At 39.5% G+C, this 223,241-nt stretch overlaps 16 protein-coding genes, 2 long non-coding RNA genes and 2 other non-coding genes across 36 annotated transcripts; 13 read left to right on the forward strand and 7 right to left on the reverse strand.

Annotated features, from left to right (window-relative positions):
- Positions 1-2,594: 2,594 nt before the first annotated feature.
- Positions 2,595-7,402, forward strand: LOC115738744 (catalase isozyme 3-like). The gene is made up of 8 exons (XM_030671462.2): positions 2,595-3,267; positions 3,517-3,613; positions 4,794-5,071; positions 5,416-6,192; positions 6,408-6,497; positions 6,808-6,875; positions 6,952-7,045; positions 7,185-7,402. Exons 1-8 carry the CDS (start codon positions 3,253-3,255, stop codon positions 7,242-7,244), a joined length of 1,479 nt encoding a protein of 492 aa, XP_030527322.1. The 5' UTR covers positions 2,595-3,252; the 3' UTR covers positions 7,245-7,402.
- Positions 7,403-20,585: 13,183 nt separating this feature from the next.
- On the forward strand, positions 20,586-35,795 carry LOC125313906. The gene is made up of 3 exons (XR_007197619.1): positions 20,586-20,596; positions 21,323-21,327; positions 35,371-35,795. It is a non-coding gene; the product is annotated as an uncharacterized LOC125313906 (long non-coding RNA).
- Positions 35,796-42,340: 6,545 nt separating this feature from the next.
- On the forward strand, positions 42,341-48,156 carry LOC115738679 (protein NLP4-like). 7 transcript variants are annotated; one of them, XM_048273966.1, is made up of 7 exons: positions 42,378-42,427; positions 42,652-42,802; positions 43,019-44,324; positions 45,288-45,335; positions 45,430-45,676; positions 45,803-46,381; positions 46,882-48,156. In XM_048273966.1, the coding sequence occupies exons 3-7, from the start codon at positions 43,425-43,427 to the stop codon at positions 47,778-47,780; spliced, it is 2,673 nt and encodes an 890-aa protein (XP_048129923.1). In that variant the 5' UTR covers positions 42,378-42,427; positions 42,652-42,802; positions 43,019-43,424; the 3' UTR covers positions 47,781-48,156. The 7 variants fall into 7 exon arrangements, with proteins under 7 accessions (XP_030527239.1, XP_048129923.1, XP_048129922.1 ...); XM_048273965.1 differs by having other exon boundaries at positions 43,393-44,324; positions 45,430-46,381; XM_048273963.1 differs by having other exon boundaries at positions 42,379-42,427; positions 43,000-44,324; positions 45,430-46,381.
- Positions 48,157-83,645: 35,489 nt separating this feature from the next.
- LOC115738593 (NPC intracellular cholesterol transporter 1) lies at positions 83,646-105,742 on the reverse strand. Its single transcript, XM_030671241.2, has 39 exons — positions 105,582-105,742; positions 104,916-104,992; positions 104,323-104,422; positions 103,881-103,988; positions 103,476-103,592; positions 102,827-102,977; positions 101,561-101,808; positions 101,294-101,476; positions 100,070-100,146; positions 99,874-99,991; positions 99,645-99,728; positions 99,183-99,278; positions 98,935-99,036; positions 97,763-97,831; positions 96,568-96,663; positions 96,356-96,463; positions 95,723-95,836; positions 95,458-95,541; positions 95,204-95,332; positions 93,559-93,757; positions 93,295-93,438; positions 93,081-93,124; positions 91,703-91,786; positions 91,521-91,589; positions 91,362-91,438; positions 90,997-91,066; positions 88,985-89,134; positions 88,450-88,515; positions 88,129-88,273; positions 87,946-88,010; positions 87,788-87,853; positions 86,372-86,465; positions 85,935-85,971; positions 85,753-85,810; positions 85,520-85,630; positions 85,304-85,371; positions 84,654-84,720; positions 84,501-84,569; positions 83,646-83,953 (listed from the first exon to the last, which is right to left on the reverse strand). Exons 1-39 carry the CDS (start codon positions 105,657-105,659, stop codon positions 83,861-83,863), a joined length of 3,915 nt encoding a protein of 1,304 aa, XP_030527101.1. The 5' UTR covers positions 105,660-105,742; the 3' UTR covers positions 83,646-83,860.
- Positions 105,743-109,678: 3,936 nt separating this feature from the next.
- LOC125313931 lies at positions 109,679-124,956 on the forward strand. Its single transcript, XR_007197645.1, has 3 exons — positions 109,679-109,689; positions 115,146-115,152; positions 124,832-124,956. It is a non-coding gene; the product is annotated as an uncharacterized LOC125313931 (long non-coding RNA).
- On the reverse strand, positions 124,932-127,509 carry LOC115738772 (probable serine/threonine-protein kinase PIX13). The gene is made up of 6 exons (XM_030671501.2): positions 127,164-127,509; positions 126,406-126,782; positions 126,146-126,281; positions 125,904-126,040; positions 125,632-125,755; positions 124,932-125,469 (listed from the first exon to the last, which is right to left on the reverse strand). Exons 1-6 carry the CDS (start codon positions 127,258-127,260, stop codon positions 125,000-125,002), a joined length of 1,341 nt encoding a protein of 446 aa, XP_030527361.1. The 5' UTR covers positions 127,261-127,509; the 3' UTR covers positions 124,932-124,999.
- A 4,079-nt stretch (positions 127,510-131,588) lies between these two features.
- LOC115738750 (probable serine/threonine-protein kinase PBL21) lies at positions 131,589-136,159 on the reverse strand. Its single transcript, XM_030671473.2, has 6 exons — positions 135,103-136,159; positions 134,945-134,980; positions 134,658-134,842; positions 134,242-134,431; positions 132,756-133,147; positions 131,589-132,118 (listed from the first exon to the last, which is right to left on the reverse strand). The coding sequence occupies exons 1-6, from the start codon at positions 135,206-135,208 to the stop codon at positions 131,840-131,842; spliced, it is 1,188 nt and encodes a 395-aa protein (XP_030527333.1). The 5' UTR covers positions 135,209-136,159; the 3' UTR covers positions 131,589-131,839.
- Positions 136,160-146,370: 10,211 nt separating this feature from the next.
- LOC115738749 (putative pentatricopeptide repeat-containing protein At5g43820) lies at positions 146,371-149,375 on the forward strand. Of its 3 annotated transcripts, none has more exons than XM_030671469.1 (2): positions 146,371-146,474; positions 147,403-149,375. In XM_030671469.1, the coding sequence occupies exon 2, from the start codon at positions 147,586-147,588 to the stop codon at positions 149,290-149,292; it is 1,707 nt and encodes a 568-aa protein (XP_030527329.1). In that variant the 5' UTR covers positions 146,371-146,474; positions 147,403-147,585; the 3' UTR covers positions 149,293-149,375. The 3 variants fall into 3 exon arrangements, with proteins under 3 accessions (XP_030527329.1, XP_048130561.1, XP_030527330.1); XM_048274604.1 differs by having other exon boundaries at positions 146,379-146,474; positions 147,369-149,375; XM_030671470.1 differs by lacking the exon at positions 146,371-146,474 and adding an exon at positions 146,527-146,624.
- Positions 146,737-146,801, forward strand: LOC115738793. The gene has a single exon (XR_004015154.1). It is a non-coding gene; the product is annotated as a small nucleolar RNA snoR101 (small nucleolar RNA).
- A 2,703-nt stretch (positions 149,376-152,078) lies between the features above and the next one.
- LOC115738792 lies at positions 152,079-152,143 on the forward strand. The gene has a single exon (XR_004015153.1). It is a non-coding gene; the product is annotated as a small nucleolar RNA snoR101 (small nucleolar RNA).
- Positions 152,144-153,707: 1,564 nt separating this feature from the next.
- Positions 153,708-163,629, forward strand: LOC115738748 (epidermal growth factor receptor substrate 15). 2 transcript variants are annotated; one of them, XM_030671467.2, is made up of 13 exons: positions 153,708-154,142; positions 154,794-155,838; positions 157,084-157,302; positions 157,390-157,616; positions 158,223-158,297; positions 159,316-159,387; positions 159,476-159,574; positions 160,267-160,338; positions 160,434-160,548; positions 161,617-161,685; positions 161,837-162,161; positions 162,271-162,346; positions 162,906-163,629. In XM_030671467.2, exons 1-13 carry the CDS (start codon positions 154,011-154,013, stop codon positions 163,338-163,340), a joined length of 2,961 nt encoding a protein of 986 aa, XP_030527327.1. In that variant the 5' UTR covers positions 153,708-154,010; the 3' UTR covers positions 163,341-163,629. The 2 variants fall into 2 exon arrangements, with proteins under 2 accessions (XP_030527327.1, XP_030527328.1); XM_030671468.2 differs by having other exon boundaries at positions 153,709-154,142; positions 162,915-163,629.
- Positions 163,630-165,038: 1,409 nt separating this feature from the next.
- On the forward strand, positions 165,039-168,182 carry LOC115738770 (uncharacterized protein At5g43822). Of its 2 annotated transcripts, none has more exons than XM_030671498.2 (7): positions 165,039-165,400; positions 165,517-165,635; positions 166,134-166,313; positions 166,811-166,867; positions 167,136-167,200; positions 167,720-167,857; positions 167,906-168,182. In XM_030671498.2, exons 1-6 carry the CDS (start codon positions 165,269-165,271, stop codon positions 167,761-167,763), a joined length of 597 nt encoding a protein of 198 aa, XP_030527358.1. In that variant the 5' UTR covers positions 165,039-165,268; the 3' UTR covers positions 167,764-167,857; positions 167,906-168,182. The 2 variants fall into 2 exon arrangements, with proteins under 2 accessions (XP_030527358.1, XP_048129837.1); XM_048273880.1 differs by having other exon boundaries at positions 167,720-167,852; positions 167,901-168,182.
- Positions 168,183-170,969: 2,787 nt separating this feature from the next.
- Positions 170,970-177,010, forward strand: LOC115738641 (U-box domain-containing protein 44). Of its 2 annotated transcripts, none has more exons than XM_030671320.2 (4): positions 170,970-171,377; positions 173,631-174,203; positions 174,308-174,617; positions 175,122-177,010. In XM_030671320.2, the coding sequence occupies exons 2-4, from the start codon at positions 173,649-173,651 to the stop codon at positions 176,693-176,695; spliced, it is 2,439 nt and encodes an 812-aa protein (XP_030527180.1). In that variant the 5' UTR covers positions 170,970-171,377; positions 173,631-173,648; the 3' UTR covers positions 176,696-177,010. The 2 variants fall into 2 exon arrangements, with proteins under 2 accessions (XP_030527180.1, XP_030527182.1); XM_030671322.2 differs by having other exon boundaries at positions 173,635-174,203.
- Positions 177,011-178,997: 1,987 nt separating this feature from the next.
- Positions 178,998-182,049, reverse strand: LOC115738673 (F-box/kelch-repeat protein At5g42350-like). Of its 2 annotated transcripts, none has more exons than XM_030671370.2 (2): positions 181,768-182,049; positions 178,998-181,111 (listed from the first exon to the last, which is right to left on the reverse strand). In XM_030671370.2, the coding sequence occupies exon 2, from the start codon at positions 181,019-181,021 to the stop codon at positions 179,297-179,299; it is 1,725 nt and encodes a 574-aa protein (XP_030527230.1). In that variant the 5' UTR covers positions 181,022-181,111; positions 181,768-182,049; the 3' UTR covers positions 178,998-179,296. The 2 variants fall into 2 exon arrangements, with proteins under 2 accessions (XP_030527230.1, XP_030527228.1); XM_030671368.2 differs by having other exon boundaries at positions 178,998-181,076; positions 181,768-182,048.
- A 2,994-nt stretch (positions 182,050-185,043) lies between these two features.
- Positions 185,044-190,473, forward strand: LOC115738752 (protein seele). Of its 2 annotated transcripts, none has more exons than XM_048275094.1 (9): positions 185,044-185,277; positions 185,446-185,472; positions 185,570-185,649; positions 185,884-185,956; positions 187,903-187,960; positions 188,977-189,028; positions 189,229-189,253; positions 189,346-189,437; positions 190,026-190,473. In XM_048275094.1, the coding sequence occupies exons 1-9, from the start codon at positions 185,155-185,157 to the stop codon at positions 190,075-190,077; spliced, it is 582 nt and encodes a 193-aa protein (XP_048131051.1). In that variant the 5' UTR covers positions 185,044-185,154; the 3' UTR covers positions 190,078-190,473. The 2 variants fall into 2 exon arrangements, with proteins under 2 accessions (XP_048131051.1, XP_030527334.1); XM_030671474.2 differs by having other exon boundaries at positions 185,046-185,259.
- Positions 190,474-190,959: 486 nt separating this feature from the next.
- LOC115738664 (probable protein phosphatase 2C 27) lies at positions 190,960-194,206 on the reverse strand. 2 transcript variants are annotated; one of them, XM_048274514.1, is made up of 5 exons: positions 194,008-194,206; positions 193,153-193,924; positions 192,687-192,956; positions 192,054-192,259; positions 190,960-191,853 (listed from the first exon to the last, which is right to left on the reverse strand). In XM_048274514.1, exons 2-5 carry the CDS (start codon positions 193,336-193,338, stop codon positions 191,295-191,297), a joined length of 1,221 nt encoding a protein of 406 aa, XP_048130471.1. In that variant the 5' UTR covers positions 193,339-193,924; positions 194,008-194,206; the 3' UTR covers positions 190,960-191,294. The 2 variants fall into 2 exon arrangements, with proteins under 2 accessions (XP_048130471.1, XP_030527214.2); XM_030671354.2 differs by having other exon boundaries at positions 192,687-192,878; positions 193,153-194,202.
- Positions 194,207-198,306: 4,100 nt separating this feature from the next.
- On the reverse strand, positions 198,307-201,735 carry LOC115738659 (glyceraldehyde-3-phosphate dehydrogenase GAPB, chloroplastic). 2 transcript variants are annotated; one of them, XR_007197536.1, is made up of 10 exons: positions 201,514-201,735; positions 201,260-201,373; positions 200,177-200,338; positions 199,913-200,080; positions 199,663-199,823; positions 199,519-199,580; positions 199,373-199,422; positions 198,846-199,252; positions 198,493-198,727; positions 198,307-198,443 (listed from the first exon to the last, which is right to left on the reverse strand). XR_007197536.1 is itself a non-coding variant. In XM_030671348.2 (9 exons), exons 1-9 carry the CDS (start codon positions 201,613-201,615, stop codon positions 198,589-198,591), a joined length of 1,365 nt encoding a protein of 454 aa, XP_030527208.1. In that variant the 5' UTR covers positions 201,616-201,735; the 3' UTR covers positions 198,307-198,588. The 2 variants fall into 2 exon arrangements, 1 of the variants encoding a protein (XP_030527208.1); XM_030671348.2 differs by having other exon boundaries at positions 198,307-198,727.
- Positions 201,736-202,390: 655 nt separating this feature from the next.
- Positions 202,391-205,502, reverse strand: LOC115738660. The gene is made up of 5 exons (XM_030671349.2): positions 205,232-205,502; positions 204,226-204,355; positions 203,426-203,522; positions 203,065-203,151; positions 202,391-202,776 (listed from the first exon to the last, which is right to left on the reverse strand). Exons 1-5 carry the CDS (start codon positions 205,290-205,292, stop codon positions 202,642-202,644), a joined length of 510 nt encoding a protein of 169 aa, XP_030527209.1. The 5' UTR covers positions 205,293-205,502; the 3' UTR covers positions 202,391-202,641.
- Positions 205,503-207,302: 1,800 nt separating this feature from the next.
- Positions 207,303-210,253, forward strand: LOC115738777 (peptidyl-prolyl cis-trans isomerase FKBP18, chloroplastic). Of its 2 annotated transcripts, XR_004015149.2 has the most exons (7): positions 207,303-207,633; positions 208,711-208,781; positions 208,866-208,952; positions 209,085-209,234; positions 209,401-209,460; positions 209,707-209,898; positions 210,123-210,253. XR_004015149.2 is itself a non-coding variant. In XM_030671508.2 (6 exons), the coding sequence occupies exons 1-6, from the start codon at positions 207,393-207,395 to the stop codon at positions 209,773-209,775; spliced, it is 678 nt and encodes a 225-aa protein (XP_030527368.1). In that variant the 5' UTR covers positions 207,303-207,392; the 3' UTR covers positions 209,776-210,075. The 2 variants fall into 2 exon arrangements, 1 of the variants encoding a protein (XP_030527368.1); XM_030671508.2 differs by lacking the exon at positions 210,123-210,253 and having other exon boundaries at positions 209,707-210,075.
- Positions 210,254-218,083: 7,830 nt separating this feature from the next.
- Positions 218,084-220,911, forward strand: LOC115738734 (probable LRR receptor-like serine/threonine-protein kinase At3g47570). The gene has a single exon (XM_030671446.2). It carries the CDS (start codon positions 218,101-218,103, stop codon positions 220,909-220,911), a length of 2,811 nt encoding a protein of 936 aa, XP_030527306.2. The 5' UTR covers positions 218,084-218,100.
- The last annotated feature ends 2,330 nt before the right edge of the window (positions 220,912-223,241 follow it).

Below are 223,241 nucleotides of genomic sequence, written 5' to 3' on the forward strand. Positions count from 1 at the left end.
CAATTGCAAGTGCAACGGCCAAATTGGTCCCCCCCCCCAATTTTTTTTAAAGTTAAATAACTAATTGCAACAACCAAATTGGCCTCCCAATTTTTTTTTAAAAGTTAAATAACCTTTCCATTCTCTATAAATAGCTATCGTCCCCCTTTCATTTTTCTCACAAATTCTCTCAACAATTCTCTTAATTCTCTCATTCTCGCCTCAATTCTCTCAATCGGATTTCCAATCAATTCTCTCAAAAATGGCAATTGGAAGCAGAAATACTGAAAATGTCAAGATTGCGATGGGAGATTCCGAGTATCCTATTCCCGAATATGATCCTCGTGAGTATATATATTGGGAAGACGATGATGATAATATCAATGTTATTCCTATTCCAAATGTCGAGCACGTCCCAATACAAGAAAATCTTCATCATCCTAGCGATGTCGAAAAAACGTCGACGGCAAATGAGTCGGAACCGAAGGGCCGAGAGAGTACATCCGACTTGTGGCTGCACTTCGACAAGGTATATGATGAAAGCGAAAGTAAGTATAATATAAATTGTAACTATTGTTTGCAAACATACAAATTTATCAAAAGAGATGGCTACGGAACATTCCGTCGGCATCCGATGAAAAAACATCTAGCGTAAGAGGGGGATTGACAATAGACAACAACAAATTTTCGGGTACGCCAATCCTAATAATCATTCTTTATTCCGTTACATTGATGCACTTTATAAACAAACATTAGCTGAATATGTTGCCATTGATCATGCTCCGTTTACTACTGATGAAAATTTTAATTTGAAATATTTGATAAATACTGCGTTGCTTTCGCAAGAACCAACTATTCCGAAAAATACTCTTAAAAGCGAACTTTTGCATCTTTATAAAAAACAAAAAAAAAATCTTTGGCAAAATTTTTTGCGGAATTCAATGGACGTGTGCATTTAGATAGCGATATTTGGAGTGATCCTTAGCAAATTCATTCTTATATGGGTGTCACATATCATTGGATAGGTGACGATTGGACTATTCATAAAAGACTTATTGCATTTTGAGTTTTTGATAAAAAACATTCGGCTCATAATATTTATAGAATAATTATGCAAGTTTTAGAAGAATACAAAGATTTATTATGTATGTTTATTTCGCAAAATATTCCCGAAATTACTTTACTTCCGAATCATTGGGACGTTTGCAAAAAAAAAGTTTAGAATTTTTGAAATTTTTTAATGATGCTACTAATACGTTACCTAGTATTTATTATCCTACTACGTATTTATTTTTAATAGAATGTGTTAATATTGGTGGTATTTTTAGTGAATATGAAAAAGATACTGAATTAACTCGGATTATTTTAGTAATGTGACAAAAATGGTTGCATTATTATTTCAAAATTTCTTTTGTCTATTTAGTTGGTATTTTTTTTTATCTACGTATTAAATTAGATGGTTTACTAGATTATCTGAATGTGTATTATTTTGATTATTTACATTTGGAAGATTCAATAGATATTTCAAATATACAAGGAGATGTTAAGAATCTATAGTAGTTTTATATGGAGAATTTTGTAGTAGATATGGTTTAAGTGATTATGGATCTTTACAATCTTCTGCCGCACGAAGCGAAGTTGGTGGTTCATTTAGTAGATGGTACAATATGTTCAAGAGTAGACAAAAAAATAAAAAATAAAAAGGGGCAACATATATTATTTCTGAATTAGAAAAATATTTAACCACTCAATTTGAGTTTCGTGATGCTAAACACGGTACATATTTCCAAATCCTAGAGTGGTGGAAGAGTCACTCAATCGATTACCTAGTTCTCGCCCTCATCACTCGCCAAATATTAGCAACAACTTCTTCAACAGTTGTAGTTGAACAAGCATTTAACACTGGAGGATTAGTTTTGGGCTCTTGCCATTCAAGATTAAGTTTGGAGTCCGTGGAAGCTTAAGCTTGTGTCGACAATTGGACGAATGCTAGATTTCGACACCAAGAATTGGATTGAGAACACGAATTCTTCAGTGAAGATTGGGGATATACCATTGCCACGGTACCGCAATGGGTAGCGACGATTGATGATGACGTAAGTTGGGATTATCAAAGGTAAAAGAGCTACATGGATTTTGATTCTTTTATCTCAAAAAAATATGTAGGCGCTTAATGATAATTCATTAAATTCAAACTCATTCATCTTCTCTTTTTTTTTTCTCAAATTTTATTATAATGTACAATTTGATTATAATTTATAATTTATTATAATTATTTCATTATTTATTATTTTAAAATTTAAATTTAAAAAACGGAACTGGAACCGGCGGTTCGGACGAACCGGCCACGTCTACGAGAAGGATGTCCTTGACCTGAGTTCCTTGATTGATTGCCTCGTGTACAAGCGACTGAAGCGAGCTCCACTCTTCGCAAATTTGGAAATTTTTTCTCCGTTTTATCTTTCTTGCTCTGTCTCCAGGTTTTTATCTCGCGCACTCTGCAAATCAATCACTGCGTACTGAAATTTCGTTGATTCGCCGAAGCAGAGGCTCCGACTTCGCCCGATTCTCCGTGTGGAGGAAGGCTATCCGCCGATGATCGTGCCCCGTGCGGTTCCGATCGCCGCCCGTCGGCGGTGTCGTCTCTCCCGTAGACACTGTACGAGAAGCTGAGGACTCCGTTGGCCCTTCACCACTCCATCCCCTTGTCTCGGCCAAATGGATGAGCGGCCCGCGGACCTCGCCGACGTGCCTTGTCTCCGAACATCACGCCCTCGTGGAAACGTATCGACGCGCAGGAAGACGGGGTTGCAGTCCCGGAGGGAGATCTCCTCCTGGTTGAATCGCGTCTCGTGCTTCCACTCGGGGTCGCCGTCGCATTCCTCGACGGTCAGAGTCCGTTTGTTGCTGGTTCTGGGCGAGCTTCTTGCTCGGGTCGTCGCCGACGATGGAGGAAGAAGAAGAAAAGAAACTGAGAAGAGAGAGAGTAAAAGGAGAAGACGAAGAGGTGTACATGTGACGGTCAGTCTGCGAATTCAAGTATATCCTATTTGGCACTGTTCAAGCACGCAATATTATATCCACTGTTAGTGTCCGCCCGGCTCGCGAGGCATGGCACTGTTCGTAGTCATGGCTCGGAAATGGAGAGACGAAGTAGTTGATTGACGCACGCCTCTCAATCTCGCCATTATTAAATTCAAAGCCAAGCTCAGACTCTCGCAGGTTAAGCTCACTTTGTCATCTCTGTCGATCCGCTTCTCCCTGTCTGACGCCATGGATCCATCCAAGGTACCGATTCATTCTTTGATCGTTGATCTTCCATCTTGGCAGTGGCAGTGGCAGTGGCAGTGGCAGAGTTCTTTTTGTCATGTTGTTTTCCGTTGTAGTTTATGAGAAGTAGTAGGAGGAGTATTTTCTCTATTGGGATAGGAATTAGGAATTGTTTATGGTAGGGCTCTATTTCGTCGATTATCTTATCAATTGCTTGTGACCTTGCGGAAGTTGATGTTCTTTTGCTGGGAACTGTGGATGTTGCAGTATCGTCCGTCAAGCGCTTACGATTCCAGCTTTTGGACAACCAACTCCGGTGCTCCTGTGTGGAACAATAACTCATCACTGACTGTTGGAACTAGAGGTACTATCACCAAAGCGGATCTCGGAGTCGTTTTCTTTAGTGAAAATAGGATAGTTCTATGCTAATCTTGCGTGCATAGATAGAGCTTGAACTTGAGGGTGGGACTTGGTTTCTCTTTTGTTGCTACTTTTGTTGACCTTCCTTTTTTGCTTTGTCCGTGGGATTAATACATGGTTTGTGGTCTTCCAGTCTTGAGTTGATCATTTGAGTAAGGCGAACTTTTATGTCTTGCAAGTGCCAAACCATTGAAGATTTTGACTGACTGCACAGTTAACTCTGGACTTTTTATTTTACTTCTTTAAGTTTGCAGTTAATGGGCTAGAGTGTCTTGACTGCATCAATTGGTTCTTTTTATTTTTGTGTTTTTTTGGTGAGGTCAAGGTGTTTACTGCAGTGCTGTATACACTTCTTCAACGATCTAAATTTTTATGTTTTTAACAGCGAGTCTATAATCTGCTGTGTGAGTATAATCTTTCTCCTTGAGTTCTTCAGCAGGTTCTAACCGCAAGGAAACACGTCAGTGATCATTTTATTTTTCGTCTAAGAAATGGGCGACAAGAAGCAGTTCGGAGAACATGATCTGTTTCTTTCCTTTCGACAAATCAGTTTTTTTCCCTGTACTTCAGTTTGCTGCTAGTAGTTGTTTTTACCTTTGAGAAATACTATAAGCATTCTTAGAAAAGCATCATCTTTCTCTCTTCATTGTTAAATGACTATTTACAGAAGAATCTCGAGGTGCAAATGCAGGGGCAAGCATTTTTTGGCTTTATTCCTGATATCAGACTGTTTTCTCATCTATTTTCTGTTTGTACCACCCAAAATGAGGAAGTTTCGTGGCGCATGAGTGCTGTGCAAGCTTTTTCCATAGCTATCTAACATGTCTAGGATCCCTTGGGGCATGGATGTGATCGAGCTACAAATGCGTAGAAAAACATGATAGAAATTGCTGCATTTTTTTAAATAAGCCAGAGGCACGATTGTGAAGACCCAGCTAACTGCCCTGCAAGTGGACCGATTAAGTCCAGCCTTTTTCGCCTGTGCAGAGCGCTGACCCATAGTAGAAAAATGTTTAAGTTATTTTGCTCGTCACAGAAGTATCCTTTTTGTTCTCCTTGTGCTTTCCGAACATGTTCTTGAAGACACAAAGCTTAACAGCATCTAAAGGATTCATTTATTACAGGTCCAGTTCTCCTCGAGGATTATCATCTGGTGGAGAAACTTGCCAATTTTGATAGAGAGAGAATTCCTGAGCGGGTGGTCCATGCTAGAGGAGCTAGTGCAAAAGGATATTTCGAGGTCACTCATGATATCTCTCAGTTGACCTGTGCTGATTTTCTTCGATCTCCTGGAGTTCAGACACCGGTTATTGTCCGTTTCTCCACTGTCATCCCTGAGCGTGGCAGCCCTGAAACCCTTAGAGGTCCTCGAGGTTTTGCGGTTAAGTTTTACACCAGAGAGGTATGAGATGATTACATGCTTTAGTATCTGCAAATTTATGTTATTCAATTTATTCTTTTGGCAAGAAGAGTATTTATTTAACTGATTATTAGATACTGTACTTGGCATTTGTAAGAGTGCTGGGTGTCTATACTCTAAATCTATGCTGTTCTTAACCATGTGATAATGGATTTTATTTTGACACTTCAACATGACTAGTTGAAGATGATTTTAACAAAGAGCTGTAATGGAAAGGTTTATTTGAAACAAAGGAGAAGTCAAAACATCAAAATAGAACAAGCAGTATCTTCACATTGTTCGCGTTTCTTTTCTTTTCTTTGACCATTCTTCTTTTCTGAATGCAGGGAAACTTTGATCTGGTGGGAAACAATTTCCCTGTCTTCTTTATTCGTGATGGAATGAAATTCCCAGACATGATTCATGCTCTTAAACCCAACCCGAAGTCTAACATCCAGGAGAGATGGAGAGCAGTTGACTTCTTCTCCCACCATCCTGAGAGTTTGCACATGTTCACCTTCACCTTTGATGATGTTGGTGTTCCTCAAGACTACAGGCACATTGAAGGCTTTGGGGTTAATACTTATTCCTTAATTAACAAAGCTGGCAAGGCGCACTATGTGAAATTTCACTGGAAACCAACTTGCGGAGTGAAGTGTTTGCTGGAGGAGAAGGCAATTCATGTTGGAGGATCAAATCACAGTCATGCGACTAAGGATCTTTATGACTCGATTGCTGCTGGCAATTACCCAGAGTGGAAGCTCTCCATCCAAGTTATAGATACTGATCATGAAGACAGATGTGACTTTGATCCACTTGATGTGACAAAAATATGGCCTGAGGACATCTTTCCTCTGCAACCAGTAGGTCGCTTGGTATTGAATAAGAACATCGATAACTTCTTTGCAGAAAATGAACAGCTAGCATTTTCCCCAGCAATTGTGGTCCCTGGTATCTATTACTCTGATGATAAGCTCCTCCAAACTCGGATTTTCTCCTATGCTGATACTCAGAGACACCGCCTTGGACCAAACTATCTTCAACTCCCTGTTAACGCTCCCAAGTGTGCTCATCACAACAATCACCATGAAGGTTTCATGAATTTCATGCACAGGGCTGAAGAGGTAATGATCTTTATTTTCTGTTTGCTCAATAACAAGCTAAGGATGACATGCCACGGGCATGACCTACTAACATAGTCTTAGCTGGTTGTACAGAGAATTGAATTAGCTATAGTAGCCTATGGATACAACAGTGAACACACCCAGTCGAATCAGTTTGTTCTTCTAATAAAATTGAAGAAATAATGATGTGGTGTATCCATGATGCTGATTTGTAGGTAAATTATTTCCCTTCGAGGTTTGATCCTGTTCGTCATGCGGAAAGGTTCCCTGTACCTCCATCAGTCTTGAATGGAAAGCGAGATAGGGTAAGTTTCTGGACTCACCTTGTGCATTTATATTAACATTGACTCTTAAAACATGTTCCAGCCTCCAGGAGAGATAATTACACACTTGCAGTAAAGTCATGTATTTCAATGGTTAATCTGTGGTAAGTTGAAATGCATTGCGATAGTTAAAACTAAGCTAAAAACTAAGAAATGAGGAAGGAAAGAAGTTAAAACTAGAAAAGAGAACTTGGTGTTTCTCTGGCTAGAAAAAAAGTAGTTCTTGGGGTTTGCGTTGGATTGAATTTGTGGTACTTGTGTTCATTGATAAGTGAAGTTATTGGTTATGCAGTGCATTATTGAGAAGGACGGCAACTTCAAGCAACCAGGAGAGAGATACCGATCCTGGGCACCAGACAGGTACTTCTTGACCATTGTGTCCTTGGTAGATGTGTAGTTTACTGGACACTCAAATGTGTTTCAACTTTGTCACCAGGCAAGAGCGGTTTATTTGCCGCTGGGTTGAAGCATTGTCTGAACCCCGTGTTACCCATGAGCTCCTCTCCATCTGGATCTCTTACTGGGCTCAGGTGAGCTATAATATTCGCCAATTTTGCTTTCTTCAATTCTACCGAAATTTGTTCAGTGTTTACCTGGAAATTGAGAATGTCTGTCTAAAACATGCTTAATGGCGGTATGTTAATGGCCTATGATGCACCTCTGTTACAGGCTGACAAATCGCTTGGTCAGAAGCTGGCTGCTCGTCTCAATGCCCGACCAACTATGTGAACATGGAGAGCTTGTTGCTACTTTGGAAGAAGCATAAAAGCCGAGTGTGTTTGACATGTTTGTCTGCTGTGCTGTATCGTAATACTAGGGGGAGGAGTTGTCATGCAACTCTTTGACCTCACGTTTCAATTCCAATAAGGCTGCCATTTGTACTTGCTGGTTTATTGCCTATGAACTTCGATTGCATTATTGGCTAATATGAACTTGAGTTGGAATAGCAACATGTCTCTCTCCCTCTTCATTGAAAGGATTACTTTATTAATCTGTCAACTAGCTGGGGAATTCTCGAATCTTCTGACGGTATCATTATATGATTTATAGGCTTCTATAAGGAGGAATCAAAAATATTCTGTGCATGCTTGGGAGATTCTAGAGTATATAGTATAAATGAGAAAATATCAACAAAAATCTCACACTATGTTCACTGTGATACATTTAACTTGATTTTTATTTTGTGACACAAAAAACTCAAAAATCTTTTACCTATGTGACACATTTACCCCGGTTAACTTTTCGTGAGAGAAAACCATTAAAAATCCTACATGGCTGCTGACGTGGACGATAGAATGAAAGTGGCACTGACATGGCTGAAGAAATATATATGACATTGCATGTCTCTCTGTGTGACGTGCCAGAGTGTCACGTGTGATGTGTGGATTTTTTAATTATATTATCTGTTATTTAATAGAATGCGGAAGCACAACAAAACATTCATAACATGTCATTCCTGAAAATTGCACGATTTTAATTAATCTACATCTGCATCTATATTTATATTAAACAGTTTCCCGGCACATCATCCAAGCAAAATAGAAAATACGAAAGATCTCAACAACCCACCGAGCAATGAGAAACTCAATAAGGCAAACAGGAGCAGCCGTTGAAACACGAACACAGGCCTTCCAGATAGATAAGAGTTAAGCAACGACAGTGCGAGTGACACCCCAGCCTCGACCATGTCGTTGCACAACACCCGAGCGGCGCCGCCCAGGTCGTGAGTCATGTAGTGGAATCGTGTCATCGGTGGTAATCATGTCAACATGTCCGTGACATAAAGGAGGATAGATTCGACATCATTTCTCCGTTGTACAATGGACTCCGCAAAGAATCACCAAGGCCCCCTGTCACAGCCCAATTTAGCAGGTAAGGCCGAGATAATGTGGGCCCATGGGCCGAAGAGCCCACCGTTATGGGGGTCATCGGTTCCGGTTCCGGGGCAGGTCTGTCATGGCCGGTTGTTGCCTTCGAATCGGGCAGACTTGCCATTTTCATTTTATCGCTTACAATATGCAAATTAGCCCATTGGGATTTTTGACTTGTTTATTCCTTTAGGCGATTAACCTCAGACCGTTTTGGCATTGACTCGGAATACCGCAGCAGTGACGGATGAGGCGGCCATCCACCCGGAAGAAACAATGCCTGCATAAAAAGTTTTTGTGGATATAGCATTCGCACGTCTCATCTCACCATTTGAACTAGGGGTGGCAAAACTGAACCAAAAACTGAACCTAAAATTGAACTGAATCGAACCGAACTGAAATTTCTTATATTTTCAGTTCGGTTCAATTTTCAGTCCGGATAGTTAAGCGAACCGAACCATTTAAAATATGAAGTCAGAGCGCGACATTAATCACCTTCCTCGCTTTTGCTCTCTCGCTGCGCTGGGTGTGTTCTAGGTTTCGTCGTCTCCATCACATCTCACTTTGAAGCTTTTTTGCTTCGAGAGGCACTTTCTCGATCCTCTCTCTCCTCATTGGCTTCTTACCGTTCGGCGTTGGCCATTTGAAGGGCAAAGAAGAGATGAAGACAGGGGCCTCGTGTCTACCACCAAACGCCGCTCGTGCTTTGCCCTCTTGTTGGAGCTTCGCTTTCGAGTCTCTCGATCGTCCCATCCACAAGAACCGATTCGTGGTTCCAAAGGTTCTTGTTTTCTTTCATGGCTCGACGTTGGTTCGTCGTGCTCGTCTGCGATTGTCTTGAGGGAAGCTTTTTTGCTTCCAGAGAAACTTTCTTGATACTCTGTCTCAATGGACGAAATTGATGATTATGAACAGTTGAGAATTAGGGGTTTTGTGAGGAAGAAGAAGAAGAAGAAGAAGAAGAAGATGCACCAAATTGATTATTCCGAGCTGTTGAGAATTATGGGTTTTGTGAAGAAGAAGAAGGTGGGTTTTGGGTGGGGGAGAGGGAAACTAGAGCAGAGAGTGAAGAGAAGGGGGCGGCTTGGGATACAGCTGTATGAGGTGGGGGCCGGTTTCCGCTTGGGATACTTTTGAGCGGCACCGATTTACCGAAAATTGAAAATCGAGCTGAACCAAACCGAACCAAACTGAAAAATCCGGTTCGGTTCGGTTCGGTTCGGTTCGGTTCGGAACGTGTTTTGGTTTAGTTTAAGTATATTTTTTAGTGGTTCGATTCGGTTCGATTTTTTAGAAAATCGAACCGAACCGCACCATTGACGCCCCTAATTTGAACAATAAAAAACTTCCCCGTAATAAAATAAGAACCGTGCTGATTGTTGGAACCAAAAACAATAACGATGACTTTGGGAATTTGAAACAACGACACAAATACAAATCGGAGGGAGAATTTTTATTGGAATGCAGCAAATGCTTTTGCTTCGGTGTGTATTACTACTCTAAACTTCGCAGCCTTTTGTAGTGGCCGGTCGCAGACAACATTGAATGAGAGAAAGCATGAAAGTCGTACAATAATGAAAACACACAAACACAAAGTCAAATAAAAGACAAGACAATAAGCTTGACTTCTTTTTCTTCGAGCCCTCCTTTATTTATGGCAAATAATTTCTCTTGTCCTTTTCCTATTCATGAATAGAATTTCTTGTCTTCGACTATTCATGAATAGTTTTTCTTATCTCCGGTCTTCTCTTCGGGTGCCTACCATGAGTTAAGGCTTTCTCCGAAAGCCACCAACAATAATCAAGAACAGCAACTAACATGCTCAAATCCAATAATCAATTTTAGATTATTTAAACACTGTATTTACGAAACCGACTTAGTTCTTTAATAGCTAAGAAACTATAGATAACAATGATTTTAACTGACATATCAAAAGTGATAAAGAATTCAGAAACTGAAATTGAAAGATTGCCACATCTTTGTTGTTTAAAAGAACCGAAATCTTTCTTTAATTACTTAAAGCTTTTTTCACTGCTTCCTCTACAAAACAACACCTACATTACTTTTTAGGCTCTTCTTAGTTTTTAGATCTAGAGAGCCCGCCATTAGTCGCGACGAGGGCCTTTGGATTTATGCTTCTGAACACTGTTGCTGAAACCGTCCGCTTTTGCCGTAAACCCTGTGGAAAATCTTCCATAGTTCAAAGCTTCCAGATTTTATACAGACATGAAAGAATGGCTCAAACCCCGAGCATGAGATGACTAGCTGCGACAACCTCGTTAAATCCCAAAATCTCTGCTTTGCCTAGAATTTGCTATCGAAGGCATGGTTCCCCAATGCTTCACTTAAAATGGTTATTGATCTGGTCTTGCCGACACCCAACATAGTGTGCATTATCGAGGCTATCATCCTTCTTACCTTTCGTCTTCGGTAACTTACTAGGCAGACATCAATGGACGGTGCGCCCGTGTTTTCCTGTTGAATCCCCGCACGCAAACAAATCCTGCAAACGGCAGAGTAGGTAATTGCTCTTTTAGCATTTTCTTCCAATGCACATGATTGCATGGACGATGCTAATTGAATAAGTTGTCTAAATGTCGACTTTTTCTTCTTGTATGTCCTTTGTCAGGAGCGTACGAAATATCAAATAGTTACTAAACCTATGTAGACCTATATTCTTCGGAAGAGAGACGTTTGGAAATAAAGCGACTTAGATAGATTTTGACAGACTGAATGCTTCGGGAATCCTCCACAAGGCTTCAGGATGCCCTTGGTGAAGATACTGCTAATCTGAAACGGGCCAGTTGATCGTGATTCATAGGCAATTCACGAGTTGAATGGATGAGAACTCAAGTTGTCTACTGATTTCATATGCGTTGGTGGAGATACCGCTAATTGCGGTGCATTTAAGTGACTTCTTTGTCTACTGATTTCATATGCCTTTAAGATTGAAGCAAAATTAGGCACATGTTTTTCCTGCTTGTTTGAGAGTTCTGTGTATTCATTATACATCTGAGAAAGCAGTTGATCGTGAAGAAAACGAAAAACGCTTAAATTTTTCTTTTTTTTTTTTTGGGTAAGGACTTAAATTTTTTTTTTTTAAGGCGCAACAATTGTAAAAAAGAGATGCGGTCATTTATATACCTCTCCAGAAGCAGTGCTGAATGCCTTCTGTTGACAAACCTATAACACAAAGATTAGCTTTTAGAAGCCATTAAGACATCGTGGTACTCAGCAATTGTTTTTCGTTGTTTGCCCTCGAATATTGTCGGTATAGATCTAGGTTCGAAAGAACGGAGTCCTCCTTTGAAGTTTCCACAACGACCTCCTTGGAACATCTATAGGATTTATACTGGTCATATGGTCATCAAATACCTGCATTATAGCAGTCACTGTTAGCATGATCTCAAGGGAGGGTGTTCAAGTTACGTAGAGAGTCAGGCATAATCAACCTCGTAAACTTGAAAATATGTGCCATTTAGCGGAAAATATCCCCCTTATTGTTATACTGCATGGAATTTGCTTAATCATGTGTACTCCAATCGGATGGATTTTATTACTTGATATTGTCATGTGCCGCGCTTTTTGTAGAACCTCAAGACTTGAAGTCTCTTCCCATCTAGGGTTTTCGGGGTTCTCTAGAATATTTTTAAGGGCGGGCAATACTGTAATCATCATTTGTTCCAAAAACTTCTTATTTAATGTCGGTAGTTAGTTAGATGTAAACATGCAATTTAAGCCTTTGGATTGAGATACAATCAACTGTTATAATCCGAGCCTCTCTACTATATAAAGAGGTGTCCTCCCACTCACTTTGATCATTCAAGAGAAATACAAAGCATTATTCTCTCAAAACTTTCTCTCTTTACGATCCGGCTATAATCATCCCCGAACATTTTGTGAATTTGCTTCTCTTATACTGTTACACGACGTAAGTTATTATTGCAAAGTGTGCCAAATTCTTGGGAATTGCACCTGTGTTCATGTGGTAGAACAGCAGAAACCGTTTTACCTAATTATCAATCCAACGAATTTTTTTAAAATCATTTTTGGTACTTCTTTTCCCCATAGAGATATTGAATAATAACGAAAGGGCTTCTTTTTTTTGGAATAAGACATATCAAATTGGTGGCAACGGAAAAAACAGATGCACCCCTTTATTACTATTACTCATTTTGGTACTAAAAATACTTTCTCTTATCCTCGTGAACCGGACAATACTATGCTATTTTCCATGGTTATATTAGTGCTATTTACTTTGTTTGTTGGAGTGGTAGGAATTCCATTTTCTTTTAACCAAGAAGGAATTCATTTGGATATATTATCTGAATTGTTAAATCCGTCTATAAACCTTTTACATCAGAATTCAAATAATCATATGAATTGGTATGAATTTGACAATTTGTGACAAATGCAAGTTTTTCTGTCAGAATAGCTTTTTTCAGAATATTTATATTTCAAACACCCAAAAAATACACCAGAGTCAACTTGGCCCAAAATTTTCCATTTTCTATTATTAATATCACTCCAAACATGTTGTGATCTTGGACTCTTTAAGCTTGCTTGCGTTCTTTACTCACCTGATGTCCCCATTGCGAGGAGTTACTTGGACGGATCTTTTGCTTCTAGCTTGTCCAGCTGTTTATGGGAAAATGTCATTAACACAAAGTGAATCTACGTTGTCATAAGTCCAAGAAGATGCAATGTTAACTGACCCCATTCATAAGAGGTGTCCCTCTGGTATTTCAAACCTGCAAGATAATAGACAATAATGTTGCAAAGAACGCTTTGACTCCTATGTATGTTTTACTAAATATCATTGAGACATTTCTTTAATCTGGATCTAAGGCTGTCCTCATCAAACTCTTGTTTTCTCTTATTGTTTGGTGTCCTTTTCTGTTCTAGGTCTCGTGGAACTGTATATCTGACAATTATTCGAAATTATAAGGCACGGATATTGAATGCCGATAATTTACTGTAATAGTAAAATATTATTAAGATATTTTCCAAGAAGATTTCTGCTTGTCGTATTCAGTTTATTTGCCTCATTTGTAATAACAAAATTCAAACAAACGTATTAACTAAATTAGCAGCGTGCTATTTCAACAAAAAAATAATCGGTAAAAAAAAAAACGGTTTATTGGTAATGTAAATTTCTAAAGTCGCCACTTGATATAAGGGTGTGCTTGATAATGGCTTTATCTTCAAATTTCATATGATCCGTTTGCTCATATGAAGATAACTGATTACTTTGTTTTTTTTCAACATTCAATCTATGTCCCATAATATCTGTTTCATATTTAATAAAAAGAATTGTCCTATTAAATCACTTGAAAATTAGTTTAAAGTCGTGCACTGGGCAATTGATGTTTAGTTGACTTTTAATTTTAAGGTCTAATTTTTCAAGATGCAGCAAGAACGACCTGGCCCTTGCACCAAAATGATTGGCTTCTAATGTAATCTAACCGAATATTTCGCGGATCTACTTGCGTGAAAGCTTTTAGCATGTCGGGCAGGTTTGATCGTGCTGTTTTTCGCCTATAGAAGGGAATTTCCTCCAACCATGCCTCCGATCAGTGGTAGATTAGCAATATGAAACATGACCCAATAACCTTAATGTTGTGCGCATCAAATCTTCCATTTCGACCCTACGATCCTGGATCTTGCGGTGTCTTCCAAATCGATGCATTTGACCAAAGTTAATTTAACTTGCTAGCGAAATGCCGAGACAGTGTACTTGCATATCATTTGTCTTAATAGATGACAAAAGAAGACAAATAGATGAAAGAAAAGAGAGAACAAATGAAATTAGAAGAGAAAGGAGAAAAGAGTCCGAAAATGCGATAGGAGGAGAGAGAGTGCGTTGGTTTCCCTTTTTTTTTTTTTTATGGTCAAAGAGAGTGCATTTTTTTTTTTTTGATGTCTGGGAGTGCGTTGGTGGTGTAGCAAGAAGTACGAAGAATCCATGGGAGGGAAGAAGAATAGGTTCCTCATGGCTTAGGAGATTTACTTCTCATGAGTTTTTTCTGGAGATATATTCACTAAAAGTCCTAAAACTTATCATGAAAGTGCAATTAAGTTTTAAAATTTACAAAAAATCTTAAAACTTGCCAAATTGGTACAATCGAATCTCTTGTTAACTCCATCAACTAGACTAATAGAAAATGCTAACGTGGCTTATTTTAATCATTTCTCTCTCCTACATGGTAAAGGTCTTAAGTGACTTGTTCCACGTGCGCAAAATGCCGCCGTATTGGATCATTTGCCCCAAATCGTTTGAACCCTAAATCAACCCTCATCTTTGGCCCAAACCGCGCTGGTGCTCACAATTGCTTCGGCGGCAGATCCAGCTTCTCTATCCTCTAGAACCACAGTGGTGAAAAAGTCTTCTCCGTGCTCGATGACGGAGACGGACACGGCGGATCAAGCGGGGTCATGGTTAATTCTTCTTTTTCATGCTTATATTTTCAATCAACTATTTTCATAAGCTTTCTGACCAAATCTGTATTATGTCAAATTCGATCAAATTTTCTTGATTATGATTTGATTTGTGAAGGTAGAATTTATGAGAGTACAAGAATTAGATTAGGCAATTTTAATGTATAGGTTTCAAAAACAGAATTTTCCTAAAACATACTTTTTAAAACCTCGCCCCTTAGGCAAAAGAAGAAAAGAAAAAGAAATTACATGAGGACGTGTATTAGCGATGTAACATATGCTGTGCATAAATAGACATGGAATGAATAATTCGATGGAACAAATCCATCTATAAATATATCAAGTGAAAATAAAAATAAAAAACAATGACGACCATCCTCTTACTCTGTCTGAAGGACATTTCAATTACAATTTAACATTAATTCATTTAACCAACTGACAATAACTTAGAATAAATATGAGAAAATTTGAATTTTTTGGGCAATCCATTAACTCCTCTTTAAACCAAGGACAAGTGCAAATCTTCAAAAGGCTTTAGACCTAATTTGAGTCAATTAAGAGGTTTAGAACTAAATTGAGACAATTAAAAGGTTTAGGGTTAAATTGTACCTTTTGAACAATTATCCCTTTGATTACATAGAGTAAAGTATAACGATATTTATGATGCAGAGGAAGAGATAATTGGAAACAAATTCCAAAAGATAAAATTTTATTCTAAATGATAATGATGATCTTAACAATGGCTTAGTCGCCTATTTACAGAAAGGTCATCCTTTAGGAAACAAACAAATACTCAAAATCAAATAACAGAATTAAAAGATATTGATAACGGTAAAAGTCTTCAAAACAAGTATGAAATCTCCGATCTCGCAATAATCATGGGAAACGACGCTCTTACGATGACCTCACATTCTTCTAAAATTTCACAATCTTCTTTGATAGCCAAAATCAACGTAGCTAGTTTGAATCTTCTAAGATCTTGCAATCTTCTTTGATTTGATATGTTGTCCACTCTTACGATGCTCGAATGTTTCGATATACGCATTTGCTAACCGTTCCACGTCGGTCTCCTTCGCTTCAAGAGAACTTGACCTCAAGTTATTATCGGGATAAAGGGGAGTATCCGGAGAATGATTTTCCAATAGGTGTGCCACATTGAATGTCGGAGAGATGTTAAGATCACCGGGAAGATCAACAATATAGGCATTGTCATTAATCTTCTTTATGATTCGACGGGGGCCAACTTTGTTGTGCTTCAACTTGTTATATGTACCAACAGGAAATCGTTCTTCACAAAGGTAGACTATTACTTCATCACCCTCAGCAAATACTCCTCTTGTATCTCTTGCAACTTTATTACTAAATTCTCAGCCGCAATATTATATCCCGGGACTTTGGGCGCACAAGGTCCAATTTAGGTTGTGGAGTTCTCCCATAGATGACTTCAAATGAGGATTTACCCGTGGAACGATTGACGATGTAATTGAAGGCGAACTCAGTAGGAGTAAGATATCGATCCCTTTGCTTTGGCATATCACTATAGAGGCATCGAATGATATCCGCCATAGAATGGTTGACGACTTCGGTTTGGCCATCGGTTTGGGGATGGAAGGAGCTGCTATATTGTAAATCCGTCCCAAATAAATGCCACAAAGTCCTCCAAAAATGACTAAGGAACTTGGTGTCACAATCGGAGGTAACTGTCTTGGGCACACCATGTAGGCGAACTACTTCACGAAAGAATAAGCTCGCCACATGAGAAGCATCAGAAGTCTTTTTGCAAGAAATGAAGTGTGCCATCTTTATGAACCTGTCTACCACCACAAAAACGGAATCTGTACCTCGTTGGGATTGGGGAAGACCTAACATGAAATCCATTGAAATGTCTATCCACGATCCAGAAGGAATAGGTAGAGGGGTGTAAAAATCAGTGTTTTGAGAGTGGCCTTTAGTAGTCCGACGGATGTAGCACTTTTTCACAAATCGCCCAACATCCCGCTTCGGTTGAGGCCAATAATACCACTCTCCATCCAAGGCAACAATTTTATCTCGTCCAAAGAGTCCTTTGAGGGTGCCACCATGGAGTTCTCGAATAAGTTGTTCTCGCAAGGAGCTGCGAGGGATGCACAACCTATTACCAAAAAACAAGAATTTATCTTGAATGATCATGTTGCCATGAGATCCTGCCGTAGAACACTTCTCCCAAATATTTCGAAAAATATCATCCTCGGCATAAAGGGAACAGAGGTGGTCAAAGCCCACAACATTGGTATGCATGGTCACGAGTGTTTCGGGACGACGACTAAGTGCATCGACGACTCTGTTCAAGTGGCTAGCCTTATGACGAAGCAAGAAGTTGAATTGCTCTAAAAAAGAGGTCCACCGTGCATGCATTCGATTTAGATGCTTTTGACTCTTGATGTACTTGAGTGCCTAATGACCAGTGTTAAAGACAAACTCATGTTGATAAAGATAGGGTTGCCAATGTGTAATAGCTCGTACTACAACAAAGTACTCCTGCTCATAGGTAGACCATTGCCTGTGAACATCATTATGTTTCTCACTAAAATAGGCAATAGGCTTACCTTCGGGTAGACCATTGCATGTGAACATCATTAAGTTTCTCGCTAAAATAGGCAATAGGCTTACCTTCTTGGGAAAGAACATTGCCAATTCCTACACCGGAGGCATCATAATCCGGTTCGAACACCTTTTTAAAATCGGGGAGCATCAATACCGGCGCTGTGGAAAGCTTCTCTTTGATGAGATTAAAGCTGGCTTCGGCTTCATGACCCCAATGAAATTTCCCTTTCTTCGGGCACTCGGTGATTAGGCCATAATGGTGCTGAAATTTCGGATGAAGCGTCGGTAGAATGTCGCAAGCCCGTGGAAGCTGCGCACCTCCCCAATGGTCTGGGGAAGGCGCCGATTGCGAATGGCAACTACCTTTTCTGCATCAACTTGAAGGCCTTCTACTCCAATAATATACCCCAAAAAGAGGGGTCGATCTGTCATGAAGTTACATTTCTTAATATTAATGTACAATTGGTTCGTCTACAAGGCTGACAAGACATCTCTTAAATGCTCCATGTGCTGTTGATCATCGAGACTATATATAAGAATGTCATTAAAGAAGACATGAAGGTGCTAGGTGCGTTGGTGAGTCTAAACGGCATGACAAGCCATTCGTACAAACCTTCGCTTGTTTTAAAAGCTATCTTCCATTTATCATCGGGGAGGATGCAAACTTGGTAATATCCACTACGAAGATCAATATTTGTAAATACCTTTGATCCAGCAAGTCGGTCGAGCATGTCACCAAGATGAAGGATTGGAAATTGATACTTGACAGTAATTCGATTAATTGCTCGGCTATCAATGCACATATGCATGCTCCTGTCTTTCGTCATTGTGAGGAGTGCAAAGACTACACAAGGGCTCTTGCTCTCATGCAAGAAGCCTTTTCGAAGGAGCTCTCCTACTTGGTCTTGTAAGATTTGATTATCCTTCGGGTTCATCCGGTAGTGCAGCAAATTAGGGAGGCTCGCACTTGGAAGAAAGTCAATCTCATGTTGGATATCCCTCAAAGGAGGTAATCCGACAAGTAAATAGTCCGGCATATCGTTGTTGAATGCTTTCAACAAGGGTTGAAGAGCCTTAGCAATGTGAATAACAGCTTGTTGATCACCTTTCTCCACAATCATGTACATTCCTTCACGTTTACGGACGTTTAGCATAATGCCCGCACTTTGCTTCTTCGGGATCTAGAGAGTGTTACTCTTTGGCTTCAATGTAATCTTTGTCTTTTCCCACACAAAGGAATAAGTATTCTCCCGAGCCCGGTGGGTGATGTCAACATCATATTGCCATGGTCGTCCCAGCAAGAAATGGCATGCATCCATCTCCACGACATCACAAGTAATTGTGTCCTTATAGGACTTCCCAATTGAAATTGGTAAATGACATAACCGCATTACCTAGAGTTCGGCTCTTTTACGAATCCACCCGATTGTATAAGGGGAGGGATGTGACTCTGTCTTCAGCTGTAAATGATCCACCAAGGCCTTGGACACTATATTCTCATAGCTGCCACTGTCGATGATGACATCGCAGACTTTGCCGTTGACATTACATTGACTATGGAAAAGACTATTCCATTGGGTGTCCTCTCTTCGCGGGGCAAGTAATAGTCGCATGATGACGCAGTTAACATGCTCGCCCTCTTCATCCTCTACTTCTTCTTCATCCATCCAGTCCTCTTCATATATGTCGTCATCGTGCTCGACTATATTGGCCATCTTCCGCCGCGGGCAATCACTTGAACGATGGCCCAATGCTCTGCACTTGTAGCATTTGATTGGTTGTGGCTTACCATATGGATTATGGGCATTCATATTGTTGTTACGATTGTTTGCAGCGAATGGTTCTTTTGTACGCCACCAGTACTCCCTGAAATTCGGTTCGTATCGGTGGTTTGCTAGTTAGAGGATCCCGAAACATCTAGTTGTCTCCCCCTTGCGAATGATCCATGAGCGGGATAATTGTTAGCCCGAGTAGTAGGGCTAGTTCTCTCAAGTTGCATCTCTATTTTTCGGGCCATTTCTTGGGCATCCTCAACAGAAAATAAACGGTGTAGTGAAACACAATCTTGAATATTGAGTTGCAAGCCGTTGATGTACCCGGCGGTTTGTTGTGCCTTCGCCTCAATTGGGTTGTTGAGGGCGGAGAGTCAAAGAAATTCTTCCATATAGGGTTGGACTGATCGACTCGGCTACTTATAGTTTTGGAATTGTTGAAATAATAATTGTTCATAATCGGTTGGGAGGAACCGAACTTTTAACATTTCTTTCATCTGATTCCACGTTCGGTTGGGAGCTTTTCCTTGTAGGCGTTCGGTTAGCTGCATCTGCTCCCACCAGGCCGAGGCATCGCCCTTTAACTTCTATGCCACCAATTTTACTTGCCAATCCTCTTCAATCTCCATGGCATCGAAGAATTTCTCAACTTCCCAAAGTCAATCCGGAAAGTCTTCATTGTTCAAGTTGCCATTGAAGGTTGGGAGATCAACTTTCAATTGATATTGCTCGGGATCTCGTCGGTATCTTCCATTTCAGCGGCCTCCATGAACAGGCACATCCAGGAAATCTTCTTCTTCTTCTTGGGAATCCTCGACATAGGCTTGTCGCCTTTGTCGGGGATTTGCCCCACATTCCATAGCTACTTCCGAAGCTCGAGCGGCTTGAGCGCATTCGGCCGGAAGATTACTAGGTATGGGGTTGCTGGATAAACGTTGGATGGCAACAAGCAATTCTTGAAACCTGCGTTCGTTTTGCTCCACAAATTAGTTGAACTCAGCTAGTGTAATAGGCTCGTTTTCACGGCCCTCAGCCACAAGGAGATTGACATTAGCGTTATTAGCCATCATCACGGGAGAAACCCGCTCGATACCAAATGACACGAGAGGAAGAGATAAGTAGAAAACAATTCCAAAAGATAAGAGTTTATTCTGAATGATAATGATGATCTTAACAATGACTTAGGCACCTATTTATAGAGAGATCTTCCTTCAGGAAACAAATAAATACTTAAAATCAAATAACAGAATTAAAAGATATTGATAATGGGAAAAGTTTTCAAAACAAGTCTGAAATCTCCCTCAATAATTAAGGGAAACGACACTCTTACGGCGATCTTGCAATCTTCTTTGATTGCCAAAATCAACGTAACTAGTTTGAATCTTCTAAGATCTTGTAATCTTCTTTGATTTGATATGTTGTCCACTTTTACGATGCTCGAATGTTTCGATATACGCATTTGCTAACTGTTCTACATCAATTTAGCATTCAAAAAAGTGAGAGTTTGGAGAGATAAAGTCAAATGATTTAAAATTTAGAGTTTAACAAGGACCAAATATATAAAAGTCCGTGATTTTTTAAACCAAATTGAAAAAGTGTCAAAATCCTAAATGTAAAACGTAACAAGGGTTGGAATGCCAAAAATGTCGGCCTGATATCTACCTCAGTAATATACAACCTTCAATCGGAGTTGTCAACTTCTCGAAATTACATCCAAACCCAATTTGTATACGTGGAGGGGCATTTCTCAGACCAAATTAATCAAGGTGTTTGTATCGTGATTTTCTATGTAACATAATTAAAACTGAAAAATTATGGGCCATGTTGACCCCAGTGTATTTCTTTGGGTGTTTGAAATGGTTTGATAATCAGGTGAAATGGCTTCTTCTGTTCATCGACCTGAACATAGGTGCAATTCCGAATAATTTGGCACACCCTGCAACGAAATAACTTATGTCGAGAAGCAAATTTGCAGATTGTTCGTGAAACAATTCTGGTTAGGATACCCATAGTCTCAGCATCTATCATATGTACATAGCAGTTTATCAAGTAATAAAATCCATCTGATTTTTTTTTTTTTGGGTCCAAAAATCCATCTGGTTGGAGTACACGTGATTAAGCGGATTCCATTTGGTACAGCAATGAGGGGGAGTTTTCTGCTAAATGGAACATATTTTCAAGTTAACGAGGGTGATTATGCTCTAATTGTTTACATAACTTGAACACCCTCCCTTAAGATCATGCTAACAGTGACCGCTATAATGCAAGTACTTGCTGACCATGAGACCAGTATAAATCCTATAGATGTTCCCAGGAGGTCGTTGTGGAAACTTCAAAGGAGGACTCTGTTCTTTGGAACCTAGATCTATACCGACAATAATAACGGATAAACAATGAAAAACAATTGCCGAGTACCACGATGTCTTAATGACTTTTAAAAGCTAATCTTTGTTTTATAGGCTTGTCAACAGAAGGCATTCAGCACTCTTTTGGAGAGGAAAAGATGAAAGTTGAAAGACGCGGTTTCCAATGACTAGTTCACAATGTCTTCTACTTCTTGAAAGTTGAAAGTTGAAAGGTAGCTCCCTCCACGTGCTACGTCTCATTCATCATCTTCATGGTTTTGGTGATTGCAGAACTCCAATAGGACAAGATGCCGAGGGGAAGACGAAATATGCGATTCATTCGCCTGCAACTATTCTTCTTGGAAGGAAACGTCCTAAACATGCTTCTTTTAACCAATCCCTGCTTTACCCTTTGCATCTGAATGGCGCTATATCTCATTTATGCACAGACAATGCCTTCAATTAACCATGTTCTTTACGACCCCTTATTAATTTTATGGTCAAATCAAGTTGCTCAAACTTTAACATATTGACTTCATAGCACAAAGGTAATACTCTCTCAACTGGTCTTGACATTAATATGTGAATAACATGTAAACACGTGTAGAACATGCCAGTGAATATGCTTTCGATCGAGTCAGCAACTATATTAATTCTTGTTGGTTACAACTAACTGAGATGCATGGTCAAGTCAGCAGCTATTTCAAATATAGTTATACTCCTTTGAATAGCTTTGTTTGTTCTTCCTAAGAAAACCTTGCTTGTCTAGAAGAAACCTTTCTTTTTTTTCTTATTGATTAAGGTTGTGTTAACTTTTTGTCTCTCAAACCTTGTTATCTATACTTGCTTCCTTGGTTTCTAATTCCCCTATATGCGTGTACAATAAATTTTTTCAGGTGTATCCAGAGGTGATGTAGTTGAAGTCAAAGGGCATAGAATGCTTAAATTTTTTTAACAATAATGTGAAACACAATATGGTTGCGGCCCGATGAGAAGTTTGGATATATTCCCAACATGAAGAAACACGTTGGCTTCTATGGAAATAGGGGAACAAAAGAAAGGTCCTTCTCTGCCTTCTTTTTCTGTTTATACTTTTCCTTTGGCTTGAAGTCTCAAAGGAGACGAGACATGTTGCTTTGAGATATTATCAAATGCTTCCATGACCTCAGGAGATTGTTTTCCATTGTTTCCACCATTTTTTAACCTAATCGAACCAAGAAAAGTACCTTGAACTTTTATACCCAAAATGCTTCCCACACGGATCTTTTGTTTTTTGGTTTCTAAACCTTCCAATCTGGAAGAATTTTACAAGCATGTTGGCGGAGGTGAAAAAGAGGGCTGCTGAATGATGGTAATTATAAGAGTTAAAATGGCTCTTAAGCAGCATCAGTTAGATTAGAGAGTTGGTATGAGGGTGATAAGCAATTAGATACGCAAGCTTCAATAGTTAGGCCTTGTTCTTCCTCTGCCTCCTGATCATGATCACCATCTTCTTCTCATCGAGTATACGAGGCAAGAGCATGACACACACGTCCTTACTATTTGAGACAACATGGCAGTGTTTTGAGAACAGATTTTGGGAGAATCACTGTAATAATAGTTGATCTTCAGTATGAACAGACGGATATTGTTCAATCCTCTCTAGAAGAAAACTTTATTTTATAATTTTTTTTTGCCAAATTGACTTCATAATCCTGTGGCCTCATTACTTCCCCTTTACTCCCATGTTGACTTGTGAATTTATTTGAATTTACTTCTGCATAGGTATACAGCTATATCAGATTCTCCTGCAGCTCAGTTATCGATTAAGGTGATGTAGACCTTTTGTTCTCTAACACCGTATCTATCCTTGCTTCCTTTGTTTCTAATACCCATATACGCTAGAGTGTGATGTGTGCAATAAATTGGTTGAGCCAACATTTTGCTATATTAAAACCTCGTGGCGACTGCTAATTGTTTTTAAAACCTCGTGGTGACTGGTTCGACAAGCTAATCTTTGGGTTTGTACAGCTATCCCATCTTAGAATCTGTTCAACGATATTTATGGCCAAGATTGTGCAAGCTCGATCGTAGAACATTGTAAGGATGCTATTTTCTGATCTGGTGTGCAATAAATACTCCAGATTGAATTTATGACAATCAGTTAGGTAACAAAATCTTGGCTTGCAAGCAACAAGAAAATAAAAAAAAATAAAAAATCATCTAGTACTTCATTTCCATATTGATTAAGATTGAGTTGTTGTGTCGGAATAAGGATAGCTATACTAATTCGGCATACTTGAAAAACACCCTGGTACAATATTGATGATCTAACAAGTATGGAACTTCAGTGAATTGCCATTTACTGATATCATCTTTTATGGAATCGATCCCCCCTTTAACTGTGCAAGAATATGTGAGTGATCAACATTGTGAAATTTTTGGGTTTAGTATATTTTGGCTAGTATTTATTAACTATTTTTTTATCAGATTCCTTCATGTTTTGGCTTAAAATTTATTTTTAATTAGAGGGGAGGTTAGATTGAGCTTTAAGCACTGGACATCATCCTAGATCACGTAATCTAAGGTGGTCAAGTCTAGTTTCTCCAAAATTTGATTTATAGTGTTCAATTTTTGGGGTTATTATATTTTCTTAATGGCTAATATTTGAATATCTGTAGTTTTTCTTATTAGATTTCTTTATGTTTTAAATTTTTTTTTGGCTTAAATTTTTTAATCAGAGGGGAGATTAAAATGAGCCTTAATCACTGGCCATCAAGGGGTCAAGAGTTAAACTCGGAATTCTAGTTTCTCTTCAATTTTTGGGGTATTATAATGGCTAATATTTGAATATTTTTATTTTTCTTATTAAATTTCTTTATTTTTTTAAATTTTTTTTAATCAAAGGAGAGATTAGAATGAGCCCTAAGCAATAGTTAAACTGGGAATTCTAGTTTCTCCAAAAATTTGATTTACCGTGTTCAATTTTTGGGTTATTATATTTTTCTTAACGGCTAATATGTGAATGATTTTAGTATTTGTTATTAGATTCTAAAATTATTTTTGGCTTAAATTTATTTTTAAATGTGGAAATTATTTAAGTAATATTTCAATTTTGACTGGGATCGTCAAATAAAACATGGGCTTAATATATACTTTTATAAATTGTGAAAAAAAATAATGTTGTACCTTCAAGTATTCAACTGAAAACCTATCGAGGTAATATAACGTACAACCATATCAAGGCATGCATTTGATAGAGCAAGAAAGATTAACGACGACACATATCGTAAAAACTAAAAACACTATAAACATGTCAACCTCCTATACTGTTACGATGGCAATCGCTAAGGAAAAAGATATATTCTCCTAAAAACTAAAAACATAATCTCAAGTATGAAATGACCGGAAAAAAGAGATGATCTTTTCCTAGTTAGGCATTAATAAGAGACGTCCTTTTCACGGTGGGAAAAACGGGGTCTGAACTTGTTTGGCTACCTTGTTATATTTTGTTTTTTTTGTTTTGGTCCAATTTATATACCTTGTTCAATAAGTAGAATTTAAAAAGGTTGGCAGGCCAAACAACCCCTTTTGTCCACCTTCACTATCCTTATTTTATATATATATGCATCATAAACCCACACAATGCATACATATATGTATATGTGTCTTATTTGTTATTCTCTTTTGCTGCATTTCTCTTTTATTTTCCTAGCTAGTTATTAATAAAGAACGTCTTTTTCACGGTAGGAAAGAAGGGTCTTGCCTTTTTATTCTCCCTATTATTTTGTTCAATATATTTTATATTCAAAATAATAAAATACAATTATATAATATATGTCTTCTCTGTTGTGCTCTTTTGCCGCATTATCGCAGGTAGGTCATCAATGTGTTCCACACCTGTTACAAGTTTAGAAAAGGAATAGAGTAGACATGACGACGGGCTGGTTTGGGCCTAAAACCGGCCCGTGAACTAACCGGAACAGGCCCGTTGACCCGGCCCGCCGATTCCGAATCGGAATCGTGCCCGGCCCCTCACGGGCTGATTATAGTTATAAAGAAATTTGGAACCGGCTCGGAATCGCCGGCTCCGAACCACCTTATAGATGGTTGGGCTAAGGCTGAAAAAAAAAAAAAAAAAAAAGGGGGGAAAGAGCATTCCCCCAACGGCCAAATCCTCCCTCCCCTTTTTCTTATTAATCAATTTATCCTAAATTCTCTATAATTACCATTCCTCCCCTTTCATTTTTTCTCACAATTTCTCTCAAATTCTGTCAATCCCGACTCTATTCTCTCAATTTTTTGAATCGGCTTTTCGCTCAATTCTTTGAAAAAATGGCAAGTAGAAGTGGAACTGGTGACAAGGGAAAGAGCCCAATGGGGATGGGAGAATTCGATTATCCTCAACTTCATGATTAATATGATCCTCGTGAGTTTACATGTTGGGTAGACGCTGATGATAATATTAATTATATTCCCAATGTCGAGCACGTCCTAAAGCAAGAAAGTCTTCATCCTCCTATCGGCATCGAAGAAACGTCAATAGCAAAGGAGCCGGAACGGCAAACCCAGGAGAGTACATCCAACTTATGATAACACTTGGACAAGGTACAAGTAGGCGGAGACAAGTATAAGATAAACTGTAAATATTGTACGAAATTATACAATTTTAATAAATGACACGGCTATGGAACATACCGTCGGCATTTGGACCAAAAACATGCAATGCAAGTGGGGATCGACACCAGTCAACAACAAATTTTGAGGTATGCCAATCCTAACACTTCTCATTTATTTCATTACAAGTAATGAAGTTTATAAAAAATATTAGCTTAATATGTTGTCATTGAACATTTACCGTTTACTACTGGTGAATAATTTGGTTTGAATTTTTTGATAAACACCGCATGTACTTCGCAAGCAAAACCTGTTCTGCGAACCACTCTTAAACACGAACTTTTTAGGGTTTATAAAAAATAAAAAAAGGCCTTGCAAAAAAATTTTGCGGATTTTAATGGATGTGTGCATATAGGTAGCGACATTTGAAGTGATCCTTGACAAATTCATTCTTATATGGGTATCACATGTTATTGAACATGTGACAATTGGAACATTCAAGAAAGAATACTTACATTTCGAGTGTTTGATGAAAGACATACGATAATAATATTTATAGAATAATTATGCAAGTTTTAGAAGAATATAATTTGATTAATAAAGTTTTTTTAATTGGTTTTCCTAATGTCGCGTCAAATACCGCTTCCATTCCCGAGTTAGAAAATATTTGTGAACCCTCTTTTGGCGGACAATTTTTTCACATTAGATATGCTTGGCATGTTTTAAATTTATGTGTATAATATGATTTATGAACTCTTGAGGCTTTTCTCACTCTAATAAAGAGAGTAATTAAATTTCTATGAAGTCGTCCCCAAATTATGAAAGAATGGGGCAGATTTTGTAAAGCACATGCACAAAAACCAAAAAGATTTTCAAAAGATGTTTCGACTCGTTGACTTCATCAATCTTTTGCTTATAAAGATTTATTACGTGCGTTTATTTCTAATAATGTTTCCGAAACTAGTTTACTCCCACAAGATTGGGTTGTTTGCAAACAAATTTTAGATTTCTTGAAAGTTTTTAATGACACAACTTATACTTTATCTAGTGTTTATAATCCTACTATGCATTTATTTTTAATAGAGTGTTAATACTGCTGATGTTTTTTGTGAATATAAAAAATATGCTCAATTAGCTCCGACTATTGTAGCAATGAAAGCAAAATGGTTGCATTATTATGCATGCATTTCTCTTGTTTATTTGGTTACTATTATTTTCGATCCACGTACTAAATTAGATGGTTTGTATGATGATCTGAAGGATTATTATTATGATTGTTTAAATTTGAATTAAATAGTAGATATTAAAACTATACAAGGAGAAGTTAAAGACGCTATAGTAGCATTATATAATGAATTTTGTAGTAGATATGGTTTAGGTGATAGTGTATCTTCTCAATCTAGTATCTCACAAAAGGAGGAGAGTGGTAGACTTAGAAGAGGTACAATCTGCTCATTAGTAAGCAAAAAAGACAAAAGAGAGCAACAGGTAATATTTTCGAATTAGAAAACTATTTAACCATTGCTTTTGAGTTATGTGATTCCAAACACAGCACAGATTTCAAAATTATGAATTGGTGGAAAACTCATTCAACCCAATTCTCAATCCTCGCTCTCATTGCAAGACGGATGTTAGCAACTCATTCTTCAATAGTTGCGGTTGAATAAACATTTAGCGCTGGAGGATTAATTTTGGACGACCACCTTTCAAGATTAGATCCGGATGTTGTGGATGATCAAGCTTGTGTCCATGATTGGACAAAGGCTAAATTTCGACAACAAGAGCTGGATCAAGACGGCGAATTCTTCAATGACGATCTTGGAGATACCACCGCCACGGGTACCACAACGAGTAGCGATGATTGACGATGAGGTAAGTTGGGGTTATCAAAGGTAATAGAACTACATGAGCTTTGATTCTTTTATCCCCAAGAAGATATGTAAGCGTTTAATGATAATTCATTAAGTTTAACCCCTTTCCTTCCCCCTTTTTTTCCCTCCAAATTTGATTACAATGTACAATTTGATTATAATTTATAATTGATAATTCATTATTTTTTATTTCATAATTTATTATTTAAAATTAAATTTAAAATTCGGAACCAACCCTTGAACAGACCGGGAACTGGAACCGGAACCGCCCCTTCAAGGGCCGGTTCCGGTTCAATCATGGCTACGAACCGGAACCGGTGGTTCGTAGCCCGTGGCCATGTCTAGAATAGAGAGCAAAATAGTTATATTAAAATGGGAAAATGAGAATTCTTTATTTAGACATTTCTCGTTTATTATTTCTTTTTCGGTGGTAGAATTTATTTCCATTTTTATTAGCTGGTATCCGCCTGATAAGTTTTGGACGAAAATGAGAAACCCTTCTAATAAGAGGAAAACGTGAATCAACCAATCAATCTCGCTAGAGACGTTCCTTTTGACCAAAACAAAAAGTATAATTATCCGATGATGTTCTTGGGTAGGCCTTGTGAGCAAGGTTCAAGAGCTTCTAAGAGAGATGGTGGCTTTGGTGGCACATACAGCATGATCATTGAAGGTTTATATATCTCTGGAAAAGAGGAGGGACCAGAGAAGAGCACTGAAATTTTAGTTTGCAATCGAACAGTACAGGAGTTTGACATGTTGCTTTTTTTTTTTTTGGGTGAGGCCAGGGAATAGATCTTTTTTTTTCCGGTCATTTGAGATTATGTTTATAGTTTTTAGAAGAATCTATCTTTTCCTTTGGCGAATGATATGCTTTTCTTAGGGTGGAGTGGAACTTTCTTGCTCTATCAAATGCTGGCAGCTGATTATCTTATCTGTATGTCACGAACTAAGTAGTTTAGCTAAATGTGGATGAGAACCCAGAGATATATTGTGTAAACTTTCAAAAAGTGCAATCAAGTCTTAAAACTTATCACGAAAATTCAATCGAGTCCTAAAATTCTCAATATGTGTAATCAGCGGAAGATCAATTTGACAAGTTTTATGATTTGATTGCACTTTTTTAAAGTTTAATGACTTAATTACTTTTGTGACAAATTTTAGGATTTCTATTGTACTTATTTGGAAAAATTATGATATGGAAGACGTCAAACTGAAGAAAGTTTTGAATCATAGTAATGAAAGCAATTAGCAGCCTTATGAAATGTCTTGTAACTTCAGGGACATTTCCTCTGCGTACCTATGGGTTTGTCCAAGTTCGTTTATGGAAATCCATGCACCTTGTAGCATACCATGTCCATAAATGAGATAATAACAAAAGAAAATTCCCAAGGAACTTTCTTCCTTCAAATGCAAGAGAGTGAAGAAAAACGGGAACATGATATGATATATAGTATACTATGTCATACAGTGACAACATGTAAGGGTTTTGATTTAAGTTGGATAAAGACAAACATATGGAATCGTAAGTTCAGGAGGAATAGAAGTTCAAATGACACCCTAGTGAGAATTGAAGACTCGGACTTTTTGGACGGTGTGAAATAACACTTTAACATCCCCTCTCATGTGCCATCCAAACTTAAATCATATGAAGAAGACATGGAGTTGCACAACGGGAAACCACAAGCGGAATACAACTCAATATGGAGTATGAAATGTGCAAAGCTAGACTTTGATCCCATGTTAAGAAGTCTGAACCAAAAGCTAATGCCATTAGGTGGAGGATGACTACATTCATATCCATCGGAACCCTATACTCAGATGATGTGGGATGGCACACCTCTTGGCGGTTGTAGTAATAATAATAGTTTCAATTGTCTAGAGACCTCATGAATTGTAACACATTTTGAGATGGTACGTGAATCTTTTCTTGATGCTTGTTTAAGCAGGATATAATTGGGCATAGAAATTTTCAGTGAAAGAAACAGGGGAAACAAAATTCAGCTTCAGAACCATGTGTTATGCAACTGGGCAGCATGAGGCTGAACATATCACAAGCACGACTTTAAGCAACCCGGAGAGCGATAAAAATCCTGGGCACGAGATAGGTACCTTTCGCCGCTGGGTCGAGGCATTGTCTGACCTCCGTGTTACCCATGAGCTCCGCTCCATCTGGATCTCTTACTGGGCTCAGGTGAGCTATAACTATTCCCCAGTTTGGGCTTTCTCCGATTCTACCGAAATTTGTTCAGTGTTTTACCTGGAAATTGAAAACAGTCTGTCTAAAAACATGCTCGACGACGGTATGCTGATGGCCTATGATGCGCCTCTGCTACAAGCCGACAAATCGCTCGGTCAGAAGCCAGCTTCTTGTCTCACTGCCCGACCAAATATGTGAATGTAGAGAGCTTGTTACTACTTTGGAAGAAGCATAAAAGCTGAGTGTGTTGGACATGTTTGTCTGCTGTGCTATATCGCAATACTAGGAGAGAAGTTGTCATGCAACTCTTTGACCTTAGGTTTCTAATCCAATAAAGCATGCCATTTTACTTGCTAGCTTATTGCCTATGAACTTCAATTTCGTTTCTGGATAATATGAACTTGAGTTGGAATAGCAGCATGACTCTCTCCCTCTTCATCAAAATGATCACTTCATTAATCTGTCAACTGGCTGGGAAATTCTTGAATCTTCTGACGGTATTAGTGTATGATTTATAGGCTTCTCTAATATTTTGTTTTTAATTTTGCTATTTAGTTCTAAACCTTTTGGTAATATGTTAATGTTGAGATCCAATCAATGCCGGCGGTTCTACGTGACACTGTCAGCATCTGATGTGAAATTTTACCGAGCCTCGTGATTTTCACTTTTCTAAATTTTTTTGAACTTTTTCTTTTTGTTTCTTCTTCCTTTCTTCTTCATTGTTCATCTTCTTCTAGTACACGCCGATGCAAATGCTGCCCCCCCAGACTTGGCCATTGCCACTGTCAGGAGACCACCACCACAACCTGAGGGCCGCCACTTCAACTCTACTGTTTGAATAAGGTAAAATTGATTTTGAGCACGTTTATCACGGTCTCTAGATTTAATCGTTGGTTGCGCAATTCATGGTGGCCCCAGGAGAGGAGAAAGAAGTCAAAGATTTCTGCAGCACTATTCATGAATAGTAGTAAAAAGGCAGCTACTGTTGAAGAAAGAAAAAAGAAGAGTGACCACGCTTGTTTGCATTTATTGTCATGTTAGCATAGTGTTGTCTTTTTTTTTTTTGGACTCTCTTCTGCACACTATGTTTTGTCCTTTTTTTTGACTTTATGTACGCGTTTTTATATTTAGGCCGGCTGATTTTGTCAGAAGATATTTCAATGGCTTAGAGTGTTAAGTGTTATGCTATAAGTACGTAAGAGTGAGTATGTATCCATTAGATTGAAGCCACAAAACTCAACTTCGAATTGTAGCAAGTATTTTGTATTCCAATAAAATAATTTCTCCCTCCGATCTGTATTTGTTCCATTGTTCTAAATTTCCTAAAGTTATCGTTATTGTTTTGGTTCCAACATTTGGTATCAGAGCTAGAAATGACATCCACTAGTTCCGTTCAATTGTAGCTTCGGAAGTTGAACGGAAAGAATTTCAACAACCGGTCTGTCCGGATGAATGTTCTTTTCAAATCGCAAGATTTGTGGAATCTAATTGAAAATGGCTACAATGAAGTGGCCGATGACGAAGCATTTGAGGCTTTAATAAAGGAGGAGAAAGAATCTTTGGTGGAGTCCTGAAAGAAAGATCAGAAAGCATTGTATGCAATCTTCCAAGCCTAGGAGGAAACAATATTTGAAAAAGTATCAAGTGCGGAGACCGCAAAAGTAGCATGGGATATTTTACAAAAATCCTACAAAGGCAAAGATCGTGTCTGGAGGGTGCGGCTGCAAACGCTTCAAGGTGATTTCGAGTCTTTACGCATGAATGACTCTGAATCAATCTCGGTATATTTTGATCGTGTACAAATCATCATTAACCGATTGAAGGTTAATGGTGAAGAACTTCACGATGTACGTGTCATAAAAATCTTGAGGTCTTTGACTGAAAGATTTGACTACGTTGTCGCCGCGATCAAGGAAGGGCAAGATGTGTCAACCTTAACATCGGAGCGGTTGATGGGTTCATTGTGCTCACATGAGCAAAGAATGAATCAAAAGTCTGTTAATTCGGTTCCCGACCAAGCATTGCAAAGTTGGGTCGCTTCATCAAGTCGAGGAGGCTATTAAGGTGGTCGAGGTCACGGAGGAGCCCAAGGTACAGGTGGAAATTCAAATTTCACCGGAAAATTTAAAACACATGGCAAATCAAAAGTCAAGTGTTTTAAGTGCAACAAGTTCGGACATTACAAATCCAAATGCCATGCAAAGGCGACGTACGAGTAGGCGGAGCACGCACATACCATCGATGCTGAAGAATACATAGTGCTAGCATGTAAGAAGGATGACTCGAGCATCGCAACCACCAACATGTGGTACTTGGATACTGTTTGCAGTAATCATATGATGTTTACTTTGTGCCGGGACTTTTTTAGAATTTGCTAAGTGTTGGGCAACTTTCCAAAAAAGGACACAAAGTTCATATTGAAAATGGCGTTTGTGCCATCGGAGGTGTCAAGAACAAGTTGATCACAACGGTGCCAATGACGAGGAACCGGATGTTTCCCCCGACTCTCTAGACGAAGAGTCACTTGAGCTTCCATGCAACGATGAAAGAAAGTAGCTGGTTGTGGCATCTTCGATTCAAGCATCTAAATTTTCATGGAATGAAGCTATTGGTCCAGAAAAATATGGTGACCGGCATGCCGTTGATTGACAATCCAGGTCGTCCTTGTGAAGGATGTCTCATGGGAAAACAACATCAAGACTCTTTTCTAGTTGGGAAAGCCAAAAGAGCAAAACAACCATTGGAGTTGGTACATACTGACATATGTAGCCCTGTTAAGGTGGAATCATTTGGACAAAAAAGGTACAAGCTGATTTTTGTCGACGATTTTACCAGAAAAACTTGGGTATATTTCTTGAGAGAAAAATCTGAAGCTTTTGGTAAGTTCAAAGAATTTAAAGTCTATGTTGAAAAACAAAGTGGCTTTAATTTGAAGACGTTGAGATCGGATAGAGGAGGAGAATTTACCTCAAATGAATTTCACAAATTTTGTAAAATTCATGGAGCGAAACATCGATTGACTACCAGTTATACTCCTAAGCAAAATGGTATATCAGAAAGAAAAAACAGGACAATTTTTGAAATGGCAAGAAGTATGCTTAAAGCTAAGAATTTACCCAAGAAGTTTTGGGCGAAAGCCATTGTGTGTGCCGTGTTTTTACTAAATAGGTGTCCAAAAAGAAATGTTCTTGGAAGAACCCCGGAAGAGGCTTGGAGAGGCAACAAGCCGGATGTCTCGTTTCTACGAGTATTTGGTTGCGTAGCATATCCCCATATATTGGATGAACGAAAGAAAGAAGTTGGATGATAAGAGCGAGAAGTGCATCTTTATTGGCTACAGTAACACAACTAAAGGTTATAAGTCGACAATCCAGTCACTAAGAAGGTCATCAACAGGGATGTCCAATTTTTAGAAGATGAAGCATGGGTCTAGAACCAAAAAGGTGACCAGAAAAACGTCACCATCGAAGATGAACCACCGATAGGTGAGACAAAAACACCTCCATCATCTTCAAATAGCAGCCAATCTTCTCCATCATCTTTGATTGGTAGTACATCTTCACCAACAAGCAGCTTAGAACCACCACTACGTCATTCACAATAACCGAGGGAGGCGCCAGCAAAATTAAGGGATTATGTTGTCACAAGAGACGGTGATAGTGATAGTGACGAAATCACTGAAGAAACAATGGTACACTTTTGTTTATTTGCTGAATGCGACCTTGTAACCTATGATGAAGCAGCTGTGACAAAAAGTGGATCCAACCAATGGATGAAAAATTCACTCCATTAGGAAGAATGATACATGGGTGCTAACTTCTATACCACCCGGTAAGAAACCCATTGATGTCAAGTGGGTGTACAAGACGAAGTACAAACCCGATGGTCGGTTGGACTATTACAAGGCCAAATTGGTTGTAAAAGGTTACAAGCAGAAGCCATGTATTGATTATTTTGAAGTATTTGCAACAGTGGCCCGAATGGATACCATCGGATGATCTTAACACTTGCAGCTCAAAACCGTTGGAGGATCCATCAAATGGATGTGAAGTCAGCATTCCTTAATGGCGTTCTCGAAGAAGAAGTCTACGTAGAGCAACCATAGGATTATGAGAAGGGCATGAAAATCAAGTTTACAAGCTGAAAAAGGGGAAAAATACACTAAAAGTGCCATAACTTGTGTACGGCGTTCACTTGAGTGGTATAACTTTCAAAATGTTTACTTAAGTGCCATAACTTTTAAAAATCGTTCACTTGAGTGCTACGTCGGAGCAAAATCATTCACTTGAGTGCTACAATAACTTTTCCGGCGTGCCACGTCATCTTTCTAGCATCTACATTAACTTTTTCGCCATGCTACAATAACTTTTCCGATGTCTACGGTAACTTTTCCGGTTGCCACATCAGCTTTTTCGGCTGCAACGTCAACATGGCAGGCAAGTGAACGATTTTTAAAAGTTGTGGCACTTAAGTGAACATTTTGAAAGTTATGGCACTCAAGTGAATGTTGTACAAAAGTTATGGCACTTCTAGTGTACTTTTCCCCCGTAAAAGGTATCGTATGGGCTAAAACAGGCACCTCGTGATTGGTACATGTCAATTGACACGTACTTGTTAGAGCATGATTTTCAAAAGTGCCCATATGAGCATACATTGTATATCAAGTCAATTACTAACGATGACATCATAATTGTGTGCCTTTATGTTGATGACTTGATATTTATAGGGAGCTGTGGAAAAATGTTTGCTGAATTCAAGGAGGCTATGACTAGCCAGTTTGAGATGATTGATTTGCGATTGATGTCCTATTTTCTTGGCCTTGAAGGGAAGCAGATACAGGATGGCATATTTGTTTCATAGCAAAAACATGCTAATGATATTTTGAAGCGATTGAAAATGGAATCACTCAAACCAATTCGGACTCCTCTAGTAGAACGGTTGGAGTTGAAGAAAGAAGGAACCGATGAACTGGTATATCCCACTTATTTCAAAAGCATTGTTGGTAGTTTGAGATGTTTGGCTTCTACGATACCAGATATTACCTATGGAGTGGGAATTATTAGCAAGTTCATGGAAAAATCGTATCAATCACATTTGCGGGCAGCAAAAAGAATTTTACTGTATGTCGGTGGAACTCGTGACCATGGAATTTTATATTCTTATATCGACAACTTTGGTCTAGACACGTAAAGTGATTGGGCAGGTGATACCGAGACTTGGAAGAGTACATTTAGATATGCTTTCTCTCTTGGATCAAGAGTAATTTATTGGTCTTTGAAAAAATAGCTAGTTGTTGCACTCTTGATAGCTGAAGCAGAATACATGGCATTAGCTTCGGTGGCTTGTCGTGCAATGTGGCTTTGTATGATGCTGAATGAATTGATGTATGAACAAACAGGTCCTACTAAAATGATGTGTGACAATAAGTCGGCTATTGCATTAGCCAAGAATCTAGTTTCTCATGGCAGGAGCAAACACATCGACATCAAGTATCATTATACTCGTGAGCGAGTTAGAGATGGTGAGATTGAACTTAATTTATGCAAATCGGAAGATCGGATTGCAGAGATTTTGACAAAAGCATTGAAGGTAGATTCGTTCGAAAAGCTAAAGAAGATGCTTGGTGTGGTTGAATTCTAGAATCAATTTTAAGGGAGGCTGTTTGAATAAGGTTAAATTGATTTTGAGCACGTTTGTCACGGTTTCTGGATTTAGATGAATAATAGTAAAAAGGCAGCTACTGTTGAAGAAAGATGAAAGAAGAGTGGCCACGCTTGTTTTGCATTTATTGTCATGTTAGCATAGTGTTGTCTTTTTTTTTTTTGGACTTTCTTCCGCACACATGGTTTCATCCTTTTTTTGACTTTATGTATGTGTTTTTAGATTTGGGCCAGCTAATTTTATCGGAAGATGTTTCAATGGCTCAGAGTGTTAAGTGATATGCTGTAAGTACGTAAGAGTGAGTATGTATCCATTAGATCGAAGCCACGTAACTCGGCTTCGAGTTGTAGTGAGTATTTTGTATTCAAATAAAAGAATTTCTCCCTCCGATCTATTTTTGTTCCATTGTTCTAAATTTCCTAAAGTCATTGTTATTGTTTTGGTTCTAACATCTATCATTATGAATAGGCATGCCTGTCTCTGGTTTAAGGTAGATCTCGGATACGAGGTCGTGCATGACCTTCTATGCACGGTGTCGCCCCTTAGATCCGAAGTCGTGTGACATTAGGTTCGCGGTCATCCGACCTTCGATCCGACCCGAAACCCGAAGTAGTGAGACTTGGAAATGGACATGGCGATCTTCGTCAAGTGTTCGGGGAAAGGCATGGAAAACTTGAGGGAATTTTTGTGGTCGAGGTTCAATATCCCCCATGCGGCGATGCTGGTGATAATTGAGATCTTCATAGAATTTTTTTTTTTCCAGCATTGAAGTTAATTGATGATTACTTGGAGTACGAATTCCAAAAAACATGTCGTCTCGGGTCGTATTAAATCAATTTCGGCTTGAGAATATTGATTTTCCTTGATTAAAATCTAGAGTAGAGTCCTCGTAAAGGCCATTATCCGGAGATCCGGCCTTCAATGTGTTATCCATATTCGGCGTTCGACCCATCTCCAGTTTGAGGATTGTGTTTAAAATCTGTTGTTAATGGGAAAGCAAGGGAAAAAGCAAGTGGAATATGTAATGCCTCGAAAATTGGGCAATTAAAATAGTGAAATCTAGTCTATAGAATGACTAGAAAATTTTAATTTGATGCCCAAAACCAGATATCAAGAAATCAAAAATCGGAAATTGGGAATTTCCGGGATCATTATTCGAATTGGAATAAATTCCGATTAAATGAGTAATTACGTCCTAGAATTAGAAAATTTCACATTAATTCCTCGTTCGGGCTAAATTGACACGATTTCGGATTAAATAACCCTCCGTCGGATTTCCAGATACCCGAATTACCTAGGGTGTGAAATTACCAAAATACCCCTGACCAAAGTGTGAAATTACGAAAATGCCCTTAGGGTTTTATGAGCTAAGAGACAAGGCCATTAACTTCGTGGACCCCACCTGACCAGGTCATCCTTTAGTCATGTTCCAGATCTCTCTCTCTCTTTCTCTCTCTCACACGTACACCCCCCCACCCATTTAGCCGACTTGCCGCAACCTTCTTCTTCCCTTCATTTCTTTATTTCTTTGCGACAACTCTGACCATCCGAAGCTACCACCACATACTATGACACGTATAGAACCCCCTCAACGTCACGGCACCACCGCCGCACCGCCGGAGTCGCCGAAAAGCCCGCCGCAAAAGGCCTTCCCGTCCTACCCTTTTTTTCGCCGGATCCGTGCTGCAGCTGCTTCTTCGCTTCTGTTTTGTCTAAGTCCAACCACCGCCACCGCCTCCGACCACCCCCAGCCATCCTTGGTCATCACCTAGCCACCCCGGCTTGCTCAACCACCGTCGGACAGCCCGGCAAAGCCCCAGAATCGTCGGACTCCTCTGCTGCCCTGTTTGACCTTTGTGACACCTTGCTCCGTGTCAACCTTCATCCGCCACCATGCCGCCTTCCTCTGTCCAAATCCGACCACCATACACTCCCCGACACCCCCTCAAACCATCACCACCAGCCTCGCGAAGTCCCATCACCGCCGGAGCCTCGAAACGACCTCGGACCACCTCCCCGTTTTCGTTTTCCCCGTACTTGCGATTCTGCCTACACCGGTTCTACTTGCTGCCGACGCCCGCTCCGGCCACCGTGAACCACCGCCGGCCATCACTATCTTCCTCTGACCACCCCACACAGCCATCACCAACCCCGAAGCCAACCACCGACCTTAGACCCCCCAGACCAGCCCCCGCCCGCGTGCCCCCCTGTTTTTGCGGTGAGTGCCCTGTTTTTGGGCCGGGCCGAATCTGTTGAACCCAATTCTATGGGCCTTCGAGCTAGGCTGAGGCCCAATTGGTTTGGGCACAAAGTTGGGCCTTATATTAGGCCATGGACACATTAAATCGGAAGTTAGGTCCGTAGTTCGAAGATTTGGTTCGCGACCCATCAAGCCCAAAGTTCGTGCCAAGGATTTTTCGGAGGATCGTCATTGGCCTAACCTCGCGTAATTAACTGTGAGTCAACCTCTAATCCTTGGTTAGGTCGTTAATTACGTTTGGATTAGTTTAATTAGATTATTAGGGTGTTGAGATAGATTAATTAGGGCCGATTTAGGCTAGAGACTCGGTTTAGGTTAAATGGCCCTAATTAGTTAGGTTAATCTGACCGTGGTTAGTTGGGACTGAATAATTGATTGATTGATTAGCCTTGCTTGATTGCGAGCGAATAATAGGTTAAGGATGAGCGTATAATTGATTGATGATTTGGATTTAATTACATACGATTGAATTGAATGTTTGTCATTGAATTGTTTATCTACACTCGATTATAATCTTTAAAGATTAATTGATGAAATGCCTCGGCGGATGGCTAGTCAAATTGATTGATTGGTTGGAGTTCGATCACTCGGTTTATGGATGCGAGGTCGCATGGATAACATGTGCATTTGTGTGATTACTCAAGAAGTCTTGCTGTATGAGCATAACGCGTGAGCATTTGACTAAATGCGGATTATAAACCGGCTATTTGTTGAGTATGCTTGAGTGGTCACACGATATGCTATTCCTATCAAGTCATACCGTGCCGGTCGTACGAAACCATACAACTTGTCGGATGCACGTTAATTCGTGCCGTGCCGATCGTACGGATTACACGAATTGATGGATGCCGGTCGCAGCTTGTGACGGACCAAAGCCCCTAAAGCGATTCCCGATAGTGTCGTGTCGTGCCGGTCGTACGAATCACATGGGCTATTAGATGCCGTCGCCGGAAGTAAGGGACGAAGCCTGGTCCCGTAAGTAGACACCGCCGGTCGTAGTGTAAAGTCACACTAATCGTGTGAAATTGGGCCAGATGACCATTAATAATCGGACCACGTGTGGTATCTGCGTATTCGATTGACGTGATATCTATGGATTGTTATGTGTGGCTTATTATGTTGAGTATTGCATACCGTGTGATTTTCAGCGCAGTGAGCTGCTTGTGATTGAGATATTTATATATCAATATGTGATTGATTGATAGGACCCTGCGGACGAATCAATGCCTTAGCCGGGCTTAAGCGTTGACTCACCGAAATTTATATCTCACCCCATCGTTTTTAAACCATTTTCAAATTCTAAGTGATGGAGTTAATAATTCTTGAAAAGGCGATAAGGATGAAAGTGACGTAGCCCTATTTGGAGTAGGTACGAAGTTGATCCTACCCCGTCCCGAAGTATGAGACCAATTAACGTGTCATTTCGGTTGACTCACAACGTGACTATAAATAAGATCATGTTTTTGAATTAATGCGTTTTTCCTACTGATCTATCCCTATCTTATATTTTTGTTCGAGAATATTGTACATTTCCGCATGCGTAGTTAATCTCATAGGTTGGTAGCGTGCCTGGGACGCTATCCTTTTAACTCGAGGGACGAGATGGCAGAGATGGTGCGCGCTCGAAGATTGGGACGTGACAAAATAGGGGGAAAAAGTGGAAATGAGAAGAGGGGAAATCGGGAAACGAAAGGGACAAAAATGCATACCAAAAAAATTAATAAAATTCCTCAAAGCGGCATAAATTTGTCCGGATCGGTTGCCGGTCATACCATATAGGACGATCGTCGCCGATCGAAACTCTATGTCGGAAATTTTCGGTCTAAATTAATTGAAAAGGTAAAAAAATTTAGAATTGAATTGACAAAATTGAAAAAAAAAAAAATTAAAACTGAATTGGCACATACAATATTTATTCGAACATGGTTAACCTCAATCAAAATCAGTTAATTTCATGTCATCTTATAATATCGTGGCAAAAATTGTCATCCCACTCCAAGAGAAGCAACACATATATCTTGCATGGGACTCGCCTAATCAAACGGTTACGTTGAATCGAGACCTCAGCACCGTCGAAGGGGCTCACTTGAGAATCGGGAGAATTGTCTAAAAAGTCCTAAACCTATTACACTTTTGTCAATTCATTCCTAAATCTTTCAATTTTTCTAATTAAATCCCATTGAGGGGATGGATTTGACTAGTAAACTGTGAAAATGTCTAGGACTTAATCGGCAACATTGAAATGTTTGAAATGAATTGGTAAAAGTACAATAAGATAAATAATTTTTGGGACAATTTTTGCCTCGGGAACTCCACTCTCTCTTCCTGTTGGTCTTGTCCTGTTATTTGATTGTCGTTGTATGGATGAAGAAAAAGCACTCGAGAAGGAGCATCATTGCATCATCAACCCTGAAACATGAGGATTGGGAATGGAGAGAGCACGGCGGTCGATTTGTTTAACCCACATGGCAAAGAACTGAGTAAGACGGAAATGCTTCAGACCAATCCCCAGCCACCTATAAATAGAATGTGATGTACATCGAAAATCAAATCCCTTGCTTTGCCTTCGCTGTAGTTGCTGTTTTTTTTTTTTTAATTTTCTTTTTCTTTATCATTTTTCGCCATAATTATCAAGAAAATTGAAGGCCCGCCTGAAAGATTGGTTTTACCAAAAAAGAGTCCATCACAAATCCAATTCTTCATCTTTGCCATTTGATTAAGGACAGCTTGCCTCTTAAGTACCCTTTTTGATCTGGTTTCCTGTTGATGAAACTTTCTTCATTAGTACCCTTAATTGCATTCATGTTTCTCTGAAGGATAAGATCCATTTTTGTGCATTTAATTCTCCAAAAGTCATTGACGAGAGAGCGATAAAACCATGTCGAACCAGCCGGACATAGAGGATTGCACTTCATTACGGACAGGAAAAATTTCAAATTAGGACTTGAAGTGTCTTTTTTTTTTTTTCAAATAAAAGCTTGAAGTGGACATTGTTTCAAACAAGAGTCTCAAGTGACCATGTCAATCTCAAATAGGGTTTTTTGGTCGGTTGACGAGCATGTAACTAGTCTAGCGGTTCGAGAAGGAGTATTTTAGTCAAGTAAATACTAAGTTTTTTTTCCTTTTTCTTTTTTTTTTCCCTTGTCTTTGTCTTTTTTCTTTTTCCCCTTCCCTCTGCCGGCGGAGGTCATCGCCCTTAGGTGAGGGCCGCCCTCGTCGGCACTAGGGGAGGGTTGCCCTAGCTTGGGTGGGGAAGGGCGAGGGTCTATGGCTAGTGGAGGGAACGGAAAAAAAAAAGGAAAAGGAAAATAAAAAAACAAAAAAAAAAAGAAAAATGAAAGAAAAATTCAAAAAATATAAATGACACAAATGCCCGTCAAACGGTTAAGTTAAGCTCTTCTTTGAAACCGATATGGCCACTTCATGCCTTTATTTAAAATAAAATCCATTTTAGGTCCTTATTTGAGATAATTTAGCCATTTCATGCACTTATTTAAAAATAATGTGCACTTCAAACCCTTATTTGAGAAATTAAAGACACTTTAAATTTTTATTTGAAACTTTTCCTTAAGAAAATGCTATTCATAATCACGAGGTCACACCTAATTTTAGTAACGCACACTAATTCAGAGTGGAATGACTGGACCGGTAAGTTACTTAAAGCATATTTTACAAGATGGCATCATAATCTTTGAAACTTCCTGATGAGGGAAAAGAAAAATTCCATTGGTCATCTTGAGGTCCGCTCCGTCATTGTCAACACCTCCTCCCTCTCTTTTTTCTTCCTTCTTCAAGGACAACTAAAACCCCAGTTGGACCTTTCTTCTTTGGGCACCACATAAAGAAAGGTCTGACGGCTGACTAACCATAAAGATTCCATCTTTGTCGAAAACTGGTGGTGAAGAAATTGGGTCTGAACACTCTTTCTTCAATCTTCATCCATCCATCCTCGTTGGTTGACAATGATTGCTGAGTGCGAAGAAGGATTGATCAAGAGTTTCGGATAAAAAAGCTTTCTGAAACAGTGAAACAAGGGAATTTGGAATAAAGAAAACAGAGACCCTGTATAAAGAAAGACCGTGCATTTGCAACTAGTACAAGTTCCCGTTGCGCTCTCTCTCTCTCTCTCTCTCTCTCTTCTGTGTATAAATGGTTTTCTGTTTAGGTGCCGAAAATGGGGGATCTAAGCTGGAACATCAAATCCAAAGTCATTCCTTTTTTGGAGCGTTCCGATTCCACCATATAAAAATAGCAAGAACCAGCATCGAACGGATGATGTTCATCCTCTCTCTCTCTCTCTCTCTCTCTCTCTCTCTCTGTGAGGGCTGTGAGTTGACTTAGTTACAGCGGGTACTCCAAAGTCCAAAGAGGGCTTGTTTCTTGTGTGGGGTCGCACCTCAGGAGTTAGGAGAATCTTGGACTCGCGCAATAGCGAAGAATTCCGTAGAGCGTTTGGAGACGCAGATGATTACTATGGCCTAGAGGGAGGTCCTTTCTTGTGCAGGGAATATCGCAGCTAGAGACATACAGCCTCTTTTGGAGCTTTCTCTCTCTCTCTCTCTCTCTCTCACAGATGAGATCTTGATTTTTGCAAGAGTTTCTTGCTTGTGAGTACTTGAGGAGAGCAGGAAAAAAGACCAAAGGAAATTTTAAGTTGCTTCCGTGAGAATCTCCTGGAATCTTTCTTCATAGTGTGAGTTGCTTCTTTCTGTTTCATTTCATTCTTCTGTTTTAGCTGTCCAGTCTGTTTATGTTGTAGTTTTACGTGGCTCGGATTCATGGGGCTCGTCTGTTTTCCGATGGTTTGTGACATGTCTGCTTCGGTTTATTTGAGTCGTCGATTATGTTTTTGGAGGGCGGGAAAATTGAATCTCTATTGCCAATTGATAGAGCTTGAATCAAATGATAGTAAATCAGCGGATTACTTCTGGAGAACATGTGGAGAAATGGCCTTATCTTCTTGTTTCTTTTCAATCCTTGTGATTCGCCGCTCGAACGTTGTGATTGTCCAAACACTTTATGAACCCAAGTTTGTCCTTCTTGCGTCAATAACGGCTGCTTTAATCCGAGGTTCTCCCCAGCTTGACTCTAACTGCATATGCATAAGATAGAAGCATGAAGTTGTCTTAATTCGATGGATCTGAGAATCTTCTCTTTTCTTGGTTTTGGAGTTGGATTGTCTAATTTATCTTGGTTTGGTTGGTAAATTCAAGCTACCAATCTGTTGACATTGCATGTTATTGGGCTTATCTTAGTAGAAGGGTGATTTCCTGCACGATTCGGATGGAATAACATCCAGGGGTTGGAAAATAAAAATGGAGGACGCTGTCTTCTCACCAATCCTAATGCCCAGCACAGCTCCGGATTCATCCATGGACATCGACTACATGGATGAACTGTTGCTAGACGGATGCTGGTTGGAGACTATGAATGGATCCGAATTCCTCCAACAGAGCCCTCCCAGTTTTAGTGCCTTTTTTGGCTCTCCATTTCAATGGCCTGCTCTAGAAAATATTGAGTGCAACTCCAGCGCTGACCAGCTTCAAAAGAACAACCAAGTGGATATGCAGACACCATTGCTCCCCGGAGATTCTCCTATGGAAGAAGGCCAAGCAAAACCTCTGGATAATCCTCAGTCTCTGAGTGCTGTTGAGTGTTCTACTCAGTCGGATAAACATGGTAATGAAGGATCTGATTTCAGAAGAAAATGGTGGATTGGGCCGAGGGTGAGTTCGGGTCCAACAAGTTCTGTGATGGATAGGTTGATCCGTGCTCTTGATTGCATTCAACGTTCAACAAAAGACAAGGATGTCCTTATCCAGATATGGGTGCCTCTTAATAGAGGTGACAATCGTGTACTCACAACCAATGACCAGCCCTTTTCACTTAATCCTAGCAGCAGGAGGCTTTCAAAGTACAGGGAGATATCAGTGAATTATCAGTTTACAGCCGAGGAGAATTCCAAGGAATTGATGGGATTACCTAGTCGGGTATTTTTGAGGAAGGTTCCTGAGTGGACTCCTGATGTCCGTTTCTTCAGAAGCGATGAGTATGCCAGGGTTGATCATGCTCAGCATTTCGATGTCCGGGGAACACTTGCTCTTCCTGTCTTTGAACGAGGGAGCAGGACTTGCTTGGGTGTTATTGAAGTTGTGACGACGACCCAGAAAATCCAGTATCGGCCTGACATTGAAAGCGTTCGCAAAGCACTAGAGGTTTGTCGAACCTTTTTCCTTGCATTACCTAAGTTTTCATTGGGCCCTGATTACATGAAGATCACCAAGGGTATCTTTCCTAGTTGCTTTTTGCACCGACTTAAAATCCACTTGTTTCCTAATGAATTTGAAGAGGCTGTCTCTGATAACAAAGATCCCTGTTTAGATATATGAATCCGTAGATAGGCATCTGCTGTCATGTTCGCTTAGATATTTTAACTACGTTGCGTCAAGTGATATTTCATACACTCTTATCGAATATTGTTTTTTCTTGTTCAGATAGATAGTGCTATTTGAGATTGCAGATCAAATAAAGGAAGCTGTGCTCAATTTAGAAAAAGAACTGTCTTCTGTCAGTGTCGTGTAGATTCTTATTATATGACAGATTTGGGACCTATTCGCAATTTCGTTGCTTAATCTCATTGTTATTGAAGTATTAATGCACTTGCAGATTTTGGTGCCTCGTGGAATTCTCACGAAGCACAAGTTGTTACGTCCAAAAGATTTTCATTTCTCAAAAGGGACTTATGGTTGATAGATGATACTTGAATATTTCCATTTGCTGATCTTGGCACTAATGACTATCTAAAATCCAACAGCAGCCGTTCTGGACCCTGAAAATCAGTATTCATTTTGGGAAATCTTAGCTTTCACAAGTCGTGAGTCATGACTTCAGTTTTATATATTCAAAGAAAAACCAGGATATTTCAGTTGTTATTACCTTACCAGTCGGTTTCGTTTGAAACGGCAATGTTACTTGGTTTGTGTTTTGAATTGCATCATCTCATACAAGGACATATGAACAAATCCTCCTTTCCACCGTTGCCCCGTTTCTTATCCCATTAGTTGGATTGTTCAAACTGTATCCACTTCACGATATTATATTGTTAATCAGAATCATTCCAGAACAATTGATCTTTTCATGTTAACCTTTTCTTACTGGAATAATTGTTCCCACTTCAGGCTTGTGATCTTAGGATCTCTGAAGTATTCAGCAATCACAATGTAGAGGTAATTGGACGATTTCAAACATAGTAATCTTCTTGATGAGACAATACAGTTTTCTTTTGACACTGTGGTTGTGCACGTTTTGTTCTCCATCCAGTCACACTCGAAATCATATGAAGCCGCAATACCTGAGATTCGTGAAGTCTTAAGCTCCGCCTGCGAGACGCACGGATTACCACTAGCCCAGACGTGGGTCCCATGTAGCCAACAAGGTAAAGGAGGTTGTAGGCACTCTGATGAGAACTATGTTCACTGCGTTTCTACCGTCGACCATGCTTGCCATGTGGCTGATCCTCGCATCCAACCATTTCATGAGGCTTGTTCTGAGCATCACTTGCTAAAAGGTCAGGGGGTTGCTGGGAGGGCGTTTCTAACTAACCAACCATGCTTTTCATCGGACATAACTTCTTTGGGAAAAACTGAATACCCTCTCTCTCACCATGCAAGAATGTTTGGGTTGCGAGCCGCAGTCGCTATCCGTCTAAGGAGTATCCACACTGGTACAGCCGATTTTGTGCTAGAGTTCTTCTTACCTGTGGACTGCGAGGATCATGACAAACAGAAAAAGATGCTAGGTTCGCTCTCCATCATTATTCAACAGGTTTGTAAGAATTTGCGGGTCGTCACCGAGGAGGAGCTGGAGGAGGAAACTGTCTTGCCAGAAATTCCAGTGCTTTCAGAAGGCAGGCCTCAAGCAGAACACTCGCTGAAGGTGGAAAGAAATCATTTGGAGAGGTGCCCTGAAGAAGATTCGTCCTGGAGTGCTCATGTTGAGAAAGTTCAACAGAGTGATACGGTGACTTTGGCAACACAAAAGGCCGGAGCAGGGGAATTATTTGTCGAGAAATCTCTTGATTTCAGGCAATTTCAAGACTCGAGTACTGAACGTGGTGAAGATTGCTCTTTCTATGGTGAAGGAAGCTGCTCCAATGCGGCCAGGGGAAAAACAGGAGATAAGAAACGTACGAAGGCGGAGAAAGCCATCACCTTGCAAGTTCTTCGTCAGTACTTCGCCGGTAGTCTTAAAGATGCTGCAAAAAGTCTTGGTGGTAAGACTGCCACCATAAGCTTCATAAGCTATGATTTTCTAGGCTTAGAAACTATTTAAGGGCTAGGGACTTGCTCTCTTTCTCTCGAGATTTATGTGAATATGATGGGAGACTTTATCTGTTAATTAACTGGGAGTGCGTTCTCTGCTTTATACATGCTTCTCTGTTCTGCAAATTACAATCTCTGTCCGCTTGCACTTGGGAAAAAGATCGAATTATTGACGCCATCACTTGAAATTCATGTCTTGATTCATGATCAGCTTGTCACTTCCTGGATGATGATATGAGCATTGTGATGTTTCCTTTTTCACATGTTTGGGGACTTAACTTTTGGCATTTGCGTGTGTATTAAGTGAGTTTCGACAGAACAATTCACTCACTGTATTGGTTCTGATAGTCGTAAACTCGAGCTAGGCATTCATAAATACGCATTCCATCCTCTCCTAACATTCAATTGCCATCGGCTGATTTTTTGCCTGCTTTCTCTTTCTGGATTTCAGTTTGCCCCACGACCTTGAAAAGGATATGCAGGCAACACGGGATCAAACGTTGGCCATCTCGAAAAATCAATAAGGTCGGTCACTCCTTACAGAAAATTCAACTTGTAATGGACACTGTCCAAGGTGGGTTGGGTTCTTTCCAAATCGGTTCTTTCTACACAAACTTCCCCGAGCTGGCCTCTCCAAATCTATCCATTACCAGTCCCTTATCTAATTCAAACCACAGCGATCACCAGCAACAACTGAGCATGCAACCAGGAGCCCTGAATGTTGATTCCCGGGCTGCTTTGTCGAAGTCGGCGTCATCATCGTGCAGTCACAGTTCCAGTTCCAGTCAGTGCTGTTCCAGTGGGAGAAAGCAGCATCCGTCCATAGTGGACCTCGTCGCTGAAGGAGATCATTTAGTTTCAGAAAACAATGAGGATGTTAGTCCTTTAAAAAGTGTCCGAAGTCATGTAGAATTATTACAAGGCTCGAGTCAGGAAGAGCAAAAGCTCCTGCCCAGATCCCAGAGCCATAGGTCTTTCGACCCCAACATGGAGAATCCGCCGCCATCACCCAAATATGATTGCCAGGCATCGCGAGAGGGGGATCCTCTGAGAGTAAAAGTGGCGTATGCGAATGAGAATATCCGCTTCCGCATGCAGAAGAATTGGGATCTCAAGGACTTGTGGGGAGAAATCGCAATGCGGTTTAGCATAGAGGACACGAGCGAGTTCGACCTCAAGTACTTGGACGACGACTCCGAGTGGGTACTGCTGACGTGTGATGCCGACTTGGACGAATGCATAGATGTCAGCAGGTCATCCCCGGGTAGTACGGTCAAACTCTCGGTCCAAAAGTCTCATCATCGTCGTCTAGCAAGTTCTTTGGGCAGCAGTGGCCCTCCACAGATGTAAGATGCATCCTGATTCTGCGGTCAAGGTTTGCCTCTGAACGGTTGAAATATATTTTCCTAAAATGTTTGAAGAACCTCTTTCCATGTGCATTTTTGAAGATCTCGCGGGAGAAGAACTGTAAAGTTTGTACCCAGTGGATGGTACACGGGACTATCAGCTAGAGAAGAGGCTTCTCATCTTGAATGTGCGTGGGAATATTTTAGGACAGACCTTTCAGTTACATTTCCCCTAGATACGTTTTCTGTTTGTTTTAAATTGTATGTTCTTTCAACTGCCATCAAGTCAAATAAAGATGTCGGCATTCTTACAGGGAAATGAAAATGAAGCTTTCTCTCTGGCCACCAAAGAAAAAGAGAAGAAATTGGGATTTTCTTCCATCTTTTGAATATTCGAATGGGGAGACGATTGAGAGATCATTGTCATTTTGATGGTGTTGTCATCATGTCTTTCTTCCCACAATTCATTGATCTAGAAAGTTAAAGGTTTGGGCAACCTGGAATAATTAATGGTGATTACTCATTCTGCACTTAAGTACCTGCATCTCTCAACGTGTTCTACCCTTGAGAGTTTTACCGTTGCCCTTCGTTCCGTCATTCTCTCCTTCATGCTTCAAGAAAGCCAAGTGGATTCTGCTTCACTAATTGGACTTTTTTTACGAGAGTGACTTGCCATATGTGTATCCTTCTATCAGTATGTCCTAGAAAGAAGCCGACACAGCAATTAAAACATTGGACGCACTTAAAAATAGACCAATTTTTGGTCCGTTTGTTTCGCGAAAAATAAATGATTTAATTAACTAATAAAAGATAGTCCAATTGTTTCAAACTTTCTTTACCGACAATAACTTATGCTTAAATTTTTTTGTGGATGATAAAAATAATTTTTGTCCATACATTTAGAAAATGTGACATGGGTTTTCCGCGAAATAAATGGATCCTTTATGTTCACATTCAGACGATGATTAATCCATTCTCGCCAGCTGTTGGATTCTCTGTGCCACCTAAATCGAACGCTTTTCATACAACCAGCTATAAAATCCTCCATGGGGAAGCGTCTGTTTATATGTGTAGTAGAATTAGGAGAACATCTCAAGATAGGAAGTTAGTTTGTTTTCAGTTATTGTATTTTCTTTTATTTCTGAATCCTCAGAATTAGGAAATAGATCACAAGAATTAGGAAATAGGACATTTGTTTCTATTTCTGCTCCTATTTTCTTGCTGCCTAGGCCTCATTTGTAGGTTATGTTCTAAGTTTGATAAGCAATAAGAACAAAGGAAACTACTTTTCTTCTTTGAAATCTGCATGGTATCAGAGCTAAGGTTTTAAATATGGCTCCTACTATAATTGAAACGGCAATGACTGGAGCTTGTAGGGACACCGCTTCTTCAGGTGTCACGCCAAAGAACAACCCAACTGATCTCTTTGCACAATCAAGCAGTAGTGGAGCGCAATTCTCCCAGAATTTTAACCTGCTATTAATAGTTCACCAATTGATTGGAGTGAGCTCAATGATTTAATCGGTGAATCAGTAATTGATGGCAGGGGGAAGCTAGGCCAACTTGACAGACGAGGTAATCGAACCTACCGAAAGCAATCTCCATTGGCAGACTTAAAGATTGAAGAACTCCTTAGTGATGGCCTAGTTGATGAATTCTACAGAGCCAGCAATTGGAAAACCGCACCTATTCCTTATGACCGCTAAAGATATGTAGAACATTGTGAGATAAAACATATTCTAATTTGAAAAATTCTTCCCAGATCTTTAAACTGAAGACAAAGCTATGCAATCAAGCAAAGGAAATCATGAGGTCACTATTCACTACAATGAAATGGTGACCTTGTGGCAAGAATTAGATAATGCTATGATGATACATGGGAAACTCTTGTTGATTGCAAGAGACAAAGGAAGAAAGAAGAGAATGATAGAGTATACATGTTTCTAACAGGCCTTAATCAAAGCTTGGATGAGGTGAGAGACGGAATCGTTGGTCGAAAACCTCGACCATCCATCCAAGAGATTTTCTCTGAAGTTAGAAGGGAGAAATCTCGAAGTTGTAGCAAGCTAATTTGGAAACAGGTGTCAACTCTATATCCGAAGATTTTGCACTTGTATCTCGTGGGTCTGATTCTGAGGAAGACAGGAGGAAGAAACCATGGTGTGCAAATTGTAAGAAACCATGACATACCAAAGAGACCTATTGACAAATTTATGGGAAATTGTAGGAAGAAAGAAGATTGGAAGAGAAAAAGTAGTAGTGATGGTCGTATGTTCCAAGCAACAAGTGAGGAAGAGCAAATCAGATTCGGTTCTATTCACAAAGGAACAGTTAAAACACCTATAGAAACTCCTTCAACCTTCTTTAAATACACCTTGTTATTTATCCCATAAAGTTAACAATCTTTGTATCGATGTCCTCATAAAAAATAACATAAGGACGCTAGAAGTATCAAAAGTTTCGTACGGCAATCACTTTGGCGCAATTTTTTTTTAGACCACTTAGATGCCATTTTCGTCGCAATGTAAAAATTGAAAAATCTTAGATTAATGGATTATTAAGTTAATTATTCGACTAACCTAATTTGGACTCTTCCAAGCTCTACCAAATCACAACTTAGGTTTAATTTCATGTAAAGAATTGTCTTGGAATCGACACTAATCATGTTCGGTAGGTTGATTAGAAACCCAAATAAAATAGTGGGAGAACTATTTTATTTTTACAAACCAGAAATTAAGTGTTCGGAAAATGGGTAACATTAATTCTTCAATTAATGCCATTTCGGTACTAATTTCCATGAAAATCCTTGATTTTTTTTGGTAAAAAAAATCCTTGATTTGGTGATTTTTAGGAGTTTTCTCTTTTTTAAATGCAATGCTAATGCAACTAACCTATATGACATGGCAAAATATGCATGAATGACATGCATGACATGGAAAATATTATTTTAATCTATATGCTATGCAATGGCAATGATATTTTTGGTATTTTTTTATGAATTTTTGGATTTATGAAAAATAAAGGTAAAAACTACATTAAAAGTGAATAACATTTATTATAGCTTAAGAAATTGAATTTTCAAAATCCCAACTTATATTAAATGTTATTTTTGACATGAGAAGCATGATAAAAGTGTGATTTACCTTAAGGAAAAGGCATCATCTTTTGGTATTTTTTATGAATTTAATTAAAACGAAAAAAGCAAAAAATTTGAACAAAAACAAATAATTTTGCCCATAATACACCTTTAATTCCAAAAATTTCGATTTAATTCACAACTTGCCCTTACATTAGGATCGGAAAATGAATTAAGTATAGAATTAACATCTCCCCAACATACATAGGGAAAACAATGAAATTCTACTTGGAATTATCAATTCACCCTTCAAAATCGAGGGTTAGATGTATAATTCACACATACGAGCACAATTGTACTTTAAAATAGCAGTCAAATTAATGCCTTAATGTACGTATTTCAAAGGGACAAGGCACAAAGGGGAGCGTACATTATAAGCATGATTGTTTATTTAAGTGCAAACTTTAACATAGCACAAAAATCAATCAATGACAAAAATGAAGATGAGATATGCAAAGCAAATCAATTATGCAAAAGTAAAAATCATCCACATGACATAATATGATCTAGTAAATTCAAAATTTGGAAGATTAGTCCAGAAAATCGAAAAAAAAAAAAAAACATTTGCTTTATCCATGGAGATTTATATCTTTCAAAATAGGCAATTATCTCATTGGACTTTGAAAAAAATATTCCAGATAATTTCTAATTAGGAAAGATATATTCGATTCAAGGCAATAATTATCTAAAACGTGTTAGAATATGCCCAACATATGCAGAATTTCAATTAAGGCGAATCAACCCCAAACCATTCAAAGTAGGAAAGGAAAGATGACAATCAAAAGATGGAAAATTTTTAGATCAATTTCCTTAATTTGAAAAATTCACCGAATCGGCGGATCGAGCTATCCGTCAACAATGGAACGGCTAGGGTCATGCATGACCTTACCATGACGTGTACTACTCAGCTCAAAGTAGCGGCAACGGTGCAAAGCGACTGGCGGTCACGAGCTCGAGCAACAAGGGCATGACACAAAGTGATCTTAGGCTTTCAAGCCTTGATGGACAGCAAGGATTTTAAGCACAAAACCACTTTAAAAAAAATAGCACGAAACAGTAATGAAATTGCATCTAAATAGCGAAGGAATCACCTTTGACGTACGAGCAAAAATTTGCATGAAAATGGCCCTGTTTTGGATAAAAATAGCAACAAAAGTGTCCCGATCAGTAGCGATTTGAGCACCAAACAGCAATGAGTTTAAGCACTGATTCACAGCAAGATAATTCCCCAAACAACAGAGAATCCAGCGTCGAACAGTAGCTAGAAGAGACATCGGAGAGCAGCAAGATAGAACCAACCGATGCTGCGAGGATGATGGCTCGAGGGAGCAGGCGGCGATAGCTAGGATGGACTGAGGCGGCGGTTTGCTCGACGTTGGGCGCTGTTGATGGCGCGCGAAAGGCGAGGCTGCACCGGCGGCTGACGGAGGCTCACGGGCGGCGTTAGTATGAACAAGACGGAGGGCAGCGCCGTGAAGGAAGCTTGACCGAAGGGAGGAGAGTTTCGACCTCAGGGAGGGAACTCTCGACCTCCTTAAATAATCTCCTCGTTTACTCTGAAATTTTCTGAGTAATAATGCCTTCCTCAAACCCCAGGCATAAGCTTGTATTTATAGAGTGAGTTTAGGGTTTCTTCAAGATATCGATCGATTCATCATTTCCTATTTAAAACCAAAAGAATATGTACTTATCTCTTATTTTAATGCAATTAAAGTTTTAAGCATTATATTCTCTTTATCCTCAAATTTGACAAAATAATGCAGACCTGCCAACTTTTCCAAAAAAATCCGGAAAAATAGGAAACATGTAAAAATTCCAAGAAAATTCACACAATTAGAAGACGGTTTCTGCCACATTTTCCATGCTTTGAACTTTTTCAAAAGACATCGTTTTCTTAGTCAACCAAAACTGATAAAATCAGTCAGTCGCTAGAATCAAGTTTCAGGTTTGACTAAGCTGAAACTTGCCAAAGAAATAACGAAATGACACTCAAATATAGTTCAATTTTGATGATCTTTATGTCAATTTAAAGCTCAGGATGTCACCGACGAAGTTCATAAAGAACAATTTTTGAGAAAATGCCTTTATGATAAGTTGATGTGCCACTTTGTGCAGAGAGGTCATTCTGATCAGCAGTCTGATTCTGAATCATCATCTATAACGAGCTATGATCTGGTTATGTAAATGATATCCAAAAAATCACAAAAAAAAAAATATGATGAACATCAAAGTGTCATGAACAAATTCCATGAAGGAAGATGTTTGATTTGACGTATGCATGATGAAGCATTCTGCCAATGTTTGATTTGCAATGAAATGATGTCCATTTTTAATTACTTCCTAAGTTTGCCTCCCAAATTTCCACCACCAGTCCAATTAAATGAAAATGTCATGCATGAATGTAATAAACATGAGGAATGATTTAATTATTTTTGGCAAGAACTAAGGTTAGTTCTAATTTTTATACAAGAATAGCTAAAAAGAAATAGTTGATATTTAGGAGACAACAATTTTTTTTAAAAGAAAATACGATCATTTAAGTGTCATCTTTGATTTAGGTTGCCGGAAATCCGATTAAGCCATATTTTATTAAAATTTTCGACCCACTTGGCTCGCCGGCATGCTCGGTCAGCATTAATAGTTCCAAACAATATTGTTTACATGTATGTCCAAAATATAAACCCTAATTTGATGGCCACAACTTGAGCTCTTCAGCAAGAAAGCAATGTTATTTTGCCATTTTCCCCCAAATTGACAAAGTAGTGCCAAATTAAGGCAAAGAAGCAAACCCTAATCTTACATTGAAATTACTTGTAAATTTGCAGATAATTATATGCGAGAGAGCAAGCGAGAGCCTCAAAAAAATAGATTGAGGTCATTAAAGAATTGAATGATGGGTGTTCTAGTTCAAGGTGATTCTTGAAGCAGAGCAAGCGGAGAAGCATTATGTAAAGCTTCTCGTGGTTGTCGACGATGGGGTTGTTGGAAGCATATATCGTCCGTCGGCTATGTCACGGTTTTGAGGAACTCCTCGAGGTTCCGCAAAGATGTGGATTCAACCGATTTGTCTCACTGGTCATGTCTTCATTGTCACTGCAAAGCCTATTTCCAATCCTCCATTCATGGTCTCATCTTCACTCCAAGGGCCTCCTCTTCCTCCTCCTCCTCCTCCGAGCTCGAAGAACGGGTCCCTTCTTCCACCATGCTTCGGATTTGGTCGAGCTTTGGCAAACAAGAAATGGAGCACATTATGGATGCGAACCACAGGCTGAGACTTTGCTTTTTGTCTCTATTGTGAAAATAGAGCATTCTCTTTCAACTCCACAAAGAGAGAGAGAGAGAGAGAGAGAGAGAGAGAGAGAGAGAGAGAGAGAGAGAGAGAGAGAGAGATTCCCAAAAACCCCAAAAAAGCTACATAAATTTGTTCACTTTGCCAAGTTGGACGATATTTTTTTTTTCACGTTGGACTTCAATTTCTTTTAAAGAATCCACGAGTGAATCGAAAAATAAATTAAAAAACCACATGGGGATTTAAGCCAGAATTTATTGTCAAACGCACTTAAGTGATCATTTTTTCTACAATGTGGCACTTGAATAATCCAACGAAAACCGTTAGCGTGAAAGTGAGTGCCATACAAAACTTTTGATATTTATAGTGTCCTTATCCCAAGAAAATGCACACTAAATTACTCCATGGATTCTCTATTCAAGCGCAATTGATTATATGACAAGTTGTTCAAAACTCTTTTCTACCTATTGTTTGTGTGCAGGAAATAAAAAAATCAAAATTGATGATAGTTCCCTTTCGGCTATTGTTGGAACAAGATCCATCAAGCTCTCACCTACCGTCACACTTCATAATCTTATTCATGTTCCAAAGTTATCCTGTGACTTGCTATCTCTTGGCAAAATAACCTCTAATCAAAAGTGTCAAGCTTACTTTTTCTCATGACTTGACCTTGGGAACGACGGTTAGTAGTGATAGAGAGAGTGGATGACTCTCTTTCTTTGAAGATGGAACAAGCTTGATTAGACAACTTTAGGGTAGTTGTTTCGAATATGTTACCATTCATAAGCATGACGATATTATGTTGTGGCATAACATGCCACATCATCCAAATTTCAATATTTAAAGTTCTTGTTTCCAAAGTTGTTTTTAAATAGAAGTCTATCTTTATTTTAGTGTGAATTCTGTGAATTAGCCAAATATTATTGAACCAATCTTCTATCACAAACCTACATATTGTCGAAACCATTCTCCTTTATTCATACTCTCACAAAGATGTTTGGGCTTGTCGAGTTTATTATTGTCATGACCTAAATTTGCATTCAATTCGGGCAAATGGATTGATAAGCTAATTATTCGATTAACCTAACTTGGACTCTCCCAAATCCATACCAAATTACAACTTAGGATTTATGCCTTAACATGCAAAATATCTAAATTTGGGTCGCCACTAATCTATTTACGGTAGGTTGATGGGACACCTAAATAAAATAGTGGTAAAAATATTCTACTTCTATGAATCGGAGATTTTAAATTCAAGAACTTGGTTACGCTAGATTACTCTAACGCCCCTTTAGTATCATTTCATTTTGTTTATGAAAATATTTAAGCATGCAACTTGATTTATATAAATGTAAATCACTAGGGGATAGATTAACATGCGGGTGGGCAATCAATTAAATAAAACATCCAAAACTCGAGATAAATAGATGCAAAGAGCATGCGCCAAGCAATTTATTCTCTTTTTGATTTTCACATTTTAAATAGAATCTAAATTATATGCAATGCATGAGTTCTAATGTAAACATAATGACATGAATAAATGCAATCTAACCTAAGAATACATATGAAATTAATTAAACTATATGACTATCCTAATGACATGCAATTCGATAAAATTAATCCTAACATGCAATACATTGCAAAGATGACATTCTTTTTTTATTCTCGGAATTAATGGCATGCCTAATTAAACTATGTCAAAATAATAGTTTTCCAGCATAGTTTAGGGATTAAATTGACCTAAACTATAACCTATTAACGATAAACTATTTCAAGCATGAAAATCTATCTACTAAAATGCAGTTAAGTTTAAACATGCAATTCTAACTAGATTGATATGCAATGTAATCTGTATGCAATAATTAAGTACATGCAATCGTTTAGAATTTTAAACATGCAATCAAACATGCAAAAAGATAACAATCCATATCAAATCAATTCAAATAAGGAAAGCGGATAAATCAACTTGAACATTTTTGTAATTTCTTTTGAATTGATTATTTATCTAACGCCCTATAAATCAACCTATTGAATTTGAAATATCCGCTATGTCAATAATTCTATCTAAGGTCTTATAGATAGAACTAAATTCATTTGTGCAATTGCTAATTAGGAAAGATTTTTCCATTTAATCCCCTGTAGCTGAAAAGATTTCGTTAGAGAACAATTTTATTCAAGAAACCAAATACTATGAATCAAACGAGATAAGAAATTTACCTTATCTTGATGATTAACTTTCCAAGTCTGAACCTCAGTGGATCGCGGACGGTGGAATTGACGTACGCACGGCAACTCACACGGCGGATCGATTGGCTCGTGGTTTGTCACAGGGTGGTTGGACAGCGACGGATGGTCCGTCACTCTCGATGGGGGCTTGCTTCACGGCCGGACACTCAGGTTCACAGCAACGTTGGACTTGAGGTAGTGACGGGGCTTATGGACGATGGCGTCCGGGTAGGTGGATATGGTGGTTCTGTGGTGGTGGATCAAACACAATGTAGAGCAGCACTAACAAGATTGAATGGTACAACACTTAGTCATAACTTTGAACTCCCGTGGCTTCACTATAAGGGCACATGCAATGTTGCTGGGCGTGGCTAAAATTTGCAACAAAAAAAAATAGTGACTACCTTCGTTGAATCATCTGTAAGAAGAATCAAACTTGACAACACAGGATATGGGTTATTGTGTCGCTCGGTGACTTGCAATTTGGTGGCCAGGAGGAAACAACAAGATTGTCAAGATCGGCTGGTTGGTGCAAGGAGCGCTCGGAGCAGCAGCTTCTCATCTGGCTACACGAATCGGTAGCCTCGTCACCGTCAGAGCGATACTCAGTAAAGGGAGCGCCACTCGGGGTTGCGGTTGCTGGCAATGCGCAAGCAAGAGCTCGTCGTGGCATTGTTGGAGGCTTGTGACTCAGCCAGTGATCGCAGGTGGAGATGTGACATCACAACCAAGACGGAGAGGAAAAGATTATAGCAGTTTGCGGTAAGCAACGGTAGCGGTGAGCATTATCCAGGTGGGTAGATTCCAAACCTAGAACTTAAAATCTATCATGTTATAACTGATTCCTAATTTTTGGAGCCTGGAACCTACCCCTTTTGTTTTGGTACCTATTTTGGAGCCTACCATATTTTTTTAGTCCAGTTTCAGGGTCTACACAAGAACCTATTTTCTTATCTTTTTCTGATTTCATTTTTTCTAGAAAATAATATGAGCGGGGACAATGAAACAATTCGAAGTAAAAGATGAATCATAAAACTCATTATCCGCCAAAAACCACAATTCATAATATGAGCATTATAAATTACAATCCACCAAAAATAGAGGAGGTGAGGCAAGAGAGACTAGAGTTTTTTTAAAGAGTAGATAAAAATTGGCTTCACAATACGTTCGATTCCCGGGTGGTCTTCACTTGGAACCAGAACTGGACCTGTTCCAACCAGTTCTTCTAAAAAATTAGACCCTATACCTAGAATAGTTTGAACAAGAACCGATTTCCGGACCTATTTTTCGAGTAGCTAGTCCGGTTCTCGGGTAAACTCGATCTAGTTGCACACCCCTAGGCAACGGCTTGAGCATGAAGCACGGCTAAGAGGGGTCTCTCTCTCTCTCTCTCTCTCTCTCTCTCTCTCTCTCTCTCTCTCTCTCTCTCTCTCTCTCTCTCTCTCTCTCTCTCTCTCTCTCTCTCTCTCTCTCTCTCTCTCTCTCTCTCGTGTTTTCTAAAATTTTTTTGCCACCCTTAATTCTAAGGCTTAAGATGATTAAATAGACTTTTTTTAGGGTTTCACGCAAGTTTTGATTATTTACAAAATAGTCCGCCAAGTTTGGAATATTTGCAATTTGGTCCCTAGGGAAAGATTTCTTTGTCAATTGATCCTTAAATAGTCGGCCAGCCCATTGAGTGGGCTTGGCCGACTTGTGGCCTCCTTGGTAAGTTTATCTGTTCTTTCCAGGCTTAATTAGGCTTTTTCCTTGATTAATTGAGCTTTTAATTAAAAGGTATTTTTCACAATTGGAGTTTAATGGGCTAAATAAAACTTGAAGTAAGTCATAGGGCCTTGAAATTTACTCCCCCTTGTGATGGCCAAATTTCTCTATGGGTTCCGGGCTTGTCCGTGCATCAATTCCAATTCCGTTTCTGTTGTCGGTCCGATTAAATGCAAATGTATGAATTTAGAAAATTAAACTAATCTATATGAAAAATGATGTAAATACTTTTGCTAGGGACTAAAGTTAGTTCCTAATAAGTAATTAAAAATAGCCAAAATTTAGGTGTCAATAATTATATATTATTCTATAATTTTGGCAAGTTGGGCCTATTTATCTTTGTGGCGCATGTAATTGTATAAGACTTAACCTAAGCATATAAATCATTTTTTTATCTCAATAATAAAGAATTCTCTCTCTTACCAACAACATGGTATCAAATGTAAGACATTCCTACATAAGAGAGAACATACAACCACGCAGCCACTGTTTGCCCTTGCTGCGATCGCAAGAAAGAATATTTGCCCCCTTGTCTCTCTTGCCTCCCACGGTCTTGTCGATAGGCACTGCAGTCCTTGCTACAATGATCTCTAGCATCTCTTTCATTTAGAGATAGTTTGAGATAGATCTATAGTTAAGTCGTTCATTGTTCATCCTTTTTATTTTCTCCCATGAGTTTGTTTCTTCAAGGTGTGTTTTGATTGGTGTTGAGTTGTTTGTGGTGATTATATCACCAAGTTGTGGTGGTTTGGGTGAGTTTCGCGTATGTTCAAGGTGACTTTTGTCGTTGTGGTTCTCAACTAATCGACTAGGTCCCAAGTAGTTGACTACTCATATGCAAGGGTTGTTCAAGTAGTTGACTAGACAATTATAGTCAACCAAAAGTACATCTGAAAAGTGAAAGTTTCTTTGAATCTTACCTTCTAGTGCTCTCGGTGGTGTTGTGGTGGCTTGTGGTGTTTTATTCATTATTTGTGGATCTGTCTACCGATCCAACAAGCTCTTCATCCGTTGGTTTGGGGTAATATTGTTAGTCCTGGTTCCGGATCCTTTGGTGTTTATCATAGTGGTACTTATAGTATACAGGCTTACATACTACCTCGATCAAGTTGGATGGTACTAATTATCCTACTTGGTTAATGGCTCTTGCTACTATTATTTATGCTAATCGTCAGCCCGGATGGCCTGAAGTGTAACTGCCTACATATCCGATTATTCTAGGAGAATTGAAGGCTACTAATGTTGCGTTGTGTACTCTTTTCATGGATTGTGTGACAGCCCGTGAGATGTGGACATAATGTGTTTTACTCTATTCCGAACAGAATAATATGAGTCAAGTTTGCGGTATGTGGGAGGCTTTGTTTGAAGCTAAAATTGGTAATGCTGGGTTGGTAGAGTATCATATCTTCAGCCCTATGGTATTTTGATGATTCCGGAACCATCTCAAGTTCTAATGTTTATCATGACGAGTGCAAATAGTGATATTAGTTACCATTATCAACGATCCTACACCATCAACAAAGACGAGAAACCTTATTATAACAAATGAGTGAACAAGTACTAAGAGGGAATATCATGGCAACTTGGAAAAATCAGCCCAGATAGTGTTCTTGAAAGTCTTTGTGTAAAGACCCGGATTTCGTCGGAATATTTAATAAATAAAGGTGGTTACTTTGGTATTTATATAATTGTCAACTAATCGGTGGACGTAATGTAATCGGTGGGGCATGGCCCGTAGGGGTCACCGAGCCCCGGGTAAGGGCCAGGGCAAGGGTCGTGGCCCTCACCCGGATGGGGTGAGGGTCGCCGGCCCTCGCCCAAGTCTAGCCCTCGCCGACGACGTGGAGCGGCTTCAAACGTTCACCTTATTTTTTCTGATTTTTTAAATTTTTAACCTAATTTTTCAAATTATTTTGAAAAAAAAATTATAGCTTTTTTGTAAGGTAATTTATCTTTTATTTTTATTTTTATTTTTATTTTTATTTTTAGTTTTAGTATTTTTTAATTTTTACCTTTTTTAATTGCTGATTGGACCTTACCGGTGTCATGTCAACTTCAAATAATAATAAAATAATGCCACGTCAGATTTTCGACGGAGCAAATCGGACTTGGCATTAAAACCATCATTTTTAAAAAACCTTGGCACTAAAGTGATCCGATTGAAACTTCTGGCACTTAAGTGATCTCTGTACATAACCTTTAGCACTAAAAGCTTACTTTTCCCCTGCTTTCGTACAATAGTTGTGGGGGTCTATGCGATATTTGAGATGTTAAAAAGGTAACCTGTTAAGGTGGATTGTCCGACACGATCATAAATTAGCTTGATGGTGTCACGACCTAAAATTCGAAAATTCCAGGTTAACGGATTATTAGGCTTAATTAGATTAACTAACCTAATTCGGACTCTCCCAAGTCCTGTCGAATCGTAACTTAGGTTTAGGTACATGCAAAATATATTAATTCGGAGCCGCCACTAATCTTTTGTGGTAGGTAGATTACAAACATAAATAAGGTATTCTGGAGAAGATACTTTATTTCATGCAAACCAGAGATTAAATGGATTCGGGAACTTCATTACATTAATTTTTTAATTAATGCCCTTTCGGTACCCGATTTTCATGAAAAATCCTTTGTTTGATGATTTGAATTAATTTTTTTTTTATTTCCTCTTATAATGCAATGCTAATGCAATCTAACTATATGACATGTGAGATGTAATGACATGGCACAAATGCATGACATGGGATAATGATGGGGCACAAATTCATGACATGGAAAATGTGATAATGCAAACTAAACTATATGCTATGCAACGTGAATGATATTTTTGGTATTTTTTGTGTATTTTCGGATTTATGAAAAATTAAGTTGGGAGACTATGCTAAAGGGAAATAACATCCAATTTAATTCAAGAAATTGATTTCTCAAAGTCCTAATTTTTATTAGATGTTATCTTCATGCAAAGGTATGAGAGAACATGATTTAACCTAAGAAAAATGCGACATCTTTTTTTGGATTTTTTGGGAATTTATTTCAACCATGAAAACAATGAAATTTGAACAAAAGTAAACGATATTGCCCATGAAACACCATTAAATCCAAAATTCCAATTTTATTCACAACATTCCTCGAGATGAGGGCTAGCAAGTGAATATATTTTAGAATTACTGCCGTCCCTATATACATAGAGCAAACCTTGAAATTCTATTTAGGAATTAGTAATCCACTCCTTAATATCGAGGATTTGATATCTAATTCACACGTACGGCACAATCGTACTTGGAGATCGAAGTCATATGTTGCGTTTAATGTACATTTTTTGAGGGACATGGGACAATTAGGGAGCATTTGTTATGGGCAATATTGTTTACTAAAGTTCAAACTTTATGACATAGAATGAATGGTAAACAATACGAAATAAATAAACATGCTAAACATAGAAGTGAAAATCAAACAATCAAGGCCACATGAATTTCGAAAATCCATAGGGGATCGCCAAAATTTTTAAAGGGCATATGGCCCTATCCGCAAAGGATATTCATATCTTTTAAAGTTTGAAAATTATGTCTTGAAATTTGAAAAGAATTTTCAGATAACTATCCAAATTTTAAAAGATATGATCAGAATTTCAGAGGATTTCAATTTAGACCAAAAGATAATCTCGAATATTCCAAAGATGTACACAATATATTAAAGATGTGATCGGGACTCAAATTATCTTAAATTCAAGTCAAATATCTGGAGATATCCTCATGAATTCGAAAATATGTTTCGGATATGCATGACATCCCCAAGATATGATCGGGACTCAAATTTTATCCAAATCAAACCACAAGATGTATCCAAAGATATGTCAATATATCCCAAAGTCAAATTCAATGATACTCAAGTTATTCACAAGATAACTTCCAATTCATATTTTTAAACTAGGTAATAATCTCATCATATCTGAAAATTTCATTCATCTAAACATTCAAATTATGCAATCAATTTTTAGAATATCTTGAGATAGAGATGTTAACTAATTCAAGCTTGAACCGAAAAAATTGACGAATGAGCATGGCTACTTGGACCGACTGGTGGGATTCACGTACGCCTAAAGGGATCGGCTTAAACCAATTTAAGGCTCGATGGAACACAAATTGCAGCAGCAAAATTAAGCTTTAATTGGCAGAAAACAGCGAGGGAATCTCCTAAAAAATCTGCACTCAACCCCTAACAAAAGTTGCCCAAAATCTGCACTTTAAAGTTAGTTTAAACGTCCAAAACAAGGTTGATTTGGATCTCAATGTTGTAATTTTGGGTATTGATGGCTCAACATGAATGAGACATTATTGCATTTATGTCTCTCAGCGGTTACGACTTTTCTAGTTTAATGTCAACGTAATCGTCGTGCACTTATGTCTTCGTAACCGACATGACTTAATGTCATGTAACCGACGTCGATTAATGTCGGTGTAACCGATGTGATTAATGTCGACGTAACCGACATGGTTTAATATCGCATAACGGATGTTTTCCTTGCCTATAAATAGACTATTTCCGTAGTTCAGAACTACAACTTACAACTCGTATCACACTCCTTCAGTCTCTCGTAATCGTCCTCCAAGTGTGCTGGTTTTGAGAAGTGTTCGACAGAGTCCTGTTCGTACAATGCTAATATAAACAAGTTCGAGGTGTTGTATCTTGGGAGGCATAGTTCGTGAAGCTGCTTAGCACCGTTGGCGTAACTAATCACCTTAAGGAGATTCGGTTAGCCATACCTCACATCTTCTCCTATTCTTTTCAATTTTACTATCTAGTAGTTTTATTTTCTTTGTAATCTTTATATGTAAAGATTAAAATAAAAGTATTGGCTTTGTCGTTGTTATTGAAGTTTTATCGCCATCTTCGTCTTATTATTTTTCTGATTACAACAAATAGTGTTACATATTTCTCCCAATACGTTAACGTGTGCATAATATTTTCCAATAATCTTAAGGCGATTAGTGTTTCTACTTATTGTTTGTTTGGTTTTATCAGAAAAAATCGTGATGGCTGATAACAATCAAGTACCAAATAATGTCCCAAATATTTCTGGAGACGTTCCTTTGGTCAATCCGACCGCGGTTGGCGAAGGGGTTCATACCTTGAGGCCTGGTGTTGTGGCAACGAATGCCGCGAGCCTTCGGGCTGCAACCAACTATGGTGGTTTGGGTATATATCAACAGGTTTTGCCTTTCTTGATGATACCATCTCAAACATTGAATGAGAATTTGAAAAAAATTTACTAGTGTGGGCTTTAAGCAATGGCGGAAGAAGATGTTATTCTATCCGACCACGCTAAATTTGGTCAAGTACTTATCGAAGGTGTGTCCAAGAATTAATCCAAATAAGCAAGATGTCACAATGCTCGAGGGCATTGCTGGCTTGGAAGCACAAGGACTTCCTATACCGAAATTATATCCTCAACTGTTTGGTAGATCCCTTTATAATGTTTCTTGTAACATTGAAACCGCTAAACAGTTATGAGAGTCCTTAGAGAAGAAATACAAGTCTGAGGACTCAAGCACCAAGAAATTCATGGTTGCCAAATTCTTGGACTTTAATATGATGGATTCTAAATCTGTCATGGGTCGGGTTCAAGAATTACAAATAATATTAAATGACATCTTTGTTGAGGGAATGCTACTCGGTGAATCATCTCAAGTGGCAGCTATTATTGAAAAGCTACCTCCGGGCTGGTCGGACTTAAAAAACTATTTGAAACACAAACGGAAAGAGATGAGCCTTGAAGATCTCATTATGCGCCTCGGAATCGAAGAGGACAATAGAAGGAATGCAAACCCTTCTATGGAACCAAAGGCTGACATTGTTGAGTCTTCCAATTCCAAGCAACCGAGAAAAAGAAAGAAGTCTTTTCAAGGAAAAAGTAAGCAGAAGGAACAATTTCAGAAATTTTAAGGGACATTCTTTATTTGCAATAAGCCCGACCATCGTGCTAAGGATTGCAAGAAGCGCCCGAACAAAGGCAAGGGCAGTGGTGTAGCCAAGCAGCTGAATCTAACAGAGCAAGAAGATAATGAGAGATTGATTGCTCTAGTAGTGTCCGAGGTATCCAAGGTGTCAAACAATACCGATTGACTACAAATCACATTTTTGTGGACAGACACCCGTTCTCGTCGTATAAGAAGGCTGAGGAAGATGAGAATTTTTATATGTCTAACTCTGCATCAGCAAAAGTTGTCGGGAAAGGAAAATTGATCTTGAAGTTCATCTCTACAAGGAGATTGCCTTGCTAAATGTACTGCATGTACCGGAAATCCGTAAGAATCTCATTTCTGGCCCCATACTTATCAAGAAAGGCTTCAAGTATTTGAATCCGACAAATTTGTACTTTCTAAAGGGGGTATGTATGTGGGGAAAGGGTACTTGAGTAATGACCTGTTCAAAGCCAATGTGGCTGTCATTGATGTAAACTCGAAATTCTTGTACCCAAAGACTATTAATAAAGACAAGTCTTTAGTTTACATTGTTCTGTCTCCTTATCTATGGCGTGGTAGATTAGGACAAGTAAACTATGGTAGAGTGAAAAATATAGCAAACTTGGGGCTAATTCCAAAGTTTGAGTTGGATGCCCGTTATAAGTGTGAGACTTGTGTTAAGGCTAAGTTTGCTAAGAAATCTTTCAAATCCATGAAAGAACGAGTGAACCTCTACAACTAATCCATAGTAATCTATGTGATTTAAAGTTTGTAGAAAGTAGAGGTGGAAAGAAGTACTTCATCACTCTTGTGGATGATGTACTCGATTTTGTTATGTTTATCCGTTAACCGGCAAAGATGATGCTATGAGCACGTTTATAAAGTATAAAAATGAGGTTGGGAACCAACTTGATAGACGAAACAAAGTGCTTAGATCTGACAGAGGAGGAGAATATAGTTCTTCCAATTTAAAGGAGAAGTGTGCTAGTTTGGGAATAATTCTTCAAACAATCGCACCATGTACTACACAGCAAAATGGAATTGCTGCACGTAAGAATAGAACTCTAAAGGAGATGGCCAATACCATGCTTTTAAATTTTGATTTACCTCGGAACTTGTGGGGGAGGCAGTACTAATTGTGAACTATATTCTTAATAAAATACCCCACAAGAATCCGGGTAAGACTCCATATGAGTTATGGAATGGAAGGCTACCATCCTACAATTATTTGAAAGTGTGGGGGTGCCTAGCCAAGGTGGCGATTCCTCCTCCTAAACAAACTCGATTGGGACCTAAAACGGTGGATTGAATATTCATAGGTTATGCTCAAAATAGCACGGCATATAGATTTTTGGTTGACAAGTCTGAAAATGCAAAAATCCATGTCAATACTACCCTAGAATCAAGGGATATTGAATTCTTTGAGGATATATATCCTACGAAAAGAAATCAAGGTGAACTTTCTCAAAAGAGATTCAGAAATTCGGAATCCGAGAATGATGAAGTTGAGGCCGAGGACGCTGAACTTCGAAGGAGCAAGAGGTCGCGTATTGCAAAATCTTTCAAACCCGACTTTCTGATGTACATGTTAGAAGGTGAGCCTCAAACCTTCAAAGAGGCAATGTCATCTCCGGATGCTCCTTTTTGGAAAGAAGCCGTTGACAATGAAATTGATTCTATCCTAAATAACCATACTTGGGAGTTGGTTGATCTTCCCTCTCGAAATAAACCAATTGGATGTAAATGGATATTCAAGAAGAAGTGCAAAGCTAATGGTTCCATTGACAAGTACAAAGCACAGCTGGTTGCCAAAGGGTTTAGACAAAAAGAGGATTTGCACTACTTTGATACTTACTCACCAAGAACAAGAATAACATTGGTTAGGATGTTGATTACTATAACTTCGCTATACAATATGCAAGTACATCGGATGGATGTGAAAACTACATTCTTGAATGGTGGTCTCGATGAGGAGATTTATATGAAACAACCTGAAGGGTTCAAGGTCAAAGGACAGGAACACAAAGTATGTAGACATGTCAAATCATTGTATGGACTTAAACAAGCTCCTAAATAATGGCATGAGTAGTTTGACCACTTGATGATCCAAAATGGGTATAGAATCAATGAATGTGACAAGTGTGTGTACACCAAATCTATGTCCATTGGATGTGTACTTATTTATCTATATGTCAATGACTTGCTTATTCTTGGAGATAACACCGAGGTTATCAAAATTACCAAGAATGTTCTCAATAAGAACTTTGAGATGAAAGACTTAGGTGTTGCGGATGTTATACTCGGCATCAAATTTCTAAGGAATTCTGATAGCCGAGGTTTAACACAATCTCATTACATTGAAAAGGTAATTGAGAGATTTAAAGGATTTGGCATTAAAGATGCGAATAATCCTTTTCTACCACACCTAGCTTTAAGAAAGAATACTGGAAATCGTATCGGCTAGTTGGAAGACTCCCAAGTGATCGACAGCCTCGTGTACATCATGAATTGCACTAGACCGGATATTGCATACTCAATAGGAAAACTAAGCGGATATACAAGTAATCCGGATCACAAGCATTGGAATGCTTTGTTGAGAGTATTAGGGTATCTAAAAAATACCAAAGACTATATTCTGCAATATGGTCAATATCCAATTGTGTTGGAAGGCTATAGTGATGCCAACTAGATTTCGGATTTTGATGAATCAAAATCGACTAGCGGATATATGTTTACGCTAGGAGGTGCCGCAATATCATGGAAATCCTCAAAGCAAATTCTAATAGCGCGCTCCAAGATGGAATCTGAGTTTATTGCTTTCGATACAGCTGCTGAAGAAGCGGAATGGCTTCAACAGTTTCTAGAGGATGTAACGTTGTAGCAAAAACCCGTGCCTGCAATATGCATTCATTGTAATAATCAAGCAGCTATTGCAAGGGCGCATGATGTGACATATAACAGTAAGTCTAAACACATTCGTCATAGATATAATACCGTAAGGCAATTACTCTCGCAAGGAATAATTTATTTGGACTTTGTGAAGTCAAAGAAAAACATTGCGGATACACCGACAAAAGGTTTATCGAGAGAGCAAATAAACTACGCATCGAGGGGAATGGGGTTAAAAGTCTTAACCCAATAAAGAGCTTCCGAGGTGAAAACCTAACCTATGCAATTGGAGATCCCATGGACTAGGTTCCATAGGACAACACAAATTTTGAAAACTCTAGAGTGAGCACTATCTCCCATTCCTATGATGTAACAGTGCTTCCTATAGCGTTTTAAGGGTACGCTATGCATTTAATGATCCCTATAGCTTGGATTTTAACATCCTAATAAGGTATGGTAGGATACCTTTAAAAGGAATTCACCTCCATGCGTGGAGATGGCGGACTCTATAAAAATCTTTAAAGGCCGGATTTTCTAAAGCACGCATGAATCCCGAGAGGTTCGGGGCTAAAAGAATAAACGCAACCGAGAACCAATCTTGATTCGGAGATACTCTATGTGAGGTCTATTGTTTGGGCTTACACCAACAACTAGCAGTTCAAGACTAAGTTTACCGACTGGTTAAGTATGTCCGATGGGCTTTCACTAAAGAAGGTTCAAAGTGAAAGCTACCTATCTTGATGTAGTGTATTTCCATAAGCACACTTGGAATTCCTCGAGTCTTTGTTCTATTGAGCCATTATGTAGGGAATTGTTTTAATTTTGGGTATTAATGGCTCAACATTAATGAGACATTATTGCATTTATGTCTCTCGGCGGTTACAACTTTTCTGGTTTAATGTTAGCGTAACGGTCGTGCACTTATGTCTTCGTAACCGACATGACTTAATGTCACATAACCGATGTCAATTAATGCCGGCGTAATCGACAAGATTAATGTCGACGTAATCAACATAGTTTAATGTCGCGTAACGGATGTTTTCCTCGCCTATAAATAAACTATTTTCGTAGTTCAGAACTATAACTCACAACTCGTATCACACTCCTTCCGTCTCTCGTAGTTGTCCTCCAAGTGCGCTGGTTTCGAGAAGTGTTCGACAGAGTCCTGCTCATACAGGTCTGATACAAATAAGTTCAATGTGTTGTATCTTGGGAGGCATAGTTCGTGAAACCGCTTAGCACCGTTGGCAAGAACTTATCGCCTTAAGGAGATTCAATTAGCCGTACCTCACCTCTTCTCCTATGCTTTTCAAGTTTCTTGTCTAGCAATTTTATTTGCTTTGTAATCTTTATATGTAAAGATTAAAATAAAATTATTGGCTTTGTCATTGTTATTGAAGTTTTATCTCCATCTTCATCTTATTATTTTTTTTATTACAACAAACAGTGTTACATATTTCCCCCGATACGTTAACGCGTGAGTAATATTTTCCAATGCTCAAACAGTAGCTAATTTAGCACCCGAACAGCAGCTAACGTAGCACCTAAACAGCTGCAGATTTGGATTGGACAGCAGCTTGATTCAACATGGAACAATGGAAAAAAGGGCAGTCTCGGATCAACCCGGTTAGCAAGATGAAGGAGACTAGGCAGCAAAAAAAAAAATGTCCCGAACGATGTTCAAATTGGCTCTAAACACAGAGGTTTTGGACTTATGTTTCATGATGACATCCGGATCTTGCGTGGCTGAATTTCTTGTAGCAAAGGATATGGACTCTTGTTTCAAAGCTCACCACTTTCCATTGTTTCCTTTCCCCTTTTTTGTCTTGTTCCGTGGCCACCGGAGATTGTTTGCCTATTGAAAACTCCTTGTTGTCGTGAAAAGGAAGCTGTGAGATACGATACCCAAGATTGAGATTTAAAGACGACAGACAATGAGGGTTGCCTTTGTAGATGGAGGAAACTGCGTCGCGTGAGTACTACACCGACACTCCTCGTTCCTCCCTCTCGCGCTTGGCCATGTTTTTCAATTATGTGGCCTCCCCTCTATTATGTGACCTAAAGGTGTTTATATAGTGAAAACCTAGGTCAAACTCGATAATACGGACTTAAGCTTTGGTCTTTTATCGATTAATAAACTCTAATAAAAAGGCTTTTTCAATAATTAAAATTTAGTGGGCTGAATTAAGCTCAAATTAGGCCCCAAGGCCTTGAGATTCCGGCACTTGCTTCCTTATGATGACCGAATTGTGCTATACGGGCTCCCGTCCTCTACGTGTCAATTTAGGCCCAATTCCTATCGTCAATGCAAAATAATGCAAATGCAATGCATGCTTAAATTAAATATGCTATGCATGAAAACTAATTTTTTTCGTGAGAATTAAGACTAATTCTCATTTTTGTGCGAAATGAATAATTTAAGGTAAATCAAAATTTAGGTGTCAACAAATGAGAAGTTGAGGCAGAAATGGGTATTCGAACGGGAATCCCATTGCGTGTTTAGTCGATCATTTAAAATGAGGCCCTAAGGTTGAGGGTAACAAAGAATAGGATCTAGAGGTGGATTTGTGGTTTGCCCAAGCATATCAAAGAACAATTGTGCGAATCCTTACTATGTATGTTGAACTTAATGAAAGATTGGTATTATGTGATGTGGGAAATGGATGGTAAGGCCAAGTAGTCTTGTATGTCGCCAAATAGCGGGAATTAAGATAAATGTGGGCAAAGTGGCTAAGAGTTCTAGGGTGTTTTCGAGAAATTTGATGGGGTGCATGTGAAGTGAAGTTGGCAAATTGAGGTTTTGAAGTAATGGATGGATAGATTAAAGTATTAGTGCAACCGGGCTGCATTGGTCGTAATTTAATAGGAATTTTGGAGGTTACTCGTGGAAGTCGCGACTAGCTTGATTAATAGACTTGATTGGGCATGATGCATTGATATCAATTGGTTAATGAGTGAATCGTGAGCTAGTAGTGTTCAATTATTTTAAACGTGAGTTTGGTCGCTCGACCGAGTAATACGAGTGAGTTATTGAGTGATGGTGCATGTGGCATGAGAAGTTCATCTTTGTATTAATGTAGTGTAAGTGATTGTGAGTTGTGGTTTGAGTGTTCTATGGTGTGAGATAATGGGAATGTGGAATTTCACTATTTGATTGTGAGATTGGTGCCTCGGAGTAGGGGAAATCGAGGTTCGCATCCCTCGTGAGAAAATGAGGCCTACGTTACTCATGATTCCATGGCCAGTGTCCTATGGACAAAAAGCTAGGGTGAAACTTAGAATCGAGGCCTATGTGCCTTGGATAAATGTGATGTTGTGTCCCTCATGAATTGTGGAAATAAAGATGGAAACCTTATACTTCAGTGTGTCTAGTATCAGAAGCGGTATTTCAATGTGTGCAGTACCGAATCGATACACGAGTGTGTCCGGTATCGAGACCCGATGTTTCAGTGTTTCTGGTATCGAAAGCAACATTTCAGTGTATCTGATATTGATACATTACTTCAGTGTGTCTGATAACGTTATTATATCAAGATGAGCTCCGACAATACCCCGTGGGAGCTAGGAGGAATCGGGAGGCCATGTCTCGTAGAGTGATTATGTGTTCGTCGGAAAGTGTGAGGTGTAAGGCTAGATTGGCTTTGGAGGATTTGGAATTGAGAGTTGAGTTTGCCCACGATAGGGGTTGTTTTTGTGATGAGAAGGGTTAGCGTTGTGAAGAGATATGTTTGTCCCACTTGACAGTGGTTATGAGAATGTTGCGAGAGTTTGAGGGAACGGTAGTGAGTATTATGAGGTCTTCCTTGGTTGTATTTTTATGCATTTTCTTGCAGGTTGTGACCGTAGCTTGCTATTGTTCTGGTTTAATTGGGTGATTGGTGTGCGGTATAGTCGATTTGTTAGGCACTTTACTTGCTGAGTTTTATCCTCACTCTAGTTGATTTTCACCATTTTAGATTAGTGGTAGACGAAGCTATGGGAAACACTTTTGTTGAGCGTCGAAGTGTAAGTGATAGCTGGGAATAATGGTGATAGAAACAATGGACAAAAAGATAAAGGGGTTGAAAAGGAAGGAGAAGTTAGTTGTCCTCTTAGTGTTTATTTTTTGAAATCTGGAATATGAACTGGAGAGTTATAATGATGTTGGGCTAGATAAATATGTGTATAATAGGAGCAAGTTAGAGGAACCTTAATAGCTACACCCTTTTGGGTGCACGTGTTTGGTCTAATTGGTGGTATGAATCGTGCCTCATGTATATTTTCTTTCGTCCACATGCACCCCGATATTAAGTGCTACTAAATTAAAAAAGAGAGTGATGAGTAAGGACGGTCCCTTGGAAAGATAGTGTCAGAGAAGTGAGGTTAAAGAGCGAGGCCTCACAATGTTATATCTGAGCGGGAGGATTGAGGGGTCGGGTCCTTACAAAGGTGGCACCCAATCAACCTAGTTAACCAGTACCACACTGATATTCCAGTGTGACTAGTACCACACCGATACTCCAATATGTCCGGTATCGAAACCCGATACTTCGGTGTGTCTGGTCTCAAAATCAACATTTCAGTATGTATGGCGTTGATACGTTAATTTAGTAACTCTGGTAATGTCATGTTACTTCAGCGTATTTGGTAATGTTATTATATCAAGATGAGTTCTGATGATTGTCGCGGCCCTCATCTGGTTAGGATTGAGTGGGTTTAGGGGTGATCGCTGATTTTTCCGATAGATCCAGGGTAATTCAAAGGTCCGCTTAAACTCTTCCAAGCCCCCATCTCACACGACAATGGGATTTACAGACGGTATCAACCTTTTAGTGTGTGGTCGGGTGACATGTGCATAATGTACATGCTTCGGAGTAGCCACCAATCTTTGGGGAAGGTAGATTGGAAACCTCGTCGAACGGTGGGATTCAGAAATGAGGACTAAGTTACGCCAATGTCGTTATTCACGCTTTTTTGGTGCTTAAGTTGAATGACTTTTTTAACGAGGAATTTCATGCAAACGATTTGGGGTGAAGAGAATCCTAAAATCTAAAAGTTCATGTAGATAGGAATATCTACCTATCAAACACAATCGGTAAAGAAAGTGCACAAATCAAGGATCCAAACGTGCGGATAGAACACATGAAATCAATAGATGACATCCCTAACAAAGCCCTAATGGCTTAGAGAAAGGGTATTCGGAGTTTGGGAATGATTTAGGGACAATTTGCCCATAAAGGGCGAAATTGTCATTTTGGAAAAGACTCGGAAGAATTTGGAGATAATCTACCCATGAGGGCCAAAAGTGTCATTTTGAAAAGATTCAAAGCCGATAGTGTCAGAAATAAGATCCGCTGATTGAAATGACATATTTTCTAATTTGCGACATTTTTCAAAATTTTTAGGAATTTTTTAAGCAATTTGACCATAAGGGAAGAAATAGTCATTTTAAAAAGAATCGAAAGGCAAAATCCCCAAAAATAGAATTGGCCAATCAAAATGGTTCATTTCTTAATTTTTGGGATTTTTTTATAATTTTTTGGGAAATTTTGAGACAATTTACCCTCAAGAGGTAAAATCGTCATTTTCGTAAGATAGTGCAAAACCGCCAAAAATAGAATTGGCCAGTAGAAATGACCCATTTGCTAAATTTTGAAATTTTTTTGAAATTTTTCTTGATTTTTCCCATTTTTTATGAATTTTCTATGATTTTTCCATTTTTTTAAATTTTTAAAACATTTTCTGCTTTTTTTAAATATTATCTTGACCGGGTCGAGTTGACCGGGCTCACACCTCACGGGTGCCAAGCCCAGACCGTGCAGGTCCCGCCGTTTCGCCATGTTCATTTGAATTTTCGTAAAATTTCAAATTTTTTTAATCATTTTCAAAATTCCCGCCTATTTTAAATCTGAGGCTCTAGAATGTGACACATGGCGTGATCTCAACCGGCCGATTAGATATTAAATTTTTAATTTTTAAAACAATATGGACAATCAAGATTCTGACGCGTGACCAAACATGGGCCACACGATCACAAAACATTTTTTAATTTTCGAAAATCAATTTTATTTTTAAAAAATCATTATTTATTTCCAAAATCATCGGATCGCGGCACGTGGTAAAATCGTGTCTGTCCGTTTGGTTTGATTTTTTTTTTACTGATTATGACAAACGGCACTAACGTGGCGCGATGCATGGCGACATCTAAACAATCGATTTATCTCGTGATTCTCATGTACATCGACAACTAAACATCCTAAAGCCAACAAACCTCAATTTCAGCCCTTGTCAAGGTCAAAAATTACCCAAACCAAACCTCACAGTCATGATTTTCCGGCGGAAACTATAGATTCCGGTGATCACGATTCCTCCAATTTTCAGCCATCTAAACTCAATTTTAACTACACAAGCACTCATGATGGTTTAGAGACATCTAAACGATCAGATTTCTCTGGGATTCTCATGTACATCGACAACTAAACATCCTAAAGCCAACAAACCTCAATTCCAGCCCTTGTCAACATCGAAAATTACCCAAACCAAACCTCACAGTCACAATTTTCTGACGGAAACCATAGATTCCCGCGATCACGATTCCTCCAATTTTCAGCCATCTAAACTAAGTTTTAACTACACAAGCACTCAGGAGGGTTTAGAGACTTACCCGGGCGGTTATGACCGCTAATAGCCGTTCACCGAAACTCGACGGGTTGCGGTTTCGGCAAGGTCCCTACGGATGACCGATCTCTCGGTTTCAGCGCAAATCAATGGACAAGGAGAGGAGAGCTAGGATTAGACTTTGTTCTAGATGCTAGTCGAAGTGTGAGATATGCCGGAACAGGTCTAGCAACTCATGGTGAGACTTGAACAGTAAATCCATTGAAAAAAGTGGTACGATGAGATCAAGAGGAACGGACCTTACTTTGCGCAATCATGGCGACGGGGATGATTTTGGTTCTATTTTAAACTCCTTAGAGCCCTAACATAGAGCTAAAGAAGCTTGATGCGATCTCCACTTGCTCACCAACCAACAATATGAACTCCCCGTTTTTTCTTCGATTGTCACTGAACCATCCCCCGGGGACTCTCTCTCTCTCTCTCTCTCTCTCTCTCTCTCTCTCTCTCCGGAATCTATTGCATTTTCTTTCCCGTGCTCATTGGATCCTCCTATGCAAGCGCTTCGTGGTCTACTTCCACTCCCCATCGGTACTCCCCTATTTTCCCTTTTATCGCCCCCGAACTCGACCTCGTAACTTCCACTCCTTTTCTTCGGTTTGTTGTTGAATCTATTGCATCGTCGGGGAGACTGTCCCAGCGCCAATCCCCCTCAACCGAATCCGCCTCTTAACAGATTTCCACTCTCCAAATTTTTCCAGTTTGCGCTCAAATTCTTTTATAGCCGATTCAGCCTATCCTCACGTGCTTCTCACATGCGTTGTGGTAAATCGGTGCCATAGGTTGATGGGTAATCCGGCAGTGATCAATTGTCGCCCGGGTGTTTCAAAATTGGCTCCCAATTTCAAGCTCTTTCTCCCGGTATTCTGCCTACAAGTAAGAGACAAAGTGTAAAACACTTCTGTGAATTGGCTTCGGTCAACTGGGTTGACTAGGTTGGGTCAACTCGGCCCAGTTGATCCGATTCCACATTTTTTGTCCACTTTGACTGTCCATCCGACCCATTCTCATGAAATTAAGCTCAAAATTGAATTGTAATGTATGGATATCATCTAGGAATTGTAACATTCGGTCTAGTGGGTTCAATTATCCATAAAATCTCTAAATTTAACGTTTGACCCGGAATAGAAATTTGTCTAATTAAGGCCCTTAATGACCAATTTGTGTCAATATGACCTCACCAATATGTCTAGAATGTTGAAAAACCTACGGGTGAACGTTCATCTATGTATGAGTTTGTCTTTACAATGATCAATTTGACCTTAATTGAAAAACCGGAGACTAAATCGAAAATTCAAATTGGTCCATTTTACGATCTGCTCAAAAATTAGAATCAATTGGACCAAAATGCAATACAAGATATCGGGGACAAATGTTACAACTCAAAAAAAGTGAAAAAGGAAAATAAAACAACTCAAGGAATATTTTTCAAGCTCAATTCAAGTTTACATTTGTGAAGATTCATGCATGCCCACATTGAATTTTCCAAATTTTAGAGGCCAAACTGAAGAGGGAATTAAAATAAAAATATTGGTTATTTTTCCATATTTTTTTGCCACAAAATATATTTTTTGTAATTTTTGGGTATTTTTCTAATACATGAAAAAAAGTTAAAAATTGTGAAAAATATTTTTTGTTCAAAATTGGTCCCTTAGACTTGGCCAAGGCTTTGAAAGTTGATTTTACAATTTTATGAATTTTTAAATATTTTCTAAAAAAACCGATTAAAAATCGGGTGTCAACAATGATACCCCATGGGCCGGAAGGAATTGGGAAGGCGTGTGTCAGAGAGTGATTATGTGTTCGTTGGAAAGTGTAAGGTGTGAGGCTGAATTGGCTTTGGAGGATTTGGAATCGCGAGTTGAGTTTGCCTGCAATACGAATTGTTTTTGTGATGAGAAAAGTTAGCGTTGTGGAGAGATATGTTCGTCCCACTTGGCAGTAATTATGAGAATGTTGCGAGAGTATGAGGGAAAGGTAGTGAGTATTACAAGTTCTTCGTACTCGTGGTTGTGTCTTTGTGCGTTTCCTTATAGGTTGTAACCGTGGCTCGTCATCGTTGTGGTTTAATTGGGTGATTGGTGTGCGGTATAGTTGATTTGTGAAGCACTTTACTTGCTAAGTTTTAGGCAAAAGTGTCAAAAGTTGTGTATGAAAATCACTTTGCTGCCAAAAGTTTCAAACGAATTACTTTAGTGGCAAGTTTTTTGAAAAAAGATCACCTAAGTGTCAACTCCGATATTCTTCTCCGAAAACCCGACGAGGTACTTTTTTATTAATATATGACACTAACGTGCCTCGCCGAATATACATCGTGACATTTTCTTTTTAAATTAAAATTTTTTATTTAAAATAATTTGAAAAATAAGCTAAAAAATTTTAAAAATAAAAATAAAAAAGGGAACCACTAGTCGGAGAGGGCAGTAACTTCACCACCACCCCACCATCACCGGCAATAGCCAGCGGGGGTCGCCGAGCCCCAACCAAAGGCCAGCAATCCCCGCCGACCGCAAGCGAGGGCCTAGCTGCGCTCACCCAAATCTAGGCAAGTGTCGCCGCCCTCACCCAAATCGGGCGAGGGTCGCCGGCCCTCGGCCGGGTTTGGCCGACTCACCCAATCCGGGTGAGAGCCGCGACCCTAGCCCGGATCAAGCCCTCACCTGTAGCTAGCGAGGGTCACTAGCCCCTAGCCGGGGGGCTCGACGACCCCCGCCAACCTTACTCCACCCATCACCAGCCACCGTTGGCGATGGTGGGGCGATGACTGCGAAGGTTACAGCAACCCTCACCTCATAATCCGCTTCTTTTTTTTTATATTTTTTTGTTAATTTTTTACCTTATTACAATTTGTTATAAATAAAGTTTTTATTTTAAATTTTTTCTGTTAATTTTTACTTTTTAAGAATCTATTTTTTTTTTTAAATTCTAAATTTTGAAGTCCGCGAGGACTTCATTATTTTTTTAAAATACCAATTAAAATTTAAAAATTAATTAAAAATGCCACGTATTTTTTCACTAGAAATTCTCGCCGGAGGCACCAAAGTGATCATTGTGTCTTCGAATTGCACTAAAATGATCCCTTTGAAACTTTTAGCACTAAAGTTATCTCCATACATAACTTTTGACATTACAAGTGTCCTTTTGCCTTGAGTTTTGTACTCACTCCTATTGATTTCCACCACTTCAAATTAGTGGCGGGCGGAGCTTTGGGAAGCACTTTTGTTTGGCGTCCAAGTGTAAGTGATAGCTGGGAACAATGGTGATAGAAATGGTGGACGAAGAGACAAAGGAGTTGGAAGGGAAGGAGAAGTAGTTGTCCTCTTAGTGTTTATGTTTTGTAATCTGGAATATGAACTGGATGACTATGTGTAAGTGTAATTAGAGAGTTATAACAATGTCGTAATGGATTACTATGTATGTAACAAGAGCAAGTTAACGGAACCTTAATGGCCACACCCTTTTGGGCATGCGTGTTTAGTTAAATTGGTGATGTAAAATGTGGCCTCGTGTATATTTTCTTTCTTTCTCTTGCGCCTTGATATTAAGTGCTAATAGATTAAAGAAGAGAGCGATTAGTAAAGATGGTCCCTCGAAATGATAGTATCAAAGCGGTGAGGTTAAGGAGCTGGGCCTTATAATCAGAGCAAGAGGATCGAGAGGCTCAGTCCTTACACTTTGGTACTAATGAAAGGTGATAAGATCGTTGTGGCTTTCTCAATATATCTTTAGGTCGATATCATCACAGGTGATTGTAGCCAAGTTACTCGCAAGTAGCACTAGTGACAGTGTGTGTACTTGTTGGTTTAGAGTAACAAGATTGGCGTAACAATGGTGTGATATTCGCTGATCAGCATGATTAAAAACCTGCAAAAGGATGAACATTATACCTTATAGGACACTTCAAAATGGAGTTGTTTAACGTTATGGATTCCATAGACAAACCCGCAAAAGGATCGTTGAAATCTGACACTATACGGATGAATAGTATACCTTATAGGATCATTCTTTGCAGGCAATAGGAGCAGTACTATTTGATCTTCCGACAAGGCTGAAAATGTACTACCCGACCTCTTGACCTGACATGTACGAATTGTCTCCGGTCAGGACCAATACTATTTGATTTTAGCCTGAATCAGTACTATTATTGTCTCCCATGCGAATAAAGATGTCCAGTGTGCCCGTTATCCAGCTATTTTTACTTGGTGGCCAACCATGCATCCTTGAAGACCTCTAATGGCTAGTGTAAAGATCTATATAAGGAGAAGGAAGGCCAAAGAGCAAAGTGGTGATGCGAAGAGTGTGAAAGAAACGAGTAAACCTACTTAGAATCTTACAATAGTTTTGAGCACCCTGTGTAACCAACATTACTGCTCATTCTCTATGTTTAACTGTAATCACCGTAATAACCCGAGTATTTATACAAGTGTAAGAGCAGTGCTCGTGTCTTGATAATCCCGACATAGGCACGACACTTACCAATTGTAATCTCGAGTGCTGATTACTAGTGGAATCCAACCACCGTTAAGACCGTTAGTCCGAGAGTGGGCGTAGGCTTACTCATAAGCTAAACCACTATACATTTGTGTGTGATTTGCTCTGCTACTGTTTGTTTTACTTAACATTATCACACATTGGTTCATTGCACGTAACCATTATCATCGGGGATTGTTTATTATTTCGCAAAAAAATTTATAAATCACCACTCAACCTATTCAACACCCCTTTTTTTGTTGATTGTTAGCCCCAACATTATGCTTGTTTTTTGTTTTTGTATTAGTGTCTCAAATCCTATTTTTTACCAACTTCCACAGTTACTCGGATGTAGTAACAAGAAGCGGACATAGTGGTAGCCCTACTCCTATGAGGTCTTGGTCCAAATTGCAATGCGTTTCGCCAATAGATTACTTCTCTTGGCTCCCTACCTTCTATGGAGGAGTTGTACTCTCCGGCTACTCATTACATTGCTAGTCGCAAACTTTCGGCCATATCAAACAATAGTGTTATGGTGGCTCGTGGTGATCAAGGTGCTCGTGGTCGTGGTAATTGTCGTGTAAATTAGAACGTTGACAATTCTAACCTTGGTCGTGGTCGTGGTCTTTAGGATCGAGGTGCCCTTAGTGGTGTTGGTGCTAGTGGTTCTAGGAGAGCTCGTGGTAGCTACTTTTGTACTCATTGCTAGTTTGCTGGATATACTGTTGATTATTGCTATGACCTCCATCCTAAGCTACGGGGGGGTCTACACGCATCTCTTGATATTGAGCTTTGGTCTCTTTCACCTGGACCTCCTTCCGAACGGAGTACGGTGAATTTCACTCTTGCAAAATATAATAAGTTGATTAGAGCACAACAGCTTGGTGTTTCTTCTTGTCTTATTGCTACTTTAGCACAACACAATGATCCTACATTTCTCTTGTCCACTACAGCTACTCCTCGTCCTTGGATTATTGATTTGGGTGCCACTCATCATATGGCTGGTGATCGTGTCTTCTCATCCACCTCATCCGTTTTGTCCACTTTAGTCACCTTGAAAAACGATTCTCAATCTAAGGTGACTAATACATGTATTATACCATTGAGTTCCTTCGTGTCCTTACCTTTTGTTTACCATATTTTATACTTCCCTTATAATCTATTATCATTCAGCTCCTTTGCTCGTGACCTTGACTATGATAGTAACTTTTCTTCGTCTTTATGTTTTTAGGATCGAAAGACCGGACAACGAATAGGTGGTGGGCATGATGATGGATTGTACTTCTTGGACCTTGAGATTATTGTTTTTGCTGCTAGCATTCAAAATAAGGCTGTGGATGACTCTTATTAGTTACATTGTTGTCTCGGCCACCCCTCGGTAGACGTACTTTGTGTCTAGTTTTGGTCTTCAATTTGATTTTGAAACGTGTCAATTGGGTATATACAATCATGTGTCATTTCCCCCTTATGTTTTGAGTCGTGCATCCTAGACATTCAAGTTAGTCCATTCTGATGTTTGGGGTCTTAGTTGAGAGTCTTCATTTGGTTTTCATTATTTTGCTACTTTTATTAATTATTGTAGTCGTGCAACTTGGTTATACCTAATAAAAGATCATACTGAAGTGTTTTATTCTTTCGGTCATTTTTTAGTTTGTTCTCAGTATGACTATCCTGTTAAGTGCTTCCATACGGACAATGCTTGTGAATATTTTTATTCTTCTACATTTATATCATCTCTTAATCATGGTATTTTATATCGGAGTTCTTACGCTCACACTCTGCAATAAAATGGGGTTGCGGAATGTAAGGACCATCATTTATTAGATGTTGCTCGTTGTTTAATTCTCCACACCCATATGCATAAGTCATTCTAGAGCTATGCTCTTTTTGCAGCATGTCATCTTATTAATCGATTTCGGTCCTCCGTGTTGAAGGAAGTCGTCCCTTTTGTTCTTCTTCATCTTGGTCATCCTTTGTGGTCTATCTATCGTCATATTTTTGGATGTCTATTTTATCTATTCTATCTCCTGGGTTGGACAAATTATCACCTCGTGCCAAAATATGTGTATGCATCGGTTTCTCCCATACTCAAAAGGGAGTATATTTTTGTTTATGTGACTTTCATTGAGGATTGAACATATTTTGGCTATGTTTCTCCTCTAGCACCATCGTCAATGGATCTTCTACCACCTTTCGTTCCTTGTCGCCTATTACCGCTATCTTCAATTGTACCTCCTATTGCCTCTTAGCTGGAGCCATCACCCGTTCCTTCTACTAATGATTTGCCTGATCCAGGATCACCCGCACCGACTCCTCTTTAGATCTATACATGTGGTTATTGCCCCATTTGGGGTCATGTCTCTCTACTAGCAGACGTTTCACCACCTCCTCCAACCCTAGCTTCTGATTCAATTCCACTAGCTCTTGTCGATTCTCTTGGTGCTCACCATATTCGATCTCGTTATCATTTCTTCTCATTTTGTGTCTTATCATAACTTAGCCCCTCAAATGTCTGCCTTCGTATCGTCTGCTGCATCTATGTCTATGCCGGATAATGTGCAAGAGGCTTGGGCCCATCCAAGTTGGACCGATGCTATGGAGGAGGAGATGAATGCATTACATTATAATCAAACTTGGGAGCTTGTCCCTTCATCTCATAATAAACAATTGGTTGGTTGTTGTTGGGTATTTGTTGTCAAGCACCTTGGTAAGAAGCAGAATGAAGTGGTAAGAAGCAGAATGAAGTAGCAAGAAGCAGTCCGGAAGCAGAATATTGAGCAATGGCTTATGTGATCTGTGAGATGTTGTGACTAATGCGTATTAGGAACGCACAGCAGAAATCTGATATCTTCACCAGGGAAGATCACCAAGATGGAGCCCAAATCCAAGCCCATCAACACATTCAATTGGACCCACTTTTACTCAAAAACTTAAGCCAATGAGTTATGGATCAACTTGAATATATTAACTGTTTTACACCACATTAATTCTCCGAAATGAGACTTCTCTAGCGGAACTCACACATCCAGCCTAATAATCTCCCCCTCATGTGTGAACTCCAGTGTTAAATTTGTTCCCTCTTAATCCATGAACTATGCACCGCGACCCATCAATATCAACCACTAACTTGGGATTGCATCAGCCATGATCTCCATCTTGCGTCTCGGACCAATTGTCCATGGTCTTTTTTTGCTAAGACTTGTATTATCCGACCAACTGTCCAAGGTCACTTCTCGCCGGACCAATCGTGATGGCAATTTCCACCCGAAACAAACATCGATCATGAGATTTATTCCTTGAGATATTCACCAAATACCGAAATAGATTGAAGGCCCACCAATCCACCATCAGCTATGTTACCATTTGTTAAAAGCGCACGGCAGAAGCCTAATATCTTCACCCGGGAAGATCGCCAAGTGGGAGCCCAAGTCCGAACTCGTCAACATATGTAGTTGGACCAACCTTCACTCAAAAACTTGAGTCAATGAGTTGTGGGTCAATTTGGATATATTAACTACTCTAACCCACATTAATTATCCAATATGGGACTTCTCTAACACAACTCTCACGTGCATCCTAACAATACGAATACTATAAGAGCTTCGAGTAATAGTGAAAATGCCTACAAAGATGTACTATGACAACAAGGGTACAATCAACATTGCACATAATCCAACACAACATGAACGGAACTAAGCATGTTGAGATCAAAAATTGATCCAACAGCTATTTGTATGTCATTTGTGCCAACAATCTAAGTAGCACAAATACGGATACGCGACACGCGACACGACATGACACGACAAGGCACGCCGACAAGTCATTTTTCAAAAATAAAAAATTTCTGACACATTAGGTCACATTATATTAAATATACATTTTTATGAATATATCATAGATTATTATTTTTTTGTAAAAATAGAGAATTTACCAAAAAAAAAATAGAGCTCTTATAAAAAAAAAACTTCATGGGCATTTCCGTAATTTAACCCCAAAAGTCGGCTTTTTAAAAAATAAATAAATGATAAAGGAAACGGTACAATAATTGTTTCTCGCTCATCCCTCTCTTCTCTATCTCTCTTTTTTCTCCTTCTTCTTCTCCATTTCCTTTTCTTCCTCGGTCGCTATGTCTCCCTCATCGCTCGCAGACATCCTCCTCCTCCTCTCCCCCTGGATCTTCTTCCTTAGATCTGCGCTTTTCCAACGAGATCCGCCACGTGCTATCTAATCTCTCTCGCTCTCTCTCCCTTCTCCCTCTAATGGTCCCAAGATGCAAACCCGTTCTCCCCCGATCTCCGCCCTCCTCCAGATTTACGCTTTTTCCCGGCGATATCCGACAACGCACCACCATAGCATTTGTCAAGACCATGGGAGTAGTCTCCATGAGGCCGACGAAGCACATGAGGAGTCGGTCACGACGGATCTCTACTTTCTCACCAACTCGCGTGTCCGCTAGCATTGACCACATGTCGGATGCGTGTACGGGGTCCGACACTTGTCCGACGCCAACACACTAAAGGGTTTAGTGTGTTGGTGCTTCATAGCCTACAACACACAAATAGTTGACATCCTTTTGTAAGGACTATTTTGACCTAACTTTGAGTCTCTCATCAACAAGTTCGGCATGATTGACACATACGCATCAACTTGAAGGGGATGTCAAAAAATTAGAAGAAACTCTCTAGATAAGAAATTGTTTTGTTTCTATTTATTTTATTTCCTTTTAAATCTGAATCCTTAGAATTAGGAAATAGATCACTAAAATTGAGAAGTAGGAAATCTGTCCCTATTTTCACTTTTATTTATTGCTATTTTGTAAATGGTTAATACCATGAAAAGCTCCCGACTGGTATATATGTGATAAATTTTTTTGACCATCAACCCCTAAACTAGTATACTTGTGATAAATTTACCCCAAACTATTTTTTTTATCACGAAAAACCTCAAACCGATACGCCTATGACAAATTTGTCTTTCATTAAATTAAGTTAATACCACAAAAAATGTCAAATTGATACATTTGCGACAAACAAACGGTAAAAATCCTAAAGTAGTAGACCCATAAACTGTCACGTGCCATCTACCTCAGTAATTTGATGGTTAATTTGATGAGAACTAATGGAAGGTAAATTTATCACAAGTATACCAATTTAAGATAAATTTATCACAAGTATGGCAATTTGAGATTTTTTGTAGGTGTTCTGGACCCTATTTATTTGTTATCTTCTCTGTAAGTATGACAATCACTAAGAAACAGAAAAGGAAAAAGAATAAAAAAAAAAACACTTTTCTTCTTTGAAATCAGCAGTATGTGCGAATTACCACAAGGACACTTCTTCCGACATTCTATTGCGGCAAAAAGTTTTGTACCGGCCGCTTCGTAAACCCAACGGATACTATTGTGCCTTTGATATATACTTTTTCCTTTCGGCTGGAAGAAACAGGACAGCTGATGGCATTACAAGAGAAGGTAAAGAATGAGACTTTGAAGTACTATCAGCGGGACTATACATTTCTCTCTTTTTTCATGTGAGAACATTTCTTTTTCCAACATAATTTACATTTTGGAAGATATCCGACTTTTCATCGCTAATGATACATGTAAAACTCAATGTATTGAAAGAAAAAGAATGACGCAATCGCCGCAAAAAAAAATAAAGAAAAAAAAAAAGCCGGCAGTTGCAACAATTGTATCAAGTTCTGAACAGTGATTGAATCGAGGGCCGACCTTCTTGCTTGTCCATAAGCACACATCTGGAAGGTGGACCGAATATGCTCAAAACCACCTGCAATTAGAAGGTGCAAGTTGCTCAAGGAAGTTACAAAAGGTTCCTCCTCTCAAGGGGTAAACAGCATCATAACAGCAGTCATTTCACAGAAGCGTAGGGGCTGTACTTGCTTATTGGGAGACATTATAAAGGTCAGATCGATAGCATGTAAGAGAAACAAAGACAATTTCTGCCTATTTGCTGCAACACTAATTAGAAGTTTCTAAATGAGGGCATAAATTCCTTATTCTCCCTAGCAAGCCATATGGAAGTTACAAAAGTTTCCTCCTCTTAAGGGATAAACAGTATCATAACAGCAGTCATTTCACAGATGCGTAGGGACTGTATTTGCTTAATGGGAGACATTATAAAGGTCAGATCGATAGTATGTAAGAGAAACAAAGACAATTTCTGCCTATTTGCTGCAACACTAATTAGAAGTTTCTAAATGAGAGCATAAATTCCTTTTTCTCCCTAGCAAGCCACATGGATGAGCCCCAGCTATCATGGAAAAGGAAGTGGATAAGAAATGCATCAAGCATGTAAACCGATGAAAAAAACTCACCGGCAGAAATACAAGCCCATGCAGGAAACCCAGGAGGACCAGTGCAAGGTACATCTGGAAGTAGTATACCTGTGAAGATGCTAACAAAGATGAGAAAATCCTTGAAAATCTTGACGGATCAGTCATATTGAAAACTCAATGACATTTACTGACCACGAAAACTTCAGTCCTTGAGAAGCAAAGTACGAGGACCCCAACCAGTTTCGTTAGCGTGATTCCACTGCAAATGAATGTTTCACGACATAAGTGTGATGCTTCACTTTAAAGCAAGCCAAGAGTATCTTGTAAATCCGTGCCAATGCAGGACTGCAAATTATTCTTCAGTTCAAGATATAAGTTGTAAAAATTGCCCAAACCGGGATCAAAGAAACGGCCAAGCTATAGAAAGGATGACCTATTTAACAATCTGAAGAGGCATCACATGTCCAAGAAGTTGCAACTTAAGCATTTCTTCCTCCTTATGTGTCATCTTTTTTTCTTTTACCCTTCTGCTTGGAGGAATTTGCCAATAAAGGTTTTCACTGTCACAGGGTAAGACTATAGTTCTACCCTCTCCAGGCTTCTGCACATTGATAAATTCATCTATATTCCAGTATAAGGCTCCAAGCAAGTGTATGAACATTCAGAACCAGTATGTCAATGGTTTTTTTTTTTTTTAACTGTCAGGTTCAGGATTCAGAGAAAGCAGCTTATATTTTATCTTCTTCTCTTTGTCTTTTTTCTTTTTGGGTTTTTCTTTTACTTTCACAGAGAAGGGGGTGTTAAATATGGGTGGATCCATTTGGAGTAAAAAGAAAGAGAACCTAAAAACAGAAGCTCCCATTGTGACTAGAGCCTCCTTCATGCGTTGGTCTTTATCTCCACTGCTCACCTGCAACACAAGGGCTCTGTCTGTAATCAAGTTTGTTCAGAGAAATTAACATTGCCTAGCAGAGGCAGTGCAAATCCTTCTCTAAGACAGAGAAGTAACTATCAGTAATTGATTAGTGATGTACAGGTGGAGAAGAGGAGATGCTAACCGAGAAAGCATGCGTAATATGCACGCAGAACTCGACCGCAATGCCAACTGACATTATCAAGTTAACAACAGAGAGAGCATTCAACTGGATTTTCAGAATTGCCATCACCCCCTGCAGATTTCCATCTCATAAGTGCTTCCGTTAACAAAAACATGACAAACACAACTACTATGCTTAACGGCTCATCATTGTTTTGCACACATAAAGAAATTTATACTGAAGAGAGATAGTACCAAAAGATCAATCACAATCATTGCTAGCACCAGGAGGATGATCGCTGAACTCCATAAACTGCAGAGAGTCAGATTTAGCAGTTAGTGTGAAGAATCACAAGTCTACAAGTATAGTTTGGTCACAACCCTCCTTTTAACCTAGAGGTTAAGAGACACAATTTAACAAAGAGCTGATAATTTACCTGCAAGTTATAACTAAACACACTATGAATACAGCACCTGTTAAAAGAATTGCAGATTTGATCAGTATCAAGTTCAAAGCAGAGACAATTAGAGGCAATATAACTATGTCTAATACAGCATAAAAAGGGAAGTCTCAACAGTGTCGAATTTAGCTTGGTCTAATTCCATTTTCAAAAAAGAATTGCATAATGCGGAATATTTGGTTATCACCATATTGACACATTCGGATAGTTGCAAGAATCAGACATACCTAAAGGCACCAACAATGAAACTCAAACTAAACGAGCATTAAGTAAGGGTAAGTGCGAAAACTGGTAGGAGAAAATGCTTCAATAACAGATAAATGGACTTAGTCATTAAGAGCATCCAAGGGTTACACATGAAAGAAGGCATGCATATAGAAGCTTTGCTTGTAGAGTTCATTGACTATACTGACCAACAGCTATAGCGAGGTTAATCAGTGCCGTCTTCCAAATGTCAAGGTACTGCTCGAAAAACATATAGAAGACTGAATATGGGAAAATATCAATCTGCACAGAGAAAGAATATTAGTCATAACAGATCAGAGTAAAGCTGCTAATATGCAACTCTTGTTCAAGTCTTCTGGTCCATGATAACAAACCATGGCTGCATTTGGTGTAATATATATAGCCCCAGTAAGACAGAACAAGGTAGGATAATATCTCATGTGATTATATATCATGTTTGGAGAATAACCAGAGATTCTCATGTCCTACCCTATGTGACGTGCCTCCAATAAATATTGAATAGCACTGAGTAAGATCTCCCTTTTCTGTTCAGAGAATGACAATATCACCAAAGCCTGCCTCATTTAGTTTTGGATAGGTCCCAATTTCAAAGAAGAAGGAACTTCAGTCAAAAGTAAATACATCTTTCGCAGGGAAAAGGAAGGGCATCAGTGCTTCATCATGCCACTGCTTGCAAGCCGTTAGGTGGAAACTAATGAATGCTAATCGCTGATTAGAGAAAAAGTGAAGTTGAGAGAGATAGAGAGAGAGATGTCCGCGTGTACGTGTGCATTAAGCCAATGGCAACAAATAGCGAAAGCTCTCTGGGTTGCCAGAGCCCATTGCAGTTGCATCATGTGCGTGCCAGTAGCCATCAGCGTGTGTGTGCCAGTAGCCATCAGTCACATCCCTCCCTCCCCCTCCCTCCCCTACCAACCTCCCTCCCTCTCTCTCTCAAGCTCAAGCTTGCCCTTCTTGATCGTATTACATACCCACTCTATCTAATCTAATCTCGAATTTGCATAGAAAACGAAAAGTTGTAGGGATGGAGCTTTCACTAGTCTTTACATTAGTTCAGAAAAAAACACAATAGAATGGCTTGACTACCCCATTAAGAGTACCACTAATACAATTCAGCACTAATTGTGTAGTTTATTAACTTAGATGCACTGAAATATTTGTTACTAAATTAAGTGGCCCACTAAAAATTTACTTTAATTTAATTCTTCATCTCATAATCTAATTGAAATATACAAATTCGTCTTAACAGACATCATACAAGCGCAGTGTTTACTTATTTTTACCTATTTAACAATTTAAAATGCCAAAATAAAGTTTCAAGATAATTTTTCTCTCTTAAATCAGTGCATAGCACAAATTCCACTAGCTTGCAAATATATGCCAGTATATGCAGTACAAGGAAAATTTAAAAGCTGGATAGAACATTGCATTTTAGACAAACCACCAATCATGACATAGAAGGATTTACTATTCAATTGCTTTGGAAGAATATGGTTACAGTAATTTGAACAAGAATGCTAATTCTGAAGTTACCATCAAAACAAATAGAGGTGAAAACTTTTTGTCGCTGTGCATTTTGTTACCTTTAAGGAGTCCGAAACTCTTGAACTGAATTCCCTTGCAGCTCTCAACGAATTGACATAATCAGCCTGCAATTGATAATACTTTAAATTTAGATTCCATTATAAACGCAAAATAACTGGAAAGATCTTTGCTAGAAACTGTTGTGGCAAATTAACACCTGTTTATTTAGCGGGGTGTGGTATGTGCGGAATGAAGATGCTTGGATAACTCCATTCTCGTATCCTAAAAGAAACGTGTTAATAGCCAGTTATTTTCACTAAGTGCATATTGATGGTTTCACTCCACAGCCAAGCTTGGTTGTTTATCTTGAGGACCACGTATAGTTGTACAGAGTACAGACCTAATAATTCCACACTGTTAGTGTAAGCTCCATGTCCTCCTTTAGAACAATCAGCTGACGGTAATGCACTAAGGAACCAAGGAAGCTTCTCTTTAAATTGTGACGTTGATGGTCGGTCATTCTGAAGATCTGAGTGACGAAAGCACTGAAAACATCAAAAGATACCTATCAGTTACACATATCAAACAAGCAAATGCCACTTCATTTATTTTGAGTAAGATATGCCAATTGCCTATCACCTTCATTGTTGCGTTGTTGAAAATGTCAAAACCAAACATAAAATAAGAATAATCTCCGATTACAAGATTTAGTCTACATTACCGTTGTACAGTCTTTGCATAATCCAACTGCAGCACAGGAAGCTTGACCAGAGGGACAGCAAGGTGGCTGGAAAAAAAATACTTCGTGTAAATCAAAATATATCTAGCAGTTTATAGAATATTAATGCTACAAAAGTACAGATAATTCTAAATAATTAAGACAAATCCTCTTTTCAATCCCCACAAACTACTACCGAGTCTAAATCAAACTTGGATTAGACCTATCATTCAACCCTTGATATAACAAAATTCACATCTCACCTACCGAGTCTAAATCAAACTTGGATTAGACCTATCATTCAACCCTTGATATAACAAAATTCACATCTCACCTCCAATGACTACTGTCACATAGATGATCATTCATAGTAGTGGACTATGGTCCCCTAAACAGAAGAATGTTGGCTTCCTGTGAATTGCCCAACTCATGGAAATCACAACCCTACATTATATAGCGATACTTTGAAAGACCCCTTTACACAATATACATCACAATCCCGAACTAGTCAAATGATGTGCTTGTTATAGTCGAAGACCTGATCATCTGGGGGACAATAGCTCCCATTTGTAAACTTCCGACAGCAACCAAAGGCCTCTGGTGATATCCAAACAAGAAAATCATCAAGCCATGAAGCAGCTGGCTTTGCAATGTAGCTTGATTGTGGTGCTAAGGATGCCCTAGCAATCTACAGCAAAAAACCACAGAGAGAATTAAATTTTGAAACTGAAGTGAATGCCATCAATATTAGAGAGTGATCAAAAGACTAATGGAAGATTTGAGCTTGCTACCAAGAAAATTTCGACTGCCAATCACCCAGTTTGCAGAATCTCTCGTATGTGTCCCAAAAATCTGAATTTCATGCGGCATATAGATTTTCCCTTTAACATCTCTTATCCCAATAATCACAACCCTTTTCCATGAATTTTGACAAAATTATGATAGCAACAGTGACGTCAAACTGAAGAAGGATTTGAATTGTAGCAATCAAAGCGATTAGCAGCCTTATGAAATGTTTTGTAACTTCAGGGTGATAGACTATTTAAATACTGTACCACATCTTCCTATAACATCATAAGCTTTTAGAAAAGTTGGCAATTGTCTCACAAAATCTCACATGGTATCGGAGAAAAGATTCTGAGTTCAAATTTTTCTAGGCCCTATTTGCCTCCCCAATGAAATATTTCCAGGCTTAGTATTAGGTAAATAGACCAGACTAAGCATGAATGGAAGTGACAGAATATTTAAATGTTAAACTACACCTTCCTCTACCAGCTAAAGCTTTTAGGACAGTTAGCAGTAAACCTCCTTGCTCCGATACCATGTGAGATTTCATGAGACCACTGCCAACTGTTCTAAAAGCTTAAAGCTTAAGCTGTTACAGACATAATATTTAGATATTTAAATATTTTATCATAGGGACATGATTTCCTCTGGGTACCTATAAGTATGTGCAAGTTTGTATATGGAAGTCCTCGCACCCTTTGAGCATATCATGTCTATAAATGAAATAACGACCAAAAAAATTTCCCAATACAAATTTCTTCCTTCAAATGCAAGAGAATGAAGAAAAACAGGAACATCATATGATATTCAGGTATACTATATCACACAGTGACAATGCGTATGGGTCATTTAAGTTAGACAACCACAAATATCTAACGTAGTAAGTTCAGGAAGAATAGAAGTTCAAATGACACCCTAGTAAGAATTGAAGACTCCAACTTCCTAAAAAGTGAACACTACGATATGTTGGATCAGTTTTGCGACAGGATGGAGAAATTAATATTAACAGAGATCTCATCCAAGGAGTAGAACAACTGGACTGATAAAGTGAGAAAGTGCATCTCGTGTCCGTGCAACAATCAAAGGCACTTAAGCTTAAGGGAAAATTCTGTAGGATGGCAATAAGGCTGTCCTTATTGCCACAGAATGTTGTGAAGATAAACGCCAACATGCGTACAAAATGAGCATTGCGGAGATGATAATGTTTCACAGGATATGCAGACACACTGGAAAAGTAGGGACTGGAAATGAATCTATCCAGGAAAAAGTAGATGCCTCTCCAATCATGGGTGAGATGAGGAAGAGTTGATAAAAAAAATTATATGGAGCACTTGGAGCTTACAGGAAACTTGAATCACATGCTATGGGATAAAAATCATTCCTCAATTGACCTCACTTGGAGGGATAAAGCTTAATTTATTGTTGTTCTATGATACACAAAATGACGCTTGAAAGTACTTGGGCAACAAAGAGGGTACGAGATTATGCAGCCACCCGATCTCCAATGGTGGGAAGAAAACCAACAAAGTATCGAGTGACAAGAAGAATGCGAAAACCCAAAACGAGAACAAGAAAAGAAAGACAAGAAACTCCCATGAAAGAATGTGAAGCTCTCTAGCAGCCTTAAAATAATTTGGAGTTGATTTTGTGCATGAGGAAAGAGATCAGTATGGACTAAAGATGCAGAGAAGCACGTGATATGTAAAGAGAAGTATAATCAGCAACAACCACACCGCCGTATAAGTGGAAGAAGAAAAACTTTACCTCATTTAAAAGAGAGTTAGAATCACATTGGCTGATGGAGCACAACTGGTTTGTTTGTCTTGACTCTGAGCTGAAAATCCGAGCAAAATCAAAGAAGGATTAATCTCCAACAAGAAGCATCCAAATTTGTTTAAGGATCTTAAAATTCAAATTATGCAATAAAGAATAGCCTTATCATAAGCATTGGTGCACACAAAAAGTAGATGACGATAATTTAGTCCAGCAAAGCTGAGAACAAAGTTTTGTAGTAAGTACGACATCCATCCATTTTAAGGATGCCACATCAACTGAACCACATACTAAGAATTGCAAAGCCGATTATTCATAATGACTCGTGCACAAATTGTCAGTGCTTGTCAAGATACCTGAAATTGTAGTCCTTTACAACAAAATATAGAGGTGGGCCAATCCTTAAATACTCCGAGACATTATTGAAGTATCCCTGGGGGCATAAGAAAGAATGAGGTACCAGACACCACATTTTAGCAATTTGTCTGCATCAAATGGTTTTTGACAAGTCAAACCTGAAGGTATGAATCTCGGGGAAGAACAATCTTCTGTTCCAAACCAGGTTCAATCCTGATACACAATGCCTGGAGAGGAAGGAAAAAAGTAAGATGCTATACATGGAAAACTACATTACACATGCAAATGTAAAAATCCAGAAGGAAGAAAAAGAGTCGCGTGATAGAACATAGCTACTCACAATACTAGCTACTGCAAAAGCAACGAAAACTGAGACAACCAGAAATTTAACTCCCCAAAGACTGAGAATAGGTGCATGGACCTCCTGCAGAGTAATTGAATATTTATCAGAGAAACATGGCATAGCCGGTATGAAGAGGAAATTTTGAAGCATGACTAGTCAATGCCTATGGAGCTCCATAAATTGCTCATTCAAATTGGCACACACAGAATAACAACATCGCTGAGACCAAATACTGTTAACAAGTAAATCATTGTATGCACATTCTGCATTAAAGAAAAACTATTTCCTCCCCATGAAGAGATTAAGGAAGACATCCACGCTGCCTATAGGGAGCACTACCACCGGCAGGTGTAAACTAATCAATTTAATATGTCTTGTGAAAATTAACATCAATTAAGAACACATAATTATCTTGAATAATCAAGATAGGTGAAAATTGACAGTAACTTGTCAGTAGAGTAGTAAAGTTTGTTGGGAGCATAGTCCTCTCTGCTCAAAAGTTCTGCCTCGAGGGCCGCAAGTACATCACTATAATAATTTCAGGTCCTAAACATGAGAGAGAGGACCTTCTGTGAACTACATGTGTCTGTGCAAAAAGAAGTAAAATCTATCTTGGTTTAGCTTAGGAAAGCATGCTGAGGTGCACAGGAAACTATTCAGATATCTAGTGTAGGCAATGTATGAGCTCATTAATCATCATAGAAAAGCTCTCCCACTGTGATCTACAATTGTCTCCATGCAAGATGCAATAGGGTTTTCTAGTGAATACTCGTGACAGCTACAGTAATAATGGCCAGGCAAGTCATAACTGACATTTACGTAGTTGAAAAAATGCCAAGCTAATAGATGAAAATTTAAACTTCCTCCCCATACAGCAGACATGTTCAAATTTCAGAGAGATGCAGTCTCTGGTTGTGTTCACGCTGTTGACCACATATACAATTGCCTTTGAAAGAACCAGAAAGTAGTATTAATACATCATGCACCCATTGAGAAAGGACCCACTAAACGTAGACGATATGTACTAAGGGCCAAAATAAATTGATCTACTAAATGGATAAATAATATAAGAGCTGCTCTAATACAAGAATCAGCAGACAAGAATGAATATTGTGTATTAGTAAGCATCTCATGGTTGATGACAATTCAGGTACACATTTCACATCAGTCCCCTAAACAGGTAATAGGAAGACCCCTCCGACTCTCAATATCACATTTATGTAACTTAAGAAAGTCAAAATTTACTCCCATAGTTATTCCCCCCTAATTGAGGGTTAGGCTTAGTAAATAACAAATTAACATAGTTACAATAGTAGCTTTTGGCAGGACAGCAGCATTTTAAAAATATGGACACCATGATTAAACAGATATTTACCTTCATGTATCGAGCCAGCAATCCAATCTTTTTTCTCCGAATTCCTACACTTCCATAATATTGATTCAGTCAAACTTCATGCCAAAATTTCAGACCAAAAACAAGAGTAAAATGAGACATAACTAGTGCTTACGAAGATAAGTAAAAACTCATTGGTGCATTTTAATTTTAGCACCCAAATGTCCAATAAGAATAATGATAGAACAGATGATACCTTTATCAGAATCAGCATATGATGAAGAAACCTTAATACAAGGAAAACAATCGACCCTGTTGTCCTCGGCTCTCAAAAAATCGAAAACTATCAATGCAACAAAGGCAGTAACTTGCAAGAGAAAGTCCAAGAGAACCGCCAATGCTGCAAAAGAACATGTTTCGGACATTGAACTGGTTTAGGTCTACAAGTGGAGAAAAGCCAATCTAGTTTAGTATTCTCTAGTCTAGTGCTATTCAATGTAGGTTATAAATCAAAGAGAACCTGCAAACATGGAGAACACACGGCATGCTGGCATTGGTATAAAACTTCCAACAGCAAATGCTAGCACCTCAGACAGACTAGCCAGTGTTATTGAAGGACCAACTTCAACAAGTGCATTGCTGATTCGTCCTTCTAATGGCAATTCCAGTGGCTGCCTCTTAACAGCGTTAACCAAAATGCACATATTATCCACCCCCACCTGAAACAGAATAAGGTTGAGCTTCAGCGGAGGCAAGCCACTAGTCCCACAAGTAAATATCAGCCTTGAGTTGTAATAAGGGGGAAAAGAAAAGAAAGCGGTCTTTTTCTTAAATTTCTTACAAGTTTATGTACAGTTCCCTCGATTGTAATACTTTCTTTTAATTCAGTTACTTAAGTAGAACTAAGGGTGTGTTTGTTTCGCGGAAAATCAGCGATTTGGAAATATATAGGCATAATAGATGTTGAAAATGGAAGAATTTCTATTGACTACTCTTTTTTAGCGTTACAAACAATCATTTTAGATAACAAAAGAGCTCGAGATATGGATATGTAAAGATAATGTTATGGAACTTGAAGATTGCCCCTAAAAAACTTGATCGTTAGGAAGTCTAGATCAAAAACCTAAGCGATATGGAGGAAGACTACAAGCATATAAGGCCCATTGAAACCTGTACTTGGACGATGTGAGATAACACTTTAACCTCCCCTCTCACTTGCAAACTGAACTGAAATCATACGAAAAACACATAGAGTTGCACAACGGGGAACCACAAGCAGAATAAACTTAAAATGGAGTATGAAAGATGTGAAACTAGACTTTGATCCTATGTTAAGAAATCTGCATTAGGTGGAGGATGACACCCCTTTTGGCGGTTGTAGTGTTAATAATAGTTTTAACAGTCTAGAAACCTTTGAATTGTTACACATTTTGAGATAGTATGTTAATCTTTTCTTGGTGCTTGTTTGAGCAACAAGAGATTTTGTGAGACCATTGCCAACTATTCGAAAAGCTTAAGATGTTAGATAAAGGCATAGTTTAATGTTTATTTATTCTATCACTCCCCGTAACACTTAGTCCGGTCTTTTTGCCTAGTACTAAGCGTGGACATCTTTAAATGGCAGGCAAATGGGGCCTGCAAAGATTCAAACTCAGGACCTCCTGCTCTAATTCCATGTGGCATAGAAATTTTCAGTGAAAGAAACAGGGGAAACAAAATTCAGCTTCCGGACCATGCATTATGCAGCTGGGAAGCAATTTACCAGGGTCATGCAGACTGGAAACAAGCATGTCAATGACAAAAGTTTCACAGAATCTAGTGAAGAGGGTACCAGGATGCTGTACTACAATGTTCGGCAGTACAAACAAATATTGGGAATTTAGTAGGATGAAGCGATCAAATCGTCTAGATATGCACACATGCAAAGAGGTCCTTGTACTGACACATTCTGATGCTAAACATGTCTGCCTTAATGCAGCAGCAAATGTTAGAAAATATCAGCTTTAATGAGTACAATTGTACTAAAAATGCCCATTCATTGCACTTGTTCTTTTTTCAATCAGAGATTCACCTTCATACTTCAACGTAAGATACATTTTTCATTCCAAACGTTGAGTTCGATTCAGAAGCATCATGAAATTAAGGATGCGAAGAAGGGGACTTACAGCTAGAACCAAAAAAGGAATGACTTCCATGATGATCAATGTTGATTTCACCCCTAATATACTGAAAAATCCCACTGATCCAAGAACAGACAGCATCACCAGAACCACCCCAGAAAGACCAAGTAATACCTGTTCCAACAAATAATATGACAAATTACAAGTTATTTGCTGTAACTTAGTATCATCAAAATCAGAATTAGATGCTCCTACTGTTGCAATTTATGCCAATAATTGGTACAGCAAACAAGATATACCTTGGATGAGATGTAGAAAGAGGACAATCGAGGTGTGTCTCCGAGAGTCAGAGATATGTACGCAAACATAACAAGATAGCTTATCTGACGCAAAAAGTACATGAAAAGAATTAATGAAGCATAAATTCAACCCCTTGATTCAAGAATGAACTATTCAAAAGCAATGATAAAATTAGGCGGAAAGAGGCCACGTCATCCACAAAGTAAAAAGAAAAGGATTAATTACCACGTTTGGTTTTGTTTCTATTAGGAGAAAAAACTTTACCAGTATAGTTATGGCATCTGCTGTACTTTCTCTTTTTAATTCTTCTTCTATGGAGCTTTCAGATGAAAAAGAGAGGGTCAGATTTTTGGACTGCACCATCTGCAACAACTCATCCTGCCATGCAACAGATAAGAAGAGGAAAAATGAAGACAGAGTTCTAAACTCCTAATTGGCAGTTAAAATGAGAACGATGCAAATTTATTAGTTATCCAACTAGTAAAAAGGATGGCCTTTTTATAGTGAATTTCTCCAGAAACATAATAATGGAGAAACGTTTTGTTACTAGAACTGTCAGGACTCTGATGACTTACCATGACCCACATTCAACTTACTAGTTGAGTGCTTACAGATGAAAAAATGCTTAGAAACTTTCAAGCGAAGTTCTGTGCTGTTCTATGTGATACACCAAGAGTACCAGAGTGATAAAAATTTCAGCAAAAACTAGTGACCCTTGCTAATATAAGCCACGCGTACATTTTGTAAGAGACATAACGAACAGCTCATATCAAGATTCACCATCATAGCAGATCTTCTGACATTATAGCATCAATCAGAGCATGCACTGTCGAAAACCCATGTTCAACACAAAATAGAGAAAAAAGTTCCTTTCGGTTATTATTAGTTGTAAGAAACCTGTGCTAGCTGGATGAAGGCCTTCTCCCAAGCTACTGCTTTCCCAGTTTCATTGCCTTCTTTATCGAGTGCATTGTTCACCGGATAAGTTACTATAAATGCAGAGGCCTGTTTCACAGACATTGCTCAAGTGTTACATTCATTCCCATTCCGTTTCCTTCTTTTTCCTTGACCGATGAATAGCTGAACTCATTTAAAGAATCAAATATTACCTCTGAATAGTTATTCCCAGAGAAACCACCTAAAGCAGTACTAGGATCCAGGGGAGCTTTAAAGGCGCTCATGCATGCATCTGCAGATGTAAAATGCTGAAAGAAAGCCCCGTAAATGTCAAAACGTACTCAAATTCTCCATTCAATGATCAATAACACCTAAAAAGATATATGCCATGCTGTTGTTATGTGGTTTGCATATGCCAGACTCAAATGATGAGAGTAAGCACTTGAAAATATGAACAGGCTCCAAAACTATGCGCTATAAGATTAGAAACGTGTACAATCTAAGGAACAAAGAGATAATGCAGGTATTAGAATGTTTTAAATTTAATGCTGAGAAGGCATAACTTTTCTCCACAGTCAATAGCTATCTCATGAATTCCTATAACTCGTTACTGACAATTTTTCGGAACAAAAATAGAAAAGAAAGTTTCTCAAATCCTTAGCTGGTTCCACAAGAAAACCTAGCATTTTGAAAAACCAAGCTAGTAATCCAAATGGTCAGGTGAGAGGGTCTATGTAAAAAGTTCTATGAGGGGTCGACCATCAAATAATAAGATTATTTTTCGTTTACCTATTCATACAACCGCCGACCTTCACAAACTCCGACAAATGGTGACGAAAATCTTGTCTAATAAAATGCAGAACTCATGAAATACGTGACTCCAGTTTTCTACTATTCCTGCCAGATTTTAATATGGGATCCTAACAATTTTGAAATAACCACATAATGCATCAGCTGATTGAACAGCATTGGTGGCAGATACGTATTTTCTAATTCCCCAGGTCCAAAGTAGGAATCATGGTAGGCATTTTCTTTGACAGAGGATTTCTTGGTAGTTATTGCCTAACAGCCCAAGTAACAGCAAGCAAGTGCAACTGGTTGTCCAGAGTAACTGGTCTGCCTCAGTTTTTCGTTCTTGCCAGTTGAACCAGCCAGTCAGTCAAGTTCCAATGAGTGCGATCATATCATCATTATGTTTATGTCGACTTCATATGCCTAATTAGTTCCACTTGTACTAACTAGAATCAAAGAAAAAAAAATCGTCCAAATCACTTGTCAACAGCTCATCAAGTTCAGTGAACTTGTGCAGAAAATTCAAGAACTTTCGATATTTGAGAATGGTATAACTACCCCCAAATTCCAACGAAGTAACTTCAACAAATTAGACCTGAAAAACAGGCAATGTACCTGAAAACAGTAGCCAACATGATCGACTCCTCCATAATTATCATAATTTTTTGCATCCATCTTGAAATACTGTATGCCAGTAAACAAGAAATACAAAGTTTCATCAATATATCATCAGGACCAAAAGACAAGTAAAGAAACACTTAAGTGAACAAATTTAAGCAAATTTCCGCAATCAGCAACAGGTGTCATGAGTGGTAACTATTGATAAGAACAACAATATTTTATATGTTGCCATTAATTGTTAACCCATAACAACTTGTTGATGAAAGTTCAGTATGTCCACAGATAGCGTGGCTGATTATAATTTCAAGGCAAAATGGTGGCCAGAAAAGTAGCACAAGCATTGTGAAAGATGAAATACAGCTAAATCAACCACCCACATGATGGCCACGTACATATTCTCAGGAGAAACCTACAAGACTTCCAAAAATTTGAACTCCCAAATCCTGAGTGTAGGATCACATGGTTTTTGGACACAATCTATGACGGAGTACCCATCAAATGTCAACGGTTTCAGAATTGGAGTGCATTATCCAATTGATTTAAATTTCCATTGTATCAACTATTAAAAAAGTCAACAAACTAACCTATTTTTCACAAACACTAACGTGTTTTTCACAAACATGCACCTGATTAAATCCCCCACATTCAGAAAGATACACAGCAATATACCAGACGGTATAAGAAAACCAATAATGAGTATAGAGAATCAATCCATTACCACACAGAGGGTACAGCAAGCAATAGCAAGTCAAATATTGTTAGCTGTTTTTTCACATACATACTCCTGATTACATCCCCGACATTCAGAAAGATACACAGCAATATAACAGACAGTATAAGAAAAGCAATAATGAGCATAGAGAATCAATTTATTACCACACAGAGGGTACAGCAAGCAATAGCAAGTTAAATATTGTTAGCTCAATAAAAGATGCAAGTTGTTTGCTTCCAGTTAGAAGCGTCATCAAGCCTTTTAAATCATTCATTTCCTAGAGAAGCCAGTAATCCTCACTAATTTATTGCCGTATTTAATCCTAACTGGTTAACTACAGTTAATTTACCAAACTATTGAGAAGGACTTTATTCGATGTGGTTTTTTCTTTTGGCTCTATGTGACAGGAATCACAAATAGGAGACATGCCCTTGAGTACAACAACAAATTGTACCTGCAGAACACTTTGAGTGGCGCAATCTTGGCCTAGTGGCTTCATGCAGATATCAGTCAAGGATATCATGGATCCAGAATAATTGGCACGAATACCATCGATCTGGAAAGGTCAACAACGAAAATGAAAATTCTCAGGGAAAAAGCAAATCAAAAAAGTACAGACAGACAACTTAACCAAAAAAAAGAATACAGACAATATCAACTAATTGGCGAGAGACAAATGCACTTTTGAAGGAAATAAATGACCTTCTTTTGTATTTGAAAAAGTAACTTAATGTTGTCATCTGTCAGGATACTCGGAGATTTTTCATGCATCCCATCTGGAACAGTAGCTAAGACGAGCTGGGGCCAAAAAAAAAACAGGACAATTAGTTCATGAAGCCTCAATCATAGTGAGGCTATACAAAAGAGCATTTCTACACCAGGCTAATTAAATCAAAGAACCAGATAATAAAAAAATTGCACATTGAGTGTACATCTGAGAATGACAGTGTAAGCTATCGTTTATCAGAAATAATTAGAAACACAAAGCAGCACAACAAAAACACGCTTATCAAAGCTTGTTTTATATATAAGTAATACGAAAACTATATGACATCAATTTACAAGAAGCAGCTTTGGCCAATCAGATGCAGCAGATATAGTCACTTCACAGAAACCGAATTCAATGCTCGAATCAGAACCCTCGGTCTAATTAGCAGTGAGAACCTGTTCAATCCTGTAAAATGGAGCTAGATGATTGTCAAAGAACTCTTTCTCTGCTGCAGCTCTGCTTCCACGCCCTACCCAGAGCTGAAAGAAACAAGCCTTAGGAACATAAACACAAAAATAAGGAATATAATAGCCACTACAGAGAGCAACAAAAGCTACAATAGAAGGGCAAACAGTTGAAACTCAAAATCTTATTAATAAGAACCAGAGGACTCTTAATACACACCTTCTCAGGCCTCGTCTCCACCTTGAATCGTATTAGACCTAAACAAAGTAGAAGGACTGCAGCCAGTGATGTGGATAATACAAAGATAGGATTTCTAGCAACCCATGTGCCGTATTTCCTGAAATTAAACACTCGCTCAGAAATTCAAAGTCAATGAGTGCAGAAGCCTAAATGTATTAGTGGCATAGAAAAGGACCTGTAAAACTTCGACAAGTATCCTTGCACTAATGAAAGTTGCACCCCATTTCTTATGTGGGGAGCATCTTCGAGCATCTGACAATAAACCATTGAGCATTAACACCATTCTTAAATTTGCCTAGAATGAAAGAGGGGAAAGCAACAACAGGGTCTTCCAAAAAGCACAGAAGCCAATCTCAAACCTGCTGGACTGCATGGATGAAACGATGACATACAAGTACAACTCAACAAGATTGCAAAGTACACCAAGACACAAAGAGAACGCAATTGGACGAGAAGCGATGTACATCAGAAATCAGGAACTAGCGTCAAGTTTATGCATAAGTGCACCGGAAGACTTTAAAATTCATAAGGGTGGAGAGGATTGTTGTCTTATAGGCACACAAACAAACAGTTCTAACGTCCGCATGTACAAGCAAGTAGGGTTTTAAGAAGATGTGCAGATTGATAAGCACCTTCTCCAAGTCTAAATGAGAACACATAAAAAGATTCAAAACCAGAACATTGAAAGACCACCCTAAACTTCAAGTGCTACACGATTCTAGCTAAACAATCTCCACCTTTCGCCTTTAACATAAAATGGCTAATTCAGCAGTTGGGGGGCTTATTTTAATTGGATTGTGCATGGTGATCTATGGCCATTTTCTTAACAAAATTAAATGGCTCCATTTTCACAATACCCACAAGTAACTATAAAAAATAAACGGTGTGAATTTTCACTCTCATCACGATAACCATGAGTAACTATAGCAGAGTCACAACAGTATGGGAAACCAGGCATGAAAGAGTCAAACTGGAAAATGGCATAATGGATGGGAAGTCGAGGAACTGGATGGATGATGGAAAAGCTCCGTTTGTAAACCCTGCTTCACCGTCACTATCCGCACTAGAGTCTAGAGGGCCAAAACAATTTACTAAAATCTTCTAGGTTGTACTCTTCTTGACAAACTACGAGCAAAAACTAAGCAGATAATTTGTCGGTTGAACCACCTTCAATTGCTACAAAACAGAAATATCTGAAAATACCATAGCAGCCAAATTGAAAACATGTTCACTCATCAAAAGTCAACAGTACAAAGGACAGAGACAAGCAAGTGGGAAAGCACAGGAGAGAATGAGTTGCCTCGGTGGACATAGGAACTAGTGCTGCAAAGGAAAACTAAAATGTATCAACAAGATGCAGTGAAAATTTTCAAATTCGGTGGAACGCAGAGTGACCCACCTCCATGGGAAGGTTCTCATTCTTTTGCCGACCTATATTTCGATATTGGTCATCCATGACATCCGACGATGTTTTCCTCATAGCTGTGTTCCTTTCTCTTCTTCGATGGAAATATCCCCAACCAAAAAACCCAGAGACTAAAATGATGTACAGTATTGTCAGGGATAGGTCAATACATTTGGCCTGTATTGTTGGATACATGGAAGTAAGTTTCGTGTAGTCGAAGTCTTGCACACCAAAATGGAAGTGTGTGTGTCATTCTCTCACCTTAAGAGATCCAATTCTCACTGAACAAGATCCTTCTTTAGGTGAGGGAGGAGGAGCTGAATTTGAGCAGACAGCTGAAGAGGGGCAATCTCCGCAAGAACAGCCCAGGGAGATATCACTGCAAGAATAGGCGGATACATTCATAGGCTTCATTCCAGAAGATTCTGTCACATTTGGCCTGAACGCAATGGCATAAGGTGAACCGGGAACAGTAAGGCCTGCTCGTCTTCCAATGAAAGCAAACCAATCTGCCAAAATTAATTGCATATAAGCGCGAGAATTCAACGAAAAACCATAGCAATTGCAAATTGTTCCTGTTTATCCTTCAGCAGATCGACATCCTGCAGTTTTTACACCAAAAACAGACAAGCATTGCCCTCAACGCCATTCAGAGTTAAGTCTGATTCAGATAAAAAGAAAACAAGCACGTCATCAGCTACCAAAAGCAAATTTTTCCATTGCATTAGGATGTCGCCAATCAAGTTTAACAGCATATTATCTTCATAAGTATCCTTCTCCAACATCATTCTCATGAAAAATAGAAGGAACTCCATCCACAAAAGACACTTTCAACATCAGGATAGCTTCCATATATCAACTCTCTGTGTGCCAGCAAAGACGAAATCCTACCATCGTTCCATCCAGCCTGCCATGGTAATCCTCCTACCAAGCTGCCTCTTGACTAAAATTTTGTCAATAAGTTGATAGTCCAAAGACATTTCTCGAAATAACAATTAGCACCGCCTAAAGATGAGATACCTCTCCCAAACCTATCTCTTCCTTGACAAAATCTCATTTGGAAAACCCATCCACAATGTAATTGACTGAACGTGATGAAGGTCTAAGGATACATTGCATGTTAATAACGTGCCATTCATATAGATTATCAAAAGCATCAAATCAACTCTCCGGACATTTGACAACATCATTAAGAAGCCAAATTAATTATCAAAAACTAATGAAGTACCTGACGCAAGTTCCAGAAGCATCTGCCATGCATGTGAGAAAATAAAAATAACATGACTATCATGTTGTCCTAAAGATGTGAATTGATATCAATGGGTGCAAAAGTCTTTGTATGCAGTTTAGGCAGCTTGTTTGCCAACAAATTAACCCATTTTCTGGCTAATTTTTTCTCAAGCAATTTCATGTGCCAACATCTTGCTCATTTACTCAACTTGGAGACATTTAACTTCAGGACATATGTAATGAACATCCGTCCACACACGCACAGAGACTTAGGCATGACTTCTTTACATAACATACCTCTAAAATTCTGAGCCCCAGCGCCAATAAACTCTAAAGCTCGAGTGTTCATCGTACCAAATTTCACATCCTTACAAGAGTCATATAACCCTTCACCAAAAGCGTCAGTTATATAAAAGTCAATCCCATCCACGGTCAGATTGTTATTAACCTGAAAAAAAAAATTGAATATTAGGAATGGAATGTTTGCTCCCTAGATATTGCAACTATGTGTACGAAACCAAGAACCACATTAAGGTTCTTTGAGTACCTAACATTCTGCTATAACAGAGCAACTTTGGAGTTTGACTTTCAAAAAGACAAACCGAAAGTTAAAAGAGTAGGAAAGTAGATGAAACACAAGCCGTACTTAGCATAGCACCTACAGTCCACCACCCTATCTACACTAATAAACATGGAGAAACCCATAAAACAGTGCATTCATGAGGCAGTCACCCTTGATAAGCATCCACAATCCAACTGTTGTTCTGGGGATTAGAGACAGTTCAAAACCCATTTAAGAAACTTGAAAAATAGTATATTCCGGTGTCTATACAATAAATTAAACTGAACTTAGAGAAAGACCAGTCCCTCGCCGTGGAAAAGAAAACTGGGGCAGGGGTTAGACCACTCCTAAGACCTGATCAGAAGAATGTGTAGGAGTTCTCACCTTTGAAACAGCGGTTACATTGATGAAACGGCTTTGATTTGGAGAGCAGGTAAGTTCGCAGAAGAGATTTAGAAAGTTCCTCAAACATGCAGGGCAGCCTACAAGAAAAGGAATCGCCTGCCAAGTAGCATAAAAGAATTGACCTTTATTCATACTTCCCATTCTAATCTAAACGCCAAAAAATCGCCAAAATCAAGAAGAAAATATGGTTGAATAATGTAATTCCAGAGCAGTAATGTTGGTCCATTTTCTTTTGCTGGAAAGAAATGTCAGTTAATTATGACCAGATAGTTGACTATTCGATACCGCCTTGAGCTATACTTAAAAAGTTGGCTTTTAGGCTTCGAGAGTGAATGGTCTTGAAGTATTCAAGCAAATTCATTTAGGAAGACCAATGGCTCTTACTTGTTGGACTTGTGCCCGAAGTGTGTTAAACTGAGCTTCTGTGCAACAAACGTTCCCAGTAATTGTTGGACAGAGACTTTGTATCTTCGATGAGAGCAGATCATCTGGCTGAAATGAAATGCATTGAGGTCATAGGAGGCATTAAAACCAGTGAAGCTTAGTTACTGCTCCAAGCAGATAAGGTGAGATCCTAACTAAATGGATGACCTTGCTAATTAATACAAGAACTAATATAAGCCTGATTGCCTGCATCATCCTAATCAACTAACCGATACATGAACAAGATACTAGAACATAAAGTGAACATGAAAGGTTAAAACAAGCTAAAACGACAAAAAATATATGTGAGGATTGCGAGTGAAAAAATCAAGATATATAAAATCTTAATTCTTGACAATGACGCATCAATTGAGAAATTCGGCTTTAACATTCTTAAATATACCTTCACAGATGGAGAGCCATAAGGGCAGTTCAGAACTTTTCCATCTGATCGAGCTCCACAGATGTCATACATAGCACAATATTCTTCAGAGTGTCGTTCCCTGAACAAGTTCATGAGTTAACAACAATTTCCGCTCTGGATTGAAACAAGGCAAAACGAGCTGTCACAACCATGCAAAATATGACAGAAGAGAGAAAAGAAATGTTCAGAAGCCTGCACTGTGTTGAGGAGCTGCCCTAGTTTGTGATGCCCGCAACGGGAAGGAATATGATGTGCTTCAACATCAAGCATCATGAATCAACAATATAAAATACTTGAACTTCAGATAGAAAATTTTAACTGGACTGCATTGACTGAAAATTGATATCAAGTGTCGATCGGCCAAATTACAAGACATAAAACACTTGCATCATGAGCAGTGGACAGCTGAAAGACACAAAACTTCGATAAATCGAGAAGTGAAGAAATCGAACTCCAACCGCGATTTAAATGCCAAAGCAGCTCGCTTATTATTTGACAAGTCAACTGAGCCGGGTCCACCCTTATTTCCGGCAATTGAAATTGTACCCAGTAAATGAGCACCAAAGTCTCACCCAGATGTCGCATCTGATGTTAACAGCAACCGTGTCTCGGGCTTATCCGCGCCGATCGTAAATGCAGCAAATAAAACCTGCACTTGAACAAAACAAGGGAATTCAGTCAACTCCCCAAGACGTGATTTAAATCTCTTCAATCCCGTACAGAACCCCATTAAATGCCCAGACACGCTAACGCTTCGTAACCTCCACAAGCCATGCAACAACGCTTCTTGAAATTCTAATTCCCACGGACAAGTCTCGAAATCTAACTCACAACCACTGCATTCCAAGTTCTCATATGAGTTCGACAGCAAAACGGAGGGCAGAAACCAAACGACGACACCTCGCCGTCCGCTCGCTTTTCAGTTCGATTGCTTCTCGCCCAAACCCATTTCTACAGTGACGGACGGACGAGGGAGCGAGCGAGAGTGAGAGAAAGAGAGAGAGAGAGAGCGTGAGTGAGCCTCGATTTCCGAACTTAGAAAGCGAAATTGCCGTAGCCGACGAACGTACGACATCACATGATCGCCTCCGACGGTATTTCCTCCTTGGGACAAAAAAAAAATCTCAAACTGAACACGGCAAACTCACGCTGCTAAAGCGAAACCGAACGAAAAATTCGAGGAACGGAAAAAAAAAAAGGAAAAAAGCAGGAAAAGGACGGGGGGAACGAGAGATTTCCTGAAACAGAGACACGAGCGCGAGAAGCCTCGGGGGAGCAGCCATTGCTGCGCCGCGTCGCGAGCTTCTTCTCTGCATCGAGCACGAGCATGAACACGAACACGAACACGAACCGCGCGTGCTTCTTTAGGGGAGAGGAGAGAGAGAGAGTCAAAAGCGGGTATTTATAGTTACTGAGCCGAGTTTGACAAAAAAAAACCGAGTTGGACTCAGTGCCAGTGGCAGCAGAGTGCTGGAGTCGTAGCTCGTTCAGAGGAGTAAAACTTCCCGATTCGAGGGGGCAGAAGATTATAATCATTCGAGTACCCCCGATTTTGGCGTTATTTACAGGTATGCCCCTTGCTTTCGGTTTGTTTGTCGGGTGCGATTCTGTTTCGCCATTTCGATTTTGTCAACGAGCGGCAAGGACTTGAATAATTCGCAGGACACTCACATGGAAAAAAAAATTTAATAGCGTTAAAAATCTCATACCGGTACCCACGAAATATTCATATCAAACTAATTTTTGCTTTAAAAAAACTAATTTTTGCTTTGTGAAAATAGCAAAAATTTTCAAATCAATACATATATTTATCCCAAATTAATTTTTATCGCAAAAAAATATATATATATGAAATCATTTTCCTTGACCCAACCCAATCCTCCATTAAAATACGTGCATGTCGATATATGTGGATTTTTCAAGATTAATTTGTCATTCTCCACGTCGGATCTGTCTCGCAGTTGTCCGCAACAAGTTCATATACACATATGCATTTTGACGAGATATTAGAGCAATGTTAACGGAAGGTAAATTTGGAATCGAGGTACCAATTTGTGTTTTTTTTTCGTGAGATGGAAATCTCACTCGGGATGAATGAGTCGCGGGATACCGGTTTGGGATTTCTTCGCGAGACGAAAACTAGTTTAAAGGCAATTATGTCATGGAGTCCTATTTCGAGATTTTTAATGGTATTGGCTCTTAGAAAATATATATGTAATAATATCACTTTAAATTGAAACTTTTATCTCTTTTCAAATTAACAAATTTTTTATGAAGACTTACTAAAGAGACCATAAATTTTTTGCCAGTGTAATTTTTTTTTTATTTTATTTTTTTTTTTTTTGGCTGGGTGCGGTTGTTTAGACAATGTCAGTGCTAAATCGTGTAATCTGATTCTTCCCTCCTTAGTGCACAAAACCCGACCGTTGATTTGGTAGGGCGATGTGGCTCTAGATTTAAGGGATAGAGTTTGGTAATTGAAAACGACACTTCGACACTCAAGGGCGTGCCCTCGCGAACGTCCACGTTTGAATTTATTGAACAATTTATCCCGACATAGATATAGCGAACCGACTTTAATTGGAGGACTCGTGAGTCGTGACCAAATGTTCGATCGATAGAGCACGAGGAGAAATAGCGGCGATCGAGCACTGTGTTATCGCTTTCGCGGAGCGATCGTTGGTGCGAGTAAAATCGAATCGAAGTAGCACTACGTGCCTAGTGCGTCATGATGCAAGGATGCGAACTAGCTAACGAGCTTGTATATGGATAACTAGAAGGAATCCGATTAATCTATATATGTATAGCACCCTGATTTCGTTTTTTTACTAGATACGCCTCGAGGGACGACTACTTAGGAAATTAATAAAGACTACAGTTCCGTATGTTTCGCGGAAAATGAATGATTTCAAAATATAATTTTTCGATAATTATTGCCTGTATCATTTGAAATGATTAGTCAATGAATTTTTTTTTTCATTATGGACAACAATATTTGTTTAAACATTTTCTGGACAATGATAACATTTTTCGTTCGTTCGTTCATTCGTTCTTTATAATTAATACAATCGATCGTTTTTTTAGAAAAGTAATTTTCATATTATTCATTTTTTGCAAAAAAAGCAGGCCCTATATCTCAACAGTTGCTCCTTTTGCGCCACACATTTCCATTTCATGGACTGATTTAAAAAGCCGCAACCACAATTGTTCGATAATTGGTTTAAAGTCTATGACATTAGGAGCTGCCTCAAAGCGGGAATCGATTTAAATTATGGGATTTGAGAAGTCGACAAGACAACAGCATAATAGTGTAATCTAAACTGCAGGTATTATGAATAGCAAAAAAATATAACAATCATGGAGGGACCCATCTTTGATCTTATGCATAGCATTCCACCGTGATACTGTCATACTATCATGTCGGCGGTCCTTAAATTATTGTTCGTTCTATAAAAAAAAAACACATGAAAAAGAAGAAGATAGATTCCGATATGGTTTTGCATCTTGTGGCTCTCCCTACTTTGAAATCGAGAAACGGATTTATCTATGACATGGAAGTCCCCGATAAATTAATTAAAACTAAATCGCACATTCATTTATGGATTAAACTTTTAGAGTTAGTTGTGGCCCCACGATCTCACACGATATCAGAGCAATGAGGTTTGAATTCATATCTTTTTCGGACTCATTTGCCTCCTCAACTAAATGTGTCCATGCCTAGCACTACGCAAAAAGACCAAACTAATCGTGAGGGGTAATAAGATATTTAAATATTAAATGACACATTCATCTAATAGCTTAAGTTCATAATTAATTATAATCCCATAAAATCTCACAAAATGCTTTATAGAAGCACGCAAAAAAGAGAAACTTGGAAGCAACTCGACGAGATTCTTCACACTAGCAGATCAAAGTGTCGGTAGGTATCGAACTCCTTCCCTCCGGCGAGCGAACCCTAGCCTAGAGGCGAGTGCCAAGCCGCAACGGCCGACCTAGGCATGCGATTAGGATACGCATGAATCATGCATGTGTAGGGGCTTAGCCAAGAAAAGGGAGGCATGCCCAGCAATTTGAATTGCACGAGGCCTTTGCATTGTTATGAGGGTCGTGCCAAAAGTTGCTTTATATATATATATTGTGCTGTATGATTTCGCATGCTTGAGCTTTGTACTCATGGCAATTTAGCAAGCGAGACCGAAAAACATGATTGTCCCGGAAAAATAAATTTTACTTCCTCGTTACGCGATGCGATGCAATTTGACCCCGTCTTGACTCGATCGCGTTGTCTTGTCTCCATTGGGACCCCCCCGGGTTTCGTTGAGCCATTGAAAAATAATGTCTGAAGTCAAAGTCTGGCCAACTTCAAGGTCAATTTCTGCGGGAGAGTAGTCAACCCTTTCAAAGCCTGCTGGGTACTTCGTGCGCCCTTAGCATTCAAATATTCAAGCATTTTAAATATTTTTGGGATTTTGAAATGGTAAATTTGGCGGGTTCTAAACTTTCAAACAGTGTTAAATTATACGTACACTCAAATCACGGTGTTGTGTCATTGGTTTCTGAGCAAAGACCCGCATTTAATAACGACATAAAATTTATGGTCATTCGTTTGATAACAATATAAAATTTGTACGATTGGCAACCGGCAGCCGACGAACGGCGACTAAAAACCGCATACCGGTGACCAACAACAAGTGAACGGCGGTTGGGGGCCGGCAAACGGCGATCAAGGATCCGCGACCGGTGGCAAGTGAACGGCAATCGAGGACTAGAGACTAGTGACAAGAGGATGGCGGCGAGTGAATGACCAATGGCGACCGATGGCAGGGGACCGGAGATTGGTGGCGAGCGACCGACATCGGGGACGCGAGAGAAAGGGAGACGACATGAGAGAGAGAGAGAGTGTGTGTGTGTAAGCAATGAGAAAAATTCTTATTTTTATTTAGAAAAGTAGAAAACTTCTACTTCTCATATTTGTTATAAACATATTTCTGCAACAAAAATTTATCCCAAAAATAGAAAATGAAATTCCTTTACCAAACGGATTGCTGTTCCAAACATGTTTCCAGAACGGGAATATAAAAAAAAAATAGGAAAATAGAATTGTTGTCGTGCATACCCTTAACCTTGTTGCGCTAAAAAAGACGAGAAACTACAACAATTTCAATCCAAAAACTAAACGAGAAATATGAATGTGATGCGGGAGCATTGGATTCTATCGATCAACTCTCAAGTTCAACTCCGAACTCGTTGATTTGTTCAGCTCGATCCTTATTCTTGTATGCAAAGGCCAATTTCAACGATAGCATGATTCAACGGACGTCGATCTTATGGTTACTTGCCTTGTCTGTTATAAATCGACAAGATCAAAGCGGGAGCTTGGGATTAATGGAACGATTCTTTAATCTAATCAGATTTCATCAATTGAACCCATTCATTGATCATGCAAGTGAAGACAATTTTATGTTCGAGGATGAAGCTTGCTGTTTTTGCGATATAGTTGTCGACGTACAAGAGTTGTTATTGATGACATTTTAAAGTATTTTTTGCACTGCCCAAGATAGTAATTTAGAGAGTCTCCTCAAATTTCCATTTTTAATTCATCTAATAATTAATCACATGCATTAAGTTTTTTAATTCATAGCTTTTTATAAGTCTTTAGTATAGTGTTGCTTCCAAGACTCGTAATTAGGTTATTTCCCCAAGAGCTGTTTAGTTTTGGGAATTTGAAGAGTTTTTATTTTGTTTAGCTATATCACTATAAATAGAGGTGCAATCTCCATCGTAAAATAGATGATTTGGATGAGTGAGAGTATTAAAGATTTTTCTATGTGTGAGCAAATATCTTTGAAGAATGGATAACTCCTATTCCGATTTTTTTATCTTCGGAAATAGGATTACTCCTTGGCGGTGGGGTCAAGAAGCGCTTTATCCTTGGCTAGTGATACATCCTTCGAGTCTTGATGTTGAGATTCTCCGATCACAAAGTCTTTTATCATCGGCTGGTGGTTAGTCCTTTGTGCATTGATTATGAACTTCGTCCATCTCAATCGTTATTTGTGTTTGGTGGTTCATCTTTTATGGTCTCAGTGGTGATCGTACTCTATCGCACGTATGCATTTATTCATTAGCGTGTATGTCATATACTCTGATCTATCCGCACTTCCTTTGATAATTATTCAAAACAACACTCAGTCTTTAGCGTAGTGTTGCTTCCAAGAGTCGTAATTAGGTTATTTCCCCAAGAGCTATTTAGTTTTGGGAATTTGAAGAGTTTTTATTTTGTTTAGGTATATCACTATAAATAGAGGTGCAATCTCCATCGTAAAATAGATGATTTGGATGAGTGAGAAATATTAAATATTTTTCTATGTGTGAGCAAATATCTTTAAAGAGCGGATAACTCCTATTCCGATTTCTTTATCTTCGGAGATAGAATTACTTCTCGGCGGTGGGGTCAACAAGCGCTTCATGCTCGGCTAGTGATGCATCCTTCGAGTCTTGGTGTTGAGATTCTCCCATCACAAAGTCTTTTATCATCGGCCGGTGGTTCGTCCTTTGTGCATTGACTGTGAACTTCGTCGATCTCGATCATTATTTGTGTTTGGTGGTTCATCATTTATGATCTTGGAGGTGATCCTACTCTATCATACATTTGCATTTATTCATTAGCATGTATGTCATGTACTCTGATCTATCTGCACTTCCTTTGATAATTATTCAAAACAACACTTGTCCGCCCTCGCGATCGCATCAAAATCATCCATTGAGCAAAGCTTGGTGCACGCCCAAGGGGAACCGGTTTTGTTTCGCCATGTGATGTATGGGGATTATCTCAAATTTGTCGACGGGATCTCTTTTCTAAGTCGTCCTATTTTTCCAATTGAAAAAACAAAAAAAGCTACGCGTTTCGAAATCGGGGTGTTTCGGTGTATATAACAAAAAAAAATCAGAGATTACAGCGACCGTAACATTTGGGTGATAAAAACACGAAGGCCAGAGTTTAAAAATAAGCTTTTAAAACGATACTTAAGGTTAATTTTAAGATTCTCTTGTTTTACGAGAAATGAATGATTTTGGGATAATATTTTTGAAAGAAAAAATCGATTAAGCTAACAAAAAAAAAAAACTGATTTCACTGTCGGCAGTAATTTTTTTGACCGAGCGTTTCCCTAAACCGGCGAAAATATTTTTTTTTTTTCCGTTTATCTCTGATAACAAGCGAAACGAAACAATCCTTTTCCTGAGAGTAGATTCTCGAAGCGTGGGGGGTTTTTTCCCGTTATGGGAAAACGATTTGACGAGAGGGGCAAATCAGTAAAATGAGGAGAATTAAATGCTATTTTTAATGGCCGAAGCGGAACGTTGGCAGGGAGGTGGGTGGGGGTGGGGGTGGGTACGCAGTTAGGGAGGGGGAGATGTGCGGGGGGAGTGGGTGGGATTAATGATGGGAGGAGTGATGGGGGTGGGCCCCGCCAGGAGGTCAGTTAAAGCGGCAATTCCCCCACCCCGTTTTCATTCATTCTCTAGAGAGAGAGAGAGAGAGATAGCAGCGAGCGTCATCATTGCGGATCCTCTGACGTAATCATATTTATATCTCTCTCTCTCCCCCTTCCCCTGCCTCTCGTGCTAAAAGCAGATGCTCTCTCGTTCCTCGGTTCGACCGTATCAACCCCTCCTTGCCTTTTTCTATTTCATTTTATTTTGCTTTTATTAATTTCCCCATTTGGAGGGCCACGTGGCACGCGGGGATGTTCGCACTCTCGCCTGATGGCTTCATCCGACTCGCAACCGATCCATCGGAGCGTAATATTTCTGGAGTAGAATTTTTATTCTAAAAAATATTTTTGGAATGAAAATTTTGTTTGATCACACAACTTCAATAGAAATCCGCGTGTGACTACGCAGGTTAGTTTTTGTACTTTTAGAGCAATTTTTTCGTTCTAAAAATAGTCATGTAACCACTTGAAGAAGCCAAAAAAAAAAAAAATTACTTCTCTTTAGAAGTAGAAAAATTAACTTTTAACTAGAATTTGATTTCTAAAACAAAAGTATTCCCCTTGACTATCGGGACCTTCAATCGTTTCCTTTTTGGCCTTTTTTTTCCCAATCAAATCTCAAAATATGTATATAAATCTTGGTATAAAGTACAGTAAATTGCAAGACTCAAATTAAGCAAAAGCTTTTTTTTTTATTCATTTCGAAAATTACAAACGTTGTTTTTACTTCTGTTTTTGTTCGCTCTATTTTCTTATATCATGCCGAAAATTTTACTATTTTATTCAAGATGTCTTTGCTTTTCGAAAAATTTGGTAATTTTGAAAAAATCTTTTGTAAAAATTATCGATAATTAATAAAATGTTTTGCCGTCCATATAAAAAATTAGAAAAAAATTATTAAATGAAAATATTGTTTTCTTACTAATTATTTCAAACTATCATTTCTAAGGAAATATTTTTGGATTATTTATTTTTGATGTAACAAACAAAGCCTCTTGCACAAAAAAAAATTGAACAAAATGCATTTTTATTTTTCATGAAAATGTTTAAGCATAAATTATTAGTAAAAATAAAAATATTTTTATTGCCTAATTATTTTAAACGATATAAGATACTATTAATTTTTCAAATTATTTATTTTTTACGAAATAAATGAAAGATTTAATGTTGAGTAACCCTTCAGATGTGACAAGCGTTGCACGCGTTTGTGCTATTAATCTTGTTGAATATATCGAAACAATAGCAAACTTCAAAGAATTTTCCATACTCCATGAATTTTTAATGTTCTTGTTTTGGTCGAATGCTAATTTAAAATTTTCTCACAAAAAAAAAAAAATACTAATTTAAATTTTTGGATATTTGGGAAGCCAATGGTAGATCGCCGGGTGGATTTTTTTCAAGCTGCCTTTGTATTTCCACGTGGAAGGCTTTTCTGTTACGGATAGAGACAGGAAGTCCTTTCTTGCTTAGCTGTTTTCTTTTGACGAAAATATAAAAGTAAAAAGTCTCGTTCGATCGGATTTCCTCGAGTCTCGCTCGGCTAGATTCCTTACCTGCGAAACAGGAAACAACAACGTAAGAAAATAGGTAATGTCAGAGCCAATTAAATATCGAAACATAGATAACCACAAATAATAGAATACGATCACGAGCTTGAAAAAAAAAAAAAACTGTTAATGCTATTGGAAAAATATATTAAATTTCAAAATGCATCCTCAAATACAGTTATTAACATGAAAAAAGCAATCATAATTATTATTGTTGACAAATAAAACATATATTCACGTGGATACAAGTTTGCATGCGCATGAAAAAAGAATCAGGTCTCTGCTGGTTGATGCCAGGTAAGAAATCGGCTCCGAACTAAAACCAAGAATCAAAGGTTATGTGCAAGCAAATGAAATGATCGATTGTCAAGTAACAAGCGAATTGATGTTGCATTTTGTGTGATGGCAAAGAAGACGGGGGCGGGGAGTGAGAGGGAAGCGATCTAGGCTAGTTTTTTGAAGGCTAGACGTGGAAAAATGGGTCCAGAACCCATATTTTAACTCATATTTAATTATGGGAGCCATGAAAGGGTTGCCTTGTGTTTGAAAAATAAGTTTAAAGGGGTCAAAAATTGATTTATTGATAAGGTAACGATTTAAAAATGAATTATGAACGGGTTAATTTTATAATAAGTTTAAGCGAGTCATAAACGAGTTATTTTTATTCTTTTAATTTTTTTTCTAAGAAATCCGACATAGCCACCGTCACTGCCTCTCCAGTGGGTTGTCGGTTGCCACCGCTACTCGCTAGTCGGCTGACAACCCTCGTCGGACATAGAAGAGAAAAAGAAAAAAAGAGTGAAAGAAAAATATAAAAAATGAGAATATTTTTCAAAAAAATTATTAGTATTGTCCACAGTATTTTAGCAATTTATATATTTTTTAAAAAATTATAAAAAAATAATTTTTTAAAACTAAATTTAATACTAAAGTATTATAACAATATGAGCCGAGTATGAGTTGCTAGATTTATGTTACATAAAAATTGATCAAAAATTGTTAAATGGGTCAATATGAGTCGGATCATTTTCAACCCAATTTGACCCACTCATTTGACGGTTCTATCGACAGTGAAGATTGGGGTGGATGGGGTCGACGTCGCAGAGGACACCAAAGAAGCGAATACAGAATAGATATACTTGATTTTATTAAGAAATGAGAAAAGAGAAGAATTTGTGTGTGAATCAATCACTGCAATATTAGACAACCTCTTCGTTTAGGGCTACGAAAATAACAAATGTAGGGTTTCGACCGTGTTTCGGTTCGGTTCAGGTGAATCGAAACAATGACAATATCCCGGATTTTGGAATTTTTATCCGAACCGAAGGAGACCCGACGCAAGCAGAACCGAAATTTCCCATTCGGATCGGGTGGGATGAGAGCTTAAATCAAATTAGGTCTGCTTTAGTGAATCTACAGGACGATATAGGGCGGTGGGATTAGCGAAAAGTGCAACGTTTGAAAGGGCAAAAGGCAAAAAGCGGAGGGGGGCGAACGTGATTGGAATAATGCTTTGGACTGTTGATCTAATCATTGAGAGTCGTGAAAGATGAGCTTTTTGCCGTCTCGCTGCGGCTGCGGATCCACTCCAGGTCAAATCTCCTTCCGTTCCATATTGAAAAGAGGATTAACAAAGAGCACTAATCATGATTTGGAACTTCATATCCCCAAAAACGTACGAGGCTATTTGAAATAGGATCTTACTTACTTTTATTTTGATCGAAAACTAGGATCTACTTATTCAGTAAGTTAATATAAGTGCTATGGTTCGATGTTTCATACCACTAGATAAAGTTTTAGTAACTTAATTTAAGTGCTATGGTATCGATGTTTCATACCCGCTAAGTAATGTTAAAGAAAAAACGGAAAAAAAAAAAAGAAACGTGAATTTATACTTTCAAGATAAAATTAATACCGCTTTTCACGCGACAAAAAATTACAAACTTTTGCCTTATTAAGGAAAACACCCACCAAAATTTTTCAACTAAAAAAAAAAAATCTATGGGACAATTGACACGATTAAGGCAATGACGATTTCGACGTGAAATGTTACACGAAATTAGGATTTTTGAGTGGGAGTTTTGGCTCTTCTTCGGGTAACTAAGGAAGAAAGTATTTAGCTCCAAATTGAGTTGGCAAACCGGATGGTTGGGGCTTTTTCCCGAACCGAGTTCGTTCTAGTTAATTTCAGACAATTTTGTGCAGTTCAAGCTTATCGTGAAGCTCGGTTTAGGTGTGGAGTACGCAAATTAGGGTTTCAGATTATCAATCGTGAAGCAAAACTTGCAAATCATGGATTGCTAATTGAAGTGGAACACGTTATTGGCCTTAGCCTTGTCATTTACGACATAGCTTCCTTGGAGGATACAGCTGTATGATATTTTGCGGGACCACCGATTTTTAAATATTATAACACTTCATTCACGCATAGTCTGGACTTTGATTTTAGAGAATGCAACAGCCTAGAAAAGAATTGGAGGTACGTGATTGAGGAGGGAAGACAAATGCTCTGATACTGTGAGATTTTGTGAAATTATTGTCAACCGTTCTAAAAATTTAACTTTATTTTTTGTTCCTTAACCAAAAACTTCACTTTTTTTTTTGTTGCTATTTTGATAGTTGGGTCATTTTTTTAGGTCTAGGTAGTATAAGTTCGCGCTTTCTTTTTGGATTCAGTGGATATCTTTGTCCCTCGAGTAAAATTATGCTTTTTTAGGTCATATAAAAAGTTAAACTATGTTTGTCACGAGAGAATAAGTTTGGGATTTTTCTTTTGGTGCAATTGGCATGTCACGATAAAAATCAGTGCGGCTGAAAATTGCAATTTTTCTATATCGCCCGAACAAGTGTCACTTCTCAACCTAACCCCTACAAAAACAATAGATTATTCTTTTCTCTAGCGTACTTAGTTTTTCAAAGCGTGACATTGAGATTGATTATGGTTAATTATAGAGATAGGGACCGAAGTGGCTAATGAAATAATCGTTGGAATTTTGTTAATGTGATCAAAATTAATTGAAATTAATATGTGGAATGGTCTATTAAGGTAGGTCTTAATTACTTATAATATGGGCTGGCTAGTGTAGGTTGAGTTAGGTCCAACTCATGATGAGAGGGCTCGCGGCTGAAAACTCCATAAATAAGCTCAAGTCACTCTTCTATCCCTCCGACGAAGAAAAACAATACATATCTTTTCGTTCGATGGGTGGTTGTCTCATTCGACCAGCGTTATTGAGAGGGAATAGAGGAAAAGCGTTTGTTTCGGAAATTGTTGTAGTTCCGAATCAAGCTGGATTTCAAATAAGGCGTACACCAATCCCTTTCCTCTATCATGTATTGTGTTTCTGATTTTGGTTACGAAAATTCTTAGGTGTGCCACATTCATGGCTTATATTTGGTATCGGAGCGGCCTAATCAAGAATGGAAACCTTTCTATTTTTGCGTGTTTTTGATAGTTTCGTGAGATGAAAACGATTTTTGATTATATATTTGGACTTTTCTGGACGTTACGAGAAAAATGAGTGGTCGCACACCTCCGGAAGATTCCGAAAACCGCCGCACGTGCCTACATGCGCTACGGCGACGATGACGCGCGGGGCCACCGACGAACATTATTGTTAATGCCTATTTTGGTGTTTTTTGTACGACGAAAATTATTTCTGTTTATATAGTCAAATAGGTCTCATCGAGACGTTCGTTTTGAGTAGTGGCACGCCATCAACAACCGCCGTATGGCTGCATGCACGCCAGGTGGTGTCTGCACGTGGTAGCCACTTGCTTGAGGCGCGAATAGAAACGCTAATTGCCTTTAGTCAACCATCGCGCTGATGTCATCAACCCAAGATCCGTGTTAACCCGGGCTCCGACCCAGTTTGATCCTTGACTCGAACCGACCCGGTTGACCGTTAACTAGTTAAACCGGCTAGATCGGTCAGTTGTTGGACTGGCGAACCAACTTTTGAGCCGCATTAGACTCGCACATGTGTTGCGCATTCAGTAGGATTGTGAGGGTGCATGCCACCTCCAATAGGAGCGTGGTCGACTCCCTCATGCTCATACGATCCTGCTCAATATTATGGTATATTCATATTACATGTTTGATACTTTTAAGGTCGGAAAATGCATGATGAACCCCGAATACGTGTCATTTTAAGGGTTATTTTGCATTTTTCCTTGTATTTCCATATAGTGTCGGAAATTCAGATGCTAGCTCATATGTACCCACATATAGTATGTGTAGAGCTAATTCATCGATACAATTACAATGTAATTAGCATAGCATGTGATTTTAGAGAAATGTTGCTCTGTTTTTAAGTCTAAAATGACATGCATTTAATAAGTGTGTTACATAAAATTTATATTCCTAGTACGAGAGATTTTCAAGGATTTAGTTGGGAAGTGACTGCCAAAGTGAAACACTTGATTGAATTTGAAAAATATCAGTTTCATATTGTGGTGGGATATCTTCTGTTTTAATGCGTGATCGTACATTCCCAAAGAAGGTTATTGTGTAGTGGTTCATGGAAGGACACATGTACAATATATGCTTGAGAAGTATTTAATCCTAGTGGTTCATACACCTAAATATGGCGAGTTCATGAAAGTCGAGAAATATTCTCATGACTGTTGTCACATTAATAGTATACAACTGCATGTCATGTATTCTGCCTAAATGTGTTTATATGATGATGTATGTAACTCTTAGGTTTGATACTCGCATGATGTTAAATATACACATTGTTAGTTTTTCAATCTCCTTCTCTGTAAATGTCAATTCTATTTTGATCGAGGTTCTTACCGGTTCGAATCTCAAGAAATGAAAAGACGATTTTTTTTTTTCCATTTGGGGTGGACGGGAGTCGATCCTACTTCGATGGGTAAAGGAATCAGTCATTACATCGTTGTGCTTTTCTTGTTAATACAATTCGTTAGTATATCAGCGGATGTACAATTTCTAATTTATATCGCCGTTTTAACAACAACTGAGATTGTATTTGCAATACTCAAGGGGTCCAACGAAGGACGACCAGCTAGCCATTTGATAAGTCGTTGTCCACCATGTGCTTGGTGCCTCTCCAATTTTTCAGTCCACATTCAATGCCTTCCCAAGCTATGACCGACATTCCATCTGGCGTGGTCATCGAGAGGTAAATGGATCATTTACTGCCGTAAATGAAGAGACGTCCCCAACGTCCGACAATAAGTTACCATCCGACTTGTTTCAAACGGAGACAAGTTAGAATATACCATATGTATGTCTTAAAGTAGACAGACACAATTGCCATCTAAGTTTTGGTAAGATGTTTATTAATATCTCTGGATCTATGTACATAATTGTTGTCGTTCCGTATCAAGATGGGTTCTAAATCAGGTGTGCGGCCAATCCCTTTCCTCTATCGTGTATTGTGTTTCTGATTTTGACTATGGTGGTCCTTAAGTGTGCCGCATTCGTGGCTTATAAGAATTCCTCCCCTTTCTGAATGATGGAATTAGTGGTCCATCCAAGAGGAGATTCAATTCGAGTTCAACCAACTATCCATTACGTGCATTTTAATTGACCTTTTACTTATGAAATATTCTATACATCTAAAATTACACGAACCTTGCACTATGTTGAATGCACGTAAGGTCACATTCTATTAACTTCAAACTATATTTTGAATCGCGACGACAGAGTTTTAAGAAAGTGGCCCTTCACTTTTTGAAAATATGTCGTCAACTGCTCTTTCTTTTATCTTGAAAATTTGTTCCCTAAATATTTTTTCGTATTATACAGGATCGATATTTTAAAAAATGAAATATCTGTTTATTAAGCATGTTGAATTTACTTTTTCCTAAGGCAGCAAAGAAAAAAAAAAACTTTTTTTTTTTTCTACTTGAAAAACTCGAACTACATTTAAAGCAGCTCAGCTACCACATCTAGAATGCCGAGAACATCAATGCATATCGAATCACGATGAAGACGTCAATTAATCTCGGTTGGAATTATCGTCCCTTTGGGCGTCACTGATGGAACGAGCACCATTTCGTGTAAAGATGATGTTCATTCATTGTTATATGTAAAATATGTTTTTTTTACAAAATATTTTTCAAATCATTTATTTTCTGTGAAAGAAACAGAGGGTGTGTTTGTTAGGAGTGATCGGTTCTCAATCCAAGATAGTTCCCCTCAAAAATCGAGAACCGGATCGGTAGTCTCGGTTCTCAATTTTTTGGAACCAGGAACCCGATCACCGTTCCAGTTCGATTCTCAGGCGGTTCCATTGGATTAGACACATGTCCAAAAAAAAAATGCACCATTCCTGGATGGTCCCGATTCAGCAAATATAGAGGCTGGACATGAAAAAAATTTCGAGTTCATTTCCCGAAACGGGACATTCAAGGCAAAGTTGAGAACTTTTTGTAAGATTATTTCCAAAATGCACATGAAATTCAAGTAGAAACGATCTCCCTTCGGGTAAAAAAAGGCCTAGGAACCAGTTGAGGCAAGATCGAGATGGAGATTTCGTTTAGGGACTAAAACATGGAGTTTTCTCGATCAAAAAAAAAAATAGATCGGTTTGATCCTGGGGGTCCGGTCCTGGCGAACCCTAGAACCGGGAACCGGACCACCGGTCCCAGTCCGATTTGCTCACTCCTAGTGTTTGCTTCGGGGAAAATTTCATGATAAGAAAAACATTTTCCAAAAAATCATCTACTACGAAAATATCTTCCCCTTTTAAGGTTAGACAGTTCATTTTTCCAAGTTGTAGACATGTGTATTTCCTTTAACGGTGTACAGGTTTTCGTTGACCGATCATTTTCAGCAAACTAAATGCGTGAAAGTCTGCAAAACTAATTCGCGAAAAATCCTTTCACTCAAACAAATGCTTGGGGTCCGTTTGTTTCGCTGAAATTTTCATTTTAAAGGAAAAAAAATCTTCCATGGAAATCATTTTCAAGAAACATAGTTAGTTTTCATTTGTTTGGCAATTTAGGAAAAGTAATTCCTTCTTGCTAGAATCGTTTTCCCGCAATTTACTCTTGTTATTTCTAAAACGTCTAAAACGTTATCCGTAAGCTGTCCAAACAACTAAAAGCCGAAAAATTATTTATCGAAAACAGTTTTTCCTAAAAGTTTGCTTATCGAAATTACATTAATTGCTTCCTCAACGGCCAATCGACGACCCGCAGCGAAACGTCGCAATTCGTGGTTTTTCTCCCTCCTACAAGAGCTTGACAAAAGCAACAATCGGTTGGGAATGTGATGACCGGGAGGAATCGTTCCTTTTGCGAGCTCTCAATTATTGTGACGATGTTACTTAATTGGGCACATGATAGAACCAAGCATGCGACAAAACTATTCAATCATAGAACTTCATGCCCGCATGGAGCTCACCATTGAATAGGGAATCCCCGTTTCACTTTTTCTTTTCCTTGTTTTTGTCTTTAAATTGCAACTTCTTTAAATTGTCGGCGTGGACTATGCGGAAAGTAGCAATTCGATTCAGTTAATTTACGGACGGAGAGAAACCATATGTATATAAAGAACGTATAAATCTCGTAAACAAGTTATATGAGATACCTCAAGCGATATTAGGAACGAGAGGAGCGCACACATTTGCAACAAACTAGTCGGAACCGGACCACGATACCATATTAATAAGTCCACTTTAGGATTGGGAATCGAACAACCCCATCACCGGTTCTAATTTGATGAAATCGGGAATAGGGCCGGCGCCCTTAGGAACCGCTTATGAATCTGGGGATCGGACATATTAGGAACTGCCCAGAACAGGCTGATCTCGTTCGATCCAGGCGATCTCCAGTTTGATCGATTTTATTTTAATTTTTTTGCTCAACCCTGGCGCGGGGCACCCTGGACAGTCCGGGGAGGACATAGGGCCGGAAAAAAGTTAAGAGTACCATGTGGAGCCCACCTACGATTTCTTTATTGAAAGTTCTATTATTGCTTCTTCTTCTTCTGTTTTTTTAACCTTTGTGGTCATAAGAGCTCCAGAAAAACAGAGAATGAAAAGGCATTTTCTTTTGAGAGATCCAAGGAACCAGAGCTCCTAGGATTATCATCAATGGGCTCTATTCTCTTCATCTTTTTGTTTTTTTTTTTTCACTTTTCCATGAGTATGATCCTTAATTAGGTGATTTATCATGATTAATTATTAGATTAACAGGCCTCGGGGTCGTTTTCGTTGAAACGATTATTACCCCGACTGAGATTTTGCTTGTCGTCTTGCGAGCTGGCAAGTAAAAAAAAAAAAAAATGCTTTCTTTTGGAGAATGCGTTTTGTCCTATCGCCCACCAATCTCGAACTTTGGACTAAAAAGTTCAATGGAATTTGCAAGAACAATTCATAAAGTTAGCCGCGACTGACCGACAAAATTAGCACTTAATTCACACATTATGACAATACGACTTTAGTATTTAAAAATTCTTGGGGAAATGACACAAATTGGGTTATCCTGGACTATTTGTAAATATTAAATTTAATCCCTAAATCATATAAAAATATTCGGTATCATCTTTCTGTTAATCCAAACCGTATATTCGTCTTAGAACATGATATAATAATTCACATCATCAAATAATAATGGACACGTTAACGCCCTGATTTTTTTTTTCTATTTTTCTAAAGTAGAAGGATCGAAACATGGACACCGAGACACGTTGGACTCATCATTTTCGAAAGTTTAACCCAACATAATACAATCCACGTCATCAAATAACGTTCACTCTGTTGTCCGATAAAACGGAAAGGCTACAACCGAACATTTGCTAATAGATCACGAGCCGCATTAAACAAATCAAAAGTTCAAGGACGGCGTTGCATATCGTGCCAAAGTTCGTGGACCATTCGCGTAATTTTTTTTTTCCTTTTCCGCGAAAATTCTTATGTAGTATATAAACAAGCCTATTTAATCAAATCATACAAGTATACGCAAGTCCGTAGGATTTCCGAGTTTTTTTTTTTTTTTGTAAAAAAGATATGCTTTTTATCTAGAACTTTAAAGTTACTTTTTTACTTTGCCAACTAATGTTTTATTGGCTTCCAACAAAAGTGAACCCAAAAAAAAAGACTAAATCGAGTTTGATCCTTCCTCGCATTCGTTTTTGGTTAGTGCCATGATAGTTTCCATTAAAGCATGGAAGTCACACCAACTCACCAACCTAAAATTCCGAACCCAATCACTCACCCCACATATTATCCCCCCAAAAAAAAAAAAATCCCACATTTTTAAGAATATTATTTTAAAGTGAAAATAATGCTAGAAATTAGAGGAAAAAAAAAAGGTCGTGAGTCAACGCAGAATCTAATGAAGACCCTCAATTACTTTTTATCCTTATTTTTTTATTTTTTACTTTTATTTTTTCATTTTTATTATTGGAAAAATTTCTAATTTTGGGCCACGACCGTTGATTGATGATATTAAGCAATGATGACGATGGCTGGCCCTCTCGAGAGAAAAGCCGATGAACAAAAGCATGGGGGGGAGACACGACCCGCTGGACAGCGTGCCGCATGTGGAATCATATTGCGTGCTTTATTTTCTTATCCTAGATATTGCCGTGCTTAATAAATAAAGACTTAACACAAAGAAAAACTTCAAATTGATGCACATATATGACAAACAAAGCGTAAAAACTCTAATTGGGTACACTTGTCAACTGTCGCGTGTCATCTTAATTAAATAATTTCACGGTAAAATTTGATAAAAACTAACGAAATGTAAATTTGTCATAAGTGATCAACAACTTGAGATAAATTTGTCACGGGTGTACTAGTTTGGAGCTTCCGGTGGTAAAAAAAAAATAGTTTTGAGTAAATTTATTGCAAGTGTACTAGTTTGAGTTTTTTGAGGTAAAAAAAAGTAGTTCGGGGTAAATGCGTCACCGGCGTATCAGACTGGGATTTTTTGTGGTATTAATCCATAAATAAAGTACTATCGTGTTATTTTTAATTTTTAATTAGAGTTATTATTGTGTTATTTTTTTTTCAGAATGTTTAATTTTTAATTAGGGTTTTACGTACAAGTGGATCTTTCACGTGTAGGAGCAGCCGAATTATGCACTCGACAACATGCTTTTTTGCGTACTGATAAAAAGAAAGGGACGGTGCAGAAGGAGGCATGCGGTGCACTTTTTTACTTGAATTTACGTTTCATACGAAGGACTTTGATTAAATAATGAAGCGCTTGGTTTGGATGCTTTGAAAACTCTCTCGAAGAGATGATCTCGCAACTAGTCGTTATGAACAGCTAAGCGAGTGTGATTATGCCCTTAACTACGGGCGATGAAAGTACTGTTCTTAACCTCGGGAAAATTCCCAAAAAAGTTCTAAACCTATCATTATTGTGTCGAATATTTTCGCGTTTTGCCAATTCAGTCCCTTCCGGCAAATTCTAGCCGAAAATCGCCGACGTGGATGTCGGCCGTCCTACGTGGCACGATCGGCGCCGACGTGGATAAATTCTAATAGTTTTTTGAATTTTCTTATAAGCTTTTTTCTTAGTTTTTTTCTGTACTTTTTCGATTTTTTTTCCTAGCCTAAGGCCGACGAGGGTCAAAAAGAAAAAAAAAATTCAAGATATTATTAAATTTTATCCACGTCAGAGCCGACTGTTTTACGTGGCACGGTTAGTATACATGTAAGCGTTTTCTGGATAAAATTGATCGGATGAATTGAATTAATAAAATTATAAAATATTTAAAATTGAATTGACATAATTATAATAAATTTTAAGATTTTTTTTTCTGATAATTTTTTCCTAAACCTTTGGATAAGTTCAAGAGAAGTTCGTCTGTCAAAGGGTCAAATCAAATTCCAGAAAATCTGAGGGGATTTCACTGTTGTGTTCACCCACGGTTTTTGAGTAGCTAAACTCATGATGAAGTTCGACCAAAAAAAAAAAGTCATGATGAAGGGCTGGGCGATCAAGACCTAAGCACCCGGATTGGAAGGGAGTTCGAGCACATGCGAGAGCCATTCTTCAGAAGCACATGGGCTTAAGAGCAAGGTCTCGAGATCGCCCAAGCAAGCCCAAAACCGGCCGGGACATCGACCGACAGACCAGCCACGGTAGCCCAATCTATCGACCGGGTGCGACCCGCACGAGCCTCTCCGATCGAACCGCGCAGAGCGTCTAGTACCCCTAATCTTGAGTCCGCCGAGCAGCGTCGGAAAAATTTGAGGACGCGTCAAGAGAGTGTTTTGGTATAACTTCTATAATTCGTCGGCTATTGCGATTTCATGAACCTAAATTAGGTACGACAGACCCGGTTGGGATCGAATCGCTCTAGCAAAGTAGATCAAAAGATGAGCTCGATTGCTCGCATGGTTACAAGAGGAGCCTTGGTGCATTGTACTGCTCTCTATCTTGGACCTAAAGTCCCTAATTAACTTGCCCTAATAGAGAACCCCGCTATGTTTACGAAGCTTTTTGCATTAGGAGGAGACCGGAGTCAGCCGAATGAATTGCTTCGCTGTACATGTAATCGTACATCCTATCACTTTATTACGCGGCTGATACGACCCGACACGCGCTGAAATACTCCTCTCTGGGGATTGAATACAAAGCGACGCCAAAATTAGTGCATTTGCTTCGCTCTCGCCACATCTAGGGAGACCTCACCGAGGAGGGCCCGCCCTCTTGGCCTTCCCGGTGGTGCCTTGGCGACCGGTGGTGGTGGTGGTGGTGGTGGTGATGTGACGGGGATCGGTGGTCGCCGTGTCTCGCCGCGAGCTGCTCCGACCTAGGCCGAACTTCCCTGGGCTTCAACTTGATCGCGTTGACTAGCTCCAGGGTCGCCAGGACGTGTTCCATGGAGGGCCGTTTCCGCGGGTCGCCCTCGAGGCACTTGAGGATGAGCTCGGCCACCTGGGCCGCGGCTTTCGACGGGTACTCGTTGTCGAGCCTCGGGTCGACGATCTTCTTGAGCCTCCTCTTCTCGGACAAGGATGGCTTGGCCCATTCCACCAGGTTGTGCTGGCTGCTGGGCCTCTTCGAGTCCATGGCCTGTAGGCCCGTCAGCAATTCCAGGAGCACCACCCCGAAGCCGTAAACGTCGCTGTTTATGTAGAGATGACCTGGCAAAAAAAAAAAAAAAAAAGACCGAGACCGCAATCGCGTCATCGTCCTTGTCAGCCGAGTACGTAAATCCGATACGACCGTTGAATCTGATGGATCCCACGACCGCTCGACCGATCCGAGTCGAAGGCCGGGGCTAAAATTAGCAACTCGGTGGATACCTGTGGCCATATATTCCGGGGCCGCATAGCCGTAGGTGCCCATTATACGAGTGGAGACATGGGAATTGCCATCTGTTGGGCCCAACTTTGCAAGCCCAAAATCCGAAAGCTTTGCATTGAACTCCTGGAAAAATGAAAAATCAAAGCCCTAATTAACGCTCGGATTAAATAAAAAAAAATAAACCGGTTAAATATTTTTTCTTAATAAAAAAAAAAAGGGATTGCTCTCAAGTCTTTTCAACACACAACATAGCAATAGATGACAATGTTACCCCATCTAGCAAAATGTTGGAGGCCTTGAAATCGCGGTAGATCACGGATTTCTCCGAGGTGTGAAGGAAGGCGAGCCCCCGTGCGGCTCCGATCGCTATTTTCAGCCGGACGTCCCAAGGCAATGGGTCTCCACCCTCTGCGATAATGTCCGGATTTTTTTTTTATCATTTTAAATTTGCACGTTCATAGTAAGTAAAGAATATATTGACTGGTTCGGATTTTAAAGAAAGAAACGTCTTACTTTCGAAGAGGTGATTTTGCAAGCTCCTTTTTTGCATGTATTCATATACGAGGAGGAATTGGTTGTCTTCCCAACAGTAACCAATCAATCTGACCAAGTTTGGGTGCGAATATTTGCCCAAAAACTTCACTTCTGCCTACAAAACCACCCACAAATTCAGATATAGCTCTGAGGTTGAATATGAACAAATCGGCGCCCATCATGTTTGAAAGTTATTCATCAACGTTGAAAATTCAAGATAGATAGATAGATGGATGTACCTGCCATTCTTGCAAACCTTGAGGGCTATCCGGACTCGACTTCTTGACGGCGACCGGTATCCCGACCCCGACCCTCGACGGCTTGTACGTCCCCTCGTCGACCCAGCCCTTGAACACCCTCCCGAAGCCGCCCTCCCCGAGCACCGTGTCGGGCCGGAAGTTCCGGGTCGCGCTCCTCAGCTCCGCGAACGTGAACATCTTCAAGTTGGGCAGTAATGCCTCCTGGGCGCCGGCGGCTGATGACGAGGGAGTTTTCTTCTCGTTCTCCCGGCCATTCTCGGGCGCGCCGTTTTGACTACCGTTGCTGGCGCCATTGGCGGCTCTTTTCCTCGGCAATGCGTCTTGCTTGTGGCGGTCATAGTTGCTCTTCAATGCATCTGCAACATTTGCGTATCGAATCAGGGTCAAACAAATCAACGCTTAACACGATGAGGAAGAAAGACAGGAGTTCTTTCGAAGCAGCTTGAACAGCGTCCAACCATCTCCCAAGACGGGTTCGGAAGAAATAAGGGGGAGGGCTATTTTCCAATTCGACGCGATCTATTTACTTTAGTGCAGCCAAAACAGATGCGCATGAGACTTTAGGGTTAAGTGTAAATAATAATCATTCATCATCACCATCATTCCCAGCGTTGACTTTTCCGCACTTCGCACGCGATCGTCGAAAGAGCAACAGCACGAACGCGATTTGAAAGACCCGACAGAAACTGATCAATAGCGGAGCTCGAACACAACCCACGAACCCGATTCAGGATTACCTGGAACTGGAAGGTGTGGAGGTCGTTTGCGGGCGGTGTTTGACGAGTACGTGGCGTCGCCATCGGCCGACGAATCTCCCCAGCAGCAGTTCCCCATCCTCGCTCGAGACGCTCTCCTCTCTTTCTGGGCTCCTTCTGCGGCTCTAGTTTCTAGTGAGCTCAGAGAGAGAGAGAGAGAGAGAGAGAGAGTTAAGCCTCGTGTTCCATGCACGAAGCTTGAAGGTTTTGACTGCAAGCCCGGGGCACGAAAGCGCGGCGAAGAGAAGGCGGAGACCAGCGCGTAGACTTCTTCTTCTTCTTGCTGCTGAAATCGAGGTTGCTGTTCTTATTTTTTCCCTTGAGTCTCTTGCCCAATGAATCGAGCTGAATTGCGTAAAAGCTTATTGAAGATGGAGATGGAGAAAGTCAATGGCCGCGTAAGCTGTCTAAAATAAATATCAACGTTTTGATTTGATTGGAGACGAGAGTCGCTCGCGCGCGGGCGCCATAATTCTCCGAGCTGGGCATCCACGTGGGCCCCTTCTTCTGCGAAACGGGGCCCACGTACACCCGACCCGATCAACGGTGAAAACGGACTCGATCCACCTTGCTGCGTTGACCTTGGAATGGAATATAACCTCACATCCTTTTCCGTCCCATCCTCCCCCATTTTGTTCCCTCCCCTTTCGACTAATTTTTTTCACTCTTTGCTTAATGCTTGAAAATTCTGTTTAGTTTCCAGTGTCAATGACATGTTAAGGGAAATCAATCGATTGTCAAAGATCTAACCACGTCACAAGAAACACTTCTCTATCTCTCCGCGCGCCACCGATGCCATGGCATCGGTCGGTGGTATCGAAGTTTCGCCTCTCTAATTATCACGCTCGTCTCCGATCGACCGTCCTTGATTCTATTCCACTGCGCTCAACTCTCTTTTTGAGTCTGGCCTCCATCTATGATAGTTTCACTGTCGTAAAAACGTTCGATAAGATAAAATATCACCTTGAAAGCCTCGTCGACCAAGATAAATAAGCTCATATACTTGGCAAGAGCTAGTACAGAGAGAGAGAGATGATCCTAACTAATCTCGGCGATTCACAGAATATTCTTCTTCCGGCATCGCCTTGCGGCAGAGTATTTAATCCCAGCATGATACCTTAATCAATCTCTAAGGATTTGGTCTAATTTTGACGAAAACTAGACTAACTAAATTTGCTCACGTCTACGCACGAATAGGTTCAATTTACGATATGCAAGTCAAGGCCACATCTATTTCACAATCGTCTTAGGTAAAGGGGCCGACTATTGTAATTTATCCTTGACCGGGTCTCCTTCGGCTCTTTGAAAAATGCAAACTTTTGTAATTTATAAATTATGCCTATTGTTTCAACCCAAAAAAAAAAAAATTATGTCCATTGTGACATATTTGCCCTAATTTTTTAACATCAAAACTCTAGATTTATACCCGTGTGACACATTTACCCTATGTCAAAATTTCTTTTACCAATGCGGCTAAAAATATCATGTGATTGCCTACATGGATGACGGAAAGCAAATGGTGTTGACGTAGCTCATGTGGCAAAAATATGTAAGCTCATTCTATCTTTTCCTCTTCTCATTTTCTTTTTCCTTTTTTCTAACTTCCTCCTTCGTTTTCTTCCTTGGTTTGGTGACGGTGAATATGGTAACAATTGTGATGGTGAGGAGGGTGGAGATGAAGACGGAAGAAGAAGGAAAAAAAGAAAAAAAAATTGACGGAGGATAAATTTGTGGCGCGGGTCTAAATTTTGTGATTTTTGGTGTCATAAAAAAATTGGAGGTAAATATGTCACATCGATACAAGTTTGATAATTTTTGGGTTACGGAATAAGTTTGGAGTAAATGTTTTACACGAGTGCAAGTTTGGGGTAAAAATATCATATAGATACAAGTTTGAGGTTCTTGGTGTCACAAAAAAATTCGAAATAAATTTATCATAATGAGCATAATTGGAGCTTCTTGTGGCTTTTATCCTATTCATTCAAGAATATATAAAAGTGCAAATCATCGTATGGAAGCCCTTTTCAGAAATATCTATGGGGACACATGCTCGATGTGACATGCACTAAATAGCAAATTAAAATTTGGAGTTTTTCGTGATATTAACCCAATTTAGCAGAAACTAATGGAAAGTAAATTTATCGTAAGCATACTGGTTTGAGGTTTTTGATGGTAAAAAAAATAGTTTTGAGTTAAATTTATCACAAATATACTAATTTGAGATTTATTGTGATAAAAGAAAATATTTAGGATAAATTTATTATAGTTATATTGATTTGAGCTTTTTCGTAGTACTAACATTTTTTCTATGCGCCAATGAGGCGTTTCTTGAGTTGATGAGATCCCCGCGCCTTAGACAGTTAAACCGATGAGGTCTCATGTTTGAATCTTCTCGGCCACGTCTTGGGGGACTTAACCGGTGGCATTAACGCTCATATCCTTACCACCCCGAGGAATAGTCCATTGCTCGTGGGAAACCTCGATTATATTATAAAAAAAAAATTCTTAGAACTCCCGAAATAAAATGGCCGACTATGTCCAAAAAGGGCAAGCACGTGCTTCCCCTTCTCCACGAATCGTAGCCACAAGGTACTATTATTAATTTACAAATGACGACGTGCAAGTGAAGACAATTTCGTTTACTTTAGACTCGCAAGTCAAATAGATATGAACACGTGCAGGCCAAAAGCGTCCCCGAGAGCAGATTGAAGTGGCCACTAAGTTGTTGTGCAAGAAGGAATGACAAGTAAGAAATCTTACATTACTTTGGACGATATTTGCCTAAGGGTACATGTAGGGAAAACGCGTGCGACGCAGATATTGAACTGTGTGCATTACTGCAAGATTCTAATGCCCTAAGTTGCAACTGCTCGATCGACCCACGACTCGAAGAAAGTTCGAAGCCGGCGAGCTCGTCAATGTTACCCTATCTACGCGCCGGAAGGCGAAAAATCCCCTCTCGACGAATGCGCCAAGTGAGAATCGATTGAATATTCGATAGCGATGTACCTCAAACATGCAATCTTGCGGAAAAGTGTGCGAATCCCGAGATGAAAATGCTTGTTGTTTTTTAAGCACTCGGAATTATTTGTACCCGATAATGTTCATGAGAAAAGGTAATGTCCCACTGAGATCACCGGTTGGCCTACCTACTCATGTAAAAATCGTTGTATGAAGGTGAGATCGAGAGTGAGAACAGTTTTTTGGGAGTTGGAAAAATTGTCCGGAAAGTTCTAAACATTTTGTACGGCGGTCAATTCGGTCCTAAACATTTTCAATCATACCAATTTAGTCATTTGACGATTCGCTAGTAGTCGGCGAAACCGGACATTCACCAAAGACTGAATTTGTACAATTTGAAAGTTTTAAAACTAAATTGATAAATCAAAAGTTTAGAATTAAATTGGTATAATTAAAATGCTTATGATTGAATTGGCCTACGCACAATAAGTTTAAGATCATTGGACAAATTTCCCCTTGGAGCGAAAACGCAAATTGCCGATTGTTTAGGGGCAGATTTGGAATATAAGTTCTTTCTCTCATTGGGAGAGCTGTGTCTCCAGCCATTCCAGTTGTGTGGAAATGGGGGGCACCCAAAAATAGATCAAATAGACTTAGGGCAAAAAGGGAATTTCCGAACGTGTTCTGTGCGATTTCAATGATCCTAAACGTGGGAGTATGCCGGTAATTTTTAGGACAGGAGGGGCTCAATGGCAAATAAAATCCAAATATGTCAGACAAGCAAGGGAGAAAAGCAATATCACCAATGGATAATCTCCAAAATCAATGAACTTTTTCCCCATGAAAAGGGCATATCCAGGACAGAAGCAAACGTAGTTTCAAATCACACGTCAAGTCGTAAAGACTTTCTTATCCACCGACAGCCATGGACGCTGCAGATGGAGACGACTCATTCCAAGTTCGGGGAGACAGAGCGGGACAGGGAGAGGCGACCCCCTCCAAAGAAACATCGATCCTTAAAAGGACTTCACCCTAATCTTGCTTTCACGACATGCCGTTTTGGACTAATTTTTGTACTTAAATACCATAGAATGATAGAAACATTACCCCATCATCCAAAGTCATTCTCAACGTCTGAAAAGGAACTTTTCTTTTCCCCTTCATTCTCGTCCATCTTTCTCCTGGGGGCCCCCCAATCATGACTTTTATGCAAAGCAGAGCAAATTTCCACGACAGATGGTCAAAGTCAACATGGGTACAATGCCTACTCCCCTCCTCTGCCTCTCAAGCAGAAAACCTACGAGGGTGGGTTTGGTCCCACCTTTGCTTTTTGGTAGTTTCGCAATTTGCTCGTTTGCTCTTTCTCTACGCTCAGTTCTTGAGAAAAAAGTGAATGCCAGAACTCAAACCTATGTACGTTCACTCGTGAAGACATAAGAGCAAGAATTCACGAGTGCTCCAAATAACTAAAGGCCACTATATCAACATATTTGGGAAATCAAAGGGATGTGAACGACCCATCTTTTGCCCCTATCTTCTCCACAAATCTTTTTCCATACAATAACCACATGAGGAAGCCCCTCCACCATATGCTTCGGCAACCGTCGGCGCCGAGCATTGTCAACCCAAAGAGGAAGACCAAAATATGAAACAAAATGTACATGCAGTTGTCATACATGATGGCAGCTCGTGACCGGTCAAACCGAGATTGCACTAGTTCTGGAATCCAATCTTCTATGGGGCGATTGCGAGGATGGACTGTGAGCCCTGCTTTTACTAGGACTGCCAGTTTGAGTCGCCAGGTACTCGAGCGCGACGACGATGTCGCCAATGAGTGGACGGAAATTAGGCTGTTCCTGGAGACACATTGCGGTGATGGCAATTGCGTGATGAAGGCAGCGTACAGGAAAGCGTCCTTGTAGTAGAGGATCGGCCAATTGGGAAAACTTCCTCCGGTCCTTCAGATATGGCCTAGACTGCAAAAGGAAGAAAAGGGAAAACGAATCAACGGGTAAGCAGCAAGCAGCAAAATCTTCTGTTGTGTCTACAAATTTTAGGCCTAGTTGAGCTGAATTGTTCTTTTCTGTATATTTATGGCCTATTATACTAACTGCCTTCCATCAATTTTGATAAAAGGGTAGAGGAACGGAATCATCCTTCAATTATCAAATACAATAGTTATGGACACATTCTATGAAACAGATGAACCAAAGAAAAAAGGCAAGACAGCTGACAACATAACAATTCCATGGTTGTCCAAACAAGATAACGCATCGCACATCCTATATGCTATTGCAACAGAAAGGCACAAAAATCTCACTTGCAACAACAGATCGTGACAATGTGGCAAAGAATAAGACATAATTGATCCCTCGACCCGCTCTCATGTCCAGTTCAAAGAATAGGGCCTGTGCCACAGAATCCCGAGTACCAAAAATTGATAGACAGACGAGAGTACATTCTTTACTCTACATGTTTCGTCAGGTCAAAAACACAACTGCATAGATATTTTACAAGTAACCATTGACTAGTATACAGATGCCTTCGAACGGCAGCAGCTATAAATATCACGAGCAAACTGGAAAAAAGAAAATACAAGCACTATGGACTCACCCAGGCGATCAGATTTTGTTCTCCCGGCTTCTTGGTGCAATCTATAGCCTTTCGTCCAGTAATGAGCTCCAAAAGAACCACACCAAAGCTATAGATATCAGATTTAAGAGTCAATTTGCCACTCATAGCGTACTCAGGGGCACAGTATCCATATGTTCCCATCACTCTAGTCGAAACATGAGTATTATCACCAACAGGTCCTAATTTAGCCAGCCCAAAATCTGACAACTTTGGATTAAAATAATTGTCAAGCAAGATATTTGCTGACTTCAAGTCCCTGTAAATAACAGGTGGATTTGCTTTGCAGTGTAGGTACTCAAGGCCCCTTGCTGCACCTACAGCAACCTTCATCCTTGTGCTCCAATTAAGAGGTGCTATACCAGGATCGAGATCTTCAAAAAAAAAAGTACATTATCCGACTCAGTCCGGTTATTAAGCCAAAATAGATCAAGTTTGCACGAAACACTAAGTGGTAATGCAGTGTATCAATATGCTGCCCATGCCTTAAATACATCAACAAAATTGACTCTATAGTGCTGTAAATTTCGAACACAGTATACACACTTGCTAAATTTTCATGCAAGTATTCACGAGCCTGCCATAATTTACGGTTTTGAAACAGTGCCTACCAAGTCTGGCCAATACAACATCGACAAATTTGATTGTATGGCTTTTAAGTTACTTACAACACCTATAACGGTCTATGCTATACATAAGCATCTGGGGACATACACGAGTTACAGGGTCATCATTCTTTTTAGTTGCCACAATCAGACTTCTCTACTTAAGTGGAAAGCATATAACTGTCAACTCACTAGGACCAGCTTGTCATATTGCTGCTCCATTGCTCTTCAATTTACAGTAAAAATTTGCCCATTCCCATGCTTCTTCCAGCTATGTCGAATATAACCTATAATTAATTTTAGAATTTTGATCCGCAGGTACTTGGGCACTATCCTCAACATATTCATTTTTCCAAGCATGCTGAATGTTTAGATCAAAATAAGTTCATCGACTTACTGCAACACACCTAAACTTTGTGGAACTTGTTTGCGACAGCATTTCATCTAATTACCGAGATGGATGACATGCAACTTAAAGAAGCAGAAGAAAGATAGAGTTGCATCGCCAGTCATCTGGCAACAGCCACGCATAACCTCCTTGAGATTTATTTGTCTGAGCGAAAAGCTCAAGCCATCTACTAGTGACATGGAATGCCCAAAAAGAAGATTATTCTTAGACTCTGAGCTTTAGAAGGCAATTGAAATCATTCCATAGCTCAAACAAGCAAACAAATTTTCTACATTTTCCCCCTTCTTATGGACGTTTTTAGAACAAAATTTCCCAATAGGAGTTGAAAAGAAGAGTGGCATTATACAGCAGGGACAACACTTTCTGCTGAAACATGGGGTTACACTCAATGTAGAGTTTACGGAAAACAGCAGATAATGGAAGAAGCACACGAAAGTGCCGGACAGAACTTTACCGAATAGATGATCTTCCAAGCTACCCATTGGCATGAACTCATAAACCAACAGTCTTTGATCTCCATCGGTACAATATCCAAACAGAGTCACTAGATTGGAATGGTGCAATAGGCTCAACATAAGAACCTCCACAATGAACTCCTGAAATCCCTGAAGACCATCATGATTGAGTTGTTTTATTGCAACCACCTACTCCCAAGAAATAAAGGATCTGTGTCAACCAATGATGATACCAATTTAATCCAGGTTGACCTGATACAGCGACTTCCTAAGTGACACTAGAAGAACAATTTCAACTTTTGAATGGCATTAGAAGTGTTCATGCAGCCTCAGCAAGCTGCAGTGGACACAAACCTCAAGCACAACACAATCAAAGTTTTGAGATTGAAGAGACTTATAATGTGATGCAACTTGCCTCGCCTGTTTCCAACCGTCCCTTGTAAACCTTTCCAAACCCCCCTTCACCAATTAAGTTTACTTCCTTAAAGTTTCTCGTCGCTGTCGCCAATTCACGAAATGTGAAGCTCCGTGCTGCATTGCCTTTTTGACTACTTCCAATCTTGTTCTTGCCATTTCTAGATCCTTTTCTGCTTCCACTCCCTACATATAACCACATAATTAGCACCCATACATAAAAATAAGATCTTGAACGATTTAAAAGCAAATGTATTGAGTTTTCTCAAATGGGCATCTTCATCATACCATCTTCATCATAATAAGCTTTGCGCTTCCCGCTTCCTGCAAATCATTGGCCAATCAAATTTAACACGAGAAAGCAAATCCACTCGGCCAATTTATGTTTCGATCACATCCAGAACGTACGAAATATAAATGGGAAACTACAACAAACTAGAGCAAACCTGAGGAATCAGCCGAGTAGCGAGAGCTAGATCGAATGCCATTATCGATTTCAATCCTGCTACCGTCTTTACGACGGCGAGAGCTAATACAAGAGAAGCAGCTCATCTCTTTCCACAGGCCCAAACTCGCTATAAGCAAATCGTATCGACCCGGAACAAACGCCACCCAAACCACGCAACGCTCACAAATCGCTAGTCCAAAACGAGGATCATCCTCGATCGCGGCAGAGCCTCATAACTAAACAGTTGGGATTCACAAGGGAAAAAAAAAAGACAAACGGAATTCTGACCAAAAAGCAAAAGAAACTGAGCAACGCCCAGTTCCAAACACAAAAGGAGAAAGCTTCGCTCCCACCCCCTCCCCCGAAAAAGGAGAGATCAAGACGCAGAAACCCTAAAAGGAAATCAACGCTGCGAAAGCTCGGCCCTTTAGGATCTCATTGAACACGACACACACCCAAAAAAAGCAAACAAAACGAAATTAGAAACTACCCCCCAAGAAAGGAAAAAAAAAAAAACCCAGTAAAGCCCGCGTATTATAATATGCGCACGAGAAGTCCAAACGCGCAGAATACACTAATCAAAGAAAAGCCAGGCATCAACGAGAAGGAAAAAGAGAGGGAAAAAAACTGAAAAACCGCATGGGGGCGCTGGCATTGGAAGGGCAAAAGCGAGAAAATCACGGGGCTAAATTTGGATGGACGACCATGAGGCGTCCCCCTTCTTTCCAGACGCGCGCGCGCGCGCGCGCAGGTCTCGCCGCATTAGCGCTCGTGAATCAGAATGACGAGCATCTTCATCGACGGTTCAACCGCACAAAACCACGACTGGGGAAGGCCGTTCTCTCCCCGTCAATTTTCCCAGGGGGCGTTCCCCTCGCAGCTGGACGTTGTAAAGGCGAAACGCGAGAGCGTGGGCCTCTCCCTTCTCTCTCTCTCCATAACCCACTTCCTCTCTCTTCTTCTCCTCCTTTTCCTCTTTTGCATTAATGTTTCTGTGGATGTGCGTGACACTGTTGCACGTCGCTCTCCGTCCTGCTCACCATTTTCTTTTTCTGTTCTTTTTTTTAACTCTCGCTCTCCCTCTTTCTCTAGGGCGTTTAAACGCCATGCGCGGTGACGGAGCGAGTTCGAAATTACTCTCCTACGCTCGGAAGTTCCTGATATTTACCACAATGACACTGAGCCCGAGCTTGCTCCGCGCCGGGAGGAGCTGGATTAGATTAGGCTGTGGTCCAGTGGACGTGACCGACAGGTGTCGGCTAATTGTTTTTTCTTTCGCTTCTTGTAATAAAATATTAAATCTAACCTTCGGACAATTGACACTTTTCGATCTCGTCGAACGAAATTCTTCGCAAATATGGTAAGAAATTACTTCGCCGCGGCATTGCGGAAAAAAGATCACGCCCGAGGAAAAAAAAATTCGATTTTTAGATATTTTTCTGGATATTTATCGTTTAATTAATTTTGTTTCTCACTAAAAATTTAATAAAAAGGCTCATTCCATTCGGTGGTGAAACCGAAAAAAAAAAGTGTAAAAGGTGTATAGAAACCTCCTTTAACTTTCAAGACTAATTCCGATTAGTCTACACCTTGAGCAAATTCAAAAGGCGCGATCTTAATGTCTTTTAGATATATCATAGATATCTTCGAGTTGTATTTTGAAAGATATTTTAGGATATTTTTTTTTATATTTTTTTTTATTATGAATATCTGATTTGATTTTTTTAAATAGACCTCTCTTTATATACTCTTTTTCTATACATCGAATTATACCGAAAATTCATTCACTTCGCCTTTCCGCAATCTTATCAACGTGTCAATTCCGGAATGTGCGGAGGAGTTTCACTCGTTCCGACTCCGAGCCTAGCTCGATTGTAGAATCCCGAGAACGAGACGAGAAACAAACTCTCTTGTCATCTAAATAGGGATCTCGGAAAAAAAAAAAAAAAGGAAAAATTCGCATTTTGATGTGAGCGAGTTGAAAAGCAGGTTGATGCGGTGACGTACGCCGTGATCCGCCGCGTGATTGGGGGATTTCGTCGGACAGTCTTATTCTAGAGAGAGAGAGAGAGAGGGAGGGAGGGAGGGGCGTATCTGGTTTTGTTGGGATTACAATGTTGACTTCTGTGGAGACAAGAACTAGATTTGGACTAATTTGGATTGTTTAAGGTCTATAAATGATGGGGACCTTTTCGACCAAAAAAAAAATGATGGGGACCTTAAGCCATCACGATGTTTTTTCCCACTTTGTTTTTTAATTTTTCATTTTAATTTTCATTTAATCTTTTCCTTTTTTTTTTGTCCTTTCTTTGATGAGAGATCTCGCCTGTGGATGAATTAGGTATTGGATTTGGCATTATTCATTTATTTTTTTCAACCCAACTTGGAATTTAAAAAATTTCCAACCCCCTAAAAGAAAAAAAATTAATGAGAAGTTGCGGTTAAAAGGGTTTTTAGGTCATCTCTTTATGCCCAATTGGGCAAGAGAGATAATCTTCCACGCATTTCCTGCGCATTAACAGTGTTAATTAATTATTGTTATAGCGTGATTTATTCTGAAGACATCGGGGGGTTAGAAGTTTATTTAAGATGTGAGAATTAAACAAGTGCAAGGGACATAAAACTTCATGAGAAATTTCCCGTAATACAATCGCGTCATTCTTAACCGAGGAGAACATTGATTTTATGGGTAGTCCTCCAACTTCTGCACGGTATTCAATGTCGTTTTGAAACTTTTTTTATTCGATTTAGTCCTTCAAATTTTCAATTTTGTTCGATGGAGTTGTTCGGCCATATTCAACTTCATATCGTATGGATTCTGTTTATGTGAATTGAAATTGAGATGCATTGTCGCATTATGTCCTTTTGTTTTGGGTCGGGAGAAATTTCCCTGCCCTTTTCTTTTTTTTCTCTATTCATCTTAATTGTTGTCGAATAGCCGTGTGTAACCTAAATTCTAACCTGAGGTCAAGCTGGCCTCGGAATGAATGTTGTGCGCCGGGGGTATCAATAGTTCGATTAGGTTCAGTTTTTCAAGAAAATCGAACCAAATTGAACCATTAGGAGTGAAGCTTAAATCGAATAATTCCACGATGATATGGAGGATTGAGTAAATTTTAAATAATTGTTGTCTCCATTTATCTTCATTGTTGTCGCACAACCGATTGTGAGGCATACTACCTTATGTGAAATTTAAATAATTCGGTGGCTAATCTAAATAACAAATAATTCGGAGATGATATGGAGTATCGAGTAAAAGTTTATGAACTATTGTTACCTTCATCGATGAAAGAAAGCACCTAATGACGAGCTTGAAAAAGGAAAATGTATTAACATGAAAGAATAAAGTACAATACAATCAAATCTATCGACCTAAGCCTCAGTTAATAACGAAGAAAATTTGAAGAATAAGACTTAGGGTCCGTTTATTTCGATTCAAAAAATATTCTTTCCAAAATGATTGCTTATATCGTTTTACATAGTTAGTTAATGAAAATTATTTTCAATATTAGCAAAATTTTATGTCTATTTTGTGAGCGAGGCAAGTATTATTTTTAGAAATATATTTTCTAAATCGTTGATATTCTGTGAAACAAGCGAATCCCTAAATTCGTTAATAATCATCGTTGGTAGCTGGGCCATTAATTTTAATATCTTAGTGGGACTTTCGGCTAAGTTCACTTTAGTATGGATTAATGATCAGAAGGCTTCGCCGCTCAAGTTAGTGGACCCCAGATCAACGTGTGTACGGACTGTGCTGACGATAATGCCCTTGACCTTAAAAGGTAATTACGGTTCTCCTTTGTTTTTTTGGTCAAACATATCTCCATTTGAAAGCACTGAGCTGGATAGCAATTTTGACTCCACGGCTCTTCTCCTGCTTTCTTAGGCGGGCAAGCCAACGCAGCAGAAAAAATTGGCCAAGCGGGGATCCTCCATGTCCGGTACGATGACGCGTATAGTCAAATTTGGGAAGAAGAATAGCAAGAGTGTGATAATTTCCGACAAATTGCCGTACGTGAATTTTTTTATTATTATTTTCATTTATTTTAGTGGATTTTTTTTTAATTTTTTAATTTTCTTTTGCTTTTTCTTTTAAAAAAAAAATTATCTTGCCGGTGCCATGTCAAATTTTCGTTATGCGTCAATGTCGGATTTTCGGTGAGGCAAGTCGTTGATAACATTCATATGATCGAATCTTAAATTTGTGGCATTTAAATGAGCGAAAAAAAAGTTATTGCATTTAAGTGAGCAACGTACAAATGTTATGGCACAAATGTCATTGTTCTCCCTTAAATCTGAATTCGCCCAGAGAGGAGGGCCAAAATTCTTAAGCTAACTATAGTGTTAGGCCCCAACATTAGTCATGCGCCATGCGCCGATCAACACGAATGAGGCAAGATCGGTGAATATCCTTCCCGTCTGTCACGATCTTAGTTTTCAGTACAATTGGAACCTCAAAAGAATGAATTATGTAGTCCCGGAAGAGGTACACAAGTTTATAGTCAAAACTCTATTATGACACTCTAATCTAGTCCTATCCTAACTAGATATACCCCTACTTTTGCCATGCACTTTGATAAAGTCTTTTAAGAGATCATCGGAAGCGTTGATCCAAATGTCCCTAAGCTTCGAACTTGATCAATTTGTAAAATATTTTGGGGTGAACGTAAACTCAGTAAGAGAAATCTCTAGGTTTAAGTAAGGAGATCTTCTCACCATTCAAACCCGTATCAAATACATAACGTGAATTCAAAACGAGTTTAAAATATTTGCATATACAAATGAGGGGGAACACATGCATTGACATTCTACTATGATATGCACAAGAAAATACTCATGAATGTGATATAAATTATTCATTCAAATACAAGCATATGGCATATTATTCTATGATGCACAATTAGCACATGGCAACTTACCGATATGCACAACCTTACTTGTGTCTAGCCAAGACTCATCTCGACTAACAACATAACAATGCACCAATTCATGGGGGACGGAATCATAAAATCATCCATCCAAGCCATAGCACATCCATCACGGGTTTTCTTTACGTTAGCAAGAATAAATACGCCATTGTACGCTCATGATGGTGATTATTGTAAACCAGCTACTCAAACCATATCGTGTATCTTGTATGTGAGTAACAAGCCCGTCACATATAGGAAATCATCGGACCTCGTGTCCCATCAACCCTGTAGAGACCATTTTTAAACGGTAGGTCGTGGCATATAAGACATGTGCATGTCTCTTTTACACTATAACCATGCCGCAACTATTATAAAATTACCAAAGCATTCCCACTGTTAAATTAATTATGTAATTGTTTCTAAAACTAACTTAACCACATATTATCATAAGGCTTCAAGTTATGTGATCAACCCCCAGAATTTTCAGTTTTAGTTGGCGACAGATGACGGCGTCTCGACCCTTGCTGAATTGGGTTGAGGACCGCAACGCCCACCCCTAGGGCCGGCAACGGCCACATCTCCCTCGCTAGATCTGGATTGTGAAAGCTTGGCGGCCCTTGTTAGAACAGAAAAGAAAAAAGAAACAAATCACAAGAATTTTAAAAAAATTCAAAAATTTATAATAAAAAATATCTATGTCGGTGTTGGTCATACCATATAGGACGATTGGCATCCACGTTAGCGATTTCCAACCAATTTGATAGGATGAACTCAATTGGCACAAATGCAAAAATATTTACGACTGATTTGCTATAAATGTAATAGGTTTAAGACAATTTTTTATAATTTTCTCCACGTTTAACATTTTTAGAAAAAAATTAAAATACATTTAAAACAAAAAACTACATCCGGGGTCAGCGTTTGTGGGCGGTGCCCCAAATCCGGAGGGATCCAAGGTGCAAATTCTCCTATGAACTCATTAATTGTTGATAAAAAGGTTAATTTTAGTCAAATTTACTTTAAAATAATCCGATTTTTAAAGGGGTATCAAATAAGACAAGACCCGAGTGCAACCTTTCCCACTTGGGAAGGAGAAAGTGGGGAATTCGTTTTCCCACTTGGGAGACGCGTCGTCTATTAAATTGACGATCTGCGTGACAGTTTTGTTCAAAAGTCGCGGACATTTTTATATTTTTTTAAAAATAGAATTTCTACTTATTTTTTCTTTTTTCCTTCACCCGATGAGGGCAGGCAAGCCGTTGCTAAACTTGTGCGGGGTCACGGTCAACATGGCCTCGCGCATTGCCATTGCGACCCCAAAATCGCTGATATAAATGTTGTTTATCTTACGTGGCATGACCAACACCGATGTCGACATTTTCAATATCTTTTTCTTATTTTTTCCTTCTATCGACAAGGGTATGCAATCGCTTGCTGGCCCTGGGGAGGGTCGCAATCGAGATGGCTTCACACATGGCCATTGCGGCAAGCATCGATTATGTCATATAGAACGGTCAGTATTCACATCAATAATTTCTAGTTAAAATTGATCATATGGATTCAATTGGTACAAATGCAACAAGTTTATGATTAAATTGACACAATTGAAAGGTTATGACTAATTTGGCATCAATATGATAAATTTAGAATTTTTTAATACTTTTACCTTATAAATATAGGGAGCGAGTACTAGATGCACCCGGCTTATGCTAGCCCAGCTCACATTCACATATTCTAATGGTGTATGTAAAAGTTAGACCAACAAAAAAAAAATGGTGTATGTAATTCGGCTCACATGTATCAAGCGTAATTAAAATTTTCTATTAGAAAGGTCATTAAATTGTATGTTTATTTTGGGAATTCGATATCTTTAGGAAAAAAATACGTTAAAGTTCAAAAAATTAATTTTTGGAATTTTCTTTTCTGTTCGGACAAACACACCTCAATTTTTTATTTGTAATTTTGCGAAGACGAGACGGGCGATGGTTGCTCTTTCTGAGGGGCAACAAGAACTAAAGAAAGCGTTACTGTTCACATGCCACGTGGGAAATTTCTAGTTTTCATTTATGTTTCATATCTATTTATAGGCTTAAAATTTATTTGAGAAATTTCGAATTTTTGGGAATCTATTTTTTTTTATGTTTCTGTTTCCGGGAACAGAAATTCATTTGGTAAAACAATTTCATTTTTCTAGTTCTCGGATAATTTTTAAGCCCATAAATAGGTATGAAACAAAAATGAAATATATAAATTTTCTTCTTTTCTATTTCTAGAATAGAAACAAACATAAAAACTCCTCTCATCACCGTTGGTCCCCGACGGCCAACGGAGGAAGAAGGAAATCTGGCGACCATAAAAAAAGAGAAAAGAAATAAAAAATAAAAATTCATAAGACATAAAATTTTTTAAATAAAAATATAGAAGTGTCTTAGCAATATGAATAAGATTGGATATGAGTCGTTAGATTCTTATTTCGTTGAAATGAGTTAAAACGAGTTAAATGAGTCAACATGGGTTGGATCATTTTCGATTCGACTTGATTCGACTCACTAGTTTGGCACCTCTACTCGCCGCCATTGTCGAACATCTCTCATCGCAACCATAGCTCTGGCTTTCGTCGTAACCCTAGCCTTCGTCGCAATCGTAGAAATCTTGTCTTGCTATGAAATGAATTTATGTTATGGGAATAGAAATACGAGTTTCTCTGTTCAAAAACTCGTCCATGAAAAAAAATATATATAATCCTAAAGTGAGTAAAAAAATGAACCAAATAACATTTGCATTTGGCCAAGAGGCTTTGGAGCCCCAATGCTCATTTGGAATGCTGAACCAAATAGGGCCATACTATTCAAGAACAGAATGATTATCATTCGCGGCCTTATCTTCGTTGAGTCTCCTACCCGGCCTCGGGGATCCCCTCGCTTGGATCGAGAATGTTCGCATGTCTCGCTTAAAAGTTTGAAATTGACTTGTATACGTACGCGCCTTTCATTTGGAATCACACTCGAAAGTGTGGGCTCATGGAGTCCGAAGGCATCCATGGGCCCTGTTGCGTGGTTCAGATATCATTTCAAATAAGATCGGTTTCCCCTCATTCGATGTTTAGTGCAACATGAAGTGCGAATATGTCCAGATACAATTTGAATATGATCTAGATCAAGAATCCCATCTACTGTCTTGTTATAATTAAAAATAAAGGGAAAAAAGATAAAAAAATGATTACCAAAAAATTATAGTGGCTGTGGTCGCCATCTCAAATGTTACGGAAAAATGATCAAAAAAGTCCTAAACTTATTGTTTTTATACCAATTCAATCCTAAACTTTTCAATTGTGTCAATTCAGTCTTATATCTTTTGATAACTTACCAATTCAGTCTAAACCTTTCAATTATACTAATTTGGTCCTAAACCTTTCAAAATTTTACCAACTTAGTCTTAAATCTTTTGAACTTTTGCCATTTTAGTCCTAAATCTATTATTTGAGTAATTAGCAAGAATAACTAAATTAATAATTCGTAAAAAGGTTTAGGACTAGTTTGGCAAATCATTAAAAGATTTATGACCAAATTGACATAATTGAAAAGTTTATGACTGAATTAACAAGTTGTCAAAATGTTTATGATTGAATTGGCATAATTGAAAGGTCTACTCGTCGCCACCGTCGAACATCTCTCATCGCAATCGTAGCTTTGGCTTTCGTTGCAACCCTAGCCTTCGTCACAATCATAGAAATTTTGTATTGTTATGAAATGAATTTCTGTTTCGGGAATAAAAATACGAGTTTCTCTATTCAGAAACTCGTCCATGAAATATAAATAAATAAAATCTAGTCCTAGCCATATTATTCAAGAATATAATGATTATCATTTGCATCCTTATCTTCGTCGGGTCTCCCGCTTGGCCTCGGGGGATCTCCTCACTTGGATCGAGAATGTTTGCATGTCTTACTTAAAAGTTTGAAATTGACTTGTATACTTGGATCGAGAATGTTTGCATGTCTTACTTAAAAGTTTGAAATTGACTTGTATACGTACGTGCCTTTCATTTGGAATCACACTCGAAAGTGTAGGCTCGTGGAGTTCGAAGGCATCCATGGGCCCTGTTTCATGGATTGGATATCATTTCAAATAACATCGGTTTCCCCTTATTCGGTGTTCAGTGCAACATGAAGTGCGAATATGTCCAGATACAATTCGAATATGATCTAGATCAAGAATCCCGTCTGCTATCTTGTTATAATTAAAAATAAAGGGAAAAAGAGATAAAAAGGATTACCAAAAAATTATAGTGTCTATGGTCGCCATCTCAAATGTTACGGAAAAATGATCAAAAAAGTCCTAAACTTATTACTTTTATGCCAATTCAATCATAAACTTTTCAATTGTGCTAATTCGGTCTCAAACATTTTGATAATTTACCAATTTAGTCTAAACCTTTCAATTATATTAATTTGGTCCTAAACCTTTTGAAATTTTACCAATTTAGTCCTAAATCTTTTGAACTTTTGCCATTTTACTCCTAAATCTATTATTTGAGTAATTGCCAAGAAGAACTAAATTAATAATTTGTAAAAATGTTTATGATTAGTTTGACAAATCGTTAAAAGGTTTATGACCAAATTGACATAATTGAAAGGTTTATGACTGAATTAGCAAGTTGTCAAAAAGTTTATGATTGAATTGACACAATTGAAATGTTTATGGTTAAATTGGCATAAAAATAATAGACTTAGCACTTTTTTGGTAATTTTCCTCAAGTGTTATCGTGGCGCGCGGGTCGTTGATATCCGCCGTGGCGAGCACGACGGCTATGTGGATTCGTATATTTGTGATTAATAATAAATCAAACATATGGTGGCACGTCCTTGCATTGGCCGTGCCACCAGTGACCGCTTGCGACTTTGGGTTGGCCACGGCACAATGGGTCTTCTCCTCTAAACAGTCCCCACTGTGGTGGTTGTCGCCGTTTTGGTACCGGAGATCTAAATTCTTTTCCTCTCTGAGTAATTTATTTAAAATTATTATTCTTTTACTCAATTCTAATCTAAATTCATAAAACATTATCCTCGTAATCCGAATTATACAGAACAAGATATCAAGAAACGAATAATATTTTCGTTGTTCGTTCCGATTTTTTTTTTTCATATTTATTGAAATACCCTTTTCGAGTAATCCCATCTCAAATATAGCATGAGTAATTATTTTGAAAATGGCAGCTGACTAGACAATGCAGAGGATATTAGGAGTGATCGGTCCCCGGTCCGGTCCGGTCCGGTTCCCCTCAAGAACCGAGAACAGGACCGTTAGTCTCGGTTCTTAATTTTTTGGAACCGGGAACCGGACCATCGGTCCGGTCCGGTTCCCGGACGGTTTCATTGGACCGGACACATGCCAAAAAAAAAAAAAAACACACCATTCCTAACATGGAGCACATGATCTGACGTTCAAGGTGTGGCGAGTCAAGGTTTATCCCACAAAGAAGGTGAGCCTACAACACTCTGCTATGGAGGATCAGCAAATCGATGGTGTGGATTTTGAGACCAGTCCGGTATTGTTGCCCTTGTGGGTGGTGAAAAAGCTTCAGATTTGATTTAGAATAAGCCTTTCTCGATGGTTGTCTATGGAACTTTGTGTTATACTTCCCATTGTTGAAATTTTGGTTGTCCGCTCTCTAGTTCGAGTCACGTTTGCATGACCTAGAAAATAATTCGATCCGGTCCGGTCGGGCGGTTCGGTCTTAGGACCCTAGAACCAAGAACCGGACCGTTCCCTCTAGAATCGGGAACCGGACCGCCGGTCCCGGTCCGGTCCGGGCGGTCCCGATTCGGGTGGTCCGATTTACTCATCCTTAGAGGATATACAATGAAACTGGGCGCTCTAGCCAGAACTAATCCTATTTCGAGATGTTTTTTTTTTTTTTAACCCAAAACCATTTCTCTTTTGACTTATGCCCTCGATTCGCAGACGCCCACTGAAATCCCTCTTCCTCTCCCCCAAGAGGACGCCGTCCCACCACCACCGCCGCCACCACCACCACCATACGGCGCCGTCAAGATCGCCGCTTCCGCATCCCACCACCAACCCCCGACGAAGACCGCCTGAGCGGACGCGAGCGGCGGCGAGCAAGCAACAAATAGGACGGGCGCCGTTCGGCACGGCCATAACACCCATGAAGCTCCCCAAGAAATCGATAAGCCCCTATTTCCTCTTCCGCGTAAGTGCGTGTATAGTTATTTATGCACCGACTTACTATGCAGCAGATGTTTGAGAAGCTGTCGACTATTAGGGCGGATTCCAGAAATCATCGGCACATTTCCTAAGTCGAAATACCGGCGGGTCGTTTAAGGTCTGCAGTGTCGCACGCGCACGTGCTGTATTCTTGTACTCGGTTATATATCTGAATCCGGGGGCCTTGAGCTTCAACCTGCGAATATTGTCGATCAAAGCCTCAAAGCCATGTATGTTTCTCTGTCATGGCAATTCATCTTTGATTTATACTTCTTTCGGAACTCTTGTTAGGATCCTTGCTCGTGTCAGTATGGGGCTCTTGCATGGAATCTGTCATGGTGCTTTTGCTTATTCAACCTCGTTAGTTCCGGCAACAATTGGTATTTTCTTGCACCCACCGTATTTTTTCTTTCTTTTTTGTTTTCTTTTGCTATGTGGACTTTGCCGCGTTTGGCGGTTTTGTTTTTATGGTGCAAAGGTTGGGCATATGATGGTTTACACTTGATCTCTGAACTCCAGGTAAGTTCACATGTTTGACAAGTTTATATGCTGATGCTTTGCGTCTTTGCACCTCGGTGAAGTTTTCATTTTGGATCATTTCGCCACTTCTGTTTTGCTCGAATTTGTAGCAAACAGAGGAAGAAACATAGAAAACGTGTAACGGCTGGAATAGAGAAGGTTTGACCTATATTTCTTGTCTAGCAAGATCGTTTGAATGCTTAGGAAGGTTAGTCGTGGAATGGCTAAATGCTGTCTGGTGTGATGTTTTGAACATTTAGAGCAATTGAAAAGGCCAACTGTTGCTGTTTGTCTTGCATCTACGAATTTAATGGGTGGGCATGGAAAACTGTGATTGCAACAAGATTCAACTTCTTTCTAGAGTTGTATGTTGACATGGTTTTCACAAATTTGTGCTGTTTCTAGAAGTGTATTGGAACTCAAGATACCAAGAATTTAGTACCTCAATTTCATCTGTGGTGGACATTTACTTTTAATATTCATCAAAATCTGCAACTTATAGATGGCTTACTTGCTTTTATTGCTATTACTTTCTAAATACTAAGCTCGTCATTGCCAAATATTGGTCCTTTAACTTTGGAAATCAACTTGTCATTTTTGTGAAGTTGCTGCGGTTTTGACAAATCGAATTTTCATTAGGTTCAATGGAAATAACTTATGTCCCCTTTAGCAAATGGTAGCAAAGCAGCATGGGATGGGATATTCAGTAGACGACCTTCCCGCAACAGCAACATGGATCAAGTGATGCCCCATAAGATAATTCTTAACCACATGAAAGCATTGTAGGGCACAGTGTAGCTTTGCAAGTTAAACGCTCTTCACATGGCATTTCAATTTTGGTCTCATCAGCTTGCAGTACTTCGGGTGCGCTATAATGGAGGAAGACATGTTCACATGCCACACCTGCTTTCCTCTGTAGCATCATTTTCTATTGTAATGTCTGGTGATCCTTCAAATTGCTACCATGACGAATTGTGTAATAGTTATAAAGTGAAGCATCGCTGCCCTGCCGATGAGAAAAACATTCTCAATGAACTCTCTGATTTGTTGCCGATAAGTTGGCCTAATGCTGTTTCCGATGTGTGTAATGATGATTATGTAAAGAACAAGATGGGAAGTAGAGAGCATCATGGCTTCTTATCCCCTGAAGAGAAATTCCGGGGGGTTTTTCTTCAAAAGCTGAGGAGCAAAACTGCTGTGGAATACGCTTTGACAAATGTTCCTGCTTATTTGAACATTGACATTGTTGCTAGAGTTGTGAATCGAGGGAACTTAGGAGGCAAAGCTATGACAATGTTTTTCAACTGGGCGCTAAAACAGCCTACAATTAGTGCGGACACTCATAGCTATAATGTGATTTTGAAAGCACTCGGAAGAAGGAAATACTTTGGTTTTATGGAGGAGATGATGTGTGAAATGAAATCGAATGGTACAACTGCCACCTTAGAGACTCTTTCAATTGTAATGGACAGTTTTGTGCGTGCTCATCGAGTGAACAAAGCAATAGAACTTTTTGGCAAGCTGGAAGAGTTTGGATTGGAGCGTGATACAGAGTCTTTAAATGTGCTTTTGCAAACGCTATGCCAGCGCTCCCATGTCGGTGCTGCCAACTCGCTTTTGAATTCTGTGGTGGGGAAGGTACCATTTGATATGACAACTTACAATACAATCATAGGTGGGTGGTCAAGGATGGGTAGAGTAGGTGACATTGAAAAGAATTTGGAGGCAATGGCAGCAGATGGATTTGCACCGAATTCTTCGACTTTTGGACATCTTATTCAGGGTTTGGGGAGAGCTGGTCAGATTGATGATGCTGTCCATATTTTTGATGGATTGAAGGAGAAAGGTCATGATCTCGATTTGAGTGTTTACAATGCCATGATTTATAATTTTGCAATCATCGGGGATTTTGATGCATGTATCCAGTATTATAGGAGCATGCTGAGTGAAAGATGCAATCCTGATATGGATACATACAAAAGTCTGATCAACTCCTTTCTTAAGTTTCGAAAAGTGGCTGATGCTCTGGAAATGTTTGATGAGATGTTGAGTAGAGGGCTTGTTCCCACTACTGGGATGGTAACCTCATTTATTGAACCTCTGTGTGGTTATGGTCCACCTTATGCTGCACTGATGGTCTACAAGAAGGCAAGGAAAGCTGGATGCATGGTTTCTCTGAGAGCTTACAAGTTACTACTCATGCGGCTTTCTAGATTTGGTAAATGTGGAATGCTGTTGACTATATGGGATGAAATGCAAGAGGCTGGTCATTTATTGGATGTGGAAGTTTATGAGTACATTGTCAATGGACTCTGCAACATAGGACAGCTGGCAAATGCAGTACTTGTCATGGAGGAGTGTCTGCGCAAGGGTTTTTGCCCTAGCAGGCGTATTTATAGCAAACTAAATACTAAATTATTGGTTTCAAACAATGTAGAGAAAGCTTACAAGCTGTTTTTGAAGATTAAACATGCACGCCTCCATGATAATGCGAGAAGATACTGGCGTGCTAAGGGATGGCATTTTTAAGTTTGCTCTTGGTTCTGGTGTGCCAGAACATGATTCTTTTTGCTTCTCAGGCATATTCTTGTCAATGGGAAGGAGATAATTGTACAGGTAATCATCTCGTAAATCTCTTCCTAAAAAACGCAACAATCCACAATCCTTTTAATCTTGCTATTATTTAGTCTAGCACCTCTTGCACAGTATACCTTCACAGTGCTTAAATATTCTGGCATGGTCGGGGACATCTTGAGAGATCAAATCAAGTACCGCGGGACGCAGGTCAAATCGGGGACATTGCAGCTTTTTTCTTTTTTTATTACCATGTGAATATTTTTTTTTTGGTAAGGACCATGTGAATATTTATCTTTGTTCATGACATAAATATAATACACATCTCCATTTAGTTATTGTCATCACCTTTTTTTGGGTGATTTGGGTTTATATGCGTTATTCTAGACTCTTTTAGACAAGGTAAGGCAGAAAAAGAGTGAGAAGATGGTGAAGCACGCTCAACTAGCCTAAGTTGCATGCTGTTTTTTCCTTTGCTCACTCACAAGCGTGCGAATGTTTGTGGTGGTTTCTTTATCAGAGAGAAATGCGCAGGATGATTTTTCCTTTCCTTTCTTTTGAGCTTATACTCCACTGTTTATTCAAAGTCTATGTAACGTGATTTTTCGTTGGAGCTTGCTTTGGAACAAGTGGAATGCTGAGTGTAGAATAATTCTTCGTTCTCTTTTTGCCAGACATAAGTTGATTGGCAAACAGTGTGCTTGAGGCTATGAGGCTTGGAGTCAGAGGTGTTCGACAAAATTTGTCTTTCTTATCTAAAGAATTGTGGGTACGCCTCTTGTGTTCTTGTTTGGAAATATTCACTAGTTCCCGTCGGTCCCCAAATTGTTGTTTCTGGAAATGGACTTCAGATTCATTTTTCGGAGGTGATTTATTTTCTGCAAAACCATGTCCATCTGAACAAGAATCTTCTGCGCTAACTAATCCAACTGTTAGCGCACCTCTCTCCTCTGCTGTTACTTCAGTTTCTGGAAGCCAACCTTCTGTGAGGCCCAATGCACTGAATGCTTTTGCGAAGGTCATTCTCTATGCTTTCTTCTAGCAGTCATGTTCAGCGTCCCTATGTGCCTTCAAACCCACAAGAGCACATTCCATCTCTAGGTTATTCCTCATTCGCATTGCCTGGAACTTCAGTAATTCTTCTTCCAGTGATAATCAGCTTCCTTGGCCAAAGATGAAGCCATCTGATGTTAGAAAGTACATGAAAGTATTTGTGGAAGTAGACATGGACAGAGATGGGAAGATTACTGGCTAGCAGGCTTGCAACTTATTTCTGAGTTGAGGCTACCAAGAGGTATCCGAGGGTAGGTGTGAGGTCCTTTCTCCACTTAGTCGTATAGTACTTTCCGTTAGTACAGTTTCCTTTAAATCGCTTTTATATGTTTAATACCATCATAGGCTGAGTTACTTGCCAAAGATTATGATGAGAAGTAGAAGCAAGATGCAAAGATAGCATCTAACTTAACAATAGAGGAGGCAACCATTCGTGAACACTAGGTAGTTTTTTTTGTTTTTTTCAGAGAACTTCAGGTAGTTTACTTACTGGGAATTCGGGGATATGGTGGTGGTTGCATCTCTATCCTGCGGAATAACCCAAACAAATATATAACGACGGCATTTTTGCCTTTGAATATTTTCCGCAAAAGCATACAAGTTTTCATGGTAAACATAAATGGTTGCTCCCTGACTTCTATATATTTCAAGTTTGCTTCTAAAGTACTTTATCTTATTGCCCTATCTGAAGGAAACAGGTTCAAGATCTTTACATATTTTATAATGCTTGTTAATAGATTCTCCAATATTTACTCTAGTCTGCCCATTTGTCCTTTCCCATTCTGATGAGATTCCTAATGCAATTTATATTTGTTTTTGTAGAATTCACCGTGATTGATTTGCTTTTCATTGCATGTCGTCACAACTGTTTTCCCCCCTTTATGAATTTGTATACATGAGTACTTGTCCACATCGTTTCCCAGATTACATCTGTTGTTTCAGCTTCCTGCTTTAATTATTATCTGGCAAATGGCATTAATATGCAATTGTTCGTTTGACTTTTCTTTAAATTATCTTTTGTGGTTGAAGACTTTTCTTTAAAGGAAATGTCCTTTTCCCTTTCTGATTGCTGGAAATATTCTTTTGTGGTGTTTCTACTTATGTTCTCTTTTGTGGTGTTCGATATATTTTATCTTTAATGAGATCTTTTATATTAATTAGTAAGGTTTTCACTTGCTACAAGCTGCCCCCAAGAAACTCCCCAAAATTGTCATCCTCTCTCTGGGAGTGTGCGTGCGCGCTGTCTGAAGCTCTCATTCTCACTGGTTAGCAGATTTATGAACATGTGGATACAGACTTATAGTCGATGCCAGTGCATCTATGTTTCTGAGCTGTATTATACGCTAATCTCTGTTTACCTTTCCTTGTGGTGTTCTTTAGTTTCAGTATGATCCGATAGTTTAGGTTAATTGAAGTCGATTTCTTCTGTGATTTATATATATTTTTGACTCGTGTTAGGTCCAGTTGTCTCATGTACAAGGATTGTTGCTGTGTCGGTATCAGGCTCTAGCACGTAATCTATCTAGTGCTTTCAATTATTGAACTTGTTAGTTCTGGCAACAATTGGTATTTTCTTGCATTCATCATGTTACTTCTTTTCTGTTTTCTATAGCTATGTGGACTTTTCTGCGTTCCTGAATTTATCAGCAATTTTTTTTTTCTTATGGTGCAAAGATTGGGCATATGATGGTTTACACTTGATCTCTGAACTTCAGGTAAGTTCACATGTTTGACAAGTTTACATGCTGATGCTTTGCGTCTTTGCACCATTGTAAGAAGTTCATATGGTCAATTTTTTTTTCTTTTGGGTCAAATCATAAGGTCATTTGGTGGCCTCTGTTTTGCTCAAATTAGTTGCACAACAGAGGAAGAAAAAGAAAAAACAAGTGAAGGGCGGTATATAAAAACTTTGACTTATATAAATGTCTAGCAAAGATCATTTAAATGGTTAGGAAGGTCAGTAGCAGAAAGGCTAAATGTTTTTCGGGCGACAAAGGCTAAATGTTATCAGGCTGATGTTTTGAACATTTGTGGAATTGAAAAGACCAACCGGGCATACAAACGTAGCCACATTTCCGATATGTCGGTCAATGCTTGGTTCAGCTTCGGATTGTCTAGCAAGTTTTCATCCTCAACAGGAGGACCCCGAGCCGGGAGTACGAGACCTGAACATGCAAAATGGCCACACCTGTGATGGTACTCAATGGTAGCTTTGTCTAGTTTGAAATGAAAGGCAGTTATCTTCGTCAGCAGCCGATGCTGAACCGGATGATGAGGCAGGAAGCTGAAATCGAGTCCCATGTAAACATGTTACGGCATTAAGAGATTGACACATCGGGTCATTTTCATATTGAAATCTGGGTCCACTTCTTCGAACATACATATCTCCAGTTTTTGGAGCTAACATGTGTGTACTTTCGGACACACTTGCACTTGCTGAAAATTTTACGATTTCGGGTTTCCGGTTTTTGCTTCAGAATTTAGAGCAGGAACTGCGGGCCGAGGTTTGGATGCTTCGGTCATTCATTGGTTGAGGTTTGGACTGACCGTGCTGTTCTTAAGGACGATAACAATCTGCTTGGTTTTCGAAAAGCATCTGAAGCATACGAGATCACATGATCCACTCTTAGGAGCAATGCGATGTTTGAATCAGGAACTCGCGTTCGGATTTGTCACGTCTAAGGAACACCAGTAAAAATCACCTTGGACAATTTTTATCGTATCTGGCCTTTTTTTTTTCGGCATCGCCAAGTGCGATTCCAAGCCACGGCTTAGCGAAGTATCTGCTTGATTGCCGGGGCGATGTCCGGCCATTCGAGCTCAGTCTCTCAAAGGCCAGATTGCCATAAATACTTAAAGATTTTCAGCACTGATTTACCCAAGATCAACTTTACTTCAACTCGGTCATTTAATTTATCTTTTCAAAAAATAAAAGGAAGAAATTGGCCCAGTCCCCTGAGTTAAAAAGATTGCATTTTCCCTTTTCGCCGTATTTAATTTTTTTTTTTAAGGTTTAGTGATTTGGAAATAAAAATAATCGCTCGTGTTATTTTAAAAAAATTGAACATATAAAAATTTTGTTCATCGGTTATAAAAAAAAATTAAATATAAATTATTGATAATATATTTATTGATTCATTATTTCAATCGACGTGAATAATGATTTTTAAAATGAAAAAAAAAAAATGGAGGTTAACTGGATTACAAACGTGTTGTTATCTTTGTAGTAAGCCGGCAAAACTTGGGTATTTTCTAGACTGCTTTTAGATCGGACTAAAGAGTATTTCTGCTCTATAGTCTTTCCATCTCGCTACCGATTTTTTTTTTTTTAATCCGCTTTCGGAAAGGTTCGCCCTTCCTCCGTCCGCAGTTGCTCCGTCGACGGTCTCCATTTCCTCCTCGATCGCGAGGGAGAGGAAGTTCCAAAACCCGATTTGCGCTTCCAATCTAGACGAACCCGTTCCCCAATCCGACATCCCTCCTCCCCCGTCTCGCCTCGATCTGGCCAACCGCACCCCCCAATCCGATCGCTCCTCCTCCTCGGGATCTTCTGTATTGCGCGTGCTCGATTCGATTGGATTGGGTTGCAGCCGGTTGGTTTCGGGGCTCGAGTTCGCGGAATGGCGGGGAGCATGGAGCAATTCGAGGCTTACTTCAGGAGAGCGGATTTGGACGGGGATGGCAGGATCAGCGGGGCTGAAGCCGTCGCCTTCTTCCAAGGATCCAACTTGCCGAAGCACGTCCTTGCTCAGGTTACTCACTCCTCTGTGTCTTCGCTGTGTTGTGTGGTCTACTGGATTTCTCCCGTTCTGGTCGGTTCTTAGTTCATTGTTGCGATCACTTCTTTCGGGAGTCTTGGTGATGGCCTTTTTTCTTATTTGTGTAAGTAGGTGGATTAGAAGACGAATCTGACTGGTCGAGGTGAAACTCCAGTTTCGTTTGATTCGAATCACTGTAATTGGACCTGGATTGTCTGGTCGATAAATCTGCGAACTTTCGTGTTAATGCTGGAACTTAGTTGATTGAGGATTGGACAACCTAGCAGTGAGGGATTGTGAGCTTGTTAGGTTATGGGTGTTTCCTTTAAGTCCGATGATTAAAGTTCGCTCGGTCTTCTTCTGTGCCAATTACTAGATTGTATTACTGAAAATACACTCAATTTCTGGAGATTTCATGATACGCATTTGAAACGAGGCAGTCAGGGATCCATCTATGTTTTGATTCACAAGTCAAGAACGAGGTTCCTTTCTTTGTTTACCCGTTCTGCCCGAGTTAGTGCTGATTGTTTGATTTTTCCAATACTTAGTTGTTAGTATTATTAGCTGGCATTTGTCTGTCGAGGAACTCATTGAGCTTTGCATTGATGCTAATGGAAACGCATTGTGATGTTACCATTGCCACAGATATGGATGCATGCTGATCAGGCCCATACTGGCTTCCTTGGTCGGGCTGAATTTTACAATGCTCTGAAGCTTGTCACGGTAGCACAGAGTAAAAGGGAATTAACAGCAGATATAGTCAAGGCTGCCCTGTATGGCCCTGCTGCTGCTAAAATACCCCCTCCACAAATCAATCTTTCTGCCATACCTGCACCACATGGGAGCACTACAGCTGTTGCAGCAACCCCGCCGATGAGAGCGACAGCTCAACCAGCATCTCCGAGTTTTGGCTTTGGATTTCCTTCACAACAACAACAACAACCTGTTAGACCGCCTCAACCTATGCCTGCTCCTACTGCTTTCCGTGCGCCGCAGGCAAATGCAGGTTCACAATTTCCCATGGGGAGTAGTTTAGCGGGTCCTGGTGTTCCAAACACAAACATGTCAAGTGATTGGACCGGTGGAAGGAGCGGTGGAGTGTCAGTTGGATCCAGAGATACTAATTCCTCGGTTCTATCAGCTTTATCGAAACCACAGACTCTACCTTCTTTATCTCCACAGGCAGTGGCCAGTGATTCTAAAGCAGTAGTTGTTCCTGGAAATGGATCTTCTCCAGATTCTTTTTTTGGAGGTGATTTATTCTCTGCAAAACCCTCTCCATCCAAACAAGAATCTTCTGCACTAACTAATCCCACTGTCAGCGCACCTCTGTCCTCTGCTATAACTCCTGTTTCTGGAGGCCAACCTTCTGTGAAGCCCAATGCACTGGATGCTTTGCAGACTTCATTCTCTGAGCTTTCTTCTAGTAGTCAGGTTCAGCGTCCTCCTATGCCTTCGAACCCACGAGAGCAGGTTCCATCGCTAGGTTCTTCCTCATTCGCATCGCCTGGAATTTCAGTTGTGGTAGCTAATTCTTCTTCCAGTGATAATCAGCTTAATTGGCCAAAGATGAAGCCATCTGATGTTCAAAAATACACGAAGGTTTTTATGGAAGTAGACACAGACAGAGATGGGAAGATTACTGGCGAGCAGGCTCGCAACTTATTTCTGAGTTGGAGGCTGCCAAGAGGTAAACTATTTCACATATTGCATTTTCTGTGTTGGTTTGTCTTGTTGGTCTTGATTTGCTAGTTTTGGTGCCTATGATGATGTCGTGTTGGATGTTCCATATGATGTTGTGCCTCCATATGTATGGTGATACCATCAAAGTGTCTTTCATGTTTTACAACCAAAACAAGAGCCTGAAAGGTGTTGCTATCTGCAAGGGAACACCCACATGGAATATGAGAAAATGATACCTGATGTTTAGCCGACTAGACAAAAAGAAATATGCAGAAAAAGAAAAGAAATTTATGACATTTGAAATATGAACGTACCTTTGATGTTTACCTCAGATTTTGGTAATGTTCAATGTATGCTCTCTCTCAATCTCTTCTCTCTACTCTTGTTGCATTAGTTTTCTTAGGAGGCAGAATTCATGGGGTAGTGTTGACTTTCCTCTTGCTAAATCTCTATAATGTCCAATCTTGCTGCTCTCCCTAATTTTCCAAAGAATTGTTTCCTTGCTGAAATCATTGAATCCCTTTGTCCATGGTGGAACTATGGAATACGCCATGATACCATCAAATCCCTCGGTCTTATGACAATATGAACCCTAACGTGGTTGGGCCCTCAGGAAACTACATTTTGGTAGTTGAGTCTGTTTTTTTTTTTTTTTTGGGTCAAAATAGTTGAGTCTGTTGGTTAGTCATTTGTACGCCTTTTTTTTCTTTCCTTCTCCTTTATTTCTTAATTATTATTTTGAATATGAAAGCAAAAGGTTAAATTGAATAGTACTTGTCCCCTTCCCCTTTTCTCCTGTTTCATCACACAGGTATATTCGTATATGTTACTCCATCATGTTAGGCAGCATGATCATGCGTCTGTTAGTCATCATGTGAATCAGCATGATCACTAAAGGCTGTATCTGTTGCTTAAGTGCAAGTATAAGCTTAAGACCGATGCTGCATAACATCGTTATTAGTTAAAAGCTTAAAGTTGTTCACACCCTTGCTTTGTCGATGTTCGTTATATATCAACCACTATTTCTCGAGGAAGGTCAGTCGCAGTTGTTATCCTTTTAGTTGAACGCAGGCAAAACGTCAAGTTAGAGAACACGTTTTTATAAACTATCATCAGCTTTGCATTCATAGAAATCTTAATGCATGCTTTTTGCACTAAGATCTTGTATAAGCTCCATGAATTATGATGCTTCTTTTTGGATTCTGATTGTCTTGTATCATCTATATGATATGTGATCTCCTTGTGGTGACAGAGGTTTTAAAGCAGGTGTGGGACTTGTCTGATCAGGATAGTGACAGCATGCTCTCTTTGAGGGAGTTTTGCTTTGCCCTGTATATGATGGAGCGACATAGGGAGGGTCGTCCTCTTCCCACAGCTCTTCCTAGTAATGTCATGTACGATGAAACGCTATTGTCAATGACTGGTTTACCAAATGTTGCTTATGGGAATGCTGCTTGGGGTGCCAGTTCGGGTATTGTCCACATTTTCCTTGTTTTAGAGATGGTCCTTTCTTGGACAAGGCATGCGATGATAAAGTGTTTGGTGGCTTCTATATTAGGTTTTAGGCCACAGCAAGGAATGCCAGGTGCTCGACCATTGGGTCCTGCAACTGGCTTGAGGCCAGGAATGCAGGTTCCTACCCCTAAGGCAGACGCTGTGAAGCAAACAAATCAACACGACTTGAGAGGACCAGCTTTAGGGGATCCATTTGCAAATGTAGTTGGCAACATTGAACAAAATTCAGTTGGTTCAGCACCTCAAGAGGTAGCAACTGGGGAGAAAAAGGCATACACATTATTTCTTGATGCTCTTATCATCTTTTTTTCTTCTTTTTTTACCTTTGCCGAATGCCTGTGTTTTCTTTTGTGTTTTGACACGTGTCTTCATTTTTATATTCTTACTTTAAGTATGGGATGTTGCTGAAACATTGAAGGCCAAATGAGATGTTGCTGGATGTGTTCAAATAATCTAGATTCTTTTCTAGACACTCTTCCAGAAGGAAAGATGTTTTGTTGAATGTCTGTCCTTTTTCAGTCTCTTCTAAATGTTCTGCTTTTGATATGGCTTACACAAAGTAGAGCGCGAGATAACAGATCCCATAATTATTGTTGACGTAAGAATACATGCATCATATTTTAATTTCTCCATAATGCCAATAGATTTTTCTGGATAAAGCAAATGTAATCTTATAAAACTATGCTGCTCAAATAAACTTATATGCTTGTGCTTATCTTTAATTCACTTTTGGTTGAAAGGATTATGACGTGATATCGAAATATTGTTTATGCGTCTTTTTATTTCCTTCTGTCATTTAAGTTCTTTTCAGATTTGAATTGATATGGCCATTTGTTTTTCTTTCGAAGTAAAAGGAATACTCTTTCCCGATGGCAGGTGGAAGAAAAGAAGAAAGTGATATTGGATTCAAAGGAGAAGATTGAGTTTTACCGTACAAAAATGCAAGACCTTGTGAGTATTTTCTGTTCATATTTTGCTAATGAGGTGGAGAAATTGATGGGCTTAATGTTTTGAAATAATGCAGAGGTTTAGCATTGTTAGTTCTATATTTGCCCCAGTAGAAGATTTGCCTGGTATTGACTTTATATTTTTGAATTACACGTAGTTTATTATATCTTGTGTGGTTGAGTGAACTTGAAGACAGAAGCCTGGAACACAGTGGATTTTTTTATCTCTACAGTTTTCTTTATACCAAAAATCATTTTACATGCATCATAAGACAAATGGCTGGTGTAATATTACATGAACTCATCTTAAGCAAGAAAGAACATTTTTGAAATCTTATGGTTGCATGTTGTTTGTCCAGCTTGTCCTGATTTGTTTGCCTATCATGAGTAGGGTGCTGGCAAAATATGATATTTAATGCAAATACTGTGGGAAAAGCCTTGCTGTCACAGATTTTGTGGGCATCATTTCCCCTTGTTCCAGAGTACATTTTGACACCATACGTGGTCATTAAATTGATAAGTGATAAAGAAAGGACACAAATTTAAGGTCTCGATGTAAAGGAGGATCTGCTTTTGGTCTCCATATCCTGTTTGCAGCTTTGCTGTGGACACAGATCCCTGTTTCTGTTGCGGCCGTTCTGTGTGATGAGGTCCCAACGTTAGCAAAACACTTTGCACTAAGCTATCTGGACACTTTATTTGATAAGAACATTACAATTCACTTAGCCAATGTTCTGTTACCGATTTTATATACGGAATTTTTTTTTGGGTCGAATATATCTGGAATTTTTTTTTTTTGGTCTAATATATGCGGACACCATACTTCGAATATATCCGGAAATTCAGAGGTCAAGTTTTTGCATGTTTTGGTTGGCAAAAAATGATTGCTTGCATGTGCTGCAAAGTTCATGGTGCTTCTTGAGCTTCTGAGCTCTATTTTTACATAGTTTTTCTTTATTTTGTCTTCCCTTTTATTTTGTTCCTATGCGTTCTCTTGCTGATGTTTGCTCTTCATTCCTCAGGTTTTATTTAAAAGCAGATGTGATAATAAACTGAATGAGATCACAGAAAGGGCATCTGCAGATAAGCGTGAGGTACTTCCTCCACTCAGTTGTACACTACTTTCCTTTATTATTGTTTCTTTGAATCGATTTAATTTGTTCTATTTGAGTAACTTTGTAGGCTGAGTTACTTGGCAAAAAGTACGAAGAGAAGTACAAGCAAGTCGCAGAAATAGCATCGAAGTTAACCATCGAGGAGGCAACCTTTCGTGAACTTCAGGTAGTTTACTTCTGAGAATTGGGAATGCTTCTAAAGTAAATTTATAAGCCCTCTCTAACCTACGAATTCGCCAATTATGAGTTGGGAGCTCTTTTTTCTCTTAGCCTTTGTTTGGCAAGCTGCTGTAAGTTTTCGATGAGATCTAGGAAACGGGTTCAAGATCTTTGCGTATTATATAATTTTTTAAAAGAGATGCTCTAATCTTTACTCTAATCTGCCGACATGTCCTTTGCCATTCTGATAAGATTTCTAATCCAATTAATATATGGTTTGTAGAATTGACTGTGATTGATTTATTCTTTAGTGCATGTAGGCCCAAATGTTTCCCCCCTGTGGTAATATGTATTCGTGACTACTTGTCCCCATCCTTTGCAGATTACATCCGTAGTTTCTGCTTCCTGCTTAAACAATTCTCTTGCAAATGGAATTGATACACAATTGTCCCTTTGACTTTTCTTTAAATAAAATGTCCTTCCTTTTATCTGATGGCTGAAAAATATTCTTTTGTGGCGTTTTAACTTACATTCTCTTTTTTCCCTTATATAATTGGCAAGCATCATTCCTCCACCTCCTAAAAATTCTGCGTCTTTTTATTATTGACCTAACATTCAGTACCTGAAACCCATTAAATATTGTAGGAGGATATATTTATTTTTCCTTATTTTCATGTGTCTGATCTGTTGCTCTTCCAGGAAAGGAAAATGGAGTTGCATAAGGCCATTATCACAGTGGAACAAGGTGGCAGTGCAGATGGCCTTCTTCAAGTACATGTTTCTATACTTGCAAGCCATTTGCTTTTAGCTTTTTCTCTGTGGATACTCTGCAACTTTTCTGCTAACACTTCAGCATGTCATATTAGGTCCGAGCTGATCGCATCCAATCAGATATTGATGAGCTTATGAAGGCTTTGACGGAACGTTGCAAGAAGCATGGTCTAGATGTCAAATCAACTGCACTATTTGAGCTTCCGAACGGTACTTTAAGCTCAGCACTTCACTGTTTCGAATCTCCCACATCGGAGAATTGGTTTACTTTTTTCCATAGAGATTTGTTTGTTCCTTCTGTTTAGGAATCAGGATGAGTCTGGAGTAATCATCTTTTGTTTTACTTTGACTCATCCATTGGATGGTGTCGTACATTAAGGAAATCAAGGTGTCCCTTCAGGAAGTAACTAATAGGTTTGAGTTGTTTACATCAGGAAGGAACTAATAGATTTTCCTTCTGATCTTTGATGTTTTACTTAATTGGTTTACTTGTTTGGATTCTTTTTACCGTCTGATCTTGCCTTCTGTTCCTATTTTCATTCGATGGTCAATAAAGAATTTGTTCTGGCATTTAAGGATGCTTAGAAAGTTCGTGCTTCCTTTTTAAATGTGATGCTGAAGGAGCTGGTATCCTGGTAAAGCTAGCAGTTTGATCATTGAAATGCACTGCAAAGTATAGTATTACTACTTCAGCATGATGTTTAATTAAAGAATTACCCCAGTTAAGATTTACCTTTTAACTACTTGCATTGGGCTTGCGAGGTCTATTACCTTTTTGCTTTCCTGTCAGATTGCCACCATAACAAGCAAAGTTGGTCATTTTTTTATGTAATCAAGTTTTTAGCTTTCCCTGTCAATGCTAAGTCTGCAAGCACCTTGATATTTTCATTTGTGTTGAGAACTTCCTTTCTTTCTCCATTAAATGCAGAACATGCTTCTTGGATGGGTCTGTACTAACTGGACCAGTATTAGAAGAGTTGTTCTTTCGTTTAATTGATGAAACTAAACAGTTTAAACATTTAAACACTATAATTTTAGACGATTTCATAGATACAGTTCTCCTTGGACATTCATGACTCCTGTGGCCTTTCATACGGGGTCCTTCTCATCTCACTTGCACGACAATCTCGAAGCAAGAATTATGGGACCCCTGATTGTATTTAAATCGTATATTTCTATACTAGCTGTATTTTCTCTCTCTCTCTGCTTTTTTTTGTTCATACTGAAATTATTGACCAAGAGTGTGTTATCACTATTTTACTTGCATTAATGTTTCAGGCTGGCAGCCTGGGATTCAGGAGGGAGCTGCTGTTTGGGATGAAGATTGGGACAAGTTTGACGATGAAGGTGCATTATTTGTTTCCGAATTGTGACTTTGTTCTTTCAGATCTTCCAGCAGTATCTGCTTCTCCTTCAGACACTGATTTTAGGCTCTTTTAATCATTGAAAAGTGGGCGTAAGTATCATGTGAACTAAGGATTATAGTTTTCTCCTTCAGGCTTTGTCAATGACTTGAATCTGGATGGGAAGAACGTCTCTGTCACTTCAAAAACAAAATCAGCATCTGTCGAGAGAGAAAATGCTTCTACTGAGAATGGTTATGCCCACGATTCGATCTCAAATCCTGATGAAAAGCCTCGGAACTCTTTGGGTACCATGGAAAATACTTTTGAGGATGAATTTCAATACGCCCATAGTGAAGATGAATCAGCACGAAGCCCTCATGAAAGTCCGGTAGGTAGAACTTCTGCAGGGAGTCCATCTCAAGTATTTTCAGATGCGCATTTTGAAAAGAGTCCTGAAGCAGATGCCGAAACACACAGGTATGTTGTCTATTTTTTCTTCACAATACTGTTACGCTTTACCAACCTAAAACTGAACCTTCTGTTTGGCCCCATGATGATCTGAGAATATCTTAAATTGCTGGAGCAGAAGTTTTGATGAATCAACCTGGGGTGCCTTTGACAATAATGATGACGTGGACTCAGTCTGGGGATTTGGTTCCAAGGTGAGATGGTGCTAACTGTTGGATATTTCTGTTTGGTCGTGCATAAATTGTATAGCCTAGTGTCCACTGAATATCTGTTGAATCAACCTGGTTAAAGATGACTCTCTTTATGAAAATGTATTTGTTGAAACAAGCAAACACCTTGTCAGAACCCGATGTTGTTTCTTCCCTATCTGTCGCACTTGACATCCCAATCCCTATTGCTTTTCTTGAACACATTCAAGAGAGTCCTTCCAAAACAATTTCAACACCCTGTGAAGTGACTAGGCTACTTAATAGGATAGCCCTTCACAATCTTATGTTCCCTAATGAGGGGAGGGGGGATCGTGATCTCTGGTCCTTAGCACTATGCTTGTCCAACCAGGTTGGCATCTTCAATTAATGTGTTTTCTCAAGGATTATTTTAGAATGACCTTTCTGGATGTCTCTAGTCTGTGCAAAATCATTGCACCCTTGAAAGAGGATATAGTTTGCATCCTGATTGACTCAAAACCAATTCTTCTCCCTTTTACCCAAAAAAGGAAAAATCTGGTCTCTTTTAATTGTTTTCTTTGCTAAGGAATTGCAGGACTCGAAACATGAAGATTATTCTTTTTCATCGAGTGACTATGGAGTAAACCCGATACGAACAGGCTCCCCACAAGCAGATAATGCTTTCCAAACTAGGAGTGGTTTCGCTTTCGATGATTCCGTCCCAGCCACTCCTCTTTCTAGATTTGGCAACTCCTCGCCGAGATACAGCGAAGCAGGGGATCACTACTATGACAACTTCTCGAGGTTCGATTCCTTCAGAACCCACGACAGCGGATTATATCCCCAGCAGCCCGAGAGGCTTACTAGGTTTGACTCCATTAATAGTACCAAGGACTTTGGTCACAGTCGTGGATTCTCTTCTTTCGATGATTCAGATCCATTTGGTTCTTCCGGTCCATTTAAGGTTTCTTCAGAGAATCCGACTTCGAAGAAAAGTTCAGATAACTGGAATGCCTTCTAGCTGGCCATTTCTGTCCTGTTTGTCACAAAATGTTCCTCGTCTTTTTTCCCCAGGGCTTTGCCCCTTTAGCTTGTTATGTATGCCATTTTTTTTTTAATGTTTTTCTCATGCTGTATAGCAGGAAAACAGAGCTGGGTTTTTGTAATGTGATTCAATGTGGCCTTGTCTTTTCGTAGGGACGATGTATTCATTATTGTAGGATGCCGAGACGAGAAGAGAGATTGCTTTCCTTTCGCGTGTCTAATACTGATTATATGGACTCTTGTGATATACATATTCCAATTTGTCTGCGGTCGCTACCTGACTTGGTGCGGACTGGCTCTGTTTTGTCGAGCTTCATGCATCCTTCCTGCTTACAGTTATTTGCGCTTGCTGGTGGACTGAGCATCTGGAATATCCTTCTTTGTATAAATGTCAACTACATATGAACTAATTTAGAAAAAGAAAATAGTTTTTAACCGGCGGAAATCTAATGAAAATGTGATTGTTTTCCTGTACCCGATATAGGATATTGGATAGCATTGACAGTTTTAGTAACATAATTGATGACATTCTAATTTTCGTTTGTTTCCGACCAAATTTTTTTTTTTTCGTTTGTTATCTCTCCCATCGAATAAATTAGGTTGTCCTTTCTTTAATTGACTCATCGAGTGAATTACTCATTTAGTGAATATTTGACTTTGAGGCCTAATTTCCTTAAAAATCCTCAACTTTGGGTCTAGTCGTGAATCTAATATGAGCTTTTTTTTGTCTTAGAAAAAATCCCCAATTTTAGATCCAGTCTTCAATTTGTCTCGATAATTTTGTTTTGTCTAAACAAAATGAAAAATTTCAATATATTCTCAAATCTATTTCATGGTTTAGTCCCAACTTGACGTGACATTTTCATATCAATAGAAAAACCCACACTAGCAAAGCAATAAAGTGATAAGTACCTATCGACATGGCATTTTCACGTATATAACAAATCTACTTCAATAAAGAAATTCTCCGAAATGAAACGGTTCTGGGATATAAAAATTATGGATTAGAGTAAAAATTGATAATTTTTCTTAGACAAACAAAGTTCGGGATAGATTTGGGATTTGACCTAAATTTTGGGGTTTTTTCTGAGATAAAAAAACGTTCGGGGCAGATTTCGGATTGAATCTTAGGCTAGGGGTGTTTTTTTTAGACAAAAAAAAAATCGGGACAGATTTGAGACTTGACCAAAAGTTGGAGATTTTTTAGAGAATTAGGCCGAATATTAAGTGTCGTCAAACCAACATTCAACATTTAATGAGACTGTCAAACGGGCTCAATCCACTGTTGAGAAAAGAAAATTATCACTGCCTTTGTCAATTTACTAACTCAGTAGCTTTAAACTCACTGATTATTAAGTCTTCAATCAAATTACCAAAACACATTGATTTCTATTTCCACATCAAGCAAGCCAAACTACATCCTTTCACTATAAAATCTTGAAAAAATTACTAACACGGTCCGAAACCGAAAGCGCTAATCTTGATAACCATGGCTACGTATCAGACTACACAGCTTTTGTTATAGAATTTCACGTTGATATTAGTGCCTCAAATGGATGTTATGTTATTAACTAAACATCAGTAAATTTCCATACTCGTTTGAGAAGTAAATCATATAATTGCAATTAGTACGTGTTACGTGTGACTATTACTAGTGAAACATAAACATAAAATGGTCAAGAAGACCTCAATTCTGCATGCCATTTGATGCACGGCGTGTCTGTGGGACACTGCAGTTTGGTCCGCGCGGCAATTCCCCACACGAAAGAGACATTTGAACAGGGCTCCAACATGACGGGAACCTGAGCCAGCCTCTGAGAATTGCTGTGAATCATCTCTCACTTTTTGGCAAATTCCATAGACAGTCGATCGGGGCATGTTAAAACTTCGAGACTCGAGAGAAGGATGGAGGCAGAGGTAAGAAAATTTCAGCAGAAATTCAAGAAAGTCCGAGAGGAAATGGGTCGTTGGGGGGAGCTTCAAGTTCGTTTGGTCTCGCAGTTCAGAAACGCCTCTTCGATTATGGACAGATTACAGGTATTGTCGTTGGATTTTGTCTGCGAATTCAATGTTTCTTGTTTCCGTTTCGGTTCTTTTTGTTTTTTTGTTTTACCCGTAGTACAGTCAAACTAAACTAGTAATCTCGCTGTTAGGTGATTCGGGATGGTAAAAACTATGGTGCCCTGAAATCTGTTGATGGTATTGGTGAAGCTGTTTGGACTAAGCAGATGGATTCATTGGAAACCACTTTTCTTTCAATGAGGAAGACCATGTAAGTCTGGACAATGCCCACTAAGTGTTTGGCAAAATGTCTGTGCTGGTTTTAGCACCTTGAATTCATGAATTCTACCACTAGGTAGTTGGTCTAGTGGTAAGGGGTCACTTGTATTCCATGAGGTCATGAGGTTGATTTATGTCGTGAGCGGACTTTGAACGGGCTTGTGCTGCGTTGTCTAGTTGCGGCATACCATGTGTAAAGAGACTTCCGTCTGCTAGCATTTTGGTGCCCGTGACGGCCTTGTGAACCTCACTTTTGGGTTGAAATGTTGGGGCAGAGTAGTATGGCTCAAACCAAATTTTACATAAAGGTGTGAGACCCTTGTGGTAACACCCAGGTGAGGCCACTCCTAATCTTTTTTTAGCCATAAAAAAATGAAAGAATTCATGAAAATCTTTTAGCTTCCACCAAGCCATACAGATTTAGGACAAGATGTACTTTTAGTTGGGACTTTTATTTGGCTGTATGTCATTGGATTGGTTAAATTTTCAGGGAGGAGTTTCATGGTGTTGTTATGTCTCTTGAAAAGATCCATCGAGACGGCAAGCAACTTATTAAAGGGGGATCTGGCCAGCCCAGTGTCAAGCATCTGCAGCAGCGAGTGGGAGTGAAACCATGTCTTCAAGATTGCTTGGATGGACTTATGATTCTCTATGAGATGCACCACTCAGAGTATGCAAGTTTTCTTTATGGAAAGACAACCATCTAGTTCGTGGACTGGAGAGACCTTATTTTGGGAGAAAAATGCTTGAGGTTTTCAATGAGCAAAGCAGTCAGAGATTAAATATATGTACAATCTGCAGCCCAGGATTTTGTTCCAGCCTCCAGGGCCGGGGTTGTGGTATTTCCATGAATAAAAATTACGAGTTCTGAACTTGAGAAGACGGTTGTTCACCCATATAATGCTTCAGCTAGAATGAGTTTTCATATGAATCTAGCACAGCATCAATCACTTGAACAACCACAATGACTTTTTCCCCATCGAGATGATTTTGTTAGATGCTCGCATCTGTTCATTTCTGAGGTTCTTTTAGTTCTTATAATTATGTATGTCCTGGCATTTAGCTTTCTTCACATGCTCGAATAGCATAGCCTATGGTCCCTGGCATCGAAGTATATGCAATTTGAAGTTGATATGTTTATTAGAACAGCTTCCTTTGTTTTGCCAGGTATTTTCTGAAATCCTCAGTTGTATCAGCACTTTCAACTCTGGTCTTAAAACCAAGGTACTTGAAACTGTCTCTAATGGGTGAGGCTGCACCTGCAATGAGTATTGTATCATCTCAAGTTTGTATAGTCGTGTTTTTACATGGAAAAATATCTATAATCTGGCCATTCATTCCTCTTCCATGATCTCCATTCAGGGATATTGATGTATAGTTGTTCATGTTCATGCATGGTTTTCCAAGGAACATGTAGAGTTTGCAATTACCATACAGATTCCTGATATGCATATACTGTTGATAATTTGTTCTTGTACGGTTCGCACTGCAGTGCGAGTGACCTGCATGCACTCCAGCAACTTTTGGTTGATCAGCCTAACATTCCCATAGAGGAAGGTACGTATTCATGTTGGGTGTATGTCTTGAATGGTGAGCTATCTTATGCTGATCCTCCCAGAGATCTCAAGCACTGCAGAGCAATTGAACTGAAAATCTGCTATTGACAGTATTGAATCGTGTCAGCATCGGTTGGCCTCCATTTCTTAAATGATTGAGATTTCCATATTCTTCAGGCTTACATGGCTGTTTACATGTGAGATTTGGGTAGAACAGTTCTGCCTTGACTGAGAAACTAGGTTTGTTGATTTTGTGTTAGTGAGGCATACGAGCTGACGCTCGACCTACAGAACTTGAGGTGTGATCGACGAGAATGACTACAATGATGGTCTTTCCGGCCTTTAAATCCTGGTGCTTCATTGAGATTGAACTTATGATTTCGTTAGCATTAGGATTTTCACTTGCCATTGCTCGTAGTTGGTCTGTTTGTTATTCTTTGTTGTGTCGTTAACATGTCTAAACTTTCTGCTTATTAATATGCACTAAAGATGTGTGTTTTCTTTCTTTTCTTTTTTACAGTACAATTCATCTACGACATCATATTTGCTGAAGAAATCTGCTGATGGCTAATATGAGGGGTTCACATGCTGTATATCCATGGGTTTCAAGCAGTTTCCCTCGTGGAATTCTCTTTGAGATTCTGGGAGAATATTTTTTATGTATTATTATTATCTTCTTCTTCTTCTTCTTCTTCTCCTCCTTTTTTTTTTTCGGATCTTCGAGAACTTCTGTTGAGGTTATCCCTTCAACCCATTTGACTACCTGAAGAAGTACTTGGCTTAGTTCTAATTTCTTGAAGCCTCTGACGAAAGAGAGCACGTGGAAGACGATGTTTCGGGGTTCGATTTGGTACCGGTATGTCCGTTTTGTGTTCAGTAAGCCAGTCACCGAGCCGACGGATTTTTGAATTCAAAATACACAGATATCACCAAGTTTTGGGATCACTTATGCACAGTGCTGGCACTCTCAGCACATGGCATACCACATTCATTTCCGCGACAGAACTCTTTCTCTCTCTCTTCGAGAGAAACGCAGCAGACCCTCACTATAAACTTCAGTACTCTTAAGGCTTGAATAACACGGGGAAAACACCAAAGCCTGCTGTTATTTGAAACACCCGGATTTCAACGGAAAAATGCATATTATGTGTAGGTTAATCCTGTTTACACGATGGGGCCGTTAAGCGGAGCTGATTTCATTTGGAGCTTCCGATGAGAAATCTCATCTATTTGTACCATCCCGTGTCCTTTCTACGTGCTGTAGCAAAATTAGGAGCTACACAAGTTCACGACCAAATTACTCCACAACATGAGCAGTTAAGGGTGAGTTTGGTTCGACTTTTGGGAAAAGCCTTTGGCTAAAATGCAGGACCTTTTAGCCTAAAGAGCTTTGGAGAAATGCAAGGCTGTTTGGTAACTTTAATTGAAAAGGGCTTTGGTAAAATGCAAGAGTGTTTGGCAAACATATATTTGGAAAGCTATTTGATGTGGTCAAGACTTTTTCTTCCATTTTTAGCCTCACTGAACTACTGTAATTTCACTTCCATCTCTCAACAATTGAAAGGGAGTATATCTGGCACTCACTTAATTTGTTTAATAAAAAATAATTAACGATAATTAGGGTCTTGCCGAATATTAATAATATCTATTAGATTTTTTCTCACATATATATTTGGTGAGGGATTAATAAATGACAAGAAATCATTGAAACTTGCCAAGCTAGCTAAAATTCGTGAACATAATGAAGCAGTTCTTCACGAAGCTGCATTGGCTTCCACTTCAAGATCCGCAGCCATTGCAGAAGACATTGACAGTATTGGTATTAACAGAACATCATCCATAAATAAGAAAGAAACACTCGCAGCCATGCTGCGCAAGAAAGTGACGACGAAAGATAGGTTGTCTCATACATATTTGATTAGAAAGAGTCATTTCATCATAATAAACGCGATCGGATATGTCCTTAGGAAATAAATGCGTTATCCTTTAAGTATTACAAACCTCCTTAACGACTTTGTAAATTTATGGCTATTTCATCACGGAAACGTGCAATGTCAAGAGAGGCATTATTATTTCAAGCATCAAACCCCTCATTTTCATCATCATGGGCAACTGAATATCTACAATCGGGATCCAATCCTGCTATTTCAAAATCCATATCAGTCATGACATTTCTTCATATATGATTGTGCAAGCCACTGTCGTTATGACAATTTGTGCTTGCTTTTCGTACGGATAGCTTGGTATATGAGTTAGAATCCTCCACTTTCTGTTTTAATGCACCAAAGGTTCGCTCAATTTCTTAGTATAGCGAGAAATGGACACGGTAAAAGGAGAAGGACCTTGTTGAAACCGTGGCAAATGATATGTGACCTCTTTATATGGCCACAAATAACTCGTAGAATTTGGACATCCAGTATCTATAAAATAACATTTACTTACACAAACTCATACTTGAGATACTTGACTTTTGGTGTATCACTCTTCAAAGCTCATGAAGACCTGCCTATTGTCTATCGTTTCCTTAAAATGAGAGATTGCAAAAAAGTATAACACCTCGTCTTGAACAATCTCAAGTATCCAACAAATCTATGAGATCATCGTAAAGACCAACTACATCATGTGCTTGAGATGCAGCAGTGGTAGCATTCCTGCTTTCAACAGATGTGACAAGCCTACTAATCTGTGCTTCAAGCTCCTGTCTTGCGGTCATCAATTTCTTACCTTCATTTCCGCGAGCTTGCCTCATTGAGGTATGCGAGGCTCTTTAGGGCTTTGAGTTCTAATTGGTTCCACAATGATTTGGTCCAAATGACACTCGAAATTTTCATCAGTAGATCCTACACCATCATCCATACCATGTTATGTGACCTCAACGTCCTTGTTAGTATATAAACCTTGTGCATGATTCCACGTGATTCCTTCAGTAGTAGCTGTATATCTAAACGTGATACCTAACAGAACTTCAAGATCAGAAGGTATGTCTTTCATTAAGATTGACCTATTATAATAGAGTGTTTGAGTAAGTTGTCTCATTGAAGATGGACTTAACAAAAAAGTAAAAGAAGAAGTGATAAAAACCTGAATTTTTTCCATCATTCGCCGCTCGCATCAATGTCCTCTTCCTGGAATCCCATCGTAGTAGTCCCGTTTCTTCATAAAGCAAGGAACTTTGTCTTCTCCATTTTTCCTTGAGATTATCCCACTCACTTTTCTTTTGATTTTTATCATAACTTTTTGCATGTTCGGATGTTAGCTCTTCAAACTTGCTAATTATGACAGTCCACCCATCCTTTTTGTTGTTTGAAGGACGATCTTCTTTTGCAATTTATTCAATGCACAACTTACAAAAGGTTTCAACATCTTTTGAGCTTAAAAATGCCTTTATATTTTTTGTTCCTGATGAACTTGCCATTTGCTAGTGAAGTCACATGAACAAATTATTGGATCTTCGATCAGTGGAACGGCTTATGAAAAGGACCCCGTTCGAAAGGCTCGCCCCCTCCTTTTTCGACCCCGACCCCGACCCCGCCCGGCTCGGAGCGGGCATGCCGCGACTTTTATGGTCTCTCGAAAGATCAATTCACGGTGGCGGTGCTTGCTGAAGGGGGGTGAGATTTGTAAAACGGGGTGATAAAGAGTGCATTTTTAGAGGTGGTTGGTTGATTCTTCTCCGTCGTCGTTAAAAAAAAGAAGTGGGAAAAGGAAGAGGAAGACGATGACGACTGCCAGGTCGAGCGGCCAGCCTGTCGGTTTGTTTTGTGGGCGAGGCTTGTAACGACGACTATTCGCTCCGAGTCAACCTTCTCTCGTTCCCGAGTCAAATTGGGATTACTCTTTTCTTTTTTCCTTTTTTCATGTGTTGTTTCCATCTTTGTTGCTTTCTTCAACCACTGTACGCGCCTCCTCCTCCTTCATCCTCTCTCTCTCTCTCTCCCCTGCGTGGTCTCGTTAACTGCGAATATCAATTATCGGAGCCATTACTTCGGCCTTAGCCTTGTCGTCGTCGATACTTCTCCTCCTCCTCATCTGTCTTCGACTACGTGCCAGTCCGGCCGTAAGAGCAGCGGCGATCTCCGCGCTTACTTGGCGATGGTTCTATCCTAACGACTATGTGATGGCATCATCGAGCTAAGAATAGGGTTTCCGAGCCGCTCTAGCGAGGAATTCGCAGCGAGGTAATCGCCATTCCTGCTCTTCGGTCCTCTCGAGTTGTTGTCTGGTTCTGTCTTTTTCCGCGGTTACGATGCGATTGGAAAAGTGTGGGGTTTTTTTTTTTTTTTTGGTGAAATCATCTCTTTCATACTGGAATTGGGAAGTGGGTCGTCTTTTGTGACGGTTGTACTGGTCCGCTAGACAAGCAATCGTGTACCTGAGCTGTGTAGCGGCGATCGAAGTTGTGATCGGCAGTCGTGGATGAGGAAAGTTGATTGATTGCGCTGAAAGGGAGTAGAGGGTTGTTCTTGACTCAACTGTATTTTAGCTCTAGCTTTGGCAAGCAGTGATTCAGCCGCAAAATAAGCCTGACCATGGATAGGCTGAGCTGATTTCTGGCGGTTGGCTTGTATTGGTGTTTTCCTTCCTTGGCTTGGTAGCTGGGTTTAACTCATTCCATTTTGGTTCTCTTCTAAGAGGCATCAAATCTGTCCCTTCTTTGGGGTTATTCACGTCAACCCACACAATTAGAAGTCATGGATGGAATCTAACCATTATCCTATGTTTATACCCTTTAACTTGCAGAAAGTCCTGCGTAATCATTGTAAACACACAGGACCCCAGAAAAGACCATTCATTGATGATCATATCATCCTGTGGCAAGGGCGTCGTATCGTAGTTGCATATTGGGTTTCTTATGTTTATGTGGAATTCTATTAAAGAATCATAAGTTGCTATCTCTTGATAATTTATCTGGCCTGACCATGGGCAACGCAATGGAAACTCGCACGGACATTCATAGGTCAATACAAAACATTGACCTAATTACTCAAATATAGAGTCTAAAAAACAACAAAGAAATAACAAACGAGTCAAAAAGTGCTGAAAACAAGCCCAAAAATAGAAATTTCCCTGAAACATTTCGAACTAATGGATTTTGAGGCCCTAAAACAACTGCAAAAGTCAGAGAGAGAGAGAGAGAGCATAAGGAATCAGTTTTTTATCAAATCTTGACGGTTCATAAATGTGGCTGTAGTGTAAGTGATTCTCCCGCATCCAGTGTTTTTCATAAACATAATGATCGTGCATTTTACTACCATTTAAATTGGTTCGGGTATGTGCAGTATGATTGGAATTTTAACTGTACAGTATGATTGGAATTTCAACTATACTTGATTGGGTAGCAAGCGAGACAATATACACAAAGGGACATATGTTAGTTTATATGAACACACACAGCCTAAATAGTACAAGTATATGAATTCTTGTAGTCATTTGAGTATGCGATAGGCTCTATGGAATGATTGATGTGCTACCAAGGTGCACGGATAATGAATATGGTGAGACTGTGGTTTAAACATGGTTTACCATTATGATTCACTGTTGTACTGTTTATGGTTTGTATCTTTCTTATCATGCTTGATCCTAAGCTAAGGTGGTGGGTTACTTGTTCAGTTGACAATTGCTTACTCAGCTATGAGACTGAGTTATAGTGTTTCCAGGCTTGTTTACCTAGGGAGAATATGGGGATCGAGGTCCTGATTAGAGTCGCAACAGAAGCATAGGATATATTATTTCATTTGAATTTGATCGCGTACTAAGAATAATATACATGAGGTTATTTAGGGGAATCTTATCTATTTGAGGCTTAATTTACTAACAATCCAGGAGGTTACCTTATGGAACCTGAAACTCCTTCCTGATCAAAAGTAATGAGCCGTTCACTCCATTGTACACACATCTTACTTCCAGGCCTGTTTCCTTGTTCTGCCTCTTGTACCGCTTCAGGAACTTTTCTGCAATTGTGTCCACATCAACGTTTACGCCTACTTAGGAATATCGTAACTGCAATGGGCAAAATAGTTTAATACCGGCGTTAAGCAGCCTGTATAACTTATCCGGGTAAATTATTTGATGCATGCCGTTATTAACTATACATCTGGCAGCTCATGCTTTGCACCTCTCAAACTAGAAATTTACTGTATGTGTCTGTTTTGCCTATGGACCATGACACCTCTGGCTGCTGGACTTACAATTAGCCACCCATATAGTGCTCATCCGTGCATGAGTTTTCTGTTAGCAAGTGTTGTTGCATTTAAGGGAAGAAATGATGGTATTGAATCCGTGACATTTTATTTGCACTAGGTGTGGATATTGCACATTTTTCTTTAACAGGATTTATTGCCTTACCAATCTTATTTGGTGACAATCTTGCTACTCTTCTTCATTGTCAAAAGAAATTAACATGCAGCCTTTCTCTGGTTATCATTTCGCAGTCAGAGATTTGGGATCAGATGGCAGGAAGTTGGGATGGAAGCCATGACACTGGCAGCCAGTCGGATGAAAGCCATCAGTTTGACAAACTGCATATTGAGCCTCTCTATGATGCATTTGTATGCCCTTTGACTAAACAAGTTATGCACGATCCAGTGACGTTAGAGAACGGACAAACTTTTGAACGTGAGGCCATCGAGAAGTGGTTTAAAGAATGCAGAGAGAACGGAAGGAAGTTGGCTTGCCCACTGACACAAAAGGAATTGAGAAGCGCGGAGCTTAAACCTAGTATAGCTTTGAGGAACACAATCGAGGAATGGACTGCTAGAAATGAAGCTGCTCAACTTGATATGGCACGGAGGTCATTAAATTTGGGTAGTTCAGAAAGTGACATTGTGCAGGCGCTGAGGTATATTCAGCACATTTGTCAAAAAAGCCGAATAAACAAGCATGTAGTGCGCAATGCAGCACTCATACCTATGATTGTTGAAATGTTGAAGAGCGGTAGTCGTCGTGTCCGGTGCAAAGCTCTTGATACCCTTCGAATTGCAGTGGAGGAAGATGAAGATGTTAAGGTTTTGAATCTTATATATTACTGGTGGACTTTTAGGAAGAGCAAGTACACTTAACGGCTTGTTGATTTGTTGCCTATTTTCATTACCTGTCTGATGTCTTGCAGGAAATAATTGCTGAGGGGGACACTGTTCGCACAATAGTTAAATTCTTGTCTCATGAGCAGTCTAAGGAGAGGGAAGAAGCTGTTTCTTTGCTTTATGAGCTCTCCAAATCTGAGGCCTTGTCTGAAAAGATTGGCTCAGTAAATGGGGCTATCCTCATTTTGGTTGGAATGTCTAGCAGCAAATCAGAAAATGTTTTGACTGTTGAGAAGGCTGAGAGGACGCTAGAGAACCTGGAGAGTTGCGAGAACAATGTGCGGCAGATGGCTGCGAATGGTAGACTGCAGCCTCTTCTGACACAACTGCTTGAAGGTGCTTTTCTGGATACTCGCAGTTACATGAACGGTTTTGTTTCTTTGTTGACTATACTAAACAAGATGATGCTTGAGGAAGTTGTGAACCAAACTTTTTCTCGTGCTTTTAAGAATAAACTTTTCCCCCCGTTGTCAGAGATTCTTAAGATAACTTCCATGAGGGTCAGTCTAGTTTTTCAATGAAATTAAAGGGCAGAGAAATTCTGGTGGGGACATTAGTACTTAGCATTCTCTTATCTTAGATATTTATATCCAATGCCTGCTTTTGGTGTCTTCTGTGACTGACTGTGTTAATGAGCTGACAGTCCTGCACCTAATGGGAGTTTCTTAAATTTTCTGCTTTAAGTTGATTTGACTATGGTTGTTACAACAGATTTGGACTGTGCATCTGCTTAGTCAATTATTGCTGCAAGCCTGACCTTTATTGCCTTGAATTGGCAACTATGATCCTCTACTACCATTTCAATGGGAGTATGTATATGCTGTTGATTTGTGGATGCAGGATCTCAAGAGACTAAACTTTCCATGGCTAGTTTTCTTGGTGAGCTGGCTCTTAACAACGATATCAAGGTCCTTGTAGCTAGAAGGGTGGGCTCTGCACTGATCAATTTAATGAAAAGCGGCAGCATTCCATCAAGAGAAGCTGCTTTAAGAGCTCTAAACCAGATTTCCAGTGAAGCAAGTGCCAAAGTGTTGGTAGATGCTGATATTCTTCCTCCTCTTGTCAAAGACCTCTTCACTGTCGGTGCAAATCAACTTCCAATGCGCTTGAAAGAGGTGTCTGCAACAATTCTTGCCCACATTGTCAACTCAGGCATTGATTTTGATGGCATACCTGTGGGACCAGACCATCGGACTTTAGTCTCAGAAGACATAATCCATAATCTGCTCCACCTTATTAGCAATACTGGTCCAGCAATTGAGTGTAAGCTTCTTCAGGTTCTTGTTGGGCTCACCAGTTCTCCTGCTACTGTTCTGAGCGTCGTAGCTGCCATCAAAAGCTCTGGTGCTATTATCAGTTTGGTTCAGTTTATTGAGGCTCCGCAGAGAGATTTGCGTCTAGCTTCTGTTAAACTTCTGCAGAACCTGTCCCCGCATATGGACCAGGAGTTAGCAGATGCCCTTCGTGGCACAGTTGGCCAGCTTGGGAGCCTAATGAGAGTGGTCACAGAAAATTTAGACATAACTGAAGAGCAAGCAGCGGCTGCTGGACTTTTAGCTGAGCTCCCAGAGAGGGATTTGGGCCTCACACGGCAGATGCTAGATGATGGTGCCTTTCAGCAAATCATTTACAGAGTGCGAAGGATACGACAGGGAGAGATTAGGGGCATCCGCTTTGTGACACCCTACCTAGAGGGGCTTGTTCGAATCCTAGCGAGGATAACTTTTATTCTACCTGACGAACCAGGTGCCATTCAACTCTGCCGTGAGCACAATGTCACCGCACTGTTTATTGAATTGCTTCAGTCCAATGGACTGGACAATGTACAGGTGGTTTCTGCCATGGCCTTGGAGAACTTGTCTAGAGAATCCCGAAACTTAACGAGATTGCCAGAATTGCCCCCACCAGGAATTTGTGCTTCAATCTTTCCATGTTTTAGCAAACAGCCCACCATAACAGGATTGTGTCAGCTTCACCGAGGAACATGTTCACTGAAAGAGACATTTTGTCTTCTTGAAGGACAAGCTGTAGAGAAATTGGTGGCGCTTTTAGACCACACGAATGACAAAGTGGTCGAGGCAGCATTGGCAGCAATATCCACTTTGTTAGAGGATGGGGTTGATATTGAGCAAGGGGTTGCTATCTTGTGCGAGGTGGAAGGGATTAAACCTATTTTCAATGTGTTGATGGAGAAAAGAACGGATAGCCTGAGGAGATGGGCCGTTTGGGCAGTTGAGAGGCTCTTACGGACTGAGGATATAGCATATGAAGTCTCTGGCGATCCTAATGTGAGTACAGCACTAGTTGATGCTTTCCAACATGCTGATTACCGAACAAGGCAGATTGCTGAGAGGGCCTTGAAGCATGTTGACAAGATACCCAACTTCTCAGGAATCTTCCCGAACATGGGATAGGTCTATTTAGATGCCTCCCATGAGATCAACACTCTCCAACCTTGTATGTAATTTCCTTTGCTGCCTTTCAATTTTGAGGTCCAGTTTATTGGTTGTGTTGCTTAGTATATGGCAGTGTCATACAGAATTCTTTGAGGGTTTTTAGATCTTTCCATTCGTCTTATATATTGCCACTACTGTCAATCTTGTGCTTTCTCACATGACCTGCATTTGTTGTATCAACATAGTGTCAATGTTGTATATGATTTGACTTCGGAATTTAATTACAAAAACAGGGGTTGTATCATGATGATTGGATTGCCTTTTTGCTCCCGACTCTTTCGCTGTAGATTGCTTTGCAGATGACGTCTGTTCAAACAGTTCCAATCTTCAGCTCTCTAGTAAGATGGTCCAGCGTTTATAACCCCTCGAGGAAGAATATTGATTGTGAAGTCTCCTGGAGAAGCTTTGGCCAAACTTCCTGTTCTCATCTTTCTTGGGAATTATGTGTCAACTTCTCACACATGGCGATGGGTTTTTCTCCTTCGCGTATAATCCCCATCCTCCCTCACTCGCTACCACCACAGTTTATAGTGTAACCGGTGAATTATAGAATCTACGTTTCCTGGAAGTTCCGAAAATCTATATTGTCATCATGCATGTTGGCTTATCATACATAAGTCGCAATAAGAAGCAGCATGCAAAGGAAAGCCGGATTGTAGTGGCCTTTCTTGCTCCTCTTTCTGGCTGTCATCGGAGAAGTTAGTTTGGCTGCATCTGGAGAATGATATACTTGCATCTGTGCGGTGGTTTCTTTGTGTTTCCTTCTCTCAACACACGACAGGAAGACGTAGAGCATGCGATTCATGATCATAAATGTACATTCCTGTCAGTTGGTGCGATCCCACCTAACACAAGGACCGTTTCGTTCCCAATCATCCAGCGTATAGATCTGAAGAGTTGAAACTAGGAGTGTTTCGATATAGGGAATTGTCTAGAAGGAATTTTACGTGAAGTCAGAATTGTCCAAAAGTCAATTGACTGAGGAAGCCGCTGTTTCCGAGCAATGTAACAGAGGAAAGAAACTTAATCACCTGCAACGCACACTGATCATGGCATAAACATGGCACATTATACGTCCTGTTTCTTTTGTATGAACTGTAGGCATTGCCTGTTCTCAAGTTCTGATTGGTTTAGTCAGCTAACAGTCTTAATGGATGAATTATTCCTGCTCTCAAGTCCTTCACTCACAAATGAGCGATACCGCTTGGCAATATCACCAAATGCTTGCTATTTCTTTCCAAAGTTCAGAATGGAAAAAGGGTAATGCCAAATATCCTGTTGAATTCAATTGATGCTCCTCTAGGCCTGGTTTTTTCTCTCGAGTTCAATTTGTGGCCACCCAACTAAGTGTATGTAACCCAAGTGACAATTGGCATTGTGGATTTGTATCTAGAGATTTATACCTCACTTGGTGGTTTCTGTTTGATATTTGCCTAATGCATTTGTCACACCTAAATGTTGTCTGGATAGTTCCGGATAAAGGTATGGTATCAGCAAGGAGTAACATTTTTGTAATAGATGATACTTTTGGACATGAATATTGTGACTCTCAGAGCCGAATTACTGCGCTCTGCATCAAATAACACGTAAACAAACACTAATATGAAAGAAACCAAAAAAAAAAAAAAGAAGGACGAGAAGGAGAAGCTCCGTCAATAGCTGCGCAGGCAAGTATGGCTCCTAGCCTCCTAAGAGAAAAATCAAGTATGCTGGAGAAAGTACCCATTCAACCTGGAGTCTGAACAGAAAAGTTACAAGCTAAAGCATTCCAACACAGTCGAATTACTCGTTTGAGGAATATGCCTGTGGTGGCTACATTAGACCCTCTGTTCACTTGTTCGGAAATGTACGACTATGGCACACACTCACTGTACATTCAATAAACAAGTTGCTGACAGTTTCAAGAAAGTGCTGTAGGATACTAATCCATGTCGCACGTTTCTTTAAATAATTTTAAATGGCAATGGTAAACAACATGAACAATAGAACTATGTAGCCAGTAAGCCAGCATAATCACTCCTCTTTGTCCCCCCTTTCTGCCAATGTGGAAACAAGTACAAAGAGCAACTCACTGATTCCAGCCACAGGCACTTAGATTAGAAATACATCTCATTTCAGTGTTCTATCAGATGGACTTAATAGCATCAATACGGGACTATCCTTTTGTTAGATCAGATTGGCACGAGGTTTTCACTGGTCACGTAGGCAATTTGGAAACTAGCACGGCCAAAGTGAAGAAGCAATGGAGAGCATATGAAAATGCGAAAAAAAGTAACAATTAAAGTACAAAATTAGTCTGATACTGGAGAAATGAAATTTTACATCAAAAGTTACATGGGAGAGAAGCGCCTCCAGTACAATCAGTCTAGAAACACAGCACAAGAGGAAAGAGTGATGAGAGACATACCAGGAGGCAGTCACCCATGCAAAAATCATTTTCATCAAAGAATTAAATGCAGGACTCAATGTTGCATCTGCAATGCATGCTCAAAACCTCTGCACAATGATAAATAGAAATCAGAAACTATCTGCGTGAGAAGCAACTTCATTAGGGGGATTTCACAAATAGACCACGGCCAGAGACTTGGTCACGCAAGATGATGCATCGAGTTCATGAGCCATCTGATTCCTTGATATATGACGCCAGTTGGGGCCCTTTTCTGACACGTCACACATTGTCATGAAATCCAACACCTGACCAAATATCTTGAACATTTCGACCCCAAATATGGAGTTCCTATCGGCCACAAATGTGGCGTTCCAATCCATTGGAGCATCGGGATGTACAGACACCTCACTCCAATCAAGATACATGAGATCTAACTCCCACAATTTTCTCACAGCCTTATTTCTCCTGCCGATTTGACCATTTCCCTCGCACCAAGACACTGAGAGCATAAAAAGCCGACCATCACAAGAAACAAGTTTTGGGTAATACTCATGAACACGTGGAGGAAATGGGCTAGTCTGCATCCCAATCCAATATCCCCTCTCTATGTCATATCCTGCAAGCTTGTCACTCTCCGAATATACATAAAAAATGCCATTACAAACAGTTCCAGAGCAAACAATCCCAAAATCTGGTGGCAGCTTCTGGATTTCTGTCCACTTATTAGATACAGAGTCGTATATTTCTCCAGAATCTAATGGCTCGTCCCATGAGCCAAGCCCTCCTACAGCAATAACCACGAACCTTCTAGAGCTCTTTGTGCTTGATTCATCAATCTTTTGCCTGACCATCTTGTGTGGTTTTCTAGCAGAAAAAAACGACAAATCATTCTCGTCAAAAGTGTTTCTGGGTTGACGTCTTAGAGAAAGCCTGTGAGGATCCTCATAAACATCCGATCCACCACCCATCCTTGACCTGTTAAAACGCCTCTCTTGCCGGATTTGATGGCCCTGAATCGCTGAAAAATCTGGATGGACCTCAGAAGCTCCTAAGATAGGCATAGACCGGGCATACTTCATTGAAGCAATTTTACGCCAAGATTTAGTCAATGGACTGAAAACCAAGGCTCCTTTGTGTGTCTTGAATGAGCTTCTGTCCACTCTGCCGAAATTGGTCAAGCTAGAGCAACCCCCTACAACATATACATCTTCCAGGATATTGGCAACAGAAAACATGAACCTTCCTTTTAGCATATCAGCTTCTATCTTGTGCCATTGATCCTGATACACATCCAGCGCATGTATTTCGGCAGAGCAATAGCCATCTTTCACTGCACCAAACAAGAACAGCCATGGATTATGGTGCAAGCCTTCTCGTCTCATCTGAAGGAAGCGCGAAGTAGAAGTCAAGTTTCTCCATTTCTTGCACACAAGGCGTGCATTCATGAGGCTGGTTAGTGGCAGCCTCACCAAGCACATCTCTAGAATATCATCTGGAAGAAAAATGTGCATTCTGCTGTTATAGGTTGATTCTTCAAGTTCTAAATCCTTTCTGGTATTTTTCTTCCAAAATCTCTCTTTTACTCCATATGAGAAGCAGTCCACTCCAGTTTCTTCGGTACCGCATATGGTACCATATCCTCTGCTTTCTTCACCGGCACTCGACCTTCTCCTACTACTTGGGTCCCCATATTCCTCGCCTGTGTCAGCACCCACCTTGCAACCTCCCCCTCTGCCATATAAAGTTAGACATCTCATTGAAACCCTTCTAACATTATCGTCTTCATCTTCACTTTTGAGGCTCTTTTTCCTCCATTTGTGACTGACACTCCTCATGAGACGTTTCGATACACTCAAGGCCTCAAAATCTTGACGCAAATAGTTTTCGTCTGCCATCTACTCAGCATGCTGATCTCCAGATGTTTTGCAGGTCCAAGCAATCATCGTCTCGCTGTATCACATTATGATCCATTCATGTTATAAGATCTACCCCCATCCAAAGCAAAGCACGAAGGAATTAAGCTGAGAAAGAAATACTTTAAACAATCTATCATAGCCACAGTCACGGGGGAGAACAAATCATATCAGCCTCGAGAATGCAGCAACCACAGACACCTCACACTGCATAAACAACTTTGAAAACTATACACACTCAAAGCTCGGGTGATGAAATAACTTATGTTAGTATGAGATCACCGCGGCCATTAACCCAAAAATGACAACAACAGTTCAAATTCTTCATCCTTTCATAGCTAATTTTGATTTTTTTTGGGTCCCAGCAACTAGATGACCTCATTAATTGCTGCCCATGAAAAAAAAAATATGAATTTCAACACAAAGCAAGAAGAGGGAATGCAGGAACAAACTTTCCATAAACACCACCAAAAACCAGATCCGCAGATCCATCCGAACAAAGCTACGAATCAAACCCAACTCACACGGAGAACGTTCAAATCCACGCTGACATGTCCAAATAAAAAAGTTTACGGTCACAAGCAACGAGAACCCAAAGAACAAGGGAATAAAGAGAGAGAGAGAGAGAGAGAGAGAGAGAGCCCGGATCACAACGACAAGAGGCCTAAGAGCGATTCCTCAGACAAGATCGAGCCCCATCAGACTCTTCAAAAACTTCAAAAAATCACCTGAAAGAGACGTTGCTCGAGAAACCCAGATGGGGAAATCCCTGGGGAGCATCAGGAGATGATGAAAAGCTTCCATCAAAGGCCCTTGCTTTTGAGAGAGGACCGAGAAGGTGGGGAAGTGGGTGTGTGGGAAGTTCTTAAATGGGAAAGTCTTTCAGAGAGAGAGAGAGACTGTCAATCTCTAACCTCGAGCTTTTACTTAATCCAAACAAAATTTGGGTGGGTCGGAGGAGTGGGAATTTAGTAAAGCGACGCAGCATCGCTGCTCTAAAACGACCCCTCACCCCCCCCATTTTGTTGGTAATGGTGAAAATTTAATTTCTTCCTTCCTCTGTTAGAATCCAAGATACCCGGTAAGTACGTGTACTCGCGTGTTTACATTTGAGTAAAGGTGAAGGTATCGCGATTCTGTCATCGAAGGTCCGCCCATCCTTTGATCATTCTATGGGTTCGAATTATTGGTTCTCTTTTTGCGGCGGTCGATTTCTTCTCACTAAAATGGCTTTCGAATTTTTGTTTTTTTTCTTAATCCTAATCTTGCGGTGGACCCATTTTCACACCGATTCTTAAAAATTTGAAATACCCGAAAGGGGAAATGTTTTCAAAGAAATTCTCGAATTTCCTCGTAGAACCTAAATGTAGGATTTAGGAACTATTTGCCGTGCATACAATCCGATTGAGGTTAGGTTAAAGGATTTTATAATTGATAGACATTTTGAGGCTTAGAATAAAATATACATCAAAATCACCTCCTTCGTATTTACAAGTCAAGAACCGAAATATTTTGATTGGAAAATCCTTTGGGAAAGGTTGTAATGTCGATTTAGGGTAGGCTCGATAAAGGCCATATTTCAAAATAAGGGGGTGTGAAGAGTTGGTGATTACTTTTGCATCATTATCCACCGTCCCATCTACCGGGGATATATTTGCAATATTTCAGAATTATATCCATGCTCACTCACTTTCTTAAACTAATGAAACCTGCTCTTTTCTCTCATCTTGCTATGGCAATTTTTCTCTTGCCCCCTCCATGTGGCTTTTTCAATGCTCACAAGGCCGCTTTAGATCTCGTGATTTTTTGGCAAAGGGCCTTGGCCTTGCTTTTTACCATGCACTATGCTTTTGCTTGCTCTTGAACTCAAATTTTTTATTACCGTTTGACTCATTCTTCATCTCGAGCTTTAAAGTTTCGTAACATACAAAATATCGATCCGCAACTTTGCTATACAATTTTATTTATAATTTTCTTAGATACTGGAATAATATCCTCAATTCCCATGGGAAAGTACAAGAAGTTTTTCGCTTTTGCTTAAGGATAATTAAGCGGGCCGGGGAGCATCAGGAGATGATGAAAAGCTTCCATCAGAAGTGAGCAGAGCAATTTAGCACGTGCCGGCCTGCTGCACGTGCGAGGTGGGAGCGGGGGAGAAAAGCGGAATGCACCTGACCGGGAGTGGCGGAAAAATGAATTTCTTTTCTTTTGGGGGGGTTGGTTTTAAGAAATGGCGGAGGTAGTGGGGCCCACCGCCTGATTTCAGTCCTGGAGGTGATTATTACTCAATAAAACACATTTATTTTGCTGTCCAGCCCACTTCAAAGTTGAGTGTGGTGGTTGGTTGGCATTTAGCACCTCTCTTTCTTTTCTTTTTTTTCGTGAAAGAACAAATGGGTTTTTCTTTTTCTTTTCTTTTCCTTTTTAGCGAAAAAAAAGGCGAAATTCCTATTAAGAAGTGGATGATAATTTCAATTTCTCACCTCGTGAGATTGGATAACATGAATCCGTATAATTTGTTCGAGGGGTAAAAAAAAAAAGTACCGTATGAAAGTACGTTTGTTTGAAGGAAAACTATTTTTCAGGAATTCATTTTTCGATTTTTCGATATTTGGATGATGGGAAATAGATCTATGCACAGAAGAAGTGTTTCATAAGCTGAAAATACCAACTTTAGATTTTGAAAAAACACGACTTCCATTTATGTCATCCAAATACCGAAAGTTTCGGAAAATTAGATTTATGGAAAATAGTCGTCCTTCGAACGAACGAAATCGATTGGCGAGACATCATAGGAAAAGCGAAGGGAGGAACACCGTCCACTAAAAAAAGAAGAAGGTAAATTCATATACTACTGTGTCGTATCGAGGGGCGACGAGATGACTTCCTAATCGGTAGAGTTATCATATTATTAATCTCGGGTCATTTTTCCAACCAAAAAAAAAAAAATTCTCGGGTCATTTGCATGATCAAGAGACGAGAGATAAAAAGGATCAAGAAATCTTATTGAGATTGGACCACACGACCGGGTTGTCTAATGAATCTTAGAAGTAGCTTTTCGGGGGTGCCACATGTGTCCATAATCATTGGGGCGTTTGGCTTGGGGAGCGGTCTCAACATGGTAACAAAAACAAGACCCTCTTTGTTGAGAAAAATCCCTTTCATGGGTCGTCTTTGTCTCTCACCCGATACTCCGTACAAGGGAGCCTGGTTGTTCGTCTTCCATATCCCACCCCGCCGTGCCGGACATTCTTGCCTCCGTCGGGCCATTGACAAGGCGATCGTCGTCTAAAGACGCGGAGTCGCGTCCGGCTCGTCCCCTTATGGATCCCGCTGTGGTAGCAAGGCCGATGCGATTCGATTCTCAAGGTGGAATATGTTTTTTTTCTCGCAGTGACTTCTCTATTGACAATTGGTTCAAATTTCTAAGTCAATGGCGTCCTATCAATTTAGAGATGCTTTTCTTTGAGGGATAATGACACGGATGGTTCTCGAATTTTGGCACAATGCGCAACACTGTTCTTGAAATTTTAGTTTGTTCAATATAGTTTGTGAATTTTACCTCGATGTGTAATGTCGTCCCTCAATTTTTAATTTGTTCAGTGTGTTCTATGTTCAGTTTTTTATTTGGATTATATACAAATGTTCAAAGTTGTTAATTATATTGAATTAATGAAGGGACAACATTAAACATTTTCAAATAGTTCAAGAACAACATTTAACATTGACCAAAAATTCATGGACCACACATGGAAAAATTAAAAGTTGAGGGACCATATTTTATATTTGACTAAAGTTCGAACAAAAAAAATTTCAAAGATCATATTACACATTTCACCAAACTTCATGAACCATTGTTATCATTGTCCCTTCCTTTAATGCTAATTTTGTCAACCCATCAAGGACGAGTCTTTAAGGGACCACGCGAACCCATGGGCCGATTCAAGGCCCAACAACCGAATTGGGCTCGCTTGGGCCCGTCGTGTCTTTGGGGTACTCCGAGATTGAGAGACGAAATTTCTAATATCCCGACGACCGAACTGATCAACTCCATTGGTGGAACCCTTAATTGTGAGCTAACTGGAGACTCTGAGGAGCGATCAGGGGAGGAGGAGATGGCGGAGTCCGGCACCGCCGCGGCGTGGATTCTCGCGATGCTTGCCGTGTTCTCCCTCGCTCAATCCATTGACGACAAATGCGCCGCTTGCAATGCCGTCGCGGTACTTTTCTGTGGCTCAGTTCAATGGCGAGGATTTACGGATCGTTTCCTAACTTCGTCTTGGTTAACACTGTTGTAATCGGCGAATCTCGCTTCTCACCGAGAAATCGATTTTCCGTTTTCGTTTTAACTTTTGCGAGTTCGAGTAGGTCGTCGATCTAACAACGGTGGCGATGGTTTTTGGCAGGGAGAGCTGGAAATCGGTCTTTCCAATGTGAGTGAGTGCATGATGTTTCCTCTATGGATTCAACTAACTGCAGAGTGTCTGTGTCATAGGTTTGGTTTTTCCTCCTTGTTTTGGTTCTGTCCAGGAAAAACCGAGGAATCATTTGGATATGAGGCATCGCTTGGATTCTAAAGGTCAACGTGAAGGAAAGCTCATCGATTATAAGTAATGCTTATATCTTTTTTTTCTTATTCTTTGTAGGACCATGCAACTTCGCTTATAGAACAATGCCCTTTTATTGTTTATGTTGTTGGGGATGCATTGTGTGATTATATTTTGACTCGGTTTCCTGAACTCATATCTTTCTTTGTTAGATAGGCAAGTCTTGCACCGTGTAATTGTCACGTTTATATCCGGTTTGGCTGATAGTTATGCGCTACCTGTAATAATATCAAACAGGGTCAGCGAGCTGAGAGTCGTCGAGCTTCTGGATGGACTATGTGAAAAGATGCAAGATTATACTCTCGAGAAGGTAATACTCATAAATTTTTTTATGAGTAAAGAGAAATTCACTATGAGGCACCAAGGGGGTGCCTCACTTGGCTCATTCTTACTGCAGTAATACAAGGTGGCAAAACTACTTAGGCCTGCATGGCAACCATTCTGATCCGAAAAAGTGATTTTGATTAAAATTGATTTTTCTAATTCTGTTCCCTAAATGAATTTTAGAGAATTAGAACGTGTTTGGTAAGCGCACAAAATTTCTGTTCCTAATACAGAAACCTGTTTGGTAGCTGCAAAAAAATTTTGTTCCCGAAAATAATGTCTCTTTCCAATTTTTGTCATTTAAGTCAAATAATTACGTAGTTACTTTGTGAAGTTTCATCATATATTTCGAATTAATTGAAGATTAATTCATATTGATTGTCTTATATAATATATTGCAATTGCATATAACGTTTTTTCGTGTTATTTCATCTAATTGTCTTGTCATAACGAGTCATTTTAAGCTTAAAAAAGGAGAGATCATATTGGGTTAGTGTGTGATTTTAGATTAACTCGGCTTCTCCCGGGCCTATATTAAATCATAATGAGGAAATATTAAATTTGATCTTAGTGTGATCGGTGACATGTGTATGTATATATGACAATGGAGTCGCCACTAGTCTTTAAGAAAGGTAAACCGAAAATCTCATCGAATGATCGGGAGCAATTGTTCAATTCTATGCAACCAGAGAAATCTAGGGTCGTAGGACTTGGTTACGCCGGTGATTCCATCGATTCGGCACTGAAGTTGAGTGTGTTTCTAAATGTGCGTGTTTCTAAATGTGCTTCATGCAAATTTTCAATTTATTTTCAAACTTATGAGGTAAGTCAATACTAAGTATTCACCCGGATCGTTTTTGTCTTTTTCCAAATTTTCTAAAACACCGAAAACCTTATCGAATGGTTGGGAAAAACCGTTTGATTTTATGCAACCAGAGAAATCTAGGATCCTAAAACTTGGTTACGTCGGTGATTCCACCGATTCGGCATTGAAGTTGAGTGTGTTTCTAAACGTGCTTTATGCAAATTTCAATTTATTTTCAAACCTATGAGGTAAGTCAATACTAAGTGTTCACCCAGATTGTTTTTGTCTTTTTCCAAATTTTCTAGAACTAGACTAAGTTTACAGTACCTAAATCTAGGGAAATCATAACTAATGAAAACAAGTGCGTAATCAAGGAATCATGTTAATGATATGTCGCATCATAAAACCCTAATGAAACCCTAATGGCTTAAACAAATGTTATTCGAGTTTAATGTCAAAGGAGTTTATGATTTTCCTAAAAAAGAACAAAATCTATGAAATCTAAAGGAATCTAGGCCCAAATTTATGAAAATGAGGTCAAACAGCCTAATCTAAGCTTTTTCTATTTTTAGGGATTTTTTGAAATTTTTCTTATTTTTTAGAATTTTTTTCGATTTTTTTATTATCATATGTATTTTTCTTTGAAAATGAGATCTCATTTTGTTTTAGGTCGAGGGAAAAGTGATGAGAGAACTGAAGATGTGCAACTTCATTATGTATTATGATTCTTAAAAGTGATTCCTTTTTTCGGAACCAACTTTTTTTTTGTTCTTGTTGTTGTTCCATAACTGTTCCTGGGAGCAGAATCAGAATTATATACGTTATCATACATGATTCTCATCCTTTTTTGTTCCAGGGAACATAATCAAAGAACCAGAATCATTGCCATGTAGGCCCTTAAGCTTTTTATTTTCATTGTTACTAAAGTTTAAGCAGTTCTTCCAAAAAGGAACATCCGGGTTTGATATTTCGTATGGTATTTAGCAGTTTGAATAAGTAGATCAGTTCTGCTTTGGCTAACTATTAGAAAGCCGTAGATCCATCCAGTCTATCTCTTCAGATGCAAAATATTCTGTAAGCCTGTCTGGGGTCATCTGAACTGAAGTAGTTCATTGCTCATTTTGCAGAGGGATTCTACCCAACTAGAGTGGGTGAAAGTAGACGACTGGGATCAATTGATGACCAGTATGTATTCTACGTTTGGTATTTAGTGGCTTTATTGTGCAATTTTTTTTTTGTTTGAGTAGCTCACAATTTAAGAATTGATATTTAACAATAACTGAGAAAATCTGTCAAATAGATGATTTACGTCGGTTGGGAACTTATGATCAAGAATTACCCCCAGAGTGAGGGAAAGCATTCTAATGTATATATGAACAGCAGTAGTTTGTCACCTTGTATTAGTACATGCACGTTTTAATTCAGTGCATGCTTGGAAGAAAGAGTTAACGAGTGAAGCCAATGAATCTCTTTATAACAATGTATGATGATTAATAATCCATTTATGAAGACGAGGTTACCCTTTCAAGGTTCTGAAAAGATATATATCATGCCTGATACCTATTTGAATATTTCATTCCGTGGATCTACTTTGTATGTTTAAAGGCAAAGTTTGATCTTATGAATGTTTGGAACGAATTTCTTAGAATTAATAAATTGGCCCATGGCATGTACTCCTGTGGATTGTATTTCCTTCTTCTTGAATCAATCAACAGAAGTATCAAATAAGGATCATATATCTTAAAGTAAAGCAGGGTTATCAACTAATTGGTTACTTGCTCATTTACAAATGCCAATGTTATCAACCGATCATATTATGCATATGCCTATTACAGAAGCTTCTATAACTCATAATCTTACTCAGATTGACAATGATATAGTGGATCGACTGTTGTATTAGTGTGTATTGTGTATAGGTGTTAGTTGTTAGCAAAACAAAAGTTTCTGATAAAGACGAACGATGATGATGACTCTCCTTGAATTGGCCTAGTTATTTACACTAGGATAATCCTTTTCAATAAACTTGGAGGTTCTTTGGATTCTACTGATATTGATTCAAATCATTCTATGTCTTTCTTGAATCTTGATCAATTCTGTATTAGCATGTCATGGTCCCTATGTCTCTCAAATTCTCACAAATCTTTATGATATTGTAGATTAAGTGCTGAATATGAAATGGTCTCTTTCTGTTGTGGTGTTAGACAAACAGGAAGCTAGAGCACATTCCAAAGCTATGTCAACTTATTGTGGAAGGTGAGTAAATCAGGAGGGTCCACTCTGGAAAAAAAAAAAGCGCTAAAGGAAACGAAAAGGAACATAAGTTATAGGAATTCTTTTTCATACTGTTGCATGGTGAACTTCATTTTAATGGCCATCCTGAGTAATCTTTAAGTTTGTAATAGAGTTTATTTTTATCAATTCATGAGCCTAAGATGTTTTAGGTAACATTGCAGGTTACTTGAGGAGACAGAAGATGAGGTGAGATTGCACATGCCACTTATTATCCACTTCTGCGTGTTTTGCAGCATTTTTCACAGGTCATTTAGAAATCCTGTTAACGTATAATGCAGTTGGCAAAACTTATAAGACAAGGTTCTGTGAAAGTTGGAGGTGTAACCAAGGTTCTGTGTCAAGATTTAAGCAAGCACTGCAGCCAGACAAGGTAACCTTTAAGTAATGTCAGTCCCAGGTGGGATCATGTGGATTGTGCTATGTGTAAAACCATAATGTATGTTGATTAGCACTTACAATCATCTAGAAAATAGCTGAAGAAAATTTATTACATCCTCAACTCTGAAGTTAAATCTTTGCTTTCACAAGTCAAATTTTGAATGAAACGCTTGCAAAGATCTCATCTCTACCGTTTATTAGAGAAAGAATCGGTAATTTTTATTCTCAAAGTTTGCCCATGAAGTTCTATAAATTGCTCTCATTACAAAGTCTCTCTTTAAAAGTGATTTTGTTCTGGAAATATTTTTTCCATTCTGGTGGTAGTTATCTCATCCCTTCCATCCCTTCTTTCAACTAAGTTTCTCTTGTCTAACTCATTTATGGAGTGTGTTCTCTATCTACATCCACTTTGCACAAGCATATACAGGTACGCTTATGCACTAGTGAAATGGAAACGTCTCGAGCTTTAAAGAATTCATTTTCTCAAACGGACATGTGATTCGCGTATGGCTATATCTACTTTGGGTGTTAAATAGTTCTTTCTTATGCTAGGCAGCTCAATCCTTGTTTTACTCTGCAGTGGTTTTCATGAAGGGGATGGCCCTGCCGGTGCTGCTAAGGAAGAACTCTGATTCAATATGACGAGGAAAATCTCGTCTTTCAGATTCATGAGAACTGATTCTGTACAACTGAACGACATTTAGAAAGGAAAATGGGATCATAACCAAGGAGCGAGCAGCTCCCAAAATGGGATTGCGAGAATTCTTTCTCCTTTGTAACTCAAATTTTGCTTTCAGTTTCTTGGATTGTGTTTCAACAGCTTCTTTTGAACATTACATGCTGGACTAACTTATAATTCCTGTGGCTTACCAAGAGACATCATCAGTATACTATTGAGGAAACCCCTCTCCGAGCTGCCCCATCATCCCCTGACAAAGCCATTACACAGGCTTCCTAGGCAATGAAATCGGAAGAGGTTCAGCACTATAATATGTTTGAGATATGTATCAACTACCAACGCTTGTTTAGTGCATGATTCATCATTGTCTCTTGGCTGTTCTTGTAGCGATCGGTTGGACCACTCGTGGTCCAACTACAAAAGGGACCCGGTAATAGTATGAACTTTCATGGATTTTAATCTGGAGCGTTTAACATTTTGAGCATTGGGCATCCCAGATCATGCATCCATTAGCCTCATCTGGCAGGTGACACGTCCAAATAGATCGACAGCCAACACGCTAATAATGTAAAAGCGTCGCAATTGGAATATTATACATCGGTTCCCTCCGCAGATTACACATCGGCAAGTCGAATCCAATGATCACTATTGTATCCCAGTTAATCCTGGTAATGCAAGATCTTTATGGACGAGGCGTGCAACCAAGGCAAATGTAATTATAGTCCACTAGGCTGGTGTAATTACTGCGATTGCTGACCACAATACCGAAAGTAAAATGCATCAAATCCATGGGCAATCAGAAGGATCACGAAGAGATACGTTACCAAAAAAATCGAAGACCAGAAAGACAGAGCCATCATGCTTTTCAACTTCCAGCTATTTACAATGCTTGTATGGTGAAGACCCATTGCGGTTCAGGCAAACCACATAAACGGGAGGGAAAAAGAATTCAAATCGTCACAACATAAATAATCACATACGAGCGGTGACTCAAGATGCTGAAGAATTGAATTTGACCCGGAGGGATCATCTCGCTCGTTTCTGAGTGGACTCTCATGTCAGTCACACTAACTGGTGCAAGTTGCAGCGTGTCGTCCGTGGTGAAAGCAGGGAGCATGACCCCCTCAGTAGCTGCTGCAGATCTTCTCGCTTTAGGCAAATTCCTGTTGCTCATGCATTACAATCCAGTGCACCCTTTAGCAAATTCAGACCTTCTGCTGATATGCTCCTTCGGACTCGGGATGGAGGAATCTCAATCCGTGGTGGAGGATCTTCGGAGAAACAAACGATGATGACAGTTAAATTATCGCAACTATTACGCTTTAGTGCCTCCCGGACTAGCTCTCTCGAGCACCTTTCGGGATCATTGTGCAACATCAGTTCTTTCCTTGCTATCGTAACAGCACACTGGCTGCTCATCACATCCCACAGGCCATCACAGCCCATGATTAGGAACTCATCGTCTTCGGTCAAGTCGGTCTCCTGCAACTCCGGCTCTGCGCTGAGAGGACAAGCAGAACCTTTTGGGCCCTTCATGTGCCAATCTCCAAGGGCACGAGCCACAGACAACTGGCCATTGAGGTAGCCATCATAAACGACCCCCCCGAGTTTCTCAATCCTTAACCTTTCAGATGTGCAATTGGGTTTGTGGTCCTTGGACAGCTCAATAGCTCTCCCTCTTTTCCCCAGAACAGCTCGACAATCCCCAGCATTAGCAACAAACATAGTTCTGTAATTAGCAAAATCATGTGACAGGCAGGTCAAAAGACAGGTATCAAAATGCTGCATCTATAAACACAGTTGTTCAAACAAGAGGGATATATACTCAAAGCGAGCTCTAACTCGATCTTTCAAAATGAGATGTCTGGTCACGATCAACTTCAAGAGCTAATGTACAAAGAAAACCACGCAAGAATGTCAACAAGTTACCGTCCAAAAATCAGAGCAGTGAGAGCTGTGGTGCCAGAAGAGATATCCAATGAACTGGCATCAGCAAACTCATAATCGGCTTTCAAAAAGGCACTTTTAATGGCATTCTCCACACTGGCTGGAAAATGCAAATCCTCAACTATGAATCTTAGGATGTTATCCCGAACAAACAGTGCTGCATCGGTACCTCCGTGACCATCAAATACCTGCACGAACACGCCCATATATGAGCTTCTGAAGTTGTCATAAAAGGCAACCATTCCACCATAACAGGGACCACACAAAGTCAGCTGATAAATAATTGCATAGCAGCATTATACATTTTTCAGGTTGAGACAAAGGTCCTTTTCCTTTGCTTGAGCACATTTGGGAGGCAACTAATCATCACCCTTTAAAGTCCATACAAGAAGCTCAAAAGCCTTACCACAAAAGCATTAGACTATGTATCCAGTGCCTAATTAAAGTCAAGCACGCAATAAAACCTATTCTAAAATGTTTGCAACTAAAGTCTACGCCAGAAAGTATAAATCCTAATTTTTGTTTTCACGGAAAATGGCCTAATGTGCTTCCTCCAACCTATCGAAGAAGCATGAATGCAAAAGGTGCAAGGAAAAGATTTTACAGATAACTCACCCCATAAAAAGCTCCAGAATGGGGGCAGCCCACCATTGTCCCACAATGTTCAGCAAGATTATCTATGCAAATGTGTTCATCTTCCATGTATTGTTTAGGCCCTCTTTCAGCACAACTTCCAGAGCGGAACACAGGTACAAATTCTGATCTTTCATCAGGAGACTTACTTCCAAAAATGCCCACATCAGACTCCTTCAAAGGTGCCATAAGCTTGGTTAAAACATATGTTCTAAACTTTGTTGCAAATAAACTTCCTATCTTAAGCAGTATCTGTTGATATAGACACCAACAGTAGGAAACAAAACAAATTAATGACAGGGAAAATTAGTGGCATGGTCAAAACTTTACATGAACTTGTTCTAATTGTCTTACAACTCGATAGTCATGACTAGGGAAAAGAATTTACAGTAAAACTATGATCATGGATCTCAAACCTCATTTGTTCAAGTACCGATATTTAACTTACAAAGTCAGATGCAGCAAGAAACCTTGCAGAGCCCACAGAATGCCGCATTACCGAGAGGTGCCTTGGAGGTTTCCCATTTGCCAACTGTCTCACATTCTCCAAATTCTCATCTTCAGCTGTATCTTCCCTATTGCAACCACTTTCTAATACCGTGAATGGACAAGATAAATCTGCACCAGCAGCCATATTTCCTCCAAAATCATAGATCAAACCAACCCCAGTAGAATTTCTTAACTCACAAGCCCTTGCTTTACAATTCAAACTTCAGATTCCCTTATGTACTTCACGCAAGTGCCCCAATAAATTCCAAAATCCAAAGGAATGAGCCCAAATACCTTCACTGTCAGGCCAAAGCCACCAACCTTACCCTTTAGAAGGAAATACCTTGAATTATCAATCAACTACAGAGAGAACGTCCAGCAAGCAAACCCAAAAGCTTCCAACTTGTTTCCTCCTGCAAACTAACAGTATGTAAAGTCTAAACCACTTCAAATCAGCCCTGAATTCCCTAATTGACATAAATCGAATTCAGAAGTTACCCCTTCCAACAGTAACAAACCCAAATCAGCTCACCGCTCATGAACCCACGAAAACAACCAATTAAACCACCTCTAGCCAATCAGAATTTACCCCCAAAAATCGTCACGTCCACTATTTTTGTTTCCGAACCGGAACAATTACAAACCATCCTCCGCCGCACGACTTCCCAGATCGACCTCCAACCGGCTTCAGCCAACAAAGTGATTCCCTCGGCGAAGCCGCACGAAATGACCTAATCAACCCGAGATTCGATCAACTCCCGAAAATCAATAGCCGAAAACCCGAACTAAAGCACGAAGTTGAGAATTTGCTCACACAAGAACAAAGCCGGGAGAATATCTGATCCCAATACGCGATTGGCGACGACTCCAATGAATCAGCGATCATCAACCATTGGAAGAAACAAAAACAAAAAGAAAACCCTAAGATGCGAGACTTTTCGAAGAGAGAGAGAGAGAGAGAATCGTCTGCCAAATTTAGCAATGGAGAGAGAGAGAGAGAGAAGTGAAATGGACTTTGTTGAGATATGGTTGGCGACCGGCGATTCCAGGTAAAATCGCACGGGGTCGCCTAGCTGTCAGCGGAGGATGGGAAATGGAGCCGGACACGTGGCGCGCCGTGGTTAGCGGATCTGCCGTTCCATGGCAGATAGGAGGGCTCCTCCTCGGCGCTGCAACCGACTCCCAGCCGTTGGATCACGTGAGTGGCGAGTACGTACGGCGAGGATCCGTCCTTTTGTGAACTTGTGTCCCTTCGCGGTCCCGAGAGGGTACGGTCGGTGACGGAAGGTTCGGATGCTTTGTGGGGTCATACGTGTCGACCTGTGAGTGGTGGGAAATTACAATTTTTGCCGCTCGGATAAGTGAGGTGAAGAAACATTATTACCTGGCTCCGGATCCACCGCGAGCTCAGTTGATCCGATCCGCTCACTCACGCGGGTCTCGCATTAGAACTTTGATCCAACGGCGAATATCAACTGGGCTCAACCATAATAGGAACATACGAGCATTGCTCAAAGTGAAGATCCAAAGCAACTCCATGCCTTTTCTCTTTGTATCGATCAATTTCATTTTCACCCGGAATTATCAACTCGTATTTTTTTTCCATTTTATTACCACGTCAAAGAAAATGTGTATTCGATTATAAAAAAAAAACAAAGAGAAAGTGTCGCTAAGAGAACTAGAATAAATGTTTTCGTTAATCTAAAAAGCAAAAAATATTTTTCTAAAGGTAAATTTTTCGAAAAGTGTTTTCATTTATCATAAAATTTGTCTAGAAATAATATATTCTTCGCGACCTTAGTTTGCATACCAAAAGATGACCAAACGGTAGGAACTTACATGTTGGCGGATGAATAATGAGAAAAAAGAATGGAACGTAATAAAAGAGAATCAACAGTCACCAAACACAATTTCTTCAAAGCATAAACTACGGTATAAACGGTCAAAATTCATGTCCTCGAGGGACACAACCGTTCCCAAAATAGAGTAATGAATGAATGAACAAGTGAATGTATAAATAAATCAACTGTAATTTTTTTTTTGCAAGGACGATACAAAAAAGATTTACGAATGTCAATTCGTTCATAAATCTATTGTATGAATGCCAATTTAGTTGTTAGCTTACCAATTTTGTTAATGCAATATTAAAACTTTGTGAGACATTTCAACGTAATCCTTCCAGTTAATTGCCGCCCGTAAATTGCCGATTTGTGGCAATCCGGATAAGACGTCATTTCAATTAAAGTCGTCCATATTAATGTGCCCTATAAAATAGCCGGCAATAACTAGATGCCGCGTCAACATTTTTCGTTTGCAATTAGCGCTAAATTGGTTTTTTGCACAAACGTTTAGAATTACATCGACAAAATTGAAAATTTTAGAGTTGAATTGATATTCATATGACCTTTTAAAGACTTATTTGGTAATTATACAAAAGAAAAATAATTGGCCATTTGCGTAGTGCATTATGTAAAGTGGATGTCCCGAACATTACACAGTAAGGCTGCTTTTGGTAGCTCGAATTTCTAACCAGGATATGATAATATATGAAATTTAGAGATTTTATAACATAATATCCATTATTTGGTGAATCGCGATAATAAAATCGGATATGTTCATAATCTATTCTGTTCATTGTTTCATATTTATGACATATCAATGTAAATGAATCTGAAAATGCACAAACACAAATAATAATATGTCATAATTCACTGTCAAATCTAGTAAGAGAAATAAAATATAACCATTCACCTGTGACTACGAAAAGTTTTGCCTCTCTTACTACTTTGTTAAACTTTAACATGAACCACAAACGTTAACTCTCTTTTTGCTTTCATAGATTTTTGACATGAACTAGAAAGCTAAGAAATAGAAGAAGTTTCAACTCTCTCGCCGTTTTTGTAGAGTTTTGTGGTGAACTATAAAACTACAAATGCGTCATGAAACTTCAACATGAACCAGAAATATAAAGGATAAGGAGATGGGGATGCTAGTTTTTTTAGAAATTTCATTGCCCTCATTCTTCCAAAATTTAAAAAAATTATTTCAAGTTTGAATATGTTCACATAAAATGTGAGTTCTTCTACTTGTTTTTTTTACTTATTATTTAATTTAAACGCCTTATTATTATTTTTATTATTATTATTTCCTTCCATCACTTCTCAATAAAATGATAAACTATTCTGTTACACTTAAAAAATGTAATGATATAGGTACTAGCTATATATATATATGTGTGTGCGTGTGTAAACTATATATTATAAAGTAGAAAGTAATTAAATATATAAATAAAATTAGAATAAATAAAAATGATTTTTTTTATTTTGAGTTTCGTTTTAACATCAGAATTAAGATATAATTTCAATTTAATTATTATTTTATTTTTATTATTTATGAAGTTTGTTACTTAGAACAATAATTTTTATTCCATGAATAGAAGAAATCTTATCTACCTTTATCACACCTCCCCTCATGGAACAATTTTATCAAGGTTATGAGCCTATTTGATTCAGCATTTGGCTAATGGATTTTGAGAAAAAGCAAATACCTTTGGACTAAAAACCTTTTTCAAAATGCAAGTAGTGCTTGGTAAAGTGTATTTGAAAAACACATTGAAAAACAACTTTGACGAAAATGCTGTTTGGTGAAAAATGAACTTTGTACGGTATTTTTAATTTTTGAAAAAAGGCTGCGGTCGGCGTTAGTGGGAGGCGGCGGCGGCGACGATCGGTGGTGGTGAGGGCGATGGCGGCGGGCGATGGTCGGCAGCGATTGGTGGTGGACGGTAGGCGACGGTCGGTGAGCGGCGTGGGCGGCAATAGGCGGCCGTGGTCGGTGGCGGTGGCGACGAGCGGCCATGATCGGTTGTCGTCGGCAATCGGCGACGACAAGTGCCGATTGGTCGTTATCGGCGGTCGGCGATGATGGATGGTAGTCTGCGGCGGTCGACGATGATGGGCGATGGTGGCAATCGGTGGGAGGTCACTGGTGGCGGTGGGCGGTGGCGGCGGGGGTGGCGGCAAGCTAAGGTGGCAAATTTAAAAGAAAAAAAATTAATTGCATTTCGTAAAAGTCTTTTAGCCCAAAGTACCTCTAAAGACTTAGGAAAGCATTTGAAATGCAATTGCATCTCTCCAAAGTGAACCAAAAAATGAATTAAACACCATTTGCATTTGGTCAATGTACTTTAGAGCCCCGATGCTCATTCCTAATCTTGAACCAAATAGGGCCTATATTCCACTTATAACCCACTTTATCCCGCACTCGACAAGAACCAAATACAGGATGGGATAGTTTTATCTTATCCCAACTTTTGTCTTGACTACCAAACCTAACCTAACAGTTCAAAGTAACTAAGAGGATGGAACCTTGATGTTAAAAACAGTCAAATTATTCACATCAAACAAGAAGTTCTTCACTAGTAAGTAGTGTGTTAATATGTCACACGCCTATCCCGGCTTAGGAAGCGCTTAATAATTTTAGGGATAATGCGTTGCAAAATCTAAAACTTGACATGAATGTGCAATTTAGTTTTAAAACTTTCAAAAAGTGCAATTAAGTCCTAAAACTTATCAACTTGGTGAATCAAGTCCTTTTGTTGATTGCAATTTTTCAAAGTTTTAGGACTTGATTGTAATCTTTGTAAGTTTCAAGGTTCGATTGCACCTTCATGACAAGTTTTACGACTTGATTACACTTTTTGAAAATTGTAGGACTCAATTATACTTTTGTGATAAGTTTTAGTACTTATAGTGCACTTATCCCATAATTTTACCATGACTCATAGGAAGCAACCCGCGACTCCCACACTTTCGAAGGCGAATCAAATTCCATCGGCATCCTTAAATTAGGCCGGCGTCAATTGTTTCATCTATGAACATTGCAGAACATAAAGGGAGAGAGAGAGAGAGAGAGAGAGAGAGAGATTCGTAGATCTCACCGGCATGCGGGGACGGGGAATCTATAGGAGGAGCATGTTAGACAGTGATTCTTCGGAAAGGGGCGACAAAGCTCAAGGCGAACAGAACAGGCTCGAATAGTTCGGAGTCCAAAGCTCATCTGAAGAATCTATTCATTCGATCTCCGAATGGGAATGCGGACGCCATAGCATAGATGCTAAACTTTCTCAGTTTGATCCATTCATCACAAGTATTTTTTATAAAAAGGAGTAGCTTCACATGAAACTTATCAGCACAAAAACCATTCTGATTTGATCATTCCAAATCTCAGATGCTGTCTCATCAGCTCATCATACTTTTTTGCACATCAGCTTTGCCCCTCTCGAATATCACCATGATATATGCTTTCGGTGGAAGTCGATACTTAAAAAGATAAAGACAAAGAAAAACCTTGCCTCGCGTGATCCATCATGAATTAGGAAAAGGAATGCGACGGACTAGTTCTCGTAGACTTTGCACTCCTCGTCAGCGGGGTTTTTCTTGCAGAAATCTTCCAACGGGTCTCCGGTGGATCCTGGTATCTCTATGCCTGGCCACTTGATTGCTACTAAATGCGCCAAGTCGACTACCCTTTGGCTGAAAGGTTGAGTAGATGAAATCGCATCATACATTCGAAACAAGAAATGGAAGAAGTAACTTCAAATTTGGAGCCGATCTCCCTTAGTACTTTATAAAATGAGTAAAATGTTCTCACCTGTAGCCCCACTCATTGTCGTACCAGGCGACCACCTTCACCATATCGTCTCCCATGACCATCGTCAGTGAAGAGTCGATAGTTGAAGAGACATCGGAGCATCGGAAATCCACCGATACGAGAGGGTCATCGCACACGGCCAATATGCCCTTCTGCGGCCCTTGGGCTGCCTCTCTGAAGGCTCCATTGACGTCCTCGGCGGTAAGGCCCTTCTTCTCGACATTAATAACAAGGTCAACAACAGAGACATTCGGCGTTGGCACACGGAGGGCGATCCCATTGAGCTTGCCCTTGAGCTGGGGAAGCACGAGAGACACGGCCTTTGCAGCCCCAGTGCTTGTCGGGACAATGTTGAGCGCTGCGGCTCTGGCTCTCCGCAAGTCACGGTGGGAAGCATCCAAGAGCCTCTGAATCATACAGGGTAAATCCAACGATTATACTTAGATTAGAGCAAAACCTTAAGTCCCCCAGTAAGTTCTGACAGCGTGCACATAAAGAGACGATTTCTTAATACTATGTTCAATTACCTGGTCACCTGTATACGAGTGTGTGGTTGTCATTGTGCCCTTCACAATGCCTACAAAAGTGATCATGAGAGTTCAGAAACTAGTCAGAACAACAGTTAAGTCACACATGAGGAGTAACAAGGGTGGTCAAAGTGGAGGAACCTTACCGAACTTTTCGTCCAAGACTTTCACAAAAGGAGCGAGGCAGTTAGTGGTGCAAGAAGCATTGCTGAAATCAGCCAGAAGCTCATGGGTTTAGTCCGTTATGACCAACAGAATCTTAACTTAGTTCTTTCAAAGAGGATTCTAACCTGACTATGTTAGAAACATCATGTGAATAATCTTTCTCGTTCACACCATAGACGTAGGTGGGAATATCAGCGCCTTTTGCTGGTGCGGTGATGATAACTTTCTTGGCACCAGCTTGGATATGTTTTCCAGCACCGGGGCCGTCCACAAAGACTCCAGTTCCCTGTAATTCATATTAGCAAGCCATGTCAAGGACAAGTTCTACAATAAGTTGATCGTTTCACATGGTTAGTTCTGAATTAGTGGGCTCACCTCAATAACAATGTCGATGCCGAGATCAGCCCAGGGGAGCTTGAGAGGGTCCCGGTTAGAGACGACCTTAATGGGCTTCCCATCGACGCTGATGGTCTCGTTGTCCACAATTTTCACATCAGCTTTGAAAGTCCCCAGCATTGAATCATACTTCAGCAAATGTGAAGCCTGTCTTGCAAATAAGCTTACTCGTCAGATAAAAAATGAGGTAATGGGTGTCTCCAATAAAATTATGGAAGCTTACTTATCGCTAATTTTACTCACATTTTTCACACCACCGCTGTCATTAACAACAATGACATCAAGGGGCGAGTTCTTTCTTCCATGCCAGCATCTAAGGAAGTTCCGACCAATGCGACCGAAACCATTGATTGCCACCCTCAGTTTAGCGACTGTTTCTCCCTTAGGTGGAGCTGGTGCTGAAGTCTGTTTTCACCATTGATAGGGATTATGAGTAGGTTTCAGAAAGATTGACTATGCCACAAACAGATGACTGTTAAGAGTCACAAGATGCAGATAAATGTTGAGCTATTTATACTAGGTTGCGTTGCGCCCTTCTCAATGACAGCGACTCAGTCTTTAAATAATTTAGCTGGTCTAGGGGGGAAAATTTTTATTTTTTGCCTCTGCAATTCACATACTCTTAGCTGCCTCTTTGAGACAAATAAATTTCTGCAATTATCTACTTCCTCACTTTTGATCAACTGTCATCAACAGATCATGTAGTTGTGGCTCTCCATACAACACAAGTTCTTTTAGTTATACAGAGTGACAAATGGTACCATATACATTCCCCAAAACCAAATTCCTTGGTCATTATTGCGGGTATCGATTTCTAGCTCAAGTTTGACATCAAGAAGAGTCCTCCTCCTACCCCGTTAGCCTCGAATGACTATATTTTGTCAAGCTTCCTGCCATACTCCATCCACTATTGATTCTCGAGACAGTCTGCTTACCCATTGCTTAAACCTGTATCATCAAACTTTGTGCTATGGTCCAGTGTTCTGGTTAATTACTGGTAATCTTGCAGTCCGAGAATTCCTTGGGAATCAAGCCGGATATGATTATTTGTCAAGTAAAGGACACAAAGATAACTAGTAGTTACTTAAGGAGTACCCTACTATGCAGGAAAATTGTAACATATGCTAATGATCATGCTATTTCCCATGAACGATGACTGGTCACATGACGTCCCCAAAACATCTTTCCTCGAAAAGGTTGGTGTATTTCCATGAAGTTTAACCAACCATCAAAATGAACAATGACCGGTTCGAATGAAACTACCTAAATCCAAAACGTAAACTGCAGAGAAAAGATAAATAGTGATGATCCAATTAATTCTCTGACCTTGGGAGTGAGCTGAGCAGCCACAGCATCGAAGAAGGATCCTTCCCCGGCATTCTTCGCATAAGTCACGCACGACCCAGCACGAAGGCCCGAGAATTCCGCCACCTCAAGCCTCTGAACATAGGCAGAAGAAAACATTCCAAAGAACGGGGGTCATCAGCACTAATGCTGCTGAAACATCGAAACACATCACACAACACTCACCCACAAAAGAAAAGAGAGCATCAGAGAGAGAGAGAGAGAGAGAGAGAGACCTTGGAGAAGCATTGAGTGGGGAAGGAGCGAGAGGAGCACTTGCTGGAGAACTTGGCATTGGTTGGGAGGGTCGAAGGAGCAAGAGCTGCGTGAGTGGCCATGGCTGACTGAAACTAAAGCTCAAGTGACTTGCTTCCTCAGTTTTATTTATACTGCACTAGCTTTGAAAGTTTGTTTTGTTCCTCTTCCTTTCTCATCGGTCAATACATATGTATCTGTGAATTATGGTTGGAAGACAATTAGACGGAAACGAGTGGTGAATATGGTGTTGTGAGGATATATAACGGGATAAGGTTTCTATTGGGGATCTCCAAGGTACTAATGTGAGCCACAGATTGATTTGAACCATTAACATGCACGAGGGCCTACAACATATATGTGCCATTTCGTGGATATTTACTTTTTCGTTCTTCCAAAATGAAAATGGGGCGTGTATAATTCTGGCTTGGAGGTTGATGCAGAGTTGATGGTGCAAATCGTCCGAAAATGATATCCGACTTGCCTTTCCGGAACAGGCAATAGTCAGGAATAATACATCTGATTTCCAAGTATCGGCCTGTGACAGAAGTCTTGCCCAACAGGGCCAACACTCTTAAAACTCTATTTGATAGGTTTGTTCGATAGAAAGTCAGTGTGTCATCACACAGCTAGGATGGGTCGTGGATCATTTGATGACCACAACTTCGCATTGCTTTGCCATTCTAGAGCAAAATATCATACTGACCATCTGCCGATCTGGCATTCGGTACCATTGTCGACAATCGGCTTTCAAGTTGACACCATGTCAACCACACTAATTGCAGTACCCTCTGAGGGCACACGTTATCCGCAATGTAACGGCAGAGCACTTTCAACGAGGGGCTAGATTTATATGTACACAAGAAGGAAAACTGTGATGATATAGTACTCAAAGTCTGCCAAGGTAAGCGGTATTGTGCATAGCCATGCCACATGATGCATTTCCTCGATCGAGATGATCATGTCCAAGAAACTGAGTGCATTGGTCTTTAGAAATGAACATTACAAGATGAACCATTATTCAGTTATATGGAGGCCACCAAGAAGGGAGAGCCCATTATACCAAAACAGAGGGTGACCATGATCGTAGGCCTGGAAGATTTGGGCCATCAAACAACAGCTTCAATTTCATCAGGGGCAGCAGCAATCTCATCTGATGATTCTTCAGTTCGGAGCTGAGAAGATACATCGTCTATGGCTGAATTGAGCTGTGCAATCTTCTCGGCAAGCACCTTCCTCGTTTTCTGGAAATCATCAGATTGTGAGGTAAATCCACATTTCGCAGATGGCCATCTTACTGCTACACTCTCTTCACAGCATTTACATGTAGCAGGTCATAGCAAGCATACATTGGACTTCATATGCAAACATGACAGCAGTCACTTATCAAATTAAACGCAGGTACAAAAACTGATCTACTTGCAACAATCCAGGATCAGAAAATCATTTTCATCATGGCACAGTATGTACTATAAGGTGTTGTCTATTTGAAGATTATAATTAATGTGAAAATTAAGTCAAGGACAGGTCACCTCCAAAGCCTTCTCTTCATCATAGATGAATTTCGGTAATTTCCTCATCAAATCCTTCCTGTCAGTTCCAGCAAGTGCCTTGCTGATCTACCAGGATGAGAAAAGGAATAACTCAATTCAGGGGACAGGGTTTCCACATCTAGATCCGCAAGACTATCACGTGGAATAATGGAGCTGAAAAAGTATTCAACTGAACCGCCATACTAATTGACAATTACATGAACTGCTTGAACTAAACGATCAGAAAATAATTTTGGGAAAGAATATTGAACATCTAATGTTCAATAATTCAAACAAAATCTAACCAAAATGAAGGTGGATTCCTACACAATAGGTAGGGTATTACAAATAATGTCAGTACCTGAGGAGCATATACACAACCAAGGGCACCGACTATAATTCCTCCCAAGACAAAGCCACCAACAAAGGCGCTTGCATTGCTCGGCCTTCCACCATCTCTGCATAAAAACAAGCAAAGAACTAGGATCGGGTACATATGATCACAACTAGGCACTATAGCCATTATGCCACAATTTTATAGAATTATGAAAGTTTCACGAAAGATTATGAACGCAGGGAACGAGTTTAATATTATGAACAGTAATTACTGGTTGTTTGCTGAATCATCTAACATTTCAAGCATAAAACGAAAGAATTTAATATTGAAATGGATATTGTTTGTACATTTAGAATCGTGGAATACGTTTGCTTCCACTGCGCAAATCTTCTGAATCCATCCTTAGCCATATAGATTTAGGGAAACATTTTCCATGCTGATCAGATTTACAAGTTTAGAGTAACTAAACTATGTGTGCACTTCAATGGAAGGAAGCCAGGAACAGAGAAACATGAAAAGGAAATGCTGCAAATACATTTGTCCTGGCTCTCTCTTTCTCTCCTCCCCCGGCCCCTTTTCCCTCAACTTTTTCCTTTCCCTCTTTGTCACCCACAACATTTTACAAATTTGCCAGATCTTGACAAGTATTCAATGTGTCTTTGCTTTGAATATCCATTTCTGCAACATGAGGTCCATACAGGTCTGCGCAGATAATACATCCTAATGCTAAAAAAAGGGGGCAATAAAAGAAGAAAAATTGACTGCCGATTAAGCTTCCAGTCAGAAATTGCATCCAAATTCCAGCACTCAATACTTGGCAGTACCTATACTCAGCACTAACAGCGAGTTGCCTTGAGGAGCGGAGCTGCAGCATTCCAGTTTGATTTGTAGTGAACAACAAGTTAGTACGGCGTACACTCCCCAGGCACTGGACTGATGGCTTGAGCAGACAACCTGGCAGTACATTCCGGAATAAAAAGCATAAGTCCACTTTACTAAATGAAAAGTCGAAGCTGTAAGCACAACGGGCCTTAAATATCCACTGCTGGTCAAACACGATAGAAGAAACAAAGTTATTCTAAAATCTAGTAGTCAGATTATGGCAACATAAACCATAAAATGTCAAATGACATCTTGTCATATCAGAAGCTAAGGAAAGGTGCTTTGGCTATAACTCGTGCATCGTCTCATTCAAATCAAGAAAGGGAGCAACATGCCAATATCTAAATAGAGGATGCACAAAACCACTGCTCAGCAACCGGGCAGATTCATTCCTACATGACAAGATGAACCTTTCTTTTTGTGAGAGACCGTGAGTCATGCTAATGTGGTAGCACAAACCCATCAAGCACTCTTGTTTTCGTGGCAAGTCTTCGCACGTGCATAAAAGACCAGCACCACGCCGCCATCTCCTATGGTATATCTATCAGACGAAAGACTGTAGCACGTAAGACAGCTACTCATCAGAAAACATGCGTCAGGCGACAACACCCGTGAGAAGCCGCGCAATGCTAGTACTTAATGAGATACAAGCAATATATACTAAGGCAGAGGGCCGCAAACACACAATTCTCGAGCTCGCTAAACTCATTGCAGGCTACTTAATGCAACAGTAGAGACCCACGCACACTGTTACAAGCCTTAGTAACACCGATTCCCATGCATTTTTGGCTTTCTCTTCATCTCGCCGCTCACCAAATACATCGTCCCATTCATCTTTTGCTAGGATCGAACACGAATCAAAGCTAACAATTAGTGCAAAACAGCAAGCGGACCCCGAGCTACGAAAGCACCATCGAATGAGAGGACGAAATCAAAGGAGATCGTTACTTGACGAGAGCTGTGCTCGGGGATTTCTCACTGAAGCCAGAGAGCTAGAGACTGCGCTCATCTTTGTGGGCGTGGGCGTCCGGCGTGAAGCGGGAGGGAGAGAGAGTGACGATCGGGAGGGGCGAAGTGCGAGAGCTGCGACGTTTCGATTCGAGAGAGAAATGAGAACGGAAGGAGGAGATAAAAGGGGATGATTCGTTCTGGTGTTCGATTGTACCGATGCCAATTCACTTGGGAGCGACACCGTCGAAGAGACGAAGAGCGGTGAGATCACCTGCTTCGCGCTTAGATGATTAGCATTGGGATTAGGACTTTACCGCCGTCGATTCGGTCCTTGAGCAAGATCAAATGCGAATTGTCGGTTAAATAAGGGCCTGCATGGTAACCATTCTCATTCTTTAATTCTCATCCCGGAACAGTAAAAAATGAGAATGCTGTTTGGTAACGTAAATAATTCTGATTCTGATTCTATTCTCAGAATCGGTTTTGAAGAATCGGAATCGGTTTTAGAGTAAAATCCAGAAGCAAAAAAAAGTTGCTTCCGGAAAAAGAATGACTTTTGAAAATAGCAAACAGAATGAAGTCTCACATCTCTCACTTTTTCCTTATAATTTTTTCGTCATTTTTTCCCCTCTACCTAATAAAAATAAAATAAAATAAAATAAAAATAAAAAAATTTAAAAAAAAAATAACAAAAAATTTAGAAAATCCTAAAAAATAGAAAAAGCTTAGATTATGCTAGTTTGACCTAAATTTCATAAATTTCATAGATTTCACTCTCCTACAAAGAATATTGCAGAGGATGAAGACATCCAACATGCATCTTGGTAATCGTGCGTCACAAGATGTTTCTACGTATTTAGAAAACGCAACATTTAAAGAACTTTAAACATCATGTATTAAAATTTGTATTTCATTCATGACATGCTAAAAAATAATGTATTTTAAATTATTTGAATGTGCATTAAAAATTAGTCTTTAATTTAGGATGAAATTTTATAAATTAACCGCATAGTTATTTGACTTAAATGAAAAAAATAGGGAAAGAATCATTTTTTTGAAACATAAATTTTGTGCGGTTATCAAACACGTTCTGATTCTCTAAAACTCATTCAGAATGAGAATCAAAAAATTCATTTGAACCAGAATCGGTTTTTCCGGATCAGAATGAGAATCAGAGAATGAGAATGGTTACCATGCGGGTCCTAAGCCTGTTGTATTCAATCACCAATAACGGCTTGCCACATAACTCGGAATACGGATTTTGTAAACCAGCATGAGTAAATAGATCATTTCTCACGCCGAAATTGGTTTGGGAACTCTTACTCCGCCTTTAACTTGATCCTTAAGCTTTACATTTTGGGTTTCGACCAACACCAAAAAAAAAAAAAACCTTTACATTTGGTTAATATGATAATTTTGCTACTTGGTTTGAACCAATTTAGCCTTTTTTGTAGTTAATATGACAATCCAATTCCCTCTGTGAAACTCATAACCGCCTCTTGCATTGTGCAAGGCCCACGGGCTCCTGGTTGGATAGTTGCGAGCAGTGACACCATCATCGAGTGCACGGCCTCATTGCCATCAATGGTGTTGTTTCTTATTATTATCCTCGTTATTATTGTTCGTTGATTTGTTGACGTGGCAAGTCAATAGATGTTTGGTTTCACATAGAGTTGGATGGTCGGGTTATTTAAGAAGGTCAGATTAGTTCAAATCAAAGAGTATAAAGATAAATTGAATTTAAATTCAAATTTAAAAATCAAATTGAACATCAAGTAAAGGACTTATTTAAATACTTAAATTATAGACCAAAGGATTTTGTTAGCAAAACAGTCTTTAGTAAGAGAATAACAGTGTGTTGTGAGTTATAAATTCTTAAAAAAAGAATCTCATGTTAATTTTTAATTAATTATTACTTATATTTTGTGATCAAAAGCAGATCGTTAGCATAACAGTCATAAAAAAAAAACTGTTATATAATCTATTCTCGTAAATCAAATTAGGTGAAAAATCAATCCTACCATAGTAATACTCGTCTTTACAAAGGAGAAGGGACAAAGGAGTAAAATTGGCGGGGAAAGGATAGGTGGCGAATGCGATTGGCTTGCGGTTCCTCCAACTCCAAGAGCATCTGCAAACCGCAGAAAGCCCAACGGCCATGGCTTCCGCTCGGAACTTCCACAAACCGACCCTCGACGACCATCTTCTCCGTCCAAAAGCCGCCTCGAACCAGCCGCCGGACTTCACGAAGCAACTCGTTCCTCCGACCCGCACGTCGAGAAGGTTCGCCATCTTGATCTCCTCGCTGCCGCTCGCGCTCACCTCGCTGCCTCAGTCGTCGGGGGCCAGGGAGAGGCGCAACCGGAAGGCCATCCCTCTCGAGGAATACGCCACGAGCCGTGAGTTTCCGGGTCCTCCGTTTTCTCTCGTTCGTCGTTCTTTCGTTGCGTCGGGAGTGTGAATTTGCACGCGTTCCGTCGCGCATGCCGTGGGATGCTCTCATTTTCCCCTTGTAGCAGTTGCGTGTGGTTATTAAGCACAAATGCACGCCGAATTCGATATCTGATGGGGTGTTTGAAAATTGAAATACGTGCTTCATTTGTTTTTGTGATTGAGTGAGCAATCGTGTAGTTAAGTGTAATGGCAGCTACATTGTTCGTGCAGTTCAAGGCTGCCTGTTGGTGTGATAATGCTAGTGATGTGAGGAAGTAATTGAGTCAAAATGCTGTTTATGTCACTTGTTGGAGCCTGTGTCTTGTAATTTGTGTGGATTCTAGTCCAATGTGTAGTTACAGTGAAACAGTTCCTGCAGTTTCATTCATAAGGGGAAGATTGCAGGGCGGTAGCTTGTGATCGTGCTTCTGCGATTTGCCCTTTATGGTTGTAGCTTTGACATTTTAGAAGCCGCCACTTGCTATGGTGATGCAGTTGAAGTGAGTACAATAAGCATTAAGGATGTGGTCCAGTCACATAATGTCCTTAGGAACGTCTACAATATTTCTTAGTTAAAAACATCGGAGCTGGTAGTAATTGCCCTGTTTGAGTGTTGGTTTTGCAATTCAATGGGTTCTGTGGGCTTGTCATTTAATTCTGCTTAAGCTAAGATCTTGAAGTTGACTCTGTGTAACTTCTCTTTGTCATCATACCTGATGGAATGCAGGAGGAATGTTTCCCTTTATCCACGTCATTTCGTAGGGCCTAGCTTAGTTCTTCTTTCTCCCCACCCCTCTTTCCCATGTACTACCTCTATAACCCATTTAGTCAGTTTAAAGTATTTCCTAAAGATTATTTTGTTCCCTGCCAATAGATGCTCAAACTTAAAAGTAAATTCCTATTCCCCACACACAGCTGAAAAGAACTGAATTCTCAGTTGCTAGATTTGTGGGGAAACAAGGCTCTCGTGTTTCACGAGAGAAATTTGCATTTTAGCTTGCTATCCGTTTCGTTTTAGTAAGCAATTCCAATCCTTGAAACAGCTGATGGAGTGAAATACTATGATATCATCGAGGGAAAGGGTCCAGCAGCTGAAAAAGGATCAACAGTCCAGGTTTGTTGATGTCGGTTTTCTGTTTATGCTTCCTCAAGCAATATATGAGCCAGTAATATTCTGTGTTGAATCCCTCTTTCGCAGGTGCATTTTGACTGTCTGTATCGCGGTATTACGGCTGTATCAAGTCGAGAATCTAAGCTTTTAGCTGGAAATCGCATTATTGCTCAGGTCTTATATTTTGGGTTTTCTTTTCTTGTATCATATTGCCATCTCCAGTTCAGACAAATTCTCCTCATTTTGATTCAGTGCCTTATCTGGACCAATGCTTTGCTAATGTGCAAGCTTGCTTGGCATTATTAGCCATATGTATTCAAGGTAGGATCTCCTCCAGGAAAGGAACGCAAGCGCGAATTTGTAGATAATCCAAATGGATTATTTTCAGCACAGGCTGCTCCCAAGCCTCCACCTGCTATGTACTTGATAACAGAAGGGATGAAAGTGGGTGGAAAGGTGATCATCTCAACTCCTATCGGCAGTAAATGTTCGTCAATGGGGCTAATTTTTCATTCAGTAACTGAATTGCTAGCGCTTAAGCTAGTGCTGTTGTGTTTTCCTTGTGCCATCTTCTCTTGGTCCTCAATGGCCTTATTGTTCTCGAACGTTCATCTTTTTTCAGAGAACGGTTATTGTTCCTCCAGAGGCTGGCTATGGTCAGAGGGGAATGAATGAGATACCGGTAGTTTTTGTATTCTCAATTCATTGGGAATTAACCCACTTTTGTGTTTAGGAGCTGAACATACCATTAAATGCCTGGTTCTTAGAGCTTGCCTGAAAACTTTTATGCCTCTTTTAAGATTTCTACTCCATTCCTAAGTGAGGTTTCCTATCCATTTGCATGTTGCGCCTCTAAGCATCTCATTACATTTGCTTGAGAGTTCAATACGATGCATTCTTGAGAGTACTCGTGTTTTCCCTCTTCCAGCCAGGGGCCACCTTTGAGCTGAATATCGAGCTTCTGCAAGTAGAACCGCCTGAAGGAAAGCAGACTTAGTATTGCGTGCGGACGGCCATGAGGTGATGGAGTTGATGCGATGCTGAAATTTTGTATCCTTTTCTTCTAATAGGAGGCAGATAAGTCAGCTGAGGGATCATCATGTGCAGAGTGATAAGTCAGGTTGAATTCGTGACTTGCTAGTTTCTATGCATATCTCCTTCCTCCTCTTCTTCTTCCTCTACTACAAAGCATGATGAAGCGGAAACATTGTAATCTCGGGCCGATGTTCTTGCTTCCAATGCCGCAGAATTCACTGATATTGTTGGTATAGTATACATGAGACTGTTGACCACATGAGTAGAGACACTAACATTTATCCAAACTTCTCTCCCATTATCTCGAAGGAAAAGAAGATCAGCACCTATTTGCGACAAGTTCTGGTTTATCCATCACAGGTAATGGGAAGACAGAGAGAGGGGAACGTTAATCAATAGTCGGGAGCAGTGTGTTTGTGCTCTGGAATTTTCACATTTCTCGAATTTGACTCGTGCATCCTTGATAAATGGATGGTTGTGGCGTATAACATTCCAGTTTGTTCGATAACTAAATACCATCACTGGTCACGTCACGAGGTTGAAACTGCCGTGAACATGAAATGATGGAAAGGGATAATTACAAGACAAGTCTTTAAAACTTGTCGATTATATATGATTTAGACTTTTGTATTAAGTAACTTGCGATTATTTCGATGCGCTTTGAGTCCTTCTTTTTGTTTGAACGAGGTGACTCAATTAGACCAAAAGTCGAAAGTTCTAGGACTTAAATGCACGAAGTATATGGGAGGCGATCAAACAAGGAGCTCGCACGTCATGCCCCTAAGTTTTTGGTTGTTGATGTCTCGCTTTTTGCAACATCATCTTGACATTTTGAAATCCATTTCATCTGTGTGCCTTCTGATGTTGGCTCTGGCCAAATTCTCACTGGGGTTGTTCGCGTACTCTCACATGAATAGACGGTGCTCACTAAGAAGGGCAAAAATGTCCATTAAGTATATGAGAAAGACATTTTGCACCCTAGATTTTTTATATTGCAGCAAATTTCCCTCGCACTGCTTCAAAATTTTTGCATAATAGTAACTACAAAAGTGAAAGTTTTATTTATGATTAAGGAAAAATGAAATTGATTGTTTGCCAATGTAGTCATTTCGGCTTTTTTTTTTTTTTTTTTAAAATCGTTGACCCGAATGTTGGACGTTCGACGTGAAATGGCCAAGACCGGCATAGACAATTTTTGCAATTTTTCAACAATTTTCTGATTTATTTATTTTTCTATTCCAAAAAAGAATTAATCTAGAAATCTTTGACAAACTAAAGAAAATTCGTGTGTCATATTTTGTTGGACTTAATTAAATGCTTTTTCATATGTGTCATATTTTATTAGACTTATTTAACGGCCTAATTATATTGAGGTTATTTGTAAATCAACTTGAAATAAATCATTAAGGAGTATGGACTAGATGAGGGAATAGAGGAAAAGGAGGATGGCGATGGCTAATGGTGATTTGCGATACCCGAGGTAGACATGGCCAAATGGAACCGTGGGCCCAGAATCGGCCCGTTGACCAGGCCCGAACAGGTCCGTTGACTGGGCCCACGGTTCCAACCCGAAACCGAAACCGAAACCGAAACCGGCCCGGAACCGCCAGGCCCGAGCGGGTTCCGACCCGTTTAAAAAAAAAAAAAAAGGGAGGAAGCCTGGGGGAAAAGAGCCATTGGGCCTAAGAACCGGCGGTTCCGAACCGGAACTGGAACAAGCGGTTCCACGGAACCGGCCATGTCTAACTCCGAGGTGCGACGGTGGTCAATGATTCGGATACTCTTGCTTGGAACATCGCCGCGTCAAAAACAGAGATCGAGAGAGAAAATGAAATTATTATTTATTTATTCATTTTCTCATTTAGGGTGTGTTTATTTTATGAAAGTTTTGAGATTTAAAAAATATTTTATGGAAATTGTTTGCTTGCATCACTTACAAAAATAAATAAATAAATAAGCAATAGTTTCATTGCTCGCAGAAATAGTTAAGCATAAATTGTTGTTGATAATGAAAACATCTTCCGTCGATCGATTAATTTTTGATGATATAACTAACTTTTTTTTTTCTAAAAAAACGTCTTTCAAGTCTTAACTTTTTCATGAAATAAACGCACCCTAGTTTTCTATCGTGTTGTTTAGCTGTAAATTATTTCTTGTGATTTTAGAATTACTGTCAGGGGAAGGTTCGGACGAATTTCCAAAGATCAAGGGGCATATTGCGTGAATTTTAAAACATCAGGGGGTTACAGGGGCAAAATGCAATTCTCCTTAATTTTGGACACTTTTGCCCTTCACAGCAGGTCGCATCAGCCAATGATAGTGGGATTGGAACTTCCTTAGGTGGAAGAAGCATTGAGATCTGAAAATGGAGAAGTTGAAGGATTTATCTAGCTCTAAAGGGGAAAAAACCCTCCCAACTTTACTGCTTTAAGGCCATATCATAGCAGATGACTCTTCGGCTTTTGAACAATAGACTTGAAGAGGGGGTTTTTTTTCTGTAAGGATATGGTGCACAACCACAATGAAATAAAACGTATAAGCGAGAAAAAAAATAAAATCGAGACACAAGGTTCCGGTTCACTCTTAAACTAGTGCCAGTAAAGGATTCCACTGTAATTAGTACATTGCACATCTCTGTTATATTACTTAATTATAAGTGAAAAAGAATAACAGTTATTCATGGGCCAAAACTCAAACTACCGCTAAATATGAGCTCAAACTATAAAAACCATCTAATGGCTCAGGATCGCTGCCTCCGTGACCCCCGCCCATTCACCATAGAGCAGAACCCCGCGCTTTTCTATCGATGAGGAATATGAACCACATCCCAATGCTACTTTGACCTTCATGGTATCTGACATGAGGTTGTTTTAATCCAGAAGGGCAGCAGCAGAGCTTCCCAAGGGTGTTTTGCTTCTCCAATCTCTGCTTTGTTCAAATAAAGATGGAGGGCTTTGACAATTGTCAAGTTCTTTGAAGGCAATCCTGTCTTTGGTGGTTCTGCTCCTTTTCACATAAGCAGGGTCAGTTGAATGCAAGGTGACAATCAAGAGTGACGACCTTTGTGGTGCAAAAAGGCTCACCTCGATGCCTTTGTTTCTATTACAGTCTATACAGGAGTCGGATTGCTCTTCCCTTATGAGCATGTGGCGGCAATCTTGTAGGTGATCCCTCAAATGGGGGACGTTAAGTATGTTTCTATTGGTCCTCTCATGCCTCTAAGCAATGCCTGAAGTCAATCGATCTTAGTCAAAATCTATCGATAGCGATATCAGAAAGACATTTACTTTCTGAGTTTTTTTGTTGAATTTCCTCTCAGTTACTTGCAGGGAGACAAGTTGATGACTCTGCAGCACAGGCCTGGTTTTGCAAGAGTATACGGCTTGCAGAAAGGCTCGTTTCGAACCTCATTGAGCTACATAGAATTTGTTAATGACATCTGGTCACACAGAAGTTGCCCTGAAGTCGCCTCTCAATTGGCTAATTCATAAGATAATTGCATAGCATGTTGCAGGCTTACAGCGTGGCGGCGAATTTGGATTGGCATCATGACCATTTTCATGCTGCTGTTGCTTTCAGCTTACCTGACTTTTCGTGTGCAGTCTAATGAGCATTCAAGCCGGGGGTTCCATTGGAGTACACATGCATGATTAAAGCTGCTGCTGAGAAAATAACAGCTGATATTATACGAGAGGTATGATTAGAATCCTAACTGGTCTTCTTTTTTATTGGAAATTTATATTTCCCGCTTCCTAATTTCGCAGGTTTCCTAGTTTAGAGGAGTGTTTGGTTTCTGCAGCTTGACTAGGAATTGCTCTCCATAGTCCATCCCCAGCCTGTTGTGTGCAATAACTGGACATCATCGCTGTTGCGGTAAAGCAAAGTTAAGTCAGTTGCAAGCTGCCTAAATGAGCAATTTCTCTCGGTTTCGGGACAAAGGATACTCTGGAATACAAAACCAACTTTTTGGATTTGGCTTTCTTGTGTGGCATATTTCGAAGGTTTATTTCCGTGTCAGGAGCGGCCCAACAATGGTTTGGTGGAATTAGTCTTGGTTAATTCTGGTGATGGAATTGAGTCTGATCTAACAACAAAGGATTGCTCCTAATACCAGCAAACACTACGCGGTGTTTACTTCCATTCTCCCAAGGAAGAAAGACCACTTTTCTACTGATGGAGAACCGTAACTCCAAGCAGCTGTCATTTGTCAACAGTCCACAAGGAAATGCTTGTAATCATGTCTATCTTGTGCAGTTTAGTTCTCATTCGCATCCAAGCGCCGTTGAATGAAGCCGAATCGTTAACAAGAAAGCCTACCTGCGAAATGCATCTCGAGCATCGTTGACCATGTAATACTTGGAGGGTAAACCCAAGGCAAAAATCAGTAGAGGAGGAGAAGAACTGGGAAGGAATTAGAGATGGAAGCAGATGGATCAAGACAGATTCCAACTGTGAGTAGTTGCATTATAAGGAGGAGTGATTTGACAAACTTTGTAATCCTGCTTTTACAGCCACTCCTAGCTTGCTTGTTCATTGTGGTGGTGCCATTCCAGCGCACTGCATAGATGTTTTCAATCAAAAGCCGTGTCTTGATCGGCGGCGACTTCCCTAGACAAACAGAAGTCCGAACTATGTTGCATCCAGGGACCACTTGGGTCGGATATGTTCACCGAAAAAATGAAAGGATATGTCCAGCTTCCGGAACCAAACATAGCCACATATGCGTGACGAATAACAGTCCTAAATGAGTTGGCTCACCAACTGGTCTGTCAATCCTTTGTTTAAGATATCGTTTTCGGAGATGTAGAACAGCCCAGCATCCGCTGCTGCACTAAAATCACAAGGCGAGAGGACCCTTACAGTTCCATTCTCAAGAATCTCCAATGACAAACTCATGTCACTGCAAGGAACACCCCAGTCAGCAAAAATGCCATAGATCATTCACGAATTCACTAACCATCGAGCATTTCTCTACTAGCTCCTCGAGTTCACCAAACAAAGATAAGGATTCATCCAAAGACCTGTTTCCATTCCATTCCCATTGGCATCAGCCTTGTCAAGAATCCGTTTGTCACATCATCATAAATAGATACACCAGCTTCAACAGAGAAAAAGGCCTTCTCTTTTTTGTCTGCCAATTGGCTATGGTACCTCGCCTTTTTTATGTCCTCATACTCAGATTGGCCAGGATAAACCAGTGATTTTAAATCATCCTTCTCTTCTATATTGGCAGATTGTATGTACTTCATGAAACTAGAGAGAAGACGGTCCTTAGCTTTAGATTCAGCCTCAGAGCCAACAGAGTTCACTAGCTCAGCACACTCATCTTCAACTTTCCCTATCTCAAAGGCATACTTACAGTCGTTTGGACAACAGGTCATCATGAGCATGTTTGACCGATTCACGAGAATCGTTTAGTAGCTTAGATGTCAATTAAGCACCCTGTCCACGGGCCATGGAAATGATATCAGATGTAAGAACACCTAATCTCAACTCAAAAATTAGAGCCCACCTATACACCATGCTGGTCGTAAGGTAATTTAGAGGAAGAATTCTCTGCAAAGCTAGAGAGTAAACTTGAATTGCAGTGAAAGATGATGACACACCGTGATCTTCACTCAGCTACGAGCTTCGAGAGTTCCCTATCTATATCAGTGCATTGTCCTTGTGTCGGCTCTGGAACAACAGTAAGTGGAACCCAAGCCACCAGGACTGCTGATGAAAGGGACAAAGCTTCTCCCAGACAGGCACTTATTTCTGGTATCAGATTGCCCCTAGAGCATCACTGATCCTTCCTTGTTGCTCGACCCAGTTGGTTGCTTCTGGAGCTTTTTCAGCTCCCAAAGCTTTTGCTTGAGAGACTCACGAGCCTGAATTTCAAAAGAAGCACAAACTTTTTCCGAATTACAAGTTGCTTCAGCAATGACTGACTCTGCAGATGTCTCATGTAGAATAAGGTTAGACCGCTCGCGATCAGCTTGACAGAATAGAGCAGAAACAACTTCATATTTGTTTAGCACAGCAGAAAGCCTCTGGTACATTATTAACAATGTCAGGAAAAAAAAAATTATCATTCAAGACACGTTTTAACCAGGAAGTACTAAAATTTCCAGGCAGTCAATTTTCCTACCACGAGGACAGATTCAACAGCAGAGGATTGACGCCTTCTGTCTTAGTTAATTCTGGTGATGGAATCAGGTCTGATTTAACAACAGAGGATCGTTCCTGATACTCGTAAACATTACGCATTTTTTTACTTCCACTCTCCTAAGTATGAAAGACCACATTTCTACTGATGGGAGAACCGTAACTCCGAGCAACTGTCAATAGTCCACAAGGAAATGCTTGTAATCATGTCTATTTTGACAGTTTCATTCTCATTCGCATGTAAGCGTTGTTAAATGAAGCCTAATCGTTAACAAGAAAGTCTACCCGCAAAATGCATCTCGGGCATCATCAAAAATCACTAGAGGAAGAGAAGAACAGGGATGGAATTAGAGATGGAAGCAGATGGTTCAAGACAGATTCCAATTGTGAGTAGTTGCATGATAAGGAGGAGCCATTTGACAAGCTTTGTAATCCTGTTATTACAGCCACTCCTTGCTTACTAGGTCATTCTTGATCGACGGCGACTTCCCTAGACAAACACAAGTCCGAATCATGTTACATCCAGGGAACACTTGGGCCGAATATGCTCACCGAAAATGAACGGATATGTCCAGCTTCCCGAATCAAACATAGCCACATATGCGTGACGAATAAGAGAGTCCTAAATGATGTAGCTCACCAACTGGTCTGTCGATCCTTTGTTTAAGACGTTGTTTCGGAGATGTAGAACAGCCCAGCATCCGATGCTACAATCACAAAGGTGAGAGGACCCTTACAGTTTCATTCTCAAAAATGTCCAAAGACAAACTCGTTCCTATACTGTTTATAGGTTTTTCACATATGCATTAGTATTTGAGTTCCTTGAAGACACGAGTGTATACCATCCTGGGACGATTCTCTTTTCTAGATGTTAGTCGGAGCATCCAAGAACAGTCAGGAACATCGATAAGGGCTGATCTACTCCGGCGATTGAAAGCATCAGCCATCAACAAGTCATTAATCTTCTGGAGATGAATGATGCTAAAGTTGAATAGAATGAAGCTTTGTGGTTGAGCCGCATTATCCCAAAGCATTCTCCTCCACTTCTCTCACATTAATTAGATGAAAAAGCTTAAATTCCTTATTCAGGATTTTTGATGTTCCTAATAAAATGTTGGGATACGTTCACTTGGAAATCCTAAAACTTATTAGGAAAGTATAATTAAGTCCTAATTTGCAGAAAATGCAATCGATTTCTAAAACTTGTCAAATTGATGCAATCGAGTTCTTCCGTTCACTCCGTTTGACTTGACCAATGAAAGATGCTAACGTGGCTTTTTTTAATTTTTTTTCTTTCTTATGTGGCGATGACGTGGTTAAAACAACATCATTTTGGTCTAGACTGATTTTTAATATAATGTTATTTAAATCAAATTTAAAAAAAAAGATAAAAATAATGTTAGAACCAAGTGACAGCCCTTATTCCGATTTAGGTGAGGGCCTCGACTGTGGTCGACAAGGGTCGAGCCCTATCAAGGGGCCCTGTGACCCTCGCCAAACATTTCCCCACCATTGTCGGTCCTTTGCTTCGTCTTCGTCTTCTTCTTTTGTTTTTGTTTTTTTTTTTTGTGTTTTGTTTTAAATTTTAGCATATTTGTAAAATTTAATTTAAGTAAAAGTTGTATTATAAATCACATTTAGACCCAATGGCGTCGTTTTAGTCTTAAATTTAGTGTTTTAGCGACATCATCGCCGCTTAGGATAAAATAAATAATTAAAAAAAAGCCATATCAGTAATTTTTGTTAGCCAAATTAGACAGACTTAGCGGAAGAACTCGATTACACAAATTTGACAAATTTTAGAACTTGATTGCCTTTTTTTTTTTTTTTTTTTTTTTTTGGTTGACTAATCCAAATGTTAAATCTTTTAATATCGAGATAAAGAAAGACGTAGCCGTACTTCTTAATTCTTATCTATTGGCCAGAAAAGTCTGCAACATGTGCAGCTCATCAGAGTGACTCTCGTGCATTTATGGCCACACAAAGTTTTCTCCACAGTGGGAGTCAATGGCAGAAGATCATTGGGCGGCTTCGCTGTTCAAGGACTGCTAAGTCAAAGATCATTTACTCCAACGATCTCTTTACTTTTCTGAAGATTTGCCTTGCTTTCATAGCTACCAGCTTCCTTCGGCTTTGAGTCATGAAACCCGTAAGCATTAGTTTTGCAGAGTTTCGATCATGCCGCTTGCTTCTTGGCATTGCTCTTGCACTGTGCTTCAGTCGAGTCTCCTCCACCACCAACGAAACAGACAGACTCGCGCTGCTCGCATTTAAGGCCGGCATAACCGAAGATCCTTCTGGGGTGCTCACCTCATGGAACAATAGCATCGGGTTCTGCCGGTGGCATGGCATTACTTGTGGCCGGAGGCACCGGAGGGTCACCGTCCTGGACTTGAGGTCGCAAGGACTCTCTGGATCGATCTCTCCTCATGTCGGAAATCTCAGCTTCTTAAGGGAAATGTGGCTGGAATACAACAGTTTCAATCAAGAAATACCTCCACACCTTGGCCAGTTGCGCCGCCTACGTATCCTACGATTGACCGGCAATTTGTTGGTCGGCGAAATTCCCAAGAACTTATCGGGTTGCTCGGATCTAGTCACCCTCAGGATCGGGGACAACGACCTAACCGGAGAAATTCCTGGAGAGCTCGGGTCATTGCTGAAGCTACGAGATTTCGGGTTGTATGCTAATAATCTAAACGGGAGATTGCCTTCCTTCATTGGGAACTTATCTTCACTAGAGGTCCTTTTTTTAGCACTGAACGACTTGGATGGGAGCATTCCCCAAGTTCTAGGCCACCTGACAAACTTGCAATTCATCGGCATCGGAGAAAACAGATTGTCGGGTACGATTCCATCTTCGTTGCTCAATCTCTCTTCCCTAACTCAGTTTGATGCTGGAAACAACCAGTTACAGGGGACTCTTCCCGCAGACATAGGCCTCAAAATCCCAGATCTTGTATTTTTAAGTGTTCTCGACAACCAACTCGAGGGACCGATTCCTTCGTCGATATCGAATTGCACAAAGCTAGATAGGCTTCAACTTGGAGGCAATAAATTTTCCGGGAAAGTACCTTCTTGGGAGAATCTGTATGTGCTTAGTTGGCTTCAAATCTTCGCTAACCAGCTTGGTAGTGGAAAACCTGAAGACTTGAGCTTCCTCTGCTCGTTAACTAATAGCACCAAATTAGAGTACGTGGGTATTGACAGGAATCAGTTTGGCGGGGTATTACCGAAATGCATAGGTAATTTCTCCACTGCTCTCATACTATTTTCTGTGGCCGAGAATCAAATATCTGGTGAGATTCCAAAAGAAATTGAGAATTTTGTCAATCTGGAAGTATTGTATATGGAGCTCAACCAGCTTTCAGGTGTTATCCTCTCAAGCTTGGGGAATTTACAAAATCTATTCGCAGTGGAATTAAGTGATAATAACTTGGGAGGGACTCTCCCATCTTCTTTGGGAAATCTGACCAATTTGATCACACTACGTCTTGATGGGAACAACTTTCATGGGCAAATTCCTTCACGCCTATCAAACTGCCGGTCTCTTAATTTGCTTGATTTGTCCAATAACAATCTCAGTGGTGCTATACCCCCGCAACTTTTAGGTCTCTGGTCATTGACAATCATTTTGAACTTATCTCGAAACCATTTGACTGGGGTTCTACCCATAGAAGTTGGCAACTTGATAACATTGACTGCGCTGGACATATCTAACAATTTGTTGGTAGGTGAAATCCCAAGCAGTTTAGGTGATTGCACTTCGTTGACATCATTGAGGATGGGAGGAAACTTCTTCCACGGGTTGATTCCTCAAACAATCAGATCGTTAGGAGGCATCGACGAACTAGATCTTTCATGCAACAATTTATCGGGTCAGATTCCAGAATTCTTAACGATATTTCATTCCTTGAAACTTTTGAATTTATCGTACAATATGTTTGAAGGCAAGCTACCATCTAAAGGAGTCTTTAGGAATGCTAGCAGAACTTTTATTGTGGGGAACAATGACCTCTGCGGCGGGCTACCAGAATTTCACCTCCCCAATTGCATCTCCAGAAGCTCCAAGAGCAAAAGGATCAATTTAGTGACGTTGTCCACTTCTGTTATTTTCGGAGTTCTTGGAGTAGCTCTTATTCTGGCTTTCATATATCTTTGTTGGTTCAAGAAGACAATAACGGAACGGGTTCCAAGTTCAAGGGACGATTCACTTCCAAATGTATCTTATGGAGCACTTCTAAAAGCAACCGATGGTTTTTCTTCAATGAATTTGATCGGTGTTGGGAGCTTTGGTTCTGTTTATAGGGGTATACTACTCGAGGTCAGTGGGACTATTGTTGCCGTGAAGGTGCTTCATTTAGTCCGTCATGGTGCTTTGAAGAGCTTCATAGTCGAGTGTGAGGCACTAAAGAACATCAAACATCGAAATCTTTTGAAGATATTGACAGTTTGCTCTAGTAGTGATTATCGAGGAAATGATTTTAAAGCCTTAGTCTATGAATTCATGGACAATGGAAGCCTGGAACAGTGGCTACACCCAAGTGCAACATCATCTCATGGCACCGAGCTTCCGAAAAGGTTGAATATCATTCAAAGGATGAATATTGCTATTGATGTTGCTTCCGCATTGGATTATCTCCATCACCAGTGCCACATCTCCATCATTCATTGTGATCTAAAGCCAAGCAATATTGTCTTAGATGATGAGATGGTCGCACATGTAGGTGACTTTGGATTGGCGAAGTTCCTTATTGGATCATCCCTTGATGCCGTAGCTAATCGGATGAGCTCTGTGGGTTTTAGAGGGACAATCGGTTATGCTCCACCGGGTAATCTCTCTCTCAAATCAAGAAAGTGTATTTACCCAAAAAGGTTATTGATGGATCTTTTTGTCAGAAGTTTAGTGGAGAATAATAACTCTTATGATCTCACGCACATTACATCATGATTGATGATCTGTACTCCAAACTTGACCCACACCCCGATTTAAATATGTGGCAGAATATGCAATGGGACGCGACGTTTCAAGAGAAGGTGATGTTTATAGTTACGGTATTCTCTTACTAGAAATGTTCACGGGATCAAGTCCCGTCGATGACACATTTAGAGACAATTTGACTCTTTGCGGTTTTGTGGCAAAAGCGTTGCCCGAACGAGTGCTTGAAATTACAGACAATGTTTTGCTTCAAGAAAGAGAGAGCCATTTGGGCCCTCGTAGTCCTCAGCATTGGCTTTTCGAAAGCGATGGCATATTTCAAGAATGTTTGGTTATGGTATATAATATTGGAGTTGCTTGTTCGGACGAAGCACCCCAAAGACGAATGAGCATTGGCAGAGTTACAAATCAGCTACATCAGATTAGGAAGAAACTCTTTGCATTGGGTTTACATGGATAAGATAAGCTACTAGCAGCTTATATTTAGCTGCTATACATTCATTGTTGTTTAGGCAAACGGAAGCGGACGGGTAAATTCTTTAACCGAAAAGAGAATCTATCATTGTTTTCTCCTTTGAGACCGTAGTCCATGATTACTCATCATCTGCATCCGTACATATCTAAACTTGCACATTCCTCTGTACTTTTATTTTACTTAAAAACTTTGATTTGGTGCCATATTATATGAAAATGAATTAAAAAGTAAATTGTCTTGCTTCCTTCTTTTTTTTTTAAGTGCACTGAAAGTTCTAAAATTTATAACGAAAGTGTATTTGATTCATAAGACTTTCAAAATGCACCATTAAGTTCTGAAATTTGCCACGAAAGTACAATTTAATCCTAAAACTTTCAAAAAGTGCAATAAACAAAAGGACTTGATTTCACCAATTTAACAAGTTTTAGGACTCGATTGCACTTTTGAAAGTCTTAGAATTCGATTGCGCTTTTTGACAAGTTTTAAGATTTAAAGACTTGATTTAACCAATTTAACAAGTTTTAGGACTTGATTGCACTTTTTAAAAGTCTTAAGATTCGATTGCACTTTCTGACAAGTTTTAAGACTTAATTGCACTTTTTCGAAATTTTTGGAACTCAATCGTTGTCGCGACCTAAAAATTGGATTTTCCAATTTTAGGTTAATGGATTGCCAAATTAATTTAGCTCGAACTCTCCCAAGTTCTACCAAATCGTGACTTATGGTTCAAATGATTATCTTTCAAAAGATTTTTTAATTTTTCGGAGCCACCACTAATCATTTCTTGGTAGGTTGATTAGAAACCTAAATAAAATAGTGGGAGAAAAACTATTTTATTTCTGCAAACCAAAGATCTTAAGTTCGGGACTTGGTTACATTAATTTTTCAATTAATGCCCTTACGGTACCAATTTCATGAAAAAAGTTTGATTTGACAATTTTGATGAATTATGACTTGCGGTTCAAAGGTGTAATTTTTGGGTTTTCTTTTTATTTTATTTTTTGTATTTTTGATGTATTTTCGAAATTAAAAATTAAAGGAAAATGAGAGTGAATTGGTTCAAGATCGTCTTAAAGTTTTTGGATTTAACTTGTATTAATTCCCAAAAATTTTTAAGAAAATATCTTAACCCTATGTCCGCATCTTTTAATATCTATCCTAATGGATTCCCAAGATTTTGTTCATTGAATGTAATCCATGAGATAAGATTTCTAAAAAATCCTATCTTTCTAAAAAAGTGATAAGACGTGGTTTTTAAGAAACCATATCTTCCTTAATTGTTTTATTTTCTGAGATTTTCTAACATGAAATGAGGCATGAATGATTTTTATTTGTTCCATTTTTTCAAATTTTCTAATTTTTTTTTGTGATTTTCTGTTTTTATGGTTGAGTTTAAATTCAAATTGCAAATCTTTTAGTGAAAAGATAATTACCGCAGAATCTTTCGAATTAAGTTTCGATCTAAAGCCCGATAGATCGACCCTAAAATTCGAAATGCCCGCTATAGAAATAATTCTATCTAAAGCCCGATAGATAGACTTATTCCCATGTATGCGGCTGCGGATGAGGAAATTTCTAATCGATCACATTTTAAAATATTTTGGTATCTTGAGTATATTCGGAAAGACTTTCGAATTATCAAAAGATTATCACAAAGATCTCAAAATATTTACGATGAATCGTAATCTTTCAAAAATATTCAAAATCCAAATTTAAACATGCAATCTTTCCAATTAGGCAAGTGACATGTTACAAGATTTTCAAGGATATCCAAGTCGGATGTGCGGTATTCGATTTTTATGCACAATCTTCCAAATTAGACAATCGAATATTGCATTATCCTAAATTAAGCAACAAAATATTCAAG

The sequence above is a fragment of the Rhodamnia argentea genome, chromosome 2 (genome assembly GCF_020921035.1).
Source record: "Rhodamnia argentea isolate NSW1041297 chromosome 2, ASM2092103v1, whole genome shotgun sequence".
Taxonomy (NCBI): Eukaryota; Viridiplantae; Streptophyta; class Magnoliopsida; order Myrtales; family Myrtaceae; genus Rhodamnia; species Rhodamnia argentea.

Bases quoted from the DNA above. Each gene is read 5' to 3' on its own strand.
- LOC115738750 (XM_030671473.2), bottom strand. From the start codon at position 135,208: ATGAGCTGCTTCTCTTGTATTAGCTCTCGCCGTCGTAAAGACGGTAGC. The intron at 134,843-134,944 runs GTATGATGAAGA...GGTTATATGTAG, and splicing joins AGCTTATTATGATGAAGATG to GGAGTGGAAGCAGAAAAGGA. The intron at 133,148-134,241 runs GTAAAGTTCTGT...TTTTTTTTGAAG, and splicing joins CTTGGAAGATCATCTATTCG to ATCTCGATCCTGGTATAGCA.
- LOC115738641 (XM_030671320.2), top strand. From the start codon at position 173,649: ATGGCAGGAAGTTGGGATGGAAGCCATGACACTGGCAGCCAGTCGGAT. The intron at 174,204-174,307 runs GTTTTGAATCTT...GATGTCTTGCAG, and splicing joins AGGAAGATGAAGATGTTAAG to GAAATAATTGCTGAGGGGGA. The intron at 174,618-175,121 runs GTGCTTTTCTGG...TTGTGGATGCAG, and splicing joins TCTGACACAACTGCTTGAAG to GATCTCAAGAGACTAAACTT.
- LOC115738777 (XM_030671508.2), top strand. From the start codon at position 207,393: ATGGCTTCCGCTCGGAACTTCCACAAACCGACCCTCGACGACCATCTT. The intron at 208,953-209,084 runs GTCTTATATTTT...TGGCATTATTAG, and splicing joins GAAATCGCATTATTGCTCAG to CCATATGTATTCAAGGTAGG. The intron at 209,461-209,706 runs GTAGTTTTTGTA...TCCCTCTTCCAG, and splicing joins GGGGAATGAATGAGATACCG to CCAGGGGCCACCTTTGAGCT.
- LOC115738748 (XM_030671467.2), top strand. From the start codon at position 154,011: ATGGCGGGGAGCATGGAGCAATTCGAGGCTTACTTCAGGAGAGCGGAT. The intron at 157,617-158,222 runs GCATACACATTA...TCCCGATGGCAG, and splicing joins TAGCAACTGGGGAGAAAAAG to GTGGAAGAAAAGAAGAAAGT. The intron at 159,388-159,475 runs GTACTTCCTCCA...GTAACTTTGTAG, and splicing joins CATCTGCAGATAAGCGTGAG to GCTGAGTTACTTGGCAAAAA.
- LOC115738660 (XM_030671349.2), bottom strand. From the start codon at position 205,292: ATGAGCGCAGTCTCTAGCTCTCTGGCTTCAGTGAGAAATCCCCGAGCA. The intron at 203,523-204,225 runs GTACTGCCAAGT...GTTTTTATGCAG, and splicing joins GCTGTTAGTGCTGAGTATAG to AGATGGTGGAAGGCCGAGCA. The intron at 203,152-203,425 runs GTACTGACATTA...TCATCCTGGTAG, and splicing joins GTTGTGTATATGCTCCTCAG to ATCAGCAAGGCACTTGCTGG.
- LOC115738770 (XM_030671498.2), top strand. From the start codon at position 165,269: ATGGAGGCAGAGGTAAGAAAATTTCAGCAGAAATTCAAGAAAGTCCGA. The intron at 165,636-166,133 runs GTAAGTCTGGAC...TTAAATTTTCAG, and splicing joins CTTTCAATGAGGAAGACCAT to GGAGGAGTTTCATGGTGTTG. The intron at 167,201-167,719 runs GTACGTATTCAT...TCTTTTTTACAG, and splicing joins TAACATTCCCATAGAGGAAG to TACAATTCATCTACGACATC.
- LOC115738752 (XM_048275094.1), top strand. From the start codon at position 185,155: ATGGCGGAGTCCGGCACCGCCGCGGCGTGGATTCTCGCGATGCTTGCC. The intron at 185,278-185,445 runs GTTCAATGGCGA...GGTTTTTGGCAG, and splicing joins CGGTACTTTTCTGTGGCTCA to GGAGAGCTGGAAATCGGTCT. The intron at 185,650-185,883 runs GTAATGCTTATA...AATATCAAACAG, and splicing joins GGAAAGCTCATCGATTATAA to GGTCAGCGAGCTGAGAGTCG.
- LOC115738772 (XM_030671501.2), bottom strand. From the start codon at position 127,260: ATGGGGAACTGCTGCTGGGGAGATTCGTCGGCCGATGGCGACGCCACG. The intron at 126,783-127,163 runs GTAATCCTGAAT...CAAATGTTGCAG, and splicing joins TCCACACCTTCCAGTTCCAG to ATGCATTGAAGAGCAACTAT. The intron at 125,470-125,631 runs GTATCCACCGAG...TTTTTTTGCCAG, and splicing joins CCCGGAATATATGGCCACAG to GTCATCTCTACATAAACAGC.
- LOC115738593 (XM_030671241.2), bottom strand. From the start codon at position 105,659: ATGCAGAGAAGAAGCTCGCGACGCGGCGCAGCAATGGCTGCTCCCCCG. The intron at 103,593-103,880 runs GTAAGAGCCATT...GCTACTTGGCAG, and splicing joins TTCGGGCACAAGTCCAACAA to GCGATTCCTTTTCTTGTAGG. The intron at 85,811-85,934 runs GTAAATTATCAG...GACTCTCTGCAG, and splicing joins TGTTTAGTTATAACTTGCAG to TTTATGGAGTTCAGCGATCA.
- LOC115738664 (XM_048274514.1), bottom strand. From the start codon at position 193,338: ATGGCTGCTGGTGCAGATTTATCTTGTCCATTCACGGTATTAGAAAGT. The intron at 192,957-193,152 runs GTAAGTTAAATA...CTATATCAACAG, and splicing joins TTCTTGCTGCATCTGACTTT to ATACTGCTTAAGATAGGAAG. The intron at 191,854-192,053 runs GTAACTTGTTGA...TGCTAATTACAG, and splicing joins ACTGCTCTGATTTTTGGACG to AACTATGTTTGTTGCTAATG.
- LOC115738673 (XM_030671370.2), bottom strand. From the start codon at position 181,021: ATGGCAGACGAAAACTATTTGCGTCAAGATTTTGAGGCCTTGAGTGTA.
- LOC115738749 (XM_030671469.1), top strand. From the start codon at position 147,586: ATGGCATTTCAATTTTGGTCTCATCAGCTTGCAGTACTTCGGGTGCGC.
- LOC115738679 (XM_030671379.2), top strand. From the start codon at position 43,425: ATGGAGGACGCTGTCTTCTCACCAATCCTAATGCCCAGCACAGCTCCG. The intron at 45,336-45,429 runs GTAATTGGACGA...TTCTCCATCCAG, and splicing joins TCAGCAATCACAATGTAGAG to TCACACTCGAAATCATATGA. The intron at 46,382-46,881 runs GTAAGACTGCCA...TCTGGATTTCAG, and splicing joins TGCTGCAAAAAGTCTTGGTG to TTTGCCCCACGACCTTGAAA.
- LOC115738659 (XM_030671348.2), bottom strand. From the start codon at position 201,615: ATGGCCACTCACGCAGCTCTTGCTCCTTCGACCCTCCCAACCAATGCC. The intron at 201,374-201,513 runs GTCTCTCTCTCT...GCCTATGTTCAG, and splicing joins CCACTCAATGCTTCTCCAAG to AGGCTTGAGGTGGCGGAATT. The intron at 200,081-200,176 runs GTGAGTAAAATT...TTTGCAAGACAG, and splicing joins ACAGCGGTGGTGTGAAAAAT to GCTTCACATTTGCTGAAGTA.
- LOC115738734 (XM_030671446.2), top strand. From the start codon at position 218,101: ATGAAACCCGTAAGCATTAGTTTTGCAGAGTTTCGATCATGCCGCTTG.
- LOC115738744 (XM_030671462.2), top strand. The intron at 3,614-4,793 runs GTACTATCACCA...CATTTATTACAG, and splicing joins ACTGACTGTTGGAACTAGAG to GTCCAGTTCTCCTCGAGGAT. The intron at 6,498-6,807 runs GTAAGTTTCTGG...TTGGTTATGCAG, and splicing joins TGAATGGAAAGCGAGATAGG to TGCATTATTGAGAAGGACGG.